General features: G+C 46.3%; 1 protein-coding gene across 1 annotated transcript; it reads left to right on the top strand.

The window, feature by feature from the left end:
• The first annotated feature begins 88,719 nt into the window (after nt 1–88,719).
• On the top strand, nt 88,720–208,819 carry MCHR1 (melanin concentrating hormone receptor 1). The gene is made up of 3 exons (XM_086958416.1): nt 88,720–88,887; nt 140,817–142,597; nt 208,649–208,819. The coding sequence occupies exons 1-2, from the start codon at nt 88,824–88,826 to the stop codon at nt 141,764–141,766; spliced, it is 1,014 nt and encodes a 337-aa protein (XP_086814542.1). The 5' UTR covers nt 88,720–88,823; the 3' UTR covers nt 141,767–142,597; nt 208,649–208,819.
• The last annotated feature ends 3,634 nt before the right edge of the window (nt 208,820–212,453 follow it).

Here is a 212,453-nt window from a genome sequence, read left to right as displayed (position 1 = left end):
GTCCAGGGCATCAAGCTGTGCTCTTGATGTTTCATCCTCCGTTCTGGGTCTCAGTGTGGGTGACTCTGAGACTTCTTCGACTATTTGCATCATGCTCGTAGACCATGCTGATTGGTATATGCAGGCTCTGCAGTGGGTACTGAAGTCTCAGCCGGCCTTGCGCCTTGCTGCTCACTTGCAATTGGACCCACAACAGACCCCTTTCCCAATCCGAACTGGCTCATCTAAGAGAGGTGGAGATCAGAGGACTCTGGTCTCAGGCTAAAACCTGTCTCCACATCAATCTGTTATGGTTGCAGGCCATTTGCTTGACGTTGAACCAGCCCCCCCTTGATGGACGTCAGAAAGGTTTTCAAGTTCTCACGGACAACACCACCGCCATGTGATATTGCAACAAGCTGGGTGGTGGGGTTCTGGGCCCTGTGCCAGGAAAGCCTGTGCCTCTGTAACTGGCAAATTTTCAGGGCATTTCCCTGATGGTTCAACACCGGGCACAATTTTTAAACATCAGGGCGGTCTTTCTCACATGACTACTAGCGGATCACGAATGCCAGTTACTCCCAGAGGTGGCATAGGGCATCGTCCAGCAATAGGAAAAATCCTGGCTCTATCTCCTCACCACTGCTGAGAATGCGTAGTGTCAACAGTTTTGCACACTGGAGTTTCCAAGAAGGCTCTCTCTTTGAGACTTCTTCCGCCTAGAGTGGAGGAAATTACTCACTCATGTCTTCCTGCCCTGCCTCTCCTGCCCTGAGGTCTGAAGAAGATCAGGAACATCCAAGCTCAAGTCATCCTAGTAGTTCCGGATTGGGCCAGGAGAGTGTGGTACCTAAAACTTCTGAGCATGAGCTTCTATCGATCAGGCTGCCACTTCATTAAGACCTTCTCTTGCAATAGCAGGGCAAGGTATTGCACCCGGGTCGGTCTGCATAATCTACACTTGTATGTGTGGAGAGTGGGTGGCAGGAGTTGGCTGCATTCAGTCTGCCATCCGTAGTAGTGAATGTGAGGTGTCCTACAAAGTCTGTTTATGCTGAACACTGCAACATTTGTGACATGATGTGGCACCCATTACACTGACCTGTTGCATGCCAAACTGTAGATTTATTTGTTTCATCTTTGGCTCAGCAAGGACTTGCAGTTAAATTCAGCCTTTCTGTGTTTACCTGACTGACCGGTTCACTAAATGCAGAAATTATTATAGTGTCATCCCCCATGTTCCTTATGCAGCCAGAGAAACAGTAGAAGACCGTGAGTTCAGACCTGCCTTTGTTAGGGACTATCCATGCTGACTTGGGTTAATGCATCCAGAGTCGGGCGTAAAGTAACTAATATTGCCGCACCAACTGATGTAAAGATAAAATGCTGCATTGTGTGTGCATTGATATCCTCTACAATTGTATTCTGACTTATTGCTCCCTTTCTGAGAACAGCAGCTACATGCGGCCTACACTTGATTTGTGCAACGCTGTAAATCGTGAGATATGGGAGTACGTGTGTTTCAAACCGCATACTTCCTTTACTGGCCTTTGTGGTTTACTTGTATCCCTTCATGTTGGGTACCTGGAGTATGTATCATGACTGAAATATACTCCCTCTCTATTTGAAGATTGTTTGTTTTGTACATGTTGGTTGTTGGGCTCCCCATTAACTTTGTCTTGGGCTCTGCAGCAACCACTCATACTATAGCCACCCCATCTTCAGAGCTAGAAGGTTTAACAATAACATGGTATCTGATTGTCATGAGGTCTGCCTCAGTAAGACCTACTTGTTTCTCAAGTGCTGGACGTACAGTCAGAGCAAGATCCTGGGAACACTTTTTATTCCTTGTTCTAAATCACTGAAGGAAGAAGGGGTCTGATATTAGCCTCAGTTCGGCAGTCTGGACCAGCTGTTGGTACAAAATCGAAGGGGGTAGGCTCTGTCTTGAGACCAACCTTTCAAGCCACCATGTGAAAGACTCATTTCCTCTTCCTTTGCAGCAAAGGACACACGCCAAGATGTGTCGTGAGATGTGAGATTTTGAAGAGGAATCAGTGCTGTTGTCTTTCCTTCTTGGGGCCAGCTCTTTACATTCCCTTCCCGATGGTGATGTTTATTATTTAAGACTCAAGTATTCCAGTTCCAAGGGCAATGACTCATCAGTACCTAGTGGTGCACACTTTATTAGGAACCACAGTGGAGTGGATTTCCTCAGCCTCCTCTAAGATGAAGCAGTAGACTTCTAAGCAATTTACTTGCTAATCATGAAAATCAATCAATCAGTGTTGGTAAAGCGCAGCTACTCACCCGCAAGGTTCTCAAGGCGCGGGGGAATCCGTTGAGTGCTGGGCACATCCGAAGAGCCAGGTCTTGAGGTCCTTCCTGAACTGGTGCAGAGTAGAGGTTTGCTGGAGGTGGAGGTCGTTCCAGGCCTTGGCTGCGAGGTAGAAGGATTTTCCTCCCATTCTGACCTTGTAGATGCGTGGGACGGTGGCCAGAGAGAGGTCTGCTGAACTGAGGTGTCTTTTGGGTGCCTGGAAGAAGAGACAGTTGTTCAGGTATGTTGGCCCAGTGTTGTGAGGAACCTTGTATGCGTGGTTGAGGAGTTTGAAGGTTATTTTCTTTTGACTGGGAGCCAGTGAAGATCGCAGAGGTGTTGGGGGATATGGCTGAAGCAGAGGATGTCGAGGATCAGGCTGGCTGTGGCGTTCTGGACGGTCTGGAGTTGGTGAAGGTGTAGAGAGCTTTGCCGGAGTCCAGTCTGTTACTGTTGAGAGCGTTTGTGACAGTTTTTCTGGATTCGGATGGGATCCATCTGAACATCTTTCGAAGCATGCAGAGGGTGTTGAAGCAGGTTGATGACAGTGTTGGCCTGAAGGTTCACTGTGAGTGATGAGTCTTGTGTGAGTCTGAGGTTTTGTGCGTGGTCTGTCAGGGTGGGGTGGTTTCAGAGGGCAGGGGGCCACCAGGAGTCGTCCCATGCGGAGCGGGTGGAGCCTAGGATGAGGACTTATGTTTTCTCAGAGTTGAATTTGAGGCAACTGTTCTTCATCCAGGTGGGGACAGCTTTCATCCCTTCTTGGAAGTTGTGTTTGATGATGTTGGGTTCGTTGGTGAGAGAGATGATAAGCTGGGTGCCGTCTGTGTAAGAGACTATGTTGAGACCGTGGTTCCTGTTGATGGTTGCAAAGGGGGCCATGTAGATGTTGAAGAGGGTGGGCTGAGGGAGGAGTCCTGGGGCACTCCACAGTTGGTCTCTGTCTTTCCGAGAGGTAGGGCAGGAGTCTGACTCGCTGAGTTCTCCCTGTGAGGAATGAGCATATCCAGTCAAGGGACTTGCTGCAGATGCTGGCGTCGCGGTGTCCGGTGGCTAGGGTGCAGTGGGAGACGGTGTCAAATGCAGTCGAGAGGTCCAGGAGGATGAAGGCTGCCATTTCAACATGGTCGAGGAGGGAGCGGATGTCGACGGTGATGGCCAGTAGGGCGGTCTCTGTGCTGTGGTTGCTGCGGAATCCGGATTGGGAGATGCTAGCTTCGATGTTGTCATAGATCATCTTAATCTTGAGGTGGAAGAAGGTGTTGAGTTTGTTGCAGAGGTCTTGGGATGGTAATATGTCTATTGTTTCACTGGAGTTTGGCGAATTCCTTGATGATGGAGAAGAGTTCTGTGGTTTTGTGAGTGTTGGTGAGGATTCTGCCTTGGAGGGATTTTTTCCTTCTGGATTTGATGAGATGGTAGTGTGCGGTGGGGGTTGCTTTGTAAGCGGCGCGTGAATCCGGGGTTTTGTTATTCCCCAATGTCTTTTCGAGTCATCGGTGGGAGCGTTTGGATTCCTGGAGTGCAGAGGTGAACCAGCTTGCTTTCTTGCTGTGTGTTCTTGTGGCTTTCGTGAGGGGGGCGAGGGTGTTGGTGCAGTTCGTGATCCAGCGTAGGAGGTAGCGTGCTCCGGTGTTGTCATCCAGCTTAGTCGATGGTGGGGTTTCTGGCGAGGGCGGAGATGAGGTAGTCTTCACTGACTTTGTTCCAGCTTCTACGGGGGAGGCGGTGGATGTGCTTGTATACAGTGTTTTTTTTTTTTTTAAGGAGAAGTGGATGGCAGTGGTGATCTGTCCAGAGGAGTTCCGTGGCGTGGTCATAGGAGACGCTGTTTCCTTCTGCGAAGACTGGGTCAAATGTATGTCCCGCTGTGTGCGTGGGTGCACTGACGAGTTGCTTCAGTCCTATGTTGGCGAGGTTCTCTAGGAGGGTTGAATTTGAATTTTATTTCCTTTGCATAGTTACTAAAAACCATTGCAATACAAAAGTTTCAATTAAAACCATAAGAACATGATACAATATGAAGGTGCACACTTATAATTTACAGAGAGCATTGTAAAAGCTTTAAGTAAGTTGGGTTGCTAACAGTTAAAAAAATCAATTTGGTGCTAGTGCAGTTCATTACCAGTGCAAGCAATGCAGTCAGTACAGAGTTTGTTGCCGAGACAACCAATGCAATTGGTGCAGGAAAGTGCTTCAAGGAGGTTCTGAGTTGCTGACCACGGTGAGGGCTTCCCAGCTCTACCTTAGTTGGAATGGCCTCTATTCTTTAGTTAAATGAACGGTACTTGGTTCGCCAGTGTATGAAGCTACTGGCAGTTCTTAAAGACTATGCCTGCATAGAGTGGATTGTGGCGGGCCTGCGTAGAATTCCTGTTAAAGCTTATTCTTGTGGACGAATTGTGTAGCATTGTTTGCTCGGCTAGTGCAAGAAACCTTATTAATCTACTATTTAGTTGTGTTGCTCCTGGGTCAAAGCATGCCAGAACTGCTTGCCTCTTTGAGCAAATTTCCCTCTGATTGAAAGGGACTTTTAGCAGCGGTCTCCTTTCCTGCCACATCTCCTTACCATGTGTATAGTATGTGTATAGTATTTAATTCTCTTGCAATTTGACGTATAATTGGAGCCCCAGGGTGGTGCTGGCTGAATGCAGGGAGGTGCAATTGCAGCTATGGAGATTTCTTGTGACGGTGGTCGCTGTCCCCCTTGTCTCCCATTCTGAAGCAGAGGATGAGAGGTAACAGCGAGACACTAGTGAATGTGTAGTCCAAATTGGAGCAAATTGATACAAAATAGTGGCTAGCTACAGGGCGGCTATCTCCGGCAAAGGTTCCATTTAAGGCCCTTATGTCAAGATGTTCTAGGTTCTCTAGAAGTCGTCTGTTTTTTGTTCTTTCCATGATTGGAACCACATTGGGTTGGTATTTTGCAAATTAAAGATTGAATGCGCGCTTCGTTGCCCTCTGACGTGCCCAAAAGATATTGATTCAAGTTCCCAGACAGAATGAGATTGGGCATTTCTATATAAATTATATAAGTAGTTAGTTGGCCGATTAACTTGGCAGAGTTATTTGCTTTGTTTTGGATGGATATATGTATTGACAATCACTACATCGTAAGGAATGCCCACATTTCCGTCCTTTTACGGCTGGCGTGGCAAAGCATAGAAACTCTTGTAAATGTAGTGGTTCTGTAAGCCATGTTTCCTGCAGCAAGATTATATCAAACGATTTGAGGTATTACAGGAATTCCGGGTCTGAGATTTTTGTTTCCAAGTCATTGACATTCCATGAGCAGAGTTGGACTGCTGTTTTTTTTGTTGCTCTGATGCCTCCATCTATTTGCCAATATTGTCAGTGGGTTTCTGGAGAAGTGCTATGGTTCTTGTGATCAGCTCGAGATTTGCATGTCTGCTTCAGGGAGCTGTTTCTGCCCGGGAAATATTGCAGGGTGCCCAGTGGGCGAGCCATTTGTTGCGGCTATTGGCCCAATGACCCTCTTAGCACTGAGATGGGGGGCCTTGGGCAGATTTTGGCTCTAGACCTTGGGCTAGGGATTAGTAGAGGCGATGGATACCCTGAGTTTTGGTGAGTAGGGACACTGAGGCCTCAAGCTTTAAAGATATAGTACTCGTCTAATACTCTGTGCAATTGCAGTTGTTTTCCACGTGGCCCTTGTTGTCTCAGACATTGATGAATTTTCATGGTGGAGAAACCCTTTTGAGAGAAGATCCGTTGAGTTTAGGACCGCAAGGTTAGAGGTGGCTCGTAGTAGTCTGAAGATGGTCCCCCTGTTTAGGATATCATGGTTCCCTTTTGAGGTATACTCTGGTTTGAGCAGTATAGAAATGGTACCAGGCGACATTCTGTTAGGGGCTTGTGTGTGTTTTGATGGCTCACTAGCATGCAGCACAGTAGCAGATTGGCAATTAAGTTAGACTTCCTCCGTGGATTGTCGTTGCTCCCCCTCTCTAAAGGAGCTGTGTTTGATTTCTGTCCTTTTCACATTGATTGGCGTACCTGGTGGCGTCGTTTCGGCGAGCGCAGTGTACCCTGAAACAGCTGGTCAGAATCCTGCCGTAGGTGCCCTGCGGTTCTTAGCGGGACCACGTTTTGAATAGTGAAGCTCGTACAAGTACTTGTCCTTGTGATTGCGTCCTTTCTACGCTTCTGGCCTCTTGCTGCTACTAAATCTGAATCTGTGGTGCACCCCTTCCCTCAGGCCGAGTTAGAAAGGTTGATGGCTTTTGAGGCACTGATATGAGTGCTGGACTTAGATCTGCGTTATCTCTTTCTATGTAAGAGGCGGTCGTTCCCAGTAGCGGGTTCCTATTTCCTTTTTCGACAAGTGGCCTCCTGATGTTGTGGGGAGGGACAGCGCTCCTGAATTTGGGTGGATGTTAGTTTATTGCGGTACCTTGTGTTGGTTGCTTCTGTCATTCAGGTTGGTATCGGTTTTGGAGCACTGTTGGCTGAAGATAAGGAAAAAGGCTGCTTGGTTTGGAAGAAGTTTCTGACTACGGTCTTTCCTTTTTTGCTGACGATGTTGCTTGGCGTTAGTCTTTCTAGAGTGGTTCTTTATGGTCTGTCGTAGATGGTTCACTCACAGTGCCAATAACCCCTTTCTTTGTTGGGTGACTGGGTCCTCACGCTTGGTGTTTTGATTGGTTGGGTTGACATGCTCCCCTCTGTCTTGCCTGGGCTCTGAGATCAGGCCCCCGGAGGGAGAGCTTGAGGAAGTGATTGATACATTTCTCAAATCCTTGAACATGGTGGTTAGCATTGTTGGAAGGGTCGATAGCTTGCCCACGATCTGACTGCAGCCACAGCCAAGATGGGCCTCTTTTTGGGCTCTTCTTATTAGGCCGTAGAGATCCCCCAGTTTTTCGTGAATGCCAGCCATGAACAAGGCCAGAGTTTTTAATAGGAAGAGCTGGATGTCCATCTTATCTGACTTTTATTGAAGCGCTTCTCGCTTCTCCCCGGCCAGTACAGTGAAACCGCTGGCCGCTCCTATAAGAGGAAGGCAGCCCCGCAGGGAAGAAATACAGTGGAGCCTCCTGCTTTCTCGGGGGCTCCAGTGTGAAAAAGGAGGTTTGGGCCCACCGGAAGAAAGAACGTGGGTCCGCGGCTGGGCTCCAGAGTGTCATTGAGCAGGGGGGAGGGGGACAAGGGAGCTCCTGACTCTGGGGTAGGTTTGGAATCTGAGGAGGGGGGGGAGGCCCCTGGGGTTCTCCGGTGGGGCATAACATTTCCTCGAGAGCCTGCCAAGTAGTGGAGAACAAGGGGGCTGTCTTGGGCTCGTTTTAGGAGGGGGGAAGGGGGATGTACAGCTGGGCGATATGCAAGGCACCGAGTGGGGGAGGCAAGACGGGCAGGAAAGGGAGCGGGGGGGGGGGAAGAGCTGAGGGATTTCGCGGGTAAGGGAGGGGGTCAATGGAGAGGGAGGAATGGCCCTTCAGGAGGAGGATGTCCCCGAGGAGCAGAGTTCGGAGAGGGGAGGGTAGGAATTGGGAGGGCCTGGATATATTGAACTCCTGGCATGAGGAGGTAGGGGTCTTGACCAGGAGGGAACAGATTGTTGCCTACATGGCGCACGGGGTCTCTTGGTCTGGAGGCGAGGCGCAGGGATCAGGTGGGTGAGGAGTCAATTGGGGAGGGGGGGCCAAGGACCCAAGCGTGCAGGGAGTGGACGTGGGGGCAGGCTGGGGAGGTGGGATTGGAGTGACGACAAGGAAGGGGAGGGATCTAGAGGGGTGGCGATTGACCTCAGCAGAGTGGGGCGTCATTGGGCGGCTAGTTCTTTGGAGGTACACCGTTCAAGGAGTGGGGTGGAGGGGCTCCGGTATTTAGGCCCATCACACCAGACCAGACTTTTTTTGTTGCAGGCGGTAGCACAGCGCCGGGAGCATGACTTGGCAGAGCTGGGAGCGGCTCATAGGGGCCGAGGTGAAGGGACGGTACCGTCGAATGAGCCAGTCACGGCCAGAATAGGTAGGCCCCGAACAGTCTCGCTAACCCCAACACCCGATTTCCCTCATCAGGGGACACGGGCCATCGAGGACGAAGGACCACGCAGGATCTTTTTATCACGGATTCGAGGAGAGGGCGGTCAGCGCCCACTGTAGTAGGGGGTTGGGGGCAGTGGGAGCCTGAGGAGTTGGACTATGAAGGGGATGGTCTTGAGGAAAGGGAATTGAGGGAAAGCGAGTACAAATGGTCTAGAGGTAACTCACAGGTGTGTGAAATGCAATTTGGGGTTGTGGGGGGGGGGGGGGGGGACGACAAATAATGTTGTTTGTAGTACCTTGCAGATGTCACAACGCCAGGCGGGGCCCATGGGTCGTAAATATGGGTGGGCGAGCTACAGCGAGAATGGCGCCATCCGAGCCAGGTAAGACGAACGAACAAAGGACGGGTGAAACCGGTGATGGTTTCGGTGGGGACCGGAGGGGGAGGGGGTGAGGTTAAGCAGGGGAAAATATATTTTCGATGTGGGAGTGGGTACGGAGGACGCAGACAAGGCGGCAGGAGGAGTAGGGGACAAGGTTAAGACAAAGACGGCAGGTGACGTGGTAACAGCAGTGTCGGAGGAGTCTGGTGCAAAGTAGGAGAGCAAAGAGTTAAAAATCAAGAAGCTGCCTTATATGAGGGTGACAAAACCATTGGGCGCGCACCTGATGCTAGCCACTAAAGAGCGGATATAAAAGGGAGAGTATGTGGAAATGCTCAAGCTGCTGCATAGGGAGGTTTGAGCTAAAAAGGGGTAGAAGGAAGAAGAATATGTCAAGTCATAAGTCAAGTCATAAAATTTGTATAGCGCACTACATACCCAGAGGGTTTCAAGGCGCTTAGGAAGGGGAGGAGGATTATTTGTCAAATATCCACGTTTTAAGCTGCTTTCTGAACGCTAGGTGATTCTGGGTGAGGCGAAGGTAAGCGGGGAGTGAGTTCCATGTTTTGGCAGCCAGGTATGAAAAGGATCTGCCTCCCATGGTGGTCTTGTTGATGCGAGGTACAGTGGCGAAGGCTTGGTTGGAAGAGCGAAGTTGGCGGGAGGGGGTGTAGAAGGACAGTCGGGAGTTGAGGCAATCTGGTCCGATGTCGTAGAGAGATTTGTGTGCGTGGGTAAGCAGTCGGAAAGTGATCCTCTTATTGACGGGTAGCCAGTGGAGGTCTTTAAGGTGACCAGAGATGTGTTCGTTGCGTGGGATGTCTAATATGAGTCTGGCTGAGGCGTTTTGGATTCGTTGTAGTTTCTTCTGGAGTTTAGCGGTGGTGCCTGCGTAGAGGGTGTTTCCGTAGTCCAATCGGCTCGTGACTAGAGCGTGGGTGACTGTTTTCCTTGTTTCGGAGGGGATCCAGCGAAATGTTTTTCTGAGCATGCGAAGAATGTTAAAGCAGGAAGAGGATACGGCGTTGACTTGTCTGTTCATGGAGAGTGAAGAATCCAGGATGACGCCAAGGTTCCGTGCGTGGTCTGTCGGGATGGGTGCTTTTCCGAGGGCTTCCGGCCACCAGGAGTCGTCCCATGCAGAGGGGGATGTACCTAAGATGAGGACTTCTGTTTTGTCTGAGTTCAGTTTCAGACGGCTTTGTTTCATCCATTCGGCGACTTCTTTCATTCCTTCGTGTAGGTTAGTTTTGGCGGTGTTGGGGTCCTTGGTGAGAGAAAGGATCAGTTGAGTGTCGTCCGCGTAAGAGATGATGTTGAGGTTGTGTTGGCGTGCGATGGCCGCGAGGGGGCTCATGTATACGTTGAAGAGGGTGGGACTGAGTGAGGATCCTTGAGGCACGCCGCAGATGATTTCAGAGGCCTCGGACTTGAATGGTGGGAGGCGGACTTTCTGGGTTCTTCCGGTGAGGAACGAGGTGATCCATTCCAGTGCTTTTCCTTGGATTCCGATGTTTCTGAGGCGTTGTAAAAGGGTGCTGTGGCAGACTGTGTCGAAGGCTGCAGAGAGGTCGAGGAGGATGAGGGCGACTGTGTCTCCATTGTCCAGTAGAGTACGAATGTCGTCTGTTGCTGCGATGAGGGCGGTCTCGGTGCTGTGTTTGGCTCGGAAGCCAGATTGTGAGGGGTCGAGTGATTTGTTGGCTTCGAGGAAGGCGGCGAGCTGGTTGTTGACGGCTTTCTCGATGACTTTGGCCTGGAATGGAAGAAGCGAGATGGGGCGGTAGTTTTTGAGATCGGTGGGGTCCGCTGTTGGTTTTTTCAGAAGGGCGGTGAGTTCAGCGTGTTTCCAGATTTGGCGAACGGCCAAGGGTGCCGCTCATGATAGAAAGCTGTACGGCAGCTTTCTTAATATATGCCAGCGTATATTGTGAGAAACACCCTGACCGGTGCGTGGCACTCTTTAAGTATAAGGACGTCATCAGGAAGGCTCAGATCACAGGGGAGGGTTATGCTTGGGCACAGTACGACGAGAAGTTTAGAGCTCGTATGGCATGGGATGCGGAAGCTAAAAGGGGGGTGTTGGACACGGACCTATCGTTTATCGGCCGTCGCAAGGGCAGCCCACTTGGGAAGGGCTGGGTAGTACAGGCAGGGGGCAGACAGACTCAGGGGGAGCTTGCTGGGAGTTCAATAAGGAACTGTGCACGAGGGAATTTTGTAAGTTCCGGCATGACTGCTCGAAATGCAGAGGCACACACGCCTTGGTGAATTGTTTTGGGGGGGGGGGGCCGCAAGCAGAGGGCCAGCAGTGGCAACCAGGGGGTTTTCAGGTGGGGGTCAGCAGCAGCAGCAGCAGCAGCAGCCTGTCGGGTGGGAGGAGGGCTGGAGGGGCAGGGCCAAACGGCTTGTACGCTAATTAAGGTTTTCAAACTCTGGGGCAGTCTCACAAGGTTGGGCCAAACCAGAAGGCTGCGTAGGCTCTACAGGCAGGATTATCGTCAGTTTGCTTTGGGGGCTGGGAGGCCCTGGGGGAGGGGGGGACGGACAGACAGTTTCATATAGCAGGGGAATACTTAGAGGTATGCAAGATAAATAGGTCAAAGAAGGGTGCAAGGTTCAACTACGTGGCCAAGTCAATGGGAGTGACCACGGGCGTCGTGGTAGTGAGTTGACGTGGCCATGTCACTAGTAAGTGACCACCGGCGCAACTTGGACAGAATAGGATGTGACATACAGTCAGCTTTATGACTGCTTACAGCTCACCTGGAAGATGAGGTCCTGCTGGGCATCCATTGCGAAAGTGTATGGTATGTGGGCAAAGCAATAGCGATGTGCGGTTTATGTCTGGTGCATCCGTCGAATTTCTTCCGAATCATCCTTACAGGTGACCGATCTTGCGACAGCACTTTGATTGTGGTGTCTGTTTAGCTGGTTGACGTGGCCAAGTCACTGGGAGTGACCACGTGCATTGTAGTAGTTGGTTGACGCGGCCATGTCACTGGTAAGTGACCACTGGCGCAACTTGGACATGAGAGGATGCAACATATTATCAGCTTTCCGAAGGCTTTCAGCTCACCCGGAGGTTGGGGACCTATGGGGCATCCATTTTGGTAGTGAATGGTACGTGGGCAAAGCACTGTCGATGGGCGGCTTATGTCTGGCGCATCCATTGGTTTTGCTTCTAAATCATTCTTCTACTAGTTATTTTCCGGGCACACAAGTCACAGGTGGTACTGTATTACCTGGATGACTTCCTCTGTGACGGGACCTCAGACTTCACAGAATGCCAGGAACACTGGACAGTTCAAGGCGTTCATGAGGGGTATAGAGGGCCTTTAAACGGGGTCAACCAAGGGGCCTGGCACAGCTGGAATTTTAGGCGTTGAATGGACAGTCTGTGTGAGGGAGACTCGTCTGCTGCTGGGTGTGCAATAGCAGAGGCAAGACGGACTTGGGTGGATGACGGGGGGTTAAAAAGGCTGGAGACCTCGGCTTTGCGGGTGACCGTAAGGGAGAACGGAGGGTAACAGGTGACAGGGGTGACGAAGATGGGCAAGTGGTGACGAGAGTATGCTAGATGTGCGTCAGGAAGTTTATAGCGAGGTTCTGTTGGTTTCGTCTGCTCACATAGTTTTCTATTCCTGGTTCTGGCGTGGGCTCCCTCGCCATGGTCAGGATTATATGGATATTGGGGCATTCTTTCATGAAGCTGGCCCAGGACAGGGAGCGGCCCTGCATTTTTTGAACAAATGCGGTGTAAAAAAGTTATCTTCAAGATTTTGTAAAAAAGGTTGGGGAACAGTTGATGGAAAGAACTATGCGTTCATTTTATAATATGTGGGTGGCTGGTAAGTGCCACGACGTGTTGTAGATGCATTTGGGGCGGAGTAGGAGGTGCACTGTGAGGGATTTATTGCACGGGGGAAATTTCAGTTGACTCTAAGGACTTTTCGAGAGGGGAGGGGGTGCACTTTTCACGTGGGGTTATGATGTCAGGAGTTATTAGAGATTACAAATGTTTGGATAGGGGTTGGAAGGTACAGAACCGCTATGATAGTGCTCCTAGTAGGGCATGGGGGCAGAAAAAAGGGGAGGGGGCTTCACGCCTATGCTCCCTCTTTTTCCTGGGTGGTGCGGTTGTTCTAAAGTTGGCCAGATTGGCAGAAGTTTGGAGTTACTTTTTGGGAAGTTTTGGGGGAAGGGCCAGGGAAAGGTTAGGCAGGTAGGATAAGTTTACATAGAGGTTAGGTAGGTACAGTTGCAGAAGGACAGATAGGGTTGTAGGTTTTATTCGAGGGCTGGAGTTTGGAACTGCAATACGGTGGAATAGGATTGTTATGTAATGTTATGTAATGTTATGTTGTCAGCAGGGTGGGGGGATTTTTATGTGGGGATCGTAGGGATGGGAAAAATGGTGGAGCCGTTATTAATGTATAGTGAGGTTTTAGTTTGTAAGGCAATGGCCTAGGTTGGACTTTGTGATATGCACCTGTTTTCAATAAAGCAGCTTTTTTCACACACACAAATGGGTCTCTGTGTTGGCTGTCCCCCTCCCAAAAGTGGGCTAATTTAGTCTGGAGTGAAATGCAGGTGCCTGCGGCAGCCCTCTGTGATGGAAAAGAAAGGGCTAGCTTTTTGTTGCAAAAAGTCTGAATGTTGCAGCAGACATAACGACATCGTTGGTGTCTGTACTTTGAGTGAGATAGCACCTACTAGTAGAACGGAGAAAGGGACTGCGCAATGCTTGTGCCTATCCATTGCATCCCACGAGGCCCGGCTATTGTTGCATCGTCACTGAGTTCACCCTCTTGGGAATCTTGAGAGGTCATGCATGCAGAAGGTAGAGTGTCCTGACGCCACTGCCTCTTGGAGGTGGTAACGTGTGTGGTAGCATTGCACGTACAGAGTCCGCATTTATAAATTCGGCACAATGATATTAGCCATCAGAAGGGTGCCAGCGGCACCCTGCCATGCATTATTATGGTGCTACATTCTTGTGCAATAGTCAGATATCTTCCTTCCTGTTGTCCTGCCTCTGACACCAACTGGGGTCAGTAGAGGCATGGATGACAGGCACTCAATTCCTCACATAAACATAGAGCTCTCATATATTGGACTCCTGGGCTCTAGTGACTGTCGCAGGACCCCCACCCCCTGACCCTCACACTGACAGACATGGGAACGGCTCCCCCTGCACACCCACCCGGTGGGCCAGGTCTAGCCCGGATTGTATGGAGGGGAACATGGGCAAAGGCAACTTTGCTGCAGCAAATGCTGCTGCAGGGGAAGCATTTGTTCAAGATTGGTCACTCTGGACTCGAGGCAGACTGACTGACTTGAAGACATCTGTAAGGTACATGGCTCTTTTATTATATGTTTAGGTCTCGGCCTGCGTAGGCTGCGCTTGCTCAGTCTCACAGGCCGAGAAATTTTGTTTTTCAGTGTGGGGGCTTGTACCCGCCCCTCTTCTCCATTGGCGCGCTTCCTAAACGGAGGCCAGCCATTGGAGGAGAGGGAGGTCACTTGGTTCAAGCCCAGATTCGGGGGGGTGGTTTAGGTTCTTTCTCTCCTCTTCCCTTTGGCTGGAATTTTACATTCCAGCCAATGGGAAGAGGAGAGAAAGAAAAACCGTCACAAAATGGCGGCGCGTTTCTCCGAGGCCTTCCTGCCTTGCCTCGGAGAAACATGGTGGCTCTTTCTGTAGCTGCTCGGCTCTGCTCGCCTCCCCCCTTCCCTCTGCCCGCAGCCCTCCGTCCGGCCATCTCCACCAGGACGAGGTAAAGAGCAGGCGACGGGCACCCTAATACTTTCATTTTTATTAATTTCAGTCCTCGCACTTGAAGACTCAACTCCCTATTGTCACCACCCCAAATGATTGTTTATGGGATCCTGGCGTGTTTATTTCCATTCATAGTACACACATAGAGCGGCCATTTTAGAGTGGTTGGGATGTATTATTAAAAAACAGTTGCACCAAAAGTAATGGTATACAGAACTATCTCGGCTCGTTAAGTATGCACTGAGTAAAGACAATTTGTTTATTATAAAAAAGCAATGCAATATCAATAAAAACGTATCGTAACAGTAGCGTATGACAGAAAGATATAAGCATCTTATATAAGCATTCGTGTTAATATTTTTTATAGACATGACTGCGTCTTTACACTTTATTGTAAATTGATGTTGTGGATACGATTTCAGGGTGCGACTTTGCTGTTCCCAAAGTATTGCCGATGGTTAAGTCCGTTGTTTGTACCGTTGGAATTTGCCGATTGTCCCTTTTCTGTTTTGACGGTGACAGCAGTTCCGTCTCCACATCCCTGATACTGTTGATGGAAGAGGGATGGTTTGGCAGCTACGGGGTCTGAAGCTACCCCGGAGTGCGAGCACAGGGCAGGCACAACGATTCTGAACCCAGATGAAATCCCCAGCACGTGCCACAGTCTTCTTTTGGTGAGGAGATTTAAGGACTTTACGGGACCACTTGGAGGGGTATTATGGTGAACTGCGGGTGCAGTTATAGGGTGCCTTGGATTGGAGAACTGCAGTGCTACAAAGGACGGATTGCATGACGAGGGGCCGTTAAAGGGGCTCTGGAGGATAACTGAAGGAGACACTGGGACGCTGTGACAGATCCCTGGGTGAGGAGGAGTAGGGATGGGGGCTAATTACCAAGAGATCTGCAGGTATCTGTGAGTGGTGCTCGGCTCCGCTCGCCTCCCCACCTTCCCTCTGCCTGCAGGCCTCCTCCGTCCCGCCATCTCAACCAGGGCGAGGTAAAGAGCAGCTGACGTACACCCTAATACTTTCACTTTTATTAATTTCAGTCCTCGCACTTGAAGACTCCACTCCCTATTGTCACCACCCCAAATGATTGTTTATGGGATCCTATTGTGTTTATTTCCATTCATAGTACGTTTCCACGAATTAAATTACTGTGCTGGTACACACACCCCAATAATACGTATTACAGCAGTTTACAGAGCACAAGGCAAAATCAGAGCTGAGGGAAGAGGTAAGAAGACCACAAGAGGGTACAAAAACTATTAAGTTCTGGAAGTATATTATATTTAGAAAATATGGATATTTTGGATGAGAATACTAATTTTAAAATATCATACGTTTTGAATAATTATCGCCTTCCTCATGTTCGGAAAATTGCTAAAATTGAGAACTTTTTCCAAAGCGAGTATACAAAGTGACGGAGGTTCGCTTTGACAGCGCAAATCCTCCCTCCCTCACATTCGGTTAGACAGTGTTTAACATCTGCAGATCTCAAAGATGGCCACAATATTTATGCACAGCAGAGAGGGATGTCCCTTTACACCTTCATCTGTTTCTATTTATCTCCGTACTTTCGGACTCGTTACTTAGTCCTCTTTTTATTTCCTTAGTCGTGTTACTTTTCTATGCTCCTCCTACTTTCTATCATCTTCCAAAGCGTGCTGCTGCCTAGGGATAGTTTCGCCATTTTTTAGGAGCTACTTACCGCAACGCCTGTGAAGCCGTCAGCATAGTGAGTCCACTTGGGAGGGGGAACCCTTGCAGTGCCACCTCCCATCAAAGCTGTTGGATTGTTATCTGCCTTTAAGAGATACTGTTGAGTGCGATCCCGGGCTGTCACCTATGACTGACTCCCACCCCAAAGAGCAGTAATCTTGGAGTTGTTATTTGTGTTTCACCTTACCCATCACAATCTACAGCTGACACATGCCTCAGCTATCAGCTATTAGCTGTTTTCTGAGCATTGACTCAGTGGTGTCACCTGTGCCATCTCCTTGCCACCTGATTACAAATGACACATAGATCGATGAGACATTTTAATGTCACTTGAATATATTGGTGAATCCAAGATTTTCTCACCAGGTACGGGAGCCATCGAGCAGTGTTCGTAAAACCTTTTTTTGGCAGACACGCAGATATTGATACTGGATGGTCCCCTGCCCCCTTGCTGTGCTTGCTCACCTGCTCCCTTGCTTTGCTTGCTCCCCTGCCCCCTGGCTTTGCTTGCTCCCCTGCCCACTCGGTGTGCTTGCTCCCCTGTTCCCTCGCTGTGCTTGCTCCCCTGCACCCTCGTTGTGCTTGCTCCCCAGCCCCCTCGCTGTGCTTGCTCCCCTGCCCCCTCGCTGTGCTTGCTCCCCTGCCCCTTCGCTGTACTTGCTACCCTGCCCCCTTGCTGTGCTTGCACCCTTGCCCCCTTGCTGTGCTTGCTCCCCTGCCCCCTTGCTGTGCTTGCTCTCCTGCACCCTCGCTGTGCTTGCTCCCCAGCCCCCTCGCTGTGCTTGCTCCCCAGCCCCCTCGCTGTGCTTGCTCCCCAGCCCCCTCGCTGTGCTTGCTCCCCAGCCCCCTCGCTGTGCTTGCTCCCCAGCCCCCTCGCTGTGCTTGCTCCCCAGCCCCCTCGCTGTGCTTGCTCCCCAGCCCCCTCGCTGTGCTTGCTCCCTCGCTGTGCTTGCTCCCCTGCCCCCTCGTTCTTTGTGCTTGCTCTCCTGCCCCCTCGTTCTTTGTGCTTGCTCTCCTGCCCCCTCGTTGGTTGTGCTTGCTCTCCTGCCCCCTAGTTGGTTGTGCTTGCTCTCCTGCCCCCTGTTCCCTCGTTGTGAGCATTTTTTCTGGCTTCTGTTCCCTGTGTGTGGCTGTGTGTGTGGCTGTGTGTGTGTGTGGCTCTGTGTGTGTGTGGCTCTGTGTGTGTGTGGCTGTGTGTGTGTGTGGCTGTGTGTGTGTGTGGCTGTGTGTGTGTGTGGCTGTGTGTGTGTGGGGCTCTGTGTGTGTGTGTGGGGCTCTGTGTGTGTGTGTGGGGCTCTGTGTGTGTGTAGGGCTCTGTGTGTGGGTAGCTTTTTTTGTGGGTGGCTCTGTGTGTGTGTGTGGGTGGCTCTGTGTGTGTGTGGGTGGCTCTGTGTGTGTGTGGGTGGCTCTGTGTGTGTGTGGGTGGCTCTGTGTGTGTGTGGGTGGCTCTGTGTGTGTGGGTGGCTCTGTGTGTGGGTGGGTGGCTCTGTGTGTGTGTGTGGGTGGCTCTGTGTGTGTGGGTGGCTCTGTGTGTGTGTGTGTGTGTGTGTGGCTCTGTGTGTGTGTGTGTGGCTCTGTGTGTCTCTGTGTGCGTGTGGCTCTGTGTGTGTGTGGCTCTGTGTGTGTGTGGCTCTGTGTGTGGGTGGGTGGCTCTGTGTGTGGGTGGCTGGCTCTGTGTGGGTGGGTGGGTGGGTGGGTGGCTGTGTGGGTGGGTGGCTGTGTGTGTGTGAGTGGGTGGCTCTGTGTGTGTGTGTGTGGGTGGCTCTGTGTGGCTCTGTGTGGGTGGCTCTATGTGAATGACTGTGTAGGTGGCTCTGTATGTGTGTGTGGGTGGCTTTGTGTGTGTGGCTCTGTGTGGGTGCAAATGCAATAGGTCTCGCATTTGCGAGCGATTAAGCTATTGGCATTGTAAATGACAGCCATTTATTTCTGTTTTAAAAACAAAAACATAAATAAAAATAATGTCATGAGCAATGCCAATAGCTCTAACTTTAAGAATGCAGAGACCATAAATGCTTGTTTTGGTTTTCTTTTACAAAACGCTTTACTGCACTTCATGCACCAACCGTTTAACTCACCTAGTCACCAGGAAACGCCGGTTCAGTCACAAGGCGGTAGTTTATAAAACTTACTGTGCGATGGAAAGCTGACCCCCTCCATCTGTACAAATTCAAAAACTGAGCTGGTTACATCATTGCCGTGTTGTCATGCTGCGTGCCGTGTACAGTTTTAAAATCTCTGCAGGTGCTCAAGTGCATGGAGAGGGCAGCGTTGGATGAATGGAGCTTTAATTCTAAAGAGACGCATTTTTAATTGTTGGATTTTAAAAAGTGTGACTTCTCACAAGATGCTGCTAGAACATCCCTGTGACTCCCGTTCAATCTTCCCTTGCCTCCCATGGAATGACGGCGTTAACAAAGTCTCCCCATGGCTCGCATCAGATTGGTCGATGCTACAAACCTACTCTGTCCTATGCGAGGGATCATTCCATTACAGAATATATTTTGCTGTAAACATTTCTCTGTGTGCATGTCTGTTGCCATGTGTGTCTGCATGTGCACATGTTAGCATGTTTGTGTGTATATGTGTCAGGCCTCTTCCCAGTAAGGATGGTGCAAACATCTGTCTTAAATTGGTAGTGGGGTGGAGCAGAGATCCACAGAATTCCACAGATTTATTTTTGCAACTCTGTGGAATTCCATGTAGTGCAACTCCGTAAGCTCTGCCCACCGCCAGCCTGGTTTATATAGAGCCAATGGTGTTGGCTACCAAGCCCATGGGCTTTTTGTGTTACAAATGAATTTGTGTTAGGTGGCGTTGTGTGGTGAAGTACGTTATCTGACTTGGGTAAAGTTCTGCTCTTAGGTATGCTTTGGAGCTATATAGCTCTTCACTTAGGGCCCCATTAGGATGTCGGGCGGATCGCCCCTGCCATGCCAGCGGTAGCCACCGCTAGCCCGGCAAGGGGCGATCCGCCTGCTAACCATTCCCAAAAGACCCCCGCCATATTAGGATGGCTGGGGTGTCTGCGACCTCGCTTTTCCGCTGGTCGACTGGGCGGAAAACATGTATAATATGGTGATGGTGTCTGCAAGACACCGCCATCCATATTATGATGATGGCGGCAATTGGTCTGTCCATGGCGGTGATGCCGCCATGGAAAGGCATGCGGTCTTCTGTGTTTTGGGCCTGCTGCGGGCCCCCAGGGTGGTGGGGGGGTGCATCATAATCGGCATAGTGGGACCACCACACCCCTGGCAGGAGGCCCCGTACACCGTTATGGTGGTGGGCGGACAAAGTCCGCCCGCCATCGTAATGGTGCCCTTAGTCCTACACCTAATGTTACAGTGGTCAATTAGGCCATCTTGTGGCTGGCAAAGGGGATAGGGTGGTTTCTCAGTAGTATACAGTAACTGAGCTCCAAGCCAATTACTGGCTTTTGAAGGCTAGATTTCACAGTCTCCAAATCAGTTTGATAAAAGAAGGTAATTTTCGAGTGCTGAAATAAATTTGTGATGTCATATTCTTGACATGCTATCATGATTTGACGTTCATTGCAGAATGGATGTCTCGATTTGCCATAATTTTCCTACACTGTTTAGAAGTACATTTCTGAAAATGTTACCATAAAATGTCACATTTCATGAGGTGATGCCACAGTTTGATATTGAGTTTGCAGAGTGATATAAGACTCAAATTTCAGCTTTTTGGGGGTGGTATCTTAGTGCGATAATTGGTTCCTGAAGTGATGTCAAAGATTGGTGACATTTACTGGAACGATCCAAAAGCTTGATGCCAGGTTTTAGTGATCACAACAAATATAAAAGTATTAAAGAAATTCTGTCTTACTCGACAGAACCAACTACAAATACATACTGGTACAGTCCCCCTGGGTCTGTGAGATACTGGGTCACCCCAATAATCTGTGAAGGTTTTAGAGTGAAGCCTGTCAGATGTTCATTTCATACAGTCATGTCAAAGCCTGTTAGGTTCTTGAAATGACATAAAGTCTGATGTCAGTTTCTGGTATGATGATGTCACGTTGCTGAAGTGTTGGCATAGTATGTCATATACTTCATGATGTGATTGTCAGGTTCACATGGGGTTCTTGTGGTCATGTCACAATGCTATGCCCGGTTTCTGGAGGATTGTCTCAGTCTAAGCTCTGAAATGATGTCATGGTGTATCAGGTTCCTTAAGTGCAGTCACTGTCTGATATTGGGTTCCTTGAGTGGTGCTGAAGTTGACGTCAGGTTCTAGGTCTATTGTTGCAGTCTAACATTGTTCAATGTCTGGCCACAGACTACTTTAGCTATTTTGCAGACCTCTTGTTACCAGTTCTTTAAAATACACTTTACCCCAGTAACAAAGAGGATGAGGTATCATTTTCTCTCCACCGCCTTCCCATTGCAGAGTATATGAACCTCTCGTCTTCCTGGGAGGGTATGAGAGAACCTCTGGTGTTTACACCAGAGGTTCTCACACTGATGTGGAAGCTGTTCAGTGTCAACCCTGACACAACCTGACGCCGAATCGATGATCAGGGGCGTAGCTTCAGTGGGGGTGTTTGAAGTGTGACCCCCCCCCCCCCACATACACACACAAAAAATGCGTTATTGTCCTGAGAGTTGGGTCTGGGGTTCCTGAGGCGAGTCTCCTATGCCTTTGTTCATTTTTATCTTTGTCCTTATTTGACTGAAAGCTTTTAACTTGTTATTTTTTTATTTTAATCAGGAACTTAGACAGAGGTCAACATAGTTACTAATCAGTATTAAACCTGTTCCACATAGGAATAGTGTATCCCAAGTCTTGGTCATCTCATCCCTTCACTCTTTGGCATACTGTTTTTTAGTCTAAAATTTTGCAATTCACACCCCCAGAATCTCACTGACTAAGCTATGCCCCTGTTGATGATCAGTGCACCGAGGGCATGCTGACGTCCTTGGTGCACTTGAGATGTGGCTGCTAGAGGTAGGTATGTTTTGCAGTCCACGTCGCCTTATCTCTTTCCCCCAAACCCTTAGGCACCATTAAAGATGGGATGGCACAATGGGAAGGGGAAGTACCTCCCCTTTCCAACAGTGCCTTTCCCTGATGGATTCATGCTCAGACTGTGACCAAACTGAGATCCCAGAGCAGTAATCCTCCACGAGTCACCACAGATTTCTTTAGGCCACTCCTCCTTTCTCCAAAATCCCCGTGGGGCGATTATTTTTTTTACATTTTCTGTAAAGAGTGGAAATTTAGGGCTAGATGTAGGTAATTCCCAAATACCGATTCCTTATTACTGAATCGGTATTAAGGAATCTGTATTTGCGATGTAGGTAAATTTTCTGTAAAAATTACCGATTCGGTAATAATATGCGATTTCATAGAAATCTGTAAAAATATTATCGAAAACCCATTACCAAATCGGTATTGCCGATTCTGTAATACCGATTCGGTAAATACCGAATCGGTAATTCAAAAATCTGTAGTTGTCGAATCAGCCAATCCTGAGCAAGTACATGACTCCCAATCAGAAAGTGCACTCAATCTGTAGCTGTTGGAGAGACAGGGAGCAGGAGCAACAGCAGAGGAGCTGCACAGCCAACACCCAGTTCACACAGAGGAACTGCACCATGGCCACACCTGAGAAAGGGAAGGATGCTGCTGGGAGGAAAAGAAAGCACAAGTTTAGTGAAAGGGAGTTGGAGGTACTCATTGAGGAAGTTGTGAAAGACCATGATCAGCTCTTTGGGAAGAGATCACTAAACGTCCCTGAGTCCCAGAAAATGAGCATTTGGATGGCAATCCAGGAAAAGATAAATGCAATTGGGGTCACAACTGAGGACTTGAAAAAGCGATGGTACAACCTGAGGGCACGTGCCAAGGAGAGGATGGCTGAGCGACAAAAACAAGCAGGGAAAACAGGTGGGGGAAGCTCCACAGCGCCTGCTCCTACTGCCCTAGACCAACTGGTAGAATCCACCCTCCAGCCAGAGAGCGTCAGTGGCATCGGGGATGTGGATAGCTCTGCTACACCATCCAACAGACAAGGTAAGTCGTATTTACAGCATGCTGTCTCCCCTCCCTGACCCCAATCCCCCTGCAACAATACCACTCCAGACCATGTTTCATGTAAGATCAGCAGTGCATCATGGGAAATGTAGTCCCTATCAATGGGTAGTAAATCAACCACTCCCCAATAAGCATAGGCAAGTCACACACATCAATAGATGAGATAGCAGAGGACAGACAGGTAGAATGTCATTAGTGAAATTTATTTGCACACAGTTGTTGCAAGAAAAGTGAGTAATAGTACATTCTGTATCCACAGGCAGAACAGCGCCACAAGCTTCAGAGGGGGAGACTGCTGATGCCCCAGGGAGGAACACAGAAGTGAGGAGGAAGTCCTGTCACCTCCAGACATTGCACCAACAACTCCACCACAACCACCACCACGGTCAAAGTGATACACAGTGGCTCCACTCCAGGAGATAGATGCCACAGAGGAGGACAGGCAGGAAGCCCAACAGACAACAACGGGCGAAGACACACAGCCATCTGGGGCACAGTCCCCCATGGTGGAAAGCATCACAGGTGCCTGTAGACAGCGACAGAGATCAGAGTCCTGTTGTTGAAGGATCACGTGTCTTCTCAGGACCGGAGCAAATGCTGGAAGTCCAGCGCCTGCAGTCGAAGACAATGAGGGCCATTCAGAGACAGATGGTGGCTAACAACAGGAAGGTGGATGATATGAAGGAGGCCATCTACTGCCACAACAATACTGTGGCGGAGGGACTGAAGGAGGTATCGGAGGTAGTTAAGTGGCAGAATGGATGGGGAGCGCGCTGCAAGGCGGAGGGACAGGCAGGTGATTGCAGGCTTCACAAAGTCCGTGAACAGGCTGTGCAATGCGACCCACGTGCTGAGTAGGAGATCTGTGGCCATGCAACTTGAGATGGAAAAGTGCAGCTGTAAGGTTACCCAGGGCCTGGTCACAGTCACCAGTGCCGTAGAGGTCATGCAGACAAACCAGATTGCTGCCACTGGTACAGGGGATGTGGAGGAGAGTGAGGAGGCAAGCAGTCGTAGCACTGAAACCCCCCCCTTGCCAGAGAGCAAGAGGCACAGTGTGAGGCATGGGTCTGCTGCAGGACACAGTGCTGCTGAGGACAGTGTGCATGCAGGACGCAGCACTGGTGTGAGGGTGCGCAGAAGATAGGCATGGCCCTCCAATCACAATCTGTTGTCGGTGACGTAACCCTTTAACGCCCTGACATAAATGCATTACTTGGCTTTGTCTCATTACTTACTCAGAAATAATTTTGTGTGATCTCTGACCGTCTGTCTGCCATCTGCTGCTGCTGCGCCGCCCGCTGTGCTGGGCTGTGTACCTTCCTCATCCTCCTCTTCAGAATCACACATTTCCACAGGTATACCCTTCTTAGTGGCAAGGTTATGCAGCATGGCACATACAGCTATGATTTTGCAACACACCAGGGCTGGTACTGCCATGCACCTCCACTTTTGTGCAGGCAGCGGAACCGGCTTTTGAGGAGTCCAAATGTTCGCTCAACCACACTGAGTGTCGATCTATGTGCAACATTGTATCTCCTTTCACTTGGGGTGGATGGGTGCAGGTACGGAGTTAGGATGGAAGAGCGCACTGCATAGGCACTGTCACCTGTGTGTGAGAACTAAGTAAGTAATTCACTGTGTACAATCACAGCAACAGTTGTATACTTCAGGGGGTGTCACATGTACTTACCTAGCAGGTAGCCTTCTCCAAATTCACCTGCAAGGAGACGGGTATAGATCCCACTGTTCCTGAATATGTATGAATCATGGGTGCTCCCTGGAAATTTTGCAACTATGTTGGTGATAATGTTAGCAGCATCACATATGACCTGTACATTGATGGAATGTGTAGACTTGCGATTGCAGTAGATGTACTCGGTCTCAGCAGGGGGGCAGATTGGTATATGTGTCCCATCAATGCAACCAATGACTTGTGGGAAGTGGGCCTTCTGATAAAAGTCCAACTTGGTCTTGAGCAGTTCTGCCCGTGTGCTGGGGAATTTGATGTAGTGTGCCATCCTTTGCAACATGAAGAAGATAACATAAAGGGAGAGAGAGAGAGAGAGAGAGAGGATGTGGATTCGTTCTCCCTGGCCAGGCTTATATAAACAAAATGGAATCCACTGGAGGGTGTATGTGGTCCCTACAACGGTGGGGAGCACTCAGTGTTTTTTAAATACTCCTCATACACCAAAAGGACCCTTGGTGTCATGCTTCATCATCGGGGTCTTCGCACCCCTCTACGGGATGCGGCATGCTACTACCTACGTCTACGTGGGAGCACTTGGTACACAGACTATGTGTGGTGTGTGAGGTTTTCAGTGGTAGTAAGTGAGTGGTAGGGTTCGAAGTGTTATTTAGTGATGGTTAAAAAAATACCTGGCTCGTGGGGTGTACTAAAAAAAATGTAATGGGCCCCCGGGCTGGTATTGTTAAAAGGTGTGTTTTGAGGTTCTTATGTATTACAATGTACATCACCTTGTGTGTGCGTCAACATGTTTCGGAGTGGACCTCCTTCTTCAGGACAGGGTGCACAAATCCCCACCTTACTCACGTTTTGTTATTGAAAAAATCTGTTTCTTACAGAAAAGTGAAACTTAATAAAGGTTTTTATGTACCTAAATCATTATTGGAGATTTCTGAAATTTGCGAACTTATTTCCATAGTACGCTGTACCTCATGAGCCTCCTTACGTTGCGGGGTCTAAACGAGCCAATATGCATTGATTGCGAGGAAGAGTCAATGCCTTACTGCCCCCAACGCGGTCATCCTTTGCAACATGGAATCCAGAAATTTCCTGTAAAAACGTGACAGACAACTTTGTGAGACTCCACCTGCCACAGCTATTACCCCTTGGTAACTGCCAGATGCCAGGAGGTGCAGGCAACAGAGTACCTGTACATGAGTGGGTATTGTGTGCGTCCTTGGTGTCTGGTGCTCCAGGAGTGGGTGCAGGTCCCATATGAGGTCCAGGATGGTGTGAGGGTGTAGCCTGTACCGCTCTTGGATTTCACCCTCAGTCAGTTGGAACAGTGTTACACGCAGTCTGTACACGCCCTCCTCCCGTCTCCAGATCCTCAGTCCTGCTGCTCACAAACGTAGCCGCCTTGCTATCACGTACAGGGCCTCCATTGTGTTCACACTGTTGCATTTTGGAGCTGTTTTTATGCAGTGCACCTGCTTTGAGTCAGTGCTAAATACCGATTCTTAAATACCGATTTTTAGCAAATTCGGTATTACCGATTTTTGGTACATCGCATTACTGAATTTTGACTGATTCCTTATATACCGATTCAGTATTTTTGTCTACCAATCAGTAAATAAGGAATCGGTAACTTGTTTCCCTCTTATTTTTACCGATGCCGATCGGTAATTCCTACATCGCACAAGACTAAATACCGGTCAGTAACGCTGAAATTTACAGAATTTCGGCGTTGCCGGCCAGTATTTAGCCACCTACATCTAGCCCTTAATCTTTAAGCATTTTCCCTTCTAGGGGTCATAATCATGTCCCACCTTCCAAGAGAAGGGAAATGATGGCAGGTTGCACCCGGAGACTTTGTGCCCCCTCCCTTTGGGACAAATATATGCACATGAGGGACCATTGAAAAAGGAGCAAATTTCTGCTCTAGTATATATTGCAGCTGTGCCTCAACCCCTGAGCGGGAATCCACCACTAGACACCAGGTTTTTTTATGTGGTTGGCCTTCCAATCATATGGACCGAGCCCGCCCCCCCCCCCCGAAAAAAAAAACACACACACACACCTTTGAGCGAGGCAAATACATTTTAAGCCTTTTTTCCTCCTTAGCATTTCTCCCCCAGAAAATTAAAAATGATAGCAGTCATGCTTTTTTTTGGGGGTGCTGGTACATCTTAACTTTGTTTCTTTTCCTCGGGCAAATTTACTCACATGAGCAGTACCACTGGAAAAGGAACAGTCTCCCCTTTCCACTGGTGCCTCTCTTGTAAGGATGTCTGCTATGGCATCGAGGTGGGGCAGTTTTCCCCGAGCTGGAATCCACCACTAGGCCACCGGGGATTTTGTTTATTAGGGGGTGCTTTGATCTCAATCAATCAATCAATCAAAGCATTTATATAGCGCACTACTCACCCAGAGGGTCTCAAGGCGCTAGGGGAGGGGGGTCCGCTACTGCTCGAACAGCCAGGTCTTGAGTTGCTTCCTGAAGGCGAGGTGGTCCTGGGTCAGGCGGAGGTGGGTCGGGAGGGAGTTCCATGTCTTGGCGGCGAGGTAGGAGAAGGACCGTCCCCCTGTGGTGGCTCTTCGGATGCGGGGGACGGCGGCGAGGGCGTGGCCGGTCGATCGAAGCTGGCGTTTGGGAGCGTAGAAGTTGAGGCGGCTGTTGAGGTATCCTGGGCCTTGGTTGTGTAGGGCTTTGTGTGCGTGGCTGAGGAGTCGGAAGGTGATTCTCTTGTTGACCGGGAGCCAGTGCAGGTCTCTCAGGTGTCCGGAGATGTGGCTGCGACGGGGGATGTCCAGGATGAGTCGTGCTGAGGCGTTCTGGATCCGCTGGAGTCTCTTCTGGAGTTTGGCGGTGGTTCCGGCGTAGAGGGAGTTGCCGTAGTCCAGACGACTGGTGACGAGGGCCTGGGTGACCGTCTTCCTGGTCTCGGTGGGGATCCACCGGAAGATCTTACGTAGCATGCGCAGGATGTTGAAGCACGACGAGGAGACGGCGTTGACTTGTCTGATCATGGAGAGGGAGGAGTCCAGGATGAAGCCCAGGTTGCGTGCGTGGTCTGTTAGTTTGGGTGCGCTGCCTAGGGCGGGGGGCCACCAGGAGTAGTCCCAGGCGGAGGGTGAGGATCCCAGGATGAGGACTTCCGTCTTGTCCGAGTTCAGTTTCAGGCGGCTGTTCTTCATCCATTCGGCTACCTCTTTCATCCCTTCTTGAAGGTTGGCGGTGGCGGGGTCGTTGGTGAGGGAGAGAATCAGCTGGGTGTCGTCGGCGTAGGAGATGATGTTGAGGTTGTGCTGGCGTGCGATGTCTGCGAGGGGGCTCATGTAGACGTTGAAGAGGGTTGGACTGAGCGAGGAGTCTTGAGGAACGCCGCATATGACTTCGGTGGCTTCAGATCTGAACGGGGGAGGCGGATCTCTGTGTCCTTCCGGCGAGGAAGGAGATGATCCACTCCAGTGCCTTCTCCTGGATTCCGACGTTGCTGAGTCGCTGCACTAGTGTACGGTGGCAGACAGTGTCGACGGCCGCGGAGAGGTCTAGGAGGATGAGGGCTGCTGTTTCTCCGTTGTCAAGCAGTGCTCGGATGTCATCGGTGGCTGCGATCAGGGAGGTCTTGGTGCTGTGGTTGGCCCGGAAGCCAGACTGCGAGAGGTCGAGGGATACGTTCGTCTCGAGGAAGGCGGCCAGCTGCTTGTTGACTGTCTTCTCGATGACTTTTGCAGGAAACGGGAGCAGCGAGATGGGGCGGTAGTTCTTGAGGTCGGTGGGGTCGGCTGATGGCTTCTTTAGTAGAGCGCTGAGTTTGGAGTGCTTCTAGCTCTCCGGGAAGGTAGCGGTGTCGAAGGAGGTGTTGATGATGTTCCGCAGGTGGGGTGCGATGATAGCGTCGGCCTTGTTGAAGACATGGTGAGGGCAGGGGTCGGTAGGAGATCCGGAGTGGATGGAGTTCGTGCGGACGGTGTCTTCGGTGCTGATCGGGGCCAGGCTGGGAGGGTGATGGTGGGGGGCGGTGGTTCGGTCGTGGCGTGCGTCGGTTGAGTGCTGAAGCTGTTGTGTATGTCCGCGATCTTGTTGTGGAAGTAGGAGGCGAGGGAGTTGCAGAGGTCTTGCGAAGGGGTGATGTCTTTGTTTCCGGCATTGGGGTTGGAGAGCTCTTTAACGATGTTGAAGAGTTTCTTGCTGTTGTGTGTTGTCCAGTCGTTCCTTGAATGCGGTTTTCTTGGTGGCATGGATGAGTTGGTGGTGTTTTCGGGTGGCGAGCTTGAGGGCAGTCATGTTGTCCGGTGTTGGGTCTCTGCGCCAGGTTCTCTCGAGGGCTCGGCAGTTCTTCTTGGAGCTCTTGAGTTCGTCGGTGAACCATGGGGCTTTCTTGCTACCGGGTCTGCTAGGCGGGGTCTTCAGAGGGGCGAGGTCGTCTGCGCAGTTGCTGATCCACTTCGCCAGGTTGGTGGCCGCCTGGATTGGGTTCGTTGCGCTGGTGGGAGGGTTCATGCTCAGGGAGGTCGCGAGCTGGTTGGCTGTGATCTTGTTCCAGCTTCTGCGTGCAACTGGTTGCTGGTGGTGGTGGATCGTGGTCCTTCTGAAGCTGAAGTGGACGCAGCTGTGGTCCGTCCAGTGGAGTCCGGTGGCGTGGCTGAAGGCGATGTCCTTGCTGGATGAGAAGACGGGGTCGAGTGTGTGTCCGGCGTAGTGGGTGGGGGTGGTGACCAGCTGCTTGAGTCCCAGGTTTGCGAGGTTGTCCAGCAGGGTGGTGGTGTTGCGGTCGTTGTTGTTCTCCAGGTGGAAGTTGAGGTCCCCGAGGAGGATGTAGTCAGCGGAGAGGAGGGCGTGCGGGCTGATGAAGCCGTCGATGTCTTCGCTGAATTGTGTGCGTGGTCCCGGGGGTCTGTAGATGAGGGTGCCTCTGAGGGTGGTCTTGGGGTTGATGTGGACCTGGAAGTGCAGGTGCTAGGCGGGTGCGAGGGTGTCGTCGGTGTTGGTCGTGATGCGGATGGTGTTCCTGTGGATGATGGCGATGCCTCCTCCGGTCTGGTTGATGCGGTCCCTTCGGATGATCTTGTAGCCGTCTGGGATGGCGATGGCTATGTCGGGCGCTGAAGAGGCGTTCATCCAGGTTTCCGTGAGGAAGGCGACGTCTGGTGAATTCGTGTCGAGCAGGTTCCAGAGCTCGACGGCGTGTCTGTGGACGGAGCGGGTGTTGAGCAGGATGCACTTCAGGTGGCTGCTGCTGTTGCTCGTCTTGGTCTTGGTTGGTGCTGGAGTAGTGCAGGTCCGGATGCAGGTGAACTTGCAGGAGTTGCAGCAGAAGGGTCCGTGGGTGCGTTTCGGGGTGGCTCGGTAGCATCCTCGGATTCGGCCGGCGTTGAGTGCGTTGAGGGTGGCGGCGTTGTAAGTCCGGTGGGTGGGCTGGGGTCTGCGGGGGCCAGGGGTCCTGGCGCTGGGCGCGGTCTAGGCACGGACGGGCGCAGACGGGCTTACCTTTGGCGCACCTTCGGCGCTCAGTCGGCGCTCCCGCTCCGCGCGTCCGCTGCGCGGTCGCTCTGGGGGCGTCATAAGAAGGGGGACGGGAGGGCGGGTCAGCTGGGCGGCGGGAGCGGCTCGGCCAATGGGCCGGTGGTGGGTGGGGCCTGTGTCGAGCTGCGGCGGGAAACTGGCGAGCGGGTGGCTCTGCTATAGCTGGGCCGCTCGGGGGGCAGGGGGGCGGCGGCGGCGGAAAAAGGCGGCAAGGCTGGCAGGCAGGAGCAGGAGGCGGCAGGAGGAGCAAGGGGGTGACCCGGCCTGGTGAGAGGCGATCTCTTCCACAATCCCCTCAGACATATAGGCCCAATCCCACTTTATGGGCAAATTAATTTTTCCCAGTTTGGATTTTACCTATCTGCCCTTGGGTGCCTTGTTCAACACCCCTCCTCCCTGGTTAAATATAAAATGTGTGCCAAATCATCTGGCAAGTGACTTGCTTATGAATTGTAAACCTATTTTGAAAGCAGATCTGAGTGTATGCCCTAATTGTTTTTGTCGTCTGATCAAAGTCATCAGCTGCACAGTTTTGCTTTGTTTCTTCTTTGAGTCTTTGTGATGTGTGTGTTTTTAATTGGAGTATTTATATTCTTTGTATTCAACTGTAGGTTCTTTTTTGACTGTCTGTGAAGGCTTCAACCGCACTGCAGCTTACTTTAAATTGATTTCTTTAACCATTTTTTGCCTTTAATACTTTTGCACCCCACTCACACTGCATTCCATGCTCATATCACACACTTATCAGCATTCTCAGTGCATTAACATTTCTTGGAGTGTCTCTGCATGCTGCCTAGCATACAGTATTTGAGGAAACTGTCGTGGAAAGATAGGATGACTGCTGCCCAGGCAACAAGTCTAATTCTGGAGGAGAGCCCGGCGTCCGGTTCTAATACTGAAACTGCACCTCAGAGAGAGGATCATGGATCAGGATCTGGAAGTGATTTATCAGTTGGTGGAGTTTAATCCGATAATGACTCCTAACCCAGTGATGCTGAAGAGCATGGCCATGTGCACAACAAGGGAGTATTGATGTCCCTTCGCAAGCGCAACCTGTGCGGCAGAGAAATAGTGGCCCAATCTAGAGTTTATGCAGATACTGTGCAGAGCACAGGAAGTAGGATCACTTGGAAACCCCCTCATAGATTCTTGTCTCTAATTCCTCCTTTCACTGGGGATGCTGAATGTAAAGTCAATGCTGCAATTGTTTTTTGCCCATTGACTGTGTCTAACTTTTGTGGATGTGTATACTGAGAGCTGTGTGTACTTGAGAATACTTCCATATAAATCATGCAGGTTGCCCTTCCACATTAAGCATTGGTGTGGAATTGTGCTCAATCACTCTTTCATAAAGTTATAACATTTATGTGGACAGTTTATTTATAGCTGTTCAGCAAGCTTTACAATGTGGGCAGTGTGGTTTGAGGAACAATGCAAAGTCACAGCAAAGGTTTTCCTCAGGAGTTTGTTTGTAAAAAGCTCCAAATGGGAGGTGCAGTGCAATGCAGTTCATTTCATTGCTTTGCAAAAAATTGCTAGCTTTGAAATCCTCAGACATGCGGGAAACACATGTGCTCCCTACAATTCATGATGAGAGCACTTCTCCGGTCACCGTTTGCAGTCAAATTTCAGAAGTGCACAATCTTTATTATGTACCTGATTACAAGTACATGGGTGGGGTTGATAAAACTAACCAGCCAGTGCTTAATTAGTATAAAGTTAAGCGCCAGGACCCTTGTCGGAAGGTGCCAGCGCTGCCAATGACAGTACCAACATACCACCTAACCATCGCACCTCTACAAGAGTGATAATTCAGACTACTTCAGGCCACACAAAGATTTAATAATGGCGTGAGAGGCTGGTATTATTAATTTTCAATGCCATTTGACCTAATATACACGGTTGTTGTGCACCTCTGAGATAGCGTCACCACGTGGTGGACAGTCACTACAACAGGTGCAGAAATTAAGTGCTGGGTCCGAGCACCGGAAACCACTGGCTCAAATTAAGCATGGTGACCAACTACCTCAACCATATGGCGCGACTTCTAAAACTTGCACATCGCACAAGAAGTTGGCTATGCACCTGATCCTTTTGGCAAAGTACAACAACCTACATTGTCTGCTGTCGGACTGCCACAGAAAGACTGATGTCCTGTCTTAACTCTGCGTTTGCTGTTATTCTTAGTCTTACTGTTCTCGAAGCAGCAGCCTCTGCTTCATCTCTTGTAGAGGATGTTGCAAGGCTGCAGGATCCACACTTCAGAGACCCCCTTCCTGTAACAGAGAAGAGTGAACCATGTTACAGGTGGAAAGTTTGTACTTTGCAACTAAAGAGGTAGGGGAGCTGTTGCTACTGTCCCAGTGCCCATCTCAGCCATGTCTGCGCTTTCCAATGGACACCTCACGGCATATATGAACAAGTTAAGAATTGAGAGAGAGACAGGCGCAGTAATTTATTACCAGGAAAAGGATACACCATGGCAGTAGGACAATACCTACATGAATAAAATCAAGGGGACCAAAACATGCAATCCAAGGAAAGGACAATACTCTGCATAGACATAACACAGCATGAAACAAGGGGTACACACAAAGTAACCTGAAAGGGAGTATGCACAAACGTCTGAAGTACAATATCATACTATCAACTGGCCACACTTGTAGACTACATACAGGTTTTTTCACACAAAAATAAAATAATGGTAGATACAGATTAAACCAGGCAACTATGGTATCTACACAGGATGGTGTAAACAAAAGACACACCAACGTATTAGTATCAACATAAGTTTTGATTTAAAACCAACTGTCCATGGATATGACTGCTGTTCATTGATATTGTGAGAAGGTGCCCTCTTTCTTGCATGGTATGCCTCCACTTTTTGCTGAATTGCTGATGTGCTTTGACTGAGTGTGCCCTGGGCTCCTGCCAATCAGGTACCAAGTATAATGGTCTTCAACCAATATTTTCACAAGAATCGATTAAATCAAAACATACTACAGAGGTCCTTAAATTATGGGATATGTCTCACAGATCAACCCTGTACAATCAATGTATTAATTCATATGGAATAAAGGAAAGCAACAGCAATCATTACAATTTCAGGAGCAATTTTAATTCATTGCATATATCACTATCTCTATATAAGAGAATATGTAGGTTGCCCAAAGCGAGCGTGCATAAGATAAAGAATGTAAAGTGCTTAATAAAAGAGATAGAAAATAGAGAAACATACAAATATATTTACAAATTTATATGCAAAATACATCAGTTGTCACAATATAATATTGTTTGTGTAACCTGGTCTGTGTAATAAGTTCTATACACAATTTTCATTAAGTGGAGACATTGCTTCCAAAAGTTATATTGCACCAGAAAATTGTGTGACACAATCCAGGTAATCAAAAAGAGCGTCGACGTTTCGACTCGCCTTAGAGCCTAGAGGTAAGTTGGACCGTGGCCATGGGAGTCTTCATCAGGACTAAAACATTGGGCAACCAAGGGAATAGTGTGAGCCCTGAAATGAAGTAAATATATACATCAGGCTGTTGCAATAGACTTGCGACCAATAGTGATGCCGCAATCTGCTAGGGCAAGAACAAATTTGTCTTACCCAGAAGAAATGGAGAACCAAGTGGAATTCTTCACTCGGAGTCCCAAGGTAACTCAGTGATACCTAAAAACATAATAGGGTGGTCAATTGACTCACTCTCTATTGAATCATAAATTATGCTTAGCTTTAATGAAATCTTGAAACTGTCTATGCAGAGACTGTAAGCCTGCCACATGAAGATAACATAGTTCTACATCTTCGTCCCCTGGACAAAGGTAATGACAAGTCCAGATTTCATTAAAGCTAAGCATCATTTATGATTCAATAGAGAGTGAGGTCCAACTTACCTCTAGGCTCTAAGACAAGTCGAAAGGTCAACGCTCTTTTTTGATTCCCTGGATTGTGTCACACAATTTTCTGGTGCAATATAACTTTTGAAAGCAATGTCTCCACTTAATGAAAATTGTGTATAGAACTTATTACACAGACCAGGTTACACAACAATATTATATTGTGACAACTGATGTATTTTGCATATAAATTTGTAAATATATTTGCATGTTTCTCTATTTTCTATCTCTTTTATTAAGCACTTTACATTCTTTATCTTATGCACGCTCGCTTTGGGCAACCTACATATTCTCTTATATAGAGATAGTGATATATGCAATGAATTAAAATTGCTCCTGAATTTGTAATGATTGCTGTTGCTTTCCTTTATTCCATATGAATTATTACATTGATTGTACAGGGTTGATCTGTGAGACATATCCCATAATTTAAGGACCTCTGTAGTATGTTTTGATTTAATCGATTCTTGTGAAAATATTGGTTGAAGACCATTGTATTTGAATATTGTTGAAAACCCAGGTCTTTTGACTCTTTGGGTCACCCCTTTTTTGATAATGGTTAATAGGTACCAAGGGCCTTTGATTCTTCGCTAAAACTGCATTGAAGCCTAAACCCAATTGGCATCTCTGCCACAGGCCAGCCCCTGGTAAATGGTACCATAGGTACCAAGGGCAATGTGACCAGGGAAGGCCCCTAAGGGCTGCAGCACTTATGGTGCCACCCTTAGAGGCCCTGTGCCCGGACACACACACTGCCTTTGCAGGCTGCGTGTCTTGGTGCAGAACAAAACAAAGAGTCGACATGGCACACATCCCTGAGTGCCATGCCCACAAAACATTGCCCTGGCATACATCAGTCACCCCTCTAGCTGGGTGCCCTATGCCAGTGGTGAGAGTAGAGGTGCATGAGCCCTGTACCCCTACAGTACACAGGTCCATTCCCGTGCACTGTAAATGCAGTGCTGCCATTAAGAGTATATGGTGCTGGGAGTTTGTCATCACGAACTCTACAGTGCCATAATGGCTGCACTGAAGACTGAGAAGTTTCGTATGAAACTCCTCAGCTCATTAAACCCACACTGATGCCAGTGTGGGATTTAATGTAAAATGCACGACAGAGGCCATCTTAGAGATGCCCCCTGTAACTTGACCAACTCCCAGTGACCTGACTGAGTGGCTGACTAGGCTGCCACCACCAGACATGTTTCAGGACCCCAGGGTCAAGAGCTTGCTGCTCTTGGGGACCTGAAACAATGCACATCCAGGGACGAGGTGCCAAGCCTCCTCCCCCTGTATGGGCAGGGTTCACGAAGCAGAAGCTTCAAAGGCATACTGCCTTTGTGAGCCACTCCAGACCACTTGCTGTAGTCAGCACTGGTCCCCACTGGTTCTACCCCCACACTTTGGGCGGGAGACCCGGAAGAAAAAACAAAGTGAGGAAGAGAGATGTGCCCACCTCTGCCAACTCCAACCCTAAGGTGGGGGAGGCGAGGTGAAGCACAACCTCGAGTCCCCGCCATCTTGTGGATGGGGAACTCAGCCAATCAGGGACAGGCTCCTGACCCCTCCCACTGGAGAGTGGCAGAATAGGGGGGTACCCACCCCAGGGAAGGGACCCATTGGTCCCTAACCTTTACCTATCTTTAACGCCCCTAAATTTAGTATTTAGGGGCACCCTGAACCTACCTTCCTCAGATCCTGCAACCACAAGAAAAGAAGAAGGGCGAGAAGCCGTGCAGAGCTAACAAGAGGACTCCACCCAATGACTTGGCCCCAGCCCTACAGGCCTGTCTCCCCTCGAACCTGCTCTTGCGAAACCCCAGCGTGTCCAGCAACCTGAAAAACCACAGAGGACCTACCTGCATTCACTTTCCAAACTGTTTCCCCCGTGAACACTGGATGTGTTTAAACTACAGCGTCTGGTGCAGGCCAGAAACCGCACATCCAGCACACTCTGCGCCCGCCGAGCCCGGCCCGTATTTGAATGAAAAAACACCACGAGGAGGTCCCATGAGCGATCCTGACACGAGATCTGGTAACCTGCCTCAAGTCTCCAGATGGCGCCTGCAGCCTCAATCCAGGGGACCCCCTACCGCGACCAGAACGTGTAAGAAAATCCGACGTCCAAAGGCACCCCTGCACCCGATGCTCCACAGCCTTGTGTGCCCAACCCAGCGGTGCCTAACCATCCCTCTATATTGCAACTTACCCCTTGAAGAGGTGGTCACTCCTTGTAGATCCTCGTCCCGAGCCTGCAGTGTTTCTTTGTCCAGGAGAATTCCCATCGAAGTCAACAGGGCACCCGACCTCAAAATAGCACCCTGCACCCAGCTGCCCTAGCGCCGCTGAGGGTGCCCCCTTGGTGCTAACTTGGTCCCCAAGGTGCCCTGAGCTTAAACCTAAGAGCTTTGCTCCCATAACCCTGTGGCCTGCTTGCCAGCCGCCACCAACCAGTGTCCCCCTATCCCCCATTGGATAACATTGGGCCTCAACACTCTGTACCCGGCCGCCCGAGGGCCGCTGAGGGTGCAACAACAGTGCATCACTGACCTTGGGAAACCCCCTAGTCTAACCCCAGAACCCTAACTCAAAATACTGATTACTTACCTTGAAACTGATAGCTCATTTTTCCTCATAGGATAACATTAACACTTTTTCTTCCAGAAAGTTTCTACGTGTCGACTTTTGAAAACTGCAAATATTCCTTAAAAATCAGCCGAATAACCAAAACGCATTTTCCCAACTGTTTTCAGGAAATGTCCCAGTGCTGAATCCAGGATCCAGCACTGAGTAAGAAAAAGTAACAATAACCTAATTTAGCTGCTAGGTGAATTTCCTCCCATAGCATAACATTGGTGATTCTATGTGAAAAAGTTTCAAAGTGTCAACTTTTGAAATGCAATACTATTCCTTAAAAATCATACCTTTAACCTAAACGCATTTACTCACCTGTTTTCCGGAAATGACCCAGGGCTGAATCTAGGATCCAGTCCTGTGTTAACAAAAGTAATCTGAAAAGTAATCAACTGCATTTTACTTAAAAAGCCCATTCAATTGAATGTACTATACCTGCAATGTGTTGTAAACTGCTTTCTTAAAACTGTAACCAAAACCACTACAAGTTACACTGCTATTTTGAACTGTGTTCATCCAAGTACTTTACTACTAAAAGGTAATTTTATGCTTACCTGCACCAGGCTTGCTTGGTTCTAGAAATAAAACAACAGTATATTTTTTTACACAAAACAATTGGCCTGGAGTTCAGTTTTTGAGTGTGTGAGACCGTTTGCTGACTGAGTTTGAACATCAAATTTTTACACTGTCCTCTGATACTGCCTTACTGCTCAATCAAGCTATGACTTTAGAGAGTAAGGTTCTATCTAAATTTAGCCTCCGCCAAACCTCTCGCGACCCTTGGACTCTATACACACTGTACCTCACGTTGGCGCAGTATATATAGAGCCAGTTTCTTACAGATATGCCTAATCCTACTGTGATCAACAACACGTTGTTGTGATATTAATCCCACCATAATCCTCTGACAGTCCCTGCACTTATTTAACAGAATCTTCCTCTTCTCCCACATTTCTCTCTAATAATGGATTTTGCCCCCTCTTTTTCGATATATGAAAAGAAACTTATTACACCTTCTCTCGTAAAACCTCCAATAGAACCTTGTGAACGTTCCATTTCCCGCCCGACATTTTTTCTTTTGTATCGGTCAAGTTATCAGAGCGCAAGGACGCAACATGCGAATCTCCTCGCTACAGTTTAACCCACCGGAAACTGGAGACCGGCAATATGTGGTTCTCCGTTGGCTACCAAGTAGGTGACACAGCAGGGTAGAAGTCTTGAAGAGGTAAGTGCAGCGCTTGTTTCTGGCAATAGTAAACCGCAGCGAAGAGTCTACAGAGGCTTTTGAACACACATGGCACTCACCTAATGAACTTCTTTCTAACAAATTAACACGCAGTTGCTCCTGCTATTTTATAATACGCTCTCTCTCACAAAGTGTGACTACAGACTTCACTCTCCGCAGGAGGAACCATGAAGCAATAGCTGAACTATACCAATGTATGTGGTGTATTATGTTCGCAGTCTGTGATGTCTTGTGTGTTTTTTAAAAAATCTCCTAAAAAAAAAAACTCAGGAATATTTCCATTGGGCTTACACTAGATGTGCCACTGATAGCCACATGTTTGTTTTTAACTAGTCACAATATGGTCTTTTTCACCCAGAAGTTGCTCACTTATGGAACAATGTGTAAGTAAATCTGGGAGCTCAATAGGAGCCTGGATACTGAAGAAGTCTAATTCTATGTCAGGACAGGTGGCTCCGATTATGCTTTTCTAATTTCTTTATAGGAAATGCTCAGCAGCCAATAAACAGTAACCAAAAAACTACAGTACCCATGACCACCAGGGTAACAACCATAGAGTACACAGTATAAAAGGTCCTAATGATAGTCTTTCTTTGCTGCTCCGCAGCCAGTTAAGTGCTTATTTGTTCTTACCTGTAGTTCCTTGACTTTGCAGCATTGTTGTGCTCTATTATTGTTGCTTTGTGCTTGGCGCTTCCATCGCGCTGTGTGTCTCGTCTCGGTACCGCGCTCCGGCTCCGGTTCCAGTTGTCTGTTTACTGTCCCTTAGCCGTTTTTGTCATTTCTGCGCATTTCCTTCCGTGCGCGCCTTACAGGAGTGTGTGCTCACCTCCCATAGACCGGGCGCTTGCTGCCCGGGTCTTATTTCTTGTAGTGGAGCGGGAGTTTGGGGTTTTGGGTGACTCGCGCGGAGAGCGCGAGCGCTTCCGTGTTTATTCTGACAGCAGCTGTGTCGCGCATGCGCGCCAGCTATTTCCGGCTTTCCGAGTGTTTTCACTACGCCGGTTAACTGCAGGTCGGCTTTGACGTCGAAGCCCACAGCCTGTCAGGATATTAACCCCGTGTGACGCCTTTGGTCACAGAGAGCTTGGGCAGTAACTTTGTGCATAGGCATTGCCTAGAGTGTGGTTTCTGTCGTTGCAGCAGGCTTTCTCTCTCCACATTTGAATAACTTGTGGCCAGGTTTCTTCCTGCGCTGTTGGCTTGCTGTGGGGTTCTTCACACTCCCCATGCATTGTGCCTTTGGCATTCTAGAAATATCTATGTCATCTTGTGGGCATTACTTTACACTTTGCGTAACATGGAAGAATATTACTATGAGGATGATGACTATTATTATGGGGAGGATGACTCTGGCTCATTGGAGCAGGATTTGGCCGAAGAATTGGATAAAGGTGTCCAACAGTCAGTCAATAAGGCACTGGTGCGTGCCATCAATCCGCTGAAGCGACATTTAAACAAATATGCGCAGCAACAAGGTTGGTTGCCTGCTTCCAAAAAGTCCTCCAAGTCTCCTGTAAACCCCCACAGGTCTGATTTTCAAACGTTGACTAAAACTTTGGCGGCAGATGCTTCAAAGTCTTCTGTGACTATGTCCACCGCTCCTCAACATACTGACACCGATGACACTCACTCCTCTACTTCTTCTGATCACGATGATCCTCCACCTAGAAAGAAGGTGTGCAAAGAACATTTTTTGATGCTCCTACACATCCCCCTGTCCTGACCTTTGAACCTTCAGACATTATTCACTCTCATTCTTCGTCTTGGTTACCTTCTCCTGCTGTCGCTGCGTATGTCCAGGCGCACATACGTCAGCCTTTCGACAAGGATGTTCGGGCCAGGCTTCGTTCGGAATGCCCTAGGCCAGATCTTGCAGACCATTTGGCTGAGACACCTGAAGTTGACCCGACGATGGTCACCCATTTGAAAAAATACGCCAAGGACCCAAAAAAGGGGCTTGACGGGTCTTGGCGCTCCTGTCAAGACACATTTCTTGATTTGCTGGGTCCACTGACCAAAATACTGGATCTTGGGATCCTGGCCAAGGAGTCTTCGGCTCTTGTGGATCCCGATGAATTGATTGAGTGGGCGCAGAGGGCGATCTGCCAATTGGGTAACGCCCATTGTGCAGTATCCTGCGAGAGACGCCGTTCTATCCTCTTAAAACTAGATCCAAAATTGGCTGAGCTCTCTACATCTGAATCGGGTCCAGAGGCACAGGGCCTACAGTTTGGCCAACCTTTCTTGAAAGAATTAACAAAGTTTGTTGCCGCTTTCAGTGGATTAGACAAAGCGCAGGCTTCGTTGCGACGAGCCATGTGTCCGGTTTTTGCCAAGGCCAGACGACATAGAGGACGCTCGTTCGGCCGAGGTTCTCAGCAACAGTCCCACAGAGGTTCTCAATCTCAGCGAGGAGGAGGTCAGGACTCTGGGTATTCTTCCAGAACAAATTTCTACCCCTCTCGCAAGGGGAGAGGTCACTACGGAAAAGGACGTTCCGGAGGTCAGCAAGCCCATTACCAGGACTCCAACACTTCAGGTGAGCCTGATTCCTGCTTGCAATGTGGTTTTGGGGGGCAGAGTGCGTTTTTTTCTCCACAATTGGCGTACGATCTCCAGCGATGCATGGGTGCTGGAAACTGTTCAAGGTTTCAAAATAGAGTTTTACCAGCCCCAGCATCAGGCCCATCCTCCAACTCCTCTAAGTTTTTCCCTTCGGGATCAGGACTTCATTTCACAGGAAATAGACGTCCTACTCAAAAAAGAGACGATTCTTCCCACTGTCCGTCATCCCAAGGGGTTCGTCAGCACAGTGTTTCTGGTTGAGAAGAAAGGGGGCGGATCGCGCCTTGTTCTCAACCTGAAAGACTTCAACGGAGGGGTCATTTACAGACACTTCAAGATGGAGGGCATCCATCTGTTGAGAGATCTTCTTCGAGAAGGGGATTGGATGGTTCGTCTGGACCTCAAAGACGCATATCTGTTGATTCCAGTCTTCGGTCCTCATCGTCCGTTCCTCCAATTCTTTTGGAAAGGAATTTGGTACGAGTATCAGGTTCTCCCGTTCGGCCTCTCGTCAGCACCCTGGTGCTTCACGAAGCTTCTGAGGCCAGTCGTAGAGCATCTCCGAGCTCGGGGTGTGCGTCTGATTATTTACTTGGACGGCATTCTGATTTTGGCAGATTGTCCGCTCAAACTCCTGACTCATCTGGAGTGGTCCATCGACCTATTACAGTCTCTGGGTTTTCTGGTCAACTTACAGAAATCCGTTTTGACTCCGACTCAAACAATAGATTTCCTGGGCTTCCAGATCGATTCCATTGCTTGCCAGCTTCTGTTACCCAACCAGAAGATTCGGTATATCAAGAGAGAGTTAACCTCCGTTATTTCCAAACAGACTGTGTCATTGAGATCGTTAGCACGTGTCGTAGGTCTGTTGGCATCCTCTATACAGGCGATCTTCCTGGGTCCTCTGCATTACAGAGCAATGCAATGTTTGAAGATCCGTCATCTCAAGAAAGGCCTCAGATATTCAGATCTGATTCCTCTGTCGGAGGAGGTGAGGTGGGAGATGCAATGGTGGCTGGATCACATGTAGGCTTGGAATGGTCGAGCCCTGTTCGATGCGTCACCGGAACAAGTGATAGAGTCCGATGCCAGTCGCTGGGGTTGGGGAGCCCGATGTGGTCCTGTCTCGACGGGGGGTCGTTGGTCTCCTCAGGAGTTGTCTCTCCACATCAATTGCCTGGAACTCCTGGCGGGATCCTTCGCGATCAGATGTTTTACTCTCCATCAGTCCAATTGCTGCATACTTCTCCGGATGGACAACTTATCAGCAGTCCGCTATGTCAACAAGCTGGGCGGGACTCGGTCCAAAGTTCTGGCGGAGATAGCCAAGGATTTTTGGCACTATTGCCTGCAGCAGAAGATCACTGTTATTGCAGAGTATCTTCCCGGCCGCAACAATCAGATTGCGGATTGGCATTCGAGACATCTTCAGGATTTCAGCGACTGGAGGCTTCACCCTCGCGTTTTCCGTTCTCTCCTTCGGAGCTGGAGCCAGTGTCACATCGACCTGTCTGCCTCTCGCCTCAGTACCCAACTCCCGCTGTTTTACAGTTGGAGGCCGGATCCGCAAGCCCTGGCCACAGATGCCTTTCTTCTGGCTTGGCTGACGAGTCTGTGCTATGCATTTCCCCCGTTCATGATGATTCCCAGAGTCCTGGCTTACGCAAAACGTTATCAATCAGAACTGATTCTGATTGCTCCGCTCTGGAGGACTCAAGCGTGGTTCCCGGTTCTCCTGGAGATGTGTTGCGCTGTGCCAATCCTTCTTCCCCAGAAGTGGAATCTCTTGCTGGATCCTCTCGAAGATCCTCATCCCCTGATTCTGTCCGGCAATCTCCAGCTGCTGGCGTGGCGAATTTCTGGGATCGTTGGTCGATCCCAGGCATTTCTCGAGACACTTCCAAATTCATTAGTGAGGCTTGGTCTCCCAATACTCACAAACGATACAAGGGATCTTGGAAGCGTTGGTGTGACTGGTGTGTTCAACGGGAAGTTGATCCCACTTCGGCGGATGTCTCCTTGATCATTAACTTTCTGGCTTCTCTTGCCTCTTCTGGTCTGGCTTATAGGACGGTCAACAATTTTCGTTCTGCCATTTCGGCAGGGCATATCCAGGTAGATGGTAAGCCTACAGGTGAGCATCCTTTAATTACCAAATTGCTTAAGGGTATCCGTCTACTGAAACCGCCGTGTCCTAAGTATGTCTCTTTATGGGATGTTTCCATCGTCCTGCGGTTTCTAGAGGCTTGGCCTCCTAATTCTTTGCTGTCCCGCAAACAACTGTCGGCAAAGTTAACTATGTTGTTGTGCCTTGTTTCTTGCAAAAGAATGTCTGATGTTCGGGCATTGGACCTGGCGGGTCGCAGCTTTACGCCCGAGGGCGTTACATTTCTCCTTTCTAGACGTACTAAATCTAATACTACTTCTATTACCTATCCATCCTTTCCCACACATCCCAACCTTTGTGTTGTGCAATGTGTCAAGGATTACGAAGTAAGTACTGCTCCTTTACGTTCAGATATGCATGGTCAATTGTTAATTGCTTTGCAGAAACCCTTTCGTCTTGTAACACCTGCTACATTAGCGCGCTGGGTGCGATGGCTCATGTCGGAGGCTGGCATTGATGTGTCTGTGTTTGGTGCACATTCTGCACGTGGGGCGATGGCTTCTAAAGCTTTCTCCATGGGTGTCACTCTTTTTGACATTATGAAGGCCACAGATTGGTCTTCTGATTCTGTTTTCAAAACATTTTACTATAAGCCAATTGATCATATTGCCTCTGTTGTGGTGGATCAGCTTTGAACAAGCATAATCGGAGCCTCCTGTCCTGACATAGATTTCAAAATTTGCAAACATACGTGACAAGAATTTTCAATTCTATTAAGGAAAAGGAGGCGAGGATTATCCCACCCATTATTCTTGATTTGCATTGTTATATTGCTTTGATCTTTATTGTTGATGTTGGATTTCTTCACATCCCTTGTTTTCTTTCCCCCCCCTAATTTGGATTACTGAGTTCCTGCACTATATGTGTATTACGGCTGTATGTCTCTTTTCAGGTTCTGACCCGAAGTAGAGCTTTTGCCAGTGCTAACTGCCTTCGTTTCCCTTTCTTGGCTTTGGGATCCAGTGTTCTTCAGCTGCCTGCATCCAGTTCGTTTGGACATCTGCGGTGTTTGTTACTTCCATTCCTGATGGTCTATGTTTGTTTTCCTGTTTGATATGAACTGTTTCCTCGACAAAGAAAGAGGAAGAAAGACCTTTTATACTACGTACTCTATGGTAGTTACCCTGGTGGTCATGGGTACTGTAGTTTTTTGGTTACTGTTTATTGGCTGCTGAGCATTTCCTATAAAGAAATGAGAAAAGCATAATCCTCACCTCCTTGTCCTTAATAGAATTGAAAAATCTTGTCACGTATGTTTGCAAATTTTGAATTCTTTCCTATTTACACAGAACTCGATAAGCAAACACAAGGCATATGTATATGCACCTTCTATTAGCATGCATTCTAAATATTAGTCCAGTGCATGACGACAGGAGTGGAACCAGGTTATTATAATAAAGAAGTGAATTTCCTAGGTCTTGAAGGATAGCTACTAGGGGTATGGCTAGAAACTTGTCGACCATTAGGAATTGAAAACATTACTCCCTCTTTCCTAAAAATCTCCCCTGTTTTTTTACCATCCAGACTAGCGGTCAGAATTTTAAAAAAAACTATTAGCCAGGTATTTTTAAAGTTTTGTTCCCCTTCCCTACTCCTCCCTCCTAAACCATCTCTTCTATCATTTACATAGTCTTTAAAAGTGCTCCTGCGTAATCATAGGCAGCAGCGAAACGGGATGGATCAAATGATGAAGCATGACACCAAGGGGTAACCCTGGTGGGGGAGGATTTTACAGAAAACGTGTGTTTTCTCCCAGGCAAGGGTTAAACTTTCCTAAACAGGTCGGTGCCTACTGTTTTGTGTTGTATACTGTGTTTGTAGGACGGCCCCAGCTCTTTCCTCTCACTCCCTCAATATATTTTGTAATGCTTATTTATCTTATGCAGCTAACAACCATTGGCAAAGCCAATAGTTCTGGCTTGTAGGTGTGATTTTACTTGTATTATATATCTGGATGCAATGACCGAAGCGGCAAAATACTAGTCGGGTGGCACACTGTGCTAAGCACAGATTTTTAGATTACTTTTTAAGTCGCGCCCTAATTACATCGACCACGCCCCTTTCAGATATCCCCCAGTTTTTTCATCCCACTTAAAGCCCTGGCTAAATATCACCCTCATATTTGCGGTGGAGCGGGTTGAGAGGTATGCTGATATTCTTCCGAGTGGGACAGACGCAGGGAAGAGACGGCTCCCTACGGGCAGCTTTTTTTTGGACGTGTGGGAGTTATCTGTCCGCTCAGCAATTACAGTGCTTAATTTGAGCCGGTGGCTACAGGTGGGGCTCACCGGGACTCGAGTAATAGGCGGAAAAGGGCAGGAAGAAAATATGGAAAAACAGGGAAAGGGGGAGAGGGCAGGTAAGAATGAATATAATCTGCTAGCAAGGGAAAGCGTGTGTGTGGTGGTAAATGAAGGGTTTGAAGTGAAATCCGGTCTAGACACGTACGGTATTCGACACCTGTGACGTTTGCTAGCACCGGCCGCGAGCTCTGAGAGGAATTTAGGGGCCCAGCACTGTTCTGTCGCACACCTTACGCGGTGGCTATCCTTAAGGAAGCGCGCATCGCTGCACTCGTGAAACTGGTCCTTGGAAATCTTTTCTTTTTAGAACTACAAATGTTTTGTCTCGGGAACATCGGCTGAATGTACAATAACAGCCGTGTCTCTGACCTGTCCGATCCCCTAGCCTCATTGCCGTAGGACTGGGCTCTATACCTGCTCATGGGGGAGAGAGGCGGGGTCGGTCATCTTTCGATGGATCTGCGTGGAGATAGAGTTTTGCAATACTTCGTTTTGGTCAGAGGAGGGAGCTAGACACCAGCTAATCGTAGGCAATTCGTAATACAATCTTTTACCATGGCTGCTTTCATCTTTCATTTCTTGTTCGCTAGAGGTCAGGCTTTAGTCGTTGACTGGGGGTCGTCTCCCCGACAGCCCCAATCTTATGAAACCGCGAGCAGGACGAGGCGAGCCTCCAGCGGGACAAACCGAGGCTGAGATTGTTGCACTTAAGAGACGTCTGTCTTTGGTTGTTTTATCGTCCCAATGAGATGTCTTTCTCATTGTTTAACCATCCGAAAAAGGCCTGTCTTGACTTCCGGATTGACTTCTGAGAGACGCCTTTCTGGGATTCTCTTTGAGGGGTGTGTCTGTGATTGTTCAGCATCTTTGAGGGATATACTTCTGTGTTTGTTAAAAGTCTCTGTTGGTTTTCTATCTGATTGTTTTACTTTTCAGAGAGATTCTTGTCAGTTATTCTCTTTCCGTCGGAGAGACATATGTCTGTGATTATTTACCCTCATTGAGAGATGTTCGTCTTTGGTTGTTTATCCTGATCTGTGTGAGATTATTGGTCGAGTTTCTGAGATGTCTGCATATGATAGCTGAACCTCTTGGAAAAACAAAACCCAGATTCAGAGGCATTCTGTTGATTTTATTACACCGGCTTTATTTCATCAAGTGTGTGTCTTATTTTCCATAGATCACCTGCTTCGTGGCATCCAAGACACTCCTTCAAGGCTGTACAAAGAGTAAAATAAACCTCTAATAACACATTTACAATGACCCCAGCAGTGTGATATGTACTCCGAGTCTGTATCTTCCATGTGTACGAAGACTAGTTCTATCCTTTTTTGTTTGGCTAGTGACGTTCAATGTGCGTCCTCCATAGTAGATCAAACTGTGGCCAGCACTGAACAGACTTCTGATCTATTTCATCACCTCATGAGTTCATAACAAAAGCTACTTTATTCTAGTTATTAAGATCTTTTATGATGGAACATTACAAAATCAGTGATTAATAAGTATAATCCATAATGAGTTAATATGTAACTAATTCTTTAATAATGAATAGTAAATTCCTATGCCAATTAAAAGGATAAGATCGTTTTTTCATTGCTGACTACTACATGATTCAGAATGGCGGACTTGTGCACTTTTTCAACTTGCTAAAAGTTCATTTTTTAGTTGATAAACTTATGTAACATGATTGTTCCTTTTAAAGAAATAAATGTCATTTTTAGGATCGTATTAACTATGGAATTACTTGAGCTATGAAATAGAACAGGAATGTATTCTTTTGTGACCTCTGTAATAATTCATTTTGGAAGACATATGTTTGGTTTAACTGGTCGAAAATTAAAACGTAGTCTTTTTTTTATACCAAATAGTATTTACAGCCTAATTATAGTGATTATGGATTATATATCTTCGTTAATTGTAAATATGTTTCTGATAGAGGCTTCTAACTGCAGATTCGTCACCTTTTGAATATTTCCCAGCCTTTATACTTGATCTTGAAACCTTTTCCAGCAGTACCTCTGCATGCAAGTAGGTGTCACTGTACGTCTCCGCTCTTACGTCGTTCTGGTCAGAAAATGACATGTGGAGCCTATATAGGCACCACAGCTGTGCGCTGTCGGTTCCTTTATTTTCGCATCACCAGACGCGAATGCGAAGCTACCTCTTGGGTCTTTGAAACACTTTATTTCAAAAAATATTTCTGTGCGCAAGGGTAATCTCACCTCCCAAAACAACAGGTTTTAAGCCCTGTAAGGACTCTCACAAACGAATGTCTATTACAGATTCTCCTAAGATTTGCCTGTGGTATGTGCGGTCGAGCCACATCTCTAAGGCCTGCAATGATTGTGCATCGATGAGCCCAAAGGCCGCACAAGACTGCAAAGCAAAACTCTATGTAGCCAAGCACCTGAAGACTCCATGGCGAGACCTGTCCAAGTGCAAGTGTCGGGGGGGGGGGGGGGGGGGAGGGGGGGTTGCTGCTACTGCTCGAAGAGCCAGGTCTTGAGGTGCTTCCTGAAGCTGAGATGGTCCTGGGTCAGTCGTAGGTGAGTGGGGAGGGAGTTCCAGGTCTTCACAGCCAGGTAGGAGAATGATCTTCCTCTGGAGGTGGTTCTGCGAATTCGTGGGACGATGGCGAGGGCGAGGCTGGTGGAGCGAAGCTGGCGTGTGGGGGTGTAGAACGAGAGTCGGATGTTGAGGTAGTTTGGGCCTATGTTGTGGAGCGCTTTGTGTGTGTGGGTGAGCAGTCTGAACGTGATCTTTTTGTTGACGGGGAGCCAGTGGAGGTTTCATAGGTGGGTGGTTATGTGGCTGTGGCGAGGGATGTCGAGGATTAGTCGTGCGGCGGTGTTTTGTATGCGCTGGAGCCTAGTCCGGAGTTTGGCGGTGGTTCCTGCGTATAGGGCATTCCCGTAGTCCATTCGGCTGATGACGAGGGCCTGGGTGACTGTTCTTCTGGTTTCTGTGGGGATCCACCTGAAGATCTTCTGAAGCATTCTCAGGGTGTTGAAGCATGAGGATGAGACAGTGTTGACTTGTTTGGCCATCGTGAGGGAGGAGTCCAGGATAAAGCCCAGGTTGCATGCGTGGTCCGTGGGTGTCGGTGCAGTTCCCAGCGCCGGGGGCCACCAAGAGTTATCCCAGGCAGATGGGGATTGTCCGAGGATGAGGACTTCCGTCTTGTCTGAGTTGAGCTTGAGACGGCTGCGTTTCATCCAGTCTGCTATTTCTTTCATCCCTTCCTGGAAGTTGGTTTTGGCGGTGGCTGGGTCCTTAGTGAGGGATAGTATCAGCTGGGTGTCGTTGGCGTAGGAGATGATGTTGATGTTGTGTTTTCGTGCAAGGGGGCTCATGCAGATGTTGAAGAGTGTTGGGCTGAGTGAGGATCCTTGAGGAACGCAACAGATGATCTCGGTGGCCGTGGATCGGAAGGGGGGAGGCGGACTCTCTGGGTTTTTCCGGAGAGGAACGAGATGATCCAATCCAGGGCCTTCCCTTGGATTCCAGTGTTGCTGAGGCGCTGTATTAGTGTGCGGTGGCATACGGTGTTGAAGGCTGCTGAGAGGTCCAGGAGGATGAGGGCAGCTCTTTCCCCATTGTCTGTCAGGGTTCTGATGTCGTCTGTGGCTGCGATCAGGGCGGTCTCGGTGCTGCATTTGGCTCGGAATCCGGACTGGGAAGGGTTGAGCGAGTTGTTGTCCTCGAGGAAAGCAATCAGCTGTTTGTTGACGGTCTTCTCGATGACGTTAGCCGGGAAGGGGAGAAGAGAGATGGGACGGAAGTTCTTGAGGTCCTTTGGGTCTGCTTTGGGTTTCTTCAGGAGAGTGTTGATCTCTGCGTGTTTCCAGCTTTCAGGGAAGGTCACAGACAGGAAGGAGCTGTTTATGACGTTCCGCAGGTGGGGTGCGATGGTGGTGCCGGTTTTGTTGAAGATGTGGTGGGGGCAAGGGTCGGAGGGGGAGCCGGAGTGGATAGTGCTCATGACGTGGGTGGTGTCATCATTGCTGATGGGGGTCCTGGAGTTGTTGGTGTAGCTGGGGGTCGTTGGTTTGGTGCCCTGAAGTGGAGTTTGGGGTCTGAAGCTGTTGTGTAGGTCTGCAATTTTGCGATGGAAGAACATGGCGAGGGAGTTGCAGCGGTCTTGCGTTGGGGTGATGTTGTTGCTGGCGTTGGGGTTGGTGAGCTCTTTGACGATGCTGAAGAGTTCCTTGCTGCTATGGGTGTTGTTGTCCAGTCGCTCTTTGAACGATGTTCTCTTGGTGGTCCGGATCTGCTGATGGTAGTCACGGGTGGCGGTTTTGAGGGCAGTCATGTTTTCTGTTGTTCGTTCTTGGCACCAGGTCTTTTTGAGTGTTCGGCAGGTTCTCTTTGCGGTTTTGAGGGCGTCTGTGAATCATGAGGGTTTTGTGGTGGTGGTCTTGTTGTGGGGGGTTTTCAGTGGAGCGAGGTTGTCGGCGCAGTTGGTGATCCACTGTGCGAAGTTGCGAGCTGCGTCGTTGGTGTCGGGTATGTTGGTGTCAGCAGGTGGGTTTTGGCTCAGTGACGTGGTGAGCTGGTCAGTGGTGACTTTGCTCCAGCATCTGTGGGGGATCCGATGCGTGAGGTGGTGAGATGTAGTCTTCTTGAATGTGAAATGTATACAGCTGTGGTCGGTCCAGTGTAGTCCTGTGGAGTGGTTGAAGGCGATGTGGCTACTGGCGGACAAGATGGCGTCGAGGGTGTGGCCAGCGAGGTGGGTGGGGGTGTCCACCAGTTGCTTGAGTCCGAGGTTGGCGAGATTGTCGATCAGGGTGGTGGTGGTGGTGGTGTTGTTGTCGTTGTTCTCCAGGTGAAAGTTCAGGTCTCCTAGGAGGATGTATTCTGGTGAGGCAAGGGCGTGCGGGCTGATGGCGTTGGCGATGGTTTCGCTGAATTGTGTGCGTGGGCCCGGGGGTCTGTCAGAGCTCATTACACAACTTGTACCAGCACAACCCTAGTTTCCGGGCCCATCTCTGTCATGAAGGCAGATCGAAGAGTTCCGCAAGGGCATGCTTCGGCTCATCGAATCTTCACTAACTCTCTATGGACTGTAAGGAGTCAAGAGCCTCTCCACCTAGGATATTGTCAGCAGGTTCACCCTCGAAATCTACCACTGGGTACCCCCAACTCCTGTACCTCCGGTGCCATGCTCCACAACCTTTCCTGGAGTTCTGATGCCGATGGTGACTCCATGGACACCAGAGGACAGGTGCCCATTGTACTCTCCAAGTTAGTGCTGCTACATCCTCGGAGGCCGCTCTCAATTTCTGTCAAATTGTCACCCCTTCTCATCTCTCTCCCTGCTTGACTTCATAAGAACACATATGTTGCATATCTTATTTGGTATGGATTTGGATGATTATGATACGAGTGATGAGCTAGGGCAACCATACCACAAAGAGAATCGGTACAATGGCCTTCAAGAAGCCAATGGCCTAGACACTACCCCTGAATCAGGACTCCTCACACATGTGAGGAAATGGAGTGTATTAATGGTGTGGCTGTGGAACCTCACTGTGTAATAATCTCGCTAACCACTTTAGGACCCTTAAGTTTCGTCTGTCAAACCCTCAGCTCAGCCCTGAGTAGCTGTGGCTCTGAGCAGCAAGGCTTACACAGAGGAACAAGTGTGAAGCATTTAAACAGCACCAAAACAATTGAAGAAGAAATCGACACAACACTCGAGATATCCGACACTTATTTATAAAAGTAGTCCATATTTTTATAAGAATTTAGACATTAGGACAAAAAAGTTCCATCAGAGGTTTCTAGAGATATAGATTTTGCAAGCACTAATAGATCAAAGTAATTTTACTCAACCGCAAACAATCCTTGGCAAAGTCAACTAATTGCCCACTTAGAAACCTTTTCAAGGAAAACCTAGGTAAGTGTGTAGGCAGTCGGTTCAAAGTACTTGGGGTGTCCAGCTCTGACAGGGAGCTAGTCAGGGGGACCAGCAAGATCCTCAAGAACAGTTACCTTAACGGAAGAAGCAGGCCTCCAGGAGTTTCAGGCACGTTATCCACATTGCAAGGGGTTCCTATAGAGTGCCACAATAGACACAAGTCAAAAAGTAAATTCCCTTTGGGCAGGTGAACATCAATACAAAGGTACTTTGTATTGATGTTCACCTGCCCAAAGGGAATTTACTTCTTGACTTGTGTCTATTGTGGTACCCTATCCCTTTGGTTTAGTGGTCCCTCTCTCTTTTATTAGAGGTTCCTATAGAGTGGCCTTGATGCAAGGGGTGAAGAATGCTAAAGATGCTCTGAGGATGCTGTGGATGTGACACAGTTCTGGGTCTTCCTGCAGGAATTCCTCGGTCCATGAAGATAAATTAACAGTCGCCCTGTTTTTGTAGTCACAGGACTTTCCTTCCTGGGTCATTATCTCGCCTTCTGAGGGTTCCAGCAGCTCTCCAACTGCACTCCTAGAATCAGCGACCTCAGGAGTAACTCTGACAGTCAGATCGTGGTCCTCTGTGCTGCATGGCAGTGGTGGTAGCGAAGTGAAGACTTTAGGCTACCAACTTGCCCGAGCAGGCTTCTTCAACTATTGTGTCCCTATGCTGCAAACAGGAGGCCAGTCAGATGGCCCTTGGAGTTCTCAAAGATTGACTGGGCTCTGTAGACAGTTTCTCTCTGAGTAGGACATGGTAGGCAGGGGGCCCTGAGTGTCGAGAGAGACATCTCGCCATTATGTTTGGAGTTGGCAGAATGGTGCATCCTGGTATAGCAAGATGCCACATTTCCCAGGAAGTGGTCATCTGGAGGGAGGAAACTTGATAGCCCATTGCCTACCAGCTGCATCCTATCCTGAGGGACTATTCTGAAGATAAATAGGGCATCCCCGGCACACACAACTCCGATCTCGACTGACTTGGAAGAAGGACTGCCCTTCTGCACTGAGGAACCAGCAAAGAGAGGTTGTACCGACTAGGACTGTGCCTGCTACCCCTGGTAGCTAGCGAAGAGAGGGACTGGGCCCTAGCCCACTCTCAGAGGTGTGGCTACCAAGGGGCTATATGCCCCTGGAAATAACAGTTGTATAACTGGCTTTTCTTCTTCTGTCCCCAGTGGCAGTCTGTCTGCCTAAACAATATAGTGCCCCTCTCCTGTTACCCTTTTGCCGTTCAAAGGCAGCTTCTCCCTTGAAGCTAGCCTTTTGGGCTAACACCCATGTGGCTGCCTGCAGGAGGGAGGTAACACCTCTCTCACATGCAGGCTCCCTATTGTGTCCTTTCCTGGGGGTCATTAGCACGTCTCCCCCGGAGGACATAAAGATGTCTGCAGGATAAGCCTCTTGTGCATCAGTAAACGTGCACTGGAAACCGTGAGCAAATAAAGCGGCAACTTCTAACATTGCCCTTTGCCCACCAGTGACATTAAATTCGATTCAACCAATAAATCTGATGTAATGCACTGATTCTTTTGATACCAAACAGTACGATCCCTAATAGTTCCATTCAGAAGTGAGCAGAGCTGGGGTGCCGACCTGTAACTCTGTACTTGCCAATGGGGCTACTAGCCTTTCCACAGTAAAAGACAATTTAACGGTTTTTACTTTTGGAACATGTAAAAGTACATGTTCCACTTTGTTCCACTTTTTAACATACAGAACCCAGCGACCTGCTCATTAGACCTAACTTAGCGGTGAGTAACATATATTGAAAAGGAAGGTTTGGGCTTTGCCATTACTTTAAAAGGCAAAGTCGAGTTAGCAGTTGTAAACTGCCCTTCCAGTCTGCAGTGGCCGACTGGAAGCTATGTTTTGCTTTCTCTTACTTAGGGTGGCACAATAAGTGCTGCAGTCCCGGGGGACACTCTAGCTTATAAGCCCTGGGTACCAGAGGCAGCTGGCATAGGTAGGTGCGGTGAGGCAGGGCGCTGCAGGGGGAGGGAAGCCGACAGACAACGGAATACATATTATTTATTTATTTAATTATACCTATTCCGTTGGCTGCCAACTTACTAACCCAAGCTATACAAGACAGTTATGATGTGGCCAAGTTCACAATTCATTGTGGCTTGGACACCACTGATTTCATCTAGTGAGCCGTTGGCACCAGTGTTGCCATTCACCAACATTCCCGGTGGCAGTTGACCGGTTTTTAAGGCGATGTCCAATCATCCTTCATGGACATGCCCTTTGATTAGACTCATCTGTTTGGGGACAAGGCAAATTCCACTCTGGGGCAGTCCAAAGAGAGCAGGGCCTCAGCACACTCCCTGGGCTTATCTGCCCTGCCATTCATCTCATGGCTTCGGCAGAGGTACCCCACATCAGCAGTAAATTCAGCCTCAACTGGTGCCCACCAGTTCCGCAGCCTAGGCCGCAGCACCAACCTCCCCGTGGTCAAGGTCAGTGAGCCACTCAGTCCACTGCCCCTCCTGCAGCCTCACCTTACAAACCACTTTAACACTTTAAGAACAGCCACCTGTTTGGAGGCAGGATCCAAGGATTCTTGCTGGGTTGGCAGACAGGTGGGTTCTGCAGAAGGTCTGGAAGGGGCACACCTTGCCATTCTTTGCCACTCCGCTGCACCTTCCACCATCCCCAGAATGACTGATGGAGGACAATCTGTTTAAGTAAGGAAGTACAAGCCGTTTTGGCCACAGGGGTTATCGAGATGGTGCCAGCACCAGAAAAGGTCATGATTGTTATTCCCACTACTTTTTGGTGCCAAAGAAGGATGGTGTAATTCGTCCTATCGTAGACATATGCTCTCTCAACGCCTTCCTCTGTAGGGAAACATTCAAGATGCTCAGGCTAGCCCAAGTGTTATCTGCCTTTGACCCTGGAGATTGGATGGTGCCGTTAGACCTGCAGAACACCTATTTCCATATACCCACCTGCAGTCCCATTGGCGCTACCAGAGGTTCATGGTAGAACAGGAGCTTTTTCATTTCGCTGTGCTGTCCTTTGGCCTAACTAGCGCACCTCGGGTGTTCACAAAAGTGATAGCGGTGGTCAAAGCACACATTCAGAGGTCGGTCAGGGATTTCAGTCTTCCTGTACCTCCATGACTGGCTGTTGAAGGTGAGCTTGCCCAGGCTGTAATCATCCACCTATAGACTACGGCAAACCTCCTGTCATCTTTGGGGTTCAATATCAATGTGCCAAAGGGACACTTAACTCCTTCTCAGGCACTCCCCTTCATAAGAGCCATTCTGAGCACGGTTCTGTTTCGTGCCTTTCCCCTGGAAAATCCAAGATATTCAGGCTTATGATCCCGATCTTTCAGCCTCTGTCCTGAATCTAAGCGAGGTCAACACTGGGTCTGTTGGGACTGATGACCTTGTGCATCCTGCTGGTCAAGCATGCCAGGGGGCATTTGCAGGCTCTGCAGTAGTATCTGAAGTCTCAGTCGGCCCAACAGCAAGGGGGCCTCTCTGATCACATCCAGATTTTGGAAGAGACCGCAAAAGATCTGCAGTGGTGGGTAATGTACCACAGTTGGGTCAGTGCAGACCCCTCTCCCGATACCACCCAGAGCTGACAGTGGTGCCCGATGCACCACTTGTAGGTTGGAATGGCCATTGAATGCCTTCCTGCCATCCATCAAAGAGAAGCTGGTGCAGGGGCTCACAGATAACACCACCACCGTGTGGTTTTGCAACAAACAAAATGGAGTGGGTTCCTGGGCCCAGTGCCAGGAGGCTCTATGCCTCCTGGAAATGGCTAGATCATTAAGGGATTTTCCTGGTGGTGAACCACCTGGCAAGATCCTTGAATGCTAGGGTGGGCGAACTTAGCAGTTGTCGTCTAGCTGATCACAAGAGGCAGTTACACCTGAAGGTGGTGCAAGGGCTCTTTTGCGAAAGGAGAGAACCATGGTACCACCCCGCAAGAGAACTTAGGTCAGCTACTGCCAACTTGATGACTGTCCCCAAGTTCAGACTTGTCACAAAGGGAGGAAAATCTTTGGCAGTTTTAGGAGCTAAAGCATGGGACAAACTGCCCTCCCATCTTCGCACAATTACATCAGAACAGACCTTTAAAAAAATCTCTTAAAACATGGATCTATGGCCTAGCCGAATCAGTTTGCAAATCACTTGTCTGATCCCCCTGTGTACAAAACATCTACAATCAGTTAAAACTTATCAATTTACCAGCAATGAAGTCGCAGCGCTAGGATGCTCCTTGGAGCGACAGCACGCTATATAAATATTTCAACATTCATTATATCTATTTGCCTCCGCAGAGAACGTGCAGTATCAGCACTTCTGCACGTTGGAGCTTTCAATGCGTCTCTCTCTAGGAGACACAATCTGCCTAGAGTGAAACTCTGGACTCCTGTATGCCTTCTTGCCCATACCACTTCTGCCCCGAATTCTGAAGATCAGGGCGCACTGGGCCAAAGTCACCTTAGGGCCCCTGGATTGGCACAGAAAGTATGGTATCCAGAGCTCCTGAGCTTGATCATCTGTTCTCCGATCAGGCTGCCTCTCCTGGAGAAACAGGGGAGGGTTCTGCACCCTGGCCTTCGCAATCTCCACCTTCATGCTTGGAGATTATGCTGTAACAGTTAAACAGCTTTCACCTTCCTCCGGAGGTAGTTGATGTCATCCTGGCAGCCATGCATCGCTCATCAAAAACTGTATGCGTCTGTCATTGGGAAAAATGTGTGGTTTGGTGTGGAGCACTGCAGATTGGTCCCCTTCAGGTGGTTATCCAATGTTCTGTCATTTATTTTGTCTCTCACCTGGCAAGGCTTTGCTTTGACCACTGTTAAAAGGAAACTTTCATCCTTTTTACGCTTGCTGGACCAGGCCTTCTTGTTTAAATCACCGGTTGTGATTTTTTTTCAGAGGCCTGCAGCTCTGGTTTCCTCCTTCTCCTTGTCTCATGCCACAAACTAGGATACATTAAGCATTTATCCTAGTTGTGCCAGGGTAAGATCACATTTCCTGGTCTTTATTTTGGTGCTGCCCCATATTTACGCCACCCTAGTAAATCAATGGGTGTTGCGGTAGAACGCCCACCGCAACACCCATTGCCCGCCCCTTTCACGCAAAGTATAGCTTGAAAGGGTGCCTAATTTACAAGGCAGCCTTAAGCCACATTAACTGGTTTAACGCTGCCTTGTAAATTAGACTAGGCCCTTATCGCCACCACAATGTCGTGAAAAGTGACATTGTGGTGGCCATAGCGGCTTATAAATATGCCCCAGTGTTTCTCGTCGGCAACACTTATGTGTGGTAAGTGAGTGAGCTTCAAGTTCTTCATGTTAACCTGCTGTAACACCACCTTCTTTCCAGACAAGCTTTTTCGGAGGAAAGCAGAATCTTTCTTCCCGAAAGCTGTTCTGCATCGGCCAAGTCATCACACTGCCAGTACTCGCTGATGGAGGACAGGCTCCTGCTTGACCCCCTCTTAGAGAAGCCTATGGCCACTATCTATCGCAAGCTCATAAATAATATCCCTGACCCCCTGTCATCTCTGCGAGCAAGATGGGAAGAAGATATCGGCAGCCTAGAAGATGCGGATTGGCAGGACGCACTGCAGAGCCCCCACGAAATCGCGATACGGACTTGGTTCCGTCATGTCCAATTGAAAATCTTGCACCGGGTGTACTACCCACAAACTCACCTGTTCTCGTGGGGAAGGAGCCAGTCTCCATTTTGTGCGAGGGGTTGCCAAGAGGAGGGAACTTCCTTCCATATTCTTTGGGAATGTCCGAATGTGGTACCAGGGTGGCTGGCACCATGGCAACAGTAGTGGGGTCGCCAGTTCAATGGAACCGAGGTGGCTTCTATTAATGATTAAAGGGCCGACGGACTGGTCACGGTACAATGAAATCTGGCTGGCCTTGGTGGCCGGGGTGGCAAAAAGGAATATAGCCAGGGGTTGGGGGGCGCAGGAGGCCCCACAATGGGACCAGTGGCAACAATATTTGGATTGGTGCCAGAGGGCGGAGGAAACGATCTACAAGGCCAGGGGTTGTACAAAGAAATGGAGAAGGATCAGGGGTCCTTGGCGAAAGTACCGAGCAATGGAGGAGGGTGTGGGACAAGAGTGATGCTGGTTGGGGTTTTACGATACTGTATAGTATGCCTTTGATTGTACAATGAATTGCTTTCTTATTCCATGCTAATTAAACACTGCTATGTATTCTTTGAGTCATCGGGCAAAGTTAATAAAGAGATTTTCACAAAAAAAATCCTTAATATGACTGATAATTCTTATTGGTACAAAAAAAGGTTCTATTAGCTTAGATTTACTGTAACATGAAGACATTGTGTTAAAAAACATTGGCAAAGTAAAGCATTGGGTCACTGTCCCTGGCACAAAGTTGCACTTCTTTTTAGGCAGAAGTACTTGTGATGACACACTTACAGTGCAAGAGAGACAGTGCCAGAAAGTTCTAACCCACCGCTGTAAGAAAGTGGCTCTGTATATACTGCACCAAAGTAAGGTACAGAGTCCACAGTCCTCTGAGGTATGGCAGAGGTTAAAGTTAGATTTAACCTTACTCTCTAAAGTGGTAGCTTGGTCGAGCAGTAAGGCAGTATCAGAGGACAGTGTAAAGCATTTGTTGTACACCCTCAGTCAGCAAATGGTCTCACACACTCAAGAACTGAACTCTAGGCCAATTGTTTTGTATATAAAAATATACTGTTGTTTTATTTTAGAACTGCAAGTAGGTATAAAAATACTTTCTCAGAATGACATGTTGCAATTGAATACTTTCAAATAGCAATAGATTTCAGAATGCACTAGATACAGTTGTTGCAATATGCAACACAAGGTAAACACAATTATAACATTGAGCTCAATGGGAAGTTTTAAGTAAATGCAATAAAATCACTTTACGAATGTTTTTGTTACGCGGGGCTAGATCCTGGATTCAGCCTTGGTGCATTTCCTGTAAACAGTTGAAAGAAATCGTTTTTATTACACACAGGCGATTTTTAAGGAATATTTGTAAGTTTTGAAAATAGACACTTAGAAGAAAGTCTGGAAAAAACTAGGCAATGTTATCCTATGAGAGGAAATTGAGTTATCGGAAAATCACAGTTGTAATTACTTTTGAAGTGCAGTGCTGGGCACAAAGATCCAGCTCTAGGATCTCTCCTGATAGCAGGTGAGTAATTTCGTTTTCGTTGATCGGATGATTTTTAAGGAATATTTCAAAGTTGCAAAACTCGACACTCTAATTCTGAGTGAAACCATCCAATGTTACCCTATGGAGAAAATCTAATTATCGGTCTTTGGGTAAGTACTCGACTGGCAGAGTTAAGGTTCTGGGGGTAGACTCAGGGGTCTCCCAGGGTCAGGTGAGTACAGTTGTTACACCCTCAGCGGCACAGGGGCAGCCAGGTGAAGGGAGAGTAGGCCCAATGTTAGCCTAAGGCGGGCAGGGGGCCTTTGGTTGTTGGCTGCTAGCAGGCAGGCCACATGGCGGTGGTAGCTGAGCTCCTGGTCACTTACACAGGGCAAGTGGGGAAGTAGAATAGGACAGATGCTGTACCTCCACTGGCACTTGGGCGTCTGGGTGCAGGGAGCTTCTGGGCCATTGGGCGTTCAATGTATTTCAATGGGAAAGCTGGTTGACAAACTAAGGCAGCAGGCTCGGGGACGGAGATTCTTCAGGTGCCACCACCACTTCGAGAGGTAAGTTGGGAAGCTGTAGGTTAGATAGTCACCCCAGGGAAGGGCAAAGGGGGCCGCAGGGTGCCGGGTGCAGGGGTGTCTTTTGGTGTCGGCAAATCTTACCCTCAGCTGGTCGTGGTTGGAGGGGTCCATGGTTGTGAGGCTGATGGCGTCATCAGGAGTGTCGAGAAGGGTCCTTGGACGCTGGATTCGTGGTCACAGTCGCCGGGAGGGACGTCCTAGTGGTATTTGTTCACTCAGGCACAGGCCGGGCTCGGCGGGTGCAGAGTCTGCTGGATTCGCGGTTCCTGGCTGGCACCAGGTGTTGTTGCTGTTTGAGCAGAATCACTGAACGTGGGAGTCCCAGTCTTTGGATGAGCAAGGCAGTCACTTCCACCGTGTTTTTGGAGGTTGCTGACTACTAGAGACGCCAAAACTTAGCAGGAGCAGGTTCAAGGATCGACAGGCTGGTAGGGCTGGGGCCAAGTCAGTTGGTGTCGTTCTCTTATTAGCAGCTGCACGGCAGGTCTTCTTCCTTCTTGTTCTTCTTCTTGTTTCAGAATCGGGATCTGAGGAAGGAAGGTTCAGGGTGCCCCTAAATATTAAATTTAGGGGTGTTGCAGGTAGGGAAAGGTCAGGGGCCAATGGGTCCCTTTCCTGGGGTGAGTACACCCCCTATTCTGCCACTCTCCAGGGAGAGAAGGCAGTAGCCTAGTCCTGATTGGGTAGGGCTCCCCATCCTCAAGATGGCGGTAGCTCGGAGTTGTGCTTCACCTAGCCTTCCTCACCTGAGGGGTGGGGTTGGCACACCCCCTTTCCTCACTTAGGTTTTCCAGCCGATCTTCGAGCCACAGAGGGGGGCAGAACCAGTGGGGACCAGTTGCTGAGTACAGCAAATGACCTGGAGAAGCTCACAAAGGCGGCATGCCTTTCAAGCTTCCCCTGCCCATCCTGGGGAAGGAGACCTAGCACTTCGTCCCAGGATGTGCATTGTTGCAGGCCCAAGAGACCGGGTGGCTCTCTACCCGGGGGTCCAGCAACATGTCTGCTGGGTGGCAGCCTAGGAAGCCTCTCAGTCCGGACGCAGGCTGTGGGTTGGTTTTAGGGGGCAACTCTAAGTTGCCTTCTGTAGTGCATTTGACATTAAATTCCACACTGGCATCAGTGTGGGTTTAATGTGCTGAGAAGTTTGATACCAAACTTCTCAGTCTTCAGTGTAGCCATTATGGTGCTGTGGATGACATCCTCCCAGCACCATATACTCTTAATAGCAGCACTGCACTTACAGTGCCCAGGAATGGCCCCGGGTACCCTAGGGGCACAGGGTTCATGCACCTGTGCCCACACCACTGACATAGTGCACCCAGCTAGAGGGGTGACTGAGGTATGCCAGGGCAGTGTGTTTGTGGGCATGGCACACAGGGATGTGTGCCACGTCGACTCTGTTTAGTTCTGCACCAAGACACTCAGCCTGCAAAGGCAGTGTGTGTGTGTCAGGGTACAGGTCCCCTAAGGGTGGCACAAATAGAGCTGCAGGCCTTAGGTCCCTTCTCTGGTCACAGTGCCCTGGGTACCTAGGGTACCATTTACCAGGTGCCTGACCTGTGGCTAGAGATGCCAATTGGGTTTAGGCCATCAGCATCTCCATTGAAGAGGAGGTGGCACTTGCCTACAGACACAGACTACAACATCTGGTTCACCGTTCTGCAGACCACTGGATCCATCGACGCAGAAGCCACCCAGGAGGAGGTCACCATGCTCCAAGAGGTAAGATTTGTCTGCCACCAAGTGTGAAGATGCCAGGATCAACTGGAGCTGCTCTGCACCAATATCTAGGGTACAGGAACAATTGCAGCAACCAAAGCTTGTTTGGGTCCAATCCGGACTCCAGGACCGCAAAGATAGACTAGCCGATAAGGAACATCAGAGATCGCATAAGCCAGCACCGGGAGTGACCCTATTATCCTGTTTTGTCCCCATCTACAGTCGACCTAAGAAGTGAGAGCCTCCAACTCAAGTGACCCGCCGGAAAAAACACCTCCGCACCCAAGCCCTGAGTCTACCGACGGTACCCCCTTGCTCCAGAGACCCTCAAGAGCCGAGCCCCTATTTGCGTTCTGCCAGACTGGTCCCCCAGCCCCCACTTGTTTCCATTTTCTTGTTACAGGTTTTCCCATTGACTGCAGTGGTAGCATTCGAGGCTACCCTTGTGACCAGCCCCTCTGCATCCAGATACACCAGGGCGGGTAAATCGAAATTGGTGGTGGTTCTAAGGACCTTGGCCCTTACTTACTTTAAGTCCAAAAGGTCAACCTTGTAACTCGATTGCAAGATCCGCCATGCAGTTCATGTATCTCCCATAGGATAACATTGCAGCGTTCAAGGCTCATGACTAAAATCTAACAGCTGTTTTTTCTGTTTCTGAAAATCGCTAATTTGAAAAGTATTTACCTAATCTTGAAAGATCTTTGTGTCTAAATTATTATAAAAATAATATATGTTATTTTTGTAAATTGGTGTTGGAATTCCTTATTAAGTGTGTGTCTCATTTATTGACTCTGTGTTCAACAAATGCCCAACACCCCCCTTCATCAAAGGAGGCAACACCTCTCTCCTGTGCAAGCTTCTAGTGTAACCTTTAGTGGGAGTCATGGAGGGCAGACAGCTGTCTTAGAAACAAACCCCTTCATGTACAACTATTAAAAGCACTGAAGACTAAAGGCAACAAAATGGCAACTTTAAAAATATTGGACACAGCAACAAGTTGCATTCATTTTCAACTTGAGTATCAAGTTGGGCTTAATGTAACGAGTTGTTTAATACCTTGGAGTACCAACTTTGGTTGCACCATTCCGGAGTTAGCACAGCTGAGGGGTCAGCATATAAATCGCCAATGGGTGACCAAGTCTTTCCACAGTAAAAAGGACAGTTTTGCATTTGTACAATCAGAACTAGTAAAATATATTTTCTGCCCGTGAAATATGCTGTACCCTGCCTTGGAGCTTGGTAGGCCTGCTGTAGAGGGGACTTTCTTTGCCATAGCTTTACATGGCTAGCAGTTTAAAACTGCTCTTCCAGTCTGCAATGGCAGACTGGGAGGCTTGTTTTACCTGTGTCACACCCAGGGTGGCACAATCAGTGGTGCAATCCTTGGGGTGACCCTCTAACTTACATTCTCTGGGTACCCTGGGCATCATATACTAGGGACGTATAGTTAAGTTAGCATATGCCAATTGAGCATAAGCAAATATAACATACATGTTTTAGGGTCAGGGCGCTGGCACTGTGGTCTGGTTAGCAGGCCTCCGTACACTCTCAGAGTAAAAACACACAGCAGCATTGGTCCAAAAGCTTGGGGGTGAATACAAAAAGAGGCATTTCCTTACACATGATCACAAACCTGTAGCAAGTCAGTGTAGTACGGAGCTCCCGCTAGCCGGGAACTCCAAGATGGCCCCAACATTCGCCTACCAATGGAAGAGGTCGGCGAACTAGACTTGCACGCATCAATCACGTCAGACACTGAGCCGCTCGAGGCAGAAAAGGGAGTGCCAGGAGAGGGAAACAGAGGAGCGAGAGACCCGAGTGACAGGCGAGGAGGAGGAGACGGTGACAGCAGTGCGGAGCAACGGCAGGAAATGAAAAGACCGGGGAAGAGGCAAGACCGGCCCCAACAAATGTGCTGAAGTATCCAGATGTCCTAGGGGAAAACAGGACATCGCGATACCCCTTGCTAAGGTCCAGGAGGACCGTAGCTCCAGGCGAGTGCCTTGGATACAATATCTTAAAATTTTGGCAGGGAGAGGGGAGGCACAGTGTGACCGGGGGAACACGGGTAACCAAAGTGCACAATTCCTCACTCGTTTTCCCCTCACAGTGGTGTCGCCTGTGGCATGTTGATGGCAGTTAGAACCCAGAAAGGCAAAGTCTAAAACTGACCCCATTTTGTTCTTTCTTTCTTTTCCCCTTTGTTTCTGGGATGGCTGGAGAACCCCTATAACTTGGGAGAACACCAGGTGGAAGTAATCCCTGATGTGAAGGTTCCTTGCCTGGAACCCCAGAGACTTTTCATATGAAGCCCCTGTCCCTTCATAGATATTGACAGCCCCAGGGACTATTCCGTTTCAAACATAGATCACCTTTATGGTCTAAAATATTAATTGCTTTTAATTCATAGATAACCTGATGTACATGCAGGTTTGGTTTAGATATAAATACATAAATTGTGTACATATATATTTACATTTTGTAGGAAGCTGGCTCTGTATATACTATACCACAGTAAGGTATAGTGTGCACAGAGTCCAGTAGATCCCCAGAGCTCTAGCAGAAGCTAAAGTAGGTTATACCATACTCTCTTTTGTGGTAGTGTGGTTGAGCAGTCAGGCTTATCAGGAAGGTGTGTTAAGCATTTATTGTATTCACTAAGGCAAGAACTGATGGCACACACTCTGAGACTGAATACAGGCCAATTGCGCAAGTATAAAAAGGTATACCTATGTTTTATTTCTAGAACCAAGCAGAACTTAGCACAGGGAGGTAAAATATACTTTCGAATGCAACACAGAATCTACACAGAAAAGCAATACTGGATGAAATTGAAATCATTACAGGTTTGTATTTGCTCTAAGAACAGTTCATAATACTTTAAAATACTTTGGACTACTTTTAAGTTACACCGAGTACTTAGGGTGGTATGCCTAGATATCACACCGTGGATCCTAAAATACAAAGGTAAGTAAGACAATTTACTTTTCAAGGCACAGTTACTTTTGTTCCATACAAAAAGCATGTTGACACTTTGAACATTTCTAGAGGAAAAACCAAAACATGGATTCCTGTGGGGGCAAAAAATGTTATTGGTCTGCTGGTAAGTAAACAACTTACAATGCTGGGTGTCTGGGGTTAGAACCAAGGTTCAGTTTAGCACTCACAGTGCACCACCAGCGGGACCACGGCAGCCAGGTGTAGAGTGGAGGGTGCCGAATCACTGACAGAATTTCGACTACAGAAATATCGACCTACAAGAATATCGAGTCAACAATATCGAGGGCAAAAATATCGACATCCTATCTACAACATGGTAAGTACAAAAATATCGAAAAAAATATATCGATGTCAAAAATATCGATGTTAAAAATATCGTTATTTTTTTTAATATATAAATGTAAAATTAAGTCTATAAGACTAATAAATAAAATAAACATATTTAAAAGTATCTAATAATGTTTAAAAGTAATAATTAATACATATATATTAAGAATACATTAATTAAATATATACAGTAAATATGTAATATATATGCACTGAACAATAAGTATTAATAATTATTTTACGAATTTATAAATTAATGAAATATATTCTAATTTACTAACACATTTACAAACATAAAAGAGTAACATAAATAAAATGTAAGTAATATAAAAAATAAAATAAACATTTGATATTTTAACAATTAATTAAATAAAACGTTGGATAGCGTAAGGGTAAAAATTTCTATTCCTACTCCAGAGAGTGCAACAGTAGGGAAAACTGACCCTGAACTCAAAAAATACCCCTTTACCCAAGAACTGAAACTGACCCTGAACCCTAAAAATACCCCTTTACCCAAAAACTGAAAACTGACCCTGAACCCAAAAAAAACCCCTTTACCCAAAAACTGACCCTGAACCCTAAAAATACCCCTTTACCCAAAAACTGAAAACTGACCCTGAACCCTAAAAATAACCCTATACCCAAAAACTGAAAACTGACCCTAAACCCTCAAAATACCCCTTTACCCAAAAACTGAAAACTGACCCTGAACCCTAAAAATACCCCTTTACCCAAGAACTGAAAACTGACCCAGAACCCTAAAAATACCCCTTTACCCAAAAACTGAAAACTGACCCAGAACCCTAAAAATACCCCTTTACCCAAAAACTGAAAACTGACCCTGAACCCAAACAATACCCCTTTACCCAAAAACTGAAAACTGACCCTGAACCCAAAAAATACCCCTTTACCCATGAACTGAAAACTGACCCTGAACCCTAAAAATACCCATTTACCCAAAAACTGAAAACTGACCCTAAACCCTAAAAATAACCCTTTACCCAAAAACTGAAAACTGACCCTAAACCCTCAAAATACCCCTTTACCCAAAAACTGAAAACTGACCCTGAACACTAAAAATACCCCTTTACCCAAAAACCCAAAACTGACCCTGAACCCTAAAAATACTCCTTTACCCAAACTTAATTAATATTATTTAATTAGCCATTAATTATTAATGAACAATAACAAATAAAGTAAATATATTAGCACATTAGCTGTAATTAATATAATTTAATAATTAATATTATTTTCCCCCAATTAATTAATTAACAGTAACTAAAAATAATATATAAATAAATTACTCTAATTAATGTAACTAATTAATATTATTTAATTACCAATTAATTAATAATTTTAAATATGTACAAAATTATAATAATTAATTAACTAATTAATATTAATTATTTCCCAATAAATTAAATATAAATTTTTAAAAACATATATTAATTCAAATTCAAATTCAAAAATAGCTTTATTCGGTATTTTGACAAAAAACCATAAAAGCATACAAAATACAAACGTAGGCAGACTAAATAGCTTTTCTCATTAAAAAACTTCTTACAAAAATACATATCATGAAGACAGAACAGATGAAGTTCATTAAAATGTATAAAAATTTCTAAAGTTCATTGAAAGACTCTTGGAACTCATACAGACTCCTGTATTACGTATTATCTGATGTGATAAGGTACAATATAATACGATTTTACAATTTTTGTTTATCCATGAAGTCCTAGCCATTGCCCATGGTCCCTCTACACTTTACAGTGAAGGTCAAAAATTTTATCGCTGTCACTATGGTAAGTTCATCTTGCATCATGTACAGTCTGACCAGTGCAGTTTTACAGGTTCTCAAACCCCATGTCTTTAACAATGGTAACAGATATCTTTTTCTCCCCCACTGGTAATACTTGCAAAAGAAAATGCAATGTAAGTTTGACTGTTTAGATAGGTCATCACACGGGCATTTTTCCAAATTAACAGACCAATCATTCGGGGCCAGAAATGATATTAACCTGTAGAATGACTCCGTCCTCATTCGAGTCAGGAGCATTCTGTGATAACACGAATAGGTTGGGGCTAGATAAGCGTGAAGGCCTGTACCGTGTAGGATGTTACGATGGGCTACTATGGTAGACTTGTGCCCGTCTAGGTACCATCTCCTTTCCTCCAGTAAGTCAAGGCATGCCACTTTTAGAGCTTTTTTTGCTATTTGTGAGCATGATGAGGGATTTAGGTAGAGATCTGGTTTACCAATAGAGAACAAAAACTTTTTCACATAGGCTAACCATGACTGCTTACTAGAAGTGGAATGATTTAAACAGTCTTGGATTACTTCCCTGTTGAAACCTGTATCGTCACATGTCCAGATCTTAAACCACAACATCACTGGCGCTATCTTTATCAGATCGGTGATGTGGACTCTATCCAGTTCATTGTGGCAAATGGTAGTAGACGTGGAGCGGGGGACTGATAATAAGTATCTCAAAAAAGCATTTTCCACTGTTTGAATTTGTGTACAATCTGCTGGTCCCCAAATGCCTGCCCCATATACAGCAGTGGACACACATTTAGCTGCATATATCTTAAGTAATATGTCTACAGGTTTCCTACCCAGTCTTTTAGCAAATTGTTTAAGAGCACCTATCGTGCGAGAAAAGTCCAGGTTCCGGGAGGTTATTGCTGTTGACCATGTGCCCCTATTATTAAATATGATGCCTAGGTAAGAAAAGGTTTTGGTCATAGCTATCTTAGTGTTGTTAGCGAAGGTTTTACAATCTGGTATATTTTTCCTCAATGTACATGACATTGTGAATGTTTTTCCCTCGTTTATTTTTAAGCCTCTCGTGGTCATGAAGGTTGAGAATCCTGTTAGCGCTTTCTGAAGACCCAGCTGCGTGCGAGCCATGATCACGGCATCGTCAGCATATAAAAGTAGTGGTACTGAGGTGCCATTTATTTTGGGATAGTCCACTTCAAGATCTTTTAAAAAGTCTGCTATCTCGTTAATGTATAAATTAAAAAGAAATGGCGCAAGGATGCAGCCCTGTCGAACACCCTTTGCTATAGGGAATTTTTTAGTTCGCTCACCATTTTTGCCATATCTGACCGTGGCACCAGCGTCTCTATATAGTTCCTGTATAAAATATAGAATGTTTTTATCTATCCCCAGTTTAACCAGGGTTTTCCATAGCACACTATGGTCTAAACAATCAAAAGCCGAGGTTAGGTCGACGAATGTTAGGAACAGATTCCCTTTTTTCCTTCCAATATATTTATTTGTTATTAGGGCCAGGTTTAAACCCTGCTCTACAGTGCCTACACCAGTTTTAAAACCATACTGTAATTTCGATAGAATCCCTTTACTCTTAGAACTGGTTTGTAATTTAGTTAATAATACTCTGCCTGCAACTTTCATCAGGGTATCTAGCAAAGAAATAGGGCGATAGCATTTTGGGTCCTGTCTGTCACCTTTTTTGAATATTGGAATTACTATGGCTTTGTGCCATGTGTCAGGAAAACCCATTTTGCTGTACGCGTTTATTACATTTGCTAATAGAGGAGCCCAAAGACTATATTTAAAGGGAAACTATCTTGCATCACTGCCTGTTCCCCCTGCCTATTGTTAAAATCATATTCTGGGGTCATAGTTATTAGGTCTTTTTTATATAGGGAAGTAAAGTAATCAACCCAGACGTCTTCCGTTATGGCTATCTCCATCGAATCAGCCTTGCTGTCCGTGGAGAAGAAGGGGGCATTGATTTCTTTCCAGAAGGAAATATTATCCCTTAAGGCACTTGCCTTTACTAGGGCTTCCCAGGCCTGGTTTTTCAATTCATCCTGTCTATCACGTAGGGTCTGTTTATATGCTCGCCTGGCATCCTTAATCAAACTAATATCTTTAGGGACTGTCTTTAATGCCTGTAACAGGTCTTTATGGGCTTTGGAGCAGGCGGAGTTAAACCAGCCGTGTACTCTCTTTACTGTCCCTATCTTTATTTTTTTTGTTAACTTATCATTTATGGTGGCAGTTATCCTTCCATAAGCCTCTATAATTGACTGAGGGTTAGTATTAGATTCTAGGCAGGTCGTGAATTGTTTCAATTCTTTCTGGACTAAATCCTTCAAGAAATTTTTAGAATCAATTTTTGCCCATTTTATGGCATATCCATTTTTTCTTGTCAGTGACACTGAGTGACCGTGAAGAATACTAGGTATGCTTGACAGAGAGCTCTCAGTCTTCCCGACAGAAATAGAAGGTACTAAAGCCCTCAATGTGGGTCTCCTCCTGATCCCAGCATTCCTGTAAGCATATTATGTCCTGTTTTTCCATAAAGGATAGGAATGTCTGGGCCCTTGATTTGTTGTTCAGCCCTGCGATATTCCAGGAAGTTATTTTTAGGTTGGATTTATGTTGACTGGCTTCTAGTGCCAGTGTCTGAGGGGTTAACCTCTCAGCGCCCTCTATGTTATGTTCTACCTCCCTATGGGTTTGTGTGGTGTCACGCGGGATTATGGGTATAGCCCCAACATTAAATTTCTCTTGGGCTGCGGAACCTTCCCATTTTGGGGCCTTAATTAGATGGTCTGGAGGTTGCTGAAGTGTTAGCGATGTTTCCCCTATTGGGGAGTCAGGTGTGTTCCCTGATAGCAGGATGTTAGCGATGGTAATCTGGTGTTCATTTTTACAGGTCACATCTGGGATACCTAAATTATTTCCTTTCTGTTTTATTACCATTATTGGTCAATCGACCATGTCCAAACAGTCGTACCTATTCCTTGTGGGGGCCCCCCTCCAATAGTCAGGATTTAAGTTTTCTCTCCTCGGTGGCCAGGGACGATTGTCCCACCCTCTGTTCCAGTGGTTGTTATTATTCCTATTTCTATTTCTGTTATAGTGCCCCACCTGTGTCCAAGGCCAGTCCTGGCCTTCCTCCCAACTATTAGGGTCGCCATAATTAAAAGTATTTAGAGGTGGGTAGAAGAAGGAGAGATGCTGTACGTCGACCCCCCCCCTTTTCTCTAGAGCTGGCCATGAGGAAATATAATCAGCTGTAGCGGGGTCCTCACAATTAAGAACAATGCAATCGCCCTGTAAGCTTTTTTTGGTATCGCCAATCCAAAACACTCTTCTCATTGAAATAATTCTGCTATGGTTAGATGGATGGAGAGGTCTGTTTTGGCTCAACCACTGGAGTACCTTGTTGCGCAAAGACCAAGGGGGTTCGTCTATACCATCTGCCAGCTCGGTGACCCCAGTGAGTATGACAGTGTATGGGGTCGCCTCGGGCGGCAGATGTATCGGACGCCTGTACCTTGGGCCTTTCCTCTCATTGGCTTGTGGCTGGGGTGGTTGGGCTTTTTGTGATGTCTGTGGGGTATCCTTCTGCTTCGCTGCTTGGCTATTTGACTCCACGGGAGCCGGGGTTTTTTGAGGGTTATCAGTGGGGCCTTTTTGTTTTCCAATCCCTTCTGTTGGGACGGGTTTTGAGGTAGTTTGTTTGTTTTGCCTGTCGTTTTTTAGAGCTTCAGTGTTTGCAACTCTTTCGAGCGGCAGGGGCTTGGGCCGGGTAGCTGGTAAAGACGGGGGTTGGCAGGTGTAGCCAGTGATTTTTGCTTGAAAGCAGGGGTATTTAATTTAGCTAATTGCTTCTCAATAATCATGATGCTCTTTTCCAGTGGTTGCAGATGGTGTTTTAGCAACAGCCCCATGCTTTTTGTAATGAAACCATGTAGTGTTACACATGCGGTGCATGGATTCTGTATGCCACCCCCGAGGGCTTGGTTCTATGTCAGCTCTCGGAGACCAGCGTCATGTGAGGTCAATATACAATCGGCACCACTATTGGTAGCAATCAGTTGATCTGACAGGATTGTATCAGTAGTTGGGTTAAGGGAGGACGTGGCGTTATGCAGAGCTGGTGTGGTCTCGTGTGGGGTCATCTCTGTGTTTTGCCTCTTAGCTGTGGCACCCTCCCGCTTGCCCGTGGAATTAGGGTCTACGATATCCACCTGGTTATGGGAAAATTGTAGATCTGGTGTTTTTTCCAAGTCCTCACTGGAGTTAGACCCCAGTGAGAGTTGGGTGGCAGATAGATCGACAATATTTGGAACCGTATGTATTAATGCGTTTGTGTTATCAGCTTGCTTGAGCAATGGGATGATTGGTCCTTGTTGGATAGGGGTATGTGCAGAAGCCAGGGGCCCCATGGACGATCTTCTTGCAACCTCCAGTTCATGAGATACCCTGCGTTCTAAGATGAGTATGCTTTTGTCTATGACTTCGTGGGTCTTAGTAATGAATAAGTCTATAGGGCCAGTGATATCGGTAAGGCTAGAGGTCTTTTTACTTCTAGTGCGCTTATTCATAGTTGCTTCAAGTACGACAAAATTAATGATATGTGCAGATCAAATACAATGTCAACATCCAGCAGGGGGTCACTGATAGAAATAGCGGGGTGAAAATGTAAATGTAAATACCCTGGCCCAGTCCAGTCCTGCTCAGTCTGGAACGGGCTGAAACGGGCCCACCCTTGGCCCGGGCTTCGCCTCGCGCTTCTCCCCGCGCGCGTCCCGCGTTGCGTGAGGAACTGTTCAATTTAAGGGGAGGATCGTACAGGGGGGCGTTGCCGCCGGGGGAAGAGGCACCAGCTGGAAGATGCAAAGGCTTCTGGTCCTCGCAGTCCCCCGGTACAGGCAGCCAATAGATTATGGGGTCAAGCGCTCGCTGGGAGCAAGTAGACAATCCGCCGACTGCGGAAAAGCTCCCACCAGCGGCGCGACCTCCCAAGTAGCTGATCGTGGCAGGGCAAGATTACGGTGAAGAGCACCCTCCGTTTGGCAGCAGAGATCCTTCCTCGTGATAACGACAGTCAGAGCTATGTGAGCGGCACCCGCGAACCGGGTGTCGCGAAAAGTAAATAGGCTGCAGGTGGGGGGCGTTGCCGCCGGGGGGAAGAGGCACCAGCTGGAAGATGCAAAGGCTTCTGGTCCTCGCAGTCCCCCGGTACAGGCAGCCAATAGATTATGGGGTCAAGCGCTCGCTGGGAGCAAGTAGACAATCCGCTGACTGAGGAAAAGCTCCCACCAGCGGCGCGACCTCCCAAGTAGCTGATCGTGGCAGGGCAAGATTACGGTGAAGAGCACCCTCCGTTTGGCAGCAGAGATCCTTCCTCGTGATAACGACAGTCAGAGCTATATATATTAATTAATTAATTATTATTAAATTACTCCCCACCCCATTCCCCTATAAACCCACATCCCGCTACAGAAAATATATATCAATTAATCAATTAATTTTTTCCCAATTAATCAATATTAATTAGCAATTAATTATAATTAATTAATTAATCCTACTAATTATTAATCAACTTACCATAATAAAATTACTTCCCACCCTATTCCCCTATAAACCCACAACCCGCTACAGAACATATATATCAAATAATAAATTAATTAAAATTATTTTCCTATTATTTTCACATAATTACCAATTAATTATAATTTATTAATAAATCCTACTAATTACTAATCAATTTACCATAATTAAATTACTTCCCACCCTATTCCCCTATAAAACCACAACCCGCTCCGGTACAAAAACATAAAATTTACTTATAAATTTATTTATTATTATATTACATTTATACACATATAATAGTAATTATTTTAAATACTTAAATTAAACATATAACACATACATAATAAAAAATAATAATACAAATATCGATATTAGTGTCATCGAAATTAGTAACATCGATATATATGCTATCGATATTACTAACTTCGATATTACTTACATCGATATTAAGTATTTCGATATTACTTACCTTGGGTCGATATTCTGTCCTACGATATTCTTGCCTTCGATATTATGCACCTTCGATATTTCAGACTCGATATTATGGTAGGTCGATATTTCCTACTCGATATTTTGACTGTGTACCGAGGGTGCCAATGTATACCAATGGGGCTGGGGCACCTTGGTCCGGGACTGCTCACGGGCAGGCCACTCGGTTTCAGGAGCCAAGCTCCTAGGGTTAAGTGAAGGGCAAAGTGGGTCCCAGCTTGCTACCAAGTCCACACCACCAGCGGCACTGGGGTGGGCGGGTTCAGGGTGCTTAGGAGGTGTTGGGAGCCCAATGCAATTTTATGGAGGCTGCCAGTTTAGCATTTGGGCTGCAGACTCGGTCCAGGAAGTGTTCCCGGAGGACCCAACAGCTGGCCAGGTAAGTTGGAGGGCTTGGGGATGTAGGTGCACCTCCGGTCCTCTTCTCCAGGGCACAGAGCAGCCTGATGCAGGGATGCCTTTTAAGGTCAGGTTTCACCTTACAGGGCCACTCGCAGTTGTGGGGGGTCCGTGCAGAGGCTGTAGGTGAAGCTGGGAGTCCTGGAGGAGTCAACCCATGGTGGACGCAGACTCTAGAGTGCTTGGGACCTTGCAGGGGCCGGTGGGCCACTTGTACTCTGGTCCTGGACAACGGGTGCAGTGGTGGTTCCAGACGATGAGTTTCTTCATCCTCAGCAGGCTCAGAGTCTTTCTGTGGAGTTTTTTTTAACAGAGCTGCTGTTTGCAGGAGATCCAGTCTTTGTTGAAGGCAGTCGGTCCACCCAGGGGTTCTGGAGGTCGCTGACTGCAGGACAAGTCGACTTTTGGAGCGGAATATCTGGAAACTGCAGACGCCAGTCTCCTCTGCTGTGAGACTTCTTCATAGGTTGCGGAATCTCAGATCTCCTCTGAATGCATTTTGCATTAAAACTCACACTGGCATCAGTGTGGGTTTTATGTGCTGAGATGTTTTCTACCAAACTTCCCAGGTTTCAGTGTAGCCATTATAGTGCTGGGGAGTTAGTATTGACCAACTCACACACCATATACTCTTTATGGTTTAACTGCACTTACAATGTCTAACAATGGACTTAGGCACTGTAGGGGTACACTCCTCATGTAGCTGTACCCTCACCAGTGTAATAGTGCACTCAGATAGAGGGATGACTTGCCTAGGCCTCAGGCAGTGGGTTGCAGGCATGGCACACCGGGATGAGTGCCATGTCGAATCTTCACTTTATTGTGCACCAAAACATGCAGCCGGGGGAGTGGCTTGGCGGGCGAAGATGGCGGTCGCAGCCTTGTAGAGCTCCCGTCGGCCCGGACTTAATCCGATCATTTATCCTGGCCCCCGAGCCCGCTGTTGATACCCAGTGACTGGCACCGCTTCGGTGGAGTCCCCTGCCTGCTCCGGTGTGTCGATCCTGCGCTTTTCTCTCTCCGGGGATCAAGAAGAGGCGACGGCGACGTGCGGCCTAGTGACCGGCTGGAGACCGGGGTCCTCGAGTTTCGAGACGCCCGGTGGCGGTTGCGGCCTTGCGGGTGGTGGTGGCATCCACTGCGCCACTCTTGGCTCAGCTCTACTGCCCGTGGATCACAGCGACGCCACTCATTCCTGCACCTTGGGCGGCCACTTCTCTCTCCTGTGATCAAGAAGAGGCGACAGCAACGTGCGGCCTAGTGACCGGCTGGAGACCGGGGTCCTCGAGTTTCGGAACACCCGGTGGCAGTTGCGGGCTGGCGAGTGGTGGTGGCGTCCACTGCGCCGCTCTTGGCTCAGCTCTCCTACTACGGTTGCCCACGGATCACAGCAACGCCACTCATTCCTGCGCCTTGGGCGGACACTCGTGGCGACGAGGCGTGGTGGAGGCCTATCCCGCCTTGGTGAAGCCGGGACCTCGAGCTTCGCGACCTCGGGCCTGTGACGGCCTGCCCACTTCCTTCTTGGGGACCCCTATATCGACGTCCCATCCCGGGGCCTGGGGCCTCCAGTGCTCGTGGCAGTATCCAGGGGTTCCTGAGCCTTGTCGGGAGTGGTGCCTGCCCTGCCCAGTGTGCGGTCCCGGCGAGCCCGCGATCGGCCATGACTGGAGGAGGCGGCCCGCCTAAGCATGGCCCTATAGATAAATTCACAGGGCCTAGTGGTGGCTCTGGGGCGGCTGGTGGCAGCGGTGGCCCTGGGCCAGACAATGCAGCGATCCTGGCGGCCATCACCCAATACCCGGACATGCTTGATGCCAAGATTGGAGCGGTGGGAGCGGATGTTACGCTACTGCGCCAAGACCTCCTCAACGCGGTGGCGAGGATCGCCGAGACCGAATCCCGAATCACGGTGACCGAAACGGACGTTGGCGCCCTAAAGAAGAGGTTGGCGGAGGTGGAGGGAGTCCAGAAGACGCTGGCGGCCCGAGTGGAGGACGCCGAAGGGCGCGCACGAAGGAACAACCTCCGCTTCATTGGCTTTCCGGAGCGGTGCGAGAAGGACGACATGGAGCGGTTCTTGACCCAGTGGCTGGAGAGTTGGCTCCCCGAAGGGGCACTGTCCACGTGCTTTGTTATCGAGAGGGCGCACAGGGCCCTGACCCAGCGGCCACCGGAGGGTGAGCGTCCTAGGCCAGTCATCGCCCGGCTGTTGAACTATCATGACCACGATGTTATACTGCGGGAGGCGAGGAACAAAGGCTCGCTCGCCTTTGAAAATCATACCATCATGATCTTTCCTGATTACACGAAGATGGTGCAGCAGCAGAGACAATCCTTTGTGGCCGCTAAAGCCAAGTTGCGGGGCCTGAAGCTCCAGTACTGCCTCCTGTATCCGGCCCGCCTGCGAGTGGTGTATCAGTCCCGGACACATTTCTTTGATTCGCCCGAGGAGGTATTTCGCTGGACAGACGAGGCGGTGCGACTCAGGCCACATGCCCAGCCGGGGCTGGACCCGGGCTAGTCCCAGGGGTCGTCGCCGGAGCGGACGAACCGCCCGAACCGGAAGGGTCGACATCGGAGGTCTCGATCGCGGAAGAGGTCGGCCTCCGCCGGTGCATCGCAGACAGATGGTGCGAGGGATTCGGAACATTCTGATACCGGCAGCTGAACTTTGATGGGGACTGGACCTTGTTTGCCGGGTACTGAGTTGCCCTACATTGGCTGGTGAGACTGTTCTATTATGACTTCTTTATGCCAGTCTGTACACGTCTGAGGAATCCTGTGACTTTTAGCGGGGCTCGGGAGGCGCCTTTTGTGGGCCTCAGACCCTCACGGTTGTTGGTGTTGTAGGGGGGGTGGTGAGTGTGTGCTAATCGGGGTGTTGGGATCCATTGGTATGGCGGGCCCTGGGTTCTCCGTTTTGGACCCGGGTCTCTCCATGCCGCGACAGATACTTCAATGTTCTCTGAGGTATCGGGGTGGGGGGAGCGCGGCGAGGGGGGATGTTCTCCTGTTGCTGATGTTTGGGGGGGTTTGGGTCTGGGGGGGTCTGCTGAGTGTTGGGGTTGGGCGGGTGGGACCACACGTGTATATTGCTCTTGATTTTGTTGATTTGTGGGGTGCGCCGGGGTGGTGCGGAGGGCCGGGTGCTGGGCACTGTGTTGATAATGGCTGATCATACGACTGTGTCTCCTCAAAAGACCCTGCGTGTTGTGACATGGAATGTGAGAGGGATTCTGGATAAAATCAAGCGTGGGGCCGTGCTCCGTTGGGGGAAGAGAGAGATGGTGGATGTGCTGCTGCTTCAGGAGACCCACATGCTGGGCTCTAAGGCCCTTAGCCTCCAGAGGTTCGGCTTTCAACAAGTGTACCATGCGGGCTTTACGAGGGGCTCACGGGGGGTGGCTATCTTGGTCCATCGCAGGGTGGCTTACGTGCATGAAAAGCAATGGATTGACCCTCAGGGCCGATATATTTTTATCAAAGGCCTGCTGGGTACCGAGCAAGTGGTTTTTGGTAGCGTGTACGCCCCCTCCCCTCTGCAGTGGGCCTTGTCTGAGCGGCTGTTTGCGTTATGGGACGAGATTCCGGAGGTGCTGACCCTGGTGGGAGGCGATTGGAACGAGGTTATGGATGTGGGCTTGGATCGTCTGAGGCGGGTGCCAGTTGTAGTGGATCCCCCCCCGCTGCTGCTCCCACCAAACTGCGTGCAACTGTGAGTGGCCTGGGCTGGGTCGATGTGTGGCGACATTTTCATCCTGCTGCACGTGAATTCACGTATGTGTCGGCGGTGCATGGGTCCTTCTCGAGACTTGATTATCTGTTTGCGCCGGGTGCCTGTCTGAGTCGAGTCAGGGATGCGGTGATACTCCCTAGAGGTTTTCCTGATCACTCCCCTGTCCTAGCTACTATAACCCTCCCCTCGAAAAGACAGCCGTTTCGATGGCGGATGTCATCTTGGCAGTTGCAACAGCCTGAGTACGTGCATCACCTGCGTGAGGCGATTGATCACTATTGGCGAGAGAACCTGGTGGGAGATGTGGATGCAATGGTGGTGTGGGAGGCGCTGAAACCCATGTTGCGGGGCATTGATATCGCTTGGTGCGTGGCTGCTCGGCGGAAGCATCGGGAGGCCATTGTGACCGCTGCCGCCCGTGTGGAAGAGTTGGAGCAGCGTGGTCGTATTGGGGGCGACGAGGGCATAGTAAGGCAGCTTCTGCAAGCCCAGCAGTCATACGCCTCCGTCCTTTACGACGAAGCCCGGCAGGCGTGGCTCTCCACGCGCAGCAGGGTGTATCAGTGGGGCGATAAGTCCTGTACTATGCTTCACAGGTTATGCCAGGCGACCTTCCAACCCCTTGTGTTGCCGGGTCTTACGGCGGAAGACGGTTCGGTTATGACCGACCCGGACTTGCTCGCGGCTAGCTTTGCCCGCTATTACGAGACGCAATACGCCCCCCGTGATCACCTGGAGACTGATGAGATCTCCGCATATCTTGATGACCTGCTACCGCAGGCCGTTCCCGATGAGACCAGGACCGCTCTGGACGCCCCGCTCACAGCTGAGGAACTTGGGGAGGCCCTTGGTCAACTGAATACTGGAAAGGCGCCGGGCCCGAGCGGCTACCATGCGAATTCTATAAAAAGTTCCACATCCAGCTGGGGCCTCACTATCGGCGTGCACTGGAGGTGGCGCGCACCCGGGGGGAACTGCCACCGGACTGGCGCCATGCCGAGATCGTGGTCTTCTTGAAGCCGGGTAGGGCTCCAGACAGGCACGACTCTTACAGGCCAATTTCCCTTTTAAATATCGAGGCCAAGATTCTGGCTAAGGCCTTGGCGAACCGCCTATTGCCCCACATTGCTGACCTGGTCCACCCTGACCAGGCTGGATTCATGCCTCGTAGGGCCACCCGGCATAATATCCGACGGGCCCAGGCGGCGGTGGATGCTATGAGTGCTAGAGATGAGCAGGCGGCACTCCTACTGGCGGATATGGACAGAGCCTTTGATTCTGTGAGCTGGGCATACCTGTTCACCCTGTTAGCCCGCCTCAACCTAGGCCCGGTTTTCTTGTCGTACGTCCGCCTACTCTACACTAACGTAACGGCCTCGGTCCGAGTGGCCGGAGCTACCTCTGGGCGCTTCCGTATAGGTCGCGGTACTCGGCAGGGCTGCCCTCTGTCCCCGTACCTATTCGCCCTTGCCATGGAGCCCCTGGCGTCGCGGGTGCGAGCGGATGCCCGGCTGCATGGTTTTGTCTGGAATGAGGGCCTGGTGGATAGGATTGCGCTGTACGCGGATGACGTCCTCTTCTTTCTCACCGACCTACGGCTCTCGGGTCCCCGGGTTCTGGAGATCATGCATGCGTTTGGCGAGGTCTCGGGCCTTCGCCTTAACCTTAATAAATCGACCCTGTGGGTGCTGGGTGGCGGAGTGGTTGCTGACCCCTGGGCTGACGGGTTGCGGGTGTCGACGAATGGCCTGAAATATCTGGGCGTCTTCCTCTCAGAGTCGCGGGTAGTGGCCTGGGCACGTGGAGTCCTGCCAGTGTGGGAACGGGTCCAGGCTGATGTTAAGACTTGGTCCAGGATGCCGCTCACTATCTATGGGAGATCGGCCATCTTCAAGATGGTGGCGCTCCCGCGTCTCCTATACCAGCTCCAGAATTTCCCATACCCCATCGGCCTGGAGTGGTTCCGTCAGGTTAACTCCGTGTTGGGCCGCTTTCTGTGGAATGGCGGTGCGGCCAGGGTGGCATTGAGGACGTGCTTTTTGTCTACGTATTGCGGTGGCCTGGCCACCTCGGACCTCCTCTCCTACTACCAGGCTTCCCAACTGCTTGTCCTTAACGAATGGTGGTACGGCGATAGAGGAGATCAGGCATACGCCCTGGAACGATCGCTCATGGGTGATCGCACGCTCCACACCATCCTATATTCGGCTCGCCTGCGCCGTGGGTTGCCTTCGGTTACCAGGGTGGTCTTTGCTGTGTGGCGACAGGCACTGCGCCGCATGGGATGGTGGGGCAAGTTGACGGCTGAGACGCCGCTTTGGCATAATGGTCTGCTCCCGGAGCTGGCGGCCCTGACCGGCTTTGAGGGTTGGGAAGCCATAGGTGTTACACAATTGGGCCAGGTCATGTCCGGCACCACCCTCAAATCCTTCGAGGAGCTCCGCGCGGAGTTTCAAATGCCTCAGTCCCAGTTCTTTCGCTACCTCCAGCTGCGACATGCCCTCACCCCGAGCGTTGCCGGTCTCGATTCCTTGCCGGAGTTTAGCCCGGTCGAAGCTAAAGTGTTTATGGGAGATCTGGGGGACAGAAAGGTCTCCAGGATCTATCAGACGCTTGTTATCCATTGCTCCTCTACCCTGCACTCTCTTCGGGCGGCATGGGAAGTGGACATGGGCCCTCTTGATGAGGACGATTGGAGGGAGGCGCTAGAATCCCCACGTGGAACCGCCATTGCTGTCCGGCTCCGGCTCATCCAATTTAAATACTTGCACCGCGCTTACTATACGCGGGAACGACTGTGGAAAGCTGGTTTGATTGCATCTCCGGAATGCTTGCGTTGTGGGTCGGTGCCTGGGTCCCTGATGCATACTGTCTGGACGTGTGGCTGGTTGACTGGGTTCTGGAGGGGTGTGTGGAGTTGTCTGTCCGAGGTCCTGGGCTGGGACCTTCCCCGTACCCACCGGCTAGGACTACTGCACATTATGGAAGGGGTTGGGGGTAACATATATAAACGCCAATTGTTGCTCCTGGGTCTGGTCGTGGCTAAGCGGGATCTGGCCCGGGCATGGAAAGCGCCCCCCCCCCCTGTCTACATGGAAGGCTGGGCTGGATTATTTCATGGGTCTGGAGAGGCCGATCTTTGAGGCGAGGGGCTGCCCGCGCAAACACTACAAAATATGGAAGCGTTGGGCCGATTACCGGGGTCTGTCCCTGGATCCCCCAGCGGAGCGAGAGGAGGACATTTGACCACAGTGACATTGTTGGCCCGAAGCAGTGACGCTCTGCTGGCACTACACCTGCTTATTTTGTTCTATTGCTTTCTGTACACGTGTGGTAGGGGGGTTGGGGGGGTGTTTGGGGCTGGGGGTGGGTGGAGTTGTGGTATAGGGTGGGCCACTGGGGGGTTTCTATACTGAGCCTATTCTTGAGTCCGTTTCATCATCTGCTGCCTTCGTGATTTGCTGTATTGATTTTGTCGTGGTGATCTTCGGTTGTGGAGATGCCACATTCTCACATGCTCATTTGCTCAATAAAATTGGTTGTGGGAAAACATGCAGCCTGCAAAGGCAGTGTGTGAGTGTGAAGGTACAGGGTCTCCAAGGGTGGCACAATAGGTGCTGCAGCCCTTAGAGGCCTTCCTTGGTCACAGTGCCCTTGGTACCCACAGTACCTTGTACACGGTGCTTACCCTTGACAAGAGATGTGCCAATTGTGGATACAGAGGTCTAGTTTTGGGAAAGAACACAGTCCCCGGGAACCTGATTGGCAGTGACCCAGGGCACATCAAGTCAAACTGCATCAAGTGTCAGGTGAAAAGTAGGGAGTTACCGAGTATTTTTATTAGCAACACGAGAATGAAGACAAATTTACAATTTTGACAATAACAGAACATAGATATCCGTATAGAGGAAATAAACAATATCACAGACTGGAGATAATTTCACTAATGATCAATATTTTACAAGTTGTAGCATAGAATAGTAAAATGCAGAGGATCTACAAAAGAAAGCCATCAGGAAACATTGCGGGATCACGCCAATAAGGAGGAAAAAATATATACCCTTTTCTTCAGCCTTAATGTTAATGCAATATATCAGCTAATTTTTATTTTTCATATAAAGGTACCCCAAATTATATCACATTTCATTAACGATCGGGCACCTCTTTGCTTAGCCATAGCATATTCCATGGAGTAAATGTCATTAACCAATGCCCACCATTCCATAATATGGGGTGGTTTCAAGGAAATCCACGCTCGGGCAATGGGTAATTTAGCAGATGAGAATAGGATAGTTACCAGAGCTTGTTGCTGATTGGTGACGGTATGTATATCTAATAATACTGTTGATGCAGAGAGTAAAGGCGGGCTCGCCAGTTTTAGTTTTAGTATTTTAACCATAGCTAACCAAAACTCTGTTGGGCTGGACAAGAAAACAACATATGCTATAAATTTGCCGCAGCCAGATCGCATTTTGGGCATTTGGACGATCGTTAACAGAAGCATTTATAGACCATTTAGAGATTCTTTCAGGTGTATGATACAACATACAGATTGTTTTAAATTGCTGTAGTCTTGAGCTAGATGATTGAACATAGTTATTGATTTTACACAGAGACCCAGCAATCGTGTTAGGAGTTATATTAATTCCCACCTTAGTACTCCACTTCTCCGCTAGATTAGGACAGTCACTAATTTTATAGGTATTAAAACACTTATAAGCTTCACTGATTAAAGATTTACTATTAGTTGAGTATAAACAGCTCCATATATCAGAATCCATGATTTCTCGCAATTTCATTTTACGTATCAAAAAGTCGTGTATCTGCATATATTTGAATCTACTAGAATCTGCCAATTTGTATACATTTTTAAGTATCTCGAAATCCAAGAAACCATGGATATTGTATAGATCATCTAAAGTTTCAATACCATGTGAAGCCCAAATGTTTGACATACCATCATCAAAAATCCCAGGAAGTCCCAGATTACCCCATAATCCCAATTTCGGATGAAAAAGAGGTTTTACAGAATGCCAAAATATTAAACCAAATCTTAATTGTGTCCCTAGCTGTCTTAAATTTGACCCTTTTGTGATAATTGGGGTCATTAATCCTTAACAGAAACATGTTGGCGTCTGAGCTTAACATAAATGTGTGAAAATAGAGTTAAGCAAGCTACGTGGGCAACCCAGGAAAGCTGACCAAAATATATAACTTAAAATCAGGGAAATTGAGCCCTCCTTTGTCTACAGATCCTTTAAGTAATGCAATAGATCTGCGAGCTTTACGGTAGCCCCATATAAAACTACTTAGTGTCCCGTCCAGTTTTTTAAAAAAAAGATTATTTAGTAATAACAGAATAGACCGAAATAAATAGAAAAATGTGGGCAATATCTTCATTTTAATCAGATTGATCCTAGCAATAATATTGAAGGGAATCTTATGCCATTTTTTTAATAGCAAAGCAGTAGATTTTAATAAAGCATCATAGTTAATTGTGATTACCTCATTCATTTTTTAGGAGATTTTAACCCCCAAACAAGTAGCAGTGCGGTAGACCCCTGTTATCGGCTCCGCAGGTCTATGGTTCATGACTATTTGAGTCTTATTGATGTTAAGTTTGTATCCAGACACCAAGCCGAACCTATTAGCCCCAGTGGTTATCCCTTGTAATGCCCCCACAACGACTGTCGAGTAAATCGCTATGTCGTCAGCATATGCTGTAATTTTCAAGAATTGAGAACCGGATCTAAAAGGGATTATTTGCGGGTGTGTGTGCAAGGCATGTAAGAATGGTTCCATTGAGAGCACAAACAGCAGGGTAGACAATGGGCACCCCTGCCGAGTGGCCCGAAGAATAGGAAAGGTGGAGGACATCAAACCTGCATAGCTGACTCTGGCTATAGGATTGTGATATAAAGCTCGTATCCATCTTACAAATTGACCATTGAAACCAAAGTTCATCAGCATCAGCCAGAGATAGTCCCAACCCACTCAGTCGAAAGCTTTCTCAGCATCCAACATTATCATACTGAGTGGGGTGGAATCTATCTCTGCTACATCAAAGGCTGTTATAGCCATATTAATATGAGCAGTGGTGTCCCTACCCATGACAAACCCATGTTATTGTGGATTGACAATCCTCGGTATAAATGGGGCTAATCAGGTGGGTAAAATTTTAGTGAAAACCTAAGCGTCGGGGTTTATAACAGAAATTGGTCTATAAGACCTGCATTCCTCAGCTGGTTTGCCTTTTTTTTTTTTTTTAACATTTTAGCCATATTCCAGGAGCCCGGAGCATTCCCAGCATCACCAATGGAGCTAATTACCAGATGGAAAAGAGGTAATAGTTCATCAGAATTTTTTTATATACCTCGAATGGTAAAGTATCCTCCCCTGCTGCCTTTCCTGATGGTAGTGAAAAGATAGCCTGTCTAATTTCTAACAGATTAATATGGTCCGATAGCTGATCTATCCCAGAGACAACTCTATTATCTATGATATTGCTATCTAGATAGTCTTGTATTCTGTCCAGATTAGGCTGGTTTTCTGGGGTATATAAGGTACAATAAAACTTCACAAATTGCTCCAATATCTGTGCCGGCTGATCATAAATAGTATTATTGGCCCCTTTTAAGCTTTTAATATGGGTGCTAGCTTTAGCATCAGCAACTTTATAAGCGAGGATTTTCCCAATTTGGTCTCCACTCTCATATTGAGAAACTCTGAATTTATGTAGTTTAACACTACTTTTTCCCTCAATACCGTTTTCATAGTTGATTTCAAATGTACCAGTTTTAGGACCATTTCCACCACATTAGGGGAGCTTGACTGTAAAGCTTCAGCTAAAAGTTGTGCTTGCAATAAAATATTAGTCATCAGTTCCTTGTTTGCTTTACGACGCTCAGAGTTCTGTCTATATACAAATTGTTGGGCAAACCTCAGTATGCTGGCCTTGCATGCATCCCACACGATAGTGCAAACCGCAGAATTAAGATTGATCATAATAAACTCAGTACGATGTAGTTTAAGTTGAGAGATAAATAACGTATCTGACAGTAAGTACCTGGGGAAAGAAAACATCCGAGGACCTTGATTAATTTGTGGAGTATTAAATGTGAGCAAAATGGGATTGTGATCTGAAGTGACCCGTGGGCATATTTCAATGAGACTGGTGGTCAAGATGTTGTTTGTAGCCTAAGCCATATCAACACGAGAACATAGTTTGTGGGGAGCAGAATAGTAGGTGTACCCCGCTACATTGGGATAAATATTGCGCCATATGTCCCTAATATTATGAAGACGGCCTATTTCTAAAATAACCGCAAGTGATTTACGCATTCGCTGAAAAGCGCCCGGCCTAATGGTATCTAATGCATAGTCCATTATGCAATTAAAATCTCCCCCTCCCAACCCAGAAGCTCTCTATTTAGTTAATCAAAGACAGCAGCCTCATCTAAGTTTGGCCCATAGACCACACAGAACAAATATTTGCAATTTTCGATAACCATTTGTACAATGGCCCATCTTCCATTTTTGTCTGCTGCAGTTTTGAGAGTTTCTGCTCTAAGTCTTCTATCTTTAAGCATAGCAACCCCCCTTATTGAGACATTTAAAGCAGAGCAAACAACTTCATAACCAAGTTGTCCCAACAGTTTCCAATCTTTATAAGCAATATGTGTTCTGATAAAAAAATTAAATGTGGATCATACGTTTTTAGCTCTTCTTGTACAAGACGCCTTTTATTTTTACTATTTAAACCCGCAACGTTCCATGCAATACATCTTAATCGAGATATTTGAAAAAGAAAAAAATATATTTTCTCCATACTGCTCTAGAAAACGAGTAATTGTTTCCCCTATGTCTATTTAAGTGAATCCCCTTCTCATGTTGCTTTTTTTTAACGTTTTATCCCCCTTATCAAAACAAAAAAAGGAACCCTGGCTGACGCTCCCCCCTCCTACCCTTGTCCTCCCAAAGAGGGAGCACCCCTCTATTTTCCTGCTGCCGCTGGATGGGCAGCCATGGATAGGGACAGCCTGAGGCTCAACCTATTGCCTTGCCCTGCTAAAAAGAAAATAAAAAAAGGTTAAGAGAAAGAAAGAAGAATAACACAAGAAAAAGAGAGAATTCAAGAAAGGAGGAAAAGAACAAGAGTAAATCTAACCTCTTAAGTGATTAAATATCAAGAGAAACCTCTCAAACCAATCCTCTCTACAATTCAGCCCCAATGGCTAAGAACATTTGGAAAGTGCCATCTCAGCTTCCCTTTCGTCAGTAAAAAAGTTTGTGCGTCCCCCCTTAATGACTTTCAGGCGTGCAGGTTCCTTTAGAAACACTTGCCCCCCTAGAGATTTAAATGGATCAATGAATTTTCGTAATTGCCAGCGCCTATCCATCGTGGCTTTACTAAGGTCAGATGGCACAAAAAAAGAAACATTCTCGGTTAAACTGGGGAATTAGGACGGGTTTTCAGTGAGACCGCTTGTCTTAGTAGAAAATTCCCAAAACAGATGAGCAGAGGACGAGGAAATTTGCTTTCCTTATTTTTCTGGATTAAGGGTAACCTATGAACTCTCTGAAGTCGGGAATCCCAATCCCAATCTGAGAGCTCTGGGAAAGCTTTCTGAAATAAATTTACAGCATAAGCCCTGGGGTCTGATCCTTCGGATCCCTCTGGAATACCGAAAAGTCTTAAGTTCAATCGCCTCTGGCGGTTTTCCAAGTCCTCAACTTTCAATTGGAATGGAATGGAATGGAAATTGCACTTGTATAGCGCGTATCTACCCGGAGGCCTCGCAGCGCTAGTATCTTGGGATCATGCTGATTGACCAAAGATTCTGTGCGAGTAGATCCTTCTTCCATATCTGCTACCCTGTGTTGCAAATCTTCAATCTCCTGCGAGACACCCCCCCAGTTTCGCTGTCATCTCCAATAATGCTGATTGCATTTTATTGTTATCCTCCCTCAGCTGCATAAAATGTTCTTGTGCATCCTGCAGATGACAAAGTAGAGTCTGTAAAATAGTATCCAAGGGTGAAGTATGGGCTACTGATGCTGTAGCAAGAGCAGAGGCTGGAACTGAAACCGCTGTCGGAAATTCAGTGGTGATAGACACTTGTGGGGTCGATGATATAGATAAAATTGAGCTAGAAGCAGAATTTTTAGTTGCAGTGTCTTCATTCAAAGATGCTGGTTCCTCAGACAAAATTGGATCAGAGCCTGAAGGTGTCATTAGAGGTTCCGAAGAGGATGTAGATGAGATATTTACAGAAGACACTCAATGTACTTTGTTAGCTATGAGGGGGTGCTTAAGTGATGTCGGACAGTCTTTATAAAGGTCATTATCAGTTGGGCTAGTGCCAGAGAGTCGAATAGTCATACTTTTCACCAACCCATTAGTCTGTATCCACTTTCTAAGTGGGCTTTTATCAATCATCACATGCTTCCTTGAAACATCAGTTAGACCAGACATATTTGCCAAGGTTAGAGCTTTCCCTTTCTTGTTTTTAGCTTTAATCTTCAGTTTAGACTTATCCTTTCTGCCAGCTAAAGTTTTAGAAGTGTCAGTTGAGGGATTATTAGATTCCTCTTCCTCTTCGGCGAACTCCTCATGCTCCTCATACTCCTCGTTGGAGCCGCCATCTCCTGCCACCTCGCCCTCTATGGGCGCAAGAGAGTTATTTAATAAAACGTTGTTCTCCGCCACCGATGTGTTATGAGTCGCCCCCTCTGATGTTCTAGTACATATATCGGATTACCTCGTTATGAGGTTAGAGGTATACTCACTCCCTGGAATTACGATTCCAGAGACGTATTTTCCCGTTCAGGCCTTTCCGCTAATATTATGTCATAGATCCCTCATTGAATTAATCAGGCTTATCTACTCTTTCTATCTCAGAGGCATAAATCTCTTTACCATTCAAACAGGGGGTTTTAGAGTTACCATCAGGAGCCTGTGTTAATTCTGCCAACTTTGTAACCTCAAATAACACTGTCTCTGCAACTACCTCTCCAGAGGCAGTTACATTGTTGCTGCCTGAATCTTGTATTTCAACATCAGTTCTATTACCACTGACGGATATATCCAACCTGTTTTTATCAGTTTTTAATAGGCGGCGTACCTGAGATCACCAACGAGGGTAGCCGAAGCACTTTCTTACTTAATGGCTGCTCTATCTTTCCAGGCGGAATAGTCGCATCGTTTGCTGAAGCGGCAGCGGAGATTTTTGCAGTGGCCTCCTGGGCAGCACTCTTTCCTGTGCGGGTCGATCTATTCTTCGTCGCCATCCCTTTCTAGAACAGCTGAGCCCCTTGTATTGTGAAAGGAGCCAAGACCGTCAGTACAGTCAATGGTGATGGTGATGTTAATGATCCCACCTTCTCGGCACAGGTAGAGCGTGAGCCTGGCCACCACCGCAACCCGGACCAGCTAAGCACCAACCCGCTGACCAGCCGTGAGATCACGCGCCGCATTGTCTGTAGAGGAGTCCGAAGAAGTCGCAACATTCACGGCACCTCAGGTCCGCAACAAAATTTAAAACAGCTCAGAGTAGCAGAACAGAGCAGCCCGGTAAGTACAGTTCGGAATACTTTAGTATGTTCCAGTCGCTCCGTTTTTTAATCCTTTCTCTCTCCCCACAGCTCTGCTCATTTCTTGTTCATTTCTCGGGTAGTCATGTTTCCATCTTTATAACCATGGCGTATACAATTCTTGTACAGTTCTCTTCTCTCGCACTCCCGTAGTTCCGATACTCAAGGCAAAGCAAGGAAAGCAGGGAGCCTCCAACTTAGCTGCCGCACCTAGGCGTCTTCACCCCGCCATCTTGGAAACGCCCCCGTAAGTTACAGAACCCACTTTCCTACACATTTGTATAAATAGTGATGTAACATCCTGTGTTTTGAGTATAATATAGACTCGTTCTCTCATGAAAGAAAAAGAGATGACAATGGAATTAAACCGTTAGCACATACAAATGGTTCAGGAAAGGTTTTAAGTGCACATTTGTCAAATTGGTGTGGTCGGCTGTGTGTTCAAGCTGGATTGTGAATAAATAAAGAACTTGGAACTTTCCACTGGCTTTTTTGTATTCTTACCGATGTATACTGTTGCACAACTGAAAGGACCCACAGAAAATACGGAGCTTGTAATTTTTCTATAGTGGTGGTGCTCTGGACAAATTCTGTTTAAATAGACTCGTTCCCTGTTACATGAGAGGGATAATATAAAGAAGCAGCATCACTTCTGTGATGTCACTGCATGTGATTACGTTGTGAACTGCTATGCTAGTGCCCCCTTTACATTTTTGTACATGTTTGAGATGTTTGTATAGCATTTTTTATTTTTCTGAGACGTGTGTGTCTGTGACTGTTTAGACTCTGAAAGATCTATTTGACAGTTTAACCTCTTTGAGTGATTTCTGTGTCTTTTTAACCTCACTGAGAAACATTTACCCGTGATTGTTTAACCTCTGAGAAGTGTATGTCGGTAAATGCTGTATACATTTGAGAGGTCCCTTTCCAAGATGATTTCGATTCCTAAAGAGAGGTCTGTCTGTGATTGTTAAACGTCTTTGAAAGGTAAGTCTTTGATTTTTGAAGCTTCCCTAGAGATGGTTGTTTGATTGTTCAGTCTCTTAATGAGATGCTTCACACCAGAGAAGATATGATACGTCCATTTGGTGCCATTCAAACAGACAAACACTACAACTCCTAGAATGCTCTGTGTTATCCAATGAAAGTGGTATGCGGTGTGACATGGACTAGCGTCTACTGTAGAACAGCGTCGTGAAGGCTCATATGAGTGCTGTAGGGTAGCGCCTAGTAACCTGAAGGTGCGCCTAGTGGTTGCAGAGTTTGGGGGAGCGGCACAGATATGTATCTAATGCAGATTTAGGGGGTGGTGCGAGTTTGGTTGCTCTCTATTTGATTACGTTCCCGCAGTGTGCAAGTAATGCAGTCTTTCACACCTGGACCAAAGGTGGGTCTCGTGTTTGTGTCTGAAGTTCAGCAGAGGGACTAGTCTGCTGTGCGAGGGAAAGGTCCAGGGAGGCCACCTTCCGGAGGGGTAGGGGAGACCAATCGCTCCAATGCAGAAAGAGGCCAGACCCTGCGAGGACAGGCCTGGTATAGCTGTGGAGAAATTTACAGGCTCTGCAGTGGAAATAGAGGCCCACATAGTTCGGCTGTGCAGGGAGAGGCCAGGCTCTGCCGAGGGAAGAGAGGCCCAGCTAGACTAGTTCGTCAGAGGGAAGTATAGGCGCATATATACAAGGGAGCGAGAGGCCAGGCTCTGCAGTGAGGAAAGAATCCCTGAGACAGAGGGGCCAGGATCTGCAGGGGGAGGACGGGGCGGGGGGGGGGGGGTTGAGGTTCTGCGGTGGGAAGAGAGAGGCCAGGCTCAGCAGGGGAGAAAGTGAGGGTGAGGATCTACTGAGGGAAGAGAGAGGTCAGGCTCTGCAGGGGAGAAAGTGGGGGTGAGGATCTGCTGAGGGAAGAGAGAGGTCAGACTCTGCAGAGGGAAGAGAGAGGCCAGGCTTTGCAGGGGAGAAGGGGGGGGGTGAAGCTCTGCAGAGGGAAGAGAGGAGAGGCCTGTCTATGCAGGTGCGGGAAGGGGTAAATTCGCTGCCTCCCCCTTCGACCTCGGTTGCGGCGTAGAGGGGGTTAAACCCTCACCATTATCCGGGAGTGGGCGGGGCTTTAACTGGATTGCAGCAGAGCCCAAGACCAGAGTCCACCCCGCCCCCAATTTATCTCTCACATCAAAGCCCCCAGGACCCCCTCCCCCGCTCCTGATCATCTCAGACCCCCACCAACCCCCGGCATCCACATCCTCGCGTTGCAGCACTCTCGTCCCGGGCTGCTCGCCCTCTCCTTCGGTCCTTGCAGACCCCCTTACTGCCCGCCACATCCCCTCACCCCGACCATCACAGAACTCCGCCGTTTCTTCATGAACCCTTCAAAACACAAGATGCCATCGCCCTATAACCCTAGGAAATTACCCATATCCCCCTCTCATCGGAGCCCCTCTAACTACACAGACTCAGTCATAACCCTTCCCCTCAGCCCTCGCTCACCCCCGAGAGACCTCAAGCTCACTGCGCCCCCCTGCAGACTCCTGCAGTATCTTAAAACCCCCCTCCGCGCATGAACCGAGACCCGATGAGGCTCCGCTCCAGCCTGCCCTCTTACATCCGCCTCCTCTCCCCCTCAGCGCTTGGCGCGCTTCAGGCGCTACACAAATGGTTAACAAAGATATCTTCTCAGAACCCATCAGATCGTTTCCGATCCACTCAGCTCCTCCATACTCCCCCTGTCCGCTCTCTTACAGACTCCTCAGGAAAAGTCTATTTACAAACCCTCTCAGGCTCCCTCAAACCAGCTCCAGTCTCACACAGACGCCACGCACCGCAGAGCGCTCAGGTCTCTGAATCCACAGACCAGTCACGCAAACCTGGAGACGCTTCGGACAGTCTTAACGTTGAACCCCTCTAACCATATCCAGTATACAAACCCCGCCCCAGACCCCCTCAAACCATATCCGCTCTCATAAACTCCATACAACCCAGACCGTCTCACTCTTCAGCCCCCTCCAGACTCTCATACGTCACAGCTCTCTCTCAGACCCCCTCACCCCACAGAGTCCTAGGCCCTTCCAACTACAAATCCATTTTTCGAACCCTCCGAAGTACTTACACCCATATCCTCGTCTACTCTTAAACTGCACCCCACCCCGTGTACACCTCAACAGACACCCCGAGCTCTCCTCCCCCACCCTTAGTTTGCTCCACACTGCCGGCCGCCCCGGGGCTGGGAACGGGTCATGGACCTGTCGACGGAAGTGGACCGCTTCAACTCCTCGCCGGGAGCCAACCTCAGCACGGCCCGTGAGTATGGGGTCTGTGACGCTACCACCTGTTGCCCCCCCCCACAGGGCACTCGCTCTAGATAGGAAATATCTAGTACTCCCAGTTCTATAGTATTTATATTTTAAAACTAGATGTCTGTAATTTTCGATATTTATTTTTGCCCATATTATTCATGTCTATCCAAGGCACATGTCCTAAAAAAATAAGTGGGGGACTAACCTAGTTAATCAGTCTGCAAGTGACATCACGGCGGGTGACATCACAGGAAAAGGTATAATAGGAAGTTACATCAGATCTAAAGCCATCGCATATATGTTTAAAATGTCTATCATGAGTATATTGAGCACAATTTAAAAATACAGGGAAACCATACATGCCAACATTTCAGGAGAGCAAAGTGGGAGATTTAAAAAAAAAAATCGGGCGAATGGGACTTTGAATCGGGTTACTGGCATGTATGGGCTTTGGAAGTGGCTGCTGCAGGATTGGACATTTTAAACGCAAATGCACGTTTTTTTCTTACCTTTCAGAAGCATGGAGCGCAATGGCAGGCAGAGAGGGTGATACAAGGGTTGGGCACGGGCCTGGCAGGTTGTTGGCAGTGCATGCACCCCTCACCCCCCTTTGGCAGCCCCGGCTGAAACAGCCCCCCCCCCCCCCCCGCCCCACAAGGGAATCGTCTTTTAAAGACCTGCGAAGTAGTGGGGGGGGGGGGGGGGGGGGGGCACTACTTCGCAGGTCTTTAGAAGACGATTCCCTTGTTAATGACGCTTTGTTGGTTTTTCACCCCTTCGAGAGCCCCTGCATCGTCACTCTTTGTTGGAAGAATTAGCACTTTACACAATACCAAGCCCTGTCAGGTGAAACCCCCGAGGAATCGGGTTTTTGCTTGTACGAATCGGGAGGCGGGAGACTAGCCTTCAAATCGGTAGTCTCACGCCTGAATCGGGAGGGTTGGCATGTCTGGGAAACCCTCCTGATTTAGTCAGAACATTCACACTTTTTTAAGCTACACAAAACAATGTTGCCTTTTGTCAGCATAAACGTCCTCCACCCATAGCTGCTTTATAAGAAAAAATAGTGATATTTAAATTATTACAATGCCTCATGGGTAGTAAGCACTATATAATGCTATTTATTTTGTGTAAATACTGGGAAAGACCAACATTCTGACATTCTTTCAGTGCATGCATATCTCCTAAACAGAGCCTGGACAAAGTGAAAAGCAGCCTCTCTTAAGTATGTGTGAAGTGCTAACAAGGTGTGAGCCTTTGTTTTCCTTCTGCCGCATTTACCTCTAGGTGTGAGGACAGCTCCCAGCCAGGAGACTCCAACAAAAGGAGGCCTGATGACCCCTCAGATTCGGCCTTTGTTATGGGCCCAGCAGGAGTCTGAACTAAGAAACCCCCCTCCCTGCCAGCACATTGTTGGGGATGGAAAGCAGACAACAAGGTGCGGGCACTGCTGAATGTGTCCGGTGTGTGCAAATTACACCGGGACGAATTCAGCATCTTTTTCATTGGGGCCCAACTTCTTGGCAGGGTGGACGGTGTCCACCCTCCCTGTGAGAATAGTGGGTGGACGCTGTCCACCCGTGTGTACCCCCGGCTCGTGCCCTGTATTTATCTATATTTATTTTATGTTTCACAAACTGATACCTCGTGTATTTCCACACCTTCCATCTCACACTGTGCCACCCTGTGACACATCATATTAGTACCAACTTACTAAATGGGATCAGTGGGGCTTGCCTTCCCGGGCTCTGCTCCCTCGGAGTCCCCCCTTCACAACCCTGTAACCCCTGTTATTCAGACTGACGCTAATTACACATTGGATTTCATATGTGGCAGCAACAGCACAACACTTTCTTTCCCTTGAAGTGCAGCGTAAACATTTTCGTACACTTGAGGGGGCTCTGTACCATCGGATGGTTCTCTAGGTTCGGAATTCAACATATGATAAATGGCACCTACCACAGGTTTTCAATTTCCAGATGGGGGATAGCACGCACGTTTGGTGCTTTGGACACCAGAATCTGTATGTCCTGGGGGTAAAAGTCATTGTCATTTACAATGACATTACTTGATTAATGCTTCACGAAGGGAAAAAAAACCTAACATTTTTAATGCCAATAGCTCTAAACAATGTAATTGCGAGACCTATTGCATTGTAAATGCTTGTTTATGGTGTGGTAAGAGGGAGGCAGTGACTCAAAGTGCCTCAGGTTGTGCTCAGCACAAAACCCAACACCCTCCAAAACCCTACCCCCTTATCCAGTTAAAAAAAAAGCAGTTCTGTAAATGTGAACTCCTACTTCAATGTTTATCAAGCTTTAGCGATATAATCACCAAAATATATGATCAAAATACACTCAAGAAAAACATTAGCATTGTAGTATAAGCAAGCACACATATAAAGTTATTTAAGACTATGTCAATACTTTTTACGCTCGCCTACTAGATGGCACATGCTTGTTTTGTCATAGTTTGTCATGGTTTTTTATTAAAAAGTATTTATGAGTGAGTTGCCAGCTCCTCGCCAATGTGAAAATAATTGGATAAAAGCAAAAATATTTTGGGTCTTAAAAAGCACACTTTGTCACCAAAGTAGTCCATGGCACTGAAGGAAACTCCTTTGCGTGTGAATGTGCTTACTGTCGGATATAATCAGGCCTAATCCCAGTGTCTGGGCACAAGTCCAGTGTTTGGTGCGTTAATAAGTGAACACCGTCTACCAGAACCTGGAAAGGTAGCTTTAGGGTCCTGTTGTATAAAAAAAGGGAACTGGACGTGCATTTGAGTTACCATATGATTACTCTGTAGGACATTCTCAGTAAAATGGATGCGAAACACCCGCTGGGTTTATTGGAGGATTGGGTATGCAGTGACAGAGTTTTACCAAAGGATCTAAGGGGTTTCTGTAAAGGGTATTCAACAATGGATGGCTGTCTACTCTTAAATCTTCTAGCTGAAGAACGCCTTTAATGGAAAACAGCCCTTCTATGTGTCATAAATGAGGTACCCCTTCATGTCGACCCCCCAAGATGCAGCATTTTAACAGTACTCCTAGTGAAAGACCCATATCTAATATAAGGGTGTTTGTTTCTACAGAACTATGCCTCGGCACACATTATTTGTGTAATCATCTTGGAAGCAAGGATCTGTTGTCTGACTCGCTTCGTTGCTTAGAAAGAGTCCTATCCTCGATATTGGCTCTAATGGGGAAATCTGTGAATAACTCTGACCACGTCCTGAATTCTCTCTTGTCTTTAACTACAGTTTTAATTTTGGATCTAAGAACCTTAGTAGAAAAGGCTACATCCCCCGTCGTTAACTCTGGTACCTCCAAGAGTGAATGCTCGTCTGAACGCTATCACCGGGCCCCCACCTTGAGTAAACCTTGTGGGGCGGATGGTGCTCCTGACCATAGTTGTGAGGATTCAAGTACTGAGGCCACCCACCTCAATGTGGGAAAAAGCAAAGAGAGTGGGGACTTATTTTTAGAAGGATCAGTCACTCTCCCTAAAGAAGTTCTTTAAATCAGGGGATGGTTCGTCATTGCCTTCAAATAAAAGAAAAGAAAAAAATGTCTTCCCCATTTTTCAAAGTAAGGAGGCTGCTGTAGGTCTGTTACCCTCAGTGGGGGAAAGGAAGAATAAGATCAAGAACGTACATAGGAAAAATGCAAGGAGGAAAAAACTCACTAGAATGACCAAAAACGACCAAGGACGCTTTGCCTTGACTTAAATGCTTAGTCAAACTCTGTCCCGACTCCAGCTTAGTCAAACTCTGTCCCGACTCCAGATTAGTCTCTGATTACTAACAAGAAACAACGATCACAACCAAGGAAGAGAGGCAAGAAAAAACAATCACAACCAGGGAAGAGAGGCAAGAAAACAAGCACAACCAGGGAAGAGAGGCAAGAAAAACGATCACAACCAGGGAACAGAGGCACACACACACACACCCAGAGCCACACACACAGAGCCACACACAAACAGCCGCACACAAAGCCGCACACACAGCCGCACACACAGCCGCACACACACACAGCCACACACACACACACACACAAACACAGCCACACACACACACACATAGCAACACACACACACAGGCACACACACACAGCCACACACACACACACAGCCACACACAGCCACAGCCACACACACACAGCCGCACACACAGCCGCACACACAGCCGCACACACAGCCGCACACACAGCCACACACACACACACACAGCCACACACACACAGCCACACACACACATAGCCACACACACACACAGCTACACATACAGCCACACACACACACAGCCACACATCTTCCATCCAGACATATACCCACCTACTGAATCATCCAACATGCAATCCACCCATCCAACACCTAACTCAATTCAACCATCCACTGGCTCAATCCAACCATAAAACTCCTTCCAGACACCCATTGACTCTTGCATTCCATTACCTCCACCAATGTAACTACCATTCAACTGCAACCACCCACTAACTCCTGCATCCACTGACTCCATCCATCCGCTGACTCATGCATCCACTGACTCATGCATCTACCCAACCACCACTCGACTCCATTCACCCACTGACACATACGTCAACCATCAATTCATGAATCCACCAACTCTATTCAACCAACCACCACTCAACTTTATCCACTCACTGACTCCATCCACCCAACCACCACTCATCTACATTCACCCACTGACCCCATCCACCACTCATCTTCATTCGCCCACTGACAAATACATCCACCACTGTACTCCATCCAACCACCAACTCATGCATCCACTGACTCCATCCACCCAACCACCACTCAACTCCATTAACCCAATGACACATACATCCACCACTGTTCTCTATCTACTCACTGATTCATGCATCCACTGACTCCTAACAGTTTGAGCCCCTCAGTCACTTCGAGACACTCGCCGAGTCTCTGCCTCTCACTTTCCAAGCCCCCACCCTGCCGCCTTCCTCGTACACACTCTCACATCACCGTCCTAAGCTGCCCACAGGTAGCCTCAGCCCCTCCCTCTCTGAAGCGCCGTCAGAGCCCGGCTTACCGAGGGCCGCTTCCACTTGATCATGAAGACTGTGAAGTCCGGGCTCATGTGCCGGTGGCCGTGGCCAGCTGGCGGGCAGGGGATCGCGTAGCTTCTGCAGCTCTGAGTGACCCAGGCGTGCTCCCACTGCTCCCGGAAGGCCTGCTTGTAGAAGTAGCAGGCTATGACGATGGTGGCAGGCACGGTGTAGAGCACGTTGAAGATGCCAATGCGCACCATCAACTTCTCCAGCTTCTCGGTCTTTGTGCCATCGTGCTTCATGATGGTGCGAATGCGGAAAAGTGGCACAAATCCAGCCAGCAGGAAGGAGGTGCCAATGAAGAGGTAGACAAAAAGTGGGGCGAGCACGAAGCAACGCAGAGCGTCCACGCTGTTGATGCCCACAAAGCAGACGCCGCTCAGCACATCACCGTCCACTTGTCCCACGGCCAAGATGATGATGGTCTTGACGGCGGGCACGGCCCAAGCAGCCAGTGGAAGTACTGCTAGTTGGCTCCAATGACTTCGTGGCCCCACTTCATGCCCCCACTTCATGCCAGCCGCCAGGAACCAGGTGAGAAAGATAACTCACCAGATGGACGAGGCCATGCCGAAGAAGTACAGCAGCATGAGTAACCAATTGGATCAGGACCCAAAAAAGCGAAGCCATTGTTTACCTGTGCTCAGGTCATGCCACCGAGCATACCTGACCTCAGGCTATCGGCTGCCTGCACTAAGGAGAGGCAGGGCCAGGCCCCTCCCTGCAGCAGCGGCTCGCTTTCCCTTCAGAGGGAGCCTCAGTCCGCTGCAGGCATCCTCCCTGCTCAGAGATGTGCCCGCGTGGACTGGCACCCAAAGGTCTTAAGACACCCGCGTCGGCCGTGTGCCCTTTGCCCTCCGCGCCCTCTTTCTTGTGAGCCTGCCTTCGCCGGTGGTTGCCGCAGGATGGCCAGGACGTGAGAGCCGGAGACCGCCAGCTCAGCCCGCACCCTCCATCTACCTCCTTCCTCCTCCCCCTCTTTCTGCTGCAGAGCTCAGAGGAACTGAAGGTAAGGAAACACCTCTCGGCGCAGACACGCAGAAGCAACCCGATACCGGCACCTCTCTTGTCGCCATTATTTCCCCACAATGCAAATCTTATGTGTGAGTCTGACCCTTATCAGCCTTTTATGAGGGAAAGTGTAGTAAAATGTCTGCCCCCACGGCAATGCAATGGGGTTTCGCATTTGTACTGCTCATCTGTTTCCATCAGGTGCTCCGGGCACATGGGCTTGTACATGGGCACGGAACGGGTGGCCACTCCCCAATCACGCACTGTTGTGCCATGGAAGGTGGATGGCATTGCAGTTAGCGGTGTTCCCGTAACCAAGTAACATGTGCCTGTCACTGCAACTGCGCTGCCTCTATTTATATAGCTCCTAGCAGTTTTTTTTTCATTTTCACTGGTGCATGTTTTTTCTTTTTTATCCTAACTATTCTTTTTCGTCAGACGCCTGTCTCCTTTGTCATTGTTTTAGAACGAAAACATACTTTTGTATGTTTTAGATGATGTAGGAAGTGATTAGTCGTTTTTTGAATCGCTACTCTGGTGGTGCAAGGACTCGTTCGCCGTGTAGGGACTATTCCCAGCATACAGTGACCAATTAGGTCTACCCTGCCTGTAATTGAGCGCTCTCACGCCTAACACCATGGTTTAGGCTTCACTGATGTGTCTGCCGTAGAGATCTCCATGCTACCTGCATGTGGGCGGCTTGAATTCCGGCAGAGCCTGCCTTTCTTTCTATTTAAATAAAAGCGGGTTTCATTTCACTGGGTAATCAGCACCTCCCTTTGAAGTGCTTTAGAACGTGTATTTAAATCTTATGAACTGTGTGAAACGTAAGAACCTACTGTAAGGATTACGTTGAGGATGACGAGAACTTGTAAATCGCTGAAAGTGAAGCTGAGGATCCTGGTGCTGAGGCTAGGTAGGTATAAAACACAAACTGCAAAGGGCTCAATGGACGGAAGAGCGACGAGCAGTCAGAGGTTCAAAATCTGTGCTAGCAGTGAGCGAGGGGCAAGCTGTTTTCACCCTAGCACACCTCTCGGCACAGACACGCGGAAGCAACCGGATACCGACACCTCTCTTGTCGACATTTCGATCAAGGCAGGTCAAGGCATAAAGTGCTCACACTGTAAGCCCCGTCCTTTTCAGACTGGGGGGGCGTGTTTTTCGAAAAATGTCAACAACATAAAACACACCCACCAGTCTGAAAAGGACGGGGCTTAAAGCATTGCCAACACAAAGTTCGTATCCTCGAGAGACAGCAAGACCCGTCCTTTTCAGACTGGGGGGGGCGTGTTTTTTGTTGAGTGACTGAAAACGTCACAGTGAAAAAGGACAGCAAAAAACACGCCCCTCAATCCGAAACAGACGGGGCTTAAAGGGACTGACAGAGCTCTTCTCCAATGGCTGGCCGCCGTTTAGGAAGCCAGCCAATGGAGAAGAGCTGGCTCATTTACCTCCCTACTAGAAGACATAATTTCTCGTCCAGCGAGACTGCGCAAGCACAGCATATGCAGGCCGAGACCTAAAAAAGGTGGAGGGAGGTTGAATTCAGTAAAGAGCAAGACTTCCTCTCTCTACTCGGTCCTTCGGGACTTCCTCGAAGTCAGTGTCAAATCTGGAAGGAGATGTTGTATGCACCTGGTCCTGTATCAGTGTCTCCCACCTCTATTCTGAACCCTCGTGCCAAAATGTTTACTTGTATGGTGGGGGATAATCTTATTTATAAGTCGAATGTGAGGAATTAAGTTGGGGTTATTCTTGTCAAGAATTTATCGTTTGCACCTCTGTCTTTAGATTTTTTCTATCTTTGACCATGAGGTTTACTTGAATAGGTCTTTCCTGTTAAATTGTTTTGCAGACATCCTTGATCTCCAAATGGTGCAAAGTATTGACCTCGCATTGGTTCAAGTTTGTAATCACAAGAAGAATGGTGGGCCTTTTGCTCTGAGGTGATATCTAATTTAGTAATCGTGAATAGCGACAAGCTGGTCTGACACAGCATTGGTGTACTCCTACCACAGGAGGAGAGAGCTTTTAAAATTCCTGCACACAACTCCAGTGGTCAGGGCAATTATCATTCTGGCCCCCTCCCCTAGAAGCCCTCCAGGGTGTGAGGGAAAGTAAATTACGGGTCTCTTTTGAAAAAGGAGGCATGAGAGTCTCACTGCTTCCCGAGAAAGATGAAAACCAGATCCAGACCTGTGACGAGGAAGTAGGGAAATAGAGATGGGTGCCAAGCGTCCTTAATTCCAATTGCCCAACAGGGCTAAAGTTTAAAAACTGCTCCTACTAATGGTCTCAAATTAATTTCTTGGAATGCAACCGGCTTACTCAACTGACAAAAATACATTTCTATTCTTAAAATGATTGAACACTGATATAATGTGTATTCAAGAATCCTGGATTGTAAATAATTGGCTAGCAGAGGGTTATATTGTGTTTAGCTATCCAATATTCTCTGTCGAAAGGGGGTCATGCGAAAGGAGGTATGCCCGTGTTGCTTAGTACTAACTATAGACGGAAGTATAAAGATATTCCCCATGTTTCAACTTTAATTTAGGTGGTAAAAATACGTTGTAATGAGAATCAGAACAGCACTGACTCATTATTAGTCATAAATGCTTGCATCACGCCAGGCTCTTCTCATACTTGCCTGTTGAAGGACGTGTTTGATTTTTTAACTATTACCATGGTAAGAAAGGATTGTACACATTTGGTTCTGGTAGGCGACCTGAACGCTAAAGTCTCTAATCACACCTTAAGGCTTTTTGCAAATGTCCCGAAAGAGGAAGCTCTAAAAATTCCCCCAGCTATTTTTTAGGTCTCGGCTGTCGAAAGCAGCGCATGCGCTGCTCTCGGCATTCAAGAGCTTCCTGGAATCAATTCAGATTCCGAAGCTCTCGGAGGCGGAGTGGAAGCCTGCCCATCTTTCTAATTGGTTCTCGCCATGATGCATGCAAAACGTAGGCTTCTTAATGTAAAGGAGGCTTCTTAGTCCCTCCTTGTTGCCGCCTTGTCTCCTTTTGGCCACGCCCACCGGAATTTGATCTTTTACCGGCGGCGTGACACTCTCTGCTTCATTTGTCCCCACGCACTTTTTTATTCTTACTCTGCTTTGGCAAAGGCAGCCGAATGTTTAGTTTCGCATTGCGCTTTCACTTAAAGTGAAAGCACGATGCGAAAGTAAACACGCGGCTGCCCACCAGCGCCGTGGTCTCCGGGTTTGTGTTTGGCGCATCTTCCTTCTCTTACAATTACAGCTGCGTGTTTAGTTTCGTCTTGACAGGTTTCACTTGGGATGACTGCATTCGTCCTCTAGTTTTAACACAATGCATTTTATTTTTGTTGTGCTTTGTTTCTGTTGCCATGTTTAAATGTGGCATTTAACGCATAAGTGTACAGGTGCAGTGGTGAGACAGTATTTATTATTTCCTTCCTTCCTTTCTTTCCCCGCCTCGCCTCTTGGAAAAAGCAGAGGGGGCTTGCAGGCACAATTGCAGCTGGCGGAGTCCAAGCCTTGATCCGCTACCGGGTTGTGCAGGCTAATTAGTCAGGAGGATTAACCTATTGAGTTCCAGCTTCTTGCCGGAGGAGCGGCGCGTGGGACCTAACGCAGTGGATATTGATTCCTCGGGTTCCAATGTAGCACCCCCGGGGCATGCACAGGGAGCGCTGTCGGGACCGCCAGGGAAGCCGGCCAGGACTGGGACCCCCTCTGACCGCAGGGGGCATGGGGGACTCGGTGTTCTGTGATATGCGGCTGTCCTATACAGTAAGTACCCCATGGGCTGTGTGTCTTCGCTTTTCCCTGACACTCGTTCAAGTTTGTCTGTTTGAGGAAACCGGGCTCGGGCCGATGTTGTAGGACAGTCACAGTTTCCTATCAGGCGCCGTGCAAAGGTTTTTGGGAGGGGAGACGTGATTCCACTAAGATAATGCAGCAAGCACACATTTTAGCGTTGTCATGTATTCTTTGCTTTCATGTATGTTGCGCCGATCTGCTCTGTGATTTGTATTGTATTTGTATACGCTTTGGGGACAGTGACGAGAACCAACCTCGCCCACCTAATGAACATCTTGTCCCCTGTATTGTGATGGCGGCTACAAAGGGGTGTTAAATCAACAAGCACTGCTCGCACCCTTCAGCACCTCACACCCGGTGTTGTATAGCATGAACCATACACAACAAACAGACCCGAGGCACTGCTTGCTCAAAGGTCTCTCTCCTGCGGTTCTCCTCTGCTCCTACTTGTCACAGCTGGGCTGGTGTGAACCAGCTGCTCAACCTAAGCTGTTCCTGCTTTTGAACTGCGCCTGCTGCAGAGGCCAAGATAACTGGAGGGCGGCAGCATGTCAGACACACACACGGCGCTGGGGCCGGTAGTTGTCATTCATTCGAGGCCAGGTCACCTCTGCCGAGATCTGTGGAGCGCTGATTGGGAGGGAGGGGTGGGGTGGGTGGGGGGGGGGGGGAGGAGCAGACCACAACCAGTTTTTGAGAGTGAAAAAGGCCGCTTTATTGAAACAGGTGCACATTAACAAATTATGAAAACCTTGGCAAACGCCTTACAAAACTAAACCTCACTAAATAACACATTCCTTAACCCCCGATCCCCGCCCCACCCCTAACACGTCATTGGCCCCGCCCCCACCCGTACATTACATCATTACAAATACCAACAATGCAAATTCCTGCATAATCGATTAAACTTAACAAATCCCCCAAACCATTATCCAAACTCCCCTGCTTGCCCCTTAACCAATGGTGTTCCCCCAACTCCTGGAACCACCCTAACAACTTAGCCTGCCCAACTCACCCTGCCGATACAACAACCCAGCAAATAAACAACTACAATCCTGCCAATCCAGACAAAAACACCACTGACCCAAAAAATGGAAAAAAGAGCTATTAAAAGAAGAGAAAAACTAGGGAGGGAGAAAAAACGAGCCAAGATCTATAATGGTGGCCGGGGGAGGAGTCAGCCCAACTTAATGTTGGGCTATAATTGGGCTCTACCAAAATGACGCCCAAAAGTCAAAAAACCCATGAGGCTGAACCTCACCCCTCACCCCCCGCCCCTCCCAAACTGCCCGGGGGGGGACCTCCCTGCGGTCGGGGATCCCCCCAAACCCCCCTTGGGAGGGGGGGGCGGGGGGGGGGTGAGCAGACCACAACCAGTTTTTGAGTGTGAAAAAGGCCGCTTTATTGAAACAGGTGCACATTAACAAATTATGGAATCCTCGGCAAACGCCTTACAAAACTAAACCTCACTAAATAACACATTTCCTTAACTCCAGATCCCCGCCCCCACCCCTAACACGTCATTGGCCCAGCCCCCACCCGTACATTACATCATTACAAATACCAACAATTCAAATTCCTGCATAATTGATTAAACTTAACAATTCCCCAAACCATTATCCAAACTCCTCTGCTTGCCCCTTAACCAATGTTGTTCCCCCAACCCCTGGAACCACCCTAACAACTTAGCCTGTCCAATTCACCCTGCCGGTACCACAACCTAGCAAATAAACAACCACAATCCATACCCATCCTAGATAGATTTACTCCATCACTCCGAAAAAACTCAACAGCGTCAAAACGAATATCTCTGTGGATCACTCTACCAAAACCTAGGCCTCTGCAAAATCTGGAAACCTCCAAGTTTATCTTTTTGCGTGCCCTATCAATAGCCTTGGGTTTGAGAGAACCTTTCCAAATTCTACGTGGAACCAGTTCAGTCCACAACACGTGACAACCTGACCATTGTTCTTTTAAAAGAGTAAGATCCCTTTTCATGGCCCTCAACAAAACCACACCTTTTACTCCACACATCGTTTTCGCCTAAATGGATCAACAAAACATCAGTGGACTGGCCCCCAACCAGCCAAGAGTTAAGAGCAGGAATCAACTCTCCATAACATTCCTCCCTTTCCCTTCCACACAACATTAAACAAACGCTCATTAAATCCTAATAAAGCCCCAAAATAACTGCGGCATGCTTGAACATGAGCCCATTTTATAAAAGAGTGCCCAACAATCCAGATGGTCAGTTCCGTCGCACGGGGCCAGCCACGGAACCTGAAAGAGAAAAGCAGTATCAGATTTATGGCAAAGCAGATGACGCAGGAGCCTCCCCCACATTACTTCTCACATAGCGCTGAAAGCAATTAGACGACCAATGGCCTAAGCGCATGATATCCTGTCTAGCAGAGCCCCGATTATGTGCCTCGGTAGCAGCACCAATCCGGAAAGAGTGAGTACCATACTATGAACCATCCAGGCCAATACTCCGCAAAGCTTTTCTAAGCACCATGCGAAGCTGATACTCCGTGACCCGGGTTCCATCGGCATGCTGAAAAACACAGGATTCCACCCCCCCACCGGATAACACCCACCAGCGCCGGGCCCACTGTAACGGACACGTCCTAATGGGGGAGGACGCTACTAACCAGATCCCCTTGCCCCTACTCATCTGGTCCGTTTTAGATCTATTCAGCCAAATATGAACACCTCTATCTGACAAATGCACCTCCTGCCACCTTATGCCCTGAATTAACTTAGAAACAAACAACTCAGAAACTCGAAACGCTCCAAAAAACATCCAAACCATAAGTGTAGAAAAAAGGCATGCCTCAAAAGTATCTCTACAAACTGAGGGCAAGACCTCCATTACCCTGGCTAAAGTCTGCCAAGACAGAGGGCACCAAACTGGCCGTTCCGCTCCCCGCTCCCAAACCCAACCATCCAACATTCTCTTCCCCGCCTCCCCTGCAGAAGGGGAGTAGCCCCAAAGGAGTTTCCCCATAAATGCAATGCCTGCTAGCTTCCCAGCTATCGTAACTCTGGACCGGCCTTTCTCCATTAAATCAAGAATGAACTGGATAACATCTTCAGACCGCCGCCAACCAGGCTCCCGTTTGCAAGCGCCTGATGCCAAAATTTCCTTCCAAGCTAGCGCATAAGCGGCCCGAGTGGATGCTGACAAAGAACCTACCACAAGTTGTATGACCCTACGTTGTCTACATCCCACAAATGGTCCGGCATGGGGGTCGGTGTCCTGTCTGCGTCCTTGGCAAGCCCATGGAATCTCTCCCACTGCGAACGAGACAAAGCATCCACAATGTCATTGTTCACTCCAGGGATATGAAGAGCCCTAAAACTGATGTCAAATCTGAGGCACCCCAACACAAAGACGCGCAGCAATTTCAAAATCTGTTCATCTCTGGCTGACTGTCTGTTAATGATGTTTACCACGGCCATATTGTCAATTCGAAACAGCACTTTCTTATGGGCCAAATCCTGTCCCCACAATGTTAAGGCCACTAACACTGGAAAGAGTTCCAAAAAGGCAATGCTCCTCCCACCGTCCTTCCACTGGTCTGGCCACTTCTCCACACACCACTTGCCTTGCCAATAAAGGCAAAAACCTTCACTGCCTGCAGCGTCTGAGAAAATGTGAACATCCCAAACCCAATCTTCTTCCCTGGCCAAAGGAACTCCATTAAATGAATGCAAAAAGACAGACCACATTCGAAGATCTTCCTTAAACCCAGCTGACAACCGAACCGATGGGGTAAGTGCTGGCCGGACAGTGCCCTACCAAGTCGTCTACAGAAAGTTCTCCCCGCCCTGACCACCCGGCAGGTGAAGTTAAGATGGCCCAGCAGAACTTGCTCCTCCCTCACTGTCACTTTTTGTTTCTGCAACATGGTCCCCAAGAGTTCCAACATTTCCACCTTCTTCCCAACGGGCAAGCGGGCCTGCATTACCACTGAATCAATCTCAATTCCCCAAAAATAGGTGGTCGCGCAAGGACCCATTGTCTTCTCTGGCGCCAATGGCATTCCAATTTCATCCATGAGCTCTTGAAATACGGCCAGAGCTATCTGACACTCCGTTGAGCCCGGGGAATAGTGCGTCACCAACTCATGGCCACTACGCTGTGTGAAAAACCATTGCAATAAGGTACTGAAACCCTCAAAAAGGGAACAGGACATTGAACAACCCATCGGCAATGCTTTGTCCATGTACCATTTTCCAGCAAAACGGATCCCCAGAAGATTCCAATCTTGTGGATGGACTGGAAGCAGTGTAAATGCAGATTTAATATCGCATTTTGCCATTTCTGCCATTGCGCCCGCAGTCACCACCAGTGACATGGCAACGTCAACAGAGGAATGTGACACAGAGGCTGCCTCCTCATCAATAAAATCATTGACTGAAGACCCCTCCGGCCATGATCGGTGTTGAATTAATCTGTACTGACCTGCCTCCTTTTTGGGAACTACCCCAATCGGTGACACAATCAGATCCTCCAAGGGCCAATCATCAAATCGTCCTGCCATTCTTCCCTCCCGCACCTCCTTGTCCAGCTTTTTTTGCACTATGTCTTTGTGTTCCTCAGCTGATTTCAGATTCTTTGACCGACGCCGCAGCCGCGACCCGTTGTAACCCAGGCGAAACCCTTCTCTAAAACCCTCCAGTAACATCTGTTTAACTCTGACATCCCCATACCCCCGTAGCGCTTTTGCTAACTGCTCTAGCTTAACCGGAGTATGAGCCTTTAGGCCCAGACCCCTGTGGACCTTTTCCCCCTCTAGGAACCTGGGACTGCTGTGACTGGCCTGGAGCGCTGGCCACCGGCCGCGGCCACTGCTGACTGCCTGAATTCCCTGCCCCCAGCACTTGACCAAGGGATGCTTTCTACCACACTGGGAACATTCATGCCGGAATTTACAATATTCTCTGCTGCACAGGCCCTTGTTAAAATCCCAGCATGCCCCAACTCCAATCTGCGTTCCTGCTGTACTCTCCATCCCTCCCCGGGTGGGGCTTCCCCTGAAAGGGCCGGTATACCAAGGGCAAACCACTAGCTGTAAAAATTGTTTTACCCCCAGCTGATGCTCCCATCGTGTGTTGCCACAGATCAGTATCCAACTCTCCCCACTTTGCTTCCGGATCCCAAGCCATGCGAGCCCTAAACTCCTCATCGTATTGGGCCCATGCAAAACCACTACCAGTAATTTGGGCTTTTCTTATCACGTCCATATTTAAAAATGGCAATGCAGCGTTCCGGGAACTTTTCGCAATATACGCTGACATAAATTAAAAACGCCTCTGTCCAATTCTCAGTTGTTAAAGGTACCTTTGGACGCTTAGCCAACTCGTACTCATCCTCCTTGGAATCCTCTTTTGATCGCACCTCTCTATACAATAGTTTCAGAATTTCAACATACTCCCTTTTCCAAATCCTTTCCTTTGTTGCCAACATCAAATGTGCTCCCAAAGGTTTTGCAACACCCAGGTAGGGCAACTTCTTAATCTTCAACTCTTTGCTATGAAATGGGTCTTTAATTATGGCGACCTCGTCAGTGTTCATTGCACTTTCCACCTTTGCTCCCAATGCTCCTACCTCCTCCCTCGTGCCTACCCCTTGATCTTTTACATAACGACCTTTGTAAAGCTTACCCTCACTTGCCCACCCAACCTCCTCCCCCCCCTGTCCCCACAGACACCATTTTTGGGTTGGCCCGTAGTTCAAAACTCTCACCTGGCTCTAACAAGGGCGCTTGACCCGGCACCGACCGCCATGAGACATGTTCCACATTATCGACCAGTCGAGGAGCCCTCACCGAGGGGCCGCACTCTCTTCTGGGTCCAGACGCTGTTGCCCCCTTTGGCGGTATCACCGTTGGTGCCTGCAAAAAACAACAAGAAACGTGAGAAGTCCCCTCCCTCCCCCCGACTCCAACCTCACGAAGTTCCCCTTCCTCGGGGCTGTCTTCATTATAATCCAACACCAAAGGCTCCTCCATCTGTGAAGGGCCAGCTACCAATAACATACCGCAGGCCTTACCAGAACCTTCATGACCTGTCTGGGCCTGAACTGACCCTTTCCGTACACCGGGCGGGAGCCGACTGTACTCGCCGATCCTCCGCCAAATGTTGACCATATTTAGAAACATTTCCTGAAGTCCACTCTGTCTGACGTGAAGAAATTATAGTTGGGGCCAGCGAGGTCACGCCGGACCTACGTTTGCTGACCGCGCCGGGATTCCCGACAGTACGGAATGTGACGCGCAAGGCTCCACCCTCCCTTCTCCTCGGCACCACTGGCCCGCATTTTGCCCTACCGAGTCTGCCGGTCCATGAGAATCCCTAGCCTTTGGAGATAAAATTCAGACTGATGGGCCGGGTCCCTTATGACTAAAAGCCCCTCAGTCCTCCTGCCTACTGGTCACACCAGTGCCTGACTACAAACCTCTCGCCTGTTCCCCCTGTCCCGGCCTATTCAATTCTGCCATGGATGCCTCCGCCAGAGCGGGGAGTGAATCCCCCACTTCTTCCTCACTACTCCAATCTAACATGGCCTGAACAACAGAAGCCGCAGGGCCCCGGACCTGACCCTCTTGAACCCTGGTACCTCCTCTTGCCACCTCTTGTGCTACTGAAGCTCTACCTGTTGCCCCACCTAGCTGACTCGGAAGGTCAATCTCACTAACCGCGTTCCGCTGGTGGCCAAGACCTACCCCATCAACACCATACCCAGCATCCTGCAGACCCTCAGCCCAGGAAGGAAAAATATCTAAACCCGACCAAGATCTGGCAACTCCCCCGTGTGAACCAGCCCCCACTGATGCTGCCACCATCCCCATGGCAACCTGGTTGGTGACATGCTTCATCATCGGGCCCACCAGGAGAAGCCGAATGCCTCCCTGGTGTGCTACAACACCAGATTACTGCGGAGCTGGATTTTGTGACAGTGATGTGAAAAGTGATGTTAAAAATGTCTGAAACTGTACCAACCAAAAAGATTTTATTCACTGGTCAGTTTAGACATAGTTAAAAGGTATGTGTGGGAAAACTACCACAAATTATGATGGGAGTTTCCACTTAAAGTGGGGTCAACATGTTTCTGCCCTGATAAGTGTAAGAATTACATGGGCATTCGTCAGGACCGTGTAGCGTGTACCTCGGCGGTATGGGCGCGCTAAGGCCCACCCTAACCAGAGGACGTGAAAGTTTTTTTTTTTGGGAACCTTTATTAGTATTACAAGCATTTACAAATATGGGCCTACAACCATCCCGGCCGGCCGCTAATCAGAGCAGGAGTACAGCAAGCAATATGGAAAGTCATAGCAGTTCGAAAGCTGGGGTCATAGAAATACCAGGACATAACTTGTGGTCAGACGTACAGGTTTGAAATCAGGATTTGAAAGGTTCATTGTCAAATAGGGAACTGAAAAAGAGTGCCGTACAGTCATACATGGTCCTACAATACTGCGCGCAAATCAGGATATCCACAAATAATACAAATACGTATCGGGGGTAAGATACACAAATCAGGAGAAATGCAGGCACAAACCCGGTACGTAGCAAGTCCAAACCCCACCCCTCAAAACAAAACATACTGCAGGGATCATGAACGACGACGATGCTTAAAAGAGAAAAAAGACTAAAGGGCCATAGAAACAAATACCGAACAAACACCATCCCCCCTACCCCCACCCTGCACTCCCGCAGAAGGCCATGGCCAACCCCCCCCCAGCAGCGTGCCTGTCGCCCTATTAGAGACCCGAAATATAGAAAAGAGAGAGAGAGAAAAAGAAAAAATATAATTGGAGGAGGGCCCCCGGTCTCGCCGCCCGACCCCGTCCTTCACCCCTACACCCAGGAAAATCCCAGAAGCAAAGTAGAATATCAATGGAGAACATCACGCCCCAGCCACAACAGTAATGGAATCCCGGTCAAACACACCCAATGCACCGTCAGTCAACAATAAGGCCATTAGACTCTGAACCATATAATCCCTGGCCTTGTCTAGCAATGGTACCGCCAGATGTCCACTTGTCAATCGGTATACAGAGCAGCCTGGAGGGTCCAAACGACTTGGGTGGGTCAGGCCGAAGCGTAGCCACAGAAAAGTACAGCAACCCAAACCCATCCGAGTATATACAGCGGAGATCCGGTAGTGTCGATGTTGACCCCGGAAGCTTCCCAAAGTCCATACACAGTAGTACCATCCAAGAAAGGAGAGTGACACCGTCCGGCAAGCACCACGACATCGCCGGGACAGCCCAATAAGGAAAACGGTGTTGTTTCCCCAGCCGCCAATTGAACATGTGCCCCGAAGAGACACTCACGTGTACAACCATGTCGGCCAGAGCGGTCACAGGAACCGGGTCTTTCGGCGGCTCCCGGTACCTAGGCGGAGCTGGGACTCTCCCCGTGGACATAGTTGCGGGCACGTCGGCACTCCCTTGGGATCGAACTGTGGCCGTTAGGGACGGCGAGACAGCAATGGCGGCCATTCTTCTACCCAGGTCCCGAGCATTACAGATTAGGGTCTTGTGCAAAATCGTTAGGGCAGCCAACACGTCCTTTGATGTGGGCTCGTGTGTACGCCGCCAGCATTCCGACCCCATCCGTATGACAGCCGTCCGACCTGGACATGGTCCGTAGAAGAGAGCGCCAGCCGCCATCTTAGTCAGTTCGACCTCGTCCCTCTTCACCTCGCCTCAGGGACCAGGCCCCAATTCAGGGCGCTACGGGATGCACAACCGGGACTCAAAACTGTGAGGCGGGCTCCCCGGGGGAGAGTCACCAAAAGGCTAAACAAAATCCCTGCCGCTCCCCGGGAGCCGCCCGCCTATTTCGGGTGCAATCCTTGGTTATGCCCGGGCAGAGAGATTGGGGAGGGGGCCAGGAGTTATGCACCCCCTCCGACCCTGCTTGGCCACGCAGCCCCTCAAGGCTCACCGCCAAGTGGACCGGGCCGTCACTGCCATCGGCGGCCCTTCAAGTCAACGGCACCGTCCTACCGACTCCTCACCGCCACCAGCGGCTGTTGTTGTTGCAGTCGCGGCCGGCTGCACGTCTAAGTCAACGCCCCGGTCTCATCACCACGGGGGCCGCAGAGCAATCGGGGACAGTTCTCCGGGTCTGCCGCACGTAGGAGCCTCAGGAGCAGACGGTAAGTGATCGTTCTCCTTCTCCCATTTAAATACGCCTTCGTGGCTCAGGATAAGTGCCAGGATGTATGTGTGGGGCGAAAGGGCTCACGGAGCCGAGCGACTATGCGGCCATTTCGGATGCCTGCTTGGCTCCTCCACCGAGGACGTGAAAGTTAAAAATTGCTCTATGTGTAAAAAAGTGCAAGAAAACAACACAAACCACAAGTTGTGGGAAGTACCTCCACTCAGAGGAACCTGTGTAGTATGTGTTCTAAAAGATCCACGCCCCATGGGTCTCGGGAGGGGGGTGGAGGCGACTATGGCACACCGCCCGCAATGCCCAGCACCCGCTCGGCACCTAGCTTCTCCTGCTCCGGACTCCATCAACACCATACCCAGCATCCCGCAGACCCTCAGCCCAGGAAGGAAAAATATCTAAACCCGACCAAGATCTGGCAACTCCCCCGTGTGAACCAGCCCCCACTGATGCTGCCACCATCCCCATGGCACCAGAGCCCCCACAAAAAGACCCCCCTGAGACCCATGTATGGACGGGAGGAGGCATGAGCCTGCCTCATAACCAGCATCCTGCGGACGGGAGAGCCCCCAACCTGAGCCCACTCACCCTCACCCACAGAGCCAACGAGCCAACCTAAAACTCCGGCCACCAGGTCACCGAGATCTAAAATAGTGGCCGGGGGAGGAGTCAGCCCAACTTAATGTTGGGCTATAATTGGGCTCTACCAAAATGAAGCCCAAAAGTCAAAAACCCCATGAGGCTGAATCCCACCCCGCCCCTCCCGAACTGCCCAGTGGGGGACCTCCCTGCGATCGGCGACCACCCCCCTAAGCCCTCCATGGCCGAAGGCCTTTCTTTGCAGTCCGATTCAGAAAAGGGGGTGGTGATGAACAGAGTGTCTGAATTAAGCAGACCACTCTTACCCAGTCCAAAGATCAGGGCTTGATCCATCACCTTTATTTATCTCACTGCACCATCCCAGCTCAGAACCTGGCTATATGCAAATCAGTCTGTCCCTGGCCCAGTGCATCATGGGAACAGGGCAGACTAAACTACAAAGCCAATTCTTCACCAGAAAGGAGACAAGCTACCGGGGACCGGTTTCTGGCATTTCAGCCGTCTTCGGCCCGGCTTGCTTGAATCCTGATGGTGCAGTAAAAAACGGTGTTGGATCTAGCCCTGATCTCTTGACTGGGTGAGAGTATTCTGTTTAATTCAGAGACTCTGTCCCTCACCACCCCTTGTTGTAAATATTTTTGTCCACCCTAAGCGTGGAAGGGTATACTCAGATGTGATTCCCTTGCTCATTGCACCATCAGGATTCAAGCAAGCCGGGCCGAAGACGGCTGAAATGCCAGAAACCGGTCCCCGGTAGCTTGTTTCCTTCCCAGTGTAAGAATTGGCTTTTGTAGTTTGGTTTGCCCTGTTCCCATCATGCACTGGGACAGGAACAGACTAATTTGCATACAGCCAGGTTCTGAAACTGGGATGGTGCAGTGAGCTAAAAAACGGTGTTGGATCTAGCCCTGATCTCTTGACTGGGTGAGAGTATTCTGTTTAATTCAGAGACTCTGTCCCTCACCACCCCTTGTTGTAAATATTTTTGTCCACCCTAAGCGTGGAAGGGTATACTCAGATGTGAGTCCCTTGCTCATTGCACCATCAGGATTCAAGCAAGCCGGGCGGAAGACGGCTGAAATGCCAGAAACCGGTCCCCGGTAGCTTGTTTCCTTCCCAGTGTAAGAATTGGCTTTTGTAGTTTGGTTTGCCCTGTTCCCATCATGCACTGGGACAGGAACAGACTAATTTGCATACAGCCAGGTTCTGAAACTGGGATGGTGCAGTGAGCTAAAAAACGGTGTTGGATCTAGCCCTGATCTCTTGACTGGGTGAGAGTATTCTGGTTAATTCAGAGACTCTGTCCCTCACCACCCCTTGTTGTAAATATTTTTGTCCACCCTAAGCGTGGAAGGGTATACTCAGATGTGAGTCCCTTGCTCATTGCACCATCAGGATTCAAGCAAGCCGGGCCGAAGACGGCTGAAATGCCAGAAACCGGTCCCCGGTAGCTTGTTTCCTTCCCAGTGTAAGAATTGGCTTTTGTAGTTTGGTTTGCCCTGTTCCCATCATGCACTGGGACAGGAACAGACTAATTTGCATACAGCCAGGTTCTGAAACTGGGATGGTGCAGTGAGCTAAAAAACGGTGTTGGATCTAGCCCTGATCTCTTGACTGGGTGAGAGTATTCTGTTTAATTCAGAGACTCTGTCCCTCACCACCCCTTGTTGTAAATATTTTTGTCCACCCTAAGCGTGGAAGGGTATACTCAGATGTGAGTCCCTTGCTCATTGCACCATCAGGATTCAAGCAAGCCGGGCCGAAGACGGCTGAAATGCCAGAAACCGGCCCCCGGTAGCTTGTTTCCTTCCCAGTGTAAGAATTGGCTTTTGTAGTTTGGTTTGCCCTGTTCCCATCATGCACTGGGACAGGAACAGACGAATTTGCATACAGCCAGGTTCTGAAACTGGGATGGTGCAGTGAGCTAAAAAACGGTGTTGGATCTAGCCCTGATCTCTTGACTGGGTGAGAGTATTCTGTTTAATTCAGAGACTCTGTCCCTCACCACCCCTTGTTGTAAATATTTTTGTCCACCCTAAGCGTGGAAGGGTATACTCAGATGTGAGTCCCTTGCTCATTGCACCATCAGGATTCAAGCAAGCCGGGCCGAAGATGGCTGAAATGCCAGAAACCGGTCCCCGGTAGCTTGTTTCCTTCCCAGTGTAAGAATTGGCTTTTGTAGTTTGGTTTGCCCTGTTCCCATCATGCACTGGGACAGGAACAGACTAATTTGCATACAGCCAGGTTCTGAAACTGGGATGGTGCAGTGAGCTAAAAAACGGTGTTGGATCTAGCCCTGATCTCTTGACTGGGTGAGAGTATTCTGTTTAATTCAGAGACTCTGTCCCTCACCACCCCTTGTTGTAAATATTTTTGTCCACCCTAAGCGTGGAAGGGTATACTCAGATGTGAGTCCCTTGCTCATTGCACCATCAGGATTCAAGCAAGCCGGGCGGAAGACGGCTGAAATGCCAGAAACCGGTCCCCGGTAGCTTGTTTCCTTCCCAGTGTAAGAATTGGCTTTTGTAGTTTGGTTTGCCCTGTTCCCATCATGCACTGGGACAGGAACAGACTAATTTGCATACAGCCAGGTTCTGAAACTGGGATGGTGCAGTGAGCTAAAAAACGGTGTTGGATCTAGCCCTGATCTCTTGACTGGGTGAGAGTATTCTGGTTAATTCAGAGACTCTGTCCCTCACCACCCCTTGTTGTAAATATTTTTGTCCACCCTAAGCGTGGAAGGGTATACTCAGATGTGAGTCCCTTGCTCATTGCACCATCAGGATTCAAGCAAGCCGGGCCGAAGACGGCTGAAATGCCAGAAACCGGTCCCCGGTAGCTTGTTTCCTTCCCAGTGTAAGAATTGGCTTTTGTAGTTTGGTTTGCCCTGTTCCCATCATGCACTGGGACAGGAACAGACTAATTTGCATACAGCCAGGTTCTGAAACTGGGATGGTGCAGTGAGCTAAAAAACGGTGTTGGATCTAGCCCTGATCTCTTGACTGGGTGAGAGTATTCTGTTTAATTCAGAGACTCTGTCCCTCACCACCCCTTGTTGTAAATATTTTTGTCCACCCTAAGCGTGGAAGGGTATACTCAGATGTGAGTCCCTTGCTCATTGCACCATCAGGATTCAAGCAAGCCGGGCCGAAGACGGCTGAAATGCCAGAAACCGGCCCCCGGTAGCTTGTTTCCTTCCCAGTGTAAGAATTGGCTTTTGTAGTTTGGTTTGCCCTGTTCCCATCATGCTGGACAGGAACAGACTAATTTGCATACAGCCAGGTTCTGAAACTGGGATGGTGCAGTGAGCTAAAAAACGGTGTTGGATCTAGCCCTGATCTCTTGACTGGGTGAGAGTATTCTGTTTAATTCAGAGACTCTGTCCCTCACCACCCCTTGTTGTAAATATTTTTGTCCACCCTAAGCGTGGAAGGGTATACTCAGATGTGAGTCCCTTGCTCATTGCACCATCAGGATTCAAGCAAGCCGGGCCGAAGATGGCTGAAATGCCAGAAACCGGTCCCCGGTAGCTTGTTTCCTTCCCAGTGTAAGAATTGGCTTTTGTAGTTTGGTTTGCCCTGTTCCCATCATGCACTGGGACAGGAACAGACTAATTTGCATACAGCCAGGTTCTGAAACTGGGATGGTGCAGTGAGCTAAAAAACGGTGTTGGATCTAGCCCTGATCTCTTGACTGGGTGAGAGTATTCTGTTTAATTCAGAGACTCTGTCCCTCACCACCCCTTGTTGTAAATATTTTTGTCCACCCTAAGCGTGGAAGGGTATACTCAGATGTGAGTCCCTTGCTCATTGCACCATCAGGATTCAAGCAAGCCGGGCGGAAGACGGCTGAAATGCCAGAAACCGGTCCCCGGTAGCTTGTTTCCTTCCCAGTGTAAGAATTGGCTTTTGTAGTTTGGTTTGCCCTGTTCCCATCATGCACTGGGACAGGAACAGACTAATTTGCATACAGCCAGGTTCTGAAACTGGGATGGTGCAGTGAGCTAAAAAACGGTGTTGGATCTAGCCCTGATCTCTTGACTGGGTGAGAGTATTCTGGTTAATTCAGAGACTCTGTCCCTCACCACCCCTTGTTGTAAATATTTTTGTCCACCCTAAGCGTGGAAGGGTATACTCAGATGTGAGTCCCTTGCTCATTGCACCATCAGGATTCAAGCAAGCCGGGCCGAAGACGGCTGAAATGCCAGAAACCGGTCCCCGGTAGCTTGTTTCCTTCCCAGTGTAAGAATTGGCTTTTGTAGTTTGGTTTGCCCTGTTCCCATCATGCACTGGGACAGGAACAGACTAATTTGCATACAGCCAGGTTCTGAAACTGGGATGGTGCAGTGAGCTAAAAAACGGTGTTGGATCTAGCCCTGATCTCTTGACTGGGTGAGAGTATTCTGTTTAATTCAGAGACTCTGTCCCTCACCACCCCTTGTTGTAAATATTTTTGTCCACCCTAAGCGTGGAAGGGTATACTCAGATGTGAGTCCCTTGCTCATTGCACCATCAGGATTCAAGCAAGCCGGGCCGAAGACGGCTGAAATGCCAGAAACCGGCCCCCGGTAGCTTGTTTCCTTCCCAGTGTAAGAATTGGCTTTTGTAGTTTGGTTTGCCCTGTTCCCATCATGCACTGGGACAGGAACAGACTAATTTGCATACAGCCAGGTTCTGAAACTGGGATGGTGCAGTGAGCTAAAAAACGGTGTTGGATCTAGCCCTGATCTCTTGACTGGGTGAGAGTATTCTGTTTAATTCAGAGACTCTGTCCCTCACCACCCCTTGTTGTAAATATTTTTGTCCACCCTAAGCGTGGAAGGGTATACTCAGATGTGAGTCCCTTGCTCATTGCACCATCAGGATTCAAGCAAGCCGGGCCGAAGATGGCTGAAATGCCAGAAACCGGTCCCCGGTAGCTTGTTTCCTTCCCAGTGTAAGAATTGGCTTTTGTAGTTTGGTTTGCCCTGTTCCCATCATGCACTGGGACAGGAACAGACTAATTTGCATACAGCCAGGTTCTGAAACTGGGATGGTGCAGTGAGCTAAAAAACGGTGTTGGATCTAGCCCTGATCTCTTGACTGGGTGAGAGTATTCTGTTTAATTCAGAGACTCTGTCCCTCACCACCCCTTGTTCTAAATATTTCTTTGCAGTCCATCACACACAGTCTTTGGGGTGCATTTGTGATTCTAGGGGGACTTTTGTAACACTGCAGTTGTATCCGTTGTTTCTTTTCCGAATGATTTTGGGTGTTTTGTTTGTTTTGGAGTAACAGCGCAAAAGCACTTGCATTATCGAAGCATTTAGTGTTTGTTGCCTCTGGTTACGTTTTTGGGCATCTGCGCTCTACGATGCACGTCATTTGCAGAAGTGGCTACCTTATTTAAAGGAACGACTGCCTCTTTTTTACTGATTCACTCACTATTTTGGTGATTATTTACTAAACCTTCCTTAGCGGACCTCTTTTCTCGCCCTTTAAACGTATAGGATTTTTAATGCAGCATTTAAGGATGCTTTTCAATTTTTGCACATAGATAGGAAGTCATTTGTGTTTTTTAAATGATGCGAGGGTGCAACAAACACTCTGGAACCAGTGTGTCATGGTTATACCGGAAGTGCTTTAGTGATGCAAAAATAAACATCTTTGGAAAGCAAAAAAAAGTACTTGTCTGTACTGTATTTTCATTAGTTCTTGGCAGTGGCATATTTTTCCAGTAATGTGTGGCTGCTCTACGCTTTAAGCAATGGCTGAGTGTTTTGTTCATTGTTAACTTCAGCGTAAGCTTTGACCATGATAAGGGGCTCTTGCAAACCACGTCTGCTTTACCAGCATTGCACAAATGCAAGGGTGCTTATGGCGAAATATATCTGACTTCCTCCTGGGTCTTTTTTCTAATGTATGTTGTGTCTTATGTTTGTATAACTCCCCACCGGTCACATTTGTAACGAGAAGCATCTTTGTATGAAAATGTTAGACCTCAATTTTCCATCTCGGAACCTGATTTAAATATATATATATATATATTTTTTTAGAAATTAACACCAGGAAAGTGTTTTTTTAAACTTACTTATAAGAATGAGGGTTTCACAAAGGAGGGACATTTGACAGGAATGCATGCCCTTACTTTGTTGGCTGTTCTATCTTACAACAACTGGTTTACTGGCTGTTGATTCAATGCTGAACCAGAGTTATAAGAGGTGAGTGAGGTGCAGCCTACCTTGGGGTATGTTACTGATATTTGAATCCATATGCAGTTATAAAATGACCCACAGTTAGGGCCACTAGAATTATGCCGCATGGGAGGAGATCAAATTATGTGGCAGGATTGACTAAATTAGGCGGCAAGAAAGGGCAAATAATGTAGCACATGTTTGTGATGGTATTACTTCATTATTTTTTAATGTTTATACATGGTAAGATTTGTAAAAGGTTTCACAATAATAGCACCAATGTAACACCCAAATACAGTAATAAGCAACAGAAAGATGCAGTCAATGGGTTGCTCACTACTGACCTCACCAGCGGGTGTAACCCAAGAGCATCACGGTAGATGCAGTCCTTCTAGGCGTGTGCGCCTTTCGTAGCTCTGGAAGTGTAGAAAGCAAAGTTGCAGCACCAACTCTGTACACCGGTGTTTCGGAATTATTGTTCCTCATCAGCAGAGTGTAGGTTTCTTCAGGGTTTGCTAGGCAGGCTGCCAAAGTATTCACAGGTATGGTACCACTCAAGGCACGTAGGAGCGGTGCCTGAGCTCGTCAGCTCAAATGATTCAAGGGAAACATATATAAGTATGCAGTCAATGGGTCGCTCACTACTGACCTCACCAGCGGGTGTAACCCAAGAGCATCACGGTAGATGGCCTTTCAATTTTTGCGATGGGCTTTCTACTGCGCAAGAGCAAGTGTTGCTATAGTTTTAGTAAATATTGATCCGCTTGAACTATTAAAAAAAAGTTAAACTGCAGGTTATGCAGCAGATAAAAATAATGTGGAAAATGCTGCAGGACCATATAATTCCAGTGGCCCTGCCCACAGGTAATCAGGGAGGAAATGTTCCAGTCTTGGGCTTTTATTGTACAGATAGTTTTTATCAGATAGGTTCAGTTAAGCAACTGAGGTCAACTAGGACATCAACTCCCACAAACCGCATTTGGTTGTCACAGCTCAGAATTGGAGCCCTTGCACCCACGGTGACCCGGAGTGACCCTGTGTCCCTGTTCTAGCATCAGTGGCAAGTTGTGCGTTCACGTAGCACCAATGTACAAAACTTCTCGTGTGTGCTATTTTCTCGTGGGCTATTCTCTGTCGTGCGTGGGAATGGATGAAAAAGTTTACCGGCTCGTCTGTGATTTGGAACCAGCGCCCAGAAAATGAAACTTAAAAATGCAATAGGTCTCGCCTTTTTATTATGTTAAAGCCATTTGCTTTTCTATACAATACCATTAGCAAAGCAAATGGGTATAACTTAATCAAAGGCGAGACCTATTGCATTTTCAATGCTTGTCCTAAAAGCAGTCAAGTAGATAAAAAAGAACTGCTTTTATTAGAAGGCTTGAGGAATACGGGACTATTAATCGTAAACGGGATAAAAAAAATGACACCCCTGTGAACGTTACTCATAATTCTGTCTCTGGCGGTTCTGTAATTGATTATGTAATTGTTTCGGACGTCACTTTTAATAGCATATCGGGCATGGAAGTCCTTGATAATACATATAGTTACCAAGTGCTGATCTCCTGTAAGGTGGGCATGAGCCTAACAAAGGTAGGCCCCTTGAATTTTAAAGATCAACTAGTAGGGTTTAAAAAAATCAAATGGCAAAATGTTCTGGAATGCCAAAGCATTGGTAAAATTAAAAGAATCACTAACCGTTTTAGTAGGAGAACGGCAGGTTTCAATCTCAGACCTATTGATATTGTATGGAATCTGTATAAAAACCTGGCCTCTGCCTATAAAATTAATTACTTACCCTCTCGGCGGTTCCAATAATGGCTCTAAACAGGGAACTGAATAAACTAGTGAGGGCACAATTCCAGTACTCTTTTCCTGTTCCTACAAAAGAAGCAGCCTGGAGAGACTATCTCAAGGAACTGTATTTTGAAAACATTAATTCAGTCTGGCTGCCTACCCCTCGACAGTAACTCCCTCGTCGCCCTGGTTATGCTATGCTCCCTCAACGTGCAAGATCGCATGATTTATTAAGAGTATGAGAGCCTCAGGGGCAATGGGTCCAGACAAAATTCCTATGTCCATTATTAAAAAGGATCCCCTGCTCTGTGTGGGCTTACTACTTAAACCTCCTTTTTATGTCTCGCCTAGGCAGCACTTGCGCTGTCTCTTTGAAACATGCTGTGTTCAGGATATGGTAATTAAGCAGCACTCATCTTTCTAATTGGCTCTTTTTACTGTCCTTTGTGAATGGCTGCTTTTCATTGATTAATATGGTCACACGTCCCTCCTTTTTAGGTTTCACTGAGCCAGCGCATGCGCTGCTCTGTGAGACATTTAGTAGGTAAGTTTTCAAAGTGCTACCCCACACTTTGGCTGGCCTAGCGCTTGTGTTCACGCGAGCGTGCACGCAGGCAGACACCATCTGTCCTTTACAGGTCATTAAGTGCACCACTTGGCCGCACGTCCTGTGGCTCCTGCCATGTCTGCTTTTGACCCTTGCGCGCGCACCTCTCGGCCGCGACTAAAGGGAGCAACCTTAAAGTTTCTCTACAGTGCAGAGCAATAACACAATCCTACAAACACTAATTCTGCTCAAAGTGAGTTCACACATTTTCCTTGTCTCTTCCTTCCTTCTACATTCAGATGATTTTCAATCACTGTCCCAAAACACAAGTCTCCCATTCCTAGTGCATGCACTTAAATGACAACACTTCGTTTGCACTCTGCATTCAACACACGCCCTCTCACCTCTTGCCTCCATCATTGAGCTGGATCACCTCCCCGGCTCTCCCTGGGCTGCCCAAGCTCAGGTCCGATCTCCCATAACTCCATTGCCCGGTTTCCCAAGTTCTCGCCTTCTGCAGAGGTCCGCGCTCTCCTGTAACAGAAAACTTTCCACAGCCAGTCCCTGTTTCCGGACACAGAAGTGCGAGACTGGCACCTCTCAGTGGGTAGTACATATCGGCATCTTTAAGTTGAGTGTCTTCCATTCTTCGCATCAAACGCAAATCAGGGTTAAAAGTGCATGTGCTAATAAATAGCAATAGTCTCAATAGTTATGAAAAATCTGTTTTTACTACAACAGTTTAAACTCCAGAGAATAATTATTAGTTAATAAAATATTAAACAATATACGTATTTCATTACACGGACACGAAACTGATTTTTAAACAGTATTACCCATACAAATCATAATGGTTCTTTCCCCAAAAAAATCTGTTGTATTCCACGAGGAAGGCTTAAATTCTGAAATGGCCGCATCTTCTACCTGCAAAAGGAATCGCCTACAAGAGATCCACTTGCCTAAGTCCTTCTTCTATCTGTAATTGGTGAATTCTAAGTGTCTTGCAGGGCGGTTGTAGAATGGTTTAGCGGTATATGACCGTGGACTTAACCTACTCCTCTCCTCTAATACAATACAGCTTTTTGATTGGGTAAAAATCATCGCTCGAAATAAACAATCCAACCAGAAACCGAATCAATTTTGTGTACGACCTGTCAATGAAACAAGAGATGATTTTGCTACATTCCTAGTGCTGTATGACGGCTGCTGTCAGCTGCTGATGAATGTAACCTACACCGCTATTAAAAACACAAGCCCTTACACAGCCTCTTAAGTATAAGCCACATAGTATTTGAGTATTTTTTGTATAAAAATGTTTAAATGGAGTTTCAACACAATACGTCAAACCGATTAGATTAACAGTAAATTTAGCCCGCCAGCTACCTCTGAACAAAATAAACAGGACTGTACAAGCCCTTGTAATCGGGTTTAGTAAGTCAGTCTCAGTTCCATCTGCATTTTGCATTTCACTTATTGACACCCGTAATAGAAACCCATTACCCCATAACCAGCTCTAAAAAGGTCAACACATTTCACCCACATTAGTTTTTTTCAAACATTTCTGCTTTCACACACAACGTCTCCTGCCGTATGGACTAGTCCACTGGAATTATGCGAATTTGTAGGCGCAGCATTTTCCGCATAATTATAGATTTGCCTCATCTGCCACATAATCCATCATCTGTTGCAAAAGCTATCTATTTTAACAAAATTCTAGCTCAGACTAATCAAAGATTACTAAAAACACAGGAACATGTGTTACAGCGCAGTGGAAGGCGCCTTGCAAAAATTGGCGGTCCCATCTTTCTGGTACATATTATTGTATTTGAGTGTTAAACTGGTACTAATGAGATGAGCCCTTTGCCCAGACCCTGTTATTTTGTGGAAAAATGAAAAAATAGTAAAGTACTACTATCAACAAAAGTACTGCATTACATTGCATAATTTGCCTTTTTGTTGCCGCTTAATTTAGTGAATCCTGCTTACACAATTAAGAACTTCCTCTCCAATACAGGCCCTGCACACTCCACAATGTATTCTGTGAGCACGTGATTTCTGTTAAGTGTTGATTGAATTACTTGCAGATCCGTTATGGTATTAAATGGGTGACATTCTGACCACTATATAGGATTGCATACGTTTTCTAAAAAAATACAGATGTCTGGCAAATACTTTTTTGCACATTTTGAAGCTTATAGCTAGTTTACAGGGATTATATAGTCTATACCCAGTGGCGAATAAATACCTAATTACATCAGTTCACAGATGGCTTAACCCATAAAGCCAATAGCTTTCTTTTACAAAAGAATATGACAAAGAGAAGACCTGCTTTTTGGCTTTTAAAATCATATACCCTGTGTTATTGTTATTTATCAGGGGCAATAGATAACAGCTTCACTCGTAATCAGGTCCTTATCATGCTTATTCTGAACCCCAAAGGAAGGAAACCATCCTGGAGCTTTAGGATATGAAACAAATTACAAGGATGTTTTAAGCTAGTGCATTGCAAAGGCTATCTTAAACACCAAAGGTGAAACTGAGGCTGAGAGAGGACCCATGCCGGCCTCTATTATAACACAAAAATAATGTGGTAACCTGTTAGAGAGCATCTGAAGAAATTATTTCAAATGCTTCTCTTGCTATTCTGTCTCCCTACTACTATATCTCCACTATATCGCCTGGCAATTCCAAGAAGTGGACAAGGTGGGCTCGCTCACATAATGTGACATGCTTCATCATTGGCCACCTCCTCCCACCCTGGTAAAGTAGTACTACCAGAGCGGCCTCAACCTCAAGTTGGGCTCTTTTAAAGGAGTTCTTACATATGAATTTTTTTCTGGACAGATCACTGAGATCCAGTGTATTATGTTAAATACCTTAGGGTAAACCACAAAGTATCCTTTTTAGGAGGTACCTAAGGTTTGACTAGAATTACCATAAAGTATTATCAGAGACGTTAATTGGTGCTATGGCCCTTACGTACCTCTGAGGTGCACAGGCAACACTACACACAACCTTATAAGTGTTTAGCCATGCAACAGTTAATGTTGTTGCAGTAAGGATATTGTGCTGCATAACTAAATACTTATAAGGTCCCAAAGGCGAGACCTTTTGGCTATGTCAATGCTTGTTTACTTTTGTAACCTCCCATGAGGACTTCCCCTCTTACATGTAGTGTTACTCGTCATGGTATTTATTAGTGTCTGAGCACTCTTTTTTTTTTTTTTTTTTTTTTTTTTTTTAATGCTCGGTCCCCCGCCTTGGCTACAGCTGCTTTGGAGGCTGCGATTTATTTGATGCTTTAGATTTACAAAAAGTGCTGGCTGCACGCTGCAACATCGCGCTTTAACTTTAATAATGTTTATTTTTACAATTGTGCCACACCGTGCTTCACGTTTAATAGGACAGCCTTACACCTTACTTTTGTGCTGCCTGGCTCACCTTAATCAACTTTTAAAACATTCTTTTTTTTTGTCAACAGTGCGCTATGCCGCACTGTAAATTTTATAATGGCGCCTGTGCGCCTATTCAGCAGATCACCGTCCTTTTAATATGCATGCTGTCCTCCCAGCCCACTCCTCCAATTCGCCACTGCCTGCGACTTTAAATACATCTGACTTACGTCCTGCTTTAAAGACCACCCACAGCACATACTGCAGCAGATTTTCAGCATTTTCAAAAACAAGAGACCTAAATTTCACAAATGCAAGACCTATTGCATTGCAAATGCTTGTTGCTCATTGTTATCCCTGAGTGACGCCCTCTCCTGGTCTGGAAGCATTCTAATCACACTTTATAACAGGCATTTGCAATGCAATAGGTCTCACATTTGTGAGAGTTTGAGCTAATTGGCATTCTAAATGACACTGCCTTTTATTTATGTGTTCTGAAAACTTGCAAGCTGGGCATAAACACGCAGTTTGTACTTGTAGTGCTTGCTTACAAGAAGTTTTTTTTGTCTGGCAATTTATAGAGCTCCCAGAGAAACTTTCTAAAGCTGCATGATGTGCAGTCCTATTTTGAGAACAACCCAGAAACAGGGCCGGACTGGCTACCAAGCGTTTTGGTGGGCTGAGAATCTGGGGGGGCGATTTCACTGCGGTGGGGTCTGATTTTGTGGATGGAGACCTGTATATACTTCTAAATAAAGAAAGCAAAACAAATGACTTTAAAGCATACTTTAACCCCTTCCACGCGGGGCTAATTACCCCGCGGTGTGGGGTGAGGGGGGGGGGGGGCGCTCGCGGTGCTCATGACAAGCTCAGCTTGTCATGCTTCACAGTGGAGCTGTGCTCAGGATGAGCTGAGCTCGTCACGACTCCGCCCACTCAATGGAACACCCCGCAGAGGAGGGGAATTATCCCCGCGTGGGCCTTCGGCGACTGTTATGACGAGCTGAGCTCGTGATGAGCGTTGAATGGGTTAAAACCATTTGGTTTTGCATTGTTTACTTAGAAATACCCGGTAGCCAGTCCAGCCATGCCCAGAAACTGCCTCTGAAACTATTTCTCTACAATCAGGACACATTATCTAAATTCCTCCTTCCTACTGGAGTGGAAGAAGTCTACTACACCATTTACATTAAATCAAAAGGGCGGAGAACGGTGAGCAAATCCGGGGACAGGAGCAACACAAAGGAGGTTGGGGGGTTAGGCAAAGTAAGACAGGGGAAAGACAAAACAACATCGGGTGGGGGGAAGCAAAGCAACACCTGTTTTGTATTATTACTAAGGCAAAATTGTATTATTTTCTGTAAGTTGCATTCTAGGAGATATGCACTACGGGCTAGAACGAAATTTACTGAAAATAGCAACAAGCAATTTCACTATAGTAATAAAAAGAGCCTGACAACGATTCAAAATAACCATTAAGTGATCCAATACCATCGGGGCAAGCTCGCGGTATAACAGTTTGTCCGCACTGGCAAAATTGACTCCTGACAAAATTATATCGCTCTTGTAGGGGTGGTGGGGGCCTTCACGTACTGTTGTTGGTGGGGAGAGGGGGAGGGGGGTCGGGAGAGAGGACACAGCCAATCAGCGACCCCTTTGGCACTATAACCTCCTTGCAAGCTGCAGACGAGGGAGATGGGCCCTTATGTTCGAGCCTCGGCGTCGGCTCAATATTTTGTCATTATTTGACACTTTTGAAAATTACTTATTGTCCCCCTTGCCCACACAAATATCTGTTGAAAAAAAATAAACATCAATCCTATCAATTTTGTAGGAGTGGTGGGGGGCGACACATATGCAAATAGCTTGTCCAGTGCATTCTTAATTTGCAAGCTGTTACTTGTAATCCCGTTTAACCCTTTATAAATTCACAGCTTCAAGTAGAAAACACCTGTACCAGGTGAGCTACTCAGACAAGGACCTGGGAAACTTGACAGCTCTGTAGCAGTCAGAGGACCCACATGTCTGTTTCCCACTGGATAGTTTTGGAACTACTTGAAACAATTCCTGTGCTTCGATTTGCTTTTATACACTATAGGGGACAATGGCAGGTATTTCTAGAAGCTATTCCACTTCTTCAGATGAATGAAGTTGGGAAGTGTCACTCAAAGTGTCACACATAAGACATGAGAATGTCACACATAAGACTATTGCAATTGTGGAAATATCATGCATAAGGAGGCTGAAAACGTGGCAGCCCTGTATATGGGCATCTCATCACGCCACAAAGCCCTCAACTGCTCCAAATGTGAAAGCAGAAGAATGGAAGGCTAGATCCCAGATGCAGGGGCAGCAAACAGCGACATGCAGGGACATCTGACGCACGCTGTTTTGTTTAAGGTTATTCTAATCTCATAATAAATCTAAAGGAGGAGGGCCAAGAAGTCTGATATCCTGGGCATAGGAGTACTGGAATAAAGCGGGGACCTACAGTCACCAGGTATTAATCATTTGCAGTAATTTTGTTTTTAAACAAAACCCATTTATTGATTGATTCTTCGAGGTGTGATCATTAGTTCTTAAGTAATCCGCAGTGTTCCATGAATGTAACACAATTAAAGCAAATCTGAATAACCATGAAAATATACAATCGACATCCAGAAGAAACTAAATTACAACAAATCGCGTCATGATTTCACAATATAAAAGACTTCCCTAAAACATTCCCAGAAGCATAACTATGCTCACTCTTTGCAGAGCTGTACATTTGTGTAGCGATGGTTGGTGGTTACCTTTACACCATTAGACTAGTTGGATACAACATCTATGGTCAGTAAAATAGCAAGGGTGACTTTGGACATAATGAAAGCAAGGAAAATGGGGCCCACAGCAGGTATTGGACCTCAAATGACAAAAATAATTGGGTACCTGAGGGCAATTCACATTCCTTGGCCTACATGAATACTTACTCACAGAGACCCACTGTAAAGGTGCCAAGCAATTTCCAATTGTGCAAATATCTTCTGCATTCGCAAGCGTATCTAAAAATTAGAGATCTCTTCTTTTCCACTGACCAAATGAGTGGTAGAGCATGGCGTACCCACTTATAACGAGATGAGAGATTGAGCCCGCACAAGAAATTATGCCTTCGATCTGCTGAGTGCGCTGTCCCGCCTCATAATGGTTGCAACTGGACCACGTGGCTTTTTTGCTATGTCCTTATGCTCTGTAAAATTCACCTCTATTATGTCACCAACAATTTATGGACATCTGGAAGGAAATCCATAAGACATAGTGTCCAGACCCTCGATAAAAGTCAATGACTCCTGGCAAAATTATTGCGCTCTTGTATGGGTGTAAAGGCGCGCACATGCTGTTGTGGGAGGGATAGGGGGTGGGGAGAGAGGACACAGCCAATCAGTGAGCCCTTTGACACTGTAATCTTCCTGCAAGCTGCAGATTGGGGAGCTGGGGACCCATGTTCGAGCCTCGACGTTGGCTCAATATTTGTCAATTTTTGTAAATCACTTAATGTCATTCCCTGCCCATGCTATTTAAATGCACAAATGTAATAAAGAAAAAAAGCAGCAATTGCACCTAATGTAAATGTACAAATGTCTTTGGGGAAAAAAAAATCAGCAATCTTGTAGGGGCATGTCCTGTTGTGGGAGGGATGAGGGGGTGGGGAGACAGGGCACACAGAGATTAAGTATACGAATTATAACAAATTAAACCAAAAAAAAGCCGCGATCTTGGAGGAGTGAAGGGGGGGGGCACGCAGTGTTGGGGGGGTGCACAGTGTGGTAAATAAAAATAATTACCCTGTCGAAATTTCTATACATTAACAAGGATCATGCATATAATGAGAGGCAGAGTCCGTGGTGTCCGATTCAAAAGGGCTTTAATTCAGTAACTCGAGTTAAGGGAGAATCGGGTTCATTCTCCACTAAGGATCAGGAAGGATCGTCATCTGAACTTTATTCACAGAGTTCATTATTTATACTTAAAGCATACATTAACTTGCATAGAGAAGGCGGAGCAAGCGAAAGAGAGAGATAAGAGCACATGGGCGTGAGAAGGGCGTGTAAGAATGCGTACATGTGGGTGTTCACTTGATGAGTCATAGGTGTGTCATAGGTGGGTGGATACATGGAGGGGGTCTGCATGGTCAGCAGGAACCTTTACCCTACTTGTGTGCGCTATTTGGTCATGACGCGGAATTGACGTGTAGCTGGGGGGAGCTGACTTTCGTGCTAGTAGGGAAACCTTGAATGTCAGGACGACCTGTACTTCTGGTATTATCTGATATCTTGAGTTTGGAGGATGTTTTATCTGAATTAAAGGTCGCTCGAGCAAAGACTGCTCATCACTAAATGCTAGTGTGTGCATATATTTCTTTGTGCATTGCGTGGGGCCATGGGCCTTCTATGGATGCGAGTTCTGTAAATCACTTGAATGGAGACAGAAAGGCTAGGCCCTATCTTCTGCAGGCGGAATATGTTTACCCTTTTCATTAAGCAGGAATGTGTTTCTGTGGAGCGGAGCAGATAACTGTAAGCAAAATACTGTCTTGGCAGGCCGGGCTGGGCACCTCTCGGCTGAGCAGGAAGTATGCGAGAGGTCAGGGATACATAACTAAACTGCAGCTTTCAGAGTGTCAGGAGGCATGGAGCCTGAATTCGGGTCCTGGCTCGGCTGAGCCACAAAACGGGTTCATCTCGACCTTTAAACGTGCACCATGCAAATACATTGGCAACATAGGCCTCAGTGCAGAATTAACGTTTCTTTCATGGAGGGCTTGGTTACTGACATGCTAACATTGGACGGAAATGCAGAGGCATTATTATTACAGGCATGAAAGGGGAAATGCATGGTGACATGGACATACATAGGATACATGTACATATATAGGGTGCATGTAGGGGACACATTGGCCACATAAAATTTCTATTTCCTCATTCCCTCCTTGTCCCCTACTGTGCCCTTCAGGACACATCTATATTCATGATACCATATATCTGATCGTACAGCATCATTTGTTCGTCTTTTTTCTGTTGTATACGTGGATGGGGAATACAGACAGTGGCACACAAGCCGCAAATCGCTGGGCCACGTTGCAGACAGAGACAGCAACTGAATATAACGAGCAGTATCATTCCTAGGAACGACAATACTTTCCATCCCCATGCTGATATTACATTCCAGAGCCAACCGGACCAAGTCCATGTGCCTGGGTTTTGGTGTATCTCGTGAGCTATCTTGTGGAGTCTTGTTATTGCTGCATATACGGATGGTGCGTTATTAGGAATAAACACGCAACAACTGGAGCCGATCACTCTACAAGCCCCGCCCCTATCTGCCAGGATGACGTCAAGAACAAGGCGGTTCTGAAGAACAACAAGTCTCATCGCAGACTGCTCCTCCGTCAGGTTCGCCAGAGCAGATGCAGTCTCATTTACTACTGCTTCAAGAGTTCTTGTTAACCTGCGTATTAATTTACTGTTTTGGACGGGACCTATGAAGAAAAAGAATCCTTTATTGAAATCCGTATATTGCTCCAAAGCTGTCTCAGTCTGATCAATCACTGGGGAATCGGTCTCCCTCTTGTTTCTAACATGTACTAGTCGGGAATCTCGATGATAATGGGATGGGGCTAGAAAGACGGGTGGCAGCAGGAACGCAATATAACACGTTCCACCCCAGTCTAAGGGCAGACGTACATAGGCTGTCTGACCACAAATGAAATAGGAATGGCGGGAAGCTTTGAAAGTAGACTTTCCTTTATCATTGAACTCGACTACAGTATTACAATCACTGTGTCCTAACTGCACTGACCCTTTCTTACTAACGCACAATTCACCTTTTACTGGTAAGACTGATATGAACGGTGGACCTGTATTTTTCTCGGACTGGACATTCAGAATCATAAAGTTAAGGGAAACATTTCCTTGCTCGTACACTTCATTTTCTAGATCGGTCCCTTTCCTCTGGGGAAGACCGTCTTCGTCTGGAAAACATGCTTTATTCATTACTGCATTCAAATCTCCCCAAATCCAATCGCTCTGGGAATCTGTGAACTTTCTGTCTTGTGATGACATTAAAGCAAACCATGCTCCGCACAAACCATTGTGCGAGAACGGGAAAGGAAAAAGGGGCAGAACTCCCTTCGTTTTCTGATAAGGTGGGAGTCGGCCACATACCCAGAAATTCGTAACATTGCTGGTATGGTGAGAATGGTGCAACATTCGAATAAAAGTATTGTTGCGCAGTGCTAGTCGATATGACAGTTCATGGGGTGGCAGATCACTGAATGTGTGCTCTACAGTGTCATTGAAGGAAGAATGTATATGTGAAGCAATAGGAGGAAAGAAAACATGTAGTGTCAAGCTGATACATATAATTGATATACTTAGAAGAAACATAATAATCAGAGTTACTATACATCTACTGTGAAAAATCTTGCAGTACTTTTCTTTCTTATCTCTCTTTCTGCTATTCAGGTCTACGATCTTATACATGTCAGGAACCTGTCTAACCGATTCACCACAGGGTGGACTTAAACAATTAAACACTGTCTGACTTACTAGACCGTAATTTAGACCTATATTCCTGTTGCGGAGTCTTTTCTAGCAAAGGGGTTTTTGAGTCATTATTGTCGGGGCAGTCCTTAATTTTTATCAAAGTTCTGGTATCTCCATGGAATTTTTTAATATGCTGGGCGTGGATCCAGCCTTTTCGTCTCTCGACCTTGACGGCTGTCCTCGTGGTAAGCAGAACTAACTTCGGTGTTTGCCAGCGGGGCTCGAGAGGGCTTGAACGATCAAAATTCCGGACCAACACTACATCCCCCGGAACGATGGTGTGCTCTTTGACTTGGGTGTTGTCGGGGAAGGCGGCGGCAACCTGTGAACGACAAGAGAGGAGTGCAGACATCAAGGAAGCCAGGTAATCTGTCAGCATGTTACTGTCAACATCAGTAATTTTCTTTGGCATAGGCGTACCTCACATATTCGGTGGTCTACCAAAAACTACCTCGTAAGGGGACAGGCCTGTTCTGGAATGAGCTACCATACGCATGTAAAAGAGGGCAACCGGCAAGGCTACCATCCAATCCACGCCTTTTTCTGCACAGACTTTCGCTAATTTCGTCTTAAGCGTCTGGTTATGACGCTCAACAAGTCCTGCTGCCTCTGGGTGTCGTACACAATGAAATTTCCACTGGTATCCTAACAGAAGGGACACTTGTTTCATTAATTCAGAGGAGAATGGCTGACCGTTATCTGAGTACACGACACGGGGCAATCCGTACCGTGCGAAAAAACTCTTGTACCAATTGCCTGGCGGTGGTCACAGCAGTATAATCTGGGACTGGGTATGCTTCTGTCCATCTAGATAGTGCACATACAACTACTAGAACATATTTGTATCCTCTACATCTGTCCATCTGGATATAATCCATCTGGAGGACTTCAAAAGTGTGGTCAGGAGGATGAAATCCACCTTGTTCAACCAGAATGCCTTTGCCTGGATTGAACTGGCAACATATCATACAGGTGCGTACTTTCTGTTTTGCTGCTGCACGCAGGTGCTTGTTGAACCAAATATTCTGTAAACTGTCTAGCATTGCCTTTTCTCCTAAATGTGCTGGACTATGTGCTGTGTTTATGATGACTTGTACCATAGAGTCTGGGAGAAACCATGTAGCTTTGCCTTTAGTCATCCAACCCTGGTCAGTCTGGACCCCTCCTTGTTCAGTCCATTTCTTTATTTCGTCTGGAGTGGCATGTGTCTGTATGTCGAGTACATCTTGTGAGGGATCCCTGACTGTCATACTGTTTGTCAGTGATGGTACTTTTGTCTTTGTCATGTCTGTCGGTGTCTGGGCTGTAAGTTTAGCTGTTCGATCTGCCAGGTCGTTACCTTGGGAAATGGGGTCTGTAACTTTTGTGTGTGCTTTGCATTTCATGATGGCTATGGCTGTAGGCAAATGTATTGCTTCTAACAGAGCCTGAATAAGGGGACCATGCTGAAATTTGGCCCCATGAGAGGTCAGGAAACCTCTCTCCTTCCATAACACTCAGAAGTCATGAACAACCCCAAAGGCATACTGTGAATCTGTATATATGTTCACTTTCAAGTTCTTGGCTCGTATGCAGGCTTGTGTCAGAGCGATGAGCTCTGCTGCTTGTGCTGACAGTGTGTCTATTCTTTGTGTCTCTATAACTTCAGTATCAGTGGTCACGGCATATGCGGCCACTAACACTCCTGTGCTTGTTCTCATGCATGAACCATCTACATAAAGTGTCAGGTCAGGGTCTGGCAATGCAATGTCTGTCAGGTCTTGTCTTGGTTTCGTCACTGTATTAATTACTTCCACACAATCATGTGGTGCAGTGTCCACTGTACTTGAGGGCAAGAGTGTAGCAGGGTTAAGAATGTTGCATTGTCTGATCTCTATGTGTGGCTGAAATAACGTCAGTTCATATCCTGTCAGTCTCGCTACAGTCAGATGTTGTGTCTGTGTCCTGTTCAAGAGAACTTCCACTGCATGTGGGACTTGTACTGTCAGGGGGTGTCCTAACACTATGGAATCACTCTGTCTTATAGCCAGGGCTGTTGCTGCAACTGATTTCAGGCACGCAGGCAGAGCCTGGGCCACTGGATCCAATGTACTAGAAAAATAAGCACAAGGCTTGTGTTTTCCTGCTTGATCTTGTGTAAGGACAGATAATGCTGTTCCATCTCGTTCAGTGACAAAAAGCGTAAAAGGCTTGCTGTAACAAGGAGTCGCTAAAACTGGTGCTTGACATAAGGCTTTTTTCAATTCTTCAAATGCCAGGGTATGTTCTTGTGTCCAAGGGAGGACAGTGGAAGACGCTGCCTCCTGTGTTGTCAGCTGTATGAGTGGTTTGGCTAGATATGCATACTGGGGAATCCATTGTCTGCAGTAAGAAGTGAGGCCAATGAAGGCCCGTACTTCCTTTTGTGTCTTGGGCTGTGAAAGGTTAGCAATTAACTGAATACGGTCTTGTGTCAGCTGTCTACCCCTCTTGGACAGCAAGTGCCCAAGGTACACCACTTGCTGTGCACAGAATTGCAACTTCGACGGGGATACTTTGCGCCCCTTGTCTGCCATAAAGTATAAGACTGTCAGTGATGCATGTTCGCAGTCTAGTTCTGTTCGTGCTGTGATCAAGATATCGTCTACATATTGGAGCAGTGCGGTGTTGGCAGGCATGTGAATACTGTCTAGTTGTCTTTTTAATGCTTCCGGAGAACAACATATAACTGCTCCTAGTTCTTTCAATGTCTTTATACCAAGCAAATTTTCTGGACATGACTTAGTAAGTAATAAGTCTGTGGTACGGGACAATGGACCGACTCCTAGGGAAACTGGCTTTGACACTTCATTAACAATAGGCTTTCCTGAAAATCCCAGGGAAACATTCTGTGAGCCTGAGAGGGGTGCCCCTGGAACCTCGTCATGGCTGATGGTAGTTCTGCTCGCCCCTGTGTCAATCAAAAATTTTCTGTCTTTTCCCAATACACGACTATGTACATAGGGACCTTCTTGATCTACTGGAATCTCAATAAGGGGCAAGCCAACCTCCCTCTCTAGGCTATTTCATGAGAACTGTTGGAATTCTGGATAGTCCGATTGTGTGTACTGGTACATTTGTTGTGTGGCTTGTTGTGTGGCAGCTGCTGGTGGGGGTGGGAAATTCGCGACTGTCTGTTGCGTGTTCTGTGGAATGTTATTCTGTCTAGGAGGATGCGGTCGTTCTTTTGTCTTGCCTGTAGCTATATTGTGTTTCAGGACAGCACATTCATTCACATAGTGACCTGGTTGCTTGCAGTAATTACAGTTCCCTTTAACAGGTGTCGTGCCCTTTTTATTCGCATTAGCTGGTACCGATTGTGCAATCAGCACTTTCATTTTCGTATCTTTCATACGTCTCTTTTCATGATCCTGTTCTTCTCTAATTCTGTTCTGGTGATATTGTAACATTTGCAACATTTGGGAAGGGCTATTTGCTTGCCAGGTACTCTCAACCTTCAGTACTCTATTCTTGATTGGGGGTAAGGAATTCTCTACTAATTTGCTCACAAAAAGATGTGGATATGATTCACTACTTGGCTTAAGGCCACTATTAATTGAAAAACATTTCTCGAATCTGGAATAAAAATCACTGGTGTCCTCGTCTTGTTTCTGTTTACAGGCTGAAATAGCATCCCAATCTTCCTTTTTAGTAATCAATAATCTCGGCAGGACCTGTATCAGGAGTTCAGGTAGGACTTTAGCTTTGTCCCCTAGACCAACACCAGGGTGCCTGTCTTTATCCTTGGCTTCCAATTCTGCCCAACTTAACTTTTTCTCCCCCACCTCCCAGTCTTTCTCTTTAAGTTTTTCATACCAGCAGGCAACAGTACTTTCAATAATTTTATAATGTCAGCGTACGTGTAATCCCCTATGCGGAGAATGTCTTTTAATTCACGGTGGAACCCCCCCGGGTCTTTATCATGGCAGGGCAGCATCTTTTTCATTTCCAGTATTTCTAGTTTCGTCAAGGGTGTGTAAACGTATACTCGTTGAAGGTCACCCGCTGCATTTTTGACGGGGTGTACTTCTCGTAGAGGGTTCTGTCTGTCTATGTGTAAGCTCTTTCTGTCGTGGTGTGAGGCAGGAGTCATGCACGTGGTCAGAGAAGTCAAGTACTTATCCAGAATGACATTAATTAATTCAGTACCTAGGTCTATCCATCTATCTAGAAGTATATCATCCAGTAATTTATACAAGGGACCGGGATCAGAATATTGACTTTCGTACAACGTTATCAAATGTTGAACCATGTAAATACCAGCCAAGCGCTGTTCGTTCGGCGGAAGGCTCAAAAAGGTTTGGGCCACTACGTCACTGTTATATATGTTAGAATTAGACACCCATTGAACTGCTGACCGGGCTAATTCCTGTTCGTGTGTGGTGTGGGGTCTATCGCACTCTACCCGTCTTTTCAGTGCCTTTTCAGTAGCTTGGAATAGATTTTCGAGGGAATATCTTTCTTCTATGGGAGGTCCCTGTTTGCGGTAGTCGAGGCACTTGGGCTTGTCAAACTGCCGTGCTTTGCCTACATAATTTATTTTATTCACTTCCTCAGTTTCGGGCTCTCCATCTTCTGACTCATCTTTCCCGTCAGACTCTTTCCTGTGTAACTTTAAGATCTCTTTTCGTATTTTCCTGTACATGCATTCTGTCTGTCCCTGTTTATCATGCCAACCAGTAGCTATGTTGTCACTCCAATCAGTCAGACCTTTATTTACTCCTTTGTCTGGTTGGTCTTGTTCCCTGATCAGACAGTTAATCAAAAAATGTAAAATCATGCATTTAACCTCCACTTTTCTTTGTTTCATGGCCTCTTCTATGCTCTCGGGTCCCTCCCCCGTTCTAATGAATTCATATATTTTATCTAAATTTTCCTTCATACCTGGTAGTGTGATCAAATAGTCTATAGCGTGTCTTAATCTTAGTGAGTACACGAGCACCGCACCCTCACCTCGTACTGGATCGTATATACAACGTGAAATAGTTACATTATGCTTAAAGGGTGATGCTGTCATTTGCGGCGTTCGTTGTAGCCCTGACCCCAGCAGTGCTCGTGTTGCTGGCGGCGTTCGTGGCGTCGTTGGTGGCCCCCTCCCACTGCCCCTTGTCCTACGTCATCTTTCACGGTCTGGGGAAGCCGCATTTGTAGAAGCAGATCCTGTGATGGGGGCGGAGGGAAGGGAGAATTGTTGACAGGAGGTGGGAATTCTGCTTTTACATAGTCCGGAGCGGGCTCTTCTAGATAGGAGGCAATAAAAGCCTCAGCTTCTGTCTGCTTTTGTCTACGTACTCTAAAGGGTACTAGTGGTGGTGGCAAATTACTGGGTACTTCTGAGGGGGTCGCTTTAGCTAGTTCTTCTGTGTGGACGGGATAAATACCTGCAATGAGGGCATTTCTTTCTCTATCAGCTTGTTCTGCCTTGACCCGTTCCCCCTCTTCCTGTAGCTCTTTTTCTCTGGCTTTTTCCGCTGCTTCCTTACTTCTCTCTGCTTTGTGGAATTCTTTCTCTGCTCTTCTATGCACTTCTTTACGCCATAACTCAATGGCATCTTTCTGGGAAGGTCTCACTTTCTTTTTCCATAATGCTTCCTCTACTTTCATAATGCATTCAGCATCCCATGTTCCTGAGGCAGGCCATCTATGCTGCTCTTCTAGACCCTTCGTGTAATCTACCCATAAGTCTAAAAACAGTATGGCATCTAGCCCATGCTTCTGATACATAAAATGACCAGGTGTGTCTCTAGGCGGGACGGGAACTGACTCTTCGAGTATCCCTTTCCTGGTCCCTATCTGACGTAATTTCGAAAACAGTGGCATGTTGAGACTAACTTAACGAAAACACAATATACACAAAAAAATAGACTGAAAACAACCATTCACACTACAATACTAAAACATTAAAAACAGATACATTCTAACTAGTACATGGGGAGAGAAAACATGAACTTGAAAACTTTTAACTTTATGTACTGGAATACAGTACAACCATACCGGTCTCATAAAGAGACACGTCTTTACCGTGCCCACTAAAAGGGACACGTCTTTACCGTGTCTGTGTACCCAGACACGTCTTTACCGTGTTCAAATAAATGAACCCGTCTCTATGCGTTCCCAATAACGGTACTCACGGGGAAGCAGAACTTGAAGGCCTCGGAAACTCGATACTCGATACTGCGTGACTGTGGTGCTGCGGCTGCTCATGCGCCTCGGAACAGGTGGGCCTCGGGATACCTCGGACCTTGCTCTCTCGGCTTGGGCTCTGGTTGGGATGGTCCGCAATCCTCACCGCCTCGTGTGGATGCCTGGTCACAGTCTCCGTCTCCTCCGTGGGCCTGAGGGAGTAGGCAGGAAGTCCCGCTGTCGTGTACACTTGAAGTCCGTCACGGCTGTAGAAGGGAGCAAGGCCTGGACCTACATCTCCGGCGCGTGGGGAAGGGGACTGGTCCCAATTCGGGCGCCAGATTATGTGGTAAATAAAAATAATTACCCTGTCGGAATTTCTATACATTAACAAGGATCATAATGAGAGGCAGAGTCCGTGGTATCCGATTCAAAAGGGCTTTAATTCAGTAACTCGAGTTAAGGGAGAATCGGGTTCCATCTCCACTAAGGATCAGGAAGGATCGTCATCTGAACTTTATTCACAGAGTTCATTATTTATACTTAAAACATACATTAACTTGCATAGAGAAGGCGGAGCAAGCGAAAGAGAGAGATAAGAGCACATGGGCGTGAGAAGGGCGTGTAAGAAGGCGTACATGTGGGTGTTCACTTGATGAGTCATAGGTGTGTCATAGGTGGGTGGATACATGGAGGGGGTCTGCATGGTCAGCAGGAACCTTTACCCTACTTGTGTGCGCTATTTGGTCATGACGCGGAATTGACGTGTAGCTGGGGGAAGCTGGGGGGAGCTGACTTTCGTGCTAGTAGGAGGAGGATGTTTTATCTGAATTAAAGGTCGCTCGAGCAAAGACTGCTCATCACTAAATGCTAGTGTGTGCATATATTTCTTTGTGCATTGCGTGGGGCCATGGGCCTTCTATGGATGCGAGTTCTGTAAATCACTTGAATGGAGACAGAAAGGCTAGGCCCTATCTTCTGCAGGCGGAATATGTTTACCCTTTTCATTAAGCAGGAATGTGTTTCTGTGGAGCGGAGCAGATAACTGTAAGCAAAATACTGTCTTGGCAGGCCAGGCTGGGCACCTCTCGGCTGAGCAGGAAGTATGCGAGAGGTCAGGGATACATAACTAAACTGCAGCTTTCAGAGTGTCAGGAGGCATGGAGCCTGAATTCGGGTCCTGGCTCGGCTGAGCCACAAAACGGGTTCATCTCGACCTTTAAACGTGCACCATGCAAATACATTGGCAACATAGGCCTCAGTGCAGAATTAACGTTTCTTTCATGGAGGGCTTGGTTACTGACATGCTAACATTGGACGGAAATGCAGAGGCATTATTATTACAGGCATGAAAGGGGAAATGCATGGTGACATGGACATACATAGGATACATGTACATATATAGGGTGCATGTAGGGGACACATTAGCCACATAAAATTTCTATTTCCTCAACAGGGAAATTGGATGAAAACAGGGCAAATACAGCTGCCGAACCTAAGTAAACCAAACACTTAACAGCAGAGGCAGGCCAGCAAAGGAAAAGGAGTGCTCTTGTAGCTCTCTATGTAGCATCACGAGTTAGAACACATGTAACAGGGGCAGTCCTCATGGGAGGATACGACCGAAGCCAGGGATGTACTAAGGAGAGACTAGTAAGCCTATTAACGAATCAAAAGCAACCGTTTAGAAAGGACTGTAATGGGGGCCAGTTGAAAAGATGGGCAGAGCTTTAAATCCATACCTATATGCAGCATGTCTCGAAGAGACAGCGCAAGCGCTGCCTAGGCAAGACCTAAAAAAGGACCTCGGCTCCTTCCAAGCAACTGACACCAAATAGCTTTACTAGATGCAGTAAGGAAAGTATTTGCTCAAAGTATTTTCGTGAACCTCACTGACTGTGTGGTGGAGGAGAATATCCTCCCTATCAAACATGCATGCTTTAGGAAAGATTATTGCACTTAAGACAACATCTGTATGCTGAAACTAGAAAAGTATACTCTTATTCGAGGGGCTAATGTCTGTGGCATTTATAGATATTTCAACAGCCTTTAATAAGGTGGACCGGCCAACACTTTGGAAAATATTACAGCAGCTGGGTAAGCCTTGCACCCTTCTCTTAATAGTAATTGCCCTGTACTCTTCCACTTGGTGCCAGGTGTTATTAGGGCGAGTCCGAGGTTTATCCTCTGTAATTCCTCCCCAAAAATGAGCTTGAAACAAGGGTGTCTGCTGGCCCCATTACTTTTCTCCCTGTATGTCTCGGATCTACATAACTGCTTGCAGTTAATATGGGAGATGCTCCGAAGATAGGTGGCGTCCCTTTCCCTGTTTGTTGTATGCAGATGATATAGTAATTTTGGATTTAACACCTAAGAGTTTGAATAAGAGGTTACTGTTTTCTCGGTGCCGCTGGCATCTGTGGCCAATGTTTTTACAAAACAATGTCAACTCTAGTGCAGCATAAGCGTTTCTGTTCCAGCCAAAGAATGAAATCATATGTACAAAATGAAAAACATTTTTAAAGGACTTTTTGTATTTTTTTTAATATGGTCCCAGGATTGCAGCTATATTAGGGGAGGGAACACTTTTGGTTGCTTACTGCTGATAATTTGCACATAATGATTGTATGTTTGGTGGGGCTTTTCTTTGGGAACTTGTAATGGAGTAAATTGAATATGATTATTATCTCAGGGTCCTTGAAATCTTATTTGTTATGAATTACATTTTTTAATCTGGACCGAGGCGCAGACCTTGTGGAAGATTCTCATATGGTTGCACATGGTGGAGCAATTTGATGGGAGAATTTGCTCTTTTGATGTACTTTATAGAGTAATTTGCACACAACGTAGTATTTTCGTGATTCATGAGTGGTTTCTAGCTTTAAAACCTCTTAGTTTTAAAAAAAAGACCCATGAAGGTATTTATCAAAGATTTTTATTTTAGGCCTTTATGAACTGTCAGCAAATGTATTTAAATGATCGTTATGGGAAGGAGTTCATATCTATTAATAGCATTGTCTGCTTAATTGTTTTTAAGATGTAATGTGATTATAGTCTTTTTATTGTATTGTCTAGACTTTTTTGGGATCTCATTGTAGAGACAAATCTTAAAAATAATTAAATTGTCTTAGACGGGTGAATTCTGGCTCTACCCTTGTTCTCAACGTATATTGCTGATGCTATATTAGTAATAAATCAGGTTTATTCTTTCCCTACAAAATAAGGAGCGGAGGCCATTTCAGTAAAGTTTAATGCTGATGACACTGTCATGACTTCTGTTGTGATGGATTATAATGTCAGAGGCCGCTCTGTCATATTTGAGTTGATTAACCTTTTTCAGGAACTTGAAGAATATAAATATACAATTTGAAAGTATTTTTTCTGTCTTCTTTATTTTTTAAACTATGGCGGTATGATGGACTGTTGTTAATAAATTCCTCTATGTGATCATGACTTTCGTTAATACAAAATGGGGAAAACATCATCATTGAATTATATATTCCTGAATAGTACAGTACAAAAAGTTTTTATTTTATGGACAATCGATTTTCTTATGCATGGTTTGAGTGTTTTTAGTTCAAAGAATTAGAAGTCTGTCATCATTGTAAAATTTATATATTATGCACTGGATTCTGGTTAATTTATGTGATTAAGATCTGGTTGGGTCGAATAATGTCAGTTTCTCTGCTCGACAATAACATTTGGAAGCAAGTTGATGCTCCGGTGTGGCTTGCTGCATTTCCTTTTGATGAAATACATGGAAAATCATTACATCATATAGGTCTTGGTTAATGACCATTCTAAAAAAATTCTCTGGGTTACAGATTGGTTAAACACTTATATTCTCTGACTCCATGCACACGCTCTAGTGTAAGCCACTTACCGTTGACCTGTGCTAGTGGAATGGGCGGCTATGGAAGTCACTGAGAAGGAAGTGATTGGGACTAGGTTGTGGCCTGCGACAGCAGATAGCTGTGGACCTGCTTAAAGCGGAAACATGCTTGTTGCCTTTGGAATCTGGGGCTGTGGCGGATGCTGGAAGACTGGCCTATCTAGCAGAAGCGCAGAAGAAACATGCAGAGCTTCTTGAACTACAGCGTTGCCTTCATTTCGCAGTACACTCAGTGTCATTGCATGCCAAAGTTGATCGCTCTGGGCCCCTTCTTGCTTGGTTGATAAAACAGGAGGCAGATTATGGCTCTAAGTTCTCCGGGTGGGGAGCTTCGGTACACACAGCTAGAAATTCATAGTGAACTGTCGGCACACTTCATGACACTGTATAACGCTGGTCCACAGGCTTCGGAAGAAGTAATTCAGCAATTCCTAGAAGGGCTTCCGTTTCCGGTCCTGTCTTCGGAACAGCAAATGAATTTAAATAACCTGCTCACGCTTGATGAGGTGCGAGGTACGATGACGGCTTTGCCTTCAGGAAAGGTTTCAGGTCCTGATGGTCTTCCTCACGAATTTTATAAAATGTAGGCAGATCCCCTGAGCCCCCACTTGCTCAAAGCGTACACAGAGGCATTGGAATCTCTTGCCCACCCTGCCTCGATGACAGAGGCCACATTGATTACGCAACCCAAGCCAGGTAGGAACCCTACTTCTGTGGGGGCATATCGTCCCTTGGCGCTCTTAAAAGGGGACTATAAGATATTGGCGGGCATCCTAGCTGGCAGACTGTCGTCGCTAGTTCCACAACTGGTCCATCAAGACCAGAATGGTTTTGTGCTGGCTCGTAGCACATCACTTAATATAGGGTGGCTGTTCAGGGTAATGAGCTGTGCTACCACGGCCTGGCCGACGGCTGGCTGTATCGTGCTGGACTTGGAGGAGGCCTTCGACACGGTTGAACGGTCCTTCATGTTTGCTGTGCTTCATCGATACGGATTTGGACCCTATATTTTAAGTCTTATTAGGCTGGTATATGGGGCTCCTACGGTTCGACTACGGTTGGGGTCTCTTTTCTCTGAGCCTATTTTGATAGAACGAGGAACCCGGCAAGGGTGTCCCCTTTCACCCTTGATCTTTGTCTTGTTGATTGAGCCGTTGGCAATGGCTCTCCGCCCCTCGGCATTGGACTGGGGGATACGCCTAGGGGATGGCATACATGCCATTTCGCTTTGTGCTGATGACATCCTGCTGTATGTACAGAATATCCTGGCGATCCTGCAAATCATCCTCATTACATTGCAACAGTTTGCTTCGTTATCTGGACACAGGGTGCACTGGGGTGAATCTTGTCTATACCCTTTTAACCCGACTATGGGGGACCCAGGTTGGACAGTGAACGGGATGGTTGTGCAGTGGCAACCACTGGCGTTCAGATATCTAGGTGTCCGTATCTACCATGACGCACAGGATCTTATGGATGGCAATATCATAAGGGCGTTTACAGCGCTTAAGACTCAAATTGAATTCTGGAAATCGCTGAACCTTTCAGTTATGTGTAGGGTGGTGTTAATCAAAATGGTTATGCTGCCATGCCTCCTTTATTAATTTGCTACGTTACCGCTTTACCTACCTGTGTCTTTTTTTCATCCTTGGATAGGGTTATTCATGAATTTAATTGGAACAACTTGGGGTGCCGAGTGGCACTGTCTAAATTGTACCTCTCATGCTGTAGAGGGGGGCTGGCTCTACCTAATTTGGAACATTATTATCTGGTGTCTCAAATCCTATGGGTGGCGAAATAGGTGGAAGAATTGCACTTATCGTACTTGGCAGAGCATGGCCCTCCATTTTCTACAGACCGGATCCTCTGTCTATTCCATCCCTGTAATAAACTGAATGAACCTCTTCCTTTACTGATATCAATCGCATTGCAATGTTTTCGCAGGGCACTTCGTCTTACCAGACGAGTCATACCATACGCACCCGGTGTGCCAATACTAGGTATGCCGACTGCAAGAGGACGGGTTCGACGCATGGACCTTGCTCCTTGGGTGGAAGCGGGTGTGACCACACTTGGAGACTTATATGGGGAGGGAACACTGCGGCCGTTTCTCGATATCACAAACTAAGACGGAGTGCCCCCGGGCCAATTTTTGAGTCATGCTTCCTAGACAGCTGCGATGCAACTTTGGTGGAAAGATGTAACGCAGGAGCCTCCGACGCATCTCCTAGTGCAATACGTGCATGTACTGGGCACAGGCAGCCACTTTGTGAAGTAGTTTGCGGGATCGATTAGGGAACATACCTAAGCTGATTTAACGTTGTTACGTGGTAAGTTGGAGGCAGACCGAGGGAGGCCCTACTCAGAGAAAGAATGGTCCTCCATGGTCCTTGAAAGTCCCAAGCAAGTTCTCAGAAACGCACGTTTTAGATTAATCCAATTTCATATTGTGCATAGAGCTTATCACTCCCGGACAAAATCAATTGCTACTTCCATAGACAGGGTGAGTTTTTTATCTGCGCTGCAAGTTGGTGAATGTAGACATTTTACACATGCTCTGGTCCTGTCCCACCCTGCAGACTTATTGAGAGGGGGCTCTGGAAGCGTGGGCCTGCCACCTGTACAGGCAGGGAGGTTCTGCGGACTTGGGAAACGTGTATAATTGGCGTACCCTAGGAAAATAATGCATAAAGCATCCACCAGGTTTCTTGATCTGAGCTTTATCGTGGCCAAGCACTTAATTACTCGCAGGTGGAAGTTGGTGGACTCCCCTCTGACGAAAGCCTGCTTTTTCTCCAAGTTGAATTGGGGGAAGGCTGAAGTGGTCTCCCTGACAAGAGAAGATACGCTGGGCTTACGTAAATTCCCGATCTCCTGTGTAAGGAGTACTATGCTGTGTGCACTACAGGGGTCGTTGGAGCCGGATGTTCCACTGGATATTTCTCTTCCTGGTGATTAGCGAGGCTGATCTGAGCAGGCCCCTGTTCGGAATGATGCATTGATATGAGATTTGAGACCCCTGACCCCTCTACTGAATGATCATTTCTCTTAGTAGTCTGATTGTGCACCCATGGGGTAGTTGATAGGACTTCGGCTTCGGGGACTTTGGTTGCGGGGACTTTGGTTGCGTTCCCTCCCTTGCCATGGCTCCTGATTTCCTTTCCACTCCTTTCCCCAAATGATTTTCCCATGTTTGGTGTTTTCATTAAAATGTTAGATTTCTCCCTTTTTTACACTCAAATTCATGTGATGTGGTGGAGTGAAGCCACACGGAATGTGATTATGTACTTTGTTGCATGGTGCATAATTGCAGTTATGATGCACCATAATGTGTTAGTGCAGCTCTAATGATGGAAGGTGCAGATGCTATGGCTGACGGGATTTGTTGACAGCTATTAATGTTGTTGTTTATGTTCATTAATGTGATCATCCCGCTGTACTATTGATTTCTTATCCTGACTTTATGGTTACCTACTGGCTCTTTACAATGCTATCAAAGTGTTATATTGTTTTTTTACATGTATACAAAAGAACTAAAACCTTTAATAAACAGATCAAACAAAAAATAAGCCACTTACCGTTGACACATCCCAACATTACTCTGGTCCCCCCACACACCCTAGGATTAACCTTTTATTTCCCTGCACACTTTTACTTTTATTGAACTTATGATCTCCTGTGCACTTTTTAATTAGCCTCTCCTTTTTATCCTGGCAGGTGTCCCTCGTGGCTCTACGTACTCCCCAAGCATCCTCATGCCCTCAGTCTTTGGCACCATCTGTCTACTGGGCACTATTGGGAACTCAGTGCTCATCATCGCTGTGGTGCAGAAGTCCAAACTGCGGTGGATGAGTGTGCCGGAGATCTTCATCGTCAACTTGTCCCTGGTGGACCTCCTCTTCCTCTTGGGCATGCCCTTCCTCATTCACCAGCTTGTGGGCAATGGTGTCTGGCACTTTGGCGAGTCCATGTGCACCGTTATCACTGCCCTTGATGCCAACAGCCAGTTCACCAGCACTTACATCCTGACTGCCATGTCCATTGACCGTTACCTGGCCACTGTCCACCCCATCTCCTCCGCGCGGTTTAGGAGGCCCTCCACTGCCGCTCTAACCATAGGTCTACTGTGGGTACTCTCCTTCACTAGCATCACTCCAGTTTGGCTCTACGCTGGCCTCATCCCCTTCCCTGGTGGTGCCAAGGGCTGTGGGATACGTTTACCAAACCCAGAGCGTGACATCTACTGGTACACCCTCTATCAGTTCTTCCTGGCCTTTGCCTTGCCCTTCCTGGTGATCACGGTGGCATACCTGCGCATTTTGCACCGAATAACCTCAGCCGTCGCTCCAGCCGCCAAGCGCAGTATTCAGCAGCGCAACCGAAAGGTGACCCGCACGGCTGTGGCCATCTGCCTGTTTTTCTTCATCTGCTGGGCACCCTACTATGTCCTTCAGCTAAGCCAGTTGTCCATCAGCCGGCCCAGCAGGCTCTTTTACTATGCCTACAATGTTGCCATTAGCCTGGGCTATGCACACAGTTGCCTCAACCCCTTTGTCTACATGGTACTCTGCGAGACCTTTCGAAAAAACCTGGCTCTGTCAATCAAGCCAGCACACCAGGCCACCCACCTTCAGACACCAGATGATGAAGATGAAGGACAGCCATAACACACCCAGCTACCAAGCATAACAGCAGTTGATGGTTATTTTCTCGTCCAGCCCACCATATTGGAGGTGAACTAAGGCAAACTCTGCTGCCAAGGAGCTAGAGAGACCAAGAAGAAAGTTCGACATTTGCATGGTTTAGCATAATGGAGTTTGTGTCTTATCCCAGAGCATGTTGATGTGAGCACGAGAAGACCTAATTTGTTCACCTTATTTTTGGGACACAGAATATTCTGGGGAAATAAAGGCTTCATCTTGGAAAGCAGCAAGGAATACAGGTTTCGACTGAGCACTGTTGGGTGTGCGGCCTTTGAAAGACTGAAGTGTAACCCCCCCCTGGGAAGCAATGGATTTTCCTGAGGCGTTCAAAAGTATGCGATGAGGGTTCATCTGCTCACTTTTAGGGAGGTCCCTGGGAACGGTCTGATACCCGGACTTTTGTAGAAGAAAACCATCGACAGCGGGTCTTCAGTTTCCCGAATGAAGCAGATTACTCTGGGTACACAAGAAGCTAAGGAATTCCACTCCACCTTACAGAAAGAAAAAGGCTGCGCCTGTTTGGGTTCTTTCGTGTTTTTTGTGTATCTTTTAACGCTCAAAGTGACACTTTGAGTCAGAAAGATAATATCTGCATGTTTTTCGGTTCTTCCGTGTGCTTGCACTTTTATGTCGGACTCTGGCCCAAGACAACAGATGGAAGGAAGCCTGTGAGATATATTTACTGGGGCAGAATTGGATGGACACAGCGGAACTCCGGCCGCGCATTGAATTCTGGGAAACTGAACTGGTTGCTTACCTGTCTGCAAATGCAGCAGGATTCTGCCACTTTATAAGGTAATAAAGCAGATATTTTTACAATTAAAAACTTTATGTGAAGAGATCACCCATCCATGAGCCGGATTCACAAAGGTAAACTGAGACGAAAGACTAACTTTACAACTTTCGGTATTCACAAAGGGCATTTACGCGGAGTAAAGTTAGACTTTTATTTCAGTTTAACTTAGGTTTTGTCTCAGTTAGATTTAAGACCAATACTTAAGTTAAACTGAGACAATTGTCTACCTTTACTATTCGTAAATGCCCTTGCTGAATACCGAAAGTAGAAAGTCGTAAAGTTAGACTTTCCTCTGTTTTCCTTTGTGAATCAGGCCCAATGTGTATAGAAGTACCTATGTGTATAAAAGCTCAGATGTGTATAAAAGCACAATGTATCTGTGTACAGTAGCACTACAGATGTTGCTTATATGGATGTGTTTGCATAGATAGATATATAATTATGCTTAGATCAGAGTTTCCATTGAAATAAATATTGTTTGATTTGCTAATACCTTTGGAGCCATTAGACAAATCTGAACCAAACCAAACACATACGTAACCTTTTTTTGAGCACATTTAACCGCTTGCATGCGGCAGAAATTCCAGCCCTGTGCTTGACATTCCAATTGCGGGCGTGGCCGTGATGGAACCATTCCGTCATCCGCACAGCCCAACCGTGACTCATGACGGAATGGTTCCGTCACGAGCATGGAAGGGGTTAACCACCTATGGCCATGGACAGCAGTAAATGGAATGCTTTCATATTAGTTGGATGTAGTATATCCTAAAAAATACAAATATAATGAAAAATTACAGTTAAAGTGAACTTATTTTTTGATTTGGTTATAAGACTTTATCTTTAAAAAACCTCTGAAATTCACCTAAAACATTCATAGTCGTCACATCAATGGTAATGTGATATGTAATGTAATCACACTGATACGATTGGTTGTGTCACTTGTACTTGCATCTGTCACATCTAGGGTGAGGTCATGAGCATTGCATTTGGTGTCGAGTTATGGTTTGGGGAGCTAAACATAACAGGTGAATTTTAGTTGTTTTTGATTTTAATGTTTGGGCTGTTTTGTAGTGCACAAAATGTTGCAGTATTAAAACCCATATTTCACAGTGAACCATGAAATATGGAAATTATTTGATTCACAGGGAAATACAGATTTCAAAAAAGCAAGGATAAGTCTGAAGAAACTGAGACGGCCGAAAAGTCAGGGAGGGGTAAACATAGAGGACTTCAGAACATTTAAACTTGCATTCCTTGCCAAACAAGGCACACAGTGGATAGAGCAGCCGACAGAATACGTACCAGTCTGGCTACAACTAGAGAAGGCAATATTAAAAAATCTCAACCCATTAGCTCTCCTCACGGCCAGCACACACCCCCTTGCGAACAACACGATTTTGAAAAACACTAAGATAGCACTCCTGAAGCTAGATAAGAAAATGGAAGTCAGTAATAGGGGCTCCAAAGCTGAATCTCTATGGGCAAATAGCTCCATAAAATACAAAGGGAGAAAGCTCTTGTATGTGAACTGGATAGAAAAGGGTATCACACGCCCCTATCAGCTGGAAGCAGAATTCGCACCGTTGACATTCGCCAACCTAAAAGCTTCCCACCATCTCGATGACTCAGACCTCTACAGATTCCTAAAGATTAAAACAGCTTTGTCAAAATCCAAAATAACAAGCAGCAAGCCATCAGTATTCCAATACGTAACCAACATAAACAAACTGGGACATCAGGTCTCACACCTATACAAAACAATCAACACACAAAAAACAAGTATCAACGAGAAGACAGAGAAGTACTGGAACTGTCGCATAAACCCCCCTCTGAACGACCGGGAGTGGAGCACACTATGGTCATCCGCCACACGAAACAAGTTCTCCCCAGTCCTCGCACAGACCAAATTGTGGCTCCTACATAAAACATTCTGGACCCCAGACAGATTACACAAACTAGGGATTAGAGACAGCCCCACATGCTGGAACTGCAAAGTAGCCAAGGGTGACCTGGAACATCTTATTTTTCTGTGCCCTACGCTCAATGGGTTTTGGGGGAAGATTTTTGACTTTATAGACCAAACTCTCCACTGTAAAATAAAGAGAGACTTTGCTTCAATCACGACGGCCTTCTTGCGAACTGAACTCCCCACAGAGGGAGAAAGAGAGCTGTTAGACCTTCTCCTAACTGCTGCCGTCAAGTTGGTACTCACGAACTGGAAGGATACCTCTAAAGCATCATACAGCGGTATGACAACGCTCAGGGCATCGGAGACCACATGCAGCTTAGTCACGCCCCTCTGAAAGCCACAATCCCCGAACCACTTTAGTGTGTGTTTTTTAACACACACACACCCGCATCAGATATTTCCTCCAAGGGTGACTAGACATCACTTCAGACATATGGGTCTTCAAAATTGTCCAATGGGGCTATGCAGCCGTATTTTTTTCAATCCCGCTATATCTTTCCCCCTAACAGCACGACCGACAGCAGGAAGTGCAGCCCCTTTTAGCCATAGAGAGGATTTTGGCTTTGGAAGCAAGAATTGGGTGTTACTCCCACTCCTTCCTTGTGTGCAGAAGGAAGGAGGCATCCATCCTAGTTTAGGGCTTCACCCTCTCAATGTCTTTCTGCGAAAGAACAAGTTCAAGATGCTCACGTTGGCTCATGGTACGTCTGCCATGGATCCAGGATGGCATTGTTAGACCTACAGCAGTCTAATTTCACCACCCTCATCCTGCAGGTCCACAAGTGTTCTTTGCAGTTTGCGGTGGCACAGGAGCATTTTCAAGCTTTCTGTGTTCGTTTTGTCCTCCCCAGTGTGCCCGAAGGTATTCACGAAGTTAATCGGCGGTAGTCATAGTGCAACTTTGGAGGTTGGCTGTGCCTGATTTACCCTTCCTTGATGACTTGCTATTGAAGACAGGTTCACCCCAAACAGTTGTAGACCACCTTTATACAATAGTGAACCTCTTAGCATTGTTGGGATTCGCTATCAATGTCCCAAAGTCACACCCGATTCCTTTGCAGACACTCCCTTTCATTGGAGCTGTCCTGGATATGGTGTAGTTGTGTGTCTTTCTCACAGAACAGAAAGTCCAGGGCTTTCGGACGATGATTTAGCCTCTGTCCTGGATCTCAGATAGTATAGTGCTGAGGCTATTAACCTCCAGCCTCCTGCTAGTAAAGCACACCAGATATCAGAGGCAGGTTCTGCAGTGGGATTTGAAGTCCCAGTGCGCACAACACAAGGGGAACCTGTTGCATTCCATCCAGATTTCAGAGGAGACTGCAAAAGATCTAAAGTAGTGACTACTAGACTGTTATTGGGCCAATGGCAAACTCCTCTCCTTACACCACCCAAAGCTGACACTGGTGACGCAGCCATCACTACTGGGCAGGGTAGGCCATCTGAAAGATGTGAAGCTCGGGTAACTCTGGTCTCCAGCAGAATACCACCTCCACATCAGTTTGTTAGAGTTGTGGAAGATCCACTTGACAATGAAGGCCGTCCTACCATCCATCAATGGGAGGTTAGTACAGGTTGTCACGGACCCCACCACCGCGGTCTGGTACTGAAACAAGTAGGTGGAGTGGGGTCTTGGGTCCTGTCAATAGAACAAGAGAATGCACCCTGCCTTTTGGTATGAGGGCCATAACTAGAGGGTCCCAAACTAATCAAAGAAGGGGTGATTAACCTGGGAGTTGGAACAGCGCACTACACACACAAGGTCAAACCAGAAAGACTCAACAGAGCATATTCAAAATATATTATTTTATTTTCTTTAAATATATTTTTTTCCTTTTTTAGAATAAAGATATCAAAAGACATATAAAAATGGAGCAGTGCTCACAAGCTACATAATGCATGGGGAACATAACAAAAACATATAGACTGATAAAGGAACAATAAGGAAAAACAAGGGGTTATACCACATTCAAACCTGCCCAGTAACAACCATGCTTCAGACACATTATCTTATATACATTCTCTCACTCTACCCTATATTCAGTCATACAGCTTTCATTCTTCCATTCATTCTTCAATCCTGGCGTATGCAACACATAGATGACCAATATGTTGTAAAGATCGGGATGTTCCTCCAGGCAGATGACTTTTAATACGGGTCCTGATGTAATTAGGACAAAAAACCGTATTCCTGGAAGTGCAAGCCGACGCGCGTTTCGGTGACCGGCCAATGAGGCCACACCTTCGTCAGGGCTAAAGGTAGTACACTGGGCAAGACACAAGTATAAAATCTGAAAAATAGAATACAAACAAGTCTCAGTATTCTAATTTACATATATCTAATTGGCAATCATAAAAGAATTATCACATTTCCCAAAGATACATTTCATTTATTCATTAGTCAATTTTGGCTTAGCATTTTGAACGCATATTAGAGAATTCAAGTCATGATATGAATGATGTTAACCTTCTGTGGCAGCGCAACGTCAAACTACCCAGAGACACTCCCAGAACAAGGTTCCCTGTTTCGTGGAACCCATGAAGGGCCAAATGATAGCCCAGGCTGAATGAACTTGGCAGAGCTTATTTCACAACACCTACCACACATTTCTTAGATTATGAACTCACTTACACTCTTACACATACATGACCAATTTATATGGCCCAAACCTATGACGGACAATTTATGCATTTTCTCAACTAAGGAATGGAAGCTCAGTTCCTAATTGAGTACCGGGGGGATAGGAAATGGTCATTGGGTTAATTTTGATAGTCACATAAGATGAAATTTACCTGTATGTTACTCTGTTGGGGCGGGTCATAGGTATCCAAAGGGGTATGCTTTACTTGGAGGCTACAACCTTTAATTTTCTTTTACTGGAGTCCAAAGCTATAAATTTTAAGAATGGGAATGAGTTAGACCCGTATTGTCAACATTATATTTCTTGACCATAGTACGATTAAAATTTAGGAGGTCTTAATTCATAGTACGCACTTGGTTCGATGTTATATATACTAGTAGAACTAGGTTGTTCCTTTACTGATGAGGAAAAATACCCACAGGGTCTTTGGACTGATAATTTCATAACGTTGTATACACATGAGTTATCTAGGCAGATTACCCTGAATTCTCTCTATTCGCCGTGAACAATGAAGGATATTATATCTAATTTACCTATATTGTCTTGGAGTTATTCCATCAGATAATGGCGCAGAAAAGCTCGATAACCGGGTGTAGGACTTTAAAACATTTTTTGATTTCTCCCTGTGAGGATGATAGGATACATCAATTATAGCTTTTTACTTGACTGTACATCCCAGTAATTACGCAAGTATTTAGCATTTTCGCCTAATATTATTTACCAAAGTAGAGTACTATTCGGATGGCGTTTTCCCACAAATATCAGATCAGGGGCTGGTGGCGTTCAAGGACGGTTGGCAGGTTCAGTATTCCAATATCTATAGGAGATGGGGGTAGGTATTATCATAAGAGAAGCCTCCCTTTTGTTTTTGCACAGTAGCCAACAATAAAAGTCAGATCGACAAATACCGGAGAAACCTATGCGCCCTCCTGTGTTGCGATGTCCGCTATCGGGTGTGACTGGTAACTTGAATTCCTAAAGCAAACGGCAAAAATCGGGGAAAGCCTCCCTTAGTGTCACAATATGACAGTTTGTAAAATCAAGCCACAGGATCGTTTTTAGAATTTACCTTCCAAGTAAGTGAACGTCATTTTAGTTGGGGTTCCGACGGCTTCTCTACTCGGTCTGTTGCTACGGACAACAATGTCGGAGATCCTAAGATGTAAAAGCGAGAGCGGGAACCCATTACATATCTCCCATGTCTAATTCGTATACCCTCCCGTTCCCCGGATCTCGTTCTCGGTCCGCTTACCTTGAATGTGAGGATCGTTTTCCTCTGATGGGGTTCCGTCGACCACGCCTGTCGACCAAATGCGGGAGACAGGATTCTCACTGGTTTCCTTTCTGTCCCCATTTAAATAGTGTGATTTTCGCGCCTAAAGTGAACCTTGATCAGCCATATCGGTATGACGTAAACATAAGTGATGGACTCATTTTTCCTATCCGTGTTTGGCCGCCATCTTGTGTAAACCGACAGAGAACTAGTACTGATTATGGCGCCATCTTATGTAAACTACCAGGGAAATGATGTTATATTTATCAGTCATATTTTTAGAAATAATTCTCTTGCCATTTAGAACTATCGAGCATTTTGAACGGACCCTGAGGAAACTAAAGGCGACTTGAGAGTGGTTGGTCAAGACACTGTTATATAGACGTTTTTTTTTCCTTTTTGTGATGGTAAAACAACAGATATCACATATGTCAAAATAACCCAATATTACCTATTTCCTTCAACCATTCTTGTCTTGGGTCCTGTGCCAGGAGATTCTGGGCCTCTGGATGATGTTCACTCGCCAGGGCATTTCTCTGGTTGTTAACCACCTGGCGAAATTGCTAAATGCCAAGGCAGACAAACTCAGTCTCTGATGCCTAGCAGATCATGAATAGTAGTTACACCTGGAGGTGACAAAGGGCATTTTCCAGCAATGGGTCAGAACCCTGTCTCAATCTTTTTGCCACCACCAAGAAAGCACAATGTCAATGTTTGTGTGCACTAGGGATCCAAAGAAAGCTCTCTCTGAGACGTATTCCTCCTAGAGAGGACCTTGTGACTCCTGTGTGTCTTTCCCCCTCTACCCCTCCTTGCTCCAGTTCTGAAGTAGTGCAAGACAGCCTGGGCCGAAGTCATCCTCGTGGCTTTGGATTGGACAAGGGGGAAGTAGCGTGAAGGACAAATTACGATGTGGAGGAGAAAACTATTTATCAAATCAAACTAGACGAACACAAAAAGAACATTGTAGCAGCAAAAACGGCATACTACACAGGACATATAAAAGCTGCATCTGATGCAAACAAGACTTTTCTCAGTGATAAAAAAATTGATAACACCAGCTAGCTCAAAAAATGCAGGAACAAATCAAGAATTCTGTGATACACTTGCCGGCTTTTTCAAGAAAAAGTTGCAAAAAACTGTAATAAATGTACTACACATAGAGCAGGTAACTATCAGGAGGAACATGTCCTAACTGGACTGGCTAAAAAAATGAGTCTCCTTCCAGGTTCCATCAGAAGAACAACAGTCTATCCTACTTATCAAATCAGGTGCGGCACAAGACCGTGTCCCCCCAACATCATACACATGATTCCTACTCAAGTAGCACAAAATCTAGGGCGGATTTGATAACATGTTTTCAGAAGGATATTGTCCCTCTTACTGGAAACAGGCCTCGATTCTCCCCCTATTAAAAAAAGACAATTTGAAAGCCCAGGACCCGAATAACTTCGACCAATATCAAGAATTCCTTTTGCCGCCAAGCTGGTAGAAAAATTCATGAACCAACAACTTTCAGAATACTTGGAGGAAACCTCTTTGCTAGATGACACACAACATGGTTTTAGAAAACACCACAGCACAGAATCTGCCCTGGCGATAGCAACAGAGCAAATACAATAAGTACTCGATAGGTGTGGGACAGCTGCGCTGATCCTCTTGGATCTTTCCGCAGCTTTTGATACGGTCAGCCATGGGATTCTGCCTGACTGTATGCCTAGGCTAGGGATAGAGGGAACAGCTTTTGATCTTGGTATCTTTCCTGGCAAACAGACAAAATAATGTGAAGATGGGCCAGTTTGTCTCCAGGTCTTTTTCCCTGCCCTGCGGAGTTCAGCACTGAGCCCAACTTTGTTTAACCTTTACGTTACTCCACTTGCGTCCATTATTAAAAGATCTGGCTTCTCCCTGGCCGCGTATGCTGATAATACCCAAATTGTGGTTTCTTTGACAAATCTGGAAAGCAATTTGGGTGCGGCTTTCAGCTCATGTGTGAATAAGGTGAGAAATTGGATGGAATGCAACTGCCTTAAACTGAACGCCAATAAAACAGAGGTTATCATCTTCGTTAATAACCCTTCTTTCTGGACCCCGGACTGGTGGCCACATGAGATGGACTCTTTAACCGAACCCTCAAACAAAATAAGAAACATAGGGTTCCTGGTAGGCAAGGTACTGAAGTTTAAGGACCAAGTAAATAAAATAACTTTGGCTGCTTTTTGCTCCCTAAGGTTAATAAAAAAGATAGAAACATTTCTGCCCCCCGAACTATTCAAAACAGTAACAATGGCACTCATTCTCATGAGGATTGATTACTGCAACAGTCTGTATCTTACGCTTGCAATAGGCCTCGTAAAGAGGCTTCAGATGTTGCAAAACACTGCAGCTCGCTTCCTTTTTAAAATTACGAAGTATGAGTCAGCCAGAGGAGCACTTGGGAAATTACACTGGTTGCCAGTCAAGCAACAATGGAGTTTCAAAGCTCTCTGTGTGGCCTATAAATCTCTGCATGGACTTGGGCCAGACCATTTAAAAAAGAACCTCAAATGGTACGTACCAGCTAGGACACTACGATAAGGCTCTGCTAGGAACCTGACTGTCCACCATTCAGGAAAGCCACCGGGGGTGGAAAGAGCTTTTTTTGGGCTACTGCCATGCTTTGGAATAGTCTCCCATTGACATTAAAAGCTGCTCCCTCCCTACTCTCCTTTAGAAAAGCCTTACCTGGCTTTTCTCATAGGAGTAGAAGTTATTTGTATATCTGCCTAATCCAACTACGACATTGTCACAGCCTAATCTTACTTCAGTAGCGCCAAGACGCCCTAGGGCAAGAGTATGCGCTTTATAATTTACATTTACATTACATTACAGTAATGCATACCCTCATCACCAGCCGACTGGACTACGGCAACACACTCAATGCAGGCAGCACCACTGAACGTATGCAAGGACTCCAGATGATGAAAAACGCTGCTGCTAGACTGATCCCAACCTGCCCAAGAGAACCCACACCACCCAACACCTGAAAGACCTCCACTGGAAGAGATAACATTTCAAGCTCCTGACCCACACCTACAAAGCCCTCCATGACCAAGGACCTGCCTACATGAACTACTGGCGTCACTTCCACCTCACCCCAGGAACCTCCGCTCCACCTACCTCACCCTCACACAGATCCCTCACATACGCCACCGCAGCACCAGAGGATTCTTCTTCTCCCATTTTTTTGCCAAAGCTTGGGACACCCTACCCCGCCACCTCCGCATCTCAACCTTGCTGACGACTTCAGGGAGGGACTCAAGATCTGGCTCTTCGAATGAGACCTGCAGCAAAGCGCCTGGATACCCTCACGGGTGACAAGCTGTGCTCTATAAATACTACTTGATTGATCGATTGACTTGTTCTACGGTACCATTGGCAAATAGGTGTTTTGTGCATGGTGGGAGAACCCATAAATGCACATGTATTACTGACGTGCAAAAATCCAACTCCATGTTCCAACTCCGTGTGGAGAAGTGTGGCTCACTGGTTAGAGGCGGCAGACCCGTAAGCAGAGGACGGCCCGGGACCAGGGTTCGATTCCCGACGCGGCAGGGTCGTGGACCAGGGTCAGCGGACTCGATAATTCTCGCCTCGGTGCCTACTCTAGTCAGAGACCACACTCGGCAACTCTGGGCATCAGCTTGCCTCATCTTCACAACGGCCCCCCCAGACCGCCGGGGATGCTTGGTCACACCTTAGAGATACCCATTAGGGACCATCTCTCAGGGTGAGCCAGGACGGGTTCCCCAGCGGTCGAAGCGTGGAGATACTCCTCCAGGAGTCGATTCCTAGCGCTATATAAACCCGCAATTAAAATAAAATTAAATTAAATGTAATTACCACAGTACTGTGAAGCTGGCATGTGAAAAAAGACCACTACATCACGGACTGCATTTCACAATCACTTCACATAGGGAAACAACTCTTAAAGTCACAAGGCCCCTTCAATATATTTATACCTTGAGGCACACATTTAGCCCCTTGAATCCTGGTTTTGATAAAATATTTGAAAAAAATACCATTCTTAAATCAGTCAGACGTTGGAGTTTTTTTCGGTCAAGGGCTATAAAACATAGATAAAAAATTCCAGCTTAAAAATGATAGTGAAAAACTAAAATTTTCTTTACAACATTACTCCTTCAGTCATTGCACAATGACGACAAAGAAAACATCTGTTCAATAAAATAAAATATTCATCCTCCTCTAGCTGTTCCGACCAACAGCTAAATTTGCTCATCAAGGACTCCCCTCACTTTAAGAGCTACTCCCAAAAATGTAATGACACCAACACTAATAAAAATATGTTCATTTTAAAAGAAGGTGGTCGATAGGTTCAACAGCCAATTTGCAACAGCACTAGTCATAAGCCTCCCTTACTAAGGTAGTCCTGATCTTGTGGAAAATACAGAATACATTTGTGTGTTTATTGACGCATCATTCCAAGATCAAGGTGGACACATTTTCTCAGGGCACCTAGCTTTAGAGAAACGCAGTAGTTGGAACATCCAACAGTATGTTCTTTTCTAATTTTCTTTGCACCCATTCAAGACGGTTCCAACCCACCAAAAAGTCTTAAAAACAGCGTGAGATCTTACTGACTTTTTTCATAACTCCTCAGTTCCCGCAGGGTCGGATTGGCAAGGTGGACAATCTCCTATCTGCCGATGGCCCAGTGTCCAAATCCAGCTTTTGGGGACTTTATTTTTTGGTAGAGTAACCGACCCAAACTCCCGGGCCGTCTACAGTGCAGACACAATTTGCAAGACTGGTGTAGCCTTAGGAATCGGATATGTGCTGAGCTGCAGCCTTAGTGGGACTCAATGCACAAAAATTCAGGCATGCTAATCGTCGCAGGCAGTATGACAATGGTTCCGCCTACTGTCACAGCATGAGACTTGTCTGCCTCTAACTACCTCCCGGTGTGACCAAAGCTACAGGAGCTGCTGCCTTGAAGCAGTAGCACTTTGCCGATGGAGAGGGTGAAAGAAGCTGTGGCGTCTTGTGAGTTAGAGATGACGGGACCCTTTTGATACCTGATGGACTCCGTAGAACATTGACGTAAGTGCTTGGGTGTGTTTTGTATTTTTTTTATTTTTTTATTTATAAAGTTTTATATAGTGCGAACTTGATCCCGAAGGATATCAGAGCGCTTAACAATTTGAGGCAAAGGTAACAAATCAGAACATTAGTCTAACATTGGGAATTAAAAACAACAACTCCCTCCAAATCAACGGAAGGGCGAGAGGTCCACTCAGTCACCCACCAGTGTGAGTGGGGAGGGGCGAGGATGTGGCCATGGGAGGGGGGAGGAGGACTGATTTATGCATTTTCTAAATGCCTATGTGTGTTTGGCCAGCCGTCTTAGGCAGGCCAAACACACATGCACACTTAGGTTTCTCCAACCATGCTGTTCAATACAGCTGGGTTGGAGGAACAGCATAGAATCCCTGTCCAGAGCGGTGCGTCAAAACAGCCCCTCAGGACAATCGCCGCGGTGCTCTCATAGAATGAGAGCAGCGCCTGGATTGCACAGGGAGTCTGTCCCAATGTCTGTTGGGACCAGCACGAACACGGAGGTGTGACGTGGAAGGCGGCTGGCAGCTTAAGGTAAGTTCCTTTTTTTAAATGATTATTAAACACCCCCCCCCCCCCCCCCACCCACCCTGTGCTCCCCTCCCATGCTCCCTTCACCCGCCACACCAATTTTTGTTTGTGGCGGCCGCCAATGCGTCAAATCAAAAAAACGTTAAATATGAAGTTCAATACAATGCTGAATGTCAATAACAAAAAATATATTTTCAACCAAGAAAGGCAGAAAGTTGAAAAAACAATCGACTAGTTTGTTAAAAGACTTTATATGCTCATCAAATAGTGTAAATTTAATGATGAAGAAACCATACTTCTCAGAGTCCTAGATGGATTACTTTCTGATTCATTCAGACCACAAATGCTGAGAGAAACACTGAGTCTGGAGTGAATACTCATGGCTGCAAGAGCCAAGCAATGTGCAGAACAGTAAGCTGCTGACACGGAGGCTGGAAGAGCCCAGGGTAAGTCGGCACTGAACATGAAAGTATGCAGAGAAACAAGGTTGAAGGTCTCAAAGTAATGTCTCCAAAGAAAAAGAAACTATGCTTCAGATGCAGATTTTCTTTTTAAGTTAAGGTAAATAGCCACCATTGACCACAAATGCAAGGGTTGTGGGAAAGAACCATTTTGTGACGGTTTGCAAAGTGAAGAAATAACTAAGTGCGTCACTTCGCAAAAACAAAATGGAAGCAAAATCACCCTAGAAGCAATGTTCTACTCACACCCACAAGGCCAAGTGGCCACATCAGTTGAGGCAAATGGAAACTAAACAAAGTCAGTCATTGTCTATATCTTCATCCAAAAGTTCTTCAGTGTCATTGTCAAGCGACAGTGAAGAAAATGGATGTCCGGTGTCAATTTCAACTAAATACTGCTAAATCTCACCCCCCCAATAATGTGGTACAAGAATATTGAGGACGAATATTGAAAGGTAAGTGCATATAGGGAAGTAAAGTTTTAGTATACTTCACTCCAGATTTACATACCTTGAATATATGTATTGAGAAGGTACATATATGTGGAGTAAGATATGGAAAATATATCTTTACCTGTTGATATGTTGGAGTTGATATTCTGACCTTTATATTCTGCCCCTCCTATATTCTGGTTTTGATATTCAAGGTGCACATTGTGTGATTCTCTGTGAAGAAAAACACAGATTTTTTTAAGGTACATATTAAAGTACCCTACAATCTAATTTTAAATCCTATCAATTTGCTGGGAAAAGTAAAGTTGTAAAGTCGGCTGACTCACAGCTTTGTGTATGTTTTTAAATGATCAAACTCGCACCACATCTTAGGAGTATCTCAAGGGGTGGCAGAGTTGCTGGATAGCATGGCCAGGCATGCATAGCAGTTTCTGCTAACACTGCACGTTGTAGAAACTGCCCCTAGCCCAGACCAAATTAATCACGGGCATTTTCAAAGGAGATAAAATATTCATCTGGGTATAGTGCACCCCATTGTTCGCACTCCCCCCTCCTTCCCAGCTTGGAAGGACATATTGAGTGCCATCTGTCTGACTGGCTTGAGAATTGAGTTTGGGTGCTCTCTATGGAACGATGTATGCTTAAGGACAGTCATTACAATCCGCTGCCATACTCCAGCTGTCTGTCTTGCAATGTATGGAGTGGCCCTCGATATGCCCATTCCCTCCATTAACAACTCGGGGAGGCGACCTCTATCCACCCTTCCCTCCAGTAGCTGTGTCTCCCAGGTAGGGTCCATGTCGAGCCATCGAGCTGCGTGTTGCAGCTGGGCTGCATAATAATAGAGGTCCAGACGTGGGACCTCCAATCCTCCCGATGCATAGAACCTGGTTAACATGGTCTATCCTACTCTGCTGTGCCCACCGCCTATAATGGGGAATTTAAGGAGTGAATTTAATTGACGAAACATTTGTGTCAGGTGGGGCCCAGGGTATTTTGCAGAGTGTACAGGCATCTTGGCAGGAGTACCATCTTGGAGATGGCCAGCATTCCCATCAAGTACAGGGGTAGTGTGTTCCAGAAGGCTACCAATGTTTTACGAGTCCAGGACTCTGCCCATATTAAGTCGCAGTTGTTGTGCCCTGGGGTGGGTTATCTGTATTCCCCGGTATCTGAACGACACTAGTTCCCAAAACCCACTGGGCGGAGGCGGTCGTCTGGGACCCCAATCAAGAAGGCAAGCGGAAATATATGTGATTTTGATTGATTAATTTGGATACCCTATACGTCACCAAATTCCTCCAGGAGACACGGGAGCTCTGGGATTGCTGTACGAGGCAACGAGATATAGAATAACGCATTTTCTACATACAACGATATGACATGATGTATGTATGCTGTATGGCCGCAATTGTTGTCTGGCTTTGATGGCTAATGGTTCAATCAGAAGGGCAAACAGGAGTGGGATCACCAGGCAACCTTGTCTGGTGCCGCGGCCCAATGCCCAGGCCTCTGAGCAGGCCTGGCTCACACGGACCCTAGCGACAGGGTCTGAGCAAAGCAGTCTGATCCACTCCCGGTGTTGTGGGCCAAAACCTAGTGCATGAAAACCTCCAACTGGTATCCCTAGTTGACTGTATCAAACACTTTTGCTAGGTCGCAAGAGACCAGCGACATCTCATCATCCGGATCCTGGTTTTTGTGTAATACATGTGGGATTCATCTAAGGTTCATGTGTCTACCTGGAATGAAAGCACACTGGTCTTCGTAGACCAAGGTTGGCATTAATAGGACTTTAAAGACCACTATGCAAGGTGATTTTAGATCTTACACTAAAATGCTTTTTAGAAAATAAGTGCAAAATTGTGCATTGAAATCACATTGGGCCAGGTATATTGGCCGAGACACGATAAGCTATAACCTCAAATCACCTTTTCTCCATGCACATCTAGCTCTTGGATTCCTCCTTGAGGCTCTATTTTACTTTCTCTCTTTTCTAATCTCTGTCCCCACTGCCTCTCTCACCCTTTTCCCCACTACCCGTTTCTGTTTGCTACTGCAACTGTTTACCTTCCCCTTCCTGTCACTCCTGCTTTTTAGGTCACGCGACCTATCAATGCGCGCAAGCGCATTGAGCGGAGCGAGAATTCAAGTGCTCAAAATGCTCGTCAAACCAAGGGTTTCGTTCGTGTGGTTTTCTTTAAGTTCATGTGAATCACGTGACCAAAGAAGCACGAGCATCAGCCTCCCTCCATCCCTCCTAATTGCATTTTTTCACGTCCGCACAGCACATCAAAGGGCTTCTCCCAGCGTGTGCTGTGCGGCTTCTCCTCCCCTAATTATTCATGGCTGGCCGCTTGGCGGCCGTACTTTCAGTTTCCCGGCCCACATTTGGCAGCTTCTTGTTTTTAACATGGCATGCCTGCATATGTTTACTTAAACTATCAGTTACGGGATCTAGAATGCATTTAAAGTGCTTTCTTCTTATGTTTGGTATGTTGAGTATAGACACATACTTTCAGTTTCCCGGCCCACATTTGGCAGCTTCTTGTTTTTAACATGGCATACCTGCATATGTTTACTTAAACTATCAGTTACGGGATCTAGAATGCATTTAAAATGCTTTCTTCTTATGTTTGGTATGTTGAGTATAGACACACCAGCAGAAAAACAAGCATGGGAAATGCAATAGGGCTCGCATTAGGAAAGTTTGAGCTATTGGTCTTATAAATGATTTTTTTTTTATTTATGTGTTATTTTTTAAACTAGCTAAATTAATAGCTTTGTCATTTACAATGCCAATAGTTATAACTTTCGCAAACACCTATAGCATTTGTAATGCAACATGTTTTATATTTACGTGACTTAGATATATTGATATTACAAATAACACTGGCTTTTAATTTTTTTAAATAATTAATACTTAAATAAGTTATTTAATTTGTAATGGCAATAGCTTAAACTTTTGTAAATAACTTTTGTCAAGATTATGTTCAGTGTTTTATATTGTGACGAAAATCCAAGAACAGAAGTGAAATATTAACATTTTTGTGTGATTTGTAATAAAGCATGAAAGCTTGAAAACAGCTTGAAACATTGAAAGAACATATTTGAACCAGTGATGCTATGGTTGCGCTGAGTGATGCTGTGGTTGCGTGGTGGAGCTGGGTGCATCGGTGGAGCTGTGTGGTGGCTGCATCGGTGGAGCTGTGTGGTGGGTGCATCAGTGGAGCTGTATGGTGGGTGCATCGGTGGAGCTGTGTGGTGGGTGCCTTGGTGGAGCTGTATGGTGGGTGCCTCGGTGGAGCTGTGTGGTGGGTGCATCGGTGGAGCTGTGTGGTGGGTGCATCGTTGGAGCTATGTCGGTGGAGCTGTGTGGTGGGTGCATCGGTGAAGCTGTGTGGTGGGTGCATCGGTGGAGCTGTGTGGTGGGTGCATCAGTGTAGCTGTGTGGTGGGTGCCTCGGTGGAGCTGTGTGGTGGGTGCCTCGGTGGAGCTGTGTGGTGGGTGCATCGGTGGAGCTGTGTAGGTGGAGCTGTGTGGTGGGTGCATCGGTGGAGCTGTGTGGTGGGTGCATTGGTGGAGCTGGGTGCATCTGTGGAGCTGTGTGGTGGGTGCATCGGTGGAGCTGTGTGGTGGGTGCATCAGTGGAACTGTGTGGTGGGTCGTTTGGTGGAGCTGTGTGGTGGGTACCTCGGTGGAGCTGTGTGGTGGGTGCATCTGTGGAGCTGTGTGGTGGGTGCATCTGTGGAGCTTTGTGGTGGGTGCCTCGGTATAGCTGTGTGGTGGGTGCATCGGTGGAGCTGTGTGGTGGGTGCCTTGGTGGAGCTGTATGGTGGGTGGCTCGGTGGAGCTGTGTGTTGGGTGCATCGGTGGAGCTGTGTCGGTGGAGCTGTGTGGTGGGTGCATCGGTGGTGCTGTGTCAGTGGAGCTGTGTGGTGGCTGCATCGGTGGAGCTGTGTGGTGGGTGCATCGGTGGAGCTGTGTGGTGGGTGCATCAGTGGAGCTGTGTGGTGGGTCGTTTGGTGGAGCTGTGTGGTTGGTTCATCGGTGGAGCTGTGTGCTGGGTGCATCGGTGGAGCTGTGTGGTGGGTACATCGGTGGAGCTGTGTAGGTGGAGCTGTGTGGTGGGTGCATCTGTAGAGCTGTGTGGGGGTGCCTCGGTGGAGCTGTGTGGTGGGTGCATCTGTGGAGCTGTGTGGTGGGGGCATCTGTTGAGCTCTGTGGTGGGTGCATCAGTGCATTCTGGGTATTGATGAATTTCACTGAACTCCAAACACCTGAGACCCAATAAAAAAAGTCTAAGGTCCATTCCAAGCTAGGTATGCTTTTTAAAACCGAGGTCTGAAGGTTGAAAGTAAAGCCTGCAAAAGGAGCAAAAGCTGGCTCCATTTTAAGTAGGCGCTACGTCCATGAAACCTGCATTTTGCAATTACAGAACTTTCCCAGTTCGCAAGATACCTGGAGCCATTTTCACATGCGCCGCTAATGATGTTTTTGATGTTAGATGTGCTAATTCGACTGTTCCCGAAGAGTACATGCATTTGTCCATTAAACACGACCTTGATCTCTTTTAGGAAACTGACGTTAATACATCTGAGTGGCATCAAGCAGAGAAAAGTATTTCTATAAACAAGTAGAGGCCTAGTCCAATGCATATGGAGATGGGTTTAAAATACAATTAATTCATCAAATCTGGCATTATTGGCATAAAAGTATTTTGTAAAATAAAACCACACGATGTATTGCATCAAGGAGCAGCCGTCGGGCCTGCGTTGACACACAGCTTTCTTAGTCATGTTTCAAGAAAAAAAAGAAAAGCACACACTCCTCCCCCCCCCCACCCCCCCTCCCCGATCACCCGGTGTTCCTCTAAGAGACGGTTAGATTTGGTTCAACTTAATAGTGCGCTATATGTGTATGTCACAATAATTTATTTTACCATAAAAAATAAGTTCTTTGTCAAGACGACTGTAACCTTTCTTTTCTTTACAATTAAAACAGAGCATCCGGGAATGCATCTTTTGTTTTACGCTATTAAATAAAGAAATGATATTTTTGTCCATTTCCCCTCTATATGTTTTAATTAAAATGCCGCGATTTTGGCAAAGTATAGTAGAGTTACTCTTTAACACTCGTCTAATTTCATGTTGTCCTTAATAATTGCCCTTCTTAACAAAGGGATGAAAAGAGCACTTTGCAGCGTCGAGTCGAGCCAACCAGGAGTCGAACTTGGAATCTTCTGCACCGTAGGCAGACGTGTTATCCATTGCGCCAAAGGCCCACTGCTATCTGGAAACGGCGAGGCGGAGTACTAGACCAGTGCATATGCGCTCTGGTATATGGTCGATAGTGTGCACGCTACAAAGGTTGAATAAGCTGGAAAAATTATAGCTCTTTCACATTAAGTAGTGTAGAGTCAAATACTGAGGTGTATGAAGGGATCACTTAAGGAACTCACCGAATGTACATGCAATAAAAGTCACAACAACTTTAACAGCCACTGCTCTCTTGGGCGAAGAGTAGTGATGTCACTTTGTATATTTTGTCCCTTGCTCTGATTAGATCAAAGTCTTTCCGATTTGGTCAGGCAGCCATTCAGAACTCGCGACTTAGCTAGTTCTTTTCCGCTGCAGTGCAAGTGCAGAGGGCGGTGTGGCGGGAAATACAACTGTTTGCGCACATTATACATCGCAACTGGAAAGAACGACTGTTCCGCAGACACAATACATTTGTTATTTATTTCTCTAGAACCGTGGCCAATGGCCATGCTCTAGTAGCGCAGATGCCACGTTATTTTGACCAGTTTAAATGGAAAAAGTCACTAGCAGCTGCATCCGTGACAGCTATTATGAAGGTCCGTGCCTTCTAAATTCACTAGCATTTATTGTTCGATGAAAATATTGGAAAACTTAAATATTGTCGGTAAATTCCTAGTATGTAACTTAATCAAATGCGTAGCTGTTTATGTAACGAAGTTTACAGATCAGTTTATTATAAAATCACACAGGACGGAACTTCATGGTCTAACAGGCGTGATGTAAAGTACGGCCGGCCGGCCGTGAATAATTAGAGAAGCTGTGGGAGGGAGGCTGGCCTGCCTTTGATGTGGTAATGCGGGGCAGGCAGGCAGGCGGCTGGTGGCATTGTGCACGCGCTTTTTAGGGCTTGCGCAATCACCTAAAAAGCACATGCACTCCATGCAATCGCCAGTGGAATCGCCAGTGGTGGTTAACCTCTGGTTAAGCCACATTAGAGCTTCGCCAGCTATGCGCACAGCAGGCGAGCCCTAAAAATACCGGCTTTAGGTGATTTTGTTTACCGATCGAGACGTCAAATATTGCCCATGCCGGTAAATAAAACTGCCCAGGTGGCAACCCTACACAGCCCACCTCCTCTAAGTTTAGGTGTTCTTGCTTCGAGATCAACAGTAGATGTTTTTAGAGGAAGGAGCAAAGTAAACATTTTTTGTCAATTCGTTAAACTCACATTTCAAAATTGATCACAGCTTTATCAGAAAGAACGCACTGGCGGCCCTAACCGCAAGCATCTCACACATTGCCAATAGCCGAGGGGCCAGGCTGTATTGGGGAACGCCTCTAGAAGCACAACTGAAACATGTGCACACTTTACGGGTCTGTGACGAAAGCTGAAAATTAGCTTACAGTCCCAGCAGCCTAGCTTTACAACTTTCACCAGATTGACGATAGAGCTGCATGCTTGTTTCCAGGTCAGGGGCCTGGCCAGGTAGCACAAAAAACATAGGTAAACACTCGCCCGCCTCTAGTTATAGGCTCTAGAAGAATGAAAGGCTGAGGGCCTGGTTACGATGCAATTGTATGCTGCGCTTTGTAGGTGGTTGGTTTGTGCGGAAAGGCACCCATCAGAGTTTGTTTCAGGGCCAGGCGTGTGCATTCCTGCTAGCCACCGGTAACCTAAGCAATTTACGGTGGCCGGGGATTTGCAAAACTTGTATGCGATTTTAAGCTCCCTCTAAAATGGCACAGACACACGCCTACGTGAGCATCAAGATATGACTGAAAGGACAAATCCGGTTTCAACGGGGCCCAGTGGAGAGAGGCTTGAGTGCGGCAGTCACTTGGAGGGCATTAGGAGAGAAGGTTCGTCGGTCTGCAGACTGGCACATTCAGAAAATAAAACTAAAAGATTAGAGATATGTGCGCACAGTGGTCTGAGCCAGTAATTTACTAGCTTTGTGCGTGGAAGTTATATTAAATTGAGTTCATTATCCTCGGGGTGTTTTTTTTTTCTTTTTTTTTTTGGTCCTTATCATCAGAAGTCTGAATAGGTGAGGGGCTGGAGAACGAACTGGTGACACCCTATACAAACAAGCATTGGCATAGCCAATAGGTCTCGCCTTTGGGACCGTATAAGTGTTTAGCCAAGCAACAGTTGATGCAACCACACACACACAGCCACACACAGCCACACACACACAACCACACACAACCAAACACACCCAACCACAAGCACACACACAACCGCACACACACAACCACAGGCACAAGCACACACAACTTCATCCACACACACACAACCACACACACAACACACACAACCACACACACAACCACACACACAACCACACACAACCACACACACAACCACAATTACACACACAACCACACACACACACAACCACCCCCCCACACACACAACTACACACATACACAACCACACACACAACCACACACACAACCACACAAACAATCACACACACAACCACACAAACAATCACACACACAACCACACACACAACCATACACACACAACCACTCGCACAACCACATACACAACCACAACTACACACACAACCACAAACACAACCACAACCACACACACAACCACACACACACACAAACACACACACACAACCACACACACAACCACACACACACAACCACACACACAACCACACACACACAACCACACCAACAACCACACACACACAACCAGACCTACACACAACCAGACCTAACCACACAACCACACACACACAGCCCCACACACATAACCACAATCACACACACAACGACACACACACACACAACCACACACACATAAATGCACACAACCAACCACACATACAACCACAAACAAACACAACCACACACAAGCACACATACAAGCACACACACAACCACAAACACAACACACACAACCACAAATCCACACACACACCCACAACCGCACCCACACACAACCCCACCCACACACAACCACACACACAACCACACACACACTCGCACACACACACACATCCACACCAAGCATTGCCATAGCCAATAGGTCTCACCTTTGGGACTTTGTAAGTGTTTAGCCACGCATCAGTTGATGTGTTGGACTAACAATGCTATTAATTTAGATATTTTCAATGCCAACACATATTAATAAAATAATTGTCATTTACAATACCAATAGCTCACACTTTCCTAATGCGAGACCTATTGACAACACCTGTGCTTGTTTTATTTACTCTCCATTCATTCTCTCCTTCTCCTCCCTCTTCTAGAACCTCTTCTCTCTATCTTCTCTGCACTTCTCAATATTTATTCTATTTCTAGCCCTCTTCTCGATAGACTTTGCATGACAACTGAACTTTTCCCTAGGCTGTGCAAGGCCATGAGCAGCATCTGCTACCTTTCTTTGGGCACCGTGTCTTTCCCTGTTCAATAGTCTTCAAAGCCTACCATCATAGGAACCATCTGAAACTGGAGAACTAAACCACGACCATGGAACAAAGAAACAACTTCAATGTGGCAATTGTATCCCTGCAGCCTGTTATCTATTGTTGTTGGACAGGACACCCGCTGCATGGGTTTGGTGGGTTTTAACTCCTTCACAGGCCAGTGGACTTCAATACTGAAAAAGAAAATGTTTCTTGTAAAAAAAAAAAAAAGAAACATTTTCTTTTTCCAAAATCAATGTTGGGAATCGAGGAATATGCTTGCCCCGAGATCTGAGTTTGATTATATTTTTTTGTTTTGCTGTCATGGGATTTGGCTGGGATTAGGGCAAAGTTAGATGACTATAGATCAATGTCATATAATCTTATTACAGGAAACCTGGGCTATAAACCCAGTGCATAGAGCGGGATATGTTATCCTGGCATCTAACACAGTCCCCTCACAAGCGGGTAGACCATCAGGAGGGCTGTGAATTATTAACCAGAATAAAAAAACTGAGAGGTGACTGCAGAGACTTATTGGGCGTAACCATTCCAGCTGCACCCCTAATGGGATTTGGGCATACTGCAGTTATAAACGTGTATATTCGCCCTACTCAATCAAACCATGATTCAGGGATAATGACTCAATTATCTCTTATGATTAAACTCTTACATCACACCCATTTTATAATAATAGCAGGCGACTTTAAGGTAAAATTGACAGAGGGCTTAGTTCTGAAGCACCTAACAACAGTAAGCCATGGGTCAGATACAGCCACAGACGGTAGTATGGCGTACAAGATAAGATATCCGAGGTTGGTTGAACAATTCATTGACCTGATTTCCACTAGGGTTCTGAACATTGTTAATGCCTGTACCAAGTCGGACTGCCCTCCGCAACCTACATTTAAACGGGGGTTGTACATGAGTAATATAGACTACATCTTGTTGGACAGCCCACTTTGGTCACCCTTAATAGATATGTCGGTGACAGTAAGAAATGATAGTGATCACAATGCACTTGACTAGAAGTTTATTTTTCGCCGAGATCTCTTACCAATTTAAAGGAACTGGGCAGTACTATTTCAATAAGTAGGATAAATATATGTAACAATAGGAGGAATGTAAAATGGTCTGTCTTAGCGGGTGATGAGAAGGTGCAACTTGTCTATAACTTGTATGTAGAGCAGTTGGCCCAGTTTGAGTCCTTAGATCCAAGTAAAATCGATCTAATGGGCACACATGTTAAACCTATGAAGTAAATAAAGTTGCTCTTGACTAGAATAAGACGTAAGGGTGGCTATAATACGAATCCTCCTGGATGGTATACAAGTGATTGCAGACAGGCCAAATCAGCTATTATAAAAGCAGCAAAGTTGGGGCATTTTAAGTGCTAGAAAAGTCTGCAAAAGTAAATTGATAACAGCAAAAAGTCACAGAAGCCCTAACTAATTAGGAACACTAAGAAATTCTGGGACCTCATAACTTCTGGGTCTAGAATTGCAGAAAATGCCCAAGAGTCAGAAGTACAACCAGCAGTTTGGGAAACACATTTTACTCAGCTATATAAGCCTTGGGCTCGAAATAATTTGAATTACCAAAGAGCGGAGGAGCTGATTGGATAGTGCAAGAGGCTATCCCCAGAGGCAAAGGAAGATATAGTCCTAGATCTAGCAGAAACCTCACAGGCATTTCAACTTTTAAAAAGGGAGAAGGCCCCTGGACCTGTCGCCATAACAGGCAACTTATATCTATCACATCCTGAGATTTTGGTCCCGTACTTGAATGCCCTCAGTAGTGCTATCTTAAGTGACAAGGATATTCCACCATCCTGGCATGGTGCTATCATCGTGCCCATTTATAAAAAGGTGAGGGAGAATGTACTATCTAAGTACAGACCCATTAGTCTAATAGATATAAGTCAAAATGTTTTTGCAAGACAGATTTTAATTACATTACAAGCCTGGATAATGGAACATTATATTATAGACGACTGCCAGGCAGGATTCAGGCCAGGGGGAATACCTTGTGCCTGGTCTTTCTCTTCAGCTCACTGTGCTGGAAGTATGTTGCTTAGAAACTGGATCACCTTTATGTTGCTTTCATTGATTTGAGGGCGGCATTTGACTTGGTTCCTAGGGAGAACCTTTGGGCTGTTCTGGAGGCATATGGAATCCTAAAAGCTTCACATCCAGAATAATATGCCCACGTTAGGAGGAATGTCGGAGGAACCCTCACATCTAAGATAAGCTTGAAGTGTGGGGTTATGAAATGGTGTGTACTTGCCCCACACTTTTTAGCTTGTATATAAACAGAGCTGTTGATTGGTTAGCTAATTGTAAACACAACTAACCAAAATCAGCAATCAAGGGGAGGAGCCAAGATGGCGGCGGAGACGGACGTGTAATCGCCCGGCTCCCCGAGCCTGTTTTGCTATTAATCTATCCTGTCTATTATCCTGCGGCAAAGTAGCTGCGAAAGGACGAGTGAGACACGCTGTTGCTGGTGGCGTTTCTCCGGTGCTCCTACCTGCCCGATTGCTGGTGGTAACGGCGGGCTTTCTCAACGAACGGAGCCGAGCCCTGGACCAGTGCCCCGGGTCGATGCGCCCAGCTGGAGACGGCCGGAGCTCCTTTGTCCCACCGACGGGTGGTGTGCCTGCGCCCCCCCGCTACGTGGTGTGCCTGCGCCCCCCGCTACGTTTGCCTATCAGGTGCCCGCACCGATCCCTCCTCTGGAAGTGCTACTCGACCGGCTGGGGGTTCTCATCGCTTTCTCCCCTCATAGCGGTGTTAAGGTGAGCCGCGCTGCTTTGTAGTCGACGAGGTGGAAATGGCCGCTGCAACTTGCCATTGTTTCACGCCGGGACGGGTTTTTATGACGGGACCTACAGGACTCATTACACGCTACTGCGGGGAGCTCAGGCATTTGTAAGAGATCGCACCCCAGCTGCCTATCGTGGGATCCACCCGACTGAGTGGAGACCCTTTGTTGGTGCACAATATGGCGGTCGTCTCCTCCACGGCACGAATGGTCTCCGTCTCTGCCCCTGAAGGTGTCGCCCTCCATGGCTTCCAGTGGCGGTCGGAACACTTTGCTCTTCGCACTGCCGATTCACTAGATCGGCCGCCTACCATCACCCATGCCTCCATCCTTGCAGCGCTGAACGAGCTAAGGGCGGACTGGCATGATCGCTACTGTGCGCTCGGAGATAAGTTGGATGCAGCCGCTCTCGGGCCGGGGAATGCCTCACCAGCTGGCCCCCCTTGTGTGATTGACCGAGCCTCTCCTGAAATCGACGCGGAGACATTGTTGCAGCGAAACTATCAACTGGAGCAACATTTTGAATCTGTAATCTCTGCAGGACTGCCGCCAGCCTATGTTATGGAGGCTACTTTGTTTCCCTGCCTGCCTCAGTCTTCACTGTCGAACAATGGACCCCTGCCCTCGTTCGTGGCTCAGCTGGGGATGCAACTATGTTTCCAAGCTGCCCAGGCCGGAGCTGCTGTGGGTTTACGTTGCTGTGTCATGCTGCATTGGGTGGACTTGGGTGCGACACTGTTCTGGATCACGGCCATGGTTTGTGACTGGGGGTGTACAATCTGTGCAGGGGGACCTTATCCATTTGGGGGGCGGCCATCTTGTCCCTTTGTTCTATCTGAAGCGGCGTGCAATCCGGGGTCATATTTGGATGGACGCTTGAAATCTGGCCAGGGTTAGGAGTAACCTTCGTTGTGTTGACTGTGCTTGAGGGACGGGTGGGGGCCCGGGTCGGGACGCCTCCTCGACACGCGCTGATGCGATTTCTGATGTCTCTCCCTGTTTTCTAAATGTATGGACACTCTGACTTGTTATTGTGGGAAGTGAAGAGACTTGATGGCCGGGGAGTTCGGGTGATTTAGAATTGGCCCTCCTCCAGTATTAGGGTATTCCTTTTCTATTTCTTTCTTTTCTTTCTCTATATTTCGGGTTCTTAATGGGCGACAGGCACATTGTCGGGGGGGGTAGGCCGTAGCCTCCGCATTGATGTAGGGTGGGGGGGGGGGGGGTTTAATTTCATATAGTTTATTTCTATGGGCCTTTCTATTTTCTGCGCTTTTCTTTATCTGTTTCTGTCCTGGGTCCGAGGGAAGGGTTGGTGGGAGTGGGTGGCGCTAAGCATGGCGTGTGCTTGCCAGTCTGCGCTCCTGTTGTTTTTCCTTAAACCGCCATATTGTCTCAGACGCTAGCTTATACGGGTGATTCCATACTATGCTGTTGCCTACTCATGATGTGAAGTAATGATACGGACTCAGTACTCCTTGATCTCTATTCTTCACTGTTTATTGTTTTACACCTTATAGAAAATTTAAAAAACTAACCTTTACTGATCCTGTTTTCCTGGTGGCACGTAATCGTTTGCAGAATTATTTTATGACTATTACTATCTATCCTGGTGTCGCTGGGAATCCGTATTGTTCGCTCCTGTGCTGAAAGTATCGTGACGGTAAACTGACGGTTGTGGGCCCGTATTTGTTAATTTTTTATGCACAATAAAGGTTTACAAAAATTAAAAAAAAAAAAAAAAATCAGCAATCAAGAGCATCCCAATCTTAATGTTTGCTGAAAATACTCTTTTAATATATCGTACAATGCATGGTTTACAATTGTTGGTCGAATTCTTTTCGTCCTTTTGTCACTCAAGGGACTTAGAGATAAATTCAGCAAAAACAAAATTCATGGTCCTAACCCCCCACCATTCCTTTAGGGGTAAAATAGGGATAGTGGGGGTCCCAGTGGAGCAGGTAAAGTCCTTCGACTATTTAGCTGTAAGACTATCTGATAATATTTCCTGGCCCCATCAATTACGGAAATGTAAAATAAAATTCAGGCTAGGTATTTTACCCTTTTATTACTACATGGGATAAAATTAACCCTTCGTCCTCCGAATGTCCTCTCTGTTTGCACCCATAAGAAACTATGGATCACTTTTTATTCCCTTGTACTACGTATAAAATGCCTTGCAAGAAATGGATTCTTCCTGTTTGCAAGTTGATGGGTGTTGTTCACTTCTGGGAAGCATCAAGAATTTCTAGATGTGACACCATAGAAGTAGTTGTGTTCAGTGTAAAATGCTTTTTAGAAAATAAGTGCAAAATTGTGCATTGAAATCACATTGGGCCAGGTATATTGGCCGAGACACGATAAGCTATAACCTCAAATCACCTTTTCTCCATGCACATCTAGCTCTTGGATTCCTCCTTGAGGCTCTATTTTACTTTCTCTCTTTTCTAATCTCTGTCCCCACTGCCTCTCTCACCCTTTTCCCCACTACCCGTTTCTGTTTGCTACTGCAACTGTTTACCTTCCCCTTCCTGTCACTCCTGCTTTTTAGGTCACGCGACCTATCAATGCGCGCAAGCGCATTGAGCGGAGCGAGAATTCAAGTGCTCAAAATGCTCGTCAAACCAAGGGTTTCGTTCGTGTGGTTTTCTTTAAGTTCATGTGAATCACGTGACCAAAGAAGCACGAGCATCAGCCTCCCTCCATCCCTCCTAATTGCATTTTTTCACGTCCGCACAGCACATCAAAGGGCTTCTCCCAGCGTGTGCTGTGCGGCTTCTCCTCCCCTAATTATTCATGGCTGGCCGCTTGGCGGCCGTACTTTCAGTTTCCCGGCCCACATTTGGCAGCTTCTTGTTTTTAACATGGCATGCCTGCATATGTTTACTTAAACTATCAGTTACGGGATCTAGAATGCATTTAAAGTGCTTTCTTCTTATGTTTGGTATGTTGAGTATAGACACATACTTTCAGTTTCCCGGCCCACATTTGGCAGCTTCTTGTTTTTAACATGGCATACCTGCATATGTTTACTTAAACTATCAGTTACGGGATCTAGAATGCATTTAAAATGCTTTCTTCTTATGTTTGGTATGTTGAGTATAGACACACCAGAAGAAAAACAAGCATGGGAAATGCAATAGGGCTCGCATTAGGAAAGTTTGAGCTATTGGTCTTATAAATGATTTTTTTTTTATTTATGTGTTATTTTTTAAACTAGCTAAATTAATAGCTTTGTCATTTACAATGCCAATAGTTATAACTTTCGCAAACACCTATAGCATTTGTAATGCAACATGTTTTATATTTACGTGACTTAGATATATTGATATTACAAATAACACTGGCTTTTAATTTTTTTAAATAATTAATACTTAAATAAGTTATTTAATTTGTAATGGCAATAGCTTAAACTTTTGTAAATAACTTTTGTCAAGATTATGTTCAGTGTTTTATATTGTGACGAAAATCCAAGAACAGAAGTGAAATATTAACATTTTTGTGTGATTTGTAATAAAGCATGAAAGCTTGAAAACAGCTTGAAACATTGAAAGAACATATTTGAACCAGTGATGCTATGGTTGCGCTGAGTGATGCTGTGGTTGCGTGGTGGAGCTGGGTGCATCGGTGGAGCTGTGTGGTGGCTGCATCGGTGGAGCTGTGTGGTGGGTGCATCAGTGGAGCTGTATGGTGGGTGCATCGGTGGAGCTGTGTGGTGGGTGCCTTGGTGGAGCTGTATGGTGGGTGCCTCGGTGGAGCTGTGTGGTGGGTGCATCGGTGGAGCTGTGTGGTGGGTGCATCGTTGGAGCTATGTCGGTGGAGCTGTGTGGTGGGTGCATCGGTGAAGCTGTGTGGTGGGTGCATCGGTGGAGCTGTGTGGTGGGTGCATCAGTGTAGCTGTGTGGTGGGTGCCTCGGTGGAGCTGTGTGGTGGGTGCCTCGGTGGAGCTGTGTGGTGGGTGCATCGGTGGAGCTGTGTAGGTGGAGCTGTGTGGTGGGTGCATCGGTGGAGCTGTGTGGTGGGTGCATTGGTGGAGCTGGGTGCATCTGTGGAGCTGTGTGGTGGGTGCATCGGTGGAGCTGTGTGGTGGGTGCATCAGTGGAACTGTGTGGTGGGTCGTTTGGTGGAGCTGTGTGGTGGGTACCTCGGTGGAGCTGTGTGGTGGGTGCATCTGTGGAGCTGTGTGGTGGGTGCATCTGTGGAGCTTTGTGGTGGGTGCCTCGGTATAGCTGGTATATGGTCGATAGTGTGCACGCTACAAAGGTTGAATAAGCTGGAAAAATTATAGCTCTTTCACATTAAGTAGTGTAGAGTCAAATACTGAGGTGTATGAAGGGATCACTTAAGGAACTCACCGAATGTACATGCAATAAAAGTCACAACAACTTTAACAGCCACTGCTCTCTTGGGCGAAGAGTAGTGATGTCACTTTGTATATTTTGTCCCTTGCTCTGATTAGATCAAAGTCTTTCCGATTTGGTCAGGCAGCCATTCAGAACTCGCGACTTAGCTAGTTCTTTTCCGCTGCAGTGCAAGTGCAGAGGGCGGTGTGGCGGGAAATACAACTGTTTGCGCACATTATACATCGCAACTGGAAAGAACGACTGTTCCGCAGACACAATACATTTGTTATTTATTTCTCTAGAACCGTGGCCAATGGCCATGCTCTAGTAGCGCAGATGCCACGTTATTTTGACCAGTTTAAATGGAAAAAGTCACTAGCAGCTGCATCCGTGACAGCTATTATGAAGGTCCGTGCCTTCTAAATTCACTAGCATTTATTGTTCGATGAAAATATTGGAAAACTTAAATATTGTCGGTAAATTCCTAGTATGTAACTTAATCAAATGCGTAGCTGTTTATGTAACGAAGTTTACAGATCAGTTTATTATAAAATCACACAGGACGGAACTTCATGGTCTAACAGGCGTGATGTAAAGTACGGCCGGCCGGCCGTGAATAATTAGAGAAGCTGTGGGAGGGAGGCTGGCCTGCCTTTGATGTGGTAATGCGGGGCAGGCAGGCAGGCGGCTGGTGGCATTGTGCACGCGCTTTTTAGGGCTTGCGCAATCACCTAAAAAGCACATGCACTCCATGCAATCGCCAGTGGAATTGCCAGTGGTGGTTAACCTCTGGTTAAGCCACATTAGAGCTTCGCCAGCTATGCGCACAGCAGGCGAGCCCTAAAAATACCGGCTTTAGGTGATTTTGTTTACCGATCGAGACGTCAAATATTGCCCATGCCGGTAAATAAAACTGCCCAGGTGGCAACCCTACACAGCCCACCTCCTCTAAGTTTAGGTGTTCTTGCTTCGAGATCAACAGTAGATGTTTTTAGAGGAAGGAGCAAAGTAAACATTTTTTGTCAATTCGTTAAACTCACATTTCAAAATTGATCACAGCTTTATCAGAAAGAACGCACTGGCGGCCCTAACCGCAAGCATCTCACACATTGCCAATAGCCGAGGGGCCAGGCTGTATTGGGGAACGCCTCTAGAAGCACAACTGAAACATGTGCACACTTTACGGGTCTGTGACGAAAGCTGAAAATTAGCTTACAGTCCCAGCAGCCTAGCTTTACAACTTTCACCAGATTGACGATAGAGCTGCATGCTTGTTTCCAGGTCAGGGGCCTGGCCAGGTAGCACAAAAAACATAGGTAAACACTCGCCCGCCTCTAGTTATAGGCTCTAGAAGAATGAAAGGCTGAGGGCCTGGTTACGATGCAATTGTATGCTGCGCTTTGTAGGTGGTTGGTTTGTGCGGAAAGGCACCCATCAGAGTTTGTTTCAGGGCCAGGCGTGTGCATTCCTGCTAGCCACCGGTAACCTAAGCAATTTACGGTGGCCGGGGATTTGCAAAACTTGTATGCGATTTTAAGCTCCCTCTAAAATGGCACAGACACACGCCTACGTGAGCATCAAGATATGACTGAAAGGACAAATCCGGTTTCAACGGGGCCCAGTGGAGAGAGGCTTGAGTGCGGCAGTCACTTGGAGGGCATTAGGAGAGAAGGTTCGTCGGTCTGCAGACTGGCACATTCAGAAAATAAAACTAAAAGATTAGAGATATGTGCGCACAGTGGTCTGAGCCAGTAATTTACTAGCTTTGTGCGTGGAAGTTATATTAAATTGAGTTCATTATCCTCGGGGTGTTTTTTTTTTCTTTTTTTTTTTGGTCCTTATCATCAGAAGTCTGAATAGGTGAGGGGCTGGAGAACGAACTGGTGACACCCTATACAAACAAGCATTGGCATAGCCAATAGGTCTCGCCTTTGGGACCGTATAAGTGTTTAGCCAAGCAACAGTTGATGCAACCACACACACACAGCCACACACAGCCACACACACACAACCACACACAACCAAACACACCCAACCACAAGCACACACACAACCGCACACACACAACCACAGGCACAAGCACACACAACTTCATCCACACACACACAACCACACACACAACACACACAACCACACACACAACCACACACACAACCACACACAACCACACACACAACCACAATTACACACACAACCACACACACACACAACCACCCCCCCACACACACAACTACACACATACACAACCACACACACAACCACACACACAACCACACAAACAATCACACACACAACCACACAAACAATCACACACACAACCACACACACAACCATACACACACAACCACTCGCACAACCACATACACAACCACAACTACACACACAACCACAAACACAACCACAACCACACACACAACCACACACACACACAAACACACACACACAACCACACACACAACCACACACACACAACCACACACACAACCACACACACACAACCACACCAACAACCACACACACACAACCAGACCTACACACAACCAGACCTAACCACACAACCACACACACACAGCCCCACACACATAACCACAATCACACACACAACGACACACACACACACAACCACACACACATAAATGCACACAACCAACCACACATACAACCACAAACAAACACAACCACACACAAGCACACATACAAGCACACACACAACCACAAACACAACACACACAACCACAAATCCACACACACACCCACAACCGCACCCACACACAACCCCACCCACACACAACCACACACACAACCACACACACACTCGCACACACACACACATCCACACCAAGCATTGCCATAGCCAATAGGTCTCACCTTTGGGACTTTGTAAGTGTTTAGCCACGCATCAGTTGATGTGTTGGACTAACAATGCTATTAATTTAGATATTTTCAATGCCAACACATATTAATAAAATAATTGTCATTTACAATACCAATAGCTCACACTTTCCTAATGCGAGACCTATTGACAACACCTGTGCTTGTTTTATTTACTCTCCATTCATTCTCTCCTTCTCCTCCCTCTTCTAGAACCTCTTCTCTCTATCTTCTCTGCACTTCTCAATATTTATTCTATTTCTAGCCCTCTTCTCGATAGACTTTGCATGACAACTGAACTTTTCCCTAGGCTGTGCAAGGCCATGAGCAGCATCTGCTACCTTTCTTTGGGCACCGTGTCTTTCCCTGTTCAATAGTCTTCAAAGCCTACCATCATAGGAACCATCTGAAACTGGAGAACTAAACCACGACCATGGAACAAAGAAACAACTTCAATGTGGCAATTGTATCCCTGCAGCCTGTTATCTATTGTTGTTGGACAGGACACCCGCTGCATGGGTTTGGTGGGTTTTAACTCCTTCACAGGCCAGTGGACTTCAATACTGAAAAAGAAAATGTTTCTTGTAAAAAAAAAAAAAGAAACATTTTCTTTTTCCAAAATCAATGTTGGGAATCGAGGAATATGCTTGCCCCGAGATCTGAGTTTGATTATATTTTTTTGTTTTGCTGTCATGGGATTTGGCTGGGATTAGGGCAAAGTTAGATGACTATAGATCAATGTCATATAATCTTATTACAGGAAACCTGGGCTATAAACCCAGTGCATAGAGCGGGATATGTTATCCTGGCATCTAACACAGTCCCCTCACAAGCGGGTAGACCATCAGGAGGGCTGTGAATTATTAACCAGAATAAAAAAACTGAGAGGTGACTGCAGAGACTTATTGGGCGTAACCATTCCAGCTGCACCCCTAATGGGATTTGGGCATACTGCAGTTATAAACGTGTATATTCGCCCTACTCAATCAAACCATGATTCAGGGATAATGACTCAATTATCTCTTATGATTAAACTCTTACATCACACCCATTTTATAATAATAGCAGGCGACTTTAAGGTAAAATTGACAGAGGGCTTAGTTCTGAAGCACCTAACAACAGTAAGCCATGGGTCAGATACAGCCACAGACGGTAGTATGGCGTACAAGATAAGATATCCGAGGTTGGTTGAACAATTCATTGACCTGATTTCCACTAGGGTTCTGAACATTGTTAATGCCTGTACCAAGTCGGACTGCCCTCCGCAACCTACATTTAAACGGGGGTTGTACATGAGTAATATAGACTACATCTTGTTGGACAGCCCACTTTGGTCACCCTTAATAGATATGTCGGTGACAGTAAGAAATGATAGTGATCACAATGCACTTGACTAGAAGTTTATTTTTCGCCGAGATCTCTTACCAATTTAAAGGAACTGGGCAGTACTATTTCAATAAGTAGGATAAATATATGTAACAATAGGAGGAATGTAAAATGGTCTGTCTTAGCGGGTGATGAGAAGGTGCAACTTGTCTATAACTTGTATGTAGAGCAGTTGGCCCAGTTTGAGTCCTTAGATCCAAGTAAAATCGATCTAATGGGCACACATGTTAAACCTATGAAGTAAATAAAGTTGCTCTTGACTAGAATAAGACGTAAGGGTGGCTATAATACGAATCCTCCTGGATGGTATACAAGTGATTGCAGACAGGCCAAATCAGCTATTATAAAAGCAGCAAAGTTGGGGCATTTTAAGTGCTAGAAAAGTCTGCAAAAGTAAATTGATAACAGCAAAAAGTCACAGAAGCCCTAACTAATTAGGAACACTAAGAAATTCTGGGACCTCATAACTTCTGGGTCTAGAATTGCAGAAAATGCCCAAGAGTCAGAAGTACAACCAGCAGTTTGGGAAACACATTTTACTCAGCTATATAAGCCTTGGGCTCGAAATAATTTGAATTACCAAAGAGCGGAGGAGCTGATTGGATAGTGCAAGAGGCTATCCCCAGAGGCAAAGGAAGATATAGTCCTAGATCTAGCAGAAACCTCACAGGCATTTCAACTTTTAAAAAGGGAGAAGGCCCCTGGACCTGTCGCCATAACAGGCAACTTATATCTATCACATCCTGAGATTTTGGTCCCGTACTTGAATGCCCTCAGTAGTGCTATCTTAAGTGACAAGGATATTCCACCATCCTGGCATGGTGCTATCATCGTGCCCATTTATAAAAAGGTGAGGGAGAATGTACTATCTAAGTACAGACCCATTAGTCTAATAGATATAAGTCAAAATGTTTTTGCAAGACAGATTTTAATTACATTACAAGCCTGGATAATGGAACATTATATTATAGACGACTGCCAGGCAGGATTCAGGCCAGGGGGAATACCTTGTGCCTGGTCTTTCTCTTCAGCTCACTGTGCTGGAAGTATGTTGCTTAGAAACTGGATCACCTTTATGTTGCTTTCATTGATTTGAGGGCGGCATTTGACTTGGTTCCTAGGGAGAACCTTTGGGCTGTTCTGGAGGCATATGGAATCCTAAAAGCTTCACATCCAGAATAATATGCCCACGTTAGGAGGAATGTCGGAGGAACCCTCACATCTAAGATAAGCTTGAAGTGTGGGGTTATGAAATGGTGTGTACTTGCCCCACACTTTTTAGCTTGTATATAAACAGAGCTGTTGATTGGTTAGCTAATTGTAAACACAACTAACCAAAATCAGCAATCAAGGGGAGGAGCCAAGATGGCGGCGGAGACGGACGTGTAATCGCCCGGCTCCCCGAGCCTGTTTTGCTATTAATCTATCCTGTCTATTATCCTGCGGCAAAGTAGCTGCGAAAGGACGAGTGAGACACGCTGTTGCTGGTGGCGTTTCTCCGGTGCTCCTACCTGCCCGATTGCTGGTGGTAACGGCGGGCTTTCTCAACGAACGGAGCCGAGCCCTGGACCAGTGCCCCGGGTCGATGCGCCCAGCTGGAGACGGCCGGAGCTCCTTTGTCCCACCGACGGGTGGTGTGCCTGCGCCCCCCCGCTACGTGGTGTGCCTGCGCCCCCCCGCTACGTTTGCCTATCAGGTGCCCGCACCGATCCCTCCTCTGGAAGTGCTACTCGACCGGCTGGGGGTTCTCATCGCTTTCTCCCCTCATAGCGGTGTTAAGGTGAGCCGCGCTGCTTTGTAGTCGACGAGGTGGAAATGGCCGCTGCAACTTGCCATTGTTTCACGCCGGGACGGGTTTTTATGACGGGACCTACAGGACTCATTACACGCTACTGCGGGGAGCTCAGGCATTTGTAAGAGATCGCACCCCAGCTGCCTATCGTGGGATCCACCCGACTGAGTGGAGACCCTTTGTTGGTGCACAATATGGCGGTCGTCTCCTCCACGGCACGAATGGTCTCCGTCTCTGCCCCTGAAGGTGTCGCCCTCCATGGCTTCCAGTGGCGGTCGGAACACTTTGCTCTTCGCACTGCCGATTCACTAGATCGGCCGCCTACCATCACCCATGCCTCCATCCTTGCAGCGCTGAACGAGCTAAGGGCGGACTGGCATGATCGCTACTGTGCGCTCGGAGATAAGTTGGATGCAGCCGCTCTCGGGCCGGGGAATGCCTCACCAGCTGGCCCCCCTTGTGTGATTGACCGAGCCTCTCCTGAAATCGACGCGGAGACATTGTTGCAGCGAAACTATCAACTGGAGCAACATTTTGAATCTGTAATCTCTGCAGGACTGCCGCCAGCCTATGTTATGGAGGCTACTTTGTTTCCCTGCCTGCCTCAGTCTTCACTGTCGAACAATGGACCCCTGCCCTCGTTCGTGGCTCAGCTGGGGATGCAACTATGTTTCCAAGCTGCCCAGGCCGGAGCTGCTGTGGGTTTACGTTGCTGTGTCATGCTGCATTGGGTGGACTTGGGTGCGACACTGTTCTGGATCACGGCCATGGTTTGTGACTGGGGGTGTACAATCTGTGCAGGGGGACCTTATCCATTTGGGGGGCGGCCATCTTGTCCCTTTGTTCTATCTGAAGCGGCGTGCAATCCGGGGTCATATTTGGATGGACGCTTGAAATCTGGCCAGGGTTAGGAGTAACCTTCGTTGTGTTGACTGTGCTTGAGGGACGGGTGGGGGCCCGGGTCGGGACGCCTCCTCGACACGCGCTGATGCGATTTCTGATGTCTCTCCCTGTTTTCTAAATGTATGGACACTCTGACTTGTTATTGTGGGAAGTGAAGAGACTTGATGGCCGGGGAGTTCGGGTGATTTAGAATTGGCCCTCCTCCAGTATTAGGGTATTCCTTTTCTATTTCTTTCTTTTCTTTCTCTATATTTCGGGTTCTTAATGGGCGACAGGCACATTGTCGGGGGGGGTAGGCCGTAGCCTCCGCATTGATGTAGGGTGGGGGGGGGGGGTTTAATTTCATATAGTTTATTTCTATGGGCCTTTCTATTTTCTGCGCTTTTCTTTATCTGTTTCTGTCCTGGGTCCGAGGGAAGGGTTGGTGGGAGTGGGTGGCGCTAAGCATGGCGTGTGCTTGCCAGTCTGCGCTCCTGTTGTTTTTCCTTAAACCGCCATATTGTCTCAGACGCTAGCTTATACGGGTGATTCCATACTATGCTGTTGCCTACTCATGATGTGAAGTAATGATACGGACTCAGTACTCCTTGATCTCTATTCTTCACTGTTTATTGTTTTACACCTTATAGAAAATTTAAAAAACTAACCTTTACTGATCCTGTTTTCCTGGTGGCACGTAATCGTTTGCAGAATTATTTTATGACTATTACTATCTATCCTGGTGTCGCTGGGAATCCGTATTGTTCGCTCCTGTGCTGAAAGTATCGTGACGGTAAACTGACGGTTGTGGGCCCGTATTTGTTAATTTTTTATGCACAATAAAGGTTTACAAAAATTAAAAAAAAAAAAAAAAATCAGCAATCAAGAGCATCCCAATCTTAATGTTTGCTGAAAATACTCTTTTAATATATCGTACAATGCATGGTTTACAATTGTTGGTCGAATTCTTTTCGTCCTTTTGTCACTCAAGGGACTTAGAGATAAATTCAGCAAAAACAAAATTCATGGTCCTAACCCCCCACCATTCCTTTAGGGGTAAAATAGGGATAGTGGGGGTCCCAGTGGAGCAGGTAAAGTCCTTCGACTATTTAGCTGTAAGACTATCTGATAATATTTCCTGGCCCCATCAATTACGGAAATGTAAAATAAAATTCAGGCTAGGTATTTTACCCTTTTATTACTACATGGGATAAAATTAACCCTTCGTCCTCCGAATGTCCTCTCTGTTTGCACCCATAAGAAACTATGGATCACTTTTTATTCCCTTGTACTACGTATAAAATGCCTTGCAAGAAATGGATTCTTCCTGTTTGCAAGTTGATGGGTGTTGTTCACTTCTGGGAAGCATCAAGAATTTCTAGATGTGACACCATAGAAGTAGTTGTGTTCAGTGTGTCCAGATATTTATTATGGACTTGGAGATTGAGAATAGATAAGTTAAAAATGACAAATTTAGCAGAATATTTAGCTCGTTAGAGTCCTTTAAATTATTAATAGTTTGACGCACATGCACTTTAGATGGGATCTGTGTCTTTGTCTGATAAAATGTCCTTGACCCAATGTTTATGATGTTTTATTGTTTTTAAATTAATTTTTAACTGGATCAGCTACTCATTTAATGCATTTTAAACTGTGTGTATGTGAACTTTTATGGTTATATGAGCCGAAATAGAGCACTGAAATGAACTAGTGTAATGTGTCCAATATATCCCTGCAGCCTGTTGTCCATTGTTGTTGGACAGGACAGTGGGCTGCATGGATTTGGTGGGTTTTAACTGCTTCACAGGGCAGTGGACTTTGATGGGTCACCCACAGTACTGAAAAAGAAAATCTTTCTGATTAAAGAAAAACAACAACATTTTCGTTTCCAAAATCAATGTTGGGAATCGAGGGATATGCTTCCCACGAGATCTGAGTTAGATTTGTCCTTTTTTTGTTGTATTGCACAGCACGCTGTGTGTGCTGATGCCACAGCAAAACAAAAGTGAAAGACTGCGCTAATTGAATCTGCGGGGATCCACAAATGTCCTACCACACAGCGTTCCTACACTTCTCCTGATGCCAGAGGTCCCCCACTTCTGTTTCTGGGCTTTTGCCCCTAAAACAAAAGCCCCGAAATGCAACAAGGAAATATCAAGATTTTGCCTTGCCAGTTGGCTCGGTCTAGCAATGTGGGCATCTGGCATTTATGCTAGGGCTCGGTCTACACCCAGGGAAACCTGCCAAGCAAATACATTTCTGAAAACAAGGCACCTAGGGTAGTCTGGGGTGGTATGGCGTGTGTGGATCCCAATACCTTTTCTTAGTCAGAATATCCTGCAAATACCAAACCTTGGCTAAATCAAAGATTTTCCCATATTTATGTGAAGAATTCCAGAACCTACGAGGGTCCATAAAATTCCTACCACCCAACCACACTTCTCCCAATAAAAACGGAACCCCAAATGTTTGCCAAGTATGATGTATTCTTTAAATCGGACCTCATAACATCAATGTATTTGCTATGACCATCAATTAGATAAAGACAAAGCAAAGTTTCAAAGGAGTCAGTAAATTTCAACAGGCAGATTCATACTACATACATTTTACATTCCAATATATAAAAATCTGAAAATGTTAGTCGATTATGTGCGAAGATGTTTAGAGAGGTCAATTATACCACACATTCTTTTAGCCACATATACCCTGATTATGGATTCCACAATATTTGGTTCAAAGTAGACAAATCCTTTGCATTATGCCCGTGAAATGGTTATGTGTATATTAAACCATTTTTTAAGATAGTACGTTATAGCACGCCTTTGTTAAATGGTAGGCTATATTGGGTTATTTCAGATTCACACTACTGCTAGTTCAAGTATTTGCAGTGCACCCCTCTGCTGTAGGCCCATTAACCCCTTGTATGCTGATGACGGAACCGCTCCGTCATCAGCTGTGGTGGCGCTGTGCTGATGACAGAGCGGTTCTGTCATGGCCCGCCCGCCGCTCATGCACGGCGCGAATTCCGCACCTGCGCTGAGCTTTCTATTGAGCGGGCGGGGCTATGACGGAACCGCTCCATCATAAGCACAGCGCAACAGACGCTGGTGACGGAGCGGTTCCGTCACCAGCATGCGCCCGCCGCGCTTCCGCCCCGCCCCCTTAGCACTGCGGCGGAATAGCCGCCGCATTGAAGGGGTTAGGCTAACAAACTATCTGGCTTCTGAAAACAAAATAAGATCTTGAGCTAATACATTTTCTCACCAGGCTATATTTCACAACATGTCAGTGCCCCCTAGAAAGGCTGTAGGCTGGAGAGATGTCAATTGCACCTGATTTGTGATGACTCCTCCCTAGCCCAATAAGATAATCAAAGCACTCTGCCGTATTGGAATCTGGACATTTCCTGACTGGACATTTGCTTCTGAATGTCCTGTAGGTGTAGGTAGTGACAACTACTTATGTATCAGGAATAGGAAAGATCATGAAAGTTGCTGGCTTATGAATAATGTGATTCAACATACTACACAGTTGTGCATTTTGTTCACAAGAGCAAATGCTTATTTGACATACCATGTGTGAAGGGAGTTCAGCCCATTGAATTCTTGGCCTCTCAGCTGTGACTCCGAACTAGCGTTGGTACAACCGTTCACATCAGCTCCTCAAACACAACACTGTGGTGTCCCTCAGGGGTCCATCATATCCAGCAGTGGCTCCTCCGCTGTGGCAGATGAGCGTCGCCTCCCGCAGAAACGTCAGGAAAGGAAAAATAAAACACTAATTTTATTTTTCCTTTCCTGCTGAGTCTTGGGAGCGGGGCCTGGTGTTGACAGGCGCTGAGGGGAGTGGTAGTGCACTCCCATTACTGCGCATGATGGTTTGGCCGAGCGTCTCAGGCGCCAGGACACCTTCACAGGTGATATGCGTGCTCAACAAAACTGAATAACATAACACAGTATTGGCTCCAAATGACAAAATGGCTCCAATATCGGAAAACAAGCTCTGGTAACAGCTATTCATCTTTATATGAGCTAACATTATACTTTAGAACAAATGCCATGAAGCTGAGTAAGTAAAGTCTGACAGTCACTCGCCCCACCTGTCCCGTTCTTCTTAAGCCTGAGACTATCTTTGCCTAATTTAACAACACTTCAGTGGTGAATTTCGTACAGCATCGTTAAAATTATGCCATGCTTCGGGGGTGCGGAAGGGATACAAAGATGCTGGACTAGGTCTACTCTGTTGCTCTATTGTGGAAACTATCACACTGCACTGTCTCGCCCTTCTCGTTTATCTTGGGGGTGAGCACGGAGTAGGAAGCTGGCTCTTTATGTAGTATATCAAAATGAGATATACCGTGCAAAGAGTCTGGGAATTCCCTTACGAGTGGACAGGAGCTTGCTCCAGCATTCCCAAGGTGCTCTTTAAGGGGTAGTGTGGTAGGGCAGGCTTAGGCTTATCAGAGAGGAGTGTTAGTTATCTGCCATTACGCACAACAATCAATTAATGATGCACACGCCTCAATAAGGAGATCCACACCAATTTATAAAAATAGTACATATTGTTATATATGTTTAGCTAGCAGAATCAATAAAATCAGGTTAGTACCTTTTTCAGGAGAAGTACTTTTCCATTTAAACAGGCAACACTTAATGCATTTTTTAGAGGCTGCCATGTTATCCTATGGAAGGAAAAACAAATAAGGCATACAAGTTCTCTACAGCGACTTACGAGACCAACCTCCTGGACTTAACTTGAGTATGGGGCAAGGTCCAAGGCAACACCAGCAGGTCACCTCAAGCGGCACAAGGGCGGCTGGGTGCAGTGGTGCAAGACAGCGTCTGGTACCCAATGCAAATCGATGGGGATCGGTCTTCGTGAACAGATGCTGCAATGTCGGACTGGGAGGCCGGTTGCGTTGAACCAACAGGGGGGCTCAGACCTCATGATGATCGGGGGGATACCTTTGTTTCTCTTATCCATGGGCCAAGGCCTTCGGGTGCATAGGTGTCTTTAGGCATCGGGTTTTCGTCACCGGGAGCGTTCATGGTAGATGAAGCCTGCAAACAGATGTTGCAGGTGGTGTCGGACAGGTGGTGTCTGGAAGTCCATAGCGAGGATACCCAAGGTGGGCTTAGAGTCTGGAGGGTCTGGGGACCAACTGGGCCCACTTCAGCTTAGGTTAGGTGGCTCGTATGCAGTGGTGCTTTCCGGTGTAAGGTTTTTGCCCTCTTGATGCCTCACAGCTCAGTCTTTGGTACCTGCAAGATGCATCTGTATCTTTAGAGAAGTGCTGGCAGTCCTCCCAGGCTTCAAAGGATCAGCAGCTTGCAGTGTGAGACAACTTTGGTGCAGTTGTCAAGAACAAACAGGCCAGGAGGGCTGGTGCCAAGTCGGTTCTCCTTCTGCAGTTCTTGCTTTCGCAGCTCTTTGTCCCTTCTTCTTTTGTTGGTCGGCAGGATCGGATTCTCTGGAGCCAGGGGCTCTTCTAAATACTGAATTTAGGGGTGTTAGGGGAGTGTAAGATAGTAGCCAATGGGCTACCTACCCTTGGGGTCACTATGCCCCCTATATGACCACTTCCTGGGGGAGATGATATTAGCCCTGTCCCACAATACCTGACGTTGCCATCACCAAGCTGACTAACTTTGAAAAGTCGAGTTTTCACTTTTGCCTGCACCAAGACATGCAGACTGCAGTGGCAGTTTACATGAGCTCGGTGAGGGGACCCTTAGGGTGGCACAATTCGTGTAGCTGCCTTAATGGACCCTCTTTAGTACCTGAGGCTCTAGGTACCAGGGGTATTCTTTACTAAGGACTTTCAGAGGGTACTAAAGGTATTGCCAATTGGGGAAAACAATTGTTCACTTTTTGGAAAGAGATCTGGCACTAGGGGCCTTGCTAGCAGGAACCCTGAGCACTACCAGTCAAAATCAAATCAAATACCAGGCAAAAAGTGGGGGGTAGCCATGTCGAAAAGTACCCTTTCCTAAACATGGTTAGAAACATTAGAGGTTTCGGTGGCTCTGATATTAACGGAAGCTGAGTGGTCCATATTTAGATTAGGAGTTTGTAAGAAACCAAGATGAATGCATGGAGTCTGTATAATTCACGCTCACTGAAGTCCAATCTTTTAGTCCCATTGGCATTCACAAGATAGGCAACTCATTTCCTAGTGGAAGAATGGTGCAACTCCAGTGCCCTTCTCCTATCTCCGGCTCTTTTCACTACCTCAAGACTGGTCTTGTTATTTTTGTCCCATTCTGGGTAGACCACATGGCCCACTTTCTAAAATGCCCTTTTATCATTTGTGTGTAATGTTTTATCCAATAGGCCCATTTGTGGCAAATTGCCCAATTGTGAGCTTCTGGTGAGCTTTACACATTTTTGACTCAAACATTGGATGAAGGGTATGGAACGAAATTAATGGCTGGATAAGGGGCATCCCTTGGCGTTCAGTACTGACTGGAATACAATAAATTGATTTTAAGGTTGATAGAGTGCTTCTTACCAGGAGCCACGTCCGTAATATCATTAGGACTGTAGTTCTTTGAACTAATGGTTTGGACTTGTATTCCAGGACTACTGCCAATTGCGATATTAACTTTGATGTTAAAGCAAACAATTTAGGTTGGTATTTTGTAACTTTTACTCTTCTCTTGTAGTTTAAGAAATATTATAAACATCTGAATGAATTTTTTTTATCATGCTTGTTTATTCTTAAATGTAATTTAAGTTCACAATAGGTCGAAACCCTGGAATGCAAGTCCAAACTATTATTTGAAAGAACTGCAGTTAGGACATTATTACCGATCAGCCGAACCCCTTGCTACAGGCTTGTGGACCCTTAGCCAGCATTCATGAACCTCAGGGCAGTGCAGGAGCCAAGGACACCTGTAGCAAATCTACATATTTAGGTCTCGACTCTAACAGCACATGCGCTGCCTCAAATGAGACATGTTGTATATACTTTGTAGGCTTCAGCCCACCCATAGGCTTTTCTATTTGCTGGCTTCATCGTTACTTACCTAATCTTTCTCCACATTTGTCCATGGCATGCTTGTGTCATGCCTCTTCCTGTGTTTACATAAACAAAATGGAATCCACTCTGGTAGTGGTAGTGGTCCCTACAGTGGTGGGAAGCACACAGTGTTGTATTGAATACCCCTCACACACCAACAGGCCCCATGGTGTCATGCTTCATCATTCGGGTCTGCGCACCCTTTACGGGATGCGGCGTGCGTCGACTCACGACTACGTAGGAACACTTAAAGTGTACTATGTGTTGGTGTGTATGAGGAAATTAAGTGTGAGTGGTGAGGTGGTGAAATGTGATGGTTTAAAGATACCTGGCTCATAGGTGGAAAAATAAAATGTATTAGGCCCTCGGCTGGTATCGTTAAAAGGGATGCAGAATGAGGTTGTTACTGTATATTAGGGTACATCAACCTCAGAAAGTGCGTCGACATGTTTCGGAGTGTGAAAACTCCGTCTGTGTGAGGGGTATTCAATACAACACTGTGTGCTTCCCACCACTGTAGGGACCACTACCAGAGTGGAATCCATTTTGTTTATGTAAATTGCCAGGGGAGACCGAATCCACTTTCCCTCTCCCTCCCACCTTTTGTTATACTTTTGTCCTAGACAGCGCACAGCTGTGGGAGCCCCTCCTCTACTTGGACACACATAGATAAACGTCACACACACATTGCATCCAACGTCTTACCCTCTTTCCATACAACACCAGAATGGAGGATGAACATGGCCTCACCTTCAGTGAGAATGATATTGACAGGATTCTTGCAGAAGTCAATCCCTTTGAAGGATTAAGCAGCAATGACCCAGGCCCCGCAGTGGTGGACTGGGATGAACTAACAAATCTAAGAAAAGTCCAGATCAGGGCTGCCCTACATGGTCTCCTTATGAGGGAATATCTAAGGAACAAAATAGCCCCTCAAGGCCTCATAGTACAAAACGAACCCTTTATCTTTCAGGACGATCTTGTGTTCAAGAAAGCCTGGTCCCTTATCTCATGGCATTGCACCAGAGATTGGCTGGTATTGATAGTACAATCAACCACAAGAATATCTCAAGGTAGATATTCAGAAACTAGAGATACAACTCAAAACATTAATTTCGCCCGCAGCCCTGAAGAAAGGGTTGGAGGAACTAAACCAACAAATGACTGACTTTGAGATTACACTAAAGCAAAGCAAGTTTAACAAACTTAAAAAAGATAAGGATCGTTTCACGGCAGAGAGGGCATACCCTTACACTAAAGCTGATTACGTGGCAAAGGTAAACATAAGTGACACTGATAGTGTGAGCTCAGATGGCAGCTCCACCAGCACCATTTCTGGCAGTTTCCAACAGAGAAGACAGCAAAGAGGAGGTTACCGCCAGCAGAGAACTCAATTTCCACGCCAAAGAGGCTGGAGAGGTTTTCAAGGACCTCCACAATTTAACCCTTATCAAGGCCAGTTCCAATTCCTACAATACCAGTACGGTCCACCACCGATGGGACCAATGTACCCACAATGGAGGCCAGATCCAACTGCCGCACCTCAAAACCCTCAATCTTTTTTAGCATGGGGCCAAAGACCCCGCAGGGGCAGGAACAAGAAAGGGAACGTCACCTGGCAACCAGAGGACGAGGCAGACCCCAGGGTCCACACCAAGAGCATGACAGCGAATCAAGCCTCCACAAGCAAGAGGGGAACTTAGTTATCAACATATCCCCCTGGCCCTTGACAGAATTGCAGAACCAGGTACTCAATAAAGGGCTTGGGTATGTTCCTACCAACAAACCTTTCCGCTTACACAAGGAGATCCAAGACTTTGTAAGAACTATCAAGTTGAAAGCGTTCTTCAACAACCAAGAGCCTACCCCTGATCCTTCAGACACAGGTTTAAGGCCAAAATCCACTTTCACGCCACCAGACAACCAATTTCCAGTTGAAGTCCTGGCATTTGAGAAGGCTATTATACTTGAACTCAGTCAACTTGACACCAACCAGAACGTTTTTCAAAATATGAGCAGATTGGAGAAGGAGGCCATAAGGGAACTCTCTCAGAATAAACAACTGACTATAAAAACCGGCAGACACAGACGGGGCAGTGGTGATCCAAACTACTACCGCCTATGACCAAGAATGTAGGAGACTCCTATCTGATAGGAGAAATTACCAGGTCCTGCTGAATGACCCCACTGAGTCCTTACGCATACAGATAGGGGCAATGATTGAAGAAGCCTTGGCCCACAATTGGCTTACAAAGGAGTCAGAATTTCTGACACAAAAGAACCCTCGCACACCCTATTTTTACACTATACCGAAGGTTCATAAAAGTCTGATAAATCCACCAGGTCGTCCTATTGTGTCAGGCATTTCATCAATACTAGAACCGCTGTCCAAGTTCGCAGACGCCTTTTTGAGGCCTTTGGTACAGGCAACAGACACATATTAGAGAGATACAAAAGCAGTACTGCAACTCCTGCAAGACTACCCATTTGACCAGGACTCACAGATGCTGCTGAGTCTGGACGTAGAAAGCCTCTACACCAGCCTTCCCCATGATGAAACCCTCCTGATTATTGAGGAGGTGCTACATTTCAACTCATGGAAATATCAAACCCCACTGGGAGTGGTGATGGAGTGCATTTCTACAGCACTGACCAAAAACTTTTTTGAATATGAAGGCACCCTGTACTTGCAACAACATGGAACCAGCATGGGGAGCACTTTCGCGCTGAGCCTGGCAGGATTGTATGTGCACCACCTGGAATCCACCAAGATCCTCCATCCCTGTAATCCATTCAGGGACAAAATCCGCACCTGGCGACGTTACATAGACGATGTCTTGGTCATCTGGGAAGATGACGGCCAATCAATCATAGATTTCATGACATGGCTGAACACACAGAACGCATTCCTTAAATTCACTCACTCTATGTCCAGAGAGTCGATGGTGTTCTTGGACTTAAACATCTATCATGAGTCAGGTTTCTTAAAGACAGAGACTCACTTCAAACCAACGGCGAGGAACTGTCTTCTCCGGTTTGACCGCTTCCACCCTCGTCACCTAAGAGAGAATCTGCCATACGGACAGTTCCTTCGTCTACGCCGCAACTGCAGCGACATAGCAAGGTACAAGTCCCAACCCAAGGCTTGAGCGAAAAACTGAAACAGAGACAATACCAGGACAGGGTGATAAACAGTGCAATGAAAAGGGCACGTAACAACAACCGAGAGGCGCGCCTGGAAGACAGAGCTCCTAGAGACAACACAGTTAACAGACCTGTTTGTGTAACAACATACAGTTCAGTCTCCAACCAGGTTTCTAAACTGGTGAACAAACACTGGCGCATTCTAACGAGTGGCACACTAGAGTTGGAAAAACCTCTTTTTGCCCACAGGAGAGGAAAGAATCTCAAAGATATCCTTGTACATATGAGACCTCAAACCCCAGTTATCCAACAACCTCAGTTACAAGGGTTACGTGGACACCACTACAGTTGCCACTTAACGAAGAAAAGTCAGACCCTTACTTTAAAAAACGGTACCAGGTGGGAACAACGAGTGTTCACCAACTGTAACAGCAAGAACGTTGTCTACCTCATCACGTGCCCATGCAACATGGAGTACGTGGGCATGACTACATGAGCAGTGAAGCCCAGAATAAATGAGCATAAGAGCAACGTAAGGTGCAGAAAATCAACCACAAAAATGGCAGCACATTTTTTGGAGGCACAACACTGTGTCAACGAATTACACTGGACTGTCATTGAACAGCTACCGACAGATGCTGGCCTATTTGAGAAGGAGCAGAGGTGGCTTTTCCGTCTTGGCACTGACACCACTGGACTCAATGACTCCATCCCATGGGGCCAGCTGCGATGACTTATGGGCTCTTTTATCTTATTTTCAAACCAAGAACCCTTATTTTTGGCACTAGCTAACCCTGATTCAACTAGTATACCAGCCCCATTATTACATTGCTCACTCAATTCATCTAGAAGTGATATGCTTGAATTTTGCCCCAATAACATCGGTATATGGTAGAGCTTGACAAACTGCTTTTTTAATTGAATCAGCTCATATTTTGTAAAATTCATATTTTGTAAAATTCACATATCCTTATGGTACTTCTGTGGCGATCATAGACCTATGCAAGGCCCATTTCTAAACTCCGAACTTAGCATTTGCCCGTATTTCGCCGGCTCCCTGAATGTGTATAACTATTGTGGGTTTCTCCACATTGCGCATGCGCGGTTAGATAGCGCATCATCACGCATGCGCCGGAAATCCAGAACAGTGACTCCGTGGAGTTCACTTCCCCAACGCGCATGCGCACAAGAAGTGTAACGCCCAATACATCCGCACAGTACCGGAAAATCAATCTAAGGACACACTCCTTCTTTGGGCATGATCCGTTCCGAATTAAGCAGTAATTAAACAAATATTTGACAATATATAAGGGGGCAAGTCTCAGTCATTCGACAGCGTGTCGGAGCCGCGTTGAGGGGAAGGCAGCCTACTGGGTCTTGCAGAAACCGTGAGTTTGGTGCTTACTGATCAGGGGAATGTGATCTACATTACTCGTGAGTATGAGCAACAAGAACCTAAATTGAGCTTTCTAATATCATTTAGGTTGCCGTATTGAGCAGGAAGAAACCCCCAATACCACGCAAAGGCTCATGAGGCCATCTAGCCCTAGTTTTTAAGTAAGCATTGTCTAAACCATTTTTTCCTCCTGAAAACCAACTAAGGAGAAAACTGTGGCGTATCCATTTAAATGTGTGTGTCTTTGTCTTCTTGTGTGTCCATGTCCTTTTTCTTTTCAGGGTTTTAGACCTCAATTGGTTCTATAGTACCCACCTTTATCTTGAACAGGCCATTTTCCCTGGTCAAAATCTACGTCCTATTGTGATGGTATGATTTATTCTGTTTTGTCTCTTTACAGGTCTTGTTCTATAAACGCCAATTGGGCGCAACAGACTACATTTCTAAACACTATTAGGTACATTACACTTAATTTTATATTTTTTGTAGAGTTCACTTTTACATCTACATTACATGTGAGTAAGGTGAGGATAGTTGTGCATATCCTCGTCCTGAAGAAGGAGTTTTCACACTCCGAAACATGTCGACGCACTTTCTGAGGTTGATGTACCCTAATATACAGTAACAACCTCATTCTGCACCCCTTTTAATGATACCAGCCGAGGGCTTAATACATTTTATTTTTCCACCTACGAGCCAGGTATCTTTTAACCATCACATTTCACCACCTCACCACTCACACTTAATTTCCTCACACACACCAACACATAGTACACCTTAAGTGCTCCTACGTAGTCGTGAGTCGTAGCACGCCGCATCCCGTAGAGGGGTGCGAAGACCCCAATGATGAAGCATGACACCAAGGGGCCTGTTGGTGTGTGAGGGGTATTCAATACAACAATGTGTGCTTCCCATCACTGTAGGGACCACTACCACTACCAGAGTGGATTCCATTTTGACGGATAAAGGGAAATATCCGGATGTATTTTTTAAACTCATCCTGTTGCCACAATTCGTTCTTTTTAAGTCTCGGCTTAGACAGCGCATGTGCTGTCTCAAAGAAAAATGTTGTATTCCCATGTGGGCTTCAGCCTGCCCATAGGCTTCCCATTTGCTTCCTCTATTGTCGCTCTCATATTCTTTCATCCCCATTTTTTCATATCATGCATGCTTCATGCCTCTTCCTGTGTTTATTGCTCCTGTAGAGCATGGACCAATTACTACTATCCATCCACGGCTCCCATATTAGCAACTTTTTAGGAACTACTTTGTTCTTAGTTGAAGAGCACTTCACATGAGCGCTTGTGTTTTCACTCACTCCAAGCTCTGTTCCTGAAAACAGGCCTGTAGATCTTGTTCTTATCTCATCACATTTGCTATGTATCAAAAAAACAAGGTTAAATGGATTCATCAGCCTGTCTTTGGAAATAGCCACAGTTATCGCGCTCAACTCTACAGGGATACCCCTGAGAGTTGATCCACATGCATGCTGATTCTGCGGTTGACAGCAGCATCCCGTATATCTAAAGGGACTCCTCTGCCATGCTTCATTATCTCCGAACATGGCAAGAAGATAATGTGGTTGATTCACTCAACTCCAAAAGCAATTGGTAAGATTTTTCGTTCACATCAATGTTATGAGTCATTCCTTTAAGTCTATTCCCACTGCTCTAATATATCTGCGTTGACGTTTGGTGCATGACTGTTACGTCTGTTTAAATGACGGGAAAGCTACTCGGGGTTCTCCTTTTAACCACAAAATCAAGCGCACCATCGTTTTCAAGTTGCTAGGTTTTTAACCCTTTTGGACTTTTTTGAGTACAGTTGATTTGCTCCCCCCTCTTGGGTTATACCACCCTAGATCCAATCTGATTTAATCATTATATGTGCTTTGAGGCTTGTTTGAGAACCCTGTTGTTTCAATGTACATGCTATGTGCATGTTCTATTTAGTGAGATTATTTAAACTATACTTTGGTGATTGACTGTCTCGTCCTTTTAAGTGACTAGTATAGCTAAATGATTAAGTGAGCCATCGTTTCCTAGTTTCTGGGTTTTAAACATTTTTTAGGTCTCGGATAGACAACGCATGCGCTGCCTCAAAGAGACTGTTGTAGTTGGTGTAATGTGACGCAGCTAACCATGAGGCTTGTACCATTAATGCAAATTGTGGGAAACGTTTAAGCAAATGCTAAATGCCTTTTAATTTACCTTCTCCCCACCCATCGACCACTCCCTCCCTTGTTGTGTTATTTGCCCCGCCTCTGTGCTCTCTTGCTTTTCTCAACACGGCTGCCAGACAAAAATGTGCTATGACAAGTCCAGCGCTGGCCACGTCATAGCACTTTTTTCAGGGACTTTCTGTCTAGCTGAACAGTAGTCGTGCTACTATATATCATGGATAGAAGACATTGACAACGCTTATAACGCTCACATTGCCCTGACCTTTTCTCTTTGCCAATGCTTGCTGTTGTTGCGAATGACCTGTTTAGTGCTCAGGAAGGACCTGCTACTGTCGCTTCCCTGATAGCAGTGGGAGATTTATAGGGTTCGGAAGTTGGGAGTGCTCTCACACTTAGTTAGATTTTTGCTTCTCAGACCTGATTGATGTGGCATTAACACTCACTACAAAGTTAAATGATAAAAAATATGTTGAAAGAACAAAGCTGCCATTTTAACAGAAGTTAGGCTGTCGTTTGTCCAGTGTGATCAGTGCTCATTTCTGTGTAACATTCTTTATACGATTTAACTTTATTGATGAGGAAAAATGGTGCTGTGAGCAGATGTATCTTCCATCGCGCGCCCTTGTAATCTCCAGCGTTTTTGTCCGCTGAAATGAGCGGAGAGTTTGAGAGTGCACCCCTTGCTTTTTTCTGTCCTGAAGCAGTTATGGGGTGTGCACAAACCACTCATCCAGGACTCTGCCAGCAGTCTTAGTGGGGGGGTCAAGAGCAAGGTTTCAGTCATCTGCCCGAGAGTGGTGTCAGATTGCAGGGATGGTTGGGGAGGAGGTAAGGCAATGTTCATGAGAAAAGATGCTGCAGTCCCAAGCAAGAGTAGTTGGTGCCTTACATCAGTATGGTGCTGGTTGTGGTACACTAGCTCTCAATACATCTGCAAGCGGCCAGAAGGAAGTGATTGAAAGGCAGAACTCTGATGTTTCCGAGGCCCTTGCTGGAATAGCACATCCAGTTCAGTTTCTTGGCTGTGTTCTTGATCTTGCTTCATCAGTTAATGCGCTTAGCAAGAACATACAAAAGAAATGACTCCTATATTGTAGCAAAGTACAGAAAAATCCAACGCCGTTCCCTTTTACTGTGTTGTACTGTATGTGCTGTTATTGTAAGCAAAATACATAGCCAACAGCATTTCATGCGCTCTGCAAACATGCTACAAAGTTAATCAACAGGTATTGAAACCAGCAGTATAAAATGTAACTGCACTCCCTTGCTTGCTTGTTAGCAGTTTGTGCGCTCTGCAAACACAGCATTTCAGTTGCTTATTAACATTATCAAAGTATATTAGCACTACAATAGTATAACCCTGCTACAATAGTGCCTTTTAACCAAAAACCTAGTATTTTTGATTTTTATTAGCAGATTTTTACTTCTATCTATTATTTGCTTTCTCGGCGCACACACTTATTTTAAAATTAATACTACGTTATTGTCTGTCCTAACGTCCGTTTTGTTGTAGCCACAGCCACAACATTTACAAGCCTCTTTTTCATTCTGAACTTCTCTTTTACAATACAAACACTTAATTAGACACTTGCTGCTTGACTTGGTGTTAAAGCCGCACCCACATATTTCGCACATCTTCTTCACAGTATGTGCTTTAGCGCTGTAGGGACAACAACAAACTTCAAACTAGCTGCGTACCGTGGCGTCCGTCTGCTTGGAGCCCAAGGTAACTACTCCACAAGTTTAGAAATTACCATGTAAAAGTTAACAAGGCTGTATTGTTGCTGTTAACTACAAAGCTTGCTTTTCCGCGCTGTTTTTTTCTGCCAATTATTTGCCCCGAAGCCACAAATTTACATTAAAGGCGCTATTATTTAAAAATATACTTTCATTGTCAAATTCCCCACTAGTACTGCCCCCTCCCACTCTTTTTACTGTGCTATATATGCCGTCCGGGTTTTGCAAAAGCAAGCAAAGCTTTCAGCAGTCTCTTTAGACGTTTATCAAAAAAGCCAAACAGTTAATAAACAAATAGTTAGAACCTCTTTACAGTCCAGATTATTCCATACATTTAGCAAACAGGCAAAACATTTACACGTTTAACATTACACACATGATGTTTTTTAACTAAAAAATGTTTTAGCTACGGCCAATTGTGTGCCTTTAAGTACAATATTAGTTATCAAAAATTATGAGGAGTTGGACTGTTACACTACTAGTACTGCATATAACACCTTTACACTCTGCATCACTCGATGCGTTTAGCAAACACATCAAATAGTTAGTGAGCAGATATTTAAAGCAGTTTTATAAACAGCCAACTGCGCCTCTTTACACTGTTTTACTCATTCTAATGTCAGCATTAGCAAAGAAATACAGCCCGCTTCAATTGGTGCACTTAGCAAACAGCCCAAAAACATAAATAAGCACAAACTGTATCAACATTTCATAGGCACTGGTTCACCTATATAGCACAAGAATGTACATACTTTTTGCTGCAACATCGATAATGTAAATGTTACTAAATTTTCCAGTTTAAATACTAGTACTGCCTCCCCCCTCCTTACCCCATTTGCTATGCAATTCTTAGCCCATTAGTAGTGTAAGCTATAATAAAAGGTCAAATAAAAGTTTGCATCAATGGTGCACTCAGCACTAAGGCCACAAAGATAACAAACACATTTTTTAAGCAGCTTCACTCACCGTATCACTTGCTGCTCTCTATCTATCGCCCTCCCTCTATCTATCGCCCTCACTCTATCGCCCTCCATCTATCTATCTATCTATCTATCTATCTATCTATCTATCTATCTATCTATCTATCTATCTATCTATCTATCTATCTATCTATCTATCGCTCTCCCTCTGTCTATCTATCGCCTCCCTCTATCTATCGCCCTCCCTCTATCGCCCTCCCTCTATCTATCTATCTATCTATCTATCTATCTATCTATCTATCTATCTATCTATCTATCTATCTATCTATCTATCTATCTATCTATCTATCTATCTATCTATCTATCGCTCTCCCTCTGTCTATCTATCGCCTCCCTCTATCTATCGCCCTCCCTCTATCGCCCTCTATCTATCTATCTATCTATCTATCTATCTATCTATCTATCTATCTATCTATCTATCGCCCTCCCTCTGTCTATCTATCACCCTCCCTCTTTTCCACCCACCTCCTTCTCTAACTCCTGTTCTCTTTTCTTCTCCTGTGCTAATCTGCTGTTCTCTTCCACCTGCATCTTTCTCTAACTCCCTGTTCTCTTCGCCTGTGCTAATCTGCTGCTCTCTACCTCCCCACTTCCTTCTTTAACTCCCTATTCTCTTCTGCTGTGCTGATCTGCTCCTCTCTTCCACCCACCTCCTTCTCCAACTCCCTGTTCTCTTCTCTTCTCTCGTGCTGATCTGCTGCTCTCTTCCACTCTGCCTCCTTCTCTAACTCCCTGTTCTCTTCTCTTCTCCTGGGCTGATCTGCTGCTCTCTTCCAACCCGCCTCCTTCTTTAACTCCCTGCTTTCTTCTCCTGTGCTAATCTGCTGTTCTCTTCCACCCGCCTCTTTCTCTAACTCCCTGTTCTCTTCTCCTGTGCCGATCTGCTGTTCTCTTCCACCCGCCTCCTTCTTTAACTCCCTGTTCTCTTCTCCTGTGCTGATCTGCTGCTCTCTTCCACCCGCTTCTTTCTCTAACTCCCTGTTCTCTTCTCCTGTGCCGATCTGCTGTTCTCTTCCACCCGCCTCCTTCTTTAACTCCCTGTTCTCTTTTGCTGTGCTGGTCTGCTGCTCTCTTCCATCCACCTCCTTCTTTAACTTCCTGGTCTCTTCTCCCATGCTGATCTGCTGTTCTCTTCCTCCAGCCTCATTCTCTAACTCCCTGTTCTCTTCTCCTGTGATGATCTTTCTGCTATCTTCCATCCGCCTCCTTCTTTAACTCCCTGTTCTCTTCTCCCATGCTGATCTGCTGTTCTCTTCCTCCCGCCTCATTCTCTAACTGCCTGTTCTCTTCTCCTGTGCTGATCTGCTGCTCTCTTCCACCTCACCTCCTTCTCTAACTCCCTGTTCTCTTCTCTTCTCCTGTGCTGATCTGTTGCTCTCTTCCACCCCGCCTCCTTCTTTAACTCCCTGTTAACTTCTGCTGATCTGCTGCTCTCTTCCACCCACCTCCTTCTTTAACTCCCTGTTCTCTTCTGCTGATCTGTTCCTCTCTTCCACCCACCTCCTACTCTAACTCCCTGCCCTGCCCTCACTCTATCTATCTGTCGTCCTCACTCTATCTATCTGTCGCCCTCACTCTATCTATCTGTCTGTCGCCCTCACTTTATCTATCGCCCTCACTCTCTATTTATCTATCTATCTGCCTCACTCTATCTATCTATCGCCCTCACTCTATCACTCTATCTATCTATCGCCCTTACTCTATTTATCTATCTATCGCCCTCACTCTATTTATCTATCTATCTATCTTTCGCCTTCACTCTATCTATCTTTCGCCCTCCCTCTAGCTATCTATTGGCCTCAGTCTATCTGTCTATCGCACCACCACAGCATTACTCAGGGGCACCACAACATCACTATGCGGTACCACAGCATCACAGAACGCCACAGTATCACTCGTCGCCACCACAACATCACTCAGTGCCACCCCAGCATCAATATGTGCAGCTATTCAACAACAACTGGTTCAAATATGTTCTCTCAATGTTTCAAGCTTTATTACAAATGTCACAGAAAGACGTTAATATTTCACTTCTGTTCTTGGATTTTCGCCACAATAAAACACACTGAACATAATCTTCACAAAAGTTATTTACTAAAATTTAAGCTATTGCCATTATAAATTACAATAACTTTTATTTAAGTATTAATTACTTTAAAAAATGTAAAACCAATGTTATTTGTAATATCAATACATCTAAGTCACATAAATACAAAACATGTTGCATTACAAATGCTATAGGTTTCACATTTACAAAACTTAAAAGTATTGGCTTTGTAAATGACAAAGCTATTAATTTCGCTATTTTCAAAACCAACACATAAATAAAAAATTGCCATTTACAAGACCAATAGCTTAAACTTTCCTAATGCGAGACCTATTGCATTGCAAATGTTTGTTGGCTTTGATTACAGCACTACATCTCTATACACTGCTGCACATATGATAACAGGATTTATTTGGTAGTTTGCAAACAGTTTTTGAGAAGAGTGCGGTTTCCTGAATCCAGAAAGCACAGCAGGCAGAAATTGAACGTCACACCAGTCTGCACAGCCACAGGAAAGCTGCATAATATTGTGATTCGTTGAATGTTGGTAGGTACAAAAGGGTTACAGAGCGTAAAGCAAGACTACAACATGTTATGTTAACGCTTTTGTTAGTTATTGTTGTTATTTAACGTTTGTATAGTGCATAGTTTGCCATTGGTAAGGTGTAGTAAGGGCTATATCCACACCCTTTGCTACTGTGGTTATTTAGCATGGATTCTGAGAATAATTCTACATGAAATTAGAAGCACTAGAGCTGAGTACTCCTTTTTTAAAAAAAATCTTTTTATTAATGCAAAAAAAGTCACTAGACTCAACAATATGATACATCTTTGTAAATCATATAAAGAGCACAGCAATAAAGAAAAAATGAAAAGGTATTGCATTCATATTTTTCTCACCCCCTTTACCCACCCTCCTCGCCTCTCCTCCCCCACCCTCAGGGGGTTGGTCACCTTCCGATTGCTCTCCCAAATTCAAGTACAAATTCAAATTAAACTTTTAATCAAGTCACTCATAGTTCGCTAACCATCTAGTCAGTGGCGCCCAGATTTCTTCGCCTTTCCTTCGGAAGCGCTGTCCCCTCCTTGCATAAATAGCTTTTTCCAAGTTATAATTTGCCATAAGTCGAGAGAGCCATTGTTGAAAACCTGGTGGATTGGGGTTTTTCCCCAGAGTTAGAGCTGAATACTCTTTACTAGTGGTTGTCACCCTTTTGGCTTCTGTGAACCCCTTCTTAAACATTTCTGGAACCCAGACACCCCCGCTGAATCATTACGGAATCGGGGAACCCCCACTGAGTCATTATTGGGATCCGAGGAACCCCTATGAGTCATTCATTACTGGAAGCTGAATATCCTCGGCGGACACATTTTTGATGATTTTAACCCGCAAAAAAATAGAAAAAACCCCAGAAACAATCGTTCATCAAACAAATACGCAAATGATTAAATACTTTATTTATTTAGCAAACACATATTAAATAAAATTAAAAAAATATTTTTAATGGGTAGGTTGAAGTTTTTCTAAATTCAGTGGAGTCCACTCCTAGTCCATTCAATTTTCTGTGTGATGCACTTGCTCCGCTCCCACGAATAAATCCAAGGCTACTAACTTAATTGTTAGCCTCCAATTTCAAATTCCAGCACATTAAGAGAACATGTTAGCATTTTCTGTTTTTACATATTGCTTCTCTATTTCTGTACTCATTATTGATCTGTTAATATGATTTCATTTTCTTAGCAGTCGTGGACCCAGAGTAGCTTCGCTAACCCACCCCTCCCCATCCCCCAAGGGTTGGCCAGAAACCAGGTTAAGAGCTACTGCGCCAGACAATCCCTTGCCTAAATAGAGACACTTGCTGCTGCACAAAGTGGCAACTGATCTAGTGAATTATTGGTCCTTTCTGATTTGATTTATTCTTTGTTGATTAAAGCTCTTTATGAATTTTAAGAGCACAAATTTCTCATTCATCTCTCTTCGGCCAAGCCTTTGTTACATAAGCCTCACTTCTTGTAAAAGATTTCTAGTTACTCCTGTTTGGCTATGTCCCTTTTAAAGTCCTAACATCTTTTTTATCCCAATTAAAGCCATGGGCTTGAGGCAAGCCCTTCACAGATCTTAAAAATGTCCCAGATCACTGAGCCCTTTGCATTCTGAAAGCTGGGAAACTTTGCCTTACTTGTAGTCAGTGTGTCTCAGTCACTGAAAAGTCCTCAGTACTGTTCTTTCAAAATCTGCAATCTCAATAAATCTGGATTTGTTTGGAGTTCCTTTTTTTTGTTTTCCGATGACCTGACCTATCCTACTTCAAATTGTTTGTGGAAGAAGATATGTTTTTGCATATTACAGATGGGTTCACTCCATGGAGCTCCTCAGCACAAAATCTGCATGTCGCAGACTCGCAGAGTCTCTTGGTACCTTAGACACAATCACTAGCTTCTGGAAACAGTCCTGAGTATTCCAAGCACGGTAATCTGGAAGTAAGACAACCAGAGGATGACTCACTCCAGGCGGACCCTCACTTGCACTCTGTTTCACTCTTAGGCACTGTCTTCTGGATGTCTTGGACTCCGTTTCTGTCCCCTTTCTGAATACTTGGTGTGCCAGATGTGGTTGCCAGGTTGTTTTGGAAACAGTATTTGGTGTCTCAGGCAGTCACACGCTGGATGTCTCACTCCCGGTCGAAGTTCTCTCGATGGCTAGTTGTGTTGCTATGTTAACTGGAATGTGGAATAGATTCCTGTGACTTAGGGAATAAAGGCATTCGAAGGAAGGATGCCCATGCACCGTTGTGGCAGGAGTGTTTACTGCAAAACCGTGGCTAGAGGAATATTTTACCATTCTTGGGTAAAGCCAACTTTGAAATTTTGTCTGCTGCAAAGTGAATTTCATTTTGCATGTACGGCTTCCTCTGGACATTGTATTCGTGTTGGGCGCCCAGACCCTAGGAGGTGAGACTTCCACAGACTTTTAAATTTGGCAACCGCTTAACTGTGACCGCTGTAGCCTTTTGAAAGGCGTGCATTCATTATAATCGCTTCATGGGTCATCGGAACCACGACTTCTGCTCGTCGCTGATGTCATCACATAGGGTCTCACCACGGGACCTTGCGTGTAGGCCATTTTAATTGGGCAGATTTGCTAGTTTAAGCATTTTGGATGTGGCATTGCTGGAACGTCATGGTTTTTTTCATCGGAGTGGTGATTTGTCAACAGTGGACACATTTTGTTCCATAATTATTACCAATTACTTGCGAATATTAATTTATAATGCAATTGGTTTCTGTGTATTCTCTGAATGCCATGATTAAGGTGAGATATTTACTATGACTTATGGCAACTGTGGAATTGTGAAGGAGGGTATCTTATGCTCTAACTTTGATGGTGAAGGATCGACATTGGACAAAATCAATAATTCACAAAATCAGCAGACAAAGTTTTAGCATAAGTCCTCTTCAGACCTTTTGCTTGTCAACTTTGGTGCCTTCCTTAAGGTGGGCAGAATGGAAAGTTTACTTCATGAATTATATTGCAGCTGGAGATGAATCCAGAGCTAAAGAAAGGGATTTTGTTGCACTCTTTGGGGCCTCAAGGGTTAAAAGTGTACAGTCAGATGACAAAGGCACCTGCTTCGGCTGATACTAAATGTTTTTGTTATACCAATATAAGATCTTAATAATTACTGTGCACCTAAGGTTTGCATCGGAATTACATAAGCCACGTTTTTGGAGAGGAAACAAGGCAGGTGAGAATCCGTGAATGAATATGTTTCTGAGATTAAAATAAATTGGCTTTGGATTGCACGTTTGAAAATCTTCATTAGGATTTGATCAGGTGGTCAAGCATATTTGTAATCTCGCTATTCAGGAGCGGCTTTGGGTCAGTGGTGATGCTGCTTTAGAAGAGGTTCTTACCATGATAGGCAAAGTGGAAATTTTGAGTATGTGCACGGTGGCTCTCAAACAGGGCACACAAGATACTGATGTGGTGGGAAAAGTCAATGTTAGTGTAGAAAAAAAGTGTCCTCAAAATTCATCAAAGAAAAAACGAAATTGAAGGAACAGGCTAGATGTTACCGCTGTGACAGCAAAGATCATTTGCATTGCCGCGGAAGTTGTCCCGCAGCTAGACACAAAAGCAGTAATTGTTGACTTTTGGGGCATTTTGCAAAAGTGTGCAGGAAAAAAATACATGTGAAAGTGATGGGAGTATAGATGGATGTAATAATGATCCAGAATGTGAGTTAGAATGTAAAATCTTAGAAAGCGATTTAGTAATGAATGTTCGTAATACCCTTATGTTATGTTTCAAGTCTGTTTTTATTTTAGTACCTTATGTTAAACATTATTGATACCACATGCAAGAACAAAACTGAATGCTGGATGACTATTGGTGGGGTGGATGAGAATATTTTTGCAAACTCCAGTTTGCCGAACAACATTATTAACAAAGAAATTTGGATATCCTTTTTTGTAGAGAAGGTTGGTGATAAATTGTTAGAACCTGACATACATCCGGAGGGTTATAGTAGTGTAAAAAAATCAACATGTTGGGTATAGGTGGTTTACGTTCCAGTTCAAAAATAGGAAAACTTGTGGAAAGTTATATGTGGCTAAGACAGGACCACCAGTATTGGGATGCTTTGACCAGAAAAAGTTACACATCATTTTAGATCCCAATCGTAAATAGCTTGGTTTAGTGGTAAAGTTCTGTTGTATCTCAAGTATAACATATTTTAGTCTTATTGGAATTTTATCATTGTGTTTTTGTCAATGTATTTTGTGTGTGTTTTATTTATGGGGAAAAAGGTTTGATGTGTTGTGTTGCTATGTTAATTGGAATGTGGAATGGATTCCTGTGGTTTGGGGAATTCCATTCCAGGTAGTTTTTTAAAATTTGTTTACAGAGTTTTATATAGTGCAAACTTGACTCGAAGGTATCAGGTACCAGAGCGCTTTACACAACACAAGTTGCGTTACATGAGGACACATTCATTTTTGTTAGGCACGGGAAGATTAAGTGATTTGCCCAGATTCACAGGATGTTGCGCATGCTTGCAAAGACTCGAACCCGGTTCCCCAGATTTCAGGTCGACCGCCCTAGCCGTTACGTCAACTCCTCTCCCCAAGTTGGAGGAAGGACGCCCATGCACAGGAGTGCCAGCCAGATGTAATCAGATTGAATAAATACATATCCAAATTATTCTGCAAAGGAGTGTTTACTACACAACGTGGCGCTCTCAGACAGAGCTCCCTAGGGTGTGTCAGACTCAGAGATAGCCTGATGGGTGTCTCAGTCTGAGTAGTCAGATTGCCTCATACACAATCATCAGGTTGTTTAGGAACTAATTCTGGCTGTCTCTACCAGGGTCATCCTTTGGATGTCTCAATCCCAGGCACAGTCCTCCCGGTATCTAATTTTCAATCAGAGTCCACCAGTGTCTTAGTCTGAGTCACTGGAGCATCTCAGGCACAGTTACCACGGTGTCTTAGGTACAGTCTCTATGGTTGTCCGATTTTGAGACTTCAGGGTGTCTTGGACTCAGGCACCAGCATATCTTGGAAGTAGTATTGGAGTCTCAGGCACTTTGTCTCACTCCCAGGCACAGTCCTTTGGGAGTCATACTTTCAGCCTCTGGCACAGGTCTCTGGATGTCTCACTTGCAACCGTTGTGGGTGAATCTCTATGTGAAACCTAGGGTGTCTCAGACATTATTATCAGGGACATTCATTCTCAAAGAGTTTTCAGGCACAGTTATCCCTTGGGTGTCTCCTGGTCAGGGGCTGTCTGATATCTGTCATGCTTTCCTTGGTCTGTAAGGGTAAGGGAAAGAGCCTGCTGGTTCTATACGAGATGCACTCACTATCTCATGCAACCTCTTTCATTCCCGCCAAATCACAGTAGAGCAACTATGCTCAATCGTTCGGGCAAATTTAGGAGTAGATCTTACACCACACCAACTTTGAAGCTCCACAGCCACGATTTGCATTTATATAGTACTTATTTGCTACAACAAGATTGTGAAGCATTCTGAAGGTTCTTGGATTCGCTTTGGTGCTATGCTACATAGTTGAAAGAGTATTGCTTGTAAGTTGACCTACATGGGAATAATTGAGTAATGTGTAGGCTTTAAGCCAGTGCACGGTGCAGAGAATGCAAAAATATATGCAGGTGCCTAGACAGGCTCTTACCATCTTTAATGCTGACTGTGAAATACATAGAAACCATTGTTGATGAATGTCAATGAGGTCCGCATTGTATATATTATTTGGAGTCCAACCCTGTGGCAAACAAAATTCGTTCAAGTGTGTATATAATCCAACCTGTTGAACGACTAACTACCTGAGACACTGTAAAGTAAAAAAAAAACACCAGTGCCAAGGGGCTATATGAAGTCTACACAGCAGTAATGTTTCCCCAAACCGCAGTGGTGGCTCGGCAAAGCCACCAGAGAGTGCTTTACAAGATCCACCCAGGAGTCAAAAGAGCAACCACAAGGGAGATAGGATTGCATTATGGAATATATAGGTCTGGGATCATGTGGGTTCAGTCAACTGTATCACACCTTACGGAATATAAGTCACTTGCCAATGTTCGGACTATGATAGAAAAGTCACACAATATCTATGGTGGCCTGTTAAATATATACATGTCCTTGATTCTCCTATACATAAAAGTATAGAAGCATTGGATGTAGATGTTTATAGGTCACAGAATAGGGATTTTGTATGTACAAGGTCACTGAGACTTCTTGTATCTGTGTGGAGGGGGGGAAGGAACACATTTTGTATGTGTAGATGAGTGCACAGGAGATGTTTTGGTGAACAAAAGTGCTATGAAGGCATTCTATATTTGTGTAGGGAAACCAAGATAACATATCTCTCTCTTGATTTTTTATATATATATATTTTTTTTTTCCACCGATAAGACAAAGGTTAAATAACGTTATATTTAGGTGAATATTTCAGTGGCAACTTAACGTTTTAAAATAAAAACAAACATTTAAATTAACCAGTTATAGTTACCTCAAGTAACTATAACCCATTCTCCAAAGTAACTATAACTTGCGCCCCCTGAATGCACAGTGTGGTCAGTCATCAAAGAAGTCAGTTCAGTTGTGATCTGTAATGCTATCAATGATACCACTGAACACGTCATGATTGTTATAGTAAGTGAGGTTGTAATCATTGCATGACAAGGGCGCAAGTTATAATTAATTTAGTGCACAAGTTATATTACTTGAGATACCAATAACTGGTGAATTTCAGTGGTGTTTTTTTTTTAATGTAAAGTAAGATATAATTTTTTTAATGAATTTTATATAGCGCGAACTTGAGCCGGTATCGGGTATCAGAGCGCTTTACATAGCAACAGTAGCGTTACATGAGGACACATTCATTTTGTTAGGCACGGGCAGATTATGAAATTTACCCAGAATTTCAGGATGTTCAGCGCCATTGCCGAGACTCGAACCCTGTTCCCCCGATTCAAGGTCGACCACCCTAGCCATTAGGCCAACTACTCTCCCCATTCCTAACTTATAACATCACTTCAACCTTTGTTTTTTTCAGGTAATTTCTGGGGTTTTATTATTTTTTTTAAACATAAAGTAATATTTTATTACCGTACATGAAGCCAACCCTATGACGCTCGCAGCCTTTAACAATCAGCGTGGGGTTTGCTGCAGAGACAGGCCTGTGGCCAAGCCCTGCATCTAACCCTTGGGGGAAGCCAGTCCCTGCCACGCATGGCCTTCGGCGTGGGATTGATCACACGGCTCAGCCTGCATCCAAACCCCCCGCAGGCAGCCAACCTGCCTACTGTGGACCAGGTCCGGTTGCCAACCCTTCGCTGCTCATGGCCTGTGTGTTCAACAGAAGTTTGGGTGCAGGGTCTCGCAATAGTCCCTCAGACATAACCATCCCGTAATACAAAAATGTGTGTACCTCAAATTCTTCTAAACTACTGAACGGATTAAAATCAAATTACAAAAAAGCACACTTCCTGGACCAAGATCTAGTTTCCTCCCAATCTTAGTATAATTCCGTTAATGCGTTTTTGCTGTAGCCCTTTAAAGAAATCTCAACAAAAACTGCATGGGGGTTTGTATTTTGGGACACCCTGCATCCCTTTTCTTGGCCCCTGCTTGACGGATCACCCCGAATCTTTCCAAGAAGAAACTATGCAAAGAAAAGCACTTTTTGGGTGAGTTTCATAAAGATTTATTAAATGGCTCAACAGTTACTAAGAAACCAGAAACGCAGACCTAGCTATAACTACCCAGTGGTGTGTTCTCTCTCTCTCTTTCTCGCTCTCTCTCTCGCTCTCTCTCTCGCTCTCTCTCGCTCTCTCTCGCTCTCTCTCGCTCTCTCACTCTCTCTCTCGATCTCTCTCGCTCTCTCTCGCTCTCTCTCCTCTCTTACTCTCTCTCTCTCTCTCTCCCCCTCCCCCTTCTCTCTCCTCCCTCCCTACCTCTCTCCCTCCCCCCTTAATAACTGGCACCGTTTGCTGAATCTTCACGAAACTACAACTCGTGCCCTCATCATGCACCACAATTACATCACATGTCATGTTCTATGACATCATTGATGATATCACTGCAGCATTTGAAATTACATCATTGATGACAAAACTGCATGGCGAGGGCACGAGTTATAGTTACTTTAGAGCACAAGCTATAAATATTTGAGATAACTATATGGGATGAATTTCAATAGTTTTGTTAGTTTAAAGCAGTATATTTTAACTGACATTTTCAACAATCTATAACATCCCTTTAACCTTTATTGTTTTCTGTGTTTAAAAAAACATATATATATAATATCCACACCGGTTTCCACAACAATGTAACAGACTAAATCTAGCCGCAGCACCGCCAAGAAACAGGAGACCCAGATTTCCGTGAGCAATTTACTTTATTTCCGCAACGGACAGCATAACGTTTCGGCCTCCCAGAGGCCTTGGTCACATGGCGCCATAGAGGGCGGCGGCAGAAATTTAAAGTGCAAGTGCAGGTGAAATGAACGATTTCATTGGGTGTCAATTAGAAGCACGGGGAACATAGTAAAAATACTACACTATTTTCCATAATTTTCACTGTGCTTCTTAAACAAAAACAGTATTGGGATCAATCCCTATAAACTTAATATTGCACATAATCCGACATGATGAATCAAATAGCATGACACTGGTAATCTGGCGCACGCTAACCACATGGTTAAACACAGTATTAGGATAAATCCCTAACCAAAACATTTCATATAACCAAACATCATGAATCAATAAGCATGATATTTTTTAAACCTAACACAGGCCCAAAATTGTTTATATTGGTAAATGTTAAATGCAATACTAAACAAGATATAGCAGAAAAAATAGTTATTTAGCTATAAATATATATAAAAAAAATATATATATATATATATATATGAAAAATACATAAAAATGCTTGCCATGTGATAGAGGTTAACCTAAAATCCAATTCTTTATATATACAAAAAGAATGAATTAAAATCAATACTGTGACATACGTCGGTTAACCTATACATATTCATTATGTCTATGTGCAATTTTTCAAATTTATATGCTGTATCATGACACCCGCATGAATGAATGAGTGAAGAAAATTATAAAGTGCTTGATAATGTGTGCAGTAGATGGTAGGATATGTAATCAATGAAAAACATCATTTTTAAAAGAAACACACCCACCAATTACTAGTTGCATTTTTTTGAGGATAACTTGTTTTCTTTTATATATAATTTTTTTTAAAACATTTTTTATGGCAAATTAAAACTATGTTAGCACATAGTATTTTCACATCTATTTGTGTTATAAGGATGAGATGTTATTCAGACTGGTCCCAGTCTGTCATCCAAACACACAGAGTGGCAAATTTTACAAACAAACGGATGGCTTAAACACAAGGACAAGTAAAATCTTACACCAACCAGTTGGTATTTCAGTGGGTTGCATTTCCTTTACGTGTAAGATGATTTTACAGGATAATGTTGGTAACACAGGCTGACTAGCATTCGGATAACCATGTGGCATGTTTAGGCGATAGTGTTTACTTCAGAGACAGGGGTAAAAGTCTTCCGAAGCATTAAGCCCCTGTGGTGCCTTACTGTCCAACATCAGAATATACCTTGTTTCTAATTTTCTGAGTGCAGCATCCCTATCACCTCCTCTTCTCAGAGGTCCTACTGAGTCAATGGCATAGTACTTCAACAGAGTACTGTTACTATTATGATACTCCTTGAAGTGTCTAGCCACTGGATAGGAAGAATCATTGGTATTAATAGCCCTCAAATGTTGGAGAACCCGTTTGTGAACTTGCAGCTTAGAGCTGCCCACATATCTCAAGCCACACGGGCACTCCAACACGTATACTGCAAATTCACTCTTGCAGGTTAGTTTTTTGTTTATCTTGTATGGGACTGCTGAGAAAGGGGTAAGATATTCTGTTCTATTTACCCCATGTGAACATGCCTTGCATGTAGAGCATTTTCTAAAACCTCTACTACCAGCCAGCCAATCCTTAGGTGTTTCCAATTCTGGGCTCGATTTAACCAAAGCATCCTGTAAGGATTAGGCCCTTCTATAAGTGATTGCTGGTTTTCTTGGCATGAGTTCACCGATCACGGGATCACATTTCACCAGATCCCAGTGTTTGTTAATTATCTTTCTGAGTGCCCCATGCTGGCTATTAAATGGCCATATTAATCTGATAGGTTGCTACATAGGCATAATAGTTGGAACTTGGGATTTTTTGTGTAGTAAAGCTGTTTCACGGGGAAGGGCATTGGCTTTGCGTATTGCAGCCACCACTATGTTCTCAGGCCAGAAACCTAAGTTTACTGGCCTCCTGTGCTGCATTGCATTGTGATTCAGTACTGCAAACCCTTCTAATCCTGAGCATCTCCCCATACGGGATGCTCCTTATTAAATGAGGAGGGTGGTGACTCTGGGCGTGCAGTACTGTATTCCCCACCGTGGGCTTCCTAAACAACGCTGTTTCCAGATGACCATTGGTAATCTCAATTGAGACATCCAGAAAGGTTGCATGATGTGCACTGATGTTGGAAGTGAATGCCAAATTGTAGTTATTGGTGTTTAACTGTATAATGAAATCCTCTGCCTGTGTTCGTGTACCGTGCCAGATCAGAAAAACATCGTTGATGTATCTGTACCACCGAACGATGTGGTCCCTGCAAATTGCTGAGTGTTCACCAAAGAGGACCTGTCTCTCCCAGTATCCCATATGAATACAGGCATAACTGGGAGAGAAACAGGCCCCCATGGCTACTTCCCTGACCTGTTGATAATGTTGTTTATTAAACATAAAGAAGTTATTATTCAGGCAGAAGCTAATCATAGACAGTAACATCTTGTTGTGTTCTACATATTCAATCGGTCGTTGACCCAAATAGTATGCAGTAGCCCTCAACCCATCCACATGTACAATACTCGTATATAACGCTGTAATGTCAAGAGTAATTAACAATAATTCTGGATCCCATTGTAGTTCATTGATTTTCCTCAAAAAATCACTGGAATCCTGGATGTAAGAGGGCAATCCACACACAAATTCCTGTAGGAACGAATCCACATAAACAGTAGTTTTTTCCAAAAGCCCCCCACACGCAGAGATGATGTGTCTACCGGGGGGTTTGTTTGGGTTTTTGTGGACCTTGGGAATCAGATATAAGACGGGCATGATGGGGTGCTCATTTTTTAGATATTTTAGTTCATCCATGCTGATGAGGCCCGATGATCTCCAACCCATCAACAATGAATAAAAAGTTAATTGAGACTTCTTAACCGCTCCCACATCACAATGTCTGTAGCATGAGGCGTCATTCAATTGTAGTAACACCTCCTCCAAGTAGAGGTCTCTTGCACATAGGACAATGTTGCCCCCCTTATCTGATTGACGAACAATGACATTCCCACATTTCTGTATTTTGGCAACCAAATCTGTGTATCTACGATTATGCCTGTGTTTGTAATTATTGGTCTTGCTCATATAGACCCTTGATGTCCTTAACAGCTGCCTCTTGAAAAATGTCTATATTATCATGCAACATATGTGGTGTATATGTTGAGCGTTTCTTGAAGGTTGTAAGGCCACCAGTGAACAAAGTAGTACTTTTTTTCAGTACTATTGTGATGTACTCCAATGGCATTGATATTTCAAAACCAGATTCACTGCATGTTTGGCATCAATGCTTCCCTTTTGTTGCGGGCTGACTGCATCTTTGAATTACAGAGATGAGTTCAATGCTGAGAATGTCCCCTCACTCTTTCACAGGAGCTGCAGAGAGAAAAGAGAGCCACAGGAGATGAACAGACCACATGAGGATCTGGAAATGGAACAGTCAGTCATCACAGAGAATGACCAGACCACCTACCGTTCTACAAAAACTGCATTATATTTTTTCATGGTGTTTAGAAGCTGACAAAAATAAATAATCTATATGGTTATAAATAACATGTTTCTAATTAGTGGCTTTGCTTTTTATTCTTATAGCAAAAACATGGTTTACTGTCTTGCACTCTCTCACTTTGACCATCACAAAATTACATTGTCAAAGGAAAACCTAATTTAATTAAAAAAAATATGCATACTTAATAAGAAGTAGCCACACATTGGAATTCTATTCACTGTACTACACCCTTGATTTGAATTTGCCTACTTATTTTTTGACCACAGAAAAACCATAAGGGAAGTCCTGATTTAGTAAATTCATTTCATCCTAATTTACAACCTTATTTTCCAGACATTGAAATCAGCAGCTGAGTTTTAATTTAAGGACGAAGTCTTGATTGCAGGGGATGAGCTCCAATAAAGACGAGGAATCCTGAATTTAATCCAGCTTGTTATTTACAACTTAATTTTGCAAACATTGGAGTCAACCAATGAGTCCTAAATTCAAATCAGCATATGAATTTACAGCTTTATTTTGCAAAGGTTGTTATCAACCTATTTATTTGATAAACATTGAAATCAGAACATGAGCCCTGATTTTGGAGATGTTATGAATTTAAATCATTGTGCCAATTTACAGCTTTTTAAAACCTTTTTACAATTTTTTTACAAACACTGAAATCAGCAGATGTCGTGATGTCCGGAATGAACCCTGAATACAATTAATTTTGTTGATTTACAACTTTATTTGGCAAACAATGAAATCAGTAGAGCAGTTCTAATTTAGAAATGAGTGCTGATTTCTCATCACGATGCTGATACACAACTTTATTTGGCAAACAGTAAAATTAACAGATGAGTCCTGATTTGTAATCATCATCATCATAGTGATGCATTATTTTGAACCACTAAACTCAGTAGATGAGTCCATATATTAGAATGAGTCCTGAATGCAAATCATTGTGCAATTTACAGCTTTATTTTGTAAATATTGATATCAGCAGATGAGTCAGATTGCATTGAGGAGTCCTCAATTCAAATTGTGGCACTGATTAAAGCTTCATTTTGCAAACATTGAAATCAGCTGATGAGACTTGATTACAGAGATGAGTCCTGAATTCAAATCAGTGTTCAAATTTACAGTTTAATTTTGCAAACATTGAAATAAGCAGATGTCCTGATTTCAGAGATGAATCCTGAATTCAAATCATGGTACTGATTAACAGCTTTATTTGGCAAACATTGAATTCAGCAGTTGAGTCCTGATTTCAGAGATGAATCCTGAATTTAAATCATGGTACTGATGTATAGCTTTATTTTGCAAACATTGAAATCAGCAGATGAGTCCTGATTGCAGAGATGAGTCCTGAAGTCAAATCATAGTACTGATTTACAGCTATAATTTGTAAACACGCAAATCAGCAGATGAGTCCTGATTTCGGAGATGAATCCTGAATTCAAATCATCGTTCCAATTTATAGCTCTATTTTGCAAAAATTGATATCAGCAGATGAGTCCTGATTTCGGTGAAGTCCTCAATTCAAATCATGGTACTGGTTTACAGCTTTATTTGACAAACATTTAAATCAGCAGATGAGTCCGGATTTTGGTGATGAGTCCTGAATTCGAATCATTGTACTGATTCACAGTTTTATTTGACAAACATTGAAATCAACTGATGAGACTTGATTACAGAGATGAGTCCTGAATTCAAATCAGTGTTCAAATTTACAGTTTAATTTTGCAAACATTGAAATAAGCAGATGTCCTGATTTCAGAGATGAATCCTGAACTTAAATCATGGTACTGTTTTATAGCTTTATTTTGCAAGCACTGAAATGAGCAGATGAATCCTGAATTCAAATCATCGTTCCAATTTGCATCTTTATTTTTCAAACATTGAAATCAGAAGATGAGTCCTGAATTCAAATCATTGTACTGATTTACAGCTTTATTTGACAAACATTAAAATCAGCAGATGAGTCCTGACTTTGGTGCAGAGTCCTGAATTCAAATCATTGTACTGATTCTCAGCTTTATTTTGCAAACATTGAACTTCAGAGGGCCGACCGGTTTCCTTTCAATCAACGTAAAATGACTGGTCAAGCCGCTGCAAAGCCACGTGCCATTTTGATTTGTCTAAATAACTTTTTGTCTAAATAAGCATTGTATGATCTAGCTAGGCCAGATAGGAAAAGGGTAGGGAAGGGGTGTGATTTTGTTTGTGAGACCTGACTATTGCCAGGCAACAGTCGAGAAAAGATGGCAGCTTTGCCAATTAATTCCACGATTTCAGTAAAAAGGGGCTCAGGTGTTCTTGCTTTACCCTGCTAAGCGGAAAGTGTTTTTTAAGGGGGAGGTGACATTTTTTCTTTCTGAAGCTTCAGCAAAGGATTTTTTGCACACACTGTAGGATAGGCAGGGGGAGTATTCTGACTTACCTATGTTCATGCTGATGTTGGTGCTGGCTTACACTGGCTTAAAGGTAGACTTTTCTAAGTCTGTTCTGGATCTATATTGGTGTAGGGGATTATGTTTTCCTTGCGTGGGTGGGGGGTGAGAGCTTAGGAGAGAAGGGGGGGTCTTAGCTCTCATCACAGAGGACCGGTGGTCCTAACGCCTCATGAGGTGGGTGGAAGGGAGGGGCTTTGGTGGGGGGGGGCAGTGAGGTCAGGGGTCAGGGTTGTGGGGGGAGGGGGAGTGTTGTGGGGGTTTTGTTCTGTTCTCTTTTGTTTTGTTACTGTGCTGCTAGATGGATAAGGAAGTTTGGAATGTGCTTTGTTACTATGCCTAACGTTTCGTGTCATAGTGCAGTGTGTGGTCCTGTGTATATAAAGCACAAGAATGATGGGTAGTCTACGTATCTGCTCACTTAATATATGTGGTCACAATGACAGGAGAAAGCGGGACATGCTAGCCAAAGAGCTCCGCTATATGCAGATTGATTTGATATGTCTTTAGGAGACCCACATACCATGGAACAAGCGGTGGTGACGGGGGGATCTTGGGCTTGAAATGTTGGCTTGTACCCAGCAAGGCACAACAATTAAGGGGGTGGGTATTTTAGCCAGGCGCGGGGTGGGTTCATGTAAACAGGTCAAAGTAGACCATTTGGGCCCATGTCACTTTGCTCAATTTATGGATATAATTTAGACGATCCAGGTATTTTAAACTTTTTAATTGTTGAACTTGCCCTATGGACCCATCCTTTAATACTTTGTAGTGATTTTAATATCCATCTCGATAGTAAGTTTGATCTATGTGATACTTTTCCATATCAAGGTAGGAAAGTTAGAGTTTTTAAAGCTCTTCAAGGATAGGTGAAGGAACATGGGCTGTTTGATAGCTGTCACAAACTCAAATCGCCCGATCCTGGGTTCACATTTTACTCATCTCTCCACAATAAAGTAGTCTGGTAGGACTCTTTTTTTTCTATCCAGCTATTGGCTGAGACAAGTAAGATTGAGATCTTTCCGAGAATTATCTCAGATCACAACCCTTTAACGATTGAGATTCCATTGATGGATATTTCAACGGTTCAGAAGCCCTGGACCTTTGAAAAGAAACTTTTGCTTGACACTGTATAATGTACTCATATGGCCAAATGGATTGCAGAATTTTTCTCTTTTAATCGTAATACAGCCTCAGTCTGTACTTTGTGGGATGCTTTTAAAACAGCTGTCCGAGG

This window comes from Lissotriton vulgaris, chromosome 1_1, assembly GCF_964263255.1.
Source record: "Lissotriton vulgaris chromosome 1_1, aLisVul1.2, whole genome shotgun sequence".
NCBI lineage: Eukaryota > Metazoa > Chordata > Amphibia > Caudata > Salamandridae > Lissotriton > Lissotriton vulgaris.
This window is presented reverse-complemented; position numbering and strand designations above follow the sequence as displayed.

Excerpts from the sequence above, each read along its gene's own strand:
- MCHR1 (XM_086958416.1), top strand. The coding sequence starts at position 88,824 with ATGGACCTGTCGACGGAAGTGGACCGCTTCAACTCCTCGCCGGGAGCC. Across the intron at positions 88,888-140,816 it reads AGCCAACCTCAGCACGGCCC|GTGTCCCTCGTGGCTCTACG; the intron begins GTGAGTATGGGG and ends TTATCCTGGCAG.